The sequence below is a fragment of the Dipodomys merriami genome, unplaced genomic scaffold, assembly GCF_024711535.1.
Source record: "Dipodomys merriami isolate MVZ:Mamm:240054 unplaced genomic scaffold, mDipMer1.0.p SCAF_16, whole genome shotgun sequence".
In the NCBI taxonomy this organism is placed as follows: Eukaryota; Metazoa; Chordata; class Mammalia; order Rodentia; family Heteromyidae; genus Dipodomys; species Dipodomys merriami.
Window position 1 is genome coordinate 9,784,772 of NW_027202937.1, and position 283,538 is coordinate 10,068,309.

Genomic DNA, 283,538 nt, shown 5'->3' on the forward strand with positions numbered 1-283,538 from the left:
AGGGGCCCTGACTCCGGGTTGTCCTTGGGTGGCCCAGGGCTGACCCCAGCCCAGGGTGGGGAGGAAGGGAAGTGTGTGCTACAGCAGGGCTCACTCACTGGGCGGGAATGTCAGGACACCACAGGGCCCCACAGCCGCGTGCCAGGCACAAACTCCAAAACAACTTGTTTCCTGTTACTCACTTCTGGACCCTGGCCAGAAGTGCCCCCTACCCGCCCCCCCTCCACCAACCCCAGCAGTGGCTTAGCTCAAGGAGTGAATGTCTTAGGGAGCTGAGAAACAGGTTCTATGTGTAGAAAAGAGCCAGGTGCAGGAAGACTGGGGTGGGGTGCCTGTCACTGCATGGTACCCTGAAAGTGCCCTGTCTTAGCCCACAACCCATTTGGAGACCCACGAATGGGACGGTACCTCCCTCCCCATGAGCAGTGATAGAATTGCCTTGTAACTCCCATTTCCTGCTGAACCCCAAGACGAGATCCTCTGCTACTTCTTACTCTAAGAGAAGCCTATTAAGGATTCATTCCACTCACCCTAACTGGAAGAACATATGAGATGAAACATGGACACCCCTTTTCTAGGACACTGTATCTGAGAACCCTCCCTTCTGAAAGGCACAGAACTTTAAAAGCCCCAGGCAGACAATGTGGTGGCACACACCTGCACTTCTAGTACTAGGAAGTAGAGGCAGAAGGAAAGTTCAAGTCCAGTGTGGGCTACATGCACACCAACCAAAACACAAGGCTCCTCTGAACAACAGTGCTGGGTGTCCTAGTACCTGCTGGCCCCAAAGGTGTCAGTAGTTTTTCCATGGTGGATACACAGAATTAACCTCCTCTTCCCCACAATTAAGCCCCCACGCAAGGAACACATACCAGTTTTTTGGGTCTGCCCCTTGGTTTCCTTCCTGGAGCTGTGGTGGTTTTCTAGAAGATCAGAAAGCAAACATACCTTAAGTAAAAATGAAAAAATACTGGGTATGTGCTCCCTAAGGCCTGCAGCCTTGCAGGGAGGGCCAAGGGAGCAGGGCAGAAGGGCGGGCAGACTGCCTACCTCTGCTCAGGGCAGTCCAGGACCCCATTCCAGCAGGCCTACCCCAAGGCCAGCTGCTGATGACTGGTCAGCCACACCTGTCCCCCACCCAGCACCCACCCACCCCCGACCCCTTCTTCCTCCAGCTGTGACTCAGAGGATATGAGTCGTGTCTTAGCAAAAAAAAAAAAAACAAAAAAACAATTTTTCCTGAAAGGATGCCACTGTGAATGTGGCCCTCTCCTCTTGACCCTACCACCCCTTTAGGTTCTGGAATACAAGTGACACGTTTGGTCTGGATCTGGCAGAATCCCTTCAATTTCCTCTATCTTGTCTTTCTTCTCTAGACCAGGATAGCTACAGACCCCTGTCTTGATTTCCCCATTTATCCTGGGCAGGACCAGGGCCACTCACGTTGAGATCTCAGTCCTCATTCCAGTTACTAGTTATCAGAGACCCAGGGTGAGAGATGCAGCCTTGCAGCCCTCCGCAGAGCTGCTGAGCACCTTTGCTCTCATCTGCCCAGGGCAGCCCATCTCAAGCCTCACCCGGGTCTTGGCAGCACCCTTGTTTTTGCTCCCCTTTGGTCGGCCGCGAGGTCTCTTAGGTGTTGGCACTTCACTGGGTTCCTTCTGAAATGACAAATGGGCAAGTCAGGGACCCAGCTACCACCTGCACCGCCCCAGTGGAGTTAAGTCACCCCAACATAGGGCAGCAGGCCACCACCCAATCTGACCATCTTAAACCAGCTAGATACCCCTCTAGGGCTGCCCCCAAAGAAGAGGAATTATATATACCCAAGATCTCAGACATGCTGGTCCTTACTGCTGTTGCTAAGCCCCAAAGAAAGAAGCTTCTGTACAAGATGAGGAAGCTGGGCAGGATAGTCATACTGGCCACTGTCCCTAGCAGGGACAGGGATATTCAAGTGTTCAGAACCATGGCCCATTAGTGTTGAACATAGGTGGGGAGGAAGGGGGGCTTGCCTGGCTCAGATGCCAGGGGACAGCTAACTTCCACCACTCTTCTCAGTTAAGAAACTGGGCTTCACCAACAGCTACCCCTCAAGTCGGAGACAAGACAGATGCCTTTATGAAAGGCAAGCTCGGGGCTGGGAAGGTGGCTCAGTGGTAGAGCGCTTGCCTTGCATGCATGAGACCCTGGGTTCGATTCCTCAACACCACATTAACAAAAAGAGAAAAGCCGGAAATGGCACTGTGGCTCAAGTGGTAGAGCGTTAGCCTTGAGCTGAAGAGCTGAGGGACAGTGCCCAGGCCCAGAGTTCAGGCCCCACGACTGGACCCAAAAAACAAAACAAGAACAAAAAAAGGGCAAGCTCCTAGTCATACAGCAGTAGCTTTGCCACCCAACCCTCAACTGTCCACTGGACACCTCTCATTTTCCACCAGGTTGATAACTTTAAATGTCTTCAGCTTCAATATCTGTTCATTTACAGAGCCTGAAGCAAGGCCTACTACAGGACTATTCAGTGTGTAGCCCAAAACATGACTGGCCTAAGTCTGGGCTCTTTTGGCACTGTGACAAAGTAATTTTTTGTTTGGGTTTTTATTTTGGGTCTGGTCGTGGGCCTGAACTCTGAGTCTGGGCACTGCCCCTCAGCTCTTCAGCTCAAGGCTAGCGCTCTACCACTTGAGCAACAGCACCACTTCTGGATTGTTTTTTTGCTTATGGGTGCTGAGTAATCGAACCCAGGGCCTCAAGCACGCAAGGCAAGCGCTTTACCACTGAGCCAACTTCCCAGCACAAAGTAATTTTTTATTAAACCCTGGGATTCTAATAAATTTATGGTTGTACATTTAAAAGTTATAGTCAGTGTGAGAGCATTTGCCTATCCTGCACGAGGCTTTCATTCCCATCCATAACAGGGCAAAAAATATATACTTTCTTCTTGGCAGTACTGAAGTTGAAACTTGGCCTCAGGCTTGCTAAGCAGTTGCTTTACCACTTCAGGCACACCCTCATCCATGGTTTGTTGGCATTTTTAAATTCTGAGACCAGTTGTGCTGTATAGTCCAGATTGGCCTCGGAACTCATGATCTTCCTTACCCCTGCCTCTTCAAAGTTGGTTGCAGGTATGCACTTACAGACCTGACTATGCCTGTGGTACTGAGGAGTTAAACACAGGGCAGCTTCATACATGCCGGGCAAGTACTCTAGCACTAAGCCACCTTCCAGCCCTATCCTTTCAGTTTTAGAACTATATTAAAAATGATCATCATTGGTCCTCAAGTGGTCTGTAAGGTTGGCTTACCATAGTGTAAGCACTGGGTCACCTCTAGCTTAGACCTATTTGTGGCAGGAAAGATAAAATGGACCTGTATACATCAGCCCCAGAATTTCCTGAGAGTATCTGGAGGATCTCACTATGAGTTCTCAAGCAGGTTATAAGCACACTGGAGAATAGGGACACACATGCCTACAGGAATGATTGCATTCTCCCATGCATAGTCAGTCATTCACACGATTAGCTACTGAACACCTCTCCAGCCCAAAAAGGTAAAGCAAGACAAAGCTTCAAAACCCACCTGACTCCCTACTAGCGTTGTCCCTGGACTCACCGGAGGCTGCTTACGTGGCCTGCCCCGGCCTCGCTTCTCAGTACCGTCCTTTTCCTGCTTGGAGGCCAAGGGCTGGCTGGACTTCGAGCTCGACTCACTCATCTTCTTTCACTTTGGAGGTCAACAGTGATGCTGGGGTGCTGAGAGACAGGTAAAGTGTTTTTAAACACATCATGCATCAACTTCCCCCTGTCTACTCCCCTACAAAGGCTCACTGTGCAAACTGCCCAGTCCCAGTGGCCACAGGACTCCCACTAGAACCAGGATGGCAAGCTCTGCACACTGAAGCATGCTGCAGTGTAGAAGAGGGTTACTGGCCCTAATCAGCAATTTGTCTCTTGCTCAGAAGGCCTTTGTTGTCCCTCTCCTAGTGGGTGTGGGCAAGTTCTAGGGTCCCACCACTGCCAAGGGCCCCTCTCCTATAAGGGAGGTACCATACTCGCTTAGGAGGAAACCATGACCAGACAGTTCAGAGGGCATGAGAAGTGGGTAGACGACCTTGGACGTCAACCTCTGCCCAGCACACTGACAAGGCTGCCCGAGGATCAACTGCCAAGGGCCCAAACACTGGCAGACCAGGAGCCTAGCCTCCCCCCATCCCCTGCTCTCTCCTAGGATAGGTCACTGAGAATGCTGTAGTATGGACAGGTGAGGGAGAGATAGCTGGCCCTGCAGTGGCAATGGGGAGGTAGAAGGGACAGAACACAGGGCAGCCCACCTGCAGTCACAGGAGACGTCAAAGACCACTTTCAGGCAGGACAGAACTATGCCATATTGAACAGTGCCCCATATATGGGGCAGTACAGTTCCCCCAGTCATTAGCCAGGTTCAGACAGGAGGCCTGGGAGAGCCCAAGCCCCACACCTCTACAGACCAACCTCCAGCTGTCCTCCCTTAGGGGATGGCAATAGCACCCACGGCCCCACTTCTGAAAGCCTATCCATCTGTAAAATGGGCTAACAAGGCCACACCTGCCTCAACAAGCCCTCCAATCTGTCTCCAAGACCAACTACAGAGTACTTGTTACAGGAACTTCTATCAAAATGAGAACGAGACTGCTGGAAAGTTTTCCAACTTTAACCCCATGACATGAAAATATTTCTTTTTGGGACTTGTGATGTTTGGAGGTATGAAGAGACCCTCCAGACAGGAGCTTTGGTAATTATTTTATTTTGCAGTATTCCAGACTGAAGAGACCCCTTTAAGTAGGATGGTTGATTTATCCTGCTCCATCATTAGTGGCTTGGTCTGCTCTGTAATTACAGGCAGTGATTAGAATCTTATATTACACCACAGGTCCGCTTCAAACTAAACATCAAAATTAATCAGCTAAATGAGTGCTGACCTCGCAAGGTCTGCCCGAGGCCCCTAAGTGGGGCTCCCTGGGCAAAGCCAGTCCCACCCTCCCTCCCCCAAACAAGGGCCCAGCCTGCCTGGGGATTCTGGCTAGTCTCCAGCTCTTGTGCCATCTGGTGCCTCCCCCACCGCTTGCTGTTGGGGTCCCTTTATATCTCTCCCACTTTAGGTAGCCCCCACTACATGAAGGTTTTAGGAGGCCTATCTAGGGAGGCAAAGAAAACACTTGTCTCTTCCACCTGTTTTGGAACATCAGGGAAGCTTGACTTAAAAAAGCTACATTTGCAAACTAGCACCGAATCCTGTTTTGCATTAAGTTCTTTTGAGTCTCAAGCCTGTTTCCTTAGTAGAAGAGTCCAGAAAATGCTAAGGAAGGCTTCAGGAATGACCCCCGGGGAAGGGGGGGGAAACCTTGGCCAACTTCATTACTTAAAAGATTAAAAAAAAAAGTTCAGAGATGCATCATGACTAGCCCAAGGTCACACAGCAAGTTGTTGAGGATGGAGGAGGTTCGTGTGACTGCTAACGCGCCAAATCTTCACACTGCCTAGTGTCTGTGTAAGCCCCAGCCCCAGCTCCACGGCCCGGGTGCCGGCAGTTTGTGCCTGGGGGCAGTAGGCCCGGAGTTAGGGCCGGCGGGGGGAGGGGCGCAGGCGTTCCTGCAGGCGCGGGAAAACTGCGCACCCCGACCGCATGCACCGCCACGAGGGTGCACCCGGCCCCACTTCCTGCCAGAGGGGGCACCCAAGCCCGCCTTGGGGCAGGAAACCTGGCGCGCGCTGGAGGAAGAGAACCCCCTCCCTCTACGCCCTCCCCGAAAAATAAAACCCCAGGAAGAAAAGAGAAAAACACCAGAAACGGGGAGTCAAAGGGACTAGTTCCGACAGAGCCCAGCAAAGCGGAGAAACCAGTTTGTGGGGGCGGAAGGCAGGCCTGGCCCCGGGGGCTGAGGAGGCGCGGGCCGGGCCGGAGGTGGGGTCGGGGTGAAGCCCCAAACCCAGGCCCGGGCTCCGGCCTCGTCTGCGCAGGAAACACCCGGAGAAAGGCCGGGTAGGGAAGCGGCGAATTTCGGGGTTCCCGCCCCTCCCCCGCACTTCCAGAAGTGTTCCCCCCCCGTGCGGGGCCGCCCGCCCCCCAAGGCCGCGCCGTCGCCCGCTCCCCTCCCCACACCCCCCTCCCCCACGGCCCGGCCCGGCCGGGCTCGGCGGGAGCGGCCGCCGCGCGAGGTGCACGGGCTCCGCCGGGTGCACAACTCGCGCTCGCCGCAGCCGCGCGCCCCCTCCCCCACCGCGCGCCTCTGCCCGGTCCCCGCCCCCCGCGGGGCGCCCGCCGGCCGGGGACGCGGTGCGGGCGTCCTCCCCGCGCCGCCCGGCCCCGCCGCCCGCCCCCGCGCCGCGCGGCCCTCCCCGCCCGCGGCCCGGGCCGCACGGGCCTGGGAATAAAGCCGGCGGCGCGCGCTGCAGCCCCCGGGCGGCGTGCGGGGGGCGCGGGCGCCCCCCTCGGTCCGCCACCGCCGCCGCGGGCCCCGGAGACGACTCACCGCGAGCTCGGCCGCCGGCCTGCGGTGCGCGCTCGGGGCTGCCGGGAGCGACGGTGCTGGGCGCTGAGGACCGGCCTGGCTCCGCCGCCGCCGCTGGTAGCAAATGCGGATCTGAAACCGGGAGAGAGGGCAGAGGCGCTCAGAGACCGCCGCCGCCGCCGCCGCCGCGTGCTCGCCGCCCAGGCCCGCGCCGGGCATTTATATGTCACATCCAGGCGGGGGCGGGAGGGGGCAAAAAATATTCCCCTCCCCCGGAGGATGGCGAGGGGCAGGAAGCTGGGCACGGCCCGCGCGCGGCCTCAATCAATAAATAATCTAATTAAATTATAGATAGAGAAATGTAGATAGAAAGAGAGAAGCCACCGGAGCGGCCGCGAACTCACGCCTTCTTGGAGTCGCGCCAGCGCCAGAAATAGCCCCGGCGCGGAGTCCCAATTAGAGGAGCGCAGCCCCGGCTCAGGGGAGCTTAAAAAGAGCGACCCAGGGGCAGGGGGGACGGGCCCGCCCGCGCCAGTCGTGTCACAGGGGGCGGGGCCATGCAAATGAGCCCGGGGATTTAAAAGGGCGGCCGCCCGCCAGCCGCCGCTGCCGCGCGGGTGGGTGCTGCCTGGAGCCGCGTCTGCGAGCGCCAGGCTCGCGCAGTGACCTGAGTCGACGGACCATTCCTCAATTTTGGAAGGGGGGGGGACGCGGAGAAAATACGGGGAGGGGCTTCACGGGCTCGCGAAGGATCTTCCCTCGTGCGGCTTCCTCCCAAGAGGGAAGTCCAGGGAAATTCACCTCCAGGGGCCTTCCGGGCACGCAGGCCTGCCCCCCCCCACCCCGGCAGGGCGTGCGGGAGTGGGCGGGCGTTGGTGCTAGTGGGGGTCCACGCGGGCGCAGGGGGAGGAGGCACGCACGGGTCGGCGGCTGCCGCGGCCTCCACGCCGCCCCCTCTGGCCCCGATGGACGGCTCGTGGAGCCCCAGGGCGGACAGGTGTCAGCATGCGCTTCGAGGCGGCAGCCGCGAGTGGCTGAGCAGTGAAACACTAGTCTGGAGGAATCCAAACGTGCAAACTGGGGAAGCCAAGGTTTTCTAAGCCCATTCACGGCCGCGGGCGAGCCGTGATCAAGGTGCAGCCCGCCAGCCGAGCCAGCGATTGGCGGGTTCGCAGGTAAACCACAGGGAGGAGCCATTAAGTGACCTGGATGGTGGCTCCGAGTCCCGCAGTCCCTCTTTAGTCTTCTCCGGACTCACTTTGGAAGGGGAAAAAAATGGCAAGAGGTGGGCCACAGGTTGCCTAGGAGCGCCTCGAGGGCAGGGGCCGCGGCGGCGCACGCCGAGACCTCCAGGCCTGGAGTCCCCGCGCCGGGGCCCAACAAAGACTTGTTGCACGCACTGAGGAGGAAGCCCAAGTGGGAAGATGGCGCGGTCGGGAGGCGCGCCCTGCAGGCCGGGCCGGGCCGGGCCGGGCCTGCGCGCACCTCCCGGCGCCCGGTCCCCGAGGCGGCCCTCCACACCTCCGGGGATGCCGGGGGCTGCCAGGCGGCCCAGTGACACACGGCTGTGACTCCGGCCTCTTCCTCGCTCCCCTTCTTCCCCAGGACCACCCCCTCCCCGGGGGGCGAGCCGGAGGCGGCGGGGGCGCCGGGCCGACCCCGCGCGGGCAGCGGAGGCGGGTGGGGCCCCGGAGGGGCCGGGCCTCCCAGTTGCAGGAATGCCTCAGGAATGTTTCCGGTGGGGTGGGGGTGGGGAGGGGACGGGCGGGCAGCGCGCCCAGCCCCCACCCGTGCCGCGGGACGGCGCCCTGGGCGCGGGGCAGCACGTGCTCGCTGGTGGGGGCGGGGCGCGGGCCGTGGGCGGGAAGGAGCCGTTGGTCGAGAGCGGGTTCAAAGGGGAGGCGGGCGCGGGCCCGGGGCAGCTGGGCCGGGCTGTGGGCCGGGGTACCGCCCTCCGCGCCGCACCCCGCCCCGCGCCCAGGTGAAAGGCTGCTCCCGAGGTGCCCGGGCCGCCCCTGGAGGGAAGAGGAAGTCACGGAGGGGCGGCCTGGGGGAGGGGGGCGGAGGGGAGGGGCGGCTGCCCCTTTGTCTGGAGGCGCGGTGGGGGTGGGGCGGGGTGGAAGCGCGCCGGTCCCTCCATCTTTGTGGCCCGCCACCGAGCGCGCGCCCACTAGGCCGCGGGCGGCCCTGGGTGGAGGTCACCTGGCTCCCAGCTCCGAGGCCTTGGCGGCGGAGCGCGCCTTCTGCTCCTTACCTGCTCCTGGCCCAGGCCACCGGCCTGCGCCTTCGAGAAGGCCTTTCCCGAGGCTCCCCGGGCCTCCCGGCCTCCGGGCCTGGGCTGTGGAGTGGAGACCCGCGGAGGGATGGAAGGGGCCAGGACCCACGAGCCCCTTCCCCCCGGTGACAGAGGCCGACCTGCGAGGGACTTCCTCCTCCGGAGGGCGGTGGGAACACTTGGCCAACTTTTTGGGCCCACTCCTCGGCTAGCCGACTTTTATCTTTTTTTCTCTTATGTTTCCCTTCGACCTGCTTTCCTCGCCGCCTTTTTTTTTTTTTTTAAACCTTGTATTGTGTGCATTTTTGTAAGCCACTCCAAACCCTCTGGAGAGAGCCAGGTAAAAATAAACGTGGGAAATAAATATAGCTGTTTGTTCTCTTTTGGTATTACCTACATCCTTGAAATCCAAGTAACCACTCTCCCTACTGACCCCCACATCCATGCTTGCTAGATTGCACATGTCCTGAATTCCTTCCCTTTCTTCCCTCTTTCAGTAAATAGTAAGCAGAAGAGTAAGATGAATTTCCCGTCCAGAACGATCCACACCAGGATTAACAATCCAGGAGCTGTTACTAGGTTGAAAATATGTCCTTTATCATTTATTAAGAGCCTGCTTTCCTCATGGAGCTGCATACCACAAGCTCTTGGGGTACAAGCTAGGGAACAAAGCAAAGTTTCCTGCACTTTGTGGAAGTGTGGGGGGGGAGGGGATGATGTACTTTAAAGAAAGACTTAGGAAAAGGGCAGAGAAGACCTTGAGATGTGTTCAGGTGGTTCTTCCAGGGATTTGAAAAGGAGAAGGAAGAAGAACCCTGTTGCAGCAAGGGGGAGGAAGCCATTCTAGGCTGGGACATGAGCCAGGTGGTCAGGGTTGGAGGAAAGGTCTGGGAAAAGTAGGTATGGGAGAACAGGCCCACACACACACACCAGGAAATACTTTTGGATAACCAGAAGTGCTTTTTGTACCGTTTTCTCTGGGACTACAAGAGGAATGGGCAAGGAAAGGAGAGCTCTAGTTAACTTTTATTTCAAGACTCCTAAGTTCTTTTTTTTTTAAAAGAAGACTATGAAAAGACAGGTGTAGATAGTTACATTTAGTGATCTAGCAAGTTATTCTCTGAAGGATATGACAATAAGGTGTGATAATTGTATTTGCCCAAGGTGGAAGGAGAATGGGAGGAAGAGAGAAGGTCTAGAATTGTCTAACCTGTTGTCTGAACCATGATGCTGTTTTTTATGTGTGCCAGTCCCAGTCTCGCGGCTTGCATTCAAGGTCTAAGTGCTGTCTCAACTATTTTGTGCAAGGGTAGTGCTCTACCACTTAAGCCACAGCTCTACTTCTGGCTTTTTTTAGTGATTAATTGGAGATAATCTCAGACTTTCCTGCCCAAGGTGACTTTGAACCATAACCCTCAGATCTCAGCCTCCCCTCCTGAGTAGCTAGGATTACAACAAGTGTGAGCCATCAGCACCTGGCTTCAAAATTTTTTTTTTGGGGGGGGGAGTGGGGGGGTACAGTTATAGAGCTTGAACTCAGGGCCTAGGTGCTGAACATAAGCTCTTCCACTCGAGGCTAGCACTCTACCACTTTAAGCTGCAGCTCCACTTCTGGTTTTCTGGTGATTCATTGGAGATAAAGAGTTTCCACAGTCTTTCCCCCTGGGCTGGTTTTGAACCATGATCCTTATATCTCAGCCTTCTGAGTATTTAGGATGAGTCACTATTCTGTGGTAGAGCTTGATGGTAAACTATTTGTACATGTAGCATGTATAAAGCTCTGAGTTACATCCTCAGCACTGTCACACACACACACACACAGTAGTAGCTGGGGGTGGCAGCACATACCTGAATCCTGACACTTGGGAGGTTAGGACAGGAGGATAGCCAATTCAATGCCAGCCTCAAAAAGCAACAACAAATAAATGAATAAGTAATAAAGTAAACCTTTCTACTCATAACAAGTTGATAGCTCACAACTAATATATTCAGAAAATGCACAAATTGTCAGTGCTTAATTCAATGCATTTTACCAAGTGAACACCTGTACGTCACCAGAAATAGCTCTGCAGCCTTTCCCTGTGACCAGCATCCCACCTGTTTATGTCTGCGTGCCATAGAGTTCTGTGGCATGTGCTCTCTTTGGGCTAGTTTCTTTTCTGTTAGGTCTGCAAGATTCATCTGTGCTGTTGCATGGGGTTGCAGAGTCCTCACAGCTGCCTGGTTACAGGGTGTGACTGTGCCACAACATATTTATCCTTTCTGTTCAGGGAAGTTTGGATAGTTACTGATTCAGGAAGTTACACATAGTACTGCCATGAGTGTTCTAGAATGTCTTGGTGAGTAGACGTGCACATTTCTGTTGGGTGCATGCCTAGGAAAGGAATTGCTGGATCACGGGATCTGTATGCTTGCTGTTAGTAGACACTTCCGAGTGAAATGGAGCACTATTAATAGTTACAAGCAAACAGGCGTGAACTTGACCTGGCCCCTACCAAGCAAGCCAGGGGAAGGGTCACCGGGCATGCAGCCTTTGACCACTCTCCTGGAGAGTTACCCAGCTACTGGTGCTTCTGGTCATCTGGCAGGATCAGGCCCTCCAGGCCCTGCTGACCACAAGCACCGCTGCCAGGAAGCCTGGCAGGCCTAGAGTGGGAGGAGGGCCTTTTCTGGTTCCAACTTTCGAGGGAAAAACTCTCAAGTGAAAAGGAGGGCCCAAAAGGCTAGTACCTCTCTGCCTTCCTGCTGTGAGCCGCCCACCCACCCTGCATGGCCCCCAGACTGCCTGGGTTTTTATTTTCTTCTTTAGGAAAGCCAGTACCAGTCTAGCCACTGGGGGAAGAAAAAGTGGAACTTATTAGCTTGGACTATCTGCATAATAATAATCTTTCAGGATTTGGGAAGGTGGCTCAGTGGTAGAGTGCTTGCCTTGCATGCATGAGGCCCTGGGTTCGACGACTCAGTACCACATAAGCAGAAAAAGCTGCAAGTGGTGCTGTGGTTTAAGTGGTAGAGGGCTAGCCTTGAGCTGAAGAGCTGAGGGACAGCACCCAGGCCAAAAGTTCGGGCCCCACAATCAACAACAACAAAAATAATAATAACCTTTTAGATCCTTCAAAATCCCTATCAGTAATGCCTGCCCCCATTTGGTAAGTGTTAAAACTGGGTCTTAGCCAGTGAAATAACTGAAATCTGCTTTTTGCCCACTTAACTACTTCACCACCTAGGACACTGAATTTGCTGCCTTCTCCCAACATCTCTCCAGTAGGCATTTAGTCTGTGGCTATAGCTGAGTGACTACATTCCTGTCCTCACTCAGAGCATGCACTATTCAAGGCCTAGGGAAGCAAGGGCTCAGCCTGGGTGGGAAATCCAGGAGCCCTGAAAGGTAGAGTGTAGAGTGACTGGCATTGGCTTGGGACTGTGACAGACATGGGCAGCCCTATGCCCCCAACTCCTTTGAAGCTCTGGCTTTGGATGTAAGCTAAGCCTTTAGAAAGAGTAAAACTTGCAGGGAGGAAGCCAGAGGGAATAAAATTTTTGCATATTGTATGGGCTATGGAAGACATGAATTTTTGCAGCACATCCAGCCTCCAGGGACCAGCTTTGGGAATCAAGATTCAGGTGTGGTTGTCAGCAAGGCCTCTTGTCCCTAGACCACAGTGCAGCCATTCTCTTGAGGCCTCCTGATTCCCTACCTCCTTCATTGTGAGAGAAGCCAGAAGCTCAGTACTGTTGTTCCAAGAGGCCCAGGCAGGAACTGGCCTCTCCTGTTCACCAACAATTTTGTAGTCATCTAATTCCCAATACTATACCTGAAACATAAGGCCTATTTCTCTTCTGCTCAAAACCCTCCAGCGGGTCTGGGAATGTGGCCTAGTGGTAGAGTGCTTGCCCCTAGCATGCATGAAGCCCTGGGTTCGATTACTTAGTACCATATAAAGAGAAAAAGCTGGAAATGGTGCTGTGGATCAAATGATAGAGTGCTAGCCTTGAGCTCAGGGACAGTGCCCAGTCCTGAGTTCAAGCTCTAGCACTGGCAAAAACAAACAAAAAACCCTCCAGGGAGCTGGGTGCAGGAGCCTCATTCCTATAATCCTATCTACTCAGGAGGGTGAGACATCTGAGGATCGTGGTTCAAAGCCAGCCCATGCAGGAAAGTCCATAAGACTTTTTGTTTTTTTTGGGGGGGGGTCTGGTCATGGGGCCTGAAATTCTGGGCCTGTGCGCTGTCCCTCAGCTCTTCAGCTCAAGGCTAGTACTCTACCACTTGAGTCACAGCTTCACTTCCGGCTTTTTTCTTTTTGCTTATGTGGTGCTGAGGAATCGAACCCAGGGACTCATGCATGCAAGGCAAGCACTCTACCACTGAGCCACCTTCCCAGCCCTCCATAAGACTCTTATGACCAAAAAACTACTTAGAAAAAACCCAGAAGTGGCGCTGTGGCTCAGTGGTAGAGCGCTAGCACAGAGATGCTCAGGGACAGAGCCCAAACCAGAAGTTCAAGCCCCAGGATCTACACAAACAAAAACAAAAAACCCTCCAGGGGCTCCCATCTCACTTAGCAAAAACAAAGTCCTTACAGAGCTCTGTAGTCTGTTCCCTCACGTCCCATCAGACCTGTCCAGCTTGAGCTCACCTCAGGGCCTTTGCACTTGCTGTTCCTTCTGCCTGATAAGCTCTTTCCCTATACTTGCTGGGTTTACCCTCATTGCCTTCAGGTATTCTGTCAAGTGTTAACTTGTGTACACTACTTAAACTTGTGTCTGAAGTCTGGCACTGGTAGCTCACACCTATAATCCTTGCTGCTCAGGAGACTGAGATCTGAGGATCATGGTTTAAAGCCTACCAGAACAGGAAAGTTCATGAGATGTTTATCTCCAATTAACCATGAAAAAGCCAAAAGTGGACCAGTGGCTCTATGGTAGAGCACTAACCTTGAATACAGAAGTTCAGGGATAGCACGTAGGCCCTGAATTCAACCCCAGGAAGGGCACAAAATAAATCAATAAATAAACTTGTATCTCTTTCCCTACAATCCCTCACTCCTTTGCCCCTTAGCATGCTTTTTTTCTTCTTAAAACACACCAATTTTTTCTTCCTTTTTTTTCTCTTTTTTCTTTTTTCGGTCAGTTGTGGGGCTTGAACTATGGGCCTGGGTGCCTCTCCCTCACCTCTTCAGCTCAAGGCTAGTACTCTACCACTTGAGCCACAGCGCCAGTTTTCTGGTGGTTTACTGGAGATAAGAGTCTCACAGACTTTCCTGGCTGGGCTGGCTTTGAACCATGATCCTCAGATCTCAGCCTCCTGAGTAGCTAGGGTTACAGGTGTGAGCCACCGACACCAGGGTATTTGTTTATTTTTTCTTTGCCAGTCCTGGGGCTTGAACTTGGAGCGGGGCACAGTCCCTGAGCTTCTTTTGCTCAAGGCTAGCACTCTACCACTTGAGCCACAGGCCACTTTTGACTTTTTCTGTTTTTATGGTACTAAGGCATCAAACCCAGGGCTTCATGCATGCTAGGCAAGCACTCTATCACTAAGCCACATTCCCAGCTCCAAAGATACTGTTAGGTTTTTGTTTTGTTGTTTTTTTAGGGGTCCGGTTGTGGGTCCTGAACTCTGGGCCTGGGCCCTGTCCCTCAGCTCTTCAGCTCAAGGCTAGCGCTCTACTTGAGCCACAGCACCACTTCCGGCTTTTTTCTTTCTTTCTTTTTTTTGGGGGGGTCCGGTCGTGGGCCTGAACTCTGGGCCTAGGCGCTGTCCCTCAGCTCTTCAGCTCAAGGCTAGCGCTCTACCACTTGAGCACCACTTCCGGCTTTTTTCTTTTTGCTTATGTGGTGCTGAGGAATCAAACCCAGGGCCTCAGGCATGCAAGGCAAGCACTCTACCACTGAGCCACCTTTCCAACCCCACTGTTTAGGTTTTTAAAAAGAGGTAGCCGAGTAAGAACAGCACCACACACGTGGTATTCAGGTAAGGGGTAGGTTTATTCAGTAGACCTGCTGGGACCAGGAAGGTTGGCACTCCACTAGACTGGGAAAAGAGAGCATCTGGCCCTGGGTTAGGCCTTATATAGGGTAGGGGGGCGGGGAAAGATGTGTCCAGGAAAAGGGAAGTGGGACCAGTGGGACCAATAAGAGGTGGGACCAGGTGGGAGAAAGGTGTGGCCACATCAGATTCAGATATGACCTGTTCCAGGTGTCCCAGTTGCAGGTACTGGGCGGGGTCTGCTTACCATCCAGGAATGGACCTTACAGATAACCACTTTCTAACATGCCATAAAGTTGATCTTATCTCTTTAACCATTATCAATTATAAACGGCCTGTGTTAGCCGGGCGCTGGTGGCTCACGCCTGTAATCCTAGCTACTCAGGAGGCTGAGATCTGAGGATCGCGGTTCAAAGCCAGCCCGGGCAGGAAAGACTGTGAGACTCCTATCTCCAATAAACCACCAGAAAACCGGAAGTGGCGCTGTAGCTCAAGTGGTAGAGCGCTCGCCTTGAGCTGAAGAGCTGAGGGACAGCGCCCAGGCCCAGAGTTCAAGCCCCATGACCGACAAAAAAAAAAAAAAAAAAAAAAACGGCCTGTGTGGTTTCTATTCAGTTCTCTTGGCTGCAATGTCAGCTCCAGTAGAGAATTTTATCTTGTATGTTTTCTGGGGTATACCCTAGGCTACCTAGCTCAGTGCTCAGGCTCAAAAACTGTAGCAGTGGGGCTGGGAATGTGGCTTAGTGGGAGAGAGTGCTTGCCTAGCATGCTTGAAGCCCTGGGTTCAATTCCTCAGTACCACATAAACAAAAAAAGCCACAAGTCGGGCGGGGGTGGGGGGGAAGATGGGAAGGGATGGGAAGGGGAAACAAAGGAGGAGGCTACAATGCTTGATAAGAAATGTACTCATTATCTTGCCCATGTAATTGTAATCCCTCTGTACAGTATTCTCACAATAAAAAATAAAATTATACACAATAATTTAGGGGGGAAAAAGCCACAAGTGGAGCTTAAGTGGTACTAGCCTTGAGCAAAGAAAAAAGCTCCAGGGACAGTGCTCAGGTCCTGAGTTCAAGCCCCAGGACTGGGCAAAAGCAAAAATACCAGTAGCAGTGAAGATGGATAGTCAAGGCGTTCAGTTCCCAAACTTTGGCTAAGAAGAGGACAGCCAGTCTGAGGAGAGAGGACGCTGCCCCCCCTAGGCACAGGTATGCTCCTTCCAACACACCCCTTACCTTTCCTGTTAGAGCTCTTCTCTAGGCCTGGTACTGGACATGGTGGGAAAGCGCCTTTTCCACTTTGTTTGGTCTTTAGGAGCTAATGGCTACCTGACAACCACCTCGTCCCTTGGGCTGGGGCACCCCGGGTTTGCGTGGTGGGGGGACTGCTGACAGCTCATTAGAATTTGGTTTGTGCTAATGAGTTGGATTCATATGTTACATGGAACCAGGTTTTCCTGAGGTCCAAGTTACACGTTCTGAAGGTCAGGTCAACCTCCCTCCCTGACCCCCTCCACGCCAACTGCCATTGGGGTGAGCCAGCAGGAGGGCGCAGGCAAGTCAGGGTGGTGACTGCGACCCTGCAGCGGGGTGCACCTTCCCAGGCCACGTGGGGCTGGAGATCATGGCAGCCTCTGCAGAACCTGTAGTTTCAGGTGTTGTAATGGTAGCCACCTGCAACATGAGGGTGGTCACTTCCATTTGGGGACAGACCCTGAGGCTTCAGGGGAGATTCTCAGGTGGTCTCTGACTTGTTTCTCCTGTCTTGACTTCCTGCTTGTCCTCTAAGCTGAGGGGAAGAGCAGTGCCATGGGGCGGGCTGCCTCTGTGCCTGGAGCCACTGTGGCATGGGGAGGACCCCGTGCTTCTGCAGTCTGGGTTTGGGGAGTTCCCGCCGGTTCCTTCTGTCTCCTCAGCCGGCATCATTTAACCAAAGGAGCTACCAGCACGGAGAGAAGGCGTCCTGGGTGCGGGACTGCAGGCTCCTCCCCCAGACCCTTACCTGGAGTGGTTCTTCAGGCTGACAGTGGTCCTGAGGCCTCTGCCCGGGGAGAGAGGCCTGATCTCTGAAGTTCACCTGTGGGTTACAGAGGCAGCACGCACGTCCTCCCTAGGGGGGTAAGTCAGGGTGGAACTGCGCTGGGGTGGGGGTGGAGTAGCTGGGTGGGGGCAGGGCTCCACAACCCCCTGGGCTTTGTTTATTTCCTATTCACACCTGTAAGCCTCACACCTGGGCCCCCAAGGCCAGGTAAAGGGAGCGGAAGTCGGTAACTGGAGGGGTGGGGTGGAGAGAAGGGGAGAGGAGCTTGGGTGGGAAGGAAAGTGAAGGGAGGGGTTTACTGGTGGTACAAAAGGGAGACAGGCTAGGGGCCGGCATCTATGTGCTATGGACACGCTGTGGGGAAGATCCAGGCAAAAGCCCTTTTGCATCCTCAGCTTTGTATCTCCTGGTCTGCCCCCTGCTGGCCCAGTCCCCATGCCTTTCCTCACCTCGAGAGTCCTGAGGATCTTTGTGTCTTCCAAGACCTGGGCCTCACTGTAAGTTGGGTGGGCAGCTTCTGTGTTATTACTAAGGACCTGCTTACTAGGGGTCTGTGATCCTCAGGATGCAAATACCTAAGTGGCCTAGGATGGGCAGTGTGAGTCTAGGGTTGAGCTATGCTGCTCCTGCTCGCTCCTCTGGGAACCTGGCCTACCCATGGGTGGGGTCTCCACTGACTTGATTGGTGGGCTGAAAAAAACAAATCCCGGGCCTGCCCTGCTAGTAGCCGCCAGGAACTCCCATTGCTGTGGGCAGTGCCAGGAAGGAGCTGCGGACAGCCAGGTTTCTAGGTCACCATCCAGGGTGCCCTGCCAGTTCCCAGGCCTTGGGTGAGGAGCCGGCAGCTCTGCTTCCCAGGCTCAGGCCTGGCTGCTGCCTCCTTTGTCCCTGTGCTTCCGGGCCTGGCCCATCCCCCCACCTCCAGCCTGGCCTCAATCCTGGTCCATGCCCCGGGGGTCCTCCAGGAATAGGCTGAGTGCTGCTCCCCTTGATAGCTGGCTAAAGATGACCCCAAACTCCTACAGCCAAGCACCCTCTTGGGTTGGGGTCTCTCCTCCACTCAGGTTCCTAAGTTCAGAAAGTATACCCCTTTCTCAGCTGTCTGCCCTTGGTGGAAAGGGGGTTCAGGCCTGGATGGCTGTCATGGACAAATGAGGACATATATAAAAGTTCCTTGTGGGCTGGGAAGTTGGCTCAGTGGTAGAGCGCTTGCCTCGCATGCATGAGGCCCTGGGTTCAATCCTCAGTACCACATAAGCAGAAAAAAGCCTGAAGTGATACTGCAGCTCAAGTGGTAGAGCACTAGTCTTGAGCTGAAGAGCTGAGGGACAGCACCCTGGCCCAGAGTTCAGCGCCCAGGACTGACAAAAAAAAAAAGTTTCGGGGCTGGGAAGGTGGCTCAGTGGTAGAGCGCTTGCCCCGCATGCATGAGGCCCTGGGTTCTATTCCTCAGCACCACATAAGCAGAAAAAAGCCGGAAGTGTTGCTGTGGTTCAAGTGGTAGAGCACTAGCCTTCAGCTGAAGAGCTGAGGGACAGCGCCCAGGCCCAGAGTTCAGGTCCCTCGGCCAGACCCCCCCCCCCCAAAAAAAAGTTTCTTGTGTGTATGTGTGTGTGTACTAACTTGGACTTAAGCTTTTTTGCTGAACTCTGGTGTTCTACCACTTGATACACAGCTCCACTTCTGGTCTTTTGGTGGCTAATTGGAAAGAAGAGTCTCACAGACTTTCCTGCTGGGATGATGATCTCAGATCTCAGTCCTTTTGCCCCTGTATGTGTATGTTTGTTTTGGTGGCAGTCTTGGAGCTTGAACTCAGGGCTTGAGCACTGGGCCTGAGCTTCTTGGCTCAAGGCTAGTGCTCTGCCACTTGAGCCACAGCTCCATTTCTGACTTTTTTGATGATTAATTGGAGAGAATTCTGGCTGGCTTTGAGCTGGAATCTTCAGATCTCAGTCTCCTGAGTAGCTAGGATTACAGGTATGAGCCACCAGTGCCCAGCTAAGTCTTTTTTTTTTTTTTGAGGCAGTATCTTATATAGACCAGGTTGGCCCTGAACTCACCATCCTCCTCCCTCAATTGAGATTACTAGCATTCTACTATAATCTGGGTTGCTGTGAGTCCATCTTAAGAGGGTGACTTGGGGGCTGGGAAGGTGGCTCAGTGGTAGAGTGCTTGCCTTGCATGCATGAGGCCCTGGGTTCAATTCCTCAGCATCACATAAGCAGAAAAAGTCAGAAGTGGGGCTGAGGCTCAAGTGGTAGAGTGCTGGTCTATAGCTGAAGAGCTGGGGGACAGTGCCCAGGCCCAGAGTTCAGGCCCCACAACCGCCAAAAAAAAAAAAAAAAAAAAAAAAAAAAAGAAGCCAGATGTGGTGCTGTGGTTCAAGTGGTAGAGTGCTAGGCTTGAGCAAAAGAAGCTCAGGCACAATATCCAGGCCCGGAGTTCAGTTCTCAGGACTGGCACCAAAATAAATAAATAAGATGGTAACTTGGTACCCTGGAAATCTACAAGGTTTTTCTCTCAAGAACTTACCACACTCAAGCTGGGTGTCAATGGGTCATACTTGTAATTCTAATGACTTAGGAGACTCAGATCTGAGATCTGAAGCCAGCCCAGAGAGGAAATTCCATGAGACTTTTTTTTTTTTTTCCGTTGGTTGTGGTTCTTGAACTCTGGAGCTGGGCACTGTCCCTCAGCTCTTCAGCTCAAGGCTAGCACTCTACCACTTGAGAGCTACAGCACCACTTGTGGCCTTTTGGTGATTAATTGGAGGGAATTTCATGGGCTTTCTTGCCCTGGCTGGCTTCGAACTATGATCTTCAGATCTCAGCCTCCTGAGTAGCTAGGATTACAGGTAAAAGCCACCTATGTCCAGCTAACTCCTTTGGTTACTCAGTACTAGGATTACAGGTGTGAGCCACTGGCCTTGGCATTGGATGGTACTAGGGTTGGACTTAAGGGCTTTGTGCCAGGTGTTCTACTGCTTGAGCCCTGTAGATAATTTATTTATTATTTACATTTAGTTTCCTTTTTTTCCCCAACCAGAATGCCTATTCTTTGGGATAGGTGTTGCTATACTTTGTTCATTGATTTTGTTCACTGCGATGGCCCTTTCTTGGGCGTGTGAGAACCAGGGTTTAATTTCAAGACCTCTTGCTCTCACTTGGCTTATTTTGCTCATGACTGGCACTGTACCAGTTGAACCACACCTCCGACTCCTGCTTTTGCTTTTTTGGGGGGGGTCGGTTGTGGGGCTTGAACTCTGGGCTTGGGCTATCCCTATGCTCTTTTTTATTATTTTTTTATTTTTTGGGGTCCGGTTGTGGGGCCTGAACTCTGGGCCTGGGTGCTATCCCTCGGCTCTTTAGCTCAAGGCTAGCACTCTACCACTGGAGCCACAGCGCCAATTCCGGCTTTTTTCTTTTTGCTTATGTGGTGCTGAGGAATGGAACCCAGGGCCTCATGCCTGCAAGGCAAGCGTTCTACCACTGAGTCCCCTTCCCAGCCCCTGTCCCTGTGCTCTTGAGGCGAGTGCTCTACCGCTTGAGCCACAGTGCCACTTCTGGTTTTCTAGTGGTTTTTATTTGAAGGTAAGAGTCTCATGGACTCTCCTGCCCAGACTGGCTTTGAACCGTGATCCTCAGATCTCAGCCTCCTGAGTAGCTAGGAGTACAGGTGTGAGCCACCGGCGCCCGGCTCTGCTTTTGCTTTTTGTTGGCAATTTGAAGATGAGTCTCAGTGGATGTTTCTGCCTTGGGCTGGCTTTGAACCTCCATGGTCAGATTTGATGCTCCTTTATAGCTGGGATTACAGACTTGAGCTACTAAGCCTTAGGCTGGCCCAGGTTTTTTTTTTTTTTTGGGGGGGGGGGTCCGGTCGTGGGGCCTGAACTCTGGGCCTGGGCGCTGTCCCTCAGCTCTTCAGCTCAAGGCTAGCGCTCTACCACTTGAACCACAGCGCTACTTTCCGGTGAGCCACCTTCCCACCCCTGGCCCAGGATTTTAGGGGATGGCACTGGTGTAGGATGAGTATCTGTGAGCACATTGGCCTGAGGATGAGAAGTGCCTAGACAGGAGCTTCCGAGGCTGGTAACGGGTGGAAGGTTCTCCGACCTCCCACCACACGCCGTGGGTGACGGGAGGACGCCAAGGGTCCTCCTTCAGCCCGGGATAGAGAAAATGGGTGTGCGGATCTGCCCTGGGTGGGCTGCCCTGGCTGGAGGACACTGACGCCTTTTGGAAGCTGGGAGTGGCCGGGGCGGGGCCCGGGCTGCAGGTGCCGCGGCCCGCGAGGGGAGCGCCTGGGCCGGAGGCGGCGGCGCCGGCTCACACAAGGTCACTGTGTCAGAGGGGCGTCGCGGACACTTTCCCTTTCCTGAGACCCGAAAGCCCCTTCCGCCGGGACTTCCCTCCGCCCTGACTCACGCTGCTGCCTCATGCGTGTGACTCAGGCGGGCCCCGCGCCAGCCCTGCGTCCCGCCCCCACCCCACCCCGCGCCGCCTCCGCCGCCGCCAGCGCGCCCGGGCCGGCGCGGGGAAGGTGGGTGACACCTGGGGGAGAGAGCCCGGGGGTGGGGGCGGAGCCAGAGCGGCCGGGGGCAGCGAGGGGCCGGGGAGGGGCCTGGGCGGGGCGCCCTGCCCGGCCGGCCTAGAGCCTCGCTTTGCGGGGTTCTGCCTTCCCAGCTCGGTGATGGGTACTTTGCCCCGTGGCCCTGGGCCTCGAAGGTCTCACCTGCAAAATGGGATGAGGAGGACGGCCCCGCCTCCGGGGCTTCCACTCCCCCGTCTTTGGCTCCGCCCGGCCCAGGCTCCGCCGCCAGCACAGCGCCCCGCACAGGACATTCCCGGGAGGACAGGCGGGCGCGCTCCTGCGGCGCAGCCTCTCTCTGGCCCCTGGCCTGGTTGTCCCTGGTTGCCATCCAGGGAAAATGGGAAACAGCGTTCTCCCTCTTACCCTTTCAGCCCTGACAATCCCAGCGGCTTCCTGATGGTGCCACTCCCAGCACCTCACCCTGGTACCCCGCAGAGACCTTCCATTTCAGCTCTCCTCCCCTCTGGGTGGGATCCCATTTCCTGTCCAGGCCCTGGCTGCAGTATGCAGGCTGGACACTAAATGAGTTAGCAAGGTTCGGCACTTAGTAAGTGCTCAATAAATCACAGCTTTTGTCATCTGTTCTGCTCCTTCTTCAAGTGTGGGGGCAGGCAGAGATGACGATCTAAGGGTAGTGGAGTCCATCCTCAGCAAGCTCGCATCCTGTAGCATCCTGTAGCTCCCAGACCAGTGCCGAGAGCCTAGAAAGCAGGATGAGGAGCAGGAGGCTCTGGCATTCAGCAAGCCAGGCCCTGGAACAGGAGCAGTGGTAGCACTAGAGACCTGTTTCCTGGCCAGAAAGAGACAGCTAGGATTTCAGTAATAGTTGCAACCACCCAACAAGATGATTGCTCTCCTCACTGCCATTTTACAATTAAGGTTACAGGAACATAGAGGTTGAGTAGCTTTTTCAAAGCCATACAATAAAGCTGATTGGATCATAACCAGTCTGGTTCAAAATCTACCAGTCTAAGCCTTTCTTATTTTTACTTATTTTTATCTGTCATGGGGCCTGAACTCTGGGCCTGGGCGCTGTCCCTCAGCTCTTCAGCCGAGGGCTAGTGCTCTACCACTTGAGCCACAGTGCCACTTCCAGTCTTTTCTGCTTATGTGGTGCTGAGGAATCGAACCCAGGGCCTCGTGCATGCAAGGCAAGCATTCTAGCACTGAGCCACCTTCCCATCCCCTAAGCCTCTCTTAAGGGGCTGCAGATATGGCTTTATTGTAGAATGCTTATTTCACACATGTAAAGTCCTAAACAGAAGAAGGAGGAAGAGGAAGAAAAAAAGGAAGAGAAGGAGAAGGAGGGGAAGAAGAGCAGGATACCAGTGGTTCATGTTTGTAGTTCTAGCTACTCAGGAAGCTGAGATCTGCAGATTGAAGTTTGAAGCCAGTCTGGACAGGAAAGTCTCTAAACTCTGGTCTCCAGTTAACCACCAAAAAGCCAGAAGTGGAAGCTATGGCTATTTATAATATCAGAAGATGAAGAAGGAGGAAGAGGAGGAAAGAAAGAAGAGAGAGAAGAGAAATCCTTGGGTATAGCAAATGTACATAGATGTTTTCAGAAAACCTGATGTGCTGTCAGTAGTGAGAATTGCAGAATGCTGGTAGAATCAGAGGAGTGCACCACCCTCTTGGTGGTGTTGGTATGGAACTTGAACTCAGGGCTTTCTCACTCACAGCTCATGCTCTTCCGTTTTAGCCACACCTCTACTCTGTCATTTTCCTGGTTAATAGGAAACAGAGCCTTGCAGACTTCTGCTGGGGCTGGCTTCGAACTGTAATCATCAGAATCTCAGACTCCAGAGTAGCTAGGATTATAGACATGAGACACCAGCTCCCAACAGCAACTATTTTCTTTTTTCTTTTTTTGTGACAGTACTGGAGCTTCAACTTGGGTTGGGTGCTGTCCCTTAGCTTTTTTCTTGAGGCTGGAGCTCTACCACTTGAGCCATTCCCCAGTTGAGATTTTGGTAGTTAATTGGAGATAAGAGTCTCATGAGCAGGTTTCAAACTGGCATCCTCAGATCTTGGCCTCTTGAGTAGGTAGGATTATAAGTGTTATAGGCATGAGCCACCAGCTCCAGGCAGTTACTTTTTTTTTTTTTTTTTTAAAGCTAGTCCTAGGGCTTGAACTTAGGGCCTAAGTGCTATCCCTAAGCATCTTTTTTTTTTTTTTTTTTTGGGGGGGGTCTGGTTGTGGGGCCTGAACTCTGGGCCTTAGCTCTTCAGCTCAGGACTAGCGCTCTACCACTTGAGCCACAGCGCCACTTCCAGCTTTTTTCTTTTTGCTTATGTGGTGCTGAGGAATCGAACCCAGGGCCTCAGGCATGCAAGGCAAGTGCTCTACCACTGAGCCATCTTCCCAGCCTTCCCTAAGCATCTTTTGTTCAAGGCTAGCACTCTACCACTTGAACCACAGCTCTACTCCTGGGTTTTTTGGTGATTAACTGGAGATAAGAGTCTTACCAGCTTTCCTGCTTGGGCTGGCTTCAAACCATGATCTGCAAATCTAAGCCTCCTGAGTAGCTAGGTATGAGCCATTGGTGCCCAGCAGTTACTACTTCTTTTTTTGTTATTGTTGTTGTTGGTCATGGGGCTTGAATTCTGGGCCTGAACACTGTTCCTCAGCTCTTCAGCTCAAGGCTAGTACTCTACCACTTGAACCACAGCACCACTTCCAGTTTTCGGAGTGGTTTATTGGAGATAAGTCTCACAGAGTTTCGTGCCCAGGCTGGCTTTGAACTGCAATCCTCAGATCTCAGCCTCCTGAGTAGCTAGGATTATAGTTGTGAACCATTGGTGCCCGTCCAGTTACTACTTCTTTTTTTTTGGTCCGGTCGTGTGGCCTGAACTCTGGGCTTGGGCGCTGTCCCTCAGCTCTTCAGCTCAAGGCTAGCGCTCTACCACTTGAGCCACAGCGCCACTTCCGGCTTTTTTCTTTTTGCTTATGTGGTGCTGAGGAATCGAACCCAGGGCCTCAGGCTTGCAAGGCAAGCACTCTACCACTGAGCCACCTTCCCAGCCCCAGTTACTACTTCTTAATGGCTAGGCTGTGAATGTGATGGCTGGACTGCAAGCAGCTAATTTAGACTATGAGGAAACCTTGGGGGATGAAAGCTGGGAACGGCATTGGGAGTCTGGGCTCAGCACGACAGCACACCACGGGAAGGCTACCGCGCACTGCCTGCCTCTGGGCATCTTAAGCACACACCTCTGTCTAGTAGGATGGAGCCATTTGTTTTTTGCAGGAAAACCAGTGTGGTGGCTACCTCTGTCGTTGAGGGGAGAAAACCAGGGGGACGTACATGTCAGAGGCAGTGTCCCTGGCACGGCAGGTCACAGAATGAGAGCAAAGCGGATGCTGAGATGCCTTCTATGGCCATGCCAGGAGTGTGTCCACACCCGCTGAAGAGAGGGAACAGGCTTGGGAGTGTGTCCACACCGGTGGAGGACAGGGGCGCGCACACCAAGGCTACCTGCCGACATAGCGCTGGTTTTCTGGCTCTGTGCCCCTAGCGCTTCCTATCCTGCAGACTCCCAGGCTCCCATCCCAGTGAGGGTACAGCTGCATCCCACCTCAGCCCCCGATCACATGTGGTACCTACCTGCTCCTGTCCCCTGGGGTAGCCCTTCTGCAGCACCCTGAGTGGAAACTGTCCCTGTGAGGATCCAGGCTACTCTGCAGTCCCAGGTACAAAGCCTATGCAGGTGTAGGCCCTAGGAACACCCCCTCCCCCCACACACCTCCAACGCACCCCAGCCAGCTCCTGCAGCTTTGCCCTGGGAACTTTGGCCTCCACCTGGTCTCTGCCATGGCTCCTGCTGACTCCCTGCTCTGACTGCTGCTCCACCTTGCCAGTGGCCTGCCTCCCTCCCTCCTACCCTGGGGTTCCCTGCTCCCCTCCAAGGGGAGCAGGCAGTAGGAGCCCCATCCCAGCTGGGAAAGGGGCAGAGGCGGGAGAGCTGCTCAGGAGGTTATGTGGAAGGAAGCGGGCATGGTGTGTGCCTCACATCAGGAGACTCAGCCAGCAGAGGTGAAAACTGTGTTTCTCACCAGCATATTCCAGGTGATCTGTAGTTCAACTTTGAATTTAACTGGGGGAAGGGTAATTTAAGGACTTGGGGGCTGACAACAGACACATGCTCTGCTTTCCCCCAATTTGTTCAAGGTGTCTGGGAACCTTTCAGCTGTGGGTGAGCCAGGGCCTTGAGTCCCAGAGACCCAATCTGACAAGCTATCTGTCCCCCCACGCCCAAGCCATACTGTGAGGCCCTATTGTGTCAGATGGCCCCAAGGTTAGCTCCTCCCCTAGGCTCCAGCCAAGGGCTGCCCCAGTCCCTGCCGGGGCTTCCTGGAGTGGCTGGAAGCAGGCACTGAATCTGGGCTCCTATTCAGGGCATCAAGAGGGAAACTGTCCCTCCCCTCCTCCCCTCACTTGTCCATCTGAGGCAATGTGTGGGTCTCTGAAGCGTTTCCCACCGAGGGCAGAGGCAGGATGTTTGAGGGGTGGGAAGGAAGGGTGCCTTCACACAGCCACAGAACTTAGGGCTGAAGAACTCCAGAGGCTGGGGCTGGGAAGGTGGCTCAGGGGTAGAGCGCTTGCCTTGCATGCATGAGGCCCTGGGTTCGATTCCTCAGCACCACATAAGCAAAAAGAAAAAACCTGGAAGTGGCGCTGTGGCTCAAGTGGTAGAGTGCTAGCCTTGAGCTGAAGAGCTGAGGGACAGCGCCCAGGCCCAGAGTTCAGGCCCCAGGACCGGACCCCCCCAAAAAAAAGAAAAAAAAAAAGAACCCCAGAGCCCCACCAGTCCGTTTGTTTTGTTTTGTTGTTGTTTTGGTTGGTTGTAGGGCTTGAACTCAAGGCCTGGGCACTGTTCCCTGAGCTCTTTTTGCTCACAGCTAGTGCTCTACTTTGAGCCACAGTTCCACTTCTGGTTTCTGGTGCTTAATTGGAGATGAGTCTAAGGGACTTCTCTGCCCAGGCTGGCTTTGAACAGCAATCCTCAGATCTCAGCCTCCTGAGTAGCTAGAATTACTGGAGTGAGTTACCAGCGCCCGGCTCCCTGTGTGGTTTTGAATGATTTATGTGACCTGCCCCTTTGGGTGAGGTCAGCTCTGTCCTTCCCCAGGGTTTGGTCTCACCACCCTCCAAGGGAGGGAAGGACACAGCATTGGTTACAAGGTCAAGTGGCCTCTGTCCCATTTCCTTCAATGGGCTTCAGCCAGGAGGAAACAGATGCTGTCCTGTGACACGGCCTTCAGAGTTCCACTACCTGACTGAGAGGCTCCGCAGCATCGCTGAAGGCCAACTTTGTTTCCAACCTTCATCTGTGCCAAGCCCAAGGTAGCAGCCATGTTTTCCTCAGTCCACAAGATGGCCACCTTCACCAAGTATACTATTTAACAGGATAACTTGTATTGCAAAAGGAAGAGAAGCTGGCAATAATTTATCTGCTCCTCCCTTTGTGCAGTGCTAGGGATGAAGCCCAGGGCCTCTCACATGCCAGATAATGCTCTACCCTCAGCCTATCCCCAGTCCCGACCTCATGCCTTAGTGGCCATATTGATGCCATTACTCCATAGGGTTTTTCATGTTTCTGTACCTCTTGTGAGCAAAGGCATTGTCTGCCCTTTTTTCTAGATTCTTTTCAGGGAGATTTGTAGTGCAAACAGCCTTGGAAGAGAGGGATTTTTTCCCAGGTCAACGGGCAGGTTTACTCAGATCCCATTTAAAAAATTCAGGTTTCCTAAACTCAAGATTCTCCTTCTGGGGCTGGGAGTGTGCCTTAATAGTAGAGTGCTTGGTTAGCATGCATGAAGCCCTGGGTTTGATTCCTTAGTACTGCATAAACAGAAAATTCTAGAAGTTGCTATGGCTCAAGTGGTAGAGTGCTAGCCATGAGCAAAAGAAGCTGAGGGACAGTGTCCAGGCCCTGAGTTCAAGCCCCAGGACTGGCAAAAAAAAAAAAAAAAAAAAAAAAGGATTCCTCTTCTGTAATCCAAACCACATGACTGTCTCACTGCAAGGGAGGCTGGGAAGTATAGTCTTTAGCTGGACAGTTCTGTGCTCGCTAAAATTCATTTGTATTCAGGAATGGGGGAAGGTTGGTTCGGCCATTGGCAGTCTCTGCCACAGTTACCTGAATCAAACTAGGGACCTACTATGGAGAAAAAGCCAACTGGTTACTCACCCTCCACCGGTCCTGTCACAAGCTCAAAGTCTTTTTTTTTTTCGGTCAGTCGTGGGACTTGAACTCTGGGCTTGGGCGCTGTCCCTGTGCTCTTCAGCTCAAGGCAAGCGCTCTATCTATTACTTGAGCCGCAGCGCCACTTCTGGTTTTCTTTTTTTCTTTCTTTCTTTTTTTTGGGTCCGGTTGTGGGGCCTGAACTCCTGGCCTGGGCGCTGTCCCTCAGCTCTTCAGCTCAAGGCTAGCGCTCTACCACTTGAGCCACAGTGCGCCACTTCTGGCTTTTTTCTTTTTGCTTATGTGGTGCTGAGGAATGGAACCCAGGGCCTCATGCGTGCAAGGCAAGCGCTCTACCACTGAGCCACCTTCCCAGCCCCCCACTTCTGGTTTTCTGATGGTTACTTGGAGATAAGAGTCTCACAGACTTTCCTGCCCCGGCAGGATCTCAGATCTCAGCCTCCTGAGTAGCTAGGATTACAGGAGTGAGCCACTGGCTACAAGCTCAAAGTTTTAGAATAAAGATCAAAATTCTTTCCATGGTGTGACAACAGTTGTTCCTCCCCAATTATTCATTCTTTAGTCTTTTAAAAAAGAGAACTCTCAGGCCGGGCGCTGGTGGCTCACGCCTGTAATCCTAGCTACTCAGGAGGCTGAGATCTGAGGATCGCGGTTCAAAGCTAGCCCAGGCAGGAGAGACCGTGAGACTCCTATCTCCAATAAACCACCAGAAAACCGGAAGTGGCGCTGTAGCTCAAGTGGTAGAGCGCTCGCCTTGAGCTGAAGAGCTGAGGGACAGCGCCCAGGCCCAGAGTTCAAGCCCCACGGCCGACAAAAAAAAAAAAAAAAAAAGAGAACTCTCATTTTAAAAAAGAGAACTCTCTACCACTTGGGCCACAGCGCCACTTCCGGCTTTTTTCTTTTTGCTTATGTGGTGCTGAGGAATGGAACCCAGGGCCTCAGGCATGCAAGGCAAGCACTCTACCACTGAGCTACCTTCCCAGTCCCTGAGCTCTTTTTTCTTTTGTTCAAGGCTAGTGCTCTACTACTTTGAGCCATAGCTCTACTTCAGGTTTTCTGGAGGTTAATTGGAGCTAAGAGTCTCACAGGGACTTTTCTGCCCAGGCTGGCTTCTATCTGCAATCCTCAGATCTCAGACTTCTGAGTAGCTAGGATTACAGGCATGACTCACTGGTGCCCTGCTCCATGAGACTCTTATCTTCAATTTACCACCATAGCCTAAGTGGAGCTATGGGCTTAAGTGCTAGGGCACCATCCTTGATTGACAAAGTTAATGAGCCCAGCATTGGTGCTTATGCCTGTAATCCTAGCTACTCAGGAGGCTGAGATCTGAAGATCTCATGGTTTGAAGCCAGCCTGGGCAGGAAATTCAGTGAGACTCTAATCTCTAACCACCAGAAAATCAGACGTGGAGCTGTGGCTCAAAGTGGTAGAGCACTAGCCTTGAGCAGAAAAGCTCAGGGGTAGGGCCCAGGCCCTGAGTTCAAGCCCAGTGGCTGACAACAACAACTAACAAACATACTTAGGCCCTGAGTTCAAGCCCCAGATGGGCACATGCTTGCACGTGCACACACACACACATATACATATACATATATATATATATAGATATATATACATAGATATCTATGTATGTATATATAGAGAGAAACTTAGGAAAAAATTCTCTTCATAAAAATAAATAAATAAATTCTCTTCATAATAAGTTCAGATGTGCTAGCAAGGTCAACATCTGCTTCAATGCATTGTGATTCATGGAAGCAACTTTCAAATGTCTTTCCAGTTGGAAAATGGCAAGCAAATAAAAACTCAGATGGTTACCTAAGCCATATCCCCAGTGTTTATGTCAGACCCTCGGCTTCAGGGCAGGACAACGCAGTACAGTGTGACAGGACTAAGAAACCCTGACATCTGGTCCCCTCCCCCGCCTTGGGGTGTGAGCAGCTGCCATGCAAGGAAGAGGAACTGTCCCAATTAACTTGCAGTAGAATGCAATGTGTGTTAAAGGCGAAGTAATAAAAATGTGTTAATTTGAAACTTACATATGTATCATTAAAAGTCAACAGTATGGAGCAATTGAGGAGGATGTGTGACTCACTGGTGCACTGGGATGATGAGTAGCCTGCCTTTTATTTGGTTCTTTTTTTTTTTTTTTTTTTGTCGGTCGTGGGGCTTGAACTCTGGGCCTGGGCGCTGTCCCTCAGCTCTTCAGCTCAAAGCGAGCGCTCTACCACTTGAGCTACAGCGCCACTTCTGGTTTTCTGGTGGTTTATTGGAGATAGGAGTCTCACGGTCTTTCCTGCCCGGGCTGGCTTTGAACCGCGATCCTCAGATCTCAGCCTCCTGAGTAGCTAGGATTACAGGTGTGAGCCACCAGCGCCCGGCTGGTTCTTTTTTTTTAAAAACAGGGTCTCACTATGTAGCTCAGGCTGGCCTCTGTCTCTGTCTCTCTCTGTCTCTCTGTCTCTCTGTCTCTCTCTGTCTGTCTCTGTCTGTCTCTGTCTCTGTCTCTATGAGGGCTTGAACTCAGGGCCTGGGAGCTGTCCCTTAGCTTTTTGGCTCAAGGCTGACAATCTACCACTTGAGCCACAGCTTCACTTCTCCTCCTCTTTTTCTTCTTCCTCTTCCTCCTCCTCCTTTCTTCTCTTCCTTTTCTTCTTTTTCCTTCTCCTTTTTCCTTCCTTCCTTCCTTCCTTCCTTCCTCCTCCTCCCCTCCCCTCCTCCTTCTTCTTCCTAGTTAATTGGTGATACAGGTCTTCTCCCTGGGCTAGTTTTTGTTTGTTTGTTTTTTTGTTTCAGGCCATGGGGCCTGAACTCTGGGCCTGGGTGCTGTCCCTCAGCTCTTCAGCTCAAGGCTAGCGCTCTACCACTTGAGCCACAGCCCCACTTCCGGTTTTTTTCTTTTTGCTTATGCGGTGCTGAGGAATCGAACCCAGGGCCTCATGCATGCAAGGCAAGCGCTCTACCACTGAGCCACCTTCCCAGCCCCCCTGGGCTAGTTTTGAACCATGATCCTCAGATCTCAGCCTCCTGAGTAGCAGGATTATAGGCGTGAGCCACTGGTGTCCTGATTATTTCATGAGTCACCACTGCTTCTGGGAAGACAACAAAGTTGTGACTTGCCCAGAATCACAGTCAGGAGCTGCAGATCCAGCTGTGGTCTACATCTGCATAGCTCCAACACCCCTGTCCTTTGTGTGAGGGACCCCCCAGTCTGGAGGCCCCAGCTTGCGCACGCAGGCTGTAGGATCTGGCTTCAGGTCAGGCATGTGCCAGGTCTCTGGGCTGACTCCTGGCCAAGCAGTTGCCAGCCCCTCCATCCTTCCGCCCAGGTGTGGTCTGGAGGCGGGGATGGGCCCCCAGTGTCAGCCCTGCACTCACGAGCAGCCAGCCTGGCAAGGCGCGCAGGCCTTCTAGGCTTTGGTTTCTCCAGAGACCAACAGGCAAGAGTTGGGAAAATTGACCCAAACCCTGATGGGTGCTGGCCGGGGAGAAGCTCCCATAAGGGCAGTGCCTTGTATGGCCACCCACTGGCCCCTGCCAGCCTCCTCCCTTTACAGCCGTGGGAAAGCACAGGGGGGCCTGAGGGGAACCTGCATTCCAGGATGTCCCTCAGTGGGCCCACCAGTCCTGGGGCTTTGGTGTGGTACTCATAAGTGCTCTCTTGGTAACTGGGGCCCTATGTAGCAGGTGGGGTGCTGGTTCAGGCTGATTTGGGGTCCAGGTGGGAGAGAGGCCAAGATAGGGGGAGAGAGGAGGAGGGGGCGTTCTAGAGTCAAAGGGTGTGGTTTTGGCTCCATCTTGTGGTTACATTGGGTACTGCCATGCCAGCTGGGAAACTCGGGCAGCTCAACAGGAGGCGGATGGGGTTGAACCAATTAGAACTGAACCTCTGTTCTTGACTTCCTAGGGACAACCAAGGCTCTTTCAGTGGTCTCAGAGGTGCCTTGGGCACCGTTAAGGGCCATGGGAGCCGTAAGGGGCTCCGATTCCTACAGGACCTTTGTTGGCTGGGTCTGAAGCTGTTCTGGTCCCTGAGAGAGAGATGAGCCTCGGGATGGTTCAAGTTCTGGTCTTCAGTGGGCTCATAGCCCCCAGCCTGGAGCTCAGCCCCCTGGTTCTCCTGTCCTGTGGCCTGGATCGCTCTTCCTGTATTCCCCTGCAGCTGCTCTGACCTCATCCCAGACATACTCGACTCTTCTGTTTGAGTCAGTTTTCTTATCTTCTGTTTCCTCTTTGGAAGCTTGTGGAATATCTACCTGAAACTTCATAATGCTGGCTCTGATGAGGTTTTATTTCTATTCATTACCTTGGCACTCAATGGAAGGAACCCTTAGAGAAACATTCTTTTGGTTTTGTTTTGTTTTGTTTGTGCTATACTGGGGTTTGAACTTGGGGCTTTGCTCTGTCTCTGTCTCTGTCTCTGTCAATCATGGGGCTTGAACTCAAGAGCCTGAGCGATATCCCTGAGCCTTTGTGCTCAAGGCTAGCACTCTATCACATTGAGCTACAGCTCCACTTTTGGTTTTCTGGTGGCTAATTGGAGATAAAAGTTTCCCAGATTTTCCTACCCGGACTGGCTTCAAACTGTGATCCTTAGATCTCATTGCCTCCTGAGGAGCTAGGATGATGGGTGGGAGCCACCAGGGCCCAGCAGGGCTTTGATCTCTTGTTTGGCTATCTATATGAAGGCTGGCATCTACCACTTGAGCCACACCTCCACTTTCAGCTTTTTGCTAGTTATTTGGAAATGAGTATCTCAGATTTGACTGCCCAGGCTGGCTTCTTTGAAACTGTATTGTCAAATCTCATCCTTTTTGAGTAGCTGGGATTGTAGCTGTGAGCCACCAGTGCCCTGCTCTACAGCCCTGCTTTTTGCTGGTGATTTTGGAGATGGTGTCTAATGAACTTTTCTACCTCAGCTGGCCTTGAATTACTGTCCTCCAGAACTCAGCCTCCCAAGTAGCTAGGATTATAGGCCTGAGCCACTGACATCCCATAAAATATAGTATTGAAAAGTCCTAAGCTAGGTGCTGATGCACTGAGCCAGCGATCCCATCTGTGTCCTTTTCAAACTGGTTTGAGACCACCAAGCTGCATGCTGTTGAGGTGGATTATTGTGGTGGTGTGGGGAGGATTACATGGCAGGCGTGGACTCTCAGGTTGGTAACAGATGTGGGATGAGGCTTTCCTGATGTCACTGAGGAATTAAGAGTTGGAACAATTGGGGCTGGGAAGATGGTTCAGTGGTAGAGTGCTGGCCTTGCATGCATGAGGCCCTGGGTTCGATTCCTCAGTACCACATAAGCAAAAAGAAAAAAAAGCCGGTAGTGGCGCTGTGGCTCAAGTGGTAGAGTGCTAGCCTTGAGCTGAAGAGCTGAGGGACAGCGCCCAGGCCCAGAGTTCAGGCCCCCCGACCTGACTCCCCCCCCCCCAAAAAAAGAGTTGAGACAATTGACAGGTGTTGGTGGTTCACGCCTGTAATCCTAGCTACTCAGGAGGCTGAGATCTGAGGATCGCAGTTCAAGGGCATCCCAGGCAGGAAAGTCTGTGAGACTCTTATCTCCAAGTAAACAACCGAAAACCAGAAGTGGCACTGTAGCTCAAGTGGTAGGGTGCTTGCCTGAGCTGAAGAGTTTAGGATTCACTACTCCCACGGACGTGGTAGCACGGCAGACTTCCCTTCTGGCCTGTAGAAAGTGGCTGAACCAGTTCTGTCTTTTGAACCTGCTCCAGTTATTGGAAGGGGTTGTGTATCATTAAATCCAGGCACTGGTAGAAGTTACCTGTCCCGGTCCCCCATCTACCCCCCCAAATACAGCAGGCTGTATTTGGGGTAACAGCAGGCTGGCTACCTCCAGGATGGCTGGAAGGAGTCAGGGATCCATGCTGAAGAAGAGAGCAGTGACCGGCCTGGACGCCTGCGACGTGTGCGTCTGCACTGACGTCATGACATGACTCCCAGGGCTCAAGAAATCAAAGTCCCACGGCCTCCTCTTCCCCTCCCCTGCCAGGGGAGGCACGGGGGGCCTCTGTGAGGCTGACCTGACCCTTGCTTGCTCCTGGCCAGGCTGACTGTCCTGAGGCCTGTGAGCAGGCAGAAGCAGAGGAGAGGAGGCTGGGGCAAAGGCAGCAGGGGGAGCTGTGTGGGCCTCTGCTTGGAGGATCAAGGATGTGGGCGTCTCCCGGGGCAGGAACCCCCAGCTGCAGGTACGTAGGGAAAGGCAGGCAGAGCCAGCACAGGGTCCCCTCCAAGGTCCGGAGTTGGTAGAAGACTCAGCCAGAGCCCACTGCAAGACAAGCCTGGCTCTGGTCACTGCCGGGCTGCAGAACCTCTGCCTCTCCTCCTGCAGGCCCCGACTCCAGCCTGGCCTGGATTCCCACCCTCACATCAGTCCTGGAAGAGGGGGGTGCTGCTGGTAGATTTGGGGTTAAATTCCCCCTCCCCCGCACCCCAGCCAGGGGCTGTTGACTCATGCCTGTAATTCTGGCTACTAAGATGGAGATCTGAGCATTGTGATTGGAAGCCAGCCCAGGCAGGAAAGTCTGTGAGACTCTTATCTCCAAACTAAGCAGAAAAGGTCAGAAGTGGGCACTGTGGCTCTAGTGATAGAGTGCTAGTGTTGAGCACAAAGAAGCTCAGGGACACCCGCCGGGCGCTGGTGGCTCATGCCTGTAATCCTAGCTACTCAGGAGGCTGAGATCTGAGGATCGCGGTTCAAAGCCAGCCCGGGCAGGAGAGACTGTGAGACTCCTATCTCCAATAAACCACCAGAAAACCGGAAGTGGTGCTGTAGCTCAAGTGGTAGAGCGCTCGCCTTGAGCTGAAGAGCTGAGGGACAGCGCCCAGGCCCAGAGTTCAAGCCCCACGACCGACAAAAAAAAAAAAAAAAGAAAAAAAAAAGAAGCTCAGGGACAGTGCCCAAGCCCTGAGTTCAAGCCCCAGAACCGGCACCAAAGAAAATCTCCCAAATTCCGTCCACGTATATAGTGTATCCCAGTCTACCTCATCTTCTCCACTACCCACCTCCGAAGCAGGCTCTTCTGTACCTTGGTCTCTAGCCTCCCTAAGTGGGGGGCGTGGAGGGGCCAGGGGGGACCCCTAGGAGGGACCCCTGAAGTGACACTGTCTCCTGTCCTTGCCAGGTATGTTCGGCTGACAACCCCATCTGATCCTATTTAGAGCAGTGCTACCTAGCAAGTCTTAGTGTGGAGGCTGAGGAGGCAGGGAGGCTACTGGGAACCAGCTGGGCCCCGGCTGGACCTTCCCTCTCCCCGCTCTCCAGTGTTGGGATCAGGCATAGGCCAGATCAGCGGCCAGCGGAGCAAAGCCAAAGACCTCAGCCAGAACAGGGAGACCGGACGGCAGCTCCTCTGCCATCGCCTGGCCCAGGCTTGTGGAGCCACAGTGTGGCCATGCAGAGCACGGGGGAGGGCAGGGCTAGGTGTGCCAGCTCTGCCCGGCTGTGCTGAGCAGCCAAGGCTGCCAGGCCAGAGTGAGGAGCCAGGCTTCAAAGGACTCTGACCACAGCCTGGTTATCTGTTTAGGGCTGGGGCCTGCTGCCATGTTTACCTGGTCTCTGCTTTCCCAAGGCCTTGCGGTTCCAGCCTGCAGTTTGCTGAGTGAATGAAGGGGGGCGCATTTCCCAGAAGCCACACATCCAGCCGCAATCTGTTCCAAAGACCACATTTCCCAGTGTCTTCACTGCACAAGGCAAATAATACTGATCTGATAGGGCTGATGGGTAAATGACACCAAGCCTAGCATGGTGCCTGGGACACAGTAGGGGCTCTACAATGGCAATTTCATTCTCCACTGCCTCCTTCCTTCTCAACATTCATGAAGGTTTGCAGTGCTGAACCCCGCCTCCCCCCAAGAAAGGGAACCATCAGAGGGCGAGAGGGCCTTAGTGCGCCCTCTGCTGGCCTACAGTGGTAAGGGCCTGAGAAGAAACAAAAATTCTCCAGCCAGGCCCATCCTAGTAGCCTCTGAGGACAGAGCTACCAATTTTACGTTTCCTCCTATGGAAGAGGAATCAGCTTCATGTCGTGTGTGTGTGTGTGTGTGTGTGTGTGTGTGTGTGTGTGTGTGTGTGTGTGTGTGTGTGTGCATGTGCGAGTGTGTGGTAGCAGTAGCTGCCTGTGCACATCTGCTACCCCAGAGGCTCCAGTGCTGTGGGGGTCTCTGGCTGCCAGCCCTTCTTTGCCTACAGGTGTGGCTGGAGGGAGGGAATGTGGGAGTTGCAGCCCTGGTCTGGAACAAAGATACCTAGGCAGCTGAGCTCTGGTCTTCATTCTCTTGATCTTCCATAGGCCAACGAGGGAAAGATTTTTTTTTTTGGGTCGGTCATGGGGCCTGAACTCTGGGCCTGGGCACTGTCCCTCAGCTCTTCAGCTCAAGGCTTAGTGCTCTACCATTTGAGCCGCAGTGCCACTTGCGGCTTTTTCTGTTTATGTGGTGCTGAAGAATCGAACCCAGGGCCTCATGCATGCAAGGTAAGCACTCTACCACTGAGCCACCTTCCCAGCCCAAGATTTTTTTTTTCCAGTCCTGGGGCTAGAACTCAGGGCCTGGGCACTGTCTCTGAGCTACTTATGTTCAAGGCTGGCACTCTACTACTTGAGCCACAGTGCCAATTCAGGTTTTCTGGTGGTTAATTGGAGATAAAGAGTCTCACAGACTTTCCTGCCTGGGCTGGCTTTGAACCACTATCCTCAGATCTCATCTCCTGAGTATCTAAGATTACAGGCTTGAGCCACTGACTCCTGGCTACTTTGGCCTTTTCTGTTTATGTAGTTCTGAGGAGTAGAACCCAGGGCTTCATGCATGCTGGGCAAGCACTCTACCACTAAGCCACATTCCCAGCCATGAGGAACAGATTTCTACTTCTTCAGTTTTTGGTGCTGGGGAATAGGATCCAGGGCCTTATGTCTGCCAGGTAAATGTGTACCATGGAGATACCCTACCCCTCCATGTGCTAACAGCTAATTTTGGGGTGTTATAAGGTGAGTTATCCCAGAAGCCACATTTTTGGAAGATGGAATATTGGGGTCTTTTTTTTTTTTTGGGTCCGGTTGTGGGGCCTGAACTCTGGGCCTGGGCACTGTCCCTCAGCTCTTCAGCTCAAGGCTAGTGCTCTACCACTTGAGCCACGGTGCCACTTCTGGCTTTTTTCTTATGTGGTGCTGAGGAATCAAACCCAGGGCCTCATGCATGCAAGGCAAGTGCTCTACCACTGAGCCACCTTCCCAGCCCCTAGGGTCTTCATTATACAGTTAGCAGGCTGCAGGCAGCCAGTTGTTACAAAGGCCTGCAGCCCTCAAACACACATAACACAGGAAACAGGCTAGAGAGGAAACAAAGAACAAAAACAATACCAACAAACCAATTCAGCTCTGCTGCAGAGCTGAATTGGGACACCATGATGATCAGAGATGGGCCAGGACACAGGAGACAGGACAAAATCATGGAAACTAGTAGTGTCATGGAGAAAGTGCTGGTCTGGGTCTAAATATCATCAGCGCAGGGGGCAGGTCCGCAGGAAATTCCCAGTCCCAAGCACTGGACTGACAGATTCAGTAACATATCAGCCAAGTGCCACTCCTTTGCCTCCAGGGTTCTGGGCATGCCCATCACATGAGAGGTGGGTGATGTGTGGGGGCGTTCCCTTTCCCCACCATGGAAACAAGATTCCAGACTTACCATCCACCATATGGCCAATATGGCCCTGGCCAGACCTGACCTCCTTACTTCAGGTGGGAATGACTGGGCCACAGCCAGGCTTGATGAGGCCCTGGACTCAAATCTAGAATTCCAAAGTCCCTGTATTGTTCCTGTGACTTTTACTGGAGTTATGGAAAGTTGGTTTTCTTCTTGTCTGGTGTCTGGGACAGGTGACTGCGCTGTGCATTGTGCCCTACGCCGGCCATTCTTACTGCTGCAGCTGGAGAAACTGGGGGTGCTGTGAGGAAGACGCCTTCCTGCCCGTGCCCCCTCGGGCTGGACCCTCTGACCTGGAGATGTGTGCCCATGTTAACTGGGGCTCCAGGGTCTTTCCTGGTGGAAGGCTGGCTCTGCTCCTTCCCCTGTGCTCCCAGCACCGACGGATGTTGGGGACATCATGGTTCTAACTTTCTAGAAGGGGGGCATCCTGAACTTTCCTATCACCCCATGGTAGGCTGATTCTCCCCCTCTCTGTCTCTTCCTCGTCCCCCTCCCCCTCCTTTGTTTGGAGTGTCATTGGTTCCCCTTCAGGCCTCCATGCCTCCCTTTTTTCCCCTCAGAGATGTCTTCTACTTCAGATGGCAAATGCTTGTCCCAAAACTTTGTCCCAATGCCTGGGCGGTGACATCTCCCCCACATCACCTGATAAAGGGGACCCCCTGCCCAGTGCCCAACCTGACTTCAGCCCTGCCCGGTGACTTCGTGCTGCTGTCTTTGTCTTCTGGCCTCTTCATTTTGCAGGTGTGTGAGCCTGAGGCTGGGGGAACAGAGCCCAGGGAGCTGCAAGGCCAGGTGTCAGGAAGCAAGTGCATGTGGCTGCCGTCCTTCCCACAGTGGGGCAGTGAGCAAATCGTTCCTCTTTTATTTACATAGGCATTTGTTTATGTATTTACTGATTTATTGTCAGTTGTGGGACTTGAACTCAGGGCCTGGGCACTGTCCCTGAACTTTTTCACTCAAGGCTAGTACTCTACCATTTTGAGCCACAGCGCCACTTCCTGTTTTCTGGTGGTTAAGTGGAGATAAGAGTCTCATGGACTTTCCTGCCTAGGCTGGCTGTAAACTGTGATCCTCTGATCTCAGCCTCCTGAGTAGCTAAGATTACAGGCATGAGCCACTGGTGCCCTTCTTTTATTTTTATTTCTGGGCGCTGTCCCTCAGCTCTTCAGCTCAAGGCTAGTGCTCTACCACTTGAGCCACAGCACCACTTTCGGCCTTTTTTCTTTTTGCTTATGTGGTGCTGAGGAGTCGAACCCAGGGCCTCAGGCATGCAAGGCAAGTGCCCTACCACTGAGCCACCTTCCCAGCCCCTTGAGCCACACTTTCACTTCAAGCTTTGTGGTGGTTAATTGGAGATAAGAGTTTCATGGACTTTCCTGACTGGGCTGCCTTTGAACCATGGTCTTTAGCTCTCAGCCTCCTGAGCAACTAGGATTGCAGGTGTGAGCCATGACCATCTTGGCTTAGCAGTTAGCTCCTGAGTAGGCCCGCTGTGGGTGTCGATGTCTTTTTCCCTGGCTGAGTGTGATCCCATTTCTATGAGGTCCGGGGCAGGGGCAAGGGCAGGAAGAAAACCCAAATGCCTGCCACAGCAGGACTGACCAAGACCCTGAAAGCTTGCCCTGCACAGTGCCCACTGTACCTCTCACCAACTTCCAGACCTTACCTGATGTGCACCTGATGCTTCTCTTCTGTGTCCCAAGGCTTCACCCTGCAGAGGCAATGTCTGCTCAGAGTCTCTCTTCTTGGGGGAGAGCAGTCATCTTCTGACCTAAAATGGTTGTAACTGATTGGTTCAGGAGGATGCACCTGATCCATTTGGGCTACTCACATTTCATGAATCCTAGCCAAAGTTTCCTGGATTCAGGGTATGAGAATCAGCCCCATGCTCTGTGAAGTACTTTTTGGAAAGGGATCCCAAATCAGTCGTCAACTCCTTTATCATGTAGAAAGCAGCAAGAATTCAATCTCAGGTGTTCTTGCAGACTGTGAAGCTAAGAAAACACATGTTCAGGTGACAGCCTCCTGATTTTCATTCAGGACGTGCCTCCTCTTCCTCCCATGTGAGGATGTTGAAGACAGCCTAACCAGGAAAGCCCATGAAACGCTCACCTCCAATTAACCACCAAAGAAATGGAAGTGGAGCTGTGGCTCAAGTGGTAAATGTGCTAGCCTTGAGCAAAAAAAGCTCAGGGACAGGGTTGAGGTCCTAAGTTCAAGCCTCAGGATCGGCAAACACACAAAAAAGTGAAGTCAAGCCAGAATATACTTGATTTACCTCAAGATAGGATTGGGGATGCCAGGCACATTCCTGGTGACGGCAGCAGGGTCCAGGGCTAAAGACTGTATGTACTGCTCTCATGGGTCATCAGCATGGACACCACACAATTTGGATATATGATCACCATGTGGGCACTGCAGCTTGATCACGTGGATACCATGTAGACATGATATTTGATCACCTGATCACCACGTGGCCACTGCGTTTTGATCATGTGATCACCACGCGGACACCACATTATGATCACGTGACCACCACGTGGACACCACATTATGATCATGCGCCGCATTTTGACCGCGGGGGAAGGCAGGTCGCCCCGGTGCCCGCCGCCCTCCGCAGTCGGGCGATCCCTGGGAAGGGCCCCGGCTCTCATCCAGAGTCACTGCCGCCGCCCCGGCCCCCTCGGGTGTCTGGGACCGCCGCCGAAGGGGGCCGGTGGGTTCCCCGCGGGGGACCATCCCCCCCTGCCTGCTGCTAGCAAACGGGGCACGCACCTTCTCCAGGAGGGGAGGAGAGGGGAACCACGTGCGCAATGCTGCGCCGCGGGGTTAGCGGGAGGGTTGAGAGGGCCAGGCCGCGGGGGCGGCCCGAGCGGACGGGGGTGCCCCGGGTGTGGGGGAGGGCAGCGGCGCCTCCCCCAGCCTCAGCCCGGCCCAGCCAGCCTTTAGAGCCAATCCTTATCCCCAAGTTACGGATCCAGCATGCCGACTTCCCTTACCTACATTGTTCCAACAGGCAAGAGGCTGTTCACCTCTGTTGAATCAAGTGATCCCCACGTGGAAACCCTCATGTGATCACATGGACGCCACTGTTTAATCACGGGATCCCCACATGGACACCCTCATGTGATCACATGGACACCACGTGGACACCACTGTTTAAACATGTGATACCCACGTGTACATCATCGTTTGATCAGGTGGACACCACTGTTTAATCACGTGATACCCACGTGGACACAGCTGTTTAATCATGTGATTCTCACGTGGATACCATCGTTTGAGCACATGGACACCACGTGGACACCACTGTTTAATCACGTGATCCCCACATGGACACCATCATTTGAGCACATGGACACCACATGGACACCACTGTTTACTCACGTGATCCCCATGTGGACACAGCTGTTTACTCACGTGATCCCCATGTGGACACAGCTGTTTACTCACGTGATCCCCATGTGGACACCTCATTTGATCACGTGGAAACCACGTGGACACCACTGTTTAATCACATGATCCCCACATGGACACCACCATTTGATCAAGTGAGAATTATGTGGACACCTCCTTTTGATCATGTGATCACCACATTGACACCACATTTTGATCATGTGGGTACATGTGGGACACTGCAGTTTGTTCACCTGGACACCATACCACATGGACGCCTCCCTCCTCCCCCCTCCCCCATTTGATCATGTGATCACCACATGGACACAACATGGATACAGCAGTTTGATCACATGATCATCATGTGGAGATAAGAGTCTCATGGACTTTCCTGCCCAGGCTGGCTTTGGACCGCAATCCTCAGATCACAGTCTCTTGAATAGCTAGGATTACAAGCAGGAGCCCTGGGCCCTGGCTGATGTAGTGGTTTAAGGCGTGGCTTTCACGAGGAGTTTATAGATTCCCTGGAAACTATTATCTGCAGCAAGGTTGTGGAATCCTAAAGGGAGGTGATGCTGCTCAGGAGGCAGGGGTAGGGGTGGCTTGGATAGGAGGGCTGGAGTTTGCAACTTTCTGTGTTTCTGACTCTTCAGCACCCCACTTTGTATACTGCTAAGGAAGCCAGGGATTCCTCCCCCACCTGCTCTTGGCCTGTGTCTTTAGGGCTTGCCTGTGTATCTGTGTGTATCAGGAGAGAGGAACCTCCCCATTTTCTGCTGTCAGAACAGGTGAACTGGGCAGCACATGAATCTGAGGAGAGCCAAGCTGGGAAACATCCTTGAAATAGCTTCCCCTGCAGCCCCCGCTGGCTCCTGCATGAGTCTGCTCAGATTTTTTTTTTTTTTTTTTTTGGTCGGTCATGGGGCTTGAACTCTGGGCCTGGGCGCTGTCCCTCAGCTCTTCAGCTCAAGGCGAGTGTTCTACCACTTGAGCCACAGCGCCACTTCCTGTTTCCTGGTGGTTTATTGGAGATGAGTCTCACGGTCTCTCCTGCCCGGGCTGGCTTTGAACCGGGATCCTCAGATCTCAGCCTCCTGAGTAGCTAGGATTACAGGCGTGAGCCACCAGCGCCCGGCTTTCTGCTCATATTTTTAAGCCTTTCCTTCCAGGTGTCCGATATAGGGAGGCACCTGTGCTGTGAGTGGTGCAGGCCCAGTGCCTGGCTTGCTCAGCTCTGAAGGTGTGAAGAGCAGACCAGTGGAATGCATGTGCTTGGCCATGGGTGGCATGGAGGGCTTGTTGGTGCAATGCGCATGCTTGGTCATTGGGTGGCGCTAAAGTATGTGCTCGACCATGTACATGCTGGACTATGGGGTGGCACTGCAGAAGTCTGGTGCAACGTGCATGATGGTCTCTGGGGCAGCACCATGGAGGACACACCAGTGCAATCCACTAGGCCACAAAGAGGCTTTGTGGAGGGCCAGTCAGTGAAGTGTGCGTGCTTGGCTACCTGGAGGCTCTGTCGGGGGGCAGTCAGTGCAGTGTGAGTTCTTGGCCACGGGGCGGCGCTGCAGAGGACTAGCCAGTGCAATGAGCACGCTTGACTAGGATTGGTGCTGTGGAGGGCTGGGCAGTGCAGTGCTTGCATTTGGCCACGGGGTGGCGCTGCCGGCCCACATTGGGAAGCTGGCGAGCGGGATGAGAGGTTCTGGGCTGAGCTCCCTGAAGGAAAGGGGGCTCCTCCAGCTCTTGTGCATTCTGGGCGACTGAGAGGTGATTGCCCTTCTTTTGGGTGGTGGCCAGATCCCGAGCCTGTGCCTACACTCTGCTGAAGGCACAGGCAGAGTCCCTGTTGGCTTGCCACAAGTCTGTCCTGGGTGTTGTCCCACGTTTTCCTTTTGAGATCTAAATTTGGTGCTGGTTGTGAGGGAGAAGGAGTGGGGCTCATGTATCTTTCTAGCCATTCAGTCTGTCCACCATTCATGTACCCAGGTTGCCCATTGTAAACCAAAGGAAAAGGAAGAGGGGTGCATCAACCCTCCTGGCCCTGGATGTCTCAAAAGTCTGGATCAAGGGCCATGCTTAAGGGCCTTAAGCATGGAGCTGTGTGCCATGTGTCGGGTCTCACTGGCCTTCAGAACAGCCCAGCTACAGGCTTTAAAAAAAAAATGTGTTGATCATGGGGTTTGAACTCTGGGCCTGGACGCTGTCCCTCAGCTCTTCAGCTCAAGGTGAGCACTCTACCACTTGAGTCACAGAGCCACTTATAGTTTTCTGATGGTTAATTGGAAATGAGTCTCAGGGACCTTCCTGCCGGGGCTGGCTTTGAACCGCGATCCTCAGATCTCAGCCTCCTGAGTAGCTAGGATTACAGGCGTGAGCCAGCAGTGCCTGGCACCAGCTGCAGGTTTCTGACTGAGGAAACTGAGGCTGGGAAGGACAAGAGGCCACACCTGGGGGGAGTCACAGGTCTTCAGGCAGGTGTGATGGATGGTGTGGGTCTTCAGGTGGGGAGAGTGCTTGGCTTTTGGCCACAGAGCATGTCAGCTGGGAGACTGTTGAGGCGGGTCAGCTGGGGTCTGCCAGCCCTTAAATGAGCCAGGCCTGGCTCTGGCTCCCAGGAACACATTTTTTTTTTTTTTTTTAAGGCAGGGGACAGGATTTTGCTATGTAGCCCAAGCTGGCCTCAAACCCAGATATCTTCCTGCCTCTGCCTCTCAGAATTCTGAGACTAAACATATGAGCAACTGGCTCTGTTTGCCCTCCCATACCTGCTCTTGGGAGAGGGAGGACTACAGTGAACGGGAAAAGCTGCCATCTTGGGAAGGGGGTAAGTGGAGAACCAAGCAGAGCTCAGCAAGTTGCTGCCTCGGGGTCCCACCCTAGAGCCACCGGAGCAGACTGGACTCTGTTAAATGGCTGTGGAGCCCCAGCCCCTCTTGGCCCAGCTGCTCCCCGTAACAGGGAGGGAGGAGGGGGGCAGCGCCGCACAGGCTCCGGTGTGGGGGCCAGGGATGGTCTCGGGTGGCCGTGGGAAGGCCTGGATCCTCTGCCTAGGCCCGTCCTCCCCTCTCCAGGTGGACAGTACCAGGACTCTGAGCTTGGCTTGGTTTCTGGGCCTTTCCATTTGTAGACTGGATTTGTGGCCCTGGTCCTTCCACCCCAGGCCTGTGCAGCAGAAGCTCCACTCCGCTGATTATCTCGAAGAGCACCTTGCAGCACTCGGTGGCTGAGCCCCTGTCCCTGCCCCCACCCCTAGCGGAGCCCAGCCCTGCCCAGCCCTTCACCCCAGCCAGATTCACACCTGCCTGGCTCCCGGTTGTCCCCTCGGCTTCATCGTGGGGCCTGGTGCCCCACTCCAGCTGCTTGGAAGTCTATTAATATTTCAGTTTGATGAATTAAAGATTCTTTTCTACCCTCCTCCTTCTGATGTCCCAGGAGAGAATTAAAAGCGCATCCGATCCAATCAAACGCCATTAAAATGCAGCCCACGAGGGTAGGAGCTGGCGGGTGTGGGCTTTTCTTCCCCAGCCATGCTTTGTCCTCTTGGGGGGGGGTCTGTGTGGATGAGGGGGGGCTGAGGAGGAGGGCCAGGGCTGGTATGCGTCAATGCTGCTGCCCAAGGGGAGCCAACCCAGCACCCAGAGCAGCTCAGGGAGGTGTGGGGAGGTGTGGAGAGGTGTCTGGGAGTGGGGGGGGCAGTGGGGCAGCCCAGCCATGACCTCAGCCCCCCCCAGGATACTCCTCTTCCTTGGCCCCTGTGGGATTTTTTCTGGGTCACCCGGCCTCCCCAGCGCTGTGTGCTCTGGAGACTCCACCGCCCAGGACGAGCTCTGAAGTGGTGTCACCATCCCAGGTCCCACGCTCTGCCAGCAGAAGCCTCAAGGTCCTTCCCTGCGTCCACCCAGCAGGACGGGGCTTGCTGGACAGGACTGCGGATCTGGAGTGGGTGAGAGGGGGCCAAGGGAGGGGGGGCCAGGGATCTCCCCTCCTGCCCACCACCTGGCCCTCACCCTGGTCCCAAGGGCCTGTGGAGGACAAGAGCCACCAACCGTGGGCGTGCCTTACACGCGCTTCTCATTTCTGCTCACTTTCTGTCCATCCCCATGCAGCCCCTAGCTAGAGAGCCACCCCACGGAGATCACACCCCACCCGACATCATACCCCACCCGACATCACACCCCACCCGACATCACACCCCCCCAACATCACACCCCCCCGACATCACACCCCACCCCACCCATCACACCCCATCCCACAGAGATCACACCCCACCCCACATAGATCACACCCCACCTGACATCACACCCCACCCCACAGAGATCACACCCCATCCCACAGAGATCACACCCCACCCCACATAGATCACACCCCACCTGACATCACACCCCACCCCACAGAGATCACACCCCATCCCACAGAGATCACACCCCACCCGACATCACACCCCACCCGACATCACACCCCACCCCACCTGACTTACACCCCACCTGACATCACACCCCACCCCACCCGACATCACACCCCACCCCACCCGACATCACACCCCACCCCACCCGACATCACACCCCACCCGACATCACACCCCACCCCACCCGACATCACACCCCACCCCACCCGACATCACACCCCACCCGACATCACACCCCACCCGACATCACACCCCACCCGACATCACACCCCACCCCACAGAGATCACATCCTACCCCACCCGACATCACACCCCACCCCACCTGACTCACACCCCACCCCACCTGACTCACCCCACCCCACCCGACCTCCCACCTCACCCCACCTGACATCACACCCCACCCCACAGAGATCACACCCCACCCCACTTGACATCACACCCCACCCCACAGAGATCACACCCCACCCCACCTGACATCACACCCCCACCCCACCTGACATCACACCCCCACCCCACCCGACATCACACCCCACCCCACCTGACATCACACCCCACCCCACCCGACATCACACCCCACCCGACATCACACCCCACCCCACGGAGATCACACCCCACCCCACCCGACATCACACCCCACCCGACATCACACCCCACCCCACCTGACATCACACCCCACCCGACATCACACCCCACCTGACATCACACCCCACCCGACATCACACCCCACCTCACCCGACATCACACTCCATCCCACAGAGATCACACCCCACCTCACCTAACATCACACCCCACCTGACATCACACCCCACCCCACCTGACATCACACCCCACCTGACATCACACCCCACCCCACCTGACATCACACCCCACCCCACCCAACATCACACTCCCACCCCTCTGAGATCACACCCCACCCCACCTACATCACACCCTCCACACCTCCATGGAGATTCACATTTGACAGTTCATGGACACTGCTGGTCAGTACAGTAGATGTAGACAGGTCTGTGGCCAGGATGATAAGAATGTCTACCTGAGATGGGAAAAGGGAAACAGGGTGGGGAGGGGAGGGGGAATAGGAAGGAGAAGGAGGGGGAGGGGGAAGAAGAGGAAAGGGAAGAGGAGGGAGAGGCTGGCAGTCTGGTGAGATGGAGTGAGCGGCCAGCAGGAGGCGCTCAGGGGACGCAGCTGAGCTCTTGGCAGCTCTCCCCTGCCAGCTGCGTGGTGCCTCCCCCTCCCCCGCGTGTCACTGGGCGGCTCCCCTGGTGCCCAAGTCCTGCCACTCTGCCTAAGGAACTGGCTGGCGAGAGACTGAGGATGGGAGGGGCTTTTAAATGTTAATTGTATTTTGACATCAGGGCTGGTGACATCCATCCTAATGACATTTGGCTCCAGGCTGACAGCCCCCAGCCTTGGGGAGGGAGGGAGGGGCAGGGGGAGGGAAAGAGAGAGAGACAGAGACAGAGAAATTGCAGTGTGGCAAAAAAAAAAAAAAGAAAAAAGAAAAAGGCTGGAAAATCCTGAGTCTTAAGAAAAAAGAGAGGGAAGGAGGAGAAGGAGGCAGGTGCTTCTGCAGTCAGGTCAGCCATCCATTGCTTAGCTATGGAACATGTATTGAGCACCCACTGTATGCTTGGCACGCTGTCTGCCTTGTGGAAGGTCCAGGTGCTCAGTGTGGCTCTGTACCTCGCACCCACGTCTCTCACTTCTGAATCCTGCCCATCTTCCAGGGCCAGACAGAAGCTCTTCTGCAGCTCTCTGCCTAGGAGGCCCCGCATTCCTGGACATCCTGGAGGCTTTGGGTAGCAGTAAGTGCTCAGTGCCACAAGAGAGGCCCCATCAAGACCTGGGCCCTGCAGCCTGGGGCCTCTATTTCAGAGGTGACCCTCTCGGGAACTGCCCTGCTACTTCCTGCCCCACCTTGCTGTGAAGCCTGGGGCAGCAGGAGCTCATTCTGGCCTCTCCAGGATCCTGCCTCACAGACTGGAGGCCCAGGATGGTGTCCCCTAAACAGATGCACCTGTGACCAGCATCCTGCTGGGGGCAGGGTGGGGCGGGGGAGGGAATAGCATCTCCCATTCAGGTTTTGGTGTTGGATGACTGTCAGGGCATTCTGGACTACAGAGTGGTAGCAAGGGGACACCATTTCAGTGGACTTGCTACTGTGAGCTGGGGTGGTGGGGAGGGTTCCTGGAGGCAGGTCCACAACAGATCTTCCCTGATGGCAGCACTTGTGCCAGAGCCCGGGTCATGCCTGTAATCCTAGCTCCTCAGGAAGCTGCAATCTGAGGATCATGGTTCAAAGCCAGGCCCAGTGGGATTCTTTTTTTTTTCCCCCAGTCCTGGGGCTTGAACTCAGGGCCTGGGCGCTATCCCTCAGCTTCTTTTGCTGAAGGCTGGTCCTCTACCACTTTGAGCCACAGCACCACTTCCAGCTTTTTCTGTGTATGTGGTACTGAGGAATTGAACCCAGGGCTTCATGCATGCTAGGCAAGCTCTCTACCACTAAGCCACACTCCTAGCCCAAGTCCATGGGACTCATCTCCAATTATCCACCAGAAAACCAGACGTGGCATTGTGGCTCAAAGGGATAGAGTGCTAACCCTGAGTAGAAGAGCTCAAGGACAGCACCCAGGCTCTGAATTCAAGCCCCATAACTGACCCTCCCCCCCAAAAAGGGAGAATGGTTTGCCCCAGGACTCTGACCCTAGGGGTGTGTGGGCTGAGACCCCACAAGCCTAGAACTCCTCCTTGGTGCCTATAGGCGGCTGTGTCAGCAGCACCAGGCATTGTGTTCTGTCCAGCCTGCTTTTCATCTTGAGATGCCCTCCCCTGAGCAGTTAGTGTGCAAACCGACCCTCCACCCTAGCACACTTTCTACCTAAGGGCTAGTTTGAGGGAACTAAATCCCAGGAGATGCAGGGGCTTTGTGGTGGCTGGTTTGCTCATCACGGAGATCATTCACCAGGTGTCGCAAGTCTGCTAGCCTCTTCTGGGGTCCCCAGCACTTTCCAACTCACTTTGATTTGTTTCAATAAGTCCTAAATTCAGAACTTTCAGAGACAATAAACCTTGTGTGTGTGCTCTCTCTTTGTCTCTCTCTGGTACTAGGGTTTGAACTCAGATCCTGGGAGCTCATTCAGCTTGCTTGCTTGGTGGGTACTTTGCCTTTCAGGCCATGTCTCCAGCCCTGCTTTGTGCTGGCTATTTTGGAGATTGAATCTCTCAGACTTCTCTTGTCTGGTGTGGCCCAGGATGGCTGTCCAGAAGAGCTAGGCCTCAGGCTGAGAACCTCCACATAGGCTGAGCCCAGAAACCCAGCCATCTGCCAGCCAGCAGTGTTTCTTTTTTTAACCCTTGGGAAAAAATACAGCCTGCCCGGTCTTCTGTGACACAGCTGGTAGGGGGCGGGGACAGGATAATTACGGCCAGAGTGAAGTCAATTCTGAGGGGCAAGGGGTGGGAAAGTGGCTGAGTTAGTTTCTCAATAAACTACAGCTTGTGTTATTTTCAGTTTCATCCATCCTTCCATCCAACAAAAGGGTATTGATGATTGTATTCTCTATTAGGAAGTGCTGTGGCTCCTACTTACTTGTGGGTGCTAAACATGGCACAGATGCCATGTACACATTATTCCAGTCCCTTTTCTACCCTCTGCGTAAGCAGGGCCCAGACACTAGGGGATGAGTGTGCCAGCTGCAGCCTCAAGGTGTGGTGCCTCACTTGTTCAACCAAGGCACTCGGAATGCAAAACTCCCTGTGCCCCTCACCCTGGTGACCCCGTGCAGTGAATCACCCACAGCTGTCACCCTGGCACGCTGGCTGGACCCCGGCAGGCTGACCCCAGGGATAACGCCTCTCCAGGGATGGTTGGAGTCCCCTGCAAGCCTGGAGTATGTGCACACATGGCTGGGTGGCTGGGGCTTTCCTGGCCTTTGCTTATATTTCCAAAGTGTTTGTGCTGAGGTCTGAGTGGCCTGTATGCACCCCTTCAGGGCAGGGTCACCATTGTATCGCTTATGTGTTCCCAGGGCCTTGACAAGAGCAGGATTTTGGTTACACACACACATACACACACACACACACACACACACACACACACACACACACACACACACACGTGCGTGCTGAATGAATGCATGAATAGCCTGATCCCTTCCATCAGACTTTAGACTCATCAGGTAAATGAGACATGTATTTGAGCCATTTCACAGGACAGTGAAGAGTACTTGCTTGGCTAATAGTTATTCATTCACCAAACAGTCCCAGGGCTCACTGTGGTGGTGGTGGTGGGGGGTGCCAGGCACTGAAGGAAAGATGTGGAATAGGAAGAGTTCTAGCCTGCTTAGTCATAGCCAGGGAGGAGGGGGACCAAGCTGGTCTTGGGAAGAGGCAGGGCATTGGGTGATGGTCATGGAGGGAGAGAAGCTGAGGAGGAGGGACTCAGTCTCCTATTCCCAGACATGGCTCTGTGGTGGAGCATCTGTGAACATGACGGGGTGGGCTGTGAGGGTGGCTGAGCGCCCCAGGCCTGGGCACGGCCACACACCAGGGGGCACTCTGCAGATCAGCCAGGATGGCCAAGGGACTTGTGAGGAGTGCCCCTGGTCAGCCTCTTCCTCTGCCGCCAGACCCAGACTTCCTCTGGTTCCCTGGCACGGTGCTGTGCACCCTTCCTGGGACAAGGACTGCCACCTGCCAGGGCTCTGATGGAAGCCCTTTCAGCAGTCTGGGAGGAGATGTTGTGGTTTTGTCTCTTGTTTCCTCCAGGCCCAGTCTAAAGCTCCTGGGATCTTCCAAGTCCACTTGAAGGCAGGCAGGCGGGCAGGCAGGCAGGCCGGCAGGCAGGCAGGCAGGCAGCCCCGCTCCCGCCTCCAGGGGCCGAGGAAATCTTTGCCAGACTCCCTAAAGGCCACCTGTTACATACCCAGCCGGCGTGGCCCTGCGGACAGCGGGGGTGGGGGGTGGGGGGGTGTCGGGATGGGAGGGGGCTCGGAGGAAGCGTCCCCTCCCCTCGGCCTAGGGCAAGTGGAACCTCCTGTCTCATTGGGCCGCAGTTTCCCCCTTTATGTGCTAGAGCTGGGATGGTGGGGTGGGCCACCGGAGAGGCCCCACGGCCCCGCCCGCCCTTCGTGCGCGTGGCTGTGTGGACGCAGCGCCGCGGCTGGGGGTCCTGGCGGCCCGCAGGGTGGCAGTGGCGCACCCCTTGGCTCTGCTGTACTTTTCGGGGTGCGTGCGCGCGTGGGGAGGCTCTGATTCCCGACTCAGGGCCGTGCAGGGGCGGGGGGGGCGTTTCCGCTTTATCTTTGGGGTGGGGAGGGGTGGCACGGGCCCAGAATGAGGGGGCAGAGGGGGGTTCCGGGGGAGGGCGGCGGTGGATCGCGGTGATGGGGGGGCCCCATGACGGAGGTGGGGGTGCGGGGAGGTGGGGTGCGGGTCCCGTGGTCGCGCAGCGGTCTCTCTTTAAAGGCCGGCGGGAGCGCGGCGCCCGGCCGCCCTCGCGCCACTCTGGCAGCGCAAACTTGCGGGGCTGGGCTGGAGGCTCCCGGCGCGCGGCTGCGGCCCCGGGGCCCCGCGCTCCCGCCCTCCGCGCCCTCCCCGCGGCTGCCGCGCTCTCCAGTCTCCCGCTCCCTCGCCCGCTCTCCGGCGCGCTCGCTCTCTCGCTCGCTCGCTCTCATTTTCTCCCTGCCGCTGCTGCTGTCGTTGCCGCCGCGGCGCCGCCAGGCGTCCGCACCTCGGCTGGCTGCGCTCGCGGCTCCGCTCCCGCTCCGCTCGCTTCCGAGCCCGGAGCCCCGGCCGGACGCGGCTCCTCGGGTCGCCTCGTCCGCGCTCTCGGCTTGGACCCCGAGCTCCGCGGTAGCCGGAGCCGAGCTCGCCGCCGCTCCCGGCTGGCTCGCTTGCTGGCCCTCGCCGGAGCAGCCGCCGAACGCCGCGCGGCCGCCAGCTCCGAGACTCCGGGCGGCCCCGCGCCGGGCTCGGTCCGCAGCGTCAGCGCCGCCCGCCGCGGCCCGGGCTCGGGGCACCCCGAGAGCCGGGCGTCCAGCCTCCGCCTCCCGGCGCCCCCCGGCCGGCAGGAGCGCAGCGACCCCCGGCCGCGGCTGAACCCTCGCCGGCGCGCGGTGAGTTGTGGCCCGAAGGGGACGGGCAGAGGAGACCGTGCCCGGCCTCGGGGGAGCGGGCGGCGGAGGGGACCCCAACGCCGGGCAGGCGGCCTCCGCGGGCGCCCGGCTCCAGCGGGGGAAGGGCCCGCAGACGAGGCCGGGAGGCGCGGGACCCGGTCGAGGGCTCCCCCCCCCCGCCACCCCGGGGCGCCCTGGGGCCTCGGGAGGGACCGGGGAAAGTAGTGTGGTGTGCGGGCACGGGTCGGGCTCCCGGGGAGGTGGTGCCGACTCCCGGTGGGGGCGGCGGTGTCAGCGCCCCTCTGCGGAGAGGCCGGGCGGGCGGGCGCGGGCCATCGCCGCACCTCCGCCCCGAGGTCTCCGGGCAGCCCGGCAGCGCCGCCCCGGGCGCCTCCGCTCCTCTCCGGGCACCGCCTTCGCCACCGGCCGGAGCCGGACAACCGCTGGCCCGCAGCTGCCGCGGACCTGGGGCATCGCTGCAGACCTGGGGTCCCCCGGACTTGGGGCTCGGGGTGGACACTCGGGGCCGTCCCTCTGCGGGAGCCGGACCTCGCGCGGTCGTGTGTCCGCGTGTGCGGGGGCGCGCCTGCGGGGCAGGAGGCCCTGCGGGTCGGGGTCGGTCTCCCCAGCGCCCCGCGGGTTGTGCGGCCCCCCTCCCCGCGTGGAGGCGGGGCCGGGAGCTCGAGGCCGCGACTGCGAGGGGCGCCCCCGCACCCCGCGGTCTCGGTGCTGCGCTGGGGTGGCGCGGGCGGGCGGCGGGGAGTCCTGAGACCCGCTGAACCGACCGACGAGCGCCCTCTGCCCCTGGGCCCGCAGACGCTCCTTGTGGAGGGGCCACCTCGCCTCACCTACCTGCTGGGGGCTGGGAGAAATCTGGCTTGGGGAGTGGGGGACACCGACAGCCTAGCTTGCCGGGTTGGGGTGCCTGAAGCCACACGTTTTGTCAGCCTGCTAGGCACTTGGAGGGGTGACGGGCTGGGGCGGGGGCCGGGGTGGGAGGGAGTGAGGTTCCATCTCCAGTCATCATGCCTCTTGTCCATTCCGGAGGGATTTTTAGGCATTAGGAGGCCAGGGCTCTACGGGTGTCGATACTGAGCACCACAGTCCCACAGCGGCCTCACGGCCCCCCTCTCCCCCCGCCCCCCAGCCCTCGGCAGAAGTGGAGAAGCTTCGCAGGCCCCCACTCCAGCTCTTGGGATGTCGCCCCCTCATTCTGCTGGGCCTCAGGGGCTGACGAAGAACCGGGGACTCCAGGGGAGCTTTCCTGAGCTGCAGGGAGTGCCCTGAGGGCGCTGAGTGGGGTTCCTGCGGGAGGCCCAGCCCTCCTGGGCAGGCTGTGGGGCGATGGAGAGGCCTGCGATGGTGGGGAGGGCATGTCAGAACCTTCTTTCTGGTTCTCCCCCCAGAGGACCACTTCCCGGGGGCTCCCCCTTCTCCCTAGCCATTGATCAGAGTCCTGGTTGGGATGGTGCCCCTGAGCCTCCACTTAGCCCTGGGGTGGGCATGCCTGCCCACTTGGGAATTAGGTGACCACTGTCTTTATCTCCCCGACTTTTGTCCTTTTAAGATGTAAGCTTTCTCCACCTGCCCACAACTTCACACCTTAAGGATAAACTCACCCCCAAAAGTTGTACCCTTCCAGCAAGCCAGCAAGGCTTTTACCCAGAGGAATGTTCTGTGGATGGATTGTCAACCACTTGGGTGGGGGTGGGGGGCACCGCCTGTCACTCCAGCAGGGGGGGCGGTGGGGAGGCAGGAGTGTGTCAGGACTTGAGCTGCTTTCCAGGCCTCAGTGGCCTGGTGCAGGCTGCTCCTCCCTCCTCCTTCCTCCTTCCCTCCTCCTTCATCCCTACTGCGACCTGCTTCTGGGCTACTTCAACTTCATTCTGTAGAAGTGGTGATGTCTCTGGTGGCAGCAGGGCTGGCAGGCCTGTGAGGGAGCAGGCCAGAAGATCTGTGGAGAGGTTGGGGCAGAAGGGCTCTGCAGCTCCACCCCCTTCCGGAAGGGCCCACAAAGAGTTGGTAACCAGACCCAGTGGACCCCTGAGCCTTGTAATTATAGCCGACAAACCATCCTCTTCCCTAGACAAGCATGGAGCCTGCAGCCCCTAATTACCACCCATCCCAAGACATCTGCCCACCCCTGCCTGCTGTCCTCCTCTGCTCGGCCTAGAACCCAGCTTCCAGTGGGCAGGCTGTGCTGGCAGCCTGAGCAGCTGTGGGCTGGGAGGTTATCTCCCCTCTGCATAGTGGCAGCTGTGTCCCTGCCTGGAGGAGATATGGGGGCGTTGGCATCTTGGTCCTTGCCCTACCCCCTGGGGTTGGCAAGAGTGCTGCCATCTGAGCAGGTCCACAGTGGGGAGAGGCCCTGAAGGGTAGCAGGCCTGGGGCAGGGAGCAGCAGCTTTCTGTGGCTCCCAGCAGCTCCTGGGAAGAGTGAAGAGGCTTGTTGTGTCACTTCTGTCCTTGTTATCTGGGACCATTGGCACTGATCTGAGAGGTGGCCCTGCCCGATCCTGTAAAATGCAGACTGCTTTCCCTCCCTGTCCTCCTTGCTCTGTTCAGAGTCTCCTGTGTGGTCTGGGTCTCCTTTAGCCTCTCTGCTTCTTTCTCCCCATTTTTCCTGCCTTAGTTCCTCTGTTCCCTCCCGGGTCTGGCCCAGTCCACTGTTGCCAGTCTCCTAACCCCCGGCAGTGGACAGAGGCTATTCTGATATGTCTGTTTTTCTTCAGGGAGAAACAAGCCTCCCTGAGTACCAAACATTGTTCCTTAAATTCTAGGTGATGACTCCCGCTGAAATGCTTCATTATGAACCTCGTTGAGGTCTCGTGGCACCACGAGGCATAAATATATGTGTACTCACATACATTAAGTAAGTCAGGAGACAGTGTGTAATGACATTATTGGGACCTGGCTCAATTAAGGTAGATATTATCTGTAGTAATTGGAAAGTGATAGCCCATGACAGCCCGTGGTGTGTTGGGCAGAGTGACTGCCTGTCCTGGAGAAGGCCAGGCCACCTGTCAGTGTAACCAGACTGCAATGACTATGAGTCCAGGAGAGCTCAGCCACTGCTCCCCTCAGCTGACCCACTGCACTGGAGCTAGGAGTTCGGGGTTCTGGGTTCTGCGTGGTACCCCATCCCTGACACCCCCAGTCATTCCCCATTCCCTAAGGGGACAGACACTGCTTCCTGTCAGGCAGGACTTCTAGGACTTCTAGTAAAATTACTGTCCTCGCCACAGGACCATTTTGAGGTTTAAATATAGAAATGAAGATGGGGACTCGACCTGGATTCCAGCTTCTGATGGGCCATGTCTCAGATGGCACTCACTGCCCCTTCTTGGTGCGTGGCCTTCTCGTGGCCTAGGGACCACGTCTAACCAAGCAGGGCAGGGGAGTTGGGTGTGGGTGGGAGCTGGTATGAAGAGGAGGACCGGAAGAGGAGGAGAGGAAGCAGTGGGGGTGATGAAACCACAATAATAGCACCAGCTGCAGACCAGTCACTTGCCTGCTTGGGTCTGTGCTGCATAGCCAGGGATGGTGGTGGCTCCAAGGAGAGGGGAGGGGAAGGAGGGGGGAGTCTACTGGACAGGAGAGCCTGCTGGTTGGAGAAGACCTGGCGATGTGGACATGGTTACTGAGGAGGAGGCAAGCGAGCACTGGGTGTTTTCTGGGCTGGACTGGAGATAGAGGGTTGGTGACACCTGCTTGTCTTGTGCCTGGCCATGGAGCACGTTGGTGAGATTTCCACCTTATGTGGGCTGTGGCTTTCACAGGTGGCCATCCTTCTGTTTCTCTTGTCACAAGTCCCTGCTTATTGCTGTGCTCTGAGCCCTCCAGGAGCCCTTCAAGGAACTCCTCATGTCTGTCTACACTGTAGCCCATGAAGTCTGGCTTGACTTTGGCTGGGCACCTTCTCTGGTTTCATTTCCTTATCAGTCCCTCTTTCTTCCCACTACCTCTCAGCCATGTTAGTGTCTCTACTAAGCCTTGCTTAGTACACTGGGCATTTGCACTTGTTCATCTATCTGGATAGCCACAGGGCTCTTCCCTTTCCTGCTTTCAATCTGAATATAACCTCCTCAGAGAAGACTTCCTTGATGTTCCATCCCCCACTGGAATGGGAGCTCCACAGGTGTGTGTGTGTGTGTGTGTGTGTGTGTGTGTGTGTGTGTGTCTTTGTCACAGCAGGGCAGGTGCACAATGGGTGCTCAGCTCACATGTGAATGCCACAGGAATAGCTGAATGTCCATGGTGGGAATGACTGCCTTCACTGGGTCACACAGCAGGGCTGGAGAAATTTGGTGCAAGGTTGGAGACCCTCTCTGTGGAGGTAAATGTCCCTGTAGATCTTGCCGTGGGCTCTGCCTCTGCCTCAGAAGTACAGGTGGTTTAGGGGTTTTCCTCTTCCTCATTCTTGCTGGCATTAAGGGAAGGAGTGACTTCTTGCATCCATCCTTCCTCTCTCCTGCCTTCTGTCCTTCCATATGTGTTCACACAGGGCTCTCTGCCCAGCACAGAACCAGGCCCTTGTTCTGGCTCAGGAAGTGGGCTCTGGGTTTTGGATCCCAGGCTGGGGGGCGGGGACTGATGCAGCCCAGGGGAGCAAAGGGTAGTGGGAACAGAGGTGCCTTCCTTCTTGCTCTTAGAACTTGTCCTGAACCCATGCCCCAGATCCCACTATTACAGCCCCTGCTCTGCACAGAGACTCCTGCGAATACCCCACCCCACTTACCCAGGCCTGCTGGGGTACCAGGCATGAATGGCCACGGCACAGAGACTGAGGTAAACAGGGCCTCATGTCCATCTGGGGAGGGCTGTGTGCTGGGATTGCAAGGACAGAATCAGCTTTGACAGTGAGGCTCAGACTATGGCTTTGTCACGGGGGCAGCTGCTGGTGGACAAGGGCAGGTTGGGATGGGGGTGCTTTGGGTGACCTCATCCTGGGTCTAGGCTCTGTCCATCCCTGTCCAGTAGCCACACCACCGCTTAGCAGTGCAAGTCCTTGTGGCCTTAGGACCACAGGTGAAGAGAGGGGAGGCCTTTGGTGCCCCCAATCTTGCACTTTGGGGGCGCAGTGGGGAAGCATCTGTACAGCTCTGGAAACTACAGATTTCACATGTCCATTTCTAGTCTGCAGCTTCTTGACCATTTGGGCAAGGCCAAGGTGTGGAGAGATTAGGGAGGCAATAGGCAGGCCAGGAGGGCTGAGGGTGTGTGCTGGGCTCCAAGCTCGTGCCCAGGGGTCTCTTCCTTCTGAGCCTCCCCCACTCCCCAGCCATCCTGTGGACCGTGCCCTCAGAAGGCCAAGTTCAGCCCTGGCTTTACCCCGAGCCAAGCACAAGACGGGCTGTTCCCTCCCCATCCATGCCCTTTACTGTGGTGTTTGGGTTTTGTTCTGTTTCGCTGGTTTTGCAAGAATGAGAAGCAGCTCAGTGAAAAATAATTGGGGGTTTAGTGAATCATGGTGGTTGTCTTGGGCTCTGGTTGTTGTTTTGTGGTTTGTGGTTCTCCCTGGCGTGGCCATGGCTGGGCGGGAAGGACTTAGGTCAAAGAGCGTGAAGCACCTCCTTGTTAAGACAGCAGTGCCACAGAGGCTGGGGAGGGGGCCCCCCGAGCCCCTCAGGCAGCACAGACCCCCTCCCTTCTGCTGTCTTGTCTTCTTCCTCCTGTGAGAGCTCTGTCCTCCTTGGGACCAGAGATTAGCTAGGACCAGAGAAAAGGAGGGAATGGGGAGATGGTGGGCAGGCAGAGGGAAAGAGAAGGGAGAGAACCCCTGGGGGAGGTTGTCACATACCTGAGCCTGCCGTCATCCTGGTGGTCTCTTCTGGGAAAGGGTTTCCCCCCATCTGCCCCAGGTCTGCACTTCCAAGCTATTTTGGAATTGCTAGGGAAAGGACTTCAGAGAACCCCCTCCAGGCGGCCCCAGCCCCTCCTCCCTCTGCAGGTGGAGGCAGGCGCCCGGCAGCCCCAGCTCTGCTGCTGGCTGCTTTCACTGGGGTATTTTTACTTTGCCTTGTTCCTGTTACACGATCAAAGGAGAGAGGGGAGGCTGAGAGAGGCCGTGTGTGCGTTTGCCCAGCTCTTTGGAGGAGCTCAGCAAAGGCAGGCCTGGCAAGCCTGAGAGGACCTGCTGCGGTCAGAGGCTGGGGCCTCATCCCAGAGGAAGGCCTGAGGGGATCTGATCAGCCGGAGCAGGGCCCAGGCTGCAGGGCTCAACGTGCTAACTGCTAACGTAGGGGGAGCCCACCTTTCACCTTTCTCTCCTCCTAGACTTCCTTCACTGCAGGCCTCTGTCCTTCTTGGGTGTGTGAGTGTACTTGTGAGTGTTGAGCATGTGTGTGCATGTGTGACTGTACATGAGACTGGGGTAATTACATGTGTGTCTATGAGTGCCAGTGTGCATGTGTTCATGTAAGCATGTGTGCACGCGTGTGAATGTGAGTATGAGCATGCATACATGTGCATTTAGTATGTTTGTGTGCAGAGTATATGTACATACACATGCACACACTTGTGTATGAATATGTACACACATGTGTGACCACATGCACAAACCAGATGTGCATGAGTCTGTATATGTGAACATGTACATGAAGGAATGCACACATGTGAGTGTATGTGCAAACTACATGTGTGGGGGGTTTGCAGGTGTATGTGCATGTGTGAGCATGCATGTGAATGTATGTGTGTGCACAGCATATGAATGTGTATCCCTGTGTGTGTACACTGTTCAGCCCAGATGTGCTTGGCCTCCAGGGGAAGCTGTGTTGACCCTAGGAAGGATCTAGAAGCTGATATTAGGTTTGGCTCAGGAGCTGCTGTGTCTCCCCAAGCCTGAGTTGACCTGCTGTGGCCCAGTCATAAGGCCAGCATCTCTCCATGTGACATTCCTGGGGACAGTTGTTACTCCCTGAGTTAGGACTGGCAGGCCATGGAAGCCAATGCCTACTCAGTGTCCCCATGTTCTGTCACTGAAGTCTGAGTGCCTCAGTTTCCTCAGCTCATGGGGTGACGTATCACCAGCTCATGGGGCTCAGGGGGCTGTGGGTTCCACCAGGCCCTGTGAGTGCAGCAGCATGGGCCTGGTACACAGTGTTGTGCTGTCATTTTCTGTGGACCACTTTCATTTGGACAGCACAGCGTTCTGGTTGTCCCTGCCACAGAGGGCCAGGTGGCATCTCTGAGCCCGGCCTGAACACAGGTAGCAGGTGGCTCCCCCACACGTTGCGTTAAACCCTTCCCAGAGCACTGGCCTGCCTGGTTCCAGAGGTCTGGGTCCTGGACGGTGGCATCACGTAGTGTTCCATGGGCTCCTTAGGCTCTCTCAGTATGGCTGATACTGGCTTCCATACCTTGATTTGCTGTGTGACTTTGGAGAGTTATGCAGTGCTTCTGAGCTCTTGGTTCACCTGAAGAATGGGGCTGAGTGGACTTGATAGCCATATTCTTGCCTGTGAGGAGCTAATGGGGAAGGAACAATTTGTTTTGTGGCACAGGGCTAAGCAGGTGCTCTATCACTTGAGCCATGCTCCCAGCCCTTTTGCTTTTTTCTGTCTGTCATGGGGCTTGAACTCTGGGCCTAGGCACTGTCCCTCAGCTCTTCAGATCAAGGGGAGTGCTCTACCACTTGAGCTACAGTGCCACTTCTGGTTTTCTGAGTGGCTTATTGGAGATAAAGACTCTAATGGGCTTTCCTGCTGGGGCTGGCTTTGAACCGTGATCCTCAGATCTCAGCCTCCTGAGTGGCTAGGATTACAGGCATGAGCCACCAGTGCCAGCTGCTTTTGTTTTTGAGATGGGACCTTGCAAAGTTTTGGGACCTTTGCAAAGGCTGGTCTTGGATCTTGATCTTCCTGTCTCCCAGGTAGCTGAGATTATAGGCGTAAGCCACCAGGCCCAGCCTAGGGAGAAACTCTTTGATGAGGGGGTCAGAAGTGAAGTAAGTGTCCCTGAGGACAGAGAAGATCACATGTTCAAGCTGGATTCTGGGGTATGCTTGTCCCTTGGCCCAGAACAGGAGCAGTTAGGGCTCAGGGGGAAAGACAGGTGAAGAAAGATGGCTCCAAGACCCGGCTCAACCTCTATGGCAGCTCCATGTCTTTGGCAAAAGTTTCCAGTCTCAACACAAGTCTCTTTCAGCTTCCTGGGAAACTGAGGCACGGTATAGACAAATGCCTTGCTGGTCTTCATTGGACAAACCTACAGGGAAAGGCCTTGGTTTGCCTTCCCAGTCAAGCCCTTATCCCTGTGGTACCCAAGTGTAAAGGAGGGAGCCTCTGAGCAGGGAGGCTGGGGTGAGGGAAAGAACCCCAGGGGAAATTAGCCCAAATTAGCAGTGAGAATAAGGAAGAGCTGGTGTTCTTTCCTCTACCCTTGCAGATAAATATTTAATCACAACAACAATAATAATGACGATGACCGTGATAATGTGCAGGAGCAGGCTGTAACCCGAGCCCCACTCAGAGGAAGGAAGAGCAGTGGAGAAGTAGAGAGAGGAGGAAAGCCAGAAGGGGGGCAGAAGAGCTAGTAGCAGAGGATTGGACACAGGGGTTACCCCCTGCCTGGGGCCTTTAGGCAGATGGGACGGTCGTGTGGGAAAGGAAGTTGCTACTAGGGCTTTCTGATGTAGGAGAGTTCAGGGCCTCCTCAGCCCTGCCTCTCTCTGGCTTTCCTGTCACCTGCAAAGCAGCAGCTCTGGGCCTGGGCTCCGTGTGCACCCCAGCCTCGCAGGCTGCTTGTATTTCCAGAGGCCTGGAAAGGTCTTCTTTGGGACCTCAGTTTTCTCTTCTCCATCATGGGGTTGGGACAGCCAGACTGGCTTCTTGCCTTGTCTCCCCAGCCTTTCCCACAGCTCCTGGGGTGCTCTGAGGCCCCAGCCTCTGAGGGCAATGGGCACGGGCCTTGAGAAGTCTTCAAACGTGACCTAGTTTCTGCCTCCAGCTCTCCCATTTCAACCAGAGTTGAGCCACAGCCTGGAGGAAACCAAGTCGAGGAGATTTATGGAGGCCTTGGCGATAACCTCCCTCTCCTAGGCTTCTGATGAGAGATCAGAATAGCTAATGTCTTCTCTGGGCTTGTGTTTGATAGTCTCTCTCTCTCTCTCTCTCTCTCTCTCTCTCTCTCTCTCTCTCTCTCTCTCTCTCTCTCCCCTTCTCTCAGGTCGGTAGGAGGAGAGGAGCTGTTTGCTGCTTGATGCCAAGATACGCCAGGCTAGGAGCACCCTTCCCTTCCCATGGGCACCAACCCAGAGTAGGCCTGCAGGACGAGGGCACAAGCATCAAGGCTATCCTGCAGCCCCGGCCACTCCCTGCCGCCTGCGGGCCTGGACTGTTCAGGCACCTGAGCGCTGTCCGAGTGCTGAAGAGGAGAAGAAGGAGGAGAAGGGAGAGAGCTCAGGCATGGTCTGCCCTGCTGGCCACACTTGGCAGTCCTGCTGCTGAAACAGTCCTGCCCATGTGCACCCAGGCCGCGGGGCCGGTGGCCTGCCGGAGCTAGGAGGGAGGCCCACCGTTCATGGGTCTCTAGGGACTTCCGAGATGCCTGGAAAGAGAGGCTGGGGCTGGTGGTGGGCCCATCTGCCCCTCTGCCTGCTCCTAAGCCTTTCTGGCCCCTGGGTGCCTGCCCTGGCAAAACCCAAGGGTCATCCCCACATGAACTCCATCCGCATAGATGGGGACATCACCCTGGGAGGCCTGTTCCCTGTGCATGGCCGGGGCACAGAGGGCAAGGCCTGCGGAGAGCTGAAGAAGGAGAAGGGCATCCACCGCCTGGAGGCCATGCTGTTTGCTCTGGACCGCATCAACAACGACCCGGACCTGCTGCCCAACATCACGCTGGGCGCCCGCATTCTGGACACCTGCTCGAGGGATACCCATGCCCTGGAGCAGTCCCTGACCTTTGTGCAGGCGCTCATCGAGAAGGACGGCACGGAGGTCCGCTGCGGCAGCGGCAGCCCGCCCATCATCACCAAGCCCGAGCGCGTGGTGGGCGTCATTGGTGCTTCAGGGAGCTCGGTCTCCATCATGGTAGCCAACATCCTCCGCCTCTTCAAGGTCAGTGTCCAGTTGGCCTTGTAGGTGCTTCTAACCAGCAACGTAGCTCTCCCCAGCCCAGGGTGCCTGGCCAGCTAGTCCCTTTCTTCTCCCTGTCCTACCATCGAGAGAGTTCCCCTTTGGAGCGGTGTCAGGGAATTGAGACGGTTCTCTGCTTCCAGGCCTCATCCTGCGGCCTGGCCCAAGTATGGACATGGCTGGGGGCAGGGAATGGAGCCTCCAAACTCAGCTCTAGGGGTGCTGACCCTGGTGCTGAAGCAGCACCGGCCTCCGAGCTCAGTGAACAAGCGCCCTCCTCTGGGAACAGCAGCAGGACAGGTGACAGAGGCAGAAAGACACACAGAGAGACAGACAGGTGGATGGATAGAATGACACAGATAAAAAAATGAACAGAAATAGGAACGCCAGAGATTGCAGAGAGAAAATGTGAGACTTGTTTTGACATTGTTTTCAAATGATTGCAATTCCCAGGAAAGAGAGGTTTTTCTTTTGGTTAGTGGAGGGAGCCCCCAGCGGCCCTCCCGCTCCACCCCATGACTGCGGTTGGAGAACTTGTTCTATATATATGATTTTTTGGATGGGGTGTGGCTGGCTGGGCCTGATGGGATGAAATGCAGGTGAGGATGGGCACACAGGCCAGGCCATGGGGCTGCTGGGTCTGGAGCCCAGCTTCCCGTTCCTCCCCTCCCTCTGCCTTTCCTCCTCACACACCTTTCTCCCTTTCCTCCTAGAGCCCCGCCCTGCCCCCTCCACGAGCCTCTCCTCCTCTCTTCCGGGGGCAAGAGCTGCTGATTTGCAATTCAATTGGAGCCAAGTGCTTCGCTAAGCTGCTAAAACAACTGAAAGCTACTGGGTAGAGAGAAAAACATTACAAGCATTTTACCAATAATTATGTGCCCGATTTTTTCTCCCTGAGCCTGCCTTGTTTGCTCTGTGTGCGTCTGTGCGAGAGCGTGTGAGGGAGATAATGGGATGGGGAAGGGACAGGGAGGCTGATGGGTCCTGAGCTCACTATGGGGTCACTTTCAGCCCTTCTCAGTCTCCAGTTGGCAGAAGGCTGGGAGACATTGCACCATGCTGTGTAAGGCAGGAAGAGCAGAGGCCCGATCCTGCTCACCTGAGCTCTTTCAAGAATCCATTTGCCCAGATCCTAGGATTCATCAGTGGTGGTGGTGGTGGTGGTGGTGGTAGTGGTGGGGCATCTCTGGAGGCTGAGGTGGGGGTGGAGTGAGTGGAGAAGAAAGTCCCTGTGTGGGGAGTGAGTGAGGAAGCTGGTGGCCTCTGCCAGTATGGGCATTCAGGGCCCTCTCTCAGCTGGCTGGCTTTACTTGGTGATCTGGGTAGAAATGTGGTTTTAGTTACAAATGGATGCATGTGAAGAAAGCCAAATGTGTGTGTGTTCTAAGAGGATCAGGAGGCCTGAAGGAAACTCTGCTCCTATAGGGGACAAGGTAAAGGATCCTTGGGGACCCGAGTTGCCTGGGCGTGCCTCAGGCTACCAGAGGGGTGCTTTGGGAATGGGTGGCTGATGGGTCTGGTCTTGCACTGAGGTGTGGAAGTGGACAGTGGGGAGGGCAGGCTGACCACGTGGACCCAGGATGTCTGGTCTGGCTGAGTCATCATTTTGGCTGCCTGGCCAGGCCTGGGAGGGAGGCTGCCTGGCGGCAGAGGGACAAGCCCTGGGCTCCCTGTCTGCCTCTGGGAAGGCTGCAAATGGGCTGCTGTGGTCCCCTGACGTGAGCTCTGCATTCAAACCTCTGGGACTCAGAGTGCTTTAGAAGGACGGGGTAAAGCAGCCTGGCCAGGCAGGGGCTGGAGCTATGACATCAGTGGATGTTCTTTGAATGAAAGGAGGGAGGTTGCCTGGTTTACCAGGACAGGCTCAAAGGGGCTGACAGGTACCACCAATCTGTGTGTGTGTGTGTGTGTGTGTGTGTGTGTGTGTGTGTGGTGTGACCTGACACATACAGAGAGGGGTGTCTCTGGGTATTAGGTGCCAGACAGTCCTTAGCTGTGACTTTTGTGCTCTTTTCTCCTGGGATGGGGAAGGTGGGGTGGGGGAGGGACCACGGTTACCTGCCAGGACTCATCGGGGCACCTTACTGTCTGTCTCCCTGGGCAGAAATGAACATGGTGAGCTGGGCCTGGTGGCACATGCCTGTAATTCCAGTTACCTGGGAGGCAGAGATCAGGAGGTTCAAGGCCAGCCTGGACAAAATGTTAACAAGAAATTTCCACCAACAAGCTGGGCATGTGATGTTTGCCTGTCATCCCAGTTACTTGGGGGAGTTATAGGAGGGATATCACAGTCAGGGGATGGCCCCAGGTAAAAACTCAAGACCTTACCTTAGCTGTAATCCTAGCTACTTAGGAGGCTGAGATCTGAGGTTAGTGGTTTGAAGCTAGTTCAGGCAGGAAAGTTCTTGAGACACTTACCTCTAATTAACCACCAAAAAGCCAGACATGGAGCTGTGTCTCCAGTGGTATAGCACAAAAGCTCAAAGACAGCACTCAGTCCCTGAATTGAAGCCCCAGGACTAGCATAAAAAAAGAAAAAAAAAACTGAACAAAAAGGGCATGGCTGCAGTGGTCGAGTGCCTACCTAGCCAGATCAAAGCCATGCAAACCCCAGTACAGGAAACTTCTTTGAAAGAAAAAAATAACGAAATGAATGATGTAGCCTGTCTGAGTTGGATCATAGTGATAGAGTGGCTGAGACAGAGGTCAGAGGGGTCAGAGATGGGACTAGAGGTAGAGGCCTGGGGAGTGGATGGGGACCCAGGGGGCCTTGCTAAGAAGGAGCGAGGGGAGGTAGGAACCCAGAGAGCTGTGGTATGTGTTCCCTGGGTCCCTTTTAATAGTGTGAATGGCCTAGCTGGTGACAAGAGGCTTCCTCAATAATTAAACTGGTAGAAATGAGAGATGAGAGGCTGGGTGAGAAACTTAAAAGCCATTTACAGAGGCAGAAAGATTGCACGTTGGGGAGGGAGGCCAGGGGCCCAGGCTTGGGGAGGAGAGGCTGAGGGAGGGCACCTGAGGCCAGAAGGTGTCTGTTTCTCAGGCACTGTCCCCAGGCCTGTGCCTTAGGAGCTGGACTCTTGAGGTAATGCTCCCAGCTTTCCTTGCTCCTCCCAGAGGAGACCTGGCCTGGGTGGGGAGTAGGGAACAGGAAGCTCACTTCCTGCCTGGATAAATGCTTCTGAGGTGCCGACAGGATCCAAAATGAGCAAAACTCACCAATGTGAGACTGCAAGCGGCTGTCCCAGCCTGGGGATGTGGAGGCTGACGCTGTTCATGTCCCCTGTCCACATGCCTGGTGCCCTCCACACTGCTGCTCTTCACGTGACGCTAGCTGTCACAGTGCATACTCCTGACTTCCTGCCCCTCCCGCCTCCCTTCATTTAATGTTTGTCCCCTTCTCCCAGGTCCAAGAGCAGAGACAGGTGTGTTTACCCCCAGAGCGTATACAGTGCCATGCTGTGGGAGCACCCAGATTCTGGAGTCAGACAGGCTCTAAGCTTGATTCCCTCATCCACTAAACTCACCTCACCTCCATATCTGTCATTAAAACCCTAGTGTGAATGCGAATAGTCAGTGCTGAGTGGGGAGTGGGGTACAAAGAGGGGGAAGGACAAACAAAGTTCAGGCGCCTGAACTACAGAGCAGTTTCCAAAATCTGGACTTGTAAGAGCTGTTAGGCATCCAGAAACCATTTTTCTGAGTCCCACATTGATTTTTGCAGTAGAGAGAAATGGGGTCCACACAGGGGAGGGTGTATACAGGTGGTGAACTTGAAGTCTGGCCAGACAGGCCAGGGCCTGACCATCTCGTGCTTGCCGAATGAGGCTGATGCTCATCCTTCCCAACCTCGCAGGCTGTGTGGGCACTGTGAGTGAGCTCTGAGCAGCCAGCATGGTGCCTGGCACACAGTCAGCCTACAGGAAATGTCATGGCGCAGCCTGGGCTGGACCTCAGCATGAGAGACTCCACTCGTGCAGAAGAGCATGGCGAGGGCGGGCAGTGACAGACGGTGACCTTTGAGGTGGATCCCAGAGAGTTCCCGCCATCTGCACTGGCTCCTCGCTTGCTCAGGGCACTGGCCGAGCAGCCGGCTTTGCTTTTGGACAGCAGCAGTAATTCTTCGGTGGCCTGTGGGCCCAGGAGGGAGGAGGAGGCCCTGTCCTCACCAGGAACACTGAGGAGGCTCTGTTGCTTAGGTGACACCAGACTTCCTGTTGAGGACGTGGCTTTTGTGGCTGAGGACTGTTTCATGCGTGGCTTAGCCAGGAGGAGCTGTACACAGGTGCTTTGTCTTTCCAGCTGCTACCCCACAATCAGTTATAGGTACTGTCTTCTTTATGTTCCTTGAAGATACCGCAGGGCCTCTGGAGACACGGACACCCTGGGGGCAGGGGTGGTGCTGATCCCTTTGGTTATCTCCATTGTCTTGTACCCTACTCCTGCCCTCCCCTCCCCTGCCAGACAGAAAGATACCCTGGTGGGTATTCAGGCAGGCAGACAAATCTGGAGAGAGCCAGTGGCCCTAGGATGCGGTGTGCAAGAGAGTGTTGGGCCTGGCTTATGGTCTGGATGCCTGGATTTGAGGGTCAGCCCCGCCATCCTCCCCTCCCCACCACGAACAAGCAGCGTGGCTTTCATTTTTTTTTTTTTCCAATTGACTAAAGCAGCATGTGTATGACCCAGGCAGGTTGGGCAGGAAAAGGCAAATGCTACTTTTTATTCAAGCGGACTTCTCTGCTTGCCAGGAGGCTGTGCTGGGGCGAACCCAGGAGACACAGGCCAGGCTTGCTCCACAGTGCCAGAGCTGCCATGCGCAGCGATGGCCGGGAGGTATATTGTCCCTTAGGTTCACTCCTTTCTTCTTTGGAGTGGAGAGGTCCTAACTGGTTCTGTGAGGCCGTCGCCAGGGCGGTGTTTACCTCCTCTCTGTCCCCCAGGGCTGTGGTCTGGAGGAGGAGGGGCAGCATTGGCTCTGTCAGGGCCTCCTCCCCATTCCTACCTTAGATTCTGGAATCGGAGATTCAGAAATCCAGTGTGGCCCCCATACTGGTGCGTGGGAGGGGAGCAATGCTTTAACCCCAAGGGATAAGTTCCAGGAGACCAAAGGTTTAGGACAGAGCCTGTGTGTGTGTGTGTGTGTGTGTGTGTGTGTGTGTGTGTGTGTGTGTGTGTGTGTGTGTGTGCGTGCGTGTGTGTGTGTGTGTGTGTGTGTGTGTGCACTCCAGTACTGGGGCTTGAACTCAGGACCTGGATACTGTCCCTTAGCTTTTTTGCAGGTTTAGGACAGAGCCTGTGTGTGTGTGTGTGTGTGTGTGTGTGTGTGTGTGTGTGTGTGTGTGTGTGTGTGTGTGTGTGTGTGTGTGTGTGTGTGTGTGTGTGTGTGTGTGTGTGTGTGTGTGTGTGCACTCCAGTACTGGGGCTTGAACTCAGGACCTGGATACTGTCCCTTAGCTTTTTTGCTCAAGATTAATGCTCTACCACTTGAACCACACTTCTACTTCTGACTTTTTGGTAGTTAATTGGAGATAAGAGAGACTCTTACTTGGACCTCAATCCTCAGATTTCAGCCTCCTGAGCAGTGAGCCACTGGTGCCCAGCCCAATTGGTCTTTTGTTCTGTCTCCACTGAGGGCCTTCTCCCTTCCACAGACATACTTGTGTTTTTTATTGTTTTATGTGGTGGATGGAGCCCAAAGCCTTGAGCCTGCTAATACTTACACACACACTACCACTGAGGCCTCCACCCAACCCCCCGTTATATATCTTGCAAATGATTCTAAGCATGTGGCAATGATAGTGAATACCGTAATGGACAAGCCATACCTACCACCTGGCCACATATTGATTTTTGCTCTAATAGCATCCAAACTTGTTTTTATCTTAGGATGAAAGGCCCCTTCCCTTCTTTTCCTCCAGGGCAACTGCTGTTTGGTCCTGGATATGTTTGCTTAAACCTTTTTATTCTCATGGACTTGAAGAAATATCTAACCATGAATAGTGTTTGGTTTTGTGTGCTTTAACTTGATAAAAATGAGACCTTATTCTATGCATTCTGCTGTTTTTTTTCTCTCTTTCTCACAGTTTACCTGTGTTTTGCTCTGTTTCTTTTTCTGGCTGCATAGTGTTCCGAAGCAGGACTCTGTCCCTGTGTATTTATGTATCCGTTCTCCTGTGCTGTCACTCAGGCATTCCTGAGGACCTTCTTTGTGTGACAATGTTCTTGTAGCACAGCAGAATTGCACGATTGTGGGAACAAGCGTGCTGATCCTCCCAGGGGCTGATGCCTTACAGTTCCCGTTCTGTGCAGGGCAGGGCGCTACTTTGAGACCTGCTTCTGATAGGAGTACTCTTGGGTTCATAAAACCACAAGCTTCTCAGTGTATCTGGGCCTGTACTACACAGCCTGTGAAGTGACTCTCAGGGTATGGGGTTCTCTCCCATGCTCTTGGACTTGCATTTGGAGGTGTCACTGTCCAGCTCTTTCTTGGTTTTCTGGAGTCCTTGCTGGCTCACCACTCACTGGTTGTGAGCCTTTGGGGGAAGTTCTGGGCTGTGTCCTCATCTGTAGGCTGGGCAGGGTGTGAGCCAGGACTTCCTGTGGGAGGTGGGTGGTGGCTGACACTCAGGGGCTGTGATTGCCAGGTGAGGGACTTCCAGAGGAGGGAACACCGAGTACAAAGGCCTGCGGTCACAGGCCTCGGGGTGGGGGTGGGGGATGCAGAGGTGGCTGTTGGGCCTCTGGGAGGCTGCTGGGACTGTGGGTCACCATGGTCATGGCCTGCAGAAGCTGGGGACATGACAGGTGTCCTCTTCTCTGCTATGGTGGCTCTGCAGACCAGGCCTCGTGGGCAGCTGGAAGGGGCTTTCTAGAATGTCTAAGTGTGAGGAAATGTTAAGTGCCTTGTAAGTACTTTGATTATTTTAAATAGCTTAAGTGGTTTTCCAAGATGGTCCTAAGTATCCTGAGGACACAGATGTAAAATCAATTAGGAAAGTTCAACACACCATGGGGAGGGAAGTAGCTCCTCACCTGCCCCTGCCCCCGCCCCTGCCAGGGCCTGGGCCATCTCTCTTTCTACCCTTGCTGCATGGGGCTCTGCTGGCCTCGGGATCTGCCTCCCTCTGGGCATCTCAGGCTGCTGAGGCTTGGGTGGATGGGAGATGTGCCTGAGAGGGTCTCCTCTAAAGACTCCTCTCCCTGACTGGGTCTTTACCCAGCTGTCCTTGGGGGCCTGGAGTACGCCCTCTTCCCCACCATGGTCTCATAAGTTACAGTGTACTGTTTAGTGCATAATCCATTCCTATGTTCTGTTTCAAGGTGCCAGCACCCAGGCTGGCACACGCAGGCTGTGAACTCTGGCACCCACTCACTGGTGGCCTTTGCTGCAGCCAGGGTAGAAGGCAACTGGGCACGCCCGCCTCTCCCCCTCCACCACAGCCGACGCCCCATGACCTCGGGGAATTGCTGGGGATTGGTGTCAACAGTGCACAGGCCCTTTCCTCTGTGAGGGTGCTTCCCCTCTCCCCCTCAGGGAGCCTGCTGGGTCATGGTACTGATTACCTTGTATAGCTGTGCACTGGTCTGAGGGTGGATGTTTGTGGAATTTCCATAGACATGGCCACCTTAGCCTTCCCATCAGTAAGTGTGAGGGATCTCAGTGGTGCCCGGCAGTGGGGATCCCAGCCCTGTGGCCAGCCAGTCAGGGCATGACAGAGGTGGTTCTGGGGCCATCCCCATTGGCCTCCATAACCCATGCAGCAAGTCAGCACAGGGTTTTCTGTTTCTTCTATGGATCTCCACAGAATGCAATGGGAAGGCCAGAAAGAATGTTTAATGAGAGGTGTCACTGTGAGGAAAGCCATGCCCATGACCAGCTCAGAGCCAGCCGGACACAGGCAGCAGGTACCTGGTTCAGCAATGGATGGGCTTCCTGCTCATGAGGGGTCAGGTGAGTGGGTTTGGGCCTGTTCATATAGTTTTCTATAGTTGGTAAATTTTATTAAGGAGCTGCTGACTTGTTCTCAAACAAGGCATGCTTTTCTTTTTTCTTTCTTCTTCTTGCTACTGAATAAGGAGGGTCTTTCTCTTCTTCCTCCTCTTCCTCCTCCTGTTCTTCCTCCTTTCTTCTTTCTCACTTTTCCTCCTTCTTTGGTACTGGAGATTGAACTCAGGCCTTGCTCTTGCTAGGTAGGTAGTGTTGTTCCACTTGAGTTGTGCCTCCAGTTCTCCTCAGAGCTTGTTGGTCTCCAAATGGGTTCCCGTGTGTATATTTGAAGTGTGTCTTGGGGTTCAGCACTTGAGTGTGGCTCACAGTGTTGGGAACTTTTAGATCAGAGCTATGGACAATTTCTGGGCATTTCTTAGAAGCTGTGGAGACAGAGGAAGGGGCTGGTAGAGAATGTAAAAAGGGAAATCCTAAGAAGCTTGTGTGTGTGTGTGTGTGTGTGTGTGTAGAATGTAAAAAGGGAAATCCTAAGAAGCTTTTGTGTGTGTGTGTGTGTGTGTGTGTGTGTGTGTGTGTGTGTGTGTGTGTGTGTGTGTGTGTGTGTGTGTGTGTGTGTACTGGTTCAGGGGCTTAAACTCAGAACCCAGGCACTGTCCCTAAACTTTTGTGCTCAAGTCTAGTGTTCTACCACTTTGAGCCATAGTGACATTTCTGGCTTTTTGGTGGTTAGTTAGAGATAAGAATCTCACAGATTTCCTACCTGGGATGGCTTTGAATCTCAGTCCTCAGTCTCAGCCTTCAGAGTAGCTAGGATTACAGGCTGGTGCCCATCAGTCCTGAGAGTTCTTTATAACCTTTCATGGTCACTTCTTGATCAAAATGGACAGGACACCTGTCCTGTTTCACAGATGGGAAAGCTGAGCCCCTGAGAAGTTAAGGGGACCACAAGCCAGAAGTCTAGCCTAGAGCTCTGCCTTTTGTATGGCTGGAAGCCATGGCCACATTGTTCTGGTCTTGTAGGTGCTTTTGGTCAGGAATTGGAAGGTGGCTATTGAGAGTCTGAAGGCTGGGGTCAGATGGACCCTCCTTCTGTCCTGAGCACAGACAGATAGTGGTGTGTGAGTGTGGCTTGATCCTCTGACTTCTTCCTGTTGTGGTTATAAAGAGCCAACATGTTGGTTGCAGGTTTCTGGAAGGAAATAGAAAAACATAAAGAAGCAAGTAGAAATTGCTCAATTATCCCTCTATCCAGGTGACAACCTTGATCCATTTGTGTATTTCCTCCAGGCTCTTCTGTGTAATTTACCAAGTCGATATGAAAACATCTATATGTTTCTGTAGCCAGTGTTTGTCCACCTACTGTAGTAGTGAGCACTTTATAATCTCCTTAAACTGTCTGTGAGGCATAGCATTTGATGGCTCTAACCAGCACTGGAGCCTGTATCTTTGATGTACCATGTCCTCTGGGTAGGGGGTGGTTTGGATATGGAGTCTCAGTCAGGCTGCCTCATTGGACCCTTCTGTGCTTTTTGGGTGAGCGGATATGACAGTGCGGCCTGCAGCTATGTGGGGGTGCAGTAGGTGGGAGGCTCTATTTAATTGAAGTAGTTATACTGGAAAAGACAGGTGCTCAGTGGAGGATGAGTGGGAAGGTAGAGTGGAGGAGTCAGAACCCAGTGTCCTGGCAATGTGGGGGTCTAGGGCTCTGCTGAACCCTGGGCATGGAGGCCAAGGATGCTGGTTTTTACTGTTGCCCACTCAGGACTAAAGTCCTTGGAGCCCTGGAAATTAAGCTTAGGACTTAAATCAAGCCTCTTGGCTGAGGGAGGGGTGGGCAGGGGGCCAGGCTGGCAGGGAGGGCGATGGCCTCCTGAGCACCAGTTGCTGTGGACAGGTGGCATGTGTGGTGGGAGGGGCCTGGAAGGAGGAGTGGGAGCCCTGGGGGCACCTGGGCTGGCATTACCACAGAAGTCCTATAGGGCCTGGCACCTTGTGTTTGGTCACCTCAACTTAATTCCTTCCCTCCGGCCCTGCCATGGGACTGGTTCTCTGGGCTACTCCCTAAGCTCCATCTGCTGGCTCCCATGCCTGATGGTCCTAAAGATTGCTCTGCACCCCTTGCCCCCAAACTTCTTGGTGTAACTTATCCATCATGAAATGCAGGCTTCATGTGTATAATCTGTGAGGGAATTTTTTTTTTTTTCTGGTTGTGGGTCTTGAACTTGGGTCCTGGGCCCTGTCCCTGAGTTCTTTTGCTCAAGGCTATTGCTCTACCACTTTAAGCCACAGCGCCACTTCTGGTTTTCTGGTGGTTAATTGGAGATAAGGGTCTTATAGCCTTTCCTGCCCTGGATGGCTTTGAACCATGATTCTCAGATCTCAGCCTTCTGAGTAGCTTGGATTACAGGCATGAGCCACCAGCTCCTGGCTTTGTGTGTGTGTGTGTGTGTGTGTGTGTGTGTGTGTGTGTATGCCAGTGCTGGGGCTTGAACTCAGGGCTTTGAGCAATTCCTTAGCTTATTTGCTCAATACTGGTGCTCTACAACTTGTGCCATACCCCTACTTCTGGCTATTTGGTGGTTAAATGAAGATAAGAGTCACAAACCTTCCTTCTCAGGCTGCCTTTGACTGTGATCCTTCACATCTCAGCCTTCGAAGTATCTAGGATGACAGGTGTGAGCCACTGACTGCTGGCTTAACCTGTGTGTTTTGATGGATGCAGGTATCTAAATGACCATCATCACAGTATCACCAGGGTCTAGAAAGTTCCCTTGAGCCCTCATAAGCAGGTTTTCCTGCAGCCTGGTTCAGAGTATCAGACCTGAGCTTCATCTGATGCCCATACTGAGTGCTTCCTGACTGGTTCTTTTGCTCCTTTGTGAGCCTAGCCCTGGGGCTAGGTGTGTTGATGGCTCATTCTTTTTTGTGGTGTTGTACTATTCCATCGTGCCATTTTATTTCAGTAGTTATCCATTCTGTTACTGTTGGACATTTGGGCTGTGCCAAGTGTTTGCTATTATGAAAAAAGCTGCCATGAACATTTGTGAATGTGTCTTTCAGTGGAGGTAAGGGCTTATTTTTTGTGAGTGTATTGTAGGTGGCGCTGCTGACTCCTCTAGTTATGTGAATGATCAGGTTTAGTCATTTTCTCAGAGTGTGACCTTCTTGCCACCCCTCCCTCCCTCTCTCTCTCTCTCTCTCTCTCTCTCTCTCTCTCTCTCTCTCTCTCTCTCTCTCTCTCTCTCTCTCTCGGCAATATTGGAGTTGGAACTCAGGATCTTGTGTTTGCTAAGCAGGTGTTCTACTACCTAAGCTATGCCTCCAGCTCCTTTTTTGCTTTGTTCTGATTATTTTTTCTGAGAGGGTTTCCCACTTTTCACCCATGACTGGCTTAGAACTGTGTTCCTCTGAATAATAGCTTCCTACCTGGCTGGAGTGACAGACACATGCCACCATGTCCCATTTGTTTGTCACCAAGGAGTCTTTTTTCCTGGGCTGACCTTGAATCACAAACTTTCTGATCTGTGATTCTTGAGGATCTGGGATTGTAGGCATGAGCTAGCTCTCCAGCCCCTGGCCATCTCTCTGCTTTGGGACTTCCCACATGCCTTCAGGCCTGTCTGTAATGCTATGTCTTCTACCATCTTGACAGGTGTCACTGGGGAATCTCTGGGGATCAGCTTCACACAGGGCTGTCTGTCTTCCTCCCTGCCTCACCTTCCAATGCTCAGAATGTAGGAGGTATTTAGTAAAAGGTAGGGCTGACTTGATGTGGTGTGTGCTAGGACTTTCATGGAGATCATTTGGTACAAGTGGCCAACCGGTGATGGGCATCACGGGCTCCACTGTGCAGGTGAGGAAACTGAGGCTCAGGGGAGGCCCTGGGACCTCAGCACTGTCTGTCTCCAAAGCCTGTGCTTATTTCAAGATCCAGACAGCAGTGTTGTAGTTCCTTGCTCTTTTTCAGCTCGCCCACTGTGATTTCACTCGGCCTCGTATTCCAGTCCGGGGGCTGTTGGATTAAATCCCATGGTGCCCCAGTTAGCTTGTGGTCCAGACAGTGCCTGGAGGATCCACCAGCTTTTGCCATGCTGAGTTGGGGCCCCCAGAAAGGGATTTCCAGGCTGTGGTGGGTGGTGAGGCAACAGAAACCCACTCATACACACTGGCAGCTCTCTCCTGGCGTGGCTGATGTTGGTACACATTCTTACCTTTTCAAAGTCCCCATCCATTGATTGAAACCATCTACTAGGGGCAGAGCCTTGCCACTGTCATTTTGCACTTTCTGGGTGAAAACTAGGGTGTGTGTGTGTGTGTGTGTGTGTGTGTGTGTGTGTGTGTGTGTGTGTGAGATGTGTGTGTGTGTGTGATGTGTGTGTTCCTACTTGGCCCTGAAGATCAGAGTGAGGTCCTTGTACTCCAGCCTCTGGCTGTAGTATTTTAGGGAGACTCTGTGTGGGTGGAGGAGTGGAAATCAGGCCCCCACAGCCCATACAGGCTTGTTCGCAGCCCCTCGGGAAACTAGAGAGCCTGTTTCAGGTCATTGATTGACTAAGTGGTCCATGAGAAGTCTGGAAGGTCTGCAGTGTCTTGAGGCTGCCTCAGAGTTGAAGTTCACTGTGGATGCCCAAAGCTGCTGTCCAGGGTTCTGACTGAAGTAGGCGTGGCATGGGAGGCAGGGCTATACATGTGTGGCCACCCCCATGGGCTAGGACAGCAGGAACAGCACAGCTATGGCTGAATTATTTATTCTGTACATCGTTAGCACAGTAGAGAGAGCAACCATGTCTCCAGGCTTCAATTAAAATATCAAGGCACACATACCATCTGCCTGGCCACATGCCCAGCCCCCACCAACATGAACAAGAGAGGACCTCAGGCCCTATAGTGCCCAAAGGTCTCTGTGGGAGGGCCCTGCCATGCAAGCTGCCATGAGGGCCAGGGCTGATGTGAGGGCCTGTGGCCGCATAGAGGCACAGCATTGCTGGTTTAACAGGACCCTGGCCACCTCTCAGCCCCAGTGTATCTGTTTTCTCTCAGCCAACCCCTGCAGAGAGGGTAACAGAATGTGGGACCAACCTTTTAAGCAGTGACTAAGTGGCACTCAAAGGTCCATTTGTCCTCAGAGCAGCCTGAAATGCCAGCAACCTGGAGGCAGAGACCCTCTTCATGGGCCTGTGTCCAGGGCTGTGTTTGATGCAACAAATGTTTATGGTGCTCTAAGCTTGTGCAAGAGACCGGATCAGGTAGAGGGGTAGAAGAGATTGCCCAAGTCAATAATTCCGAGTGGTTTCTGGGTGAGGAGTTGTGGCTTGCATGTAAGTGGTTACCACTCCATGTAGGATGAAGAGGGCTGGGTGAAGGTGCATGGCCAGGTCTGGGGGTTCAGAGGACAGAGAGAGCAGTTTTTCCCAGTGTGCCTGAAGGGTAGCTCCCAGGAGGAGGTGGCTGGTTTTCTGCACTAGAGACAGAGCCATGGTACTGATGTCAGTGGGGAGGCTGGTAAGGACAGGACCTCTGGCATGGCTAGCAGGGGTGAGGCGGGGCTGCTGTGTGGGGGTAGGTGGGCTGGTGGACCTGTGGACCTGCCCCTGCAGGGTGGTTCCCTGGCTGGATTTGGAGTTTTCCTTTGGGTCTGGATGCAGGGGCAGTTGCAGGAGGGCTCTGGGCTGAGAGAATGACTAGGACACTGACAGACAATCCAGTTTGGGGGCCATGCTGACCCACTATGGCATATCTCATTCATTCATTCATTCATTCATTCATTCATTCATTCATTCATTCATTCGTCAATGAAGTAGCTGGGGAATACTTTATGAAGCAGATGTTAAGATGAGTTGTCAATACAGCAAGGAGCAAAGAACTTGCCGTTTTCACCTGTATGGGGCTGCCTTTCCAGATGCGGTGGAGGACAGTGAACACAGCATCAGTTCATGTGGACGCGGGTAGTCTGGAAGGAAATTGCACAGGGCTAGGCTTTAGAGACTGGTGCAACAGGGAAGGGTTCTTGTAACCAAGGCCCTTAGGGATGCTCTGGACCCAGGTGAGTGAGGAAGGGGATCAAAAGGCTGGGTGGTACTTTAGATGTATGGTATAGTCAATGCAAAGGTCTTGAGGCAAAAACATGCTTGGCTCTCTGAGAAATAGCAAAAGCTTGTTTAGAGAGGAGAGGACAACGTGGCAAGGGCTTGGTCAGCCAGGCCTTGTGAGATCTGAGACAGACTTTCACTTTGACTCCAGGTGCGGTGGAGCCTTCAAAAGGTTTTTTTTTTGGGGGGGTCTGGTCGTGGGGCCTGAACTCTGGGCCTGGGCGCTGTCCCTCAGCTCTTCAGCTCAAGACTAGTGTGCTACCACTTGAGCCACAGCGCCACTTCTGGCTTTTTTTTTCTTTTTGCTTATGTGGTGCTGGGGAATTGAACCCAGGGCCTCATGCATTGCAAGGCAAGCGCTCTACCACTGAGCCATTTTCCCAGCTTCAAAAGGTTTTAAGCTCAGTGATGTGATCAGATTTGTGTGTTTTTTCCCCCCTTGTCCTGGGGCTTAAACTTGGCCTTGGCCCTGTCCCTGACCTTCTTTTGTTTAAGGCTAGCACTCTACCACTTGAGCCACAGAGGTACTTTTAGCTTTTCGGAGTAGTTTATTGGAGATAAGAGTCTTATGGACTTTCCTATCCGGGCTGGCTTCGAACCTAGATCCTCAGATCTCTACCTCTTAAGTAGCTGACAGATGTGAGCCATGGGTCCAAATCAGATTTATGCATTGTTTGCCTATTGTTTCTCATTATTTTTTGAAACAAGGCCTCACTGTGTAGCCAGGGTGGCCTCAAGCTCATGCTCCTCTGTCTCAGCCTTCCAAGTGCTAGGATTACAGGTGTGTGCCACACCAGTTCAGATTTATGTTCTGAAGATTATGGCTTTCCTAGAGTGTCATAAGCTCCACAGGAAACACCAGAAGAGACTCCCAGAGACTTTTCAATTCAACAGAACTCATTTCCTCGAAGCCGGGACTTTCAGATGTCACCCAGGGCCCTCTCTGAGCCTCAGTTTCCCTCCTCTATAAAGCTAAGCATCAGGACAGATGTCTTCCTCTTGGAGCTGACATGAAGTTCAAGTGGGGAGTGGTTGTGAAACCTGAATTTCCAGAAGTCTTCATTTAGGGACTTGGGATTCCCAAAGGTGGCTCTAGTTGAAAACATATAAGGCTTGACGTTAAGGAAAGAATGGTTATGGGGTGTTCCAAGGGCTGGGGGCTAGGGTTGTGGAGGAGGGTGCTATGATGCAGGCTGTTCTGGGCTGAGGAAATGAGGTGGGATTGTTCCTGTTCTCACTAGAAATCTCAGCTTCTCCTCCAGTGCCTTCCCACCCAAGCCTGGGGTCTGGACACTGCTTCCAGCCAGGCTGCCATGGGTGCCGGTGGCCTCATGGAGGGGCGGACAGAGTGTCAGTTCACCTTCCATACTTAGGCCCATAGCTGCCCCCAAGGGAAACTGGAGGTCACCCACCCCATCAGTATGACTCAACAACAGGGACCTCCCTCTGTCTGTCTTGGGGTAAGTGGTTGGAGTACTGCCCTTCATGTTTTTTGTTTTTTTCTTTTTTTGTTGGTCACAGGGTTTGAACTCTGTGCCTGGGTGCTGTCCCTGAGCTTTGCAGCTCAAGGCCAGCACTCTACCACTTGAGCCACAGAACTACTTCCAGTTTTCTGGTGGTTTATTGGAGATAAGAGTCTCATGGACTTTCCTTCCCCGGGCTGGCTTTGAACTGTGATGCTCAGATCTCAGCCTCCTGAGTAGCTAGGATTATAGGCGTGAGCCACCGGGACCTGGCTACCCTTCATGTGTGTGGGAACGGGCTGTGCTAGTTGAGGGGCTCCTCCTGGGAACCCCTATGCTGATGTTGGGTGTGGAGGCACTGTGGCTGTCAGCCAGCAGTGATGGAGTTGTAGAAGAGCCGCTGCCTCCCCAGGTGGAGACAGGAGGGAAAGAAGGGCCTGTTTAATTTAATTCTGTGTTTTATCGCTTGTTGGATAAATAACCTTCATTAAGATGGAAGGTGGGGGGATGGACAGGGAGAAGTTTGATTAATTTGGAGCTGGTTTCTCATTTGTTAATTTTCTCCCTGTTCAGCAGGATCATTTAAACAAATCACCAAGCTGCTCTCTTTCTTGGGTAGGATAGGAGCAGAGTATGCGCAGAGTGATAGGTCCCCTTTCCACTAGCTATTGCTGGGAAGAGCCCTTATGTGTTGATCAGGGTCTCCAGGTCCCAGAGCCTGGTAGACGGTCCAGGCAATCAAGACATGGGCAGATGTGGCTGGCAAATGGCATCTCCAGCCGGCCATGACTGGGGCCTGGAGCCTAAGGAGAGGGCTTTGAGGGTCCAGGAGGCAGGCAGGCTTCAGACATGACAGTCAGGAGACAGTCTCTGGGCTTCCTTGAGATGACCTGGAGCCCATGCCTCCAGACCTTCTGCCAACAGCCTCCTGGACAACGCCACTCAGATCCTTGTCCACCTACCAGTTCTCACCCACTGCTCTGCCCAGCCAGGCTGCATCTCCTGCTGGTCAGTCCCCTGCTGGGTGCTGATGGAGTACTTGTCAGCATACTCTGCTTGTGGGGCTGCTGCCTTCTAACCACTTGTCTTGCTGGACAAAGGGTGGTAAGATTTGTGGGGGTTCTGAAAACTTTGTTTTTTGTTTTTGTTTTGTCAGTCCTGGGGCTTGAACTCTGGGCCTGGGCACTGTCCCTGAGCTCTTCAGCTCAAGGTGAGTACTCTACCACTTGAGCCACAGAGCCACTTACGGTTTTCTGGTGGTAGACTTTCCTGCCTGGGCTGACTTTGATCCTCAATCCTCAGACCTTAGCCTCCTGAGTAGGTAGAATTACAGGCGTGAGCCACTGGCCCCCCACCTGAACTTTTTATTTCTCCCTCAAATGCAATCAGTGCTGTTCCCATCCTTCCCAAGTCTGTATGTGCATGTCCGGTTGCCTGTGCAGAGTATCTGTATGTATAGGTGTGTATGCACAGGATGTGGTGCGTGTGTTATGGGTACTGTGTGTGGATACACAGTCAAGGGCATCTCTCATTGTAAGCCCTGTAAGCTGTGTCCAGGAAGCCCATGTGGGACTCCAGGAGAGCCCCACCATGTGTATGCACACTGAGAGCTCAGGCTCCTGAATGTGTTGAGGTGCGTGTCTGCAGGTATCCTGTGTATGCCTGGGTGGACCTGCCTGCCTCTCTGACCACCCAGAGTTCATCTCCTGGGACATTGGTGTGGTGATTCATTATGTTCCAATGTGTGTGTGTGTGTACAGGTACCTGGTGTGGGTGAGCACCTAAGTGTGTGTGTGCCTTTCAGGACTCATGGTGGTGGAGTGTGTGCAAGGAGTGTGTGCAAGAAGTGTGGGCTGATTGTGCTTCTGCCAGCTGTTGGAATGGTTCGGCCTGGATGCATATCCATGAGTGTAATCTCTTCTCTGACCCCTGCACCATCAGCTGATACCTGAGATTGGGGAATCGGTGTTCACATTGCCTGATGGAGACAGGTCTCCATCACTGATTGCTCCTGACTACCTTGGGGCATTGGAGAAATGCCTCCTGACTCTGTCATCCCCTGTCTGTCCTGAGACCTGCTGTGTCCTCCTTCCCAGGCCTGAGCTGGAGAAAGGATAGGTGGAGGAGAGCTGTTAGGCAGGACTGATGGCCAGGTAACCTGAGCAAGGGGAGGCCAGCATCTTAACCTCTAGTGTCCTGTGGTCTCAGCCCCCATGATTCATAGGTTATGGGTATTGCTGGTCCTGAACCCAAAGCATTAGAGAGAGGGGGGGGAGCAAGGTAAGGGGACATGGAGTGGGAATGACCATGTGAGATGTTCAGTACCCACTTCTCCAAGAGGAGATGTTTGACGGAGAGGCTGGGAAGGGAGTGGGTTAGTAAGAGCAAATCTCAGCAGGGTTGGTATAGGGCTAGGTTTTTCTTTTGAGGTGGCAGACCAGTGTTCTAAGTGGTAGTCCTGCCTGGCAGCATGCCTACCTGTGTCCCCTGCATGCCCATGTGTGCACAGGGGTGGTCCTAGACTGTACAGAACAGGCTGGGTGGTCCTGTGGGGCAGGAGGTAGAAAGGACACAAGACAAGGAGAGGAAAGATGGATCTCACTGGGATACCTCTGGCTGCCAGATGGGAGCGGACTGGGTAGGTGTGTGTGGAATGTAGGTATGGGAAGCAGGAGGCCAGCAGGCAGGCCATGGAGCCACGTACCCTTCCAGTAGGATGACCTGGTAGGGTCAGTGAGTTGTGGCTAGAGTCTGGTAGTTTTTAAAGTAGAGCTAACACCATTTGCTGATAAATCAGGTTAGGGCTGTGTGAAGATCAGGGACGTGACCATGCTCAGGCCTGAGCAGGGGAACAAATGCTGTGGTCCTTACTAGCCTGTAGCCTCTGGCTTGTGGCCTGGGAGATCAGCCTTACACCTGCTTGTTCTGAGTTGTTCACTTGGGGATCATGGAAGTCCTCAAATGGGCAGGAGCACCCCCAGTCTGCTGGATTCTTTGTGGGCATCCTGAGCTGTGAGTAACCTGTGAAACCAGCCAGTGGGCAGCATACTCTGGGGAGTGAGTGGCCAGGCAGACAGTGAAGGGCAGGGGTGCAGAGTCCTGGGTGATTAGGGCTGAGTTGGGATCAACAGAGGAGGCTGAGGAGGGCCTGCCTGGGTCAGATGCTGCTGGAGGGCTGGTGCATGAAGGATGGCTGGGCGGGACCCTGAGCCCCCACAGTAGAGTTTGACATCTTGTAGGGGAACACTTGACCTTGCCTGCAGGGCTGAGCCTTCTTTTGATCTGACTTTGGCTCCCCTTTTCCTCCTGAGGCTCTGGGGCTCTGTTCCCCAGTGGGACCTGCCGAGCCTCAGTGGGGCATTCTTCCCACCCTGTCCGCCTGGGCGGTCAGCCTGGCTCTGTCCTGGCTATGATATAAATTACTCAGAGTGATGGGGATGTGACTTTTATCGGTTCATGTGTTCAATAATGTTAATACATCCCATTATATCATATTATATTAATACAGTGCAATATATTACACACAGCACAGCACATTAACTTGCCTTGGGAGAGCACTGGGCAGACATCTCGGTTAATTTTCTCTCCGGCTGGCCACGCCTCCACCACTGGCTCTGCGGCAAAGTGGTCATCAGGATGTGGGCGCAATTACCTTCCTGCCCCTGCCTGCTGCAGCCTGGGGGAAGCTGTGGGTTTTGTAGAAGAGGCTTGTGCGGGTTGCTGCCACCTGTGGAGCCCTCCTCTGCCCTTTCTTGGGAAATGGTGGGGGTCTGTGAGCCCCCACTGAACAGATGCAGAGATGGAGGCACAGAGCCCTGAAGCAGAGTACCCAGGGGATGTGGTGAGGAAGAGCCAGGAGCAAGGACACCTGACCCAGTATGGGCAAAGGACAGGTGCTGGAGCTAGGTAGACCTGGGTTCAAAGCCTGCTTGGCCCCTTCCTGTGTGATTTTTGCATTGTATTTTCCTGGGCCTGTCTCTCATCTTCAAATGAAGTGTTAGAGTCCTGCAGTTATCATGGGAGGAGTGAACAGGACGGTCCCTGTGAGATGCTTGGCACAGAGTTGGTGCTCAGTAAATGAAGGCTCCCGTTAGAGTCACCTGGAACATCGCTATATGCACCAGGCACAGCCGGGACTGTCCCCGCCTGCACTTTGGACCACTTGAGATAAATCTCCACTTCCAGCTTTTTGCTGGTTAATCAGAGATAAGAGTTTTGCGGAGTTTTCTGCCCGGCTGGCTTTGATTCTCAGCTCTCAGATTCTCAGATCTCCCGAGTAGCTAGGATTACAGGCATGAGTCACTGGCAGCTTTGAAAAATTTAAACACCCATTTTCCTATGTGATCCTCACCTTGAACTTGACCAAACCAGATTTTTACTGTGGTGCCCACTTGACAGATGAGGAGACTGAAGCTCCACAGTATGATCACTTGCTCAGAGTCCCATAGCGACTCATTTCTAACCTCCAGAAACTTGGCTTTGAGCCTTCCTTGGCTGGGGGCACAGGCGGTATCGTCCCACCTGCCTGTGTCTTGACCCTGGTCCTTCCTGCTTTGGCCTGGGGCTCCTCCTATCCCCAGAACGCCTCCCTATCCCACTGCAGCATCACTCCTGACAAGGTGCAGGAGTCAGCATGTAAACCTGCAAAAGTGAGTGTAATTTATTGATCTACATTTGGCTTATGAGATAGGACAAGTGCTGATTTGAGGATCTTGTTTGCTCTCGGCCTGGCGCCTGCTTCTCCCCCACCCGCCTTCCAGCTCTTATCTGCCGCCAGCCTCCGCTGCACCAGCCTTGCTTCTTTGTTAGTGGGCAGAGCCAGCCTCACTCCCTCCTCGCCCTCCATTCTCCTCCACCTCCCTCCTGCCTCATAGGGGGGAGAGGGGGGAGTGTTGGCTGGGCTCCTAAGAACACATATAGTGTTTAAAAGGGTGAGACAAGAGCCTGAATAGTGTGCCTTCTGGGGGAATATTTGTTCAAAGGCCCCATTGCCTCGTCTGTCTGGTTCTCTCCCAGAAAACATAATTCAGAACAGGCTGGGAAATTAATCCAAGAGTCTGAATGTTCTCCTGATAAGAAGCTGGGCAGCCTAGAAAGGGAGACTGAGGTAGAATGAGACAGGGCTCCAATGATTACCTTCAGGGCTGTCATAGTCAGAGGGACAAACTGTAAGGAGTCCCGGGAGGTGAGGGACAGGGGAGGTGGGAGAGAAATCTTAGAACATCATCCATGTGCCAGCTACACACTGCAGTTACACATTGGCTAGACCAGGCCCAGGCAAAGCATCGGGCCAGAAGACAGTCAGAGCTGGAAGCTGGCCAGCTCTGTGTCCCCATGAGGTGCTAAGACTTCACGGGTGGAGGTGAAGTCAGAGGTCATGCGTGTGGAAATCCTGGGTTAAAACTCCAAGGGGTGATGATTTTGACAGTGCAGCAGTATAAAGGTATAAAGCTCTGTGCAGAAGTATAAAGGTATTTTGTTAACACCACCTGTTGGGCTCCCAGAAAAAAGCTGATGAGTATTCTTTAGGAAGGGGACCTCTACTCCTGCCCAGCTTGAATACTTGGAGCTCTGGCTTCAGGACAATTACAGGTCTCTCTCTCTCTCTCTCTCTCTCTCTCTCTCTCTCTCTCTCTCTCTCTCTCTCTCTCTCTCTCTCTGTGTGTGTGTGTGTGTGCTGAGACTGGGGTTTGAACTCAAGCCTGGGTGTTGCCCCTTAGTGTTTTTGTATAGGACTGGTGCTTTACCATTTGAGCCATAGCTCTCTTTCTGATTGACTTTTTGGCTTTTGTACTTAGGCTGGCTTTGAACCATGATCTTTTGGTCTCAGCCTCCTGAGTAGTTGGGTTTATAGGGGAGAGCTACTAGAACCCAGCTACAATGCGGGTTCTTTCTAAGGCATCTCTTCATGGTGCTATCAGGAGAGAGGAGAGATCAATGTGCCTTGAGGGCTATGCTGGGATCAGGGGACAGGGAAGGGTCCTGGAGAGGGGTTTTGACCTGGACTATGGGGCATTGGAGGTGGTACCTACACACCAACCAGGTCCATGACCTCAGAGGGAGAAGCCAGGGGCATAAGTCTTCTCCCACAGCCTCGGGTGGGGTTGGTGATCCTAATTAAAAGCTGGGATCCAAAAGGCTTGATGATGGAATTTCTAATTAAATCAATTTCATCTCATCTGGGAGACACAGGTTTGCATACGATAAGCATGAAATTAATAATTATGTTTAGAAATGAGACGTTACTCAAAGCAAAGCCATTTACACAACACTCTGGGGCCCCGGCAGCACCTCTGCCCTGTCCTTTGTGTTGGAGACAGATGGGACACTTCAACCTGTACGGTGACAGCTGGGATTACAGCCAAGACTGAGCAAAGACAGGAAGCAGACTGTCCCCACAGCCAAAGTAGGATCCTGTCCCACAGGAGACGTAGGCTCTCTGTGTGACTGAAGGCCTTCAGCATCACTCTCAGATTCTATAAGTATGTGTGTGCATGTGTGCATGTGCACGTGTGTGTGTGTGTGTGCATGTGTGTGTGTGCGCGTGTGTGTGTGTGTGTGTGTGTGTGTGTGTGTGTGTGTGTGTGAAGATGTTGTGGAGGCCATCACTGTAAGGAGGAGACTGAGGTTTCATTTCACAGTATCATGGGAGTGAGTCTCTAGTTCAAATTCTGGTTTAGCCACCCTAAGTAACCTTGGGGAAGTTACTTAAGTTCTCAGTATCTCAGGTTTAGAAAAATGGGGAGAATAAAAGTGCCTGCTTAATAGGGTTTTTCTAAGATTGAAAGTATTACGTTCTGCAAAACTACTCAGGAAGCCAAGTGTAGTGGCTCACCCCTGTAATCCTAGCTACTTGGATCAAGGTTCAAGCCTAGGCTAGGTAAACAATTTATAAGATCCTATCTCAGCCAATAAAAAGTTGGCATGGTGGCCTAAGCGTGTCATTCCATCTATGTGGGAAGCATAAATAGCAGGATCTAGGCCAGCCAAGGGGAAGAAAAATAAAAGAGAGATCCTATTTGAAAAGTAATGAAAACAAAAGAAAGGAGATGTGGCTCAGGTGGTACAGTGCCTGCTTAGAAGTGGTGAGGCCCTGAATTCAAACCCCAATACCCTGCCTTTCCCCCAAAACATTGTCTAAAATTACTTAGGACAGTTGTCGGCTCATAGTAAGCATTTAATAAACATTAACTATGCTGCCTGATTGCATATGTACATAAATTATAAGGTACCAGTGGCTCACATCTGTAATCCTAGCTACTCAAGAGGCTAAGATCTGAGGATCATGGTTCCAAGCCAGGCCCAGGCAGGAAAGTCCATGAGACTCTTATCTCTAATAAACTACTTAGAAAAAGCTGTAGCTTAAGTGGTAGAGTACTAGCCTTGAGCACAGAGAGGCTTAAGGACTGTGCCCAGGCCCTGAGTTTAAGCCCCAGGACTGACAAAAAAAAAATAATTTCTTTTATTCCCAAGTAGCCTGTGATACATGTAAATCTGACCACCGCGCCCTCCCCCCCTCCCCCCCCTCCCCGCCACCGCCCCTGACTCCAAGGTGGAGATAAAGAAGTCATGGTGCTGGTGCCTATATCCGTCAGTACAGGTGAGGTGATGATGCAGTAATAACCAGCTCGAAAACTTCTGTGGCTCCTGAGAACATAAACAGCACTGTGCCACAGGTGGGCTGAGTGCTCTGCCAGTCTCCTCCGGGGCCCTGGCTGGTGTGGAACTCTGCTGTCACAGTAGTAGAGGGACTGTGTACAATGGTATCTCACACCTGTGGTGACACACTCAGCTCCCAGCTCACTAAGCAGCACTTGCCACATGGCCCTGGTTCATCCCAGGGGCTGGGGCTTAGAATGTTACATGTGCCAGTAGGCAGAGAGCTGGGAATGTTTGGTCAGTGGCCCCAGTGAGCAGCACCCCCCATCCCAACCCCATTAGCTACAGTGTTCCCTTCTTACCATCCACCTCTCTCGCTAGGATCAGCTCCACCCAGGCAGGAATCTGCCTATCTTCACCTCCTAGCCTAAGACATGCAAAACACATAGTAGGTGCTCAGGAAGCCATTGCTGAGTGGGTGAGTGAGTGAGTGGTTGGCAGTGTTTCTGAGAAGGGTGGGAAGATGCTCTCTCAAGAGCAATGGAATGTGGACCTGGGGGCTGTGGGGGTGGGTGAGGCAGAGCGACCCAGCCTCGCATGGGCGGGTTTTTACTGATTGCAGTATGGACTAGTGTATCCTCAGTCATGATGGGGAGACTTCAGTCCATGGGGTGAGAAAAGGTCTGTTATGGAGGCAGAAGAGGTCCCAGTTTTTGGGGGCTGGGCAGAGAAGAGGCCCCATCTACAGGCTAGGGAAGGGCAGCTCAGGGTGGGGTGAGTGTCTAGGGGCAATGACAGACATCAGGGGCTCAGCAGCCTGATTGATGGCACTGGGGCATAGGCCACAGGCCTAAGGCCAGATGGGGCGGTGGCTGGGCTGAATGGCCAGATGTTTGGAATGCTAGTTGTGGCTGGCCTGTGACCACAGAGCAAAACACTAAACTCTGATGAATGATGGACTGGCCTGGCTTGAATTCCCAGGGTCTGAGGGAGGTGACCAGGCCCCAGATGGCTCTAGCAGGTGCGGGAAAAGTGGCTGCCAAAGAGTGGTCCCAGTTGGTGGCCCTGGAGGAGCCCTGGTTTGCTGGTAGGCTGTCTCCCCATCTGAGTATACCAGTCCTTCTGAATATATCCAGTATGCCAGGTGTTGGTGGCTCACATCTGTAATCCTACTTACTCTGGAGGCTGAGATCTAGGATTATGCTTTAAACCCAGCCCTGGCAGCGAGAGGGCAGAACTGGAAGTTCTGGTGGTAGAGCACCAACTTTGAGTGAAAACCCATGTGAGAACATAAAGCCCTGGGTTCAAGTCCTAAGGCCAGCACAAAAGGAAAAGACCGCCAGGGCTGCCTGCTGCCCTCCCTGTCTTGCCAGGGAACACTTTGTTCTTTGTTGGGGCACCGGTGCGTGTGGCCTCATGGGATGTCCCCAGCTGTTGGGGTCATTCTGGGACACCTGTGTGAGGTAGACTGACAGGGCAGGCAGGACCCCCATCAGCTGCAGACCCAAGCTTCTACTGTGCACCTCACAGGATATCCCTGGCCTGCTGCCCTCCTCCTTAGCTTGTGCCTCAGCCTCCGCCTCTGCTGTCCCAAAATTTTTTGAACTCACCGTAGACCTTTTCCTAATAGATAACTTGCATCCAAATGGGGCAGGTAGCTCTGAAATGACTCCCGGTCCACTTGCTTTGCTAGAAGCTCCACTGTGTTCTGTACTGTGTCCCTGTCTCATGCTAGACTGCTAACCCCTTACCCCATGCCAGTGTAGGCCAGGGCCATTCTGCTTCTCCAGGCCCCCCTTAGAATCCCAGCTTCCTGGCACTCCTGGAACCCCCTGCCCTCTGTGGCATGGCCTGGGGAGCCCCTTGTATCTGTACCCACAGCGTGGGGGCATGGCCTCCAGTTCCATGACGGCTCCCATTCCCCATTCCTACACCCTGGCCTGGCCTCTCTAGGCTGCTGTCTGAGCTGCTTGAGTCTGTGTCCTTTGAGCCCTGGAATTGGTACTGGGTCTTTGTTTGCCCTCCTGAGACACAGACATGGGTGCAGAGGGAGGAAGGGCGGCAGGGCACTGGAAGCCTTAGTGCAGCCTCTCCTGTTTCTGAGAGTGGGATCTCACAGCAAAGGCCCACGGGGGATACCAGGTGGAAGAGGGGAGGATGTCTGGTGGTGAGTAGCATGGGTACCCAGTGCCCTCTCCCCCCAGTCTCATAGCAAAGGCCCATGGGGGATTTTTGGTGGAGGCGGGCAGGATGTCTGGCAAGGCACAGTGCAGGCAGCCAGGGCCCTCTCCCCTCTCCCCTTTGGCTACCTTCTCTGCACCATAGAGCCCCACCCACCTGCCTTTTATGTACCTGAAAGCCTTGCTGCCTTTTATCTGAGAAGAAAACAGCTCTCCTGAGAGATAGGCAGCGAGGACTTGAGGTAGCAGGATCAGGAGGGCACGGAGTGGGCAGCTAGCTGGCTGGTGCTGGCCCAGGCAGGACTTTCCTACTCCTCAGTGGGGAGTGGTGGCTGATTACAGGGGCTTCAAAGATCTGGCCGTGGCATAAGGAAAAGAGCAATATGCAGGGGTGGTGAGTAGGCAGCAGAGCAGCCCAGCCAGGGCCTGGCTTCTGATGGGCCTGTGTCATCTCGCTCAACCTCAGTTTCCTCATCTGTAAAATGGGCACAATGGTTCAAGGCATGTTCACCTCTTTAATAAGATCTTGCATGGCCGGGTGTGGTGGCTCACGCCTAGCTACTCAGGAGGCTAAGATCTGAGGATCTCGGTTGAAAGCCAGCCCGAGCAAGAAAGTCTGTGAGGCGCTTATCTCCAATAAACCACTCATAAAACCGGAAGCAGCACAGTCTTTTTTGTATATCTAGGGATGAAGTGCTCTGTCATTATTGTGAGGCCCGTGTCATTATTGTAGGGGAAGAAACTGAGGTCCCAGGAGGCTGCTGACTTGTCTCAGGTTGCACAGCCTGTAGCAGGCTGGCTCTACGACACGCTGGAAGTTTATGTTCTGCATGAGGCTTAGGGAAAGTCAGCTCTCAGGAAGAGTACTGAATCGTGGCTCCCATCACGGGGATCCCCAATGTCCATGACAGTGGCCTTGAGCTTCTGGTTACTCGGCTGCCAGAGAACATGGTATTATGGAGCACAGAGTGAGGACTTCAACCTGACTGCCCAGAACACTCTTGAACAGAGCCCTGGGCTTCAGGGGCCATGGGGAATTGTGTCCTGTGAGCTCTGAGCACCAGGAGGACCCTGCCTCCTGCCCCATGGATGGTGCAGGACATGGATGGTTGCTCTCTGGAGGGAGCCTCAGATTCTGCTGCTTGGGCATCCTGTGGCCTAGAGCCACGTGGTCTAAGCACAGCAGCTGTATCCACGCAGGGACTTGTCTGCTTCCTCAGATACCCACATGGCCCCCTCCTTCCTAGGGTCTTGACTCAATGTAACTCTGTCAGAGGGTGTCTTCTCTCTCCCCATACTCTTACCTCTTCCTCCTTTTCCCTCCTTTAAAAAAATTACCCTACCAGGCCTTGGTGGCTCACACCTGTAATCCTAGCTACTAAGGAGGCTGAGATCTGAGGATCTCAGTTCAAAGCCAGCCCGGGCAGGAAAGTCTGTGAGACTCTTATCTCCAATAAACTACCAGAAAAACTGGAAGTGGCATTATGGCTCAAGTGGTAGAGTACTAGCCTTGAGCTGAAGAGCTGAGGGCCAGCGCCCAGGCCCAGAGTTCAAGCCCAATGACCAATAACAACAACAAAAATTGTCAGGCACTGGTGGTTCACACCTTTAATCTCAGCTATTCAGGAGGCTGAGATCTGAGGATTATGATTCCAAGCCAGCCCAGGCAGACAGATTTTTTTTGGGTCAGTCATGGGGCTTGAACTCTGGGCCTGGGCACTGTCTCTCAGCTCTTCAGCTCAAGTGAGCACTCTACTTCTGGTTTTCTGGTGGTTTATTGGAGATAGTCTCATGAACTTTCCTGCCCAGGCTGGCTTTAACTGTGATCCTCAGATCTCAGCCTCCTGAGTAGCTAGAATTATAGGCGTGAGCCACTAGCACCTGGCTTCAGGCAGACAGATTTGAGAGATTCATTTCTAATTAGGCTACTAAAAGCAAGAGGTGGGTGGGGTAGCCTAATTGATAGAGCACCAATCATGAGCAGAAAAACCCTGGAGTTCAAGCCTGGCACACACTTGTGTGTGTCTATGTGTGTTTGTGTGCCAGTACTGGGGCTTGAACTCAAGGCTTGGGTGCTGTCTCTTACCTTTTTTGTTCAAGGCTAGTGTTCTACTACTTGAGCCACACTTCTACTTCTGACTGTAGTTAGGGATAAGAGTCTCATGGACTTTCCTGCCTGGGCTGGCTTTGAACTATAATCCTCAGATCTCAGCCTCTTGAAAAGCTAGGATTACAGGTGTGAGCCTGGCACCTGGCTGGCTATTATATTTGAGATAGAATCTTACTTTGTAGTCCAGGCTGGTCTTAAACATGAGATCCTCTATCCTCTACCTTCTGAGTGCTAGCATTACAGGCACAAACCACTATACCTGGCTTCCTCCTGTTCTTTATATCTATTGAAACCCTCAGATTTTTCCTCCTCCCTGGCTGGAGTGTGAGCTTGTGCTTAGTGTGTGTGTGTGTGGGGGGGGGGGGTTCTGCTATCCGTGTTGGCACTCAGGGCCACACTGGCATGCTGTTAGTGCTGGTGATGGTTTGCAGAGGAATGAATGAATGGGTGGGGCCATGGGTTCTGGCATGTGCTGTGTACATGCGCGTGCGCGCGCACATGAACACACACACACACACACACACACACACACACACACACACACACACACATGCCCTAGGAACTCCTCTTTATTGCTGCTCAATCCCAGAAGCAGCTTTTGTCTTTTCCCATGTGGCTGGGACTCCTGTCACTCTAGAAGAGAGGGAGGGAGGGAGGAGGAGAGGGAAGAAGGAAAGGAGGGAGGAAGGTGAGGGGGGGGAGAGAGAGAGAGGCAGAGTGGGAAGGAGAGAGAGAGGAGAGAGAGAGATAGGCAGGCTTATTCATGCATTCCCTTCCCCTCAGTCATTCACCATTGTCCTAGCCCGAGTTCTATTGGGGGCCAGCTGTGTCCCTAGGAGGTTCAAGATCCCCAACCCCCCTGCAGTGGCTAAGCTAACCGAGTGTTTTTCCACCAGCACTTTGCCTCCTCTGATGGTGTCTCCTAGGACATAGCAGGTGCCAACCAGCATTTGGGGTACCATGAATCCTGTCCACCTCTGCATCACCCCAGGTGGCCTAGTCTTGAACAACAAAGAGCAAGGAGGAGGACAAATAGATGGAGAATCATGATGCCAGGAAGGTGTCCAGTGCCCCCACACTTGATGCTATGGGAGGCTGAGCGGTCCCTGGAGGCCCCAGGAGGGCTTCCTGAAGGAGGCGATATCTGAGCTCTCTGTCCAGGGAGGGTTTGGTGCAGGCAGAGAGATAGCCCTAGCAGAAGGTCCTGAGGCTGGCCGGGAACTACTGGACTTGAACAATGTCCTTGTCCTTAACACTTCGATTGGCACACAGTAGGGGTTCTGTGTGTGGCCCAGGGGAGGATGGAGGCAGAGCTGGGCAGCTGGCTGGCGTGGGCAGCGCTGCCTGCCTCTCTTGTGTGGCTGTTGCTAGAGGTGAGGGACATCTCTGAGGTGAATGTAAATGGAGCGTTCCCTCCCTCTCCAGCAGGGCTGCAGACCTGGAGAGTGGAAGACGCCTCACAGTCCCACATGGCCAGGTTGTCACAGCCGCCTGCTGACACGCAGACTGGTAGATTCACCCCATGCCCTGTGCATGGCGTCCCTGGCCCCTCCTCCACTCCCGGCTGGGGCAGAGTGGGCCGGGCAGACAAGTTAGCATTCTCAGGACGTCCCCATGGCGATGACAATGGTGTGACTGTGGGGAGAGCACAGGCAGGCAGGCAGGGCAGGTCCTGGGGGGAATGGGGGGGGTGCAGGGAGAGGTGGTAGGACAGGGGGCCTGGGGAGGGGCGAGCTCATCTCTGCAGAAGGCCAGCTGGAGCAGCTATTCTAATGGTCACATGAGTCCCTTGGGTGGCTGTCACTGTCTTATTATTCAAAGGCTACTGTCACTGACCCCCATCAGGCAACTAAAGAGACTGAGGCCTGGGGAGGAGACATTACCTGCCCAAAGTTCCAGCTGCAGGCAGTAGAGTGGGGATTCGAACCACATCTCAGCTTGATAACCTCTCTCTAGGACACTTAGGAGCTGGTGGGGGTGGGGGGATGAGGACCAGGCAGATGGGAATAGGGTACATGCAGTAGATGGGGGCAGAGTGCCCAGGTTCCTCGCTGGGGGTGGGCCTGGGCCCCACACCTGGACACACAGCTGACCATCCGCCACTGCTTGTAGCAAGGGTCTGGAAGTATGGGAGGGTGGCTTGGAAGGAAGGATTTCAGGGGTTCCATCCCTGTCTGCCTCCAGCTTGAAGGTCTAGGTGTGGTCAAGACTCCTGAGTAAGTCTCTGCTGCATGGGTCCCCCAGAGTAACCTCAGCCTGGGTTCTGGAAGATATCCAAAGTGGGGTCTCCTGTCAGTCTAGGACATGACAGACGGATGAACAGCCAAGCGGCCAGCTATGTGGACAGTGTCTCTCAGGGTATGGGAGAAGTGTGGTACATGTCAGGCCCAGGGCCCTCCCCTGCTTCTTCTCGTTCCAGTCCCAAATTCAGGCTATCTCTCTTGGGAGGGTAGCCTAGCATTTTATTTTGCTTTTGTTTTCTTAAATTTACAAGCTCTTTTTTAAAGAAAAATTGGGCATTTCAGATATATACTAAGCAGAACACCGAACAATTGTCCGTTTCTTCTCCCTCTCTCCCCATCCTCACCTCTGATTCCTGTTTTGTTGTTTAAGATTTTTATTAGCATATATTAATTGTACAAGAATTTCACGGTGACTTTGCTGCACAAGCACATGGGACCTTAGCCTCCTCGGTCCTCTCTCGCTCTCTGCTCTCTTCAATTTTGTCAAGGCAGACCTCACAGCATCACGTCAACTCAGTGTATCTCTAAGCGGTTGTCCTGGACTCGGGACAATCTCTTTCCCCAGGACATTTGGCCACATGTGGAGATACTTTTGGTTGTCACAGCTGGAGGAGAATGTGTCACAGACACATAGTGAGTGGAGGTGCACAGTCCTCCCCAGGGGGGCGCTGAGACCACCAGGCTGAGACCCTGCTCGAAAGCTGTGGTCTCTGAAAACCAGTGAGCTGTAGCCACCTTGCCCTCCTCCAGCTCACGCCTAGCCAGGGCTCTTGTATCGATCTGGGACAGGATCGCTGATGGAGTCACATCTCGGAGGGCGCTGTCTGCCTGCGGCGTGCGCCCCAGGGCAGTCAGTCAGGCTTGTGACGTGGCTGACAGACGTGGGAAAGGAAACCCATGCACTCATGTATATTCAAGGGTGATGTGAGTGCGTAGCTGTATACTCCAGATGACAGAGGGCACAAGGGGAGTGGCCCAGCCCAACCCTGCACCGCCCCTTGGTGAGGGCACCATTTTGCTTCAGAGCGGCATGAGTCTACGCCTCTCCTCACGCTCACAGACATGCCACGCTCCTTGATTGCCATTGTTTTTTTACCCTGCCATGTCTTGGAGAACCCATTCAGAGCAGGACAGGGAAAGATACCTCATTCTGGTTTTCACAGCTGTGTGACATGCTTTGATGGCTGCTTTAATCATCCTCTCTTGATGTACATGTTGGTTGCTCCCAAAGTTTTGCTGTTGCATACAGTACCACAGTGAATAGCATAATGTACTCCGAGTTGTGGCACTGGGATTTGAACTCAAGGCTAGGAAGGCACTATGCCACTGAATCACATCTCCAGTTCTTTTTGGCACTGGTTATTTTTCAGTTAGAATCTCACTTCATTTCCAGGTGCATACCTGGACCTCACTTGGCCTATTTGATGCTCCTTACTATAGCTAGGATGATGGGTGTGGGCCACACACCGATTCTCCTGGCTCAGAAAACGAAGTCTCAGAATAGTCTTGTGGGTTTTTCTTTTTCTTTCTTTTTCTTTGGTCAGTTGTGGGGCTTGAACTCTGGGCCTGGGCACTGTCCCTTAGCTCTTCAGCTCAAGGTTAGCACTCTACCATTTGAGCCACAGCACCACTTCTGGCCTTTTCTGCTTATGTGGTGCTGAGGAATCGAACCTACGGCCTCATGCATACAAAGCAAGCACTCTACCTTCCTAGCCCCTCTTGTGGATTTTTCTACCCAGAGTAGGCCTGGAACCTCAATCCTTTTGTTGTTAGTTCCCTAAGTAGCTAGGTTTACAGGCACAAGCCACCAGCACCTGTGTCTGCGCTCCATTTTATAAAGACCCCAAGAGCTACAGTGAAAAAGCCTAGGGAATTACCCTCTGGTCTCTCCAACTTCCCAAATCAATCAACTAAAAGCCGAGGGAATTAATTACCCTCTGGTCTTTCCAACCCCCTCAAGTCAATCAACTTTTTCCTTCCTCTCTCCTCATCCTGCAGGTCCCAGGGATTTGGGTTCAGTGGGAAGAATTGGTGAGGGGCCAGCTGGGAGGTTGTCTTGGGGTCTCTTTTGGTGATTGGCATCTTTGGTGGAGGGCAAACCCTTGCCCCAGCAGTCTTCCCCTTAGCCGTTTGTCCCTTTATCATATGGTGGTTAGACTCCCTTCTCTGCTCCAGTCAGGCTGGTCTCTTGCTCTGTACTCACTGCTGAGCTCAGCCCATCTACCCGTCCCTGGGAGGGTGGGGCTGGGAAGAGGCTGGAGCAGGAGACTTGGGTGTGCCCTGCAGTTGCCCGAGAGGCAGCAGCTGCCTCGCTGGGCCCTGTGAGCAGATGGCAGAGAGAAGGGACCTTCAGAACCCCCTGCTCTGTGTACCTGTGCTTCTGTCCATGGTTGAGGGTGAGGGTCAGGGAGCTGGGACGGGGGCTCTCTCTCCTTTGAGCTGGCCAGGAAGAAGTTGCCCAGAAACCCCCGCTGTTTGGTCAGTGCAGGGGGTGCTCCTGGGGCCAGAGGTTGGACCAAACGATTTCCTAGGGCCCCTCGGGTACCCATCTCCCCACCTTGAACACCAGGCTGAACTTCTTCCCCACTTGGACATGTCCCCCAGACTGGCATCTCCCAGCTGGTGGTATGGCTCCTGGCATGTGAGTTCGTGTTTGCATATGGCACTGGGAGGGGGTTGGGTTCATCAGAGGTAGAATCTGGTAAAGCTGGTGGGAAGACTTTGGGGGTAGGAGGCTTGATGATTCTCACCCTGCTTCCCACCAGCCTCATCCCTGCTGGGGTGGACAGGATCTGGGATTACTGAGGGGTAAGAGGTGGGTGGCACGGAGCTGAGGCAGGGCTGACCACCCTTAGCTTTCCTGCTTCCTCCGGCGTCAGGTGAGGCTGGATCTGTCCTGCCCATGTTATGGGGTCTCCAAAGGGTAAGGGAGGCCGTGCCCCTGGAAGTGCTGGCTGGGGTTCCAAGGCTGTGGGGTGGGGGAGGTTGGTGTGTGGGGCCATGGGGTTGGCTGGGCTGGGTGGACAGACAGCTGCCCCCTCAGTGTTCCCTCTCACTCCCTCCAGATCCCCCAGATCAGCTACGCCTCCACCGCTCCCGACCTGAGTGACAACAGCCGCTACGACTTCTTCTCCCGCGTGGTGCCCTCGGACACGTTCCAGGCCCAGGCCATGGTGGACATTGTCCGTGCCCTCAAGTGGAACTACGTGTCCACGCTGGCCTCGGAGGGCAGCTATGGCGAGAGCGGCGTGGAGGCCTTCATCCAGAAGTCCCGCGAGGATGGTGAGTCAGGCAGCCTCCGGCTGTGCGTGGGGAAGGAGGTGTCATCGCTGTGCAGTGATAAGGGGACCAGGCAGGGCGTGAGCTGGGCCACCCTCAGCCACACCTTCTGTGGGTCTCAGTCTCTCCTTTGAGCTAGGTTAGAACCATGGCCTCCTGGATGCTAGGTACTCCGAGGGGTGTGTGTGTGCGGGGGGGGGGGGCAGGGGGGAGGTGAGGCCCTTTGCAGACATGGCTGGCTGAGGAGGAGGGGCTGTGGGATGCAGCTGTCCTAACAGGGGTGTGTGTGTAACGTGTGGGGGTCCTCTCCTCACACCAGTGGGTGGGCTGTGCTGGTTTGGGCCTTCATGAAGACGTGATCCCTGCTTCTGGGATGCAAGCGGCTCTGGGGACATGGTTTGTCCTCCTCTGGTCTCTCCAACTAGCTTGTGTTTCCTAGCTTGTGCCTCCCGCAGTGGCTCCTGAGACAAAGCTTTCAGGAGTCCCTCTGGACTAGGGCTCTCACAAGCGTTGACATTGTGGCTTGTAATTCAGGGCCCCGAGGCCTGGCTGCTGATGCCGTGGTGCAGACCTCCTGAGGTGTCAGGCAGTGAGCCCCTGCCTGGGACCCCCTGTGGGGAGGCAGGGATCCCCATGTCCAGCCGGGCGGCCCGTCTTGTAGAGTCCATCCACCTATTTCTGGCCTTGCTCAAGGCCCTGTCTCTAAGTAGCACACCTGCCACTCTTCACCTTGGATTGTGGTGTCCCTATATTTATACCTGCAGGGCTCCAGGACTGTAATTGCTTTTCCTAAGGACCACGGTGTCCGGAGGCTGGCGATGGTAACACCCTGCAGGCATAATCCTGCTATAAATCTCCAACGAGCCCCTTTAATTGTACAGCTGAAGCTGCCTGGGTGCCACTGCACAGCGGAGGGGCGGCGGCGGGAAGTAGGCCAGCGCTGACTGATGGTCCTGGGGCTACCCTCACCTCACAGCCTGAGGCAGAGGGAGGGGCAGGCCGGCCAGACCTGTCCACCTGCAGGTAGCTGGCAGCAGCCCCTTGAGTGACAGTTTCAGAATGGAACCATAGTCCCCCATCTCCCCTCCCCTCTGGCAGCCCACACGCCCTTCCCTTTGCTGGGAGGTGACCTACCACCCTCATAAACTCTGCTTCCTCTCCTCCCAATGGTTGACTTCTCCCCCAAGCAAGCCTGCTGCCTTTTGCTTCAGGTATGACCTTTCTAGCATTTGGGGACAAAAGTAGTGGACAGGGGAAGGGACAGAAGGCTCAGACTTTTAGTGTCCCTCAGTGTTAGTCTTTGCCCTAGCAGACTTAGAGGGGCCCCTAGGACTTCCACGTACCGGCATCAGCTTTAAGGTGACCCCTGCCCTGTCAGGTGGGCACCCCAGTTTACAGGAGGGGAAAGAAGAAGAGAAGCTATCCAGTAACTAGCAGGTCACACAGAATGCAGAGTCAGAAACAGGGAAGCCTCTGGACTCCAGGAGTAGAGGTCCCAGCTGTTTCTGACTCCTCATTAACTCTGTCTTGTACCCCTGGTGCTCCCCCTTCACCCTTACTGAGATCCAGGTAGCTCACCCCTGTGTGAGTCTGTTCCTGTGCAAGGCAGGCAGACAGATGGACAAACAGAGACACACACGCACACACAAACACTGCCAGGAGGGACGGGAGATTCATTCCAGATATTAGGTTCTAGGTGAAGGTAGAACTATGTGAATTGTTTTTAAAAGCAGCTAATCAAGTGTGGGGAGTTAGAAAAAACAAAGTCTATTCAAGATGTTAAAAAAAAAAAAAAAGGCCTCACAGGCCAGAAAAACTAGAGAATCAGCTGCTATGCCAGGGCCCCCAGCCCGGGCCCTCTTGTCCTGGCTGAAGGGTCCCACACGTAGCGCCCACCACCCTGGGTGCCATCTGCACATTGCTGAAGGTTTGGCTCCCCGCCTGTCCACAGACCCTCCTTCTGGACCAGTCTTTCCACACTAGGCAGTCCTGGGGGCCTGGCCAGGCTATGGGCAGCTAGCTGGGTCCCCTGGCCCCACCTGTTCAATAGGATTTTATTTGGAGGAAGGTCTTTGGGTGGGTGTAAAAGAAAAGGAGAGAGAAAGCCTGGCTGCAGCTGGCCAAATTGAAATCAGAATTGAGTGGCTGGTAGAAAGAGGCCGCTGTACCTTGTAGCCTAATCCCTGCGAAAGATTAAAGATGTCTTTGGCCGTATATTGTATTGATTTGTCCTCTGAAGTATAAATCATCTGCGAGTTGCTCAGAGGAGTTGGGGAGGGAGGGGAGCACACGCTGGTCTCCAGCTGGGGGACACACATCACAGTGGGAGCGAGTGAGTCCCAGGCGCCTAGCCTGGGCTGGGCCCCATTCTGTAGATGAGTAGACAGGGGTCAGAGAGGGCAAGTGGCTTTCTCAAGGCCACACAGCCAGAATGTGGAAGAGCTGGGGATGGGCACCTAGCTTTGTCCTCCAGCTAGAGAGCCCCCATCAGTGGGGGCTTCTCCATTGGGAAGCCCAGCCCTGTCAGCCCCTGTCATCCTTACCTTCTTTGCTTTGGGCAAATACTGAGGCCTTAACCAGGCCTAGCCTGCACCACACCCCCTACCTTCCTTACCCCTTTTCTTGACTTGTTTGGAATCCTGGTGAAACACAGCTAGGACACAGCCAGAGCAGGACATGGAGCAGAGCTTTGGGACCCAGGCTCTCCTCCCCTCTTCCTGCTTCTCCCTGCTGGCTTTACAGCCACTGCAACATCGTCAGGCTCTGTCAGATAGAGCAAACTGGCTCTGTGGCCCTGGGAAAGTTGTTGGGCTTCCTGGAGGTTCTTCGTCTGTGAAGTGGGACTGAACAAGGCTGTCTTCAGAATGCAAGGTGTTCGTGGCGCACGGAGCTGAGGGCTCAGGGACGCCCCCTAGAGGGCTGACGTGAGGGTCTGGCACTTGGCTATTCTAGGGAGGCCTGGGGAGCCAGGGGACCCAAGAGGGCTTATGAGGCATGGACTGAGGCTGCATGTGGGCTCAGGAATGGAGCTAGAGGAGCCAGGCCAGTCGGGTTCTTGCCATACAGCTGTTCTGGTGGGCCGAGGGCAGATAGTCAGGGAGGGCTCAGGCAGGTGCATGCATGTGAAATCTGGATGGTGACTGGCACCCATTTCTTTCTGTAGGGGTCTGTGGCACACTGGGCCTCTGTGCGGTCTGGTACGGCTCTCCCCTTGTGCTGGGCTCCTCAGTGGGACAGACAGGATTAGACTCTCGGAGCAGGCCCCGCCTGCGCTCCCGAGATAAGGCAAGTGCGTCACGAGCAGAGGGAAAACCAGTGGAGGGGAGGCACAGATCTGAAGGTGGCCCAGGGCCTTGTGGGTTGGGGCTCTGGACACTAACTTTTAAGCTGTATAGCTTTTCCATATCCATGGGGTCCTATGGCGAGCCTCAGTTTCCCCATACTAGTGCCCTCACTTTCCAAAAGAGGAAAAACAAGGCCCAGGCATGCTAGGGCCTTTGCAGGGCCGCCTAGAAGCATGGAGGGTCCAGCTGAAGTCTCAAGACAGCTGTGTTGTACAGAACTGGCCAGGCTGGAGCTCAGAGAGGTGGAGTAACTCTCCTAAGGCCCCACAGCCAGCAGGGCAGGAGTGGAACCTAGCTCGGGGTCTCCCTGGCCGCTGCGCAGCCCCACCTCCCATGCTGTGACAGAGAGGATGCAGGGCTCTCGGGCAGGGCCCTCTGCTGGACGCTTGGCTGGCGTGGTCTTGGGTGGTGGATCCTGTGCCCCGAGGCTGGGGACCAGATAGTCTCTGTGGGTGTAGCTGGCCAGAGCCACCGGCTCTGCTCCTGCAGGATGGCATGCCCTGTGCTCAGCAGGAAGCTAGAAGCCTCACCTCTGGGATGCTCTTTGGCCCCATTGAGATTCCAGAGACCACACCGAGTCGGGCTGGGCTGGTCTGACCTCCAGGACTGAGCGGCAAACTTGCATTTCGATAGCTTCAGTCAGAGCCGTGGTGTGCTTGGCTGCAAGGCCCTGCTTGGGACGGTGGGCTCTCACAGCCTGTAGCTTCTGCTCCCAGTCCAGCTGTGACGGGGCTGGGTTTCCTCTCGTGAGTGGACCCTGTCCTCTTGGGGGACTGGCCATCTGAAAAGACTGGTACTACTCACATCTGGGGAAGCCGGATTTGGCTTGAGTCCCCTCAGAATCCCCTAGGTGGACACCCAGACGCCTGCCACACCCCCCTCCCTGGCTGACCTCATGTCTATCCACTCTCCCCTCCCTCTCCTCCAGCTACACTAGCCTCCTCATTGGTTCTCAAGCAAGAGGCAGCAGGAGCTTACCTCAGGGCCTTTGCACTGGCTGGTCTCCTGCCCCAGAAGCTCCCCCCCCCCCGTTTTATCCATGTGGCCCAGATCCTTAGTATTCTCAGGTAACCCTTCTTCAGAGCGACCTCTCTGGCCAACCATCTAAGTCAGCCCTTCCCCACTATTTCCCTCAATTCTTATATCCTCTTGGTTTCCCTTCATAGTGCTGGGCTAATTAACGTGTTTTCTATCCTATGGTCCACAGGGCAAGGTTTTTTTTTTTTTTTTTGCCTTGTTTGTTCCCTGCTATACTCCTACTATTTAACCCAGCCCCTGGCACATAGTAGTTGCTCAATAAACATTTGTTGATTGGATCATTGATCACAAAATCCAGCCTCCAGCCACTCATTTGTTCTTTAGTTCTCCACCTGCCTTGGGCCTCAGACATTGATCTCCCAGCCTATGAAGGAGAAGACTGAGGCTGGCTGTGCAGGGGGCTGGTCAGGCCGCCCTGGGACCCCAGCCTCTTCTTCAGTGAGCTGACTTGTCTCCACCCTCTGCTTGGATTCACTGAGGACAGAAGTCCTATCCAGGGGCAGAAGGCAGCGGTTGGGCACTCAGCAGCCGTGCTAGCTTTGCTTGTCTGAAATGTGGGCTTCTCCTGCCCTCATTTCTCGGTGCAGTGCCTGCCCTGTGTCTCATCCTGAGATACAGTCCCTCCTCACCTGGCTTTGTTTCCCACCTGTACGGAAGCAGCGCCAGGCCTCACTTCTTGGGTCTCATCAGCAGCCCGGGCTGAGCAGGGCAGAGCCTGGGGCAGCACCCCTGCCTGCGGAAGCTAGCTGAGCGTAATGACACGTCCTGTCCAAGTGGAAAGACACACCCCAGGGCCGCAGGACACAGGGGGAGAGGGGCGAAAGGGCAGGCCAGGTGGGAAGCAGCAGGGAGGAGAGCCTGGGGGCAGGGCAGCAGATGGGACCCAGCAAGGGGCTGGCCTGGTGCCAGTGGCCGCGGGACAGAGAGCCCTGCGAGGTGAGCTGATGTAGGCCAGCCCTGTCATTTGAAATGCTGTGGCACGTGGGCCTTTGTGTCTGCTTTACGAGGTGGTGTATTGGTGCCTGCTGCCAATGCCAGGTGGTTCCATCACTGTTGAATGTCCACTCCCTGCAGATGTCCCCTGTACATCCCCAGACTCAGATGCTCCTGGCCGGGGTGGGGGTGGGGAGGCAGGTGGGGGGGAGAGCCGTTCTCCTGTCACAAAAGCCCTGGGTCTGCTGAATCTTCTCCCTCTTCCCCGTGGCCTGGGAGAGAAGGAGGACCTGCTCAGCCCCAGGCCCCTCTGCTCCCACACATCACATAGATGTGCGTGGAGGGAACTGGTGACCAGCCCTGGTCACTGGAACCGCTGCTGCCATCTGGGACTTCTTCTATCTGTGGCAGGTTTGGGACTTGGCCCTCCCTCATAGAAGCAAATGTTCCTCGTAGCCTCCCCCTCCCTCGGTCTATCCTGTGGTCACCGTGGATGTCCTCCGGTGACTTTACTTGGGAGATGTCCCTCGGAGGAGTTTTGAATGGGCAGTGCCTTAAGGCTCGCTGTGTAGGTGTGCAGGGGTAGCTCTGGGGCTTGGTCTTTCAGCTGGGGAATGATTGAAGCCGGCTGTGTGGGGTCGGTGCCTGGTTCATGAAGACGCCTGATGGGGATCTGGTGGAAATGAGCTTGGGGTGTGTGTGGGGAGAGGCTGCGTGGTCTTTGAGTGTTGAATGGTGTTGGCAGCTTCTCAGGGTAGACGTGGATATCCCTGCTGGCTGACTTTGGGGGGCAGCGGCACCAGGTCTTGGCCCCAGGTCAGGCCTGCATGCTGTGCCCTTCAGATCCTGTATTCTCCCAGGACTGGGATGGGAATGGTCCTTCCACATAGCCATCTCAGCCTATCAGCCAGGCCATCCTGAGCCTAGATCCGCCCATGTGTCCTGTCACTCTGCTTGGAGGAGAGAGCATGAATTAGACCGAATATAGAGGTTCCCTGCTGAGCCACAGGCCCACCAGTCACAGCAGCAGGGTCTCCTTCCCAGCCCAGAGATTGGCAAGGTGCTGGTGTTAATGTGACTACTAGTGATTGCCAGGTCAATTCTGACCTGTTATGAAGATGAACCCCCTGCGCTGGTCTGGCTCGCCTCGGGGACTTTGCCTGTCCGCTCTGATTTTCCTGCCACTCTAGCCTGTGGCAGGGTGCTGACATCTCTCGATTTCCTCAGTCCCTGGGGCTGGGTGTCATGAGGCCCTGCCGCTTTTCTCTTGGCGTGGCCACTCTTCCCAGGGCTCCCTCTGATGTATGCAGCGGGCTATCATGGCAGGGACGTGAGCCTGCTGCCTCTGAGCTTGACAGCAGTGACAGGAGGAAGATGTCACAGGCTGAGCTGTGCTGCTCCGGATTTGTGTCCTTTCCCCTGGATGGGAGACAGCGTGATCTTTCGTTTGCCTCCTCGCTGGTTCCACATGTGTGAAGATCCCTTAGGGCTTTCAGGAATTCCCTTTGCCTTTGTGGCTTTGGCTTTTAGAGCCTAATTGTAGCAGAACTGGGTGACTAAGAGGCCAGATGCTGGGGCAGGTGGCCAGGTTCAAGTTCTGTCTCTCCACCATGAGCTGGACCACGTTGAGCAGTCACTCAAGGCTCTTTGCTTCAGTTTCTGCCTTTGTGAACAGGGCTCCATGTAGGGTTGCTGTGAGGTTGGCACAGGCCTGGGTGTGGCATTAAACACCGTGCTGGGATAGAAGGCTTCTGGCTGGGAGTCAGGGCTGAAAGTTCTCGTCCTGGCTCTGGGCGGCTGTGTGACCCTGGATTGGTCACTGTCCTCTGAGCCTCAGCATTTTCACTGGGGTGAAGGTGCTGGTGTCGATTGTTGCATGCCGTGGCTCTTCTAGCCTGCCTGGCCTCATGGAGGCCCAGTGTCGTATGTGAGCTTGGCCTAGTGTTCTTGCGCCCAGTGCAGCCCCAGTGGAGCTGGTGGGTTTGCTCAGCCCCGGCCCCTTTGGGGCCTTTACAGGTATCTCTGACTTAACTTCCGTTCAAGTTCATCTTGTCCTTCTCCCGCCTCCTTACTTGAGCCTCTGCAGTCACAAAGCTCACTGGGCTCCCGTGGGACAGGACCCCTTCCAACAGGCCCCTGCTGTCCAGGCCACAGACTGCCCAGCCCACTGCCACTGACCTTTGACCTCTGGGACCCCTCTTCACCTCTTTGCTGACTTCTGGGCTTCCACCTGCTTTTCTCTGTGGAGTGGAACTCCAGGCACCCCAGAAATCCCTCTGAATTCCTTAGAGATGCAGCAGAGCAAGCCATACCTACACCTTTACATCAGCAAAGAAGCTCAGAGAACGACAGTTACCTGCCCAGGTCACACAGCTGCCTGTAGACTAAATTTACACCCGGTCTCACTCGCTCCTCCTCCAGCCCTGCTCCAGGCCAATAGGCGGCCACTGTGTGCCAGTGGCCAGCTTCCCTATTCCATACCTTGGAAAGGTCCCATCCTTTTCTGGAGCCCAGAAAGAGGCGTTTGCCTTCCATGGGTCCATGCAGGTAGACACTTCTGCCTTATCTTCTGTATTTCCGGCCCAGTCCCCTTTCCCACAGTCCTTGAGCCTGCACAGATTCTATACTCCACACCAGCCCCTTAGCTAGCCGGGCCAGTGTCCTTAATTAATTAATTAATATTAGTATTACTTTGTGCCAGTACTGAGATTTGAACTCAAGACATGAGAGCTCTCCCTATTTTTTTTTTTCCCTACTCAAGACGGACTCTCTGCCACTTGAGCCACACCTGCACTTCTAGCACACCTCCACTTCTGGTCCTTAATTGGAGATAAGAGTCTCGTGGACTTTCCTGCTGGGACTGGCTTCAACTGTGATCCTCAGATCTCAGGCTCCCTAGTAGCTAGGATAACAAGTGTAAGCCACTAGCACCTCGCTTCTATTTTTATTTTTTCTCAGTACTGAGGATTGAACTCAGAGCCTCACACTGGCTAGGCAGGCATTTTACCACTTGAGCCATGTTTGCAGCTCCCTTTTATCCTGGTTATTTTCAAGATAGGACCTCATTTTATGCCCAGGCTAGCCTGAGCTGTGATCCTCTTACTTGTTCTTCCCCGTGTCACTGGGCATGACAAGCAGATGCCATTCTACCCAGCCATTGATTGAGATGAAGGCCTGTGAAGGCTCATGCTCTGGCTGGCCTTGAACTGTGATCCCCCAATCTGTCTCCCAAGTAGCTAGGATTATGGTCTTGAGCCACTGAGCCTGGTTTGTCCTTTGTCTTAATGCACAAATGTCCAGGCATTAACCATCGAAATAGAAGTCTAGTCCCAGCCTGAGACCCTGTACTGCAGCCCTGAGGAGTGGCCCCCTCTGATGGAGACACTTGAGGCCAGGTTCCCCAGGGCTTGCCCAGGCTCCCCAGCTGCAAGGGAGGGAGGAAAAAAAGGAAGGAGAGAAGAGAGAGAGAGAGAGAGAGAGACAGAGACAGAGACAGAGACAGAGACAGAGACAGAGACAGAGACAGAGACAGACAGAGACAGAGACAGAGAGACAGAGAGACAGAGAGACAGAGACAGACAGAGACAGAGACGGGGGGGGGGAAGCATCAGGCATCAAGCATTCTTGGGGCCTCAGCGCCTCAGAGATTTGAGTTTGGAGTTTGGGCTCCAGGTCACACAGCTCCTGGGAGGGTGTGGCTGGGGGTGTGTGTGTGAGCCACAGGGAGTCTTTATCATCTTCCTACCAGTCTTTTCATTCCTGGTCTTTGCCCAGAAATGCATTGTCTGCAGAATACATATTTATGAAGGATCTACGGACTAACACCCCTGGCCTCATCATCTGGCAAAAGGCTGGAGGCAGCTCTCAGTGGACAGGTCCACACAGCACTGTTAATGAGATTTCAGGCAGGAACTAGGCTAGTGGGGGAGATGCCTCAGGTGAGGGTAACATAATCTGCCTTCTTGAAGACTTGGTGTTTGTGTTTGGCCAGAGCCCCAGTGCGGGGAAGGGGCCCATGGGAGGACTCTGAAGGTCCAGGATGAGAACAGTAAGTGCAAAGGCCCTGAGCCAGAGCCTGCCTGGCAGATAGGAACAACTGAGAGGTGGGAGCAGAATGAACAAGGAGGGGAGGAGAAGAGAGGCAGGTAGGTCACAGGGTGTCTCCTGGGCATCCAGAGGATTTTGTCTATTGCTCTGAGTGGGAAGAGAGCCACTGGAGGGCTGTAAGCTGAGGGGAGGGGGCACAAGGGAACTCAGATTTCCTAAACTTGTTCTGGCTCCTGTATAGGGAATTGACTGGGGCCTGGGCAGTGAGGAGATCACTGCAGTCACCTAAGAAAGGTGATGTGTGGAGCAGGAAGTAGGGGTGGTGACAAGTTTGGGGTGAATTTTGCAGCTTGGGCCCGCCCATAGGGCTTGCTTTGGGCTCTGTGGCAGAGATGGGGGTACCCAGGCAGGTGAGGTCAGCAAGTGCTCAGCACCATGGACAGCAGCACTGGCCTCTAACAGTAGGACTCTCTGTAGTCCTAGGATGCTGAAGCAGAGCAAACTATAAAGTGCAGGCTCCCTTCCCCTTGACTTTATTGTCAGTTTCTATTTTTGTTTTTCTCTCCTTCTCTCCCTCCATTCCTCCTTCCCTCCTTTTTTTCATTCAAGTACATTTATACCTGGGCAGAGCTGTGAACCAACCCTTCTTGGGACCAGGCCAGGCTGAATGCAGCTATGAGCCGGGATGCATCACTGGCTAAGCTGTGTTTGGGAGGAGGAAGAGTCCAGCAGGAATAAGGAAGAGGGAGACTTGTTCATGGAAAGGCCTGCCCCAGTGGGAGGTGTCCAGGGGTGGGGCAGCATCTAGAAGAGCAGCAGGTCTCTAAGGCTCCCCCCAGGTACAGCAGGGTCCAAGCCTGCTAGCCTCGCAAGTCCTTGGACACCTCTTGGTTTCTCTTCTGGAAAGTGGAGATGAATGTAGTCTGCTGGTTATTGTGAGAATTAAACACACACAAACACACAGGCGAATTAATGTCTGGGAGGCCAGGCAGGGGCCAGAGGGGGTGAGGTGCTATCTCTGCCTCCAGTCCCAAAGGTGAGCCCTTGGCTTCCTCATGATCAGAGTTCACCCTCCTCCTCCTGCAACTGCAACTGTCCTCACTTTCCTCCCTGACTGACTTGCACGGCGCATTATATATCCATGCCCCATTTTGCTGTAGACAGAACAATCATATGGATATTCTATGCAAATTCTCATTTTTAATGAGCCAGAGGAAAGCTAACGATGTCTTGGAGCCCAAGGGAAGTCTAGGATGGGAAGAGGAAGCAGGACAAAGTGACAAGCCGGAGGGAAGGGGGGAAGGGGATTTGCAGAGAGCCCAGGAAGAGGCTTTGGAGATGTGGGTAGATGGGTGGGTGGTGGGGGTAGCAGGGTCCCACCATGCCTGATCTAGGTGACAGATTCAGAGATGGGAGGACAGTTTTCCAGGTCACCTCAGAAGGTGTGGGGCTGAGGGTGGAAAGGGAGAGAGAGAGAGAAAGGTGGGGGGGGAGAAGCTAGGGGAAGAGATGGCAGGCGGAAGGGCTGGGGCTGAGCTGTGGCACAGGGAAGGGTTTCATTTCCTTTTCTATAAAATGATCATATTTCACCAGGCATGAGTTGATTAGAGGAGCTAACTTGGGGAGAAAGCATTCTACAGGGGTGAGTGAGAGAGAGAGGGAGAGAGAGACAGACAGACAGATAGAGATAGAGACAGTGAACAGAGTGTGCAGGGGAATAAGTGGGAAAGAGACCTCTGGACAACAAGCCAGCTTTTTTTTTTTAAACCAGTCCTGGGGCTTGAACTCGGGGCCTGGGCACTATCCCTGAGCTTCTTTTGCTCAAGGCTAGCACTCTACCACTTGAGCCACAGTGCCACTTCCAGCTTTTTCTGCTTATGTGGTACTGAGGACTTGAACCCAAGGCTTCATGCATGCTAGGCAAGCACTCTACCACTGAGCCACAGTCCCAGGCCACCTTTTTTTTTTTTTTTTTAACTTTTGGTAGGTACTCGTGTTTGAACCTAGAGCTTTGCACTCACAAGGCGGGTGCTCTTCCATTGGCGCCATGTCCCAGCCTAGGCCAGCTTTTAGTTAAGTAACCATCTATTATCTCATTCATCATCATCATTTGTTTATCCCTTCACTCCCTGGCGCCTGTTGTGCACTTCGGAGGAGGATGTGCACTGGGCGAGGCAGGGCCTAACTGGTCCTCTTTGTGGTGATACCCCAGCCCAGGACTATTTCTGGCAGGGGTGTGCACAGCGTACTAGCTCTGAGTAAGGGTCAGCGTTGAGCCCAGCAATGCCAGAGGCTGCTGTACTCAGAGTGCTTCTTCCAAACATTCTGTTCACGGCTGTGAGAGACAACTCAGGATTGGGGTTGCTATAGAAGTCTGTGGAAGAGAAGCCTGCCGACACCCAGGAAGTCTTCCTGCGGAAGTGCACTGGGATGTCTGGGCTCCTGAGTCAGTCTGGAGAAAGACCTGGAGAGTGTTTTTGTGTTACAGGTGTTGGAAGCCTGGGGCAAATCACTGTCCTTCTCTGGGCCCCGGGCTTAGATCAGAAAGGAGCTCAAAATGCCAGGCAGTCCCATCCTACTGGGGAATCTGTGGGGACACTGGGTTGTCATGAGATGTGTCTGCAAATAGTCAGTGCTCAGATATGGCCTTCATACTGCAGTCCCATACTTGGAAAAGTTGTTCCACCTCAAATGCCAGTTAAGGAAAGTCAGCCAATTCTCTAGAGCCCTCCCCAGCTTGGCATGGGGGAGGGGCCCCGCATCCCTGCACTGCCCCTGCCCTAACTGTCCAGCTGACCCTTGCTCAAGGCTGGTTCCAGTGTCTCCTAGTCTCTCCCCTCCCCTAGTCCTCACCTCACTCTCCCAGGTCTGGCCAAGGTGGCCCCAGCCTTGGGGCTCAAGGCCTTCTCCCAAGGGCTACACAGGAGCCTGGGAGCAGTGCTTTTGGAAGGCTCTGGAATCTGCAGCTCACAGGCCAGTCCAGATCTCAGCCCTGGACACTGGTCCACCGGCCCTTCTTAACTGAGTCTCAGGCAGGCTGGTGTCTCCTGGTGGCCTCTTGGGGCTCTGCAGTGGCAGCATCCGTCACCTTGATCCTCACCCTTCACTAGGTGCCAATTGAGGGCACCTGGCATGTGGGCTAGTTCTGCCCTTCTGTCACACACAGCTCAGCAGGTTTGTTTTCTAGCGGAGGAAGCTGATGCCTGGTGGGGTGAGGGGTTCACCCAGTTAGAGCTGTACCAGGGCTGACCCAGGCCCTGCTCCTGTTGCTCTGTTTGTAGCATCAGGGGAGCAGCCCGGGCAGGCTGTTCCTCTCCGACTCTGGCATTTGGGGAGAGCCCAGGGCTGGCTGGTGTGGGTGATGGCTCAGTCGGACATCATTACCCAGTGCCGGCTTGTGGTAGGCAGGGGCTGAGCCGCCAGGGGCAGGAGACATACTTGGCCTGCCTTCGTAATTACATCTCAGAGTTTCATTTTGCTTGTCGGTTTCTAGTTCCTGGGGATGTGGGCTCCTAAATATTTCATTCTTTCTGGCCAAACTGCAGGCCTGGCTGCTGGCCCCTAACCCCAGCTCCTCACTCTCATGGTGGAGTGGAACTGGCCAGGGTGTCTTTCCAGTGACCCTGTCCTCACCCAGCGGTCTCTGACAGCAGGCCCTTGGTGACTTTTTTCTCACAGACATCAGGAAGATGAGACTGGCAGAAAACATAGCTGGAAATGAGGATCCAGTCAGCCAACATTGATTGAAATCATCCTTGTTCCTGTGAGGAGTTGGGGAATGGGAAAGACACAGTGTCCTAGGGCATGGGGTCCTGGAGTGGTAGAGGAAACCAACAACGGTGCAGTAATAGGAAGTACTTGTCGGTTACTTATTTGCCTGGCACTGTTTGAAGCACCTTACCTATATTAACTAGCTCACTCATCCTTTTTGAGGAGACAAGATCCAGAGAGGTTAAGAAGTCACAGAGCAAAGAAGTGGCAGGATTAGGATTTGAGCCCCAGCTACTTGGTTCAGTCCTCTCCCTGAAGTAGGTAAATTACAGAAGGGACCACAGCCCCAGGCAGAGGATGGGAGGAGCCAATAGAGAAGAACAAATGGTGTGTGTGATGGGATCCCTGTGGGAAGGTATGCTTGGAACTCTGGGAAGGAGCTGGGCAAGTTCTTAGAGAAGAGTCAGGGAGATCAAGCCCCTAGGCTGGGAGGGTTGGGCAGGTAGGGAAGCAAGCAGGGAAGGAGGTACCCCTGGCTCAGTGACCAGGGCTGGCAGAGGCTGGAGTGCAGGAATATTCTGGATGGGCTGGAGGAAGTGGTCCTGTTGTGGTGATGGTGGTGGTGGTGGTGGTCTGTGTGTGTGTGTGTGTGTGTGTGTGTGTGTGTGTGTGTGTGTGTGTGTGTGTGTGTGTGTAGGAGAGGGGGCACTGAGGGAGGCTGAGGGGCAGAGGAAAGGATGGGAGAGCCCTGTGACCTTGCCATCCATAGGTCAGGGGCTGGGGCCAGATGAAGGAGCTGACACCATATTCTGTACATGGCTGTCTGAGTATGGATAGAGCTGTGCTCCCCTCTGAGAGCCCTGCTTACTGCAGCCCTCCACAGTGCATACCAAACCAGGACCTGGCTCTGCATGCAGCAGTCTAGGGCCTGTAGGGGCCTCAAAGGAGCCCCTCACTCCCTGAGTCTAACCTAAGAAATAGGTGGGCTCCCCCATTGCTGGATGCCACACAGCTGCCAATGGGAAGAGGAGCCTGTGGTCTGAATAGGACAGAAACCAGCTTCTCCCAGTGCCCTGTTCCCTCAGCTGCCCCTCAATGCCCTCCAACCACCAACTACCTCAAACACATCCCTTCACTTCCTTTTTCTATTTTGTTTCCTGCTTTTCTCACTTTGAAGGTATTTTGCCTAAATGGGTTTGTGTTGAGATATTAGGTCGATCACTCAGCAAATTTCCTTCTGCTCAGAGCCTAATACCATGAATAATAAAGCTCTAAATAATGCGGTTACATGGCCCCGTAAGACTCCTGGCTAGAGAACAGTGGGGCTGGGCTCCGAGGCATGGAGCCTGCTCTGGCCAGGCAGTGGATCTGTCTCCTCTGCTATCCCCCAAGTCTCTCCCCAGGGGCCAGGCTATCCTCAGCCCGCCCTGTCCAGGGGTAGAGTGTGCCTACCATGTTACAGATGGGAAACATGGGTCAGGTGACTTGGCTGTTTCAGGAAGCAGTGTGTGGCCAGGATGGGACCTGACATCTGACTGTCCCCACGTGGCTGCTGGGTTACAACTGGCCAGCTGTCTGAGGCCTGAAACCCCCATCCCCCCTGCCCCTTACCTCTGCACCTCCAGATTCAGCCCACTTGTCCACAGAGATGGTCTGGGCAAGGAACACTGGGGACCATGGAAGGGATCAGAAGGAAGGAAAGTGAGCAGGACCATTGAAACTGTGCACTCCCATCCAGTAGCCAGGCCCAGGCACCCTGTTAGGACTCTGAAGTAGGTCTGGCCTCCCTTCCACGCCCAGTCAGTACAGAACCGCAGCCAAGGAGAGGCTTAGGTGACTTCTCCCTGGCTCCTTGGGGGCGGGCTGTCCCAGGGCTCTACCTTGCCCTGGTGATGGGGGCATAGGCCTGGGGTACCTGAGTGCACGGTGATAAGATTCACCAGGGAGGCTTGGCAAAGGGTCTGCTCTGCAAAGGAGGATTTTGTGAGCCAGTGGAAAGCTGGAGAGTGGGTATGCATATGACTGTGCTTGTGCTGTGATTGTGATTGTGGTGTTATAAGTGTGATGTGCATGTCTGTGTATGGGTACATGTGACTATGGTTGTATGTGTTAGGTATGTGTTCTGTGTGTGGTTGTGTGTGTCTGTGTGGGTATGTGGTTAAATATGACTGTGTAGTTCTTGTTCATGGTGTGAATATGTGGTTTTGTGTATACGTCTGTGTGTCACTGTGTGTCTGTGTGTCACTGTGTGTCTGTGTGTCACTGTGTGTGGCAGGGGAGCCGTCTATAGGGGAGGCTCACATCTACAGAGGTTAAGTAACATGCACAAAGTCACACAGCAGGAAGCAGTGGATCTGGCTCTCCTCCTCTGGTTGTAGGCTGAACAGGAAGAGGCAGCTGGACCCTGACATAACATTCATGTTCTGCACAAACCTAAGCCCACCGGGGCCCATCAAACCCTCTAGGTAGGAAATCAGGACTAACCCCTCTCCCCCTCCAGCACCTAGGTCTCCCCGATAACCTTCCAACTTCCCACAAGTGGGCCCACTGCCTGACTCTCAGGCAGCAGGGATGGCCATCCCAGTTCCTGCTGTCTCTGTTGCCTGGTAATATTCAGGCTGGCCTTTGGGACAGGGCAGTCTGTGTGGCCAGCTCACTGTTTTCTGCTCCTGCTCCTCCTTTGAACACGTGTTTCCCCAGCCCTCATGACAAGGAATTTGCTTCTAGGTAGAAGAGATAAATTGCAGCAGAGGGCAGGTTTGAAGAAACATCCATGAGAGCACATGGTGTCCCTACACGTATCCAGGGCTCAGGAGTGAGCCCCATAAAGCCAGCACTGCACACGGCCAGCCACTGTAGCCCTGGGGCCCAGCTCAAAGTAGACACCAAGTACCAAGTGGGTGCCCAGTGCCGGTGCCTGTGCTACAGTGGAAGCTCAGAGGGGAGCTCATGGGCAGCAAGACCCCCCAGAGGGTTACATTCAGGTGGCCACCAGGGCTTTCTTTTTCTTTTTCTTTTTATTGTGAAAATACCATACAGAGGGGTTACAATTACATGGGCAAGATCATGAGTACATTTCTTATCAAGCATTGTAGCCTCCTCCTTTGTTTTCCCTTCCCATCCCTTCCCATCCTCCCCTGCCCCCCCACCCAATCCTCCTCTCCCCTCCCCTCCACCAAAGTTGTAAAGTTTGTTTTCGACATAACGACTTGTACATCTCATTGTTGCAATGGGTCCACCTGTATCCCTATTTAAACGATTTGTTTTTCCCCTTCCCCTCCACAAATTATACCACCATCAAATGCAGTGAAAGCAGGGGTTATACCATGGGGGAGGGACATACAAAGTCCACCAGAGCTTTCTGCTAGGTCTCTGCCACCATGCCCATGCTCACAAGGTCCCCTTTTGTCCCTGTTATTTGGGCACTCTCATCTCTTTACCAAGCAAGCGTGGGCCTTGGGCAGAAAGACAAACCTGAAGGAGAGAACCATTGCCTGGCAAGGACAGCAGAGCTCTGTGGACCTGCCAAGGTGTGGCTGTTTCTGGTTGAGGGAGCAGAGGGCAAAGGCCTTTTGGGCAGATGTGATGGGAAGGACAGGTCTTGGGGCGACTGCAGGATGTATACCCAGGAAGCAGACGAGGCCTACAGTGCTGCATATCCTGGCACACGCACAGCGTTGTGCGCCTTGGCATGTACACGCTTATGCACACGTTTACATATACACATACACAGTGAGGTGCCGTCAGGTGTGAGTGGGCAGTCATGGCCTGGCATGTTGGAGAGAGGAGGGTGAAGAGGGCTGGGGAGGAAAAAACAGGGTGGAGATGGCAGCCAGGCCAGAGCCACAGCCTAGACAGACCTGAGTTGTGTACAGCCCCAGAATCGTCCCCCACCCTCACTGCAGAGAGCCATGGGGCAGGTGCAGCCTCTCAGGGCCTGGAAATCCTCCCAGCCCCCGATACGCCTCTGTCTTCCTCCCTGCCTTTGGGAAACACCATTACAGCTCGGTTCATCAGCGAACAACAGCAGTGCCTTCTGGGTGACCTGCCCCAAAGCAGTTTTGTCTGTTCCTAGTCTTTTGTCTAAGAGCAGGTTTGAGGAAGGGGTTGGTGAAGACCTGGCTTTTAGGGGAAGAGGGAAGGACTAGGAAGAGAGAGAACTGCATATGGTATGTGTGCATGTGTGTATGTGTGCATGTCAGTGTGCACGCGTGCATGAATGCGTATGACAAGTCCTAATGGTCCAGGAAAACTCCAGTCTCTTCCTGCCTGCCCCCTTCTTGCTAGAAACCTAGGGAATCCTGGGGGACCCCTCCCCTGCCCTGTGGGTTGTGTAACTCTCCACCTCCATCTCATTGTAATTTGCTACCTTCAGATTTTGCTGCAATGTAGATTTTTTCCACTCGATTTCCTAGGGGTTGTCTTTGCATTGTTTTTCTCGTTTTCTAAATTGAAAAGGACTTTAAAAGGAGAAGAGAGGGAGGAGAAGAGGAGACTTCGGCTGGCTTGCAGAAGCAGCTGGCTGCTTGTGAGAGGCTAGGCCCTGCTGAGCCCTGGGCCCTGCGACTGGAGGCAGAGACAGGCTAGGCCAGGCGCTCTGAAGAGGATTTCTGTCCTTCCTCCTGGAGCTCAGGGCTGGGATCATCAGGGCACAGGGGTGGATGAGGAGCACCATGGGGCCATGGCCTAGGACTCTATTTTGGAACTGGCTGCAGGCTGGTAGATTAGATCCTGGGTAGGTAGCCTCAGAATCAATGAATGAGAGGTTTAGAGGAATTTGAGGAAGCCATGGGTAGGGGGTAGGTAGGTGAGGAGGATGCCCAAGCCTGGGATACACAGCTTCAGGTTTGGGGGAGGGTCTCTAGCATGTGAGCCCTGGTATAGGAAGAGATGGGCAAAGACAGACTCCATTAGGGAGACCTCTCTTGCCTGCCCAGGCCTCCTGCACCTGGGGGTGCCTTAAAGGCCTGGGGCTTCTTGGAAAGGGTAGCCTCCCAGGGGGATTAGAAAGGGCTGGGCACTATGGGAACACAGAGGGTTCTTCCTGCCGCAGGCTGAAGGAAGAAGGAGGCTGTGTTCAGGTCCAAGTCACAGTGTATATGAACCCAAGTCCATGGGCTCAAAGGGGAGACACCACAGGCACAGGCCACCCTAAGTGGTGGAGGGCAGAAAAAGGAATTTGCTTGTTCAACGTGTCCTCACACAAAGACAGGATTTGCAGGGTGTAGGAACAACCGTGTGCCCCTTTCACAGGCAAGCAGAGGAAGATTAGAACCCCCAAGAGTCCCCCATCAGGCCATGCCCAACAAGGACTGGGGTGGCCTGGCTGTCATTGTGTCTAAAAGCTTTGTCCAGGGTTGGCTGGTGGTGCAGCTCAGTGTGCTGTGTGTTTGAGTCTCTGGGTTGTTCCCAGCCTGAGTTCTGGTGCTATATTTGTTGCTTATATGTTCGAGAAGCCAAGCATTGTGGACTGAGAGTAAGCTTGTGATGGAGTCTCTTCTATCTTATCCCTCTCCTTCCCTCCCTTGAGGGAACCACTGTTCTGAAGGTGGTGAGTTCTCTCCCTGTCCTTACTGGTCATTCTACAAACACCTATGGAGCACCTATTATGTTCTCAGTTTGGGAAAGAATGCAGTGAACTCAGAAGATACCTCCTGCCTTCACACAACTTTTACATGTGCACATGTATGTGCAGGCCCAGAAGAGAGAGATACATGTTATATGCAGTCTTGACACGGTATAGGATATGGGACCGAGCAGACAGTAATTTGCTTTTTCTAGTCCACTTATGTTTTCAGGACTTGTCATGCTGACATGTGGGAGATGTTTTATTGATTTTTTTTGTGCCAGTACTGGGGCTTGAACACAAGGCCTGGGTGCTGTCCCTTAGTTTTTCTGCTCAAAGCTGACATACTACCACTTGAGCTACACCTCTACTTCTGGCTTTTTTGGGTGTGTGTCTGTCTGTCTGTGATTAATTGGAAATAAAAGTATCACAGACTTTCCTGCCAGAGCTGGCTTTGAACCTAGATCTTCAGATATCGGCCTCCTCAGTACATAGGATTATAGATATGAGCCACCAGTATCCAGCTTCCACTTTTTTTTTTTAATGCCAGTCCTGGGGCTTGAACTCGGCCTGGACACAGTCCCTGAACTTCTTTTGCTCAAGGCTAGCACTCTACTACTTGAGCCACAGCTCCACTTCCAGCTTTTATTTTGGTAGTTAATTGGAAATAAGAGTCTCACAGACTTTCCTGTCCAGGCTGTCTTGGAACTGTGATCCTCAGCTCTCAGCCTCCTGAGCAGCTAGGATTACAGGCTTGAGCCCAGGCCCCTGGCTCCACTGGATGAATATACCACACTTTAAATCCCTCCTCCTATTGTAAAATATTTAGGTTGTTTCCTGTTTTTGCAGTCTCAGACAGTGCTGTGGACAACAGTTTTGTGTGCATCTTGTGGTTTCCCTGGGGAATGGGGAGGAGGGGTAAGTGCTATCTCGAAGACAACCAGCAGGAGAAGCTTTACTGGAGATGGTGGTGTAGCTCTCTAAGTGTTTTGATGGACACTTTTTGACCAGATGTCCAGTTGAACGACAGGATCAAGGATGCATCCAATTTGGTGAGTGAAATGGCACGGAGGGAAGGCAGTAGTGTGGAGGAAGGCAGGATCAGGGACACAGCCTGGTGGCTACAGAGGAGCCTGAGGAGCAGGGGCGGAGCCTGAGGAGCAGGGGCGGAGCCTAAGGAGCAGGGGCGGAGCCTAAGGGGCAGGGGTGGAGCCTGAGGAGCAGGGGCGGAGCCTGAGGAGCAGGGGTGGAACCTAAGGGGCAGGGGTGGAGCCTGTGAGGCAGAGGCGGAGCTTGAGAGCTGGAGAGGTGTCTGCTTTTGTCAGAAGCAGTCAGAAGGGTTCTGGCTTTTAAATGTCCTTTTAAGTCTCCTCAGTGGTCAGAGCCTCCTCTGGAGGGAGGCAAGCTGGCTGCTGTGTGCCCTTGGGCAAGGCACCCCCTCCCTGGCCTCAGTCTCCCTTCTCCATCCAGTGTGGGCTGGGAAGTCTCCAAGGTACTACAAACTCCTTGTGCTCAGATGTCCTTGGCAAGTGGCAGTGGCTTTCTGCCCCTGGCCCAGTAAACAGAGGCCCTGGCTTGGCTGGGCAGCAAGGCTTGCAGCTGGCATGCGGCAGTTAGACTCTGGTCAGGGTCTGGCAGCCAGGAGGCTGGGAGGGGGCTGGTTGGCCATGTCAGGGGGCTTAGCAAGGGGGACCCTTGGAAGACCTAGGGGACCACTGGAACCCCAGATGCCTCCAGCCACCCTGTTCTATACCTGCTTCAGCTAGGGAGTAGGTTTGGTACCTGATGGGTCTGCAGACTTGGATTTGATTCTCTTACTTTGGAACACATGGACTTTGACCATATCCACCGTGAGAGCCTGGAGGACAAGGGTGTGGGAGAGGAGGGGAGTTTGAGCTATGGGCAGTCTCACTGTGATGGCTGCAGGGATGGCCACAGCTACTGGTGGTCTGGGGCTTGTGGTCTGTGGCAGAGTGAGGGCTGCATGTGGGTGTGTGCTTGCATGTGTGCAGCCACCCCCCTAAACAGCAGAGTTCAGTGAGATAGGCATTGACGTTAGTAAAACCACCCTTTATTCTTGGTGGGTGTTGTTCAGGGATTACTTCGAAAGTAAAGGGGTGACAAGCAGCGGGGGTGTAGGGAGGGCTGGGGAGGGCTGCAGGAGACGGGGCCTGTGCCTGAGGGACACTGGACACCAATTGTGATCACAGTTCCACAATTCCTCTGTCAGGCTCAATGGTCCCTCTGAGCCTCAGTTTCACATCTGTCAGATGAGGATATTAGCATCGCTCCCCCCTCCCCCCAGGGGTGCGAGGACTCATCAAGGTGTGTCCTGTTTGATGCCAGGCAAGGTGTCCAGTTAATGCAGCTCTTCAAGGGCCACGCCAGTCCCCACTGTGTCAGAGGACAGAAGCTGTACCTCCCCAAGAGCTGTGTGCCCTAGGAGAGCCATTGGTGAGAGCCCATCTCTGTCACCCTAGTTGTCATGCTGCCCGTGGCAATGAAGCCAAGGGATCTGTGTTCAAGCTGTGCCCGCAAGCCCCCATCCTCCACTCCTCATTCCCTTAGTTTACACTTGACCCTTTCTGGCAAGGTGGCCATCAGCTGACCCTGGGATCAGATAGCCTTTGGCTCTGCCCCTGGCGGTTTCCTTGACATCGGGGAAGCCACGTAGTTGTCATCTGGACACTGAGGTGTGGAGATGGCGCTGGCCTCCGAGGAGTCTCCTCAGAGCCCGCTCAGCCTGCCCCGACCCCACAAATGTTCATTATGTTGTGGATCTTGGCGTACATACCACCCATCCACGCCCCTCTTATAGTAGCAAGAATATCAAATGTTCCCTAGGTCGCCACACGTCCATCTCAAGGCGCCAGGCCTGGCTCCGTTCTCCCTCGCCCTCTTGCTATATAGAGTGAAGTCTGTGAGCCATGCCCTACCCTGCCAGGTGGACAGCACACAGAAGCTTGGAGAGGGCGTAGCTTAGAACTGACAACTTCACAGTTTCTCCCTGTTTGAGAGCCATTAACACCCACCCAATCCCTCCGGCTGCCTCCTGCCCCCTGCGGCCAGGTGGCCCATTTCCTCCCCTCTCAGGCCAGCTTCTTCCTCTCGTCCATCTGTCTCCCCAGATGGGAGGAGAAATGTCGCAATTGGCCCGCTTTCTAACTGGAAGGAAACCATATGGAGGGGTGCGCTGGGAGCCAAGTGCCTTCCGCTGTGTGAGCGCACAGCCAGCATGTGGACTCTGGGCTGCCCCCTCCACCTTGGCTTCGTCTGTGCGTTGGGAGGGGATGGGTCAAAGGTCTCTCCAGGAACCCTAGTCCTGCTGTCTTGCTCATATCTCCTGATGACCACCCTCTTCTCCAGTATTGGGATTTCTTGGGTGGCTTAGCGGAGGCGTGTGTGTGTGTGTGTGTGTGTGTGTGTGTGTGTGTGTGTGTGTGTGTGTGTGTGTGTGTGTGTGTGTGTGTGTGTGTGTGTGTGTGTTATCCTGTGGTCCCAGCCCAGAAGGGCACCTGGCACACCCACAGTAATCAGTGGTGGTCAACATGTTTGTTCTCCTCAGATGCCCTACCTGGCCACTCAGACCTTCTGCCCTCTCAGACTAAGGCTGGTGTCCTCCTTGGAATGCCTTGCACCTCCCTGCCATGGATGGGTGCTGCAGGGGTGGGGCGCCGTGGGTCATGTTCTTTCCACCCCCTGCCTGGGGAGCACCGTGCAGCCCAGGTCCCTGCACAGAGCTGCCAGGTGCCTTGGGCACTGGGTCTGTGCAGAGGGCTCAGGTGGAGGCCAGGGATGTCCAGCAGAGCAATGGGGACCTGCCACAGTGGGTGACAAGGCAGGGCTGAGCCCGCAGCAACCCCATTTTGAGCATGACCCACAGGGGACAGGTTAGGTAAAGGATCCGGCTTCCTGAACATCCAGCTGTTGTGGCTCTCTGTTGACAGCCCTGACTCCATTGCCATGGCCTCGAGGGGGTTATTCTGGTGGGGCAGGGCACTGTGTGGCTGGTAACAAGCAAGCTGTGTGGGTCCCTCCAGCTTCCTTCAGTGAGATGTGTGGTCTGGGGTGTTTTCTCACCCATTGGGTGGGATTTAAGTACAGGAATGACATCTGTGCTCTGGCAACACTGTGGCTTGGGAACTGGCTGGTTCAAAGAGCTAGGTATCTAGTGGCCACACAGCCTGGGTGCAAATCTCAGGGACAATGCATCTGTCCTGGACAGCTTCGGTCAGCAGCCATGCAGCAGCCCTGACCCAGGGCAGGGGTCTCAAAGACCAGAGCCCTTAGAAGTGCGTGGATGTGGGTCTGGGGATGCCAATGGCTAGAGTGGCTCTCACTCTCAAGATTTAGCCCTCTACAAGACATTCTGAGAGTGTGATGCCAAAAACAATCAACATTTGCTAAAAGCTATGTAACCAGATAATTATTGTATTTGTATGAGCTAACACACTTTACAACAACCCAGTGAAGTAGGTGGCTTCATTATCTCCAGTCAATATGTGATGTATCTGAGGCTCAGAAACTACCTGAGGTCACACAGAAGTAATTAGCTGAGCCAGGATATGAACCCTGGCTCCCAAAAGTCACACTGTACTATGCCTCTTGTTATACTGCCTCTAGTTTTTTTTTTTTTCTTCCTCAGTCATGGGGCTTGAACTCTGGGCCTGGGCACTGTCCCTCAGCTCTTCAGCTCAAGGTGAGCGCTCTACCACTTGCGCCACAGTGCCACTTCCAGTTTTCTGAGTGGTTTACTGGAGATAAGAATCTCACAGACTTTCCTTGCCCGGCCTGGCTTTGAACCTCGATCCTCACATCTCAGCCTCCTGAGTAGCTAGGATTACAGGCATGAGCCACCCGTGCCTGGCTTGCTTCTAGTTTTTATACAGGGAAACTGAGGCATATCCAAGCTCATTACTGGTGTGTGGAGCCAATTTCTGTGCTGTGGCTGCTGTGGTTGTGCAGTCTGTTGTGTCATGCCCGGAAGCTGGGGGGTTAGCCCCCTCCTGGGGTGTGTGTGGTGGGAACAGAGGGGAACTGGGGCTCCCTCCCCACCCAGGCTGACTGTGCCCCTCCTGCAGGTGGTGTGTGCATTGCTCAGTCTGTGAAGATTCCCCGGGAGCCCAAGATGGGTGAGTTTGACAAGATCATCAAGCGCCTTCTGGAGACATCCAATGCCCGGGCTGTCATCATCTTTGCCAACGAGGATGATATCAGGTGAGGGTGGGTGGCGGTGGGGGGCAGGGACAAGGGCCCCAGTTCTTGCCCTGTTGGAGACTGCCCAGGAAAACCTGACTCCACGTGGGATTCAGAGAGGCATGGATGGGGGCGGGGGGGGGGTAAATGTGAGATGATGAGACCGCCCCCTCTCCCAGACTGGGGTCTGGATCCGGTTAATGGGGCTCCCTTCCCCTCCCCCTCAGTTTTCTGCATTCTTTCACCATTAGGGATGGCGAGCAGGTTTTACTTTAGTGAGGGCTACACCACTTAGCTCTAATCTCACCCATTAGTGCTGTGACTTCAGGTTGTTTCTTAACCTCTCTGGCCTCTTTGCTGCTAAAAACAATACTGAGCTAATGATGCTTGCTTGATAGTGCTTAAGAACTGAACACAGGAATGTACACAAAGGGCTTAGGGCAGGGCTGGGCATGAAGTAGGTAAATGTTGGCCCTTGCTCAGCCCCTCCCTCTCTTCTCTGGTTTGCCAGGCACAGGGGAGAGGGTGGGGCCTGTTTCCTGACTTGGTCCACTCACACTGCAGGCAGGATGGCCCCTCTCCTCCCCTCCCCAGGCTTCCCTCTCTGGGAGCAGATGGGTCTGGTGTCAGGACCCCAAGGTACAGAGACCCCCCTCCAGCCCCTCTCTGTGCCTCTGCCCCAGGATTAGGGTCACGGGTCACAAGCTGGATAGCTCTTAATAGACAACCTCTAGGTGCTCCTCCTAAACGATTTCCTTCTTCTAGAGTGTTCTCTTTTCTACTTCCTGAAAAGTCCTTATACTGCAGTCCTAAGTTATAGTACTGCAGATAAACCCCAGGGACATTGCTGTGTCCCTGAAAGAATGGAGGAGAGAGTGCTGGGAGATCACTGGGACCTCAGAAAGCCTCATTCTGATGGAGGTGTCCTGAGTAAGGAAAGGTGGGGAGTGACCCTCAGCCCCAGGAGTAGACAGTGGCAGCCTAGGGCCTTAAAGTGTACAAGTCCCCTAATTCTGGCTGTTCATGATGCATGCAGGCCAGTGTTTGCAGCTGGAGGACTTCTGATCCATGATGACCCCTGTCCCATACCCCAAAGCCTCGCTAGCTCACTCTGTACCCCGTTGCTTCAGGGGACACTTCAGCTCAGAAGAACACATGGGCTGGGAGGAGAGGGTAAAGGGCTGGGAGGAGAGGGGAGGTCCCAAGGGGAGGGGACTCAGGTAGACCCCATAGTGGTCCCAGAGTGTGCTGGGGGAGGGGTGGAACTGATTTTAGAAAGCTACATGCATTTTCAGAAGTGAGGGAAGTAAAAATAAATGCAAGTGCTTCGAAGGGATGAAGGGTGGGGAACACTGGTCCCCTGGGGCTGGCCGGATGCAAGTGGTATTAATAGGGCTGTGGGTACGGGTTTGGGGAGCAGCTCCTGCATTAGTGGTAGCTTGAGGTGGGGGCTCCTGGTGAGGGAGCAGGATATGATGGAGGCAGGAAGGCAAGGTGGGGCCAGGATGACCACGGGCAGCTCTAGGACCTGGAGTTGCTTATATTTCTCTGGAAGCCCAGGCCCAGCACTGGGCCTTGTTGAGGGGAAGGGTGGAGACCACCTCTTATGAGGTTTTTGCTTCCTCTGCTTGGGCCCCTCCCTGAGGGGAACTGAATGAAGGGGATTCCACCCATTCTTCCTGGCTGTCCCTCTGTGGGAAATGTCCCCAAGGACCACTTCATCCCTGCTTCCAATCAGTCTGATGACATGCCCCAGGGCTCCCTGGCCTATGCTGAGCACTTGGTCCCTGGTTTGATGTTTGGACCCAACTTGTCACTGCCAAGTAGGAGGAGAAAGGAGCATCTGGCACCTGACCCTATGTCAGGCAGGGGTAGGAGTGGCTCTTGAAGGGCCTGGACTTTGGCACAGAAGACTGGATAGAGAGGGCCCTGTGGCAAGGTGCTGTGTACAGAGGGTCAGGGTTTTGTGTGCGTGTGCATATGTTTGACCATGTAGGAGGATGGGCTAAGGGATGTGGTGTGACATGGCCTAAGCAGATGTAGTTCTGGGGTCTGAGTCAGACAGAGGGCAGATAAGGGTATGGGCAGACGCATGTGGTTTTTGCAGGGACTGATGTGGATCTGTAGGCAGATGTAAGCCCTAAGCTTGGGGGTATCAGGGTGGGGCACCGAGTCACCCTGGAGACAGGTATGGGCTGTGACAGGGACTTATATGTGTGTGTATGTGTGTGTGTGTGTGTGTGTGTGTGTGTGTGTGTGTGTGTGTGAGAGAGAGAGAGAGAGAGAGAGAGAGAGAGAGAGAGAGAGAGAGAGAGAGAGAGAGAGAGAGAGCTGACAGGCATGGGGCCAGACATGCCTGGGCTGGGCTGGTATGTGTCCCCACAGGCGGGTACTGGAGGCAGCACGGAGGGCCAACCAGACCGGCCACTTCTTCTGGATGGGCTCGGACAGCTGGGGCTCGAAGAGTGCACCTGTGCTGCACCTGGAGGAGGTGGCAGAGGGTGCTGTCACCATCCTCCCCAAGAGGATGTCTGTTCGAGGTAGGCCCAGCAGCCCAGATGGTGGGGACCACCACACTCACCCCACCAACCACCATCCTACTGCTCCTGCTCCACCTCCTCCTCACCCCCTCCCGTCCCCCATCTTCCAACAGCTTGTCTGTCTGTCCCCTGGCCTACACCATGTGTATCCCAGTGCTGGGCTAGAAGGCTTTGTGGGCCACATCCTAGCTGGCACATTTTGAGTGCAGATTCAAGACCACTTATTCCTCCTCCTCCGCCTCCTCCTCTCCCTTCCTCCCCCCCTCCTGCTCCTCCTCTTCCTTCTTCTTCTTGATACTTTGGGGGGTGTGGGAGCTATGTGCACATGTAGTAGGCTCTGCTTACCTTTATCCTATCTGGGACATAAGGGGCAAGACTCATGCTCTAGCAGGGAGAAAGGAGAGAGGGAGAGAGGAGAGAGGGAGGGAGAGAAAGAAAAGGAGAGAAGGAGAAAGGGAGAGGGAGAGAGGGAGGGAGAGAGAGAAAAGGAGAGAGGGAGAAAGGGAGAGGGAGAAAGGGAGGGAGAGAGAGAAAAGGAGAGAGGGAGAAAGGGAGAGGGAGAAAGGGAGGGAGAGAGAGAAAAGGAGAGAGGGAGAAAGGGAGATGAAGAAGGGCAAGAGGGAGATAGAGATAGAGATAGAGAGGGAATCTCCTTGCAGAAACTGCTTGGGTCTAGAAGGCCCTGTACCGTGTCGGGCCTACCTGCCCTGCCCTGCCCTGCATCCCCTCCTCTTGGGACAAAGCCCATACACCTTGGATAGGATGGAACTGTTCTGGCCAGAACCTTGCAGGGCCTGAGGTGTGCAGTTCCCCTTAATGGCTTGACTTGGCAGGGGCTTTGCATTCTCACCACAGGGGAGGCTGGCTCCCCAGGCCTTCTTCACTGCCTTCATTCTGTTCAGCAGAACCAGGGTTGATGGAGCTGTGAGGGACCTCAGACATCAGGTCTCCCAAGAGTCCAAGGCCTGAGAAGGGGAGACACTTGCTCAAGGTCACAAAGCAGTATCCTCTCTTCACCTCCAGAAGGGAAGGGAAGAAAGCAGGCACAGGGAATGGAAATTTCCATGCCACCCTTCTCACCCCCAAGCCATGATCAACACAAACCAACAACAGCTATGGCTAACTGGTACAGATGAATGCCAGGCTGCTTTCAGATACCTCGTGTAGTCTCCCCAGAAACCCTCTGATATACTCTGATCCCTGCTTGGTGGCTGGAGGCCTAGAGAGGTAAAGTGACACATGACACCGTGAGTGGCAGAGGTGGGATTTGAATCCAGGGCTTGCCTGACAAGCTCTTTTTCTTCTGAGACATCAGGGTAGCTTTTAGAACAATAGTTCTCATCTGTGGGTAATTTTGCCTCCCAAGGGACATTTGGCCATGCCTGGAGTCATTTTTGCTTGCCATGGTGAGGGGGTGATGTTACTGGCACCTAGTGGGTGGGGGGTCTCAAATGCTGTTTAACATTCTAGAACATATAGGACTGTCCCCCACAACCAAGAATTATCCAGTCCAAAGTTCCAGGGCTGAGAAGGCTGGCTGTGTACCAAATCCAGCATTTCTCCCACAGCCATGACAGTCATTTAACTACCACTTGAACCCTTCCACAGACAGGGAGCTCAGCACACAACATGGGTGCCATTGTGTGTTTAAGCCTTCTGGAACTTTCTATGCAACTCCATTACCTGCTCAGGACAATCAATGCCCAGAGCAGACATCTGGATGGAGAGAGGAGGCCTTGCTCCCACCAGCTTCCTGCCCAGGGCCAGGACCGCTCGTGGTGCAGAGCGAGTCTAACAGAGCTCATGGAGGAGTGAGGCAGCCTCTGTGACAGGGACATTCTGGTCTCCAAGGGGGGAGGGGGACCCAAGTCCTGCTCATGCAGTGTGCCCTGGGTGACCTCTACCTTCTCAGCCAGGTCTCTTCAGGCTTCCCAGGCTGGGCAGCTCCACCAGCCACTCTGCTGTCATCTCGGGCACCCTCTGTGGCTCCGGCTCAGAGGCCTGATGTTGGCATCGCAGTGGTGTAGGCCATGGGACCATCCCTGTCGGTGTGTATTTCTCTTCCATGAAGACAGTTGTAGACTCCACATGCTCCCCGGGGGACTCAATCCAGTTCTTTTCATTTGGAATGAAATGAAATGTTCCACGTTTTGTTTTTGCTGGCTGGGCTCTCAATGAGAGAATGTGCTCTTCCTTCCCTCTGCCTGGACCATCTCTAAGGACGAGGGGGGTGGTCAGCAGAAAGAATGGGGGTGTGTGGGGAAGGCAGGATACTAGAGGCCCTGATGTCCGGGTTCTCTGCCAGGCTTTGACCGCTACTTCTCCAGCCGCACACTGGACAACAACCGGCGCAACATCTGGTTTGCTGAATTCTGGGAGGACAACTTCCATTGCAAGCTGAGCCGCCACGCGCTCAAGAAGGGCAGCCATGTGAAGAAGTGCACCAGTGAGCATGTGCCTGCGGGAGGCCTGAGAAAGCGGGGCCTGTGGGGAGGGCCAGAGGGAGGCAGGGCCAATGGGGCTGGGCCATGGGCGGAGTCATGGAAAGTGAGTCTCTGGGGGGTGGGGCCTGTGGGGCAGGGCTAAAGGCCTATACCCCCAGTGTTTCCAGGAGAGAAACCTGGGGTGGGGGACAGAGGGGGAGGGGAGAGGGGGGAAGGAGAGGGGAGGGGGAAAAGGAAGGGGGGGAAGGGGAAGGGGGGGAGGGAGGGAGGGAGAGAGAGAGAGAGAGAGAGAGAGAGAGAGAGAGAGAGAGAGAGAGAGACAGACAGACAGACAGACAGACAGACAGACAGACAAATTAGCTGAGCCTAAGGGACAGTGGTTGCGTGCATGGAGATTGCAGGCATCCAATCTGAAGTGAATGAGCTACAATCAGTTTAGGGTGAAACTCAAGAGGGTGTGGGGTGGCAAAAACCACTGTCTCTACAGTGATTCCGTCCAGCCCCTTGTCTGCCTGGGCTCATGTGAACATCTATAGGCTAGTCCGCTGGGCTGCACTGGCCCTAGCCTATGTGCCCTGCATCCAGTGCTGATGCCCAGTGGTCACCCTATTCTAACTCTCAGGGGTTCCCTCAGTCCCTTGAAAGGCTCCGCTCTGGCTCCCAGGACCACCTGGCCCCATTCAAAGTATGGTGGATGCAGTAACAAACAAGAGTGGAAATACTCTGGGTGATTTTATTCTAATGGAGAGGAGGATGATAAACAAGATAAATAAATTATGGACTATGTCAGAAGGGAGATGTACAGGAGAAGTGAAACAGATAAGGAAAAGATTGGGGAGTGCTGTGGGGGAAGGGAAGAGGCTACCTAGCCCTGAGAGAAGAATGAGCCGCATGGGGTGGGAAGTAAAGGAGCCTGAGCTCACACAGGAGAGGAGTGTTGGGGGCAGGATTTGAATCCAGGTCTGAGCTCCAGGCCCAGCCTTCCTAGCATCTTTCTTGGGTAATGGGTCTTGTGTATTCAGTAGCAGGACACCTCAGTGACATGGGGGTGGGGGAGTTGGGTACGTCACACCCTGAGGGGTACCTAACCAAAATGCCAAGTTCCCTCCTCTGTTCTTCTGATGGGCCCATGTAGCTTGCGTGAGGACCAGTGTGCTAGGGGTATGCTGCATGACAAATGGAGTCTCCCAGGCCCGGGAGGGAGCCAGGGGTCCAGTGGATGAGTGGGTGGTCAGTGGCAGTATGCTGCCCTCTGGTGGCTGGAGCTCACAGGGACTCAGCCACTGGACTCGGGTATCCCCAGGGGACCCTGGCATGGTTGATCTACAGTGAACATCGTGAGTGGTGTGTGGTTAGGGGCAGGGGGTGCAGTGTGTGTAACCGTGTTACACACATGAGTGGTGAGCCACCAGTGTGTGTGTGTGTGTGTGTGTGTGTGTGTGTGTGTGTGTGTGTGTGTGTGTGTGTGTGTGTGTGTTCGTGTGTTCTCTGGAGGCTTATGCTTTCCTGGGGAGCTAGTGCTTATAAATACCGTTGTTTATTATGTGTCCACTATGTTCCAGACACCTGAAAGACACCATCTCATTTCACACTCAAGTCAACTGTAGGAGCTCTTACACTTCTCATAGACAAGGATGTGGAGAGTCAGAGAGGCTAAGCATTGTATCCAAGGCTGCACAGCAAATCCCTTTATCAGACAGCAATCCCAGTAGAGGTGTAAGAGGCACAAACATGCGTGTCCCCAGAGTCTAGGTCGCCCGTGGCTCCGTCCAGACTGCAGGCCTCAGGTCAGATCTGTCCTTTCTCTGTAGTCCTGGGAGGAGTCTGCCTGTCGGAGAAGACAAGGGAAGGAGGACAGGGCAGGTTTCCAGAGATCATGGGGTATTGCAGGGAGCCTAGAGCAAGCTCTGTGACCTCCAGAGTCTTTGCTTGCTCACTCGAGAAATGGGGCTGACGTGAGCCGGCTCAGAGGTGTCTGGGAAGGAAGCAAGGGAGCCAGCACTAATAGAGGTGCTTTCTGAGCTGTAAAATGGTAGCGCTCCAGCCTGGGTGTGCATTAACATCACCTGGGGAGCCTTGAAAACTGTATGGGCTGGGGGAGGCGCGCCCACCAGCTGGACCAGCGCCTCAGGGTGGGGCCCAGCTGTGGGTTTTTAAAGCGCCCTGGGTGAGTTTTAGTGTGTATTTAGAGCGAGAGCAGTGGTTTCCAAGCTTTGTCCACATTCAATCAGCTGGGGAGCTTTTAAAACTGCAGATACCTGGCTCCCACTCTGGGACATGCTGACTTCACTTCTACAGGCATTTGCACACCAGGATTCCTAAAATGTGCCCCGGGTGGGTCTATTGTGACCAACTTGATGGTGGTGGGAGGGAGTGGGAGGGCACCCCTGGCAGGGGAGGGCATGAGCAGGTAGACTGGGCAGATGGGGAGGGACAGTACCTCCCAGATAAGCCCAGTCCTTCCTGCTGCATGAGGAGCCCTGACAGAGGCTGAGCAGGGACCTTGTGCAGCCTCATAACAGGCAGAATGTTGAACTACCCATCTCTGGGGAGGTGAGGGTGTGGAGCTGCTGGGAATGGATGTGGGACTAGGAGGGGGTACGGTGGCACTGGCCCCCCTCAGCCCTGCCCAGGGATGAGCTGGGAGAAGGCCAGGAGGGCTGGAGGACACCCCAGTGCTGGTTGGATGCTTGCCCTGTGACCTTGCACAAGCTCTTCCATGGCTGGTGCTGGTAGCACAGGAAGTCACTGCCCACCTCCGGGGCTGTGAGGACACAGCTGCCAGGAAATGGTGTGTGTGGCTGGAGCTGGCAGGACAACGGCCATGGTTATGTAGAGAAGAGGAAGGAGAGGTGGGATTAGACGGTAACTGGGTCATTTCCATACTCTTATCCATGCCTAGACTGTCTGCCGTCCACCCTGGAGAAGGGAGGATGCCATCCTGAGGGCGGGTAGTTTCTGTGGTCACAGATGTTGCATCCATCGTGAATTACCAGGCAATTCATGAACACTGAAGTACTCTAGAGCCCTGCTCTCCGTGCCCTGCCTCTACCTCACCTTTCTTCTCTCTCCCCTCCATCCTCCACGGGCCAGGCCGGCATGGAGCCCCTAAGGACAGTGTCCCCATCTCTTCAGAGAGGTGGAGCCTCTCTCCTCCTTCCTCCTAGGTGGGCTCTGCCATCTTCCTGGCTGCAGGATCCTAAGTCAGCTGCTGTCTGTCTGTCCCCACCCTGCCTTCCCAAGATCTCACAAGAAGCAAGCGCACCTTCTGTGTTTGACCTTTGCTCCCTTCCCCCATGGGTGGGCTGCGCATCTTCTGAGAGGGTGCAAAGGGCCAGCTCCTTACTTGGGAAGAGTGCCCAGCTTCCCAGGACTGGCTTCCCTTGAGACAGGAGTTTGGGAGGCAGCACTTTGTTCGGGAAAGGACCCCAGGAAAAAAGAGGGCCACTGGCATTTAATTCTTAGTGGATGTTGGGGACAGAGCAGAGTGGGCCTAACCCACATCCGGCTGGAGCGCTAGGAGCCAGGGTGTGCGGGAGGGTGGTGAGGTTGCTGGCCCTGTGACCTTGGGCTGGTGACCCAGTTGCCTTGTCTATAATGCTGAGCCCTGTCTCCCAGTGTGCTCCTCCAGGCCTGGTGGGAGCCGACCCACAGGCTGCACGGACAGCCCATCCTGTGCCGAAAGGGTCACGGTAAAGGGAGTCCCCAGAGCTGTCAGGCCTATGGGAAGGCAGCCCCTGCTTCTCTCCTCCTTGCCTGACCCCTCCCTGGAGCTCGCTGAGCAGGGTTTGGGAATTAAAGTCATAAACAAGGCAGATGTGGCATCCATCTTTTTGACAGCCCTGCCAGCCAGGTGATGGCTGAGCGGAGGAAGGCTCGGTTTATGAGGAGATAGGAAAAATTTACTGCCTGCTGTTCCAAGGGGCTGGGAGCCGGGAGAGGGAGGGGAAGCACATGATGATGACTGGGGCTGGGTGAGGAGACGCCAATCACTGGGCTAGGCTAACAGCAATAATAACAAAGACAATAAAACAGAAGGATCACAGCAGCTAATATTTACATAACGTGTATCAGTGTGCAAGCTCTGTCCTAGGGCTTTCGGTACATTTTTAGAGCAACCCATTTTACAGATAAGAAGTGGGGACTCAAGGAGGCTAAAGACTTGCCCGGGGTACCAATGAGCAGAGCTGGGATTCGAACCTGGGTCATCTGGCTTCAGATATGTCCTGCTTGGGTCACCTGATGCCCCAACCCCGGGTGTCTTCAGCCTTCCTCTTTTGCAGAATCTTCCTATCTCCATATCCCCAGAGGGATCACAGAAGGACAGCTTTGAGACCACCTATTATGTGCCAGCTATGTATTCATTGGAGGAACCAGTGAGTTGTCACATGGGAGCCAGTGGTTCTTCCCTGCCACTGTTTCCAGTTGTTCAGCCAGGAGACCAACCAGTGTTCACTAAGCAGCTGACTGTACCCAGGCTGTGTGTCCAGCTTATGCTGAGTTCTGTCAGGGACAAACTTGCCTGAGAGCCCTCATGCAGTTAGGAATCATCTGGCCTTGCAGACAGGGGTGCAACAAGACCTGACCAAGAGGCAGGAGGAAAACAATCCAGGAGGCTCCTTGGAGGGAAGCTAGGAGTGCTGGGAGATTAGGTGTCTCATACATTTGAGTTGGAAAGTCTCACTGAGACAGTGACACTGGAGCAAAGGCCTGATGGCAGAGAAAGAGCAAGCCAGGTAGAGATCTAGGAGAGAGCGCAGCATGCGCAAAGGCCCTGAGGTGGGCTTGGTCAGGTATGGATCTGAGAGTCTTGTAGGCAACCCTGAATGAGACAAACCAACTGTAGCTGTGAAAGAGTGTGGAGGGGATCTGATTTGTGTCCTCACTACTCCCTCTGGCTGCGGCCCTGAAGAGGAAGTGGGGCCAAGGGCAGAGCGGGGAATGTGAGGTGGCTGGTGCTATCATCCAGGTGGGAAGTAATGGGGCCTTGGACGGGGTCACATGGTAGTGGAGAGAAGGGGTTGGGGTTTTTAGCAGATTTTCATTACAACTATAGAGTGTGCTAAAGGATTTAAGGTAAAAGAAAGATGACAGAAAATCAAAGGTGGCTTCAAGCTTTTTGGCCAGAGCAAGGAGATAGTCAGGTGGGCAAAGGGCGGAGTCTGGCCTAGGACTGAGGGGAGATGTCTGCACAGATAGGGCAGCCTGGGAATGAGGGGTGTGAGTGTCATTATAATGATATGTGAAGGCAGCCTTGGATACAGGCAGGTTGAAGGGCAGCAGGCGAAGAGGAAAGGGGGACCCCAGAAGGGTGTCCCTGAAGTGAGGGGGGGTGGCAGGGAGGAGTAACTGAGCTGAGAATGAGAGGGCTTAGTAACCTGGGTGCTCCATGACCCCCCACCCCCCACCCCCTATGGCCCAGGGTCCTTGGCCATGATGGAGCTACCTGGGGAGGAAATGGAGCAGCCAGAATGCCGCTGACAGCCTGGCTGTGAGCAGGGGCAGAGGAAGGGAGGTGTGCTGGGGGAAGGCTGGGCTGGGAGAGGGCATGTTGTATACATGGGATGAACTATAGCTACTTTCACATTGGTGAGAAATACCTGGTAGGGGAGGAACTGGATACCCACACATCCCCACTGGGCAGTTCATCGTGTTTGTTTGTGACAGGGTCTAGCCATGTACCCTAGGCTGGCCTGGAACTGATGATCCTCCTGCCCCAGCCTCCTGAGTGCTGGGATTACAGGAATGGACTACCACACCTGGTAGCTCACGGTGTTGGACAGAGGCTTAGGCCTAGAGCTGTCTTTCTCACCCTGGACTCCAGCCTCCTATTTGGAAGAGCAAGCCAGACCTCAAACCAAGATGTGGCAGAGGCCTTGCCCTTCCTGGGAGTTACTGGCCATGAGTGCTAGATGCGGCCTCTGTCATGGGTACTGCTTCCCTCTCTTGTGACAAGTGCCAACCCCATTTCAGACAAGGGTATCACAGCTCACAAGTCATCGGGCCCAGCTGGAGAATCTCCAGTTGGTCTATCAGATACTTTGGTTCAGGTTCTCAGGGACCCAGGATTTCCATGAAGAACCTTAATCTTTGTGGTTCCAGTTTGATGGCTCTTCTCTACTGAACTGGATATTCTTCTTATCTATGGGGACCCTGGAAGTCACTGTCAGAGCTGGGACTCAGTTTCTGATGCCAGAAAGTTCATCCTGGGGTCATGTTTGTGTGTGTGTATGTGGAGGGGTTTTGCAGGAGATGTTTGTTCTCAAAAAGTTCCTGTGACTCGTGTGGAAGGTGGAGGAGCAGGATGTGTGTCCCCCTGAGATCCCCAGGCTAGACAGAGTTAGGAGCCCCTCCCTGGCCAGGTGAGGCGGGCATCATCTCCCTGTGTCTGTTCCCTCACTTCTCTGATGGTGATCTGTCTGTTCCAACTCATCCCTTATACACCAGGGTTCTGGCTCCCCCCCCTCCCCGCCACTCCCACAGGAAGGAGTGGGCGTGGAGTTTAGGGGAACAGAGCTGGGATGAAGGAGTTGAGGCTGAGTTGCTTAGAGACAGTGGGACTGGAAAGCAGGCAGGTGACTGAATGGGTTCGGAATTCAAGAGGAGGGGCCAGCAGAAACAGAAACAGGTGTGGGGCTAAGAGCCAGAGGGTGACTTGGGGCTGGGGGGACCCTGGATGGGAGCTTTTGGGAATGCTGAGCAGGATCAGGGGACAGTGTGAGCTGGCCCAAAGGAACGGGACTTGAGTGGCATATGCAGAGGGGTGATGGGGGATGGAATGGCTCTGCATAGGAGGAGGGAGGATGAGGGTGGTGAGGGGAGGGAGGGAGGAAGCTGGAGGACACAGAGCTATACTCTGTGACTAGACTGACCAGGAACCCTGTCCACCTGCAGTAGGCATCCTGGCCTGTCTCACAATAGTAGCACTGAGAGCCCTAGTGGGGGAGCTGGCCGGGGGTGTCAAGGAAGAAGGAGAGCTGAGGCTAAGGGGACATGTACCCAAAGTGGGTGGCTCACTGTCTCCTGTTGTCCTCCTGCGCCCCAAGGCCAGTCTCACCACTGAACTCACCCCCTAAGGGGACTGAGGCTCCCAAAGGCCCATTGGTGGTCAGGTTACCTAGCTGGTCTCTGGGCTGAGCCCGAAGTAGCTGGGTATGTCAGCTACCCTGGACAGCTCTCTGGGGGAGGCTCAGGGGATGAAATCTGGTGTAATGCACTTGTGTATTTGTATGTAAATTACAAGTTTGCAAGTGCAGGTGTGTGTGTGTGGCATCTTTGTGTGTAGATCTGTGCTCCATCACACACACTGACCTGTATACGCATGCTTATGCAGCTGCTGGTGGCTTCCCCACACCCCATCCTCTTTCCCTCATTACCCCATGTGTGCCCCTCAGGCAGCTCTCAGCCCAAGACTGGGTCGTCTTCTGCCAGTGTCCCAAAGATCCCAGTAGGACAGGTCCTGTCTGCCTCAGTTTCTCTGCCACCCACTTCCCTTCCCCTCACCACTTACTATAGTCTCTAAATGAAATACCTGCCTACTCAGCCTTGTCAGGACCTGCTTGTGGGACTACCCAGCTTAGGATAAGGGTGGCTCTGAATGACCCCTTTCGTGCTGGTTTTTGTTGTTGTTGTTTTGCCAGTCCTATAGCTTGAACTCAAGGCCTAGATGCTGTCCCTGAGCTTTTTTGCGCAAGGCTGCCTCTCTACTACTTGAGTCACAGTTCCACTTCCAGCTTTTTGTGGTTAATTAAAGATAAGAATCTTGGGGCTGGGAAGGTGGCTCAGTGGTAGAGCGCTTGCCTTGCATGTATGAGGCCCTGGGTTCGATTCCTCAGCACCACATAAGCAAAAAGAAAAAAGCTGGAAGTGGTGCTGTGGCTAAAGTGGTAGAGCGCTAGCCTTGAGCTGAAGAGCTGAGGGACAGCGCCCAGGCCCAGAGTTCAGGCCCCATGACCGGACCCCCACCAAAGAAAATAAAGAAAAAAAATAAAGATAAGAATCTCACAAACTTTCTTGCTCAGGCTGGCTTTGAACTGTGACCCTCAGCGTCAGCCTCCTGAGTAGCTAGGATTACAGGTGTGAGCCATTGGAGCCTGACTTTGTGCTGGTTCATGTTCCGTATGTAGCTACATTTAATTATATATATTTCTATGGATGCCTGTGTCTGGCCTGCCTGTGTAATGCAAGTGTGTGCATCTGGGAGCCACCTCTGGAGTGTGTGTATCCAGGAACAGAGCACCCTGGGCATGGCTGGGTGGGGCTTGTGGTGGAAAGGTGAGGGGGGGAAACAGAAGGATTCTGATTATTTCAACCTTGAAAACTCATTTCAATTACAATTTACAACCTGCAGACAAAGGCTGCAGTCACCGCGGTAACCACCGCTCCGGGGTTTGATGGAGAAAATCCTCCCGATGGCTCTCCGGCTGCCTGTCACCCGTGGCTGAGCCAAATGCATCTCTGCTCATGGTGCCCGGGGACACAATTAGGACATCTTCAAACTGTTGCTGCTGTCACTGCCGCCATGTGTCTGGAATTTATCTCCTCCAGTAGCTCTCAGACACGTGTGTCTTGCCTTACTCCCAGAGCTGAGGTTCCCTGCCTGGGCCTGGGGTGACCCTCTTCCTTCCTCTAGACCTGCAGATAGGGGTCCTTAACCCTCAGTGAGGCCTGGCCAGACAGAAACAGGGCCTGGGCTCTGGGAGGGGAGGAGGCAGCAGGGGTTCCATGGAGTAGGGGCAGTTTAGGTGTGGAGACTTCTGGACAGTTCCTATCTCCAATATGAGAAGCACTTTAGACCTGTCATTGTTGCTTCCTGTGGAGCACAGTAGTCTAAGGCTGGGCTTTGAGAGAGAGAGAAAGAGAGAGAGAGAGAGAAAGAGGGAGGGAGGAAGTATGTGTGTGTGTGTGTGTGTGTGTGTGTGTGTGTGTGTGTGTATGAGTCACAGTCAAAGGCAGGAGGTGACCTGAGTCTCCAGGAGCCCATGGCTGGCCCTGCAGCAGCTCTGGCTGAACAATCCGAAGGACCACTAAAAGCCTGCAGCTCCCTGAGCCGCTGGTGGAGGTGAGCTTTCCTGGTGAGGGTGTTCCTGTGGGGTGTTCACTCTCCTGCATCCATACCACTGGCTTTGGGGCCCCAGCAAGAACACACAGAATGGCCCAGGAATGGTTATTTCAGCAGGACTCTGTGTTGGGGGGCAGGCAGGGGGCTCTCATGGGAAGTCAGGAGAAGAGAGGCTAAGGCCAGCTTAGAAGTGGGGTTGTGTCTCACCAGAGGGCAGCAGTCCCTGGCTTCGAGGTCCTCTTGGCCTTGGGAGAAAGTTGCCTCTTCTGCACTGGCTGCTGTCACCTGTTCTATCCCTGCTGGGAATTCACCTTATCCAGATGAGAGGGATGTGAGGGGAGCTGAGGAATGGGGCACTGGGCCTGGATGTGGGATCCTGAGCTGGGCCCTGGCTCCAGGGGGGGATCTTAGTGATGCTTCCCTGGTCCCCTCTGTTACCCTCTAAGGATGGGATTGTCTCTTCTCCTTTTTCCCCCTGGTTCCTAGAATCCTGTGATCTGAAGCCTTGGACAAGAAGGCAGGATGGGGAAGCTGGAGAATTTGCATCTCATGTTCTTCCCCGCTGTTTGTGCCTTGACCTAGAAATAATGTTGCCTGTTAGCAAAGCTAACAGCTCTGCTCAGCTGAGGCCCCAGGACAAGTGCGATCTGGGAGGAGTCCGGCTGGGTCTGGAGCTGGAGTGCTCATCCTGTCATCAAGAGGCACAGCCCCTGGCTGCGTGACCTAGGTTTCCTCTCTGGGGCCCTGTTTTCTTATCTGTGAAATCTCATCAATTGGGGCCAGTGACCGTGGTGGCTCTGCCATCATAAGCACAGTGGTTCAGTGGTCTTTTATATCCTTTTGGCAACCTGTGAACATCTACCCGGAGACAGGCTCAGGATGGGCTCCTGACCCAGGGGGAGAGTTGAGTGACCAGGCTGGCCATGGGCTAACAGATATCACCACCCAGTCAAACCCTCCTCGTGGGGTGGGGTTGGTGAGCATCCTTCCTGACGGGAGGGGATTTAATGGTAGGACAGACTCCAGGAAGGCAGCGTGCTTCCTCTCCAGCAACATCTGTCTCTCAGGCATCCAGAGCAGGAGGCAGAACATTGGTGTGACCTCTGGTATTGCCAGAGAATGGAACATTGCCATTCCCAGGCAGGCTGATTCATCCTCCTGGTTCCCACTGGGGAGGTCTCTCAAGTCTCTCAGACCCATTGCCCTAGAGCCACGTATAGGTGAGGCCTCCCTAACACTTTTTGAGGAACTAGGTCCACACTGCTGTGCCATCTGGAGGACGGCTGGAGGATGGCTATGACGGCCAGTTCTGTCCTTGAGAAGGGAGCTGTGGTCCGGACATGTCCAAGGCTATGGCCCTAGGAGAGAGGCCAGGCCTCCCTAGGCTCTTCCCACCCTCTTTCTTTCTCTCACCTAAGTTGCAGCCTCTCCTTCCTGTTTTCCTGCCCTGTCCCCACCCTGTCCAGCATCATGCACAGGCTTGGAGCCAGAATGTCTGAGTTCAGATCCCGCTGTGCATGGGCCTACAGCATTTCTCAGTTTTGCTGAGCCTCACTTTCTACATCCCCATCTTTGTAATGGGGCCAGTTACTCATTTTATAACATTGCTGTGGGAATTCAATGAGTGGCTCTCCACAGAGAGCTTAGCACAATGCCCAGCACGCAGCAGGTACTCAATAGATGTTCCCAGCTGGAGTTATTTTTAATCGCTGTCATGCAGGGACCAGGCCAGGAACCTCCTCCTCCAGAAAGACTTCTTGGCTACCACAGCTCAGCTTTGCTGCCATCATAGATGTTCTGACCATGCACACACAGAGCATCATGGGAGGTCGCCCACTGTGCCAAGTGCTTTCTGCAGTGGGTCTCCCTGCAGCCTCACAGCCTCTTCTGCTGATGGAGACACCGGGGCCTCTGGTAGTGGAGGAGCTGTGGGCTGCTGAGCAGAGAGGCTGGGTGGCACTGAGCTGGGGAGGGGCGTGGACAGGAAGTTAGACCTCCAAGGCCCTGGGAGCCTCTACGGTTGGGAATGAGAGGGCAGTGGGGAAGGGGCATCCCATTTGGCCAAACTCTCTCACCCCGGCTACTGGACAGGCTGTTACTGAGGGGTGAGGAGTAGGTACAGATGATGGTGGCTTCTGGTATGAGGTAATAGGAAGCCAATGAGGACAACAGGGAACCAGGATCTCAGTTTCTCTGGGCCTTAGTATCGCTATCTGTACCCTAGAGTGAGGTCAGTGCTGCCCTCTGGCTGCACTGCTACCTCTCCCCTTGATGATGGCACACCCCTGTCCTAGCCGTCCACAGCTTGTGACTGGGCAGCTACTTGCTCTACTATCTCAGGACAACTGGGGAGAAGGCAGCAGACACCCATGGGAGACCCCAGCCTCTGTCTTCGGAGGACAGCAGGCGATGGGCGCTTCTGTTCCCTGTGCATCAGCAGGACAGCGGGGGGCAATGGGCCTGCTGTTTCACCCCTTAGAGTGATCCCCAGGCACCTCTACAAACTATGTCCTGGGGTAAAGCAAGCTCCGGGCTGGGCTTCAGGAAATGGGCTGTGCCGCTCTTCAGGCCCCAGGGGCGGCTCTGGCTCCAGGGTGAGAACTGCGTGCCACAGGCTCCCTGCTGGTGTTGCCTTGCAGACCGGGAGCGCATTGGGCAGGACTCGGCATACGAGCAGGAGGGGAAGGTGCAGTTTGTCATCGATGCTGTGTACGCCATGGGCCACGCGCTACACGCCATGCACCGTGACCTGTGTCCTGGCCGTGTGGGGCTCTGCCCTCGCATGGACCCTGTGGATGGCACCCAGCTGCTTAAGTACATCCGACATGTCAACTTCTCAGGTAGGATACGGTGTAGTGCTGCTCTGGGGGTCCTGGGCCATGCAGCCTGGGAATAGAGGCCTGGGCTGGGAGCGGGGATCTCTGGATGCTTCTCAGTGGTGACACCCCCAAGATGATCCATGGTGGAGTCTTTGCCCGGAGATGCCGCTGTCCCTAAGTACACGAGCCCCTTTGTTCCTGAGTAAACTTGGCAAAGACCCTCCCCTCCTCCCAGGCATTGCAGGGAACCCCGTGACCTTCAATGAAAATGGAGATGCACCTGGGCGCTATGACATCTACCAATACCAGCTACGCAACGGCTCTGCAGAGTACAAGGTCATTGGCTCCTGGACCGACCACCTGCATCTCAGAGTAAGCAGAAGGGTGAGGAGGGGCCTTCAGTGGGTGGGGACATGGCTAGTGCCATCCCAGGCCAAGAGGTGCCTTTGCCAAGTGAGAGGTCTTTTCCAGAGCCCCTTCTAGACCCTAGAAGCCCAAGATACAATTCATTCCAGCTCCTGCCCTCTCCTGGAGCGTGAGGGCCTTCAACCTGCTACTCACAGGGAAGGGGTCTGGATAGATGATTTCCCACCATGGTGAAATGGCCAAAGGTGTAGAGGATGTGGAGGTGAGAGCAGGTGGGGAAATTGTGTTTGGACAGAGGGCAGAGTCTAAGGCAGTAGAGTCTAGGTGAGGCTTTGTCTCTGCCCTACAAGGAGAAAAGGGTTAGCCAGGCTCAGGGTGGGCACAGTGTGATACCTTGAGGATCAGGCTCAGGACACCTAGTCCTAAACGGGACACAGCCCTCATTTTTCCTGGATGGTGGCCAGCCACACAGTCCCCTGCTCTCTCCTGCAGTGATGGGGAGCCCCTCAAGCCCTTCGAAGCCCTTCTACCAAGATCCCATATAGTTCTCCCAATAGCCGCTATGCCAGGGGAAACATCTCTGGAAACCTCAGGAGGCAAAGGGCTTTTCTCAGGCTACACAGCTTGTAGGAACAGAGTACATCCATAGTGAGGCTCCATACATGCTGAGCAGAGGGACCGCAGCGCATATTCGGGCAAGGTGTGATATACCAACCAATCGGCACACTTGGCAAGGTGCCAACCAACCAATGGAGGTGTCTAGTGGGTATAATGGCAAAGCCTGGCCAGTCACTGTAGCAGCAGCAGTAGCAGCAGCAAGCTGATACTTTTGAGAATGGCTGGGTACCTGCTGCTGTCCTGTGACTTTCCTGTGAGGAGCGCAGTTTTGCAAGGCAGGCACTATCCTTGTTCCTGTTCTACAAATGGGGGAGCTAAAGGCAGAGGTGGACATGTGGGCAGGGCTCCGAAGGTCTCCCTAGTGATATAAGACCCTTATGCAGCCAAACCAGCCCCATGGCCCAGTCTGAGCAGGCCTCTGATACCTTCTTGAGTCTCCTCCTCCCAAGAATTAGGCCAAGATGGAGCTGAGGTGGCAGGAGGAGGTGGGGTGGGGCTGGTCTTACCTCACTGTCTTGAGTGGCTCCATTTGGGCTAGACTGTAGGGACCATAGCAGGCGAGTCTCTGGGAGCCAAGGAAAAGGCCTAGAGCTATCTGGCCACTCACTGGCTCCCCGCTCAGTCTGAGAGGGCGGGGCTATCATCACAGGTGTCTGCCATCTCCTGGGCTTGGTTACCTCTACTCCACAGAGGCTCCCTGTGCCTCTATTAGGTGCTAGCCCTGTGCTGGAGGACTGCAGGGAAGGCTTCAGAGCTAAAGAAAGGAGTAGAGTGGAGCGGGTGTGGGGATCCAAAGATGGCCATCCAAAGATGGAAGGGCAGGAAGCAAACCTTCTGGACACATTTCTCCAGGAATGACAGCCCAGCTGACAAGTGTGCCTGTCTAGCCAGGCTTGCTGCTGAGAACAGATTCTGCCCATGAGCTGCTTTGTTTAGAGCAGACTCCCAAGTGTAGCCAGACTCCCTTCACCCAGCGCCTGCAGCCGTGTTAGGCCACTCACTCACTTTCCACCGAATCATAACACATTCAGGAGGGCGTGACAACCCTCCTGTGGCTCTTTTGCTCCCAGTCATTGTATCTTCAGACACTATGGAACTGTGAGTAGCACTAATTTAGAGCAAGATGTAAAGAAATGCTAACCCCTGGGCACACATTAAGTGTCCTCTGATTAAATCTTTGTTCCTTGCTCTCTGCTGCACACAACTCCCTGTACCACTCCATGGAAGCTCCACAGGCTGAGCTCTGGGGCCATGTATCTCCCACTCCATCTTGCCCGTCAGTCATGTGGAGGTAGGGCGTGTGGAAACACAGATTTGAGTAGGAAGGCCTGGGCAGGGCTGGAATAGAAATTTCCAGCAAGCTTCTGGTGATGCTGAAATTGCCAGACCACTGTGAGTCACAAGGTCCTTGGGGGCAGAGTCAGGTCTCCTGGGTTCCCTCTGCTCTGTTCTTTGGTATGTGTGACTCTAGGTTGGCATCACTCCTCTCTGGGATTGCTTTCTACAGATGATTCTGGAGAGTTTTAGATTCACTCAGGATTCTCACAGGCAGCAGTGGGAAGTTCGCACTTGTGTAAATTTAGCTGTCAGTCAGTTCTGGTGGGTCCAGACAGCTGGACTTTTGGCCAACGAATGGGCTGATTCAAATGTAGGGACCAGAGGGCACTGCCCAAGGGAATTGTCCAGGTACTTGGCACCAGGTCCTGAGGCCCGCTCTATGGTGCTGTCATTGTCAGATAGAGCGGATGCACTGGCCGGGGAGTGGGCAGCAGCTGCCCCGCTCCATCTGCAGCCTGCCCTGCCAGCCGGGTGAGCGGAAGAAGACAGTGAAGGGCATGCCCTGCTGTTGGCACTGTGAGCCCTGCACGGGGTACCAGTACCAGGTAGACCGCTACACCTGTAAGACCTGCCCCTATGACATGCGGCCCACCGAGAACCGCACAGGCTGCCGGCCCATCCCCATCATCAAGCTGGAGTGGGACTCGCCCTGGGCAGTGTTGCCCCTCTTCCTGGCTGTGGTGGGCATCGCTGCCACTTTGTTCGTGGTGGTCACATTCGTGCGCTACAATGACACACCCATCGTGAAGGCCTCTGGCCGTGAGCTGAGCTACGTGCTGCTGGCAGGCATCTTCCTGTGCTACGCCACGACCTTCCTCATGATCGCCGAGCCCGACCTTGGCACCTGCTCCCTGCGCCGCATCTTCCTGGGGCTTGGCATGAGCATCAGTTATGCGGCCCTGCTCACCAAGACCAATCGCATCTACCGCATCTTTGAGCAGGGCAAGCGGTCAGTGAGCGCCCCGCGCTTCATCAGCCCTGCCTCACAGCTGGCTATCACCTTCAGCCTCATCTCCCTGCAGCTGCTGGGTATCTGCGTGTGGTTTGTGGTAGACCCCTCCCACTCAGTGGTGGACTTCCAGGACCAGCGGACGCTGGACCCCCGCTTCGCCAGGGGTGTGCTCAAGTGCGACATCTCGGACCTGTCACTTATCTGCCTGCTGGGCTACAGCATGCTGCTCATGGTCACATGCACTGTGTATGCCATCAAGACACGTGGCGTGCCTGAGACCTTCAATGAGGCCAAGCCCATTGGCTTCACCATGTACACCACCTGCATCGTCTGGCTTGCCTTCATTCCCATCTTCTTTGGCACCTCACAGTCTGCTGACAAGGTGGGTGTTGGGGGCTAGGGATAAGGGGAGGGGGGAGACAGCCTCCTGAGGCTTCTTTCTTGCCTTGCTTTCTTCTCTGATTCCTGGTTGCAAGTTATCTTTCTTTTCCCTCCCTCCCTCCCTCCCTCCCTCCGCCCACCCGCCTTCCTTCCTTCCTTCCTTCCTTTCTTCCTTCCTTCCTTCCTTTCTTCCCAAACCCTGCTTACCCCTCCCATCTCCTTCCTTCCCCTCCTTTCCTGTCTGTCTCCCTGCTTCTAGCAGCTTTCTTTCTGTCATCAATGCATAGAAATATAGTGCTTTTTTTTCCCGATACATTCTTTCTAGATCTTCCCCTCTCTTCCCTCTTTGACCAGCCCCATCTTACTTTGGCCCCCTCCTCTGTGCTCCCTCCGAAATCTACCCTCGCATCTTTCTGGGCCACTGAGATGTGAAATGTTTTGAGTACTTGCTTCCTTTCTCCCCAGAACCAAGCTGCCTGAGGTCCAGGAGCTTGTCAGTGCCAGCCAAGAGCCTGCACAACTGGAGCTACAGACGGGCCGCCTCTGCATTCAGTACGGCTGGGCCTGAGGGTCAGCACGTACCTGAGGGTCCTGAGGCTCCTCACTGCCTCCTGGGGCTAGGGAACTATCTTGAAATGCTGGGGATCATTAAAATCAGGTCTCATGGTGGACTGGGGAGTCTAGCTCCTGGCTTGAGTGAAGGCCATATCTACTGGGTCTTGGGCAGGGAACCTGGCCTTTCCAGCCTCAGTTTCTTCACCAGTAATTTGGGGCCACAATCCTTTCCCTGCAGTCCATCCAGCTGTGCAACCATGGTATTACCCCCGCCCCCCGTGGTGTAGATGCAGTTTATACCTGCTGAGGAGAGGGGAGATAGGGAAGCAGAGGAGGGTGGCGAGAATCGGGTCAGAGATACAGACAGTCCTTGGAGAGGATGTTGCTCTTACTGTGAATGAGAAGAGAGTCCTGTGGGCTCTAAACCTGGAGGCTTTAAAAGGATCAGAATCAGTGTGATCAAGAAGAGAGGAGGGACTGTCATGATCTAGATGGGAGGCAAGGGCAGCAGAAATGGTAAGAAAGGAGTCTGGGTGGGTTTGGAGGTGGTGGGTGGGTTTCTGATGGACTACACATGAGAAGATGGAGGAGAGTCAAGCATGCTTCTAGGGGTTTGGTCTGAGCAATCAAGGCGTCTCCATAGGCAAAGGAAGGGGACAGGATTACCTGTTCAGGCGCCTTTGCATGTGCCGAGTTTGGGATGCCATACCAAGGGCGGCTGTTGCATCATGGCTGAGCATGAGAGCTGAGTGTGAGGCTGGGTTGTCCTCAGCCTGCTGTGGCATTCAAAGTTGAGTCGGGGGCTGAGCTCCGGAGACACCTGACCTTCAGTGCAGCAGCCATCAAAGCTGCCTCAGATGGAGTGCCAGTCTGTGCCAAACACTTGAGTTAGTGGCCACCAGGCCCCACAGCAGTGGGGACCATCCCCTCTTACAGGCAAGGACACAGGAACAGAGAGAGGAAGTGGTTTGCTTGAAGTCATTCAGCCAGTAGATGGCACAGCTGGACTTGACCCCATCCTGTGTAAGTAATGCAGGGGCCTCCCACCTCCAGTTCACACTGTCCTGATGTTCCCCCAGCTCCGGGACACCACTCCAGTCTCCTAGGATGTCTGGTGGGAGCCCATCTTTCCCCAGCCTCTCCCCAAGAGCTGTGTCTTTCACTCTGAATCCCCTGGGCTTTGTCCAGAGGGGCCTATGGTATCTTCCAGTGGTGGTCTTGCATTGGGGGCTACAGGCCAGAAAGAGGGTGCTAAGATACTATTATGGGCCTGTCTGCCCCGTCACAGCCTAAGGAGGGGCCTAAGGTGGGAGACCAGGCCTGGCTTTAGTAGTAGTGCCACCCCACAGGCCTGAGCCAAGCTGCCTCCTCCAGCTCATACTAAGCTGGGTGCTTGGCTCCCTTCTGGGCACAGGTGCTGGCAAAGTGCCCATGATTCCTGTGGGTTCAGTGGTCCCACACCCCAGGAAGCTGGCAGCTTAAGAAGTTATTTCAACATCAGGAGGTCCCTCTCATGTCTCCTCAGGCAGTCTAGGCTTGCTGCTGGGAGGCCCTAGAATGGGGTTAGATTCCTCCCCTCCACCTGCACCCCTCCCCAGGGGAGCCCTATCACCCCAGAGACCCCTCCCAGCACGGGAGATGCTGATATGATCCCTTCAAATTCCAAAAGGGGACAGACTTGTCTCAGGTCACGCTACAGGCTGTACTCACCAATTACCCAGCCTGGGGTGTAGGACATGCTCTCTGCCTCTATGGGCCTCTAAATGGACACCAGTCTTCTCAGAGGTTCAACTGACCCTAGGCTGTGTCTTGGCAGACAGGCAGATAACTAGGAAGTACCCCATACAAGCTGTGGGAGGGGCTACAGGGCTTGAGTGTGCATGAAGATAGATTGGGGCTGTGGTCAGGAGCTGTGGCATGGGTACACACGTGTGTGCAGCTGGATGTGAATGTGCCCTTGGCGGGTGTGTGCATGTGCATGCCCATGGTGGATGGGCTTGGTGTGAGTGAGTATGTACAGCGGCTGAGATGGGCTGATGTGTGTGCCAGGGGATTCACAGCTGCCAGTGAGTGTGTGTAAACTGAGTGTGTGTTCACATGGGTTAGAAAGTGGATACAGGTGGCTCTGTGTAGATATTTTTGGGTACATTTGTATATGTGTGTACACCCAGCTGCATGAAGAGGGGTCAGGTGTGTGTGTGTAGGTGAGTTTTAGTGTGTGTGTGTGTGTGTGTGTGTGTGTGAAAGCAGGTATGCAGGTGTGTAAGCATGTTTGTGTGTAGCTGAGTAGCTGTATAGTTCCCCGGGGTGTGGGATGAAGCCATCTGTGCCGCTCTGGTGAGCAGGCAGATGGATCGCCTAGCATTAGTCTGGATTTCTGGGGCTTAACACCGCAGCCTTGTGGCGTCACCCTGAGCCAGCCTGAGCGGCCTTTCTTCTGTGTGAGGTTACAGCTCAGTCAGGCTCGGGGAGGATAGAGCCAGAGAGGTCGGCCAGTGTGCCCACCCAGGGTAGCCTGAACAGGAACAAAGCAAGCAGAGCTCTTTATCCCTGACCCTCACCCCCGCCCCACCCCCACCCCCATTTGTTAGGCCTAGCAGGAAAACAGGAAGCTCATCAGGCACATGAGCTGCAGCTTCTCCCTGTGCCCAGCTCTGTCAGCCTGCTTCACTCCAGGAGCCCGTGACTGGTCCCATGTAGGGATCCTCATGGAGGAGGAAATTTGGCCAGGCTTGACTCACTCTGGAGCAGGAATCAGGCCCCAGTGTGAGAGGAGAGAAGATGAGATGGTGTCCTGAGGTCATCTTTTCCTCTGATGACTTTAATACCCTCCTGATGCCTGGGGTCCCTCAGAGGTACCCCTGGGCTCTAGAGGACATACTTCTCTAGAAAAGCGCACCTGCTACCATCTCTTAGGACCCTGTTCACCTCCACATGGAAAGCCATAGAGTGCTGGAGCCAGAGGCTGGCTCCGGGGCTGGGTGGGGATTCTAGGCCCTGCCAAGGAGGAGGGATAGTTAGTCTCATTTCTGTCTGCCTGTCCAGAGCCTGTCCTTTAGCCTAGGAGTAGCTAGTGGAGCCCCCAGGACCATGCTGGGAAGGAGAGGTCCCTAAAAGATTTAGAGCCAGCTTTGTTGCCACTTGATTGGTTCACTCCTGCTGTGTTTTGTCTTTAGAGCGCCAAGGCCTGCTCACACCTGTGTGAAGTTACTACCATGATTTTCAAGACCCCCTGTCAAACATTATTTAATATTTAAGATGGCGATGGCAGCACATTAAATTAAGCGTGGGCCCTTCTAAATACAGTCCCCATGAAGCTGACTCTGCCTGTGTTAATGATAGGGGTCTTGCTGCCCAGAAAGGGGAGCAGATTTGCCTAGTGTCTCATTGTGGGCCAGGCCAGAGTGGCTTCAGGAACCCAGGCTCCAAACCCCTAAAGCAAGGCTGTGTCTTCTGCAGAGCTTGAGTAGCTTTGAGAGAGACCTTGATTTGTAGTCCAATCACCTGGGTATGGGCCAACTCACACTCCACCCCCATTAATGAGGGACACGGGGAAGGGAGAGGCTTGCAAAAAGTGTAAGATAGGATGGATCATATGCTACCAGGATCACTGAACAGCCACCAGTGTGAGAGCAAAGATAGTGCCTGCCCCCAGGAACCCTTGTCTAAAGAGGGGGACACACTTGCCCAGTTTATAGGGAAGACCCAGATGACAAGCCTGCTCCTATCTAGCCCAGCCAACAATTCCCTGCTCCAGAGTCTCTGGAGCCTGGCATCCTTCTAGTGTTTCTATTAGTGTCAGGAGAAAAGTGCTGTACTAGCGGTGTGTGTGAGAATTGAGGCTTGTCTGGGTGTCTTGGGGGGCATGTGTTGTCTGGAGGACAGACCATTTCTCCTTGGGCTTGTGTCATTGTCCTGAATCAATCAGCTCTTATCTGGAAGCTAGGCTTTGAGCTAGGGAACATCAAGACTGTCCAATTGGCTATGTCCTGTCCAGTTTCAGTCCAGACCCTGTGGCCAGTGAAAGTGTCTTTCCTGTGGCCTTGCAGTCTGAGGTTGGGTGGCTTTATAGTGTGGGGGGAAAAGAGGTGCCATTGCACTGGTAGGAAAACTTACAGCTACAGAGGGGCAAACTTTCCTCTTAGATCCTATAGCTTCTCTAGCCTCTTACCCAAAGGCTGAAATGGAGGTCTTCTCCTCCATGGTACAACTTGTGGACATAGAGAAGAGACAGGGACAAATATGGTAGTGGGAACCCCTGGCCCCTATCCTCAATAGGTCCCCAGATGGGGCTAGGGCTAGGGCTTTTGTGATCTCAGCAAGCAAGTCCCATACTGCTGGGCTGCCTCAAGAAGTGGGATATCACTGAGGTCAGATCAGCCTTCCTGCAGGAGGACCATCTGAAGGAGAGGGGACACAGGTCCAGGCTCAGCAGATTTAAGAACAGGGTGTTTCCTGTCTGCACCATGCCAAGGAGACCTAAGTTAGGTCCTTGGCCTTTGGCTGGCTGGGGAGCAGGGGAGGGCTGGGAACTAGAGGACTTGGAGGTAGGTGGAGGACTTAGAAGGAGGAGGGAGGTAGGAGAGAATCCTAGCGGGGCAGTGGAATTGTTTGGTCCTGCCTGGAAGGGCCTACTACTGAAGGATGGATGATCCGACACTCAGATTAATGGGCTTTCATTTTGTTAAGCATCTGTCACCGTTAGTGCTGGTGAATGAGCATGAAATGAGCTTTGACTGTGCTGCCACTGCTGCATTGTGCCAGGTACTTTGGGTCCCATGCCCAGGGCCTGCTCTGCACAGGGTGGCACATGGGGTCTGGTCGGAGGGGTGGTGACATAGCCATAAGGGACCACTCTAAGGCACCAGTGGGCGCTGACTTCCCCTGCAGCTCTGAGCAGGGACTGGTCTTGAGAGGGTCAGCTGTGGTCCCCAGGGCTAATACAATGAGACAGAGTCTTCCCTGTCAATACCAGGCACAGGAAAGTACTTCTCACATGTTTAGCACAATGAAGTAAGTCCTCACCAGAGCCCTAACAGGTTAAGAACTGTGATTATTGTGTCCATATTTTATGTGAGGAAACTGAGCCACAAAGGCCAACTTGTTCAAGATCACACAGCTGGAAGCAAGACCTGAATCTAGGGATTATGGCCTAAAAGCCTCAGCTTGGAAGCGGAGTCATTGCTCAAGTGGTAGAGCACTCGCCTTGAACAGCAACAACAAAAAAATACAAGCAAGAGCACAAGGCCCTGAGTTCAAGTCTTGGTGCACGTCTAGTGGCGTACCCACCCACACAGTGCTCCCTTCGGCCCTAAGCCAGCAGGCGCAAGTGGTGCTCTGGATGGGTGGAGTCTGTCCCCAGAGGTGCTGGCACTGATGCTGTCCCTCCTCACGCAGCTGTACATCCAGACGACCACGCTGACGGTGTCCGTGAGCCTGAGCGCCTCCGTGTCCCTGGGGATGCTCTACATGCCCAAGGTCTACATCATCCTCTTCCACCCGGAGCAGAACGTGCCCAAGCGCAAGCGCAGCCTCAAGGCCGTGGTCACCGCCGCCACCATGTCCAACAAGTTCACGCAGAAGGGCAACTTCCGGCCCAACGGGGAGGCCAAGTCCGAGCTGTGTGAGAACCTGGAGGCCCCAGGTGAGTGTCTGTCTGGCTTGGTCCCTGCCTCAGCCCGCAAGGCCACGCCTCTCCTAGGGGAGGTGGAGTTCCAGGCCACGCCCCACCACTCCTCTGGCTACCGGGAGGCCACAGGTGAGCACCAGACCAGAGGAGCAGGTTAGAACCTGTCCTGGTTCACCCCAGTTCCTGGTGGCCTTGAGAGAGTCTCTGTCTTTCCAAACCCTGTGCTGGCTACACCCTTCCAGAGATTTCTACCCCACCTGGAGTGAGGCCATGGGGAACTGGCCCTGGATGTAAGATGAGATACTGAGGCCACATCTCAGCCCAGCCCTCCCGTCTCTCCAGGAGAAATGGCTGTCTCAGGAGGCCCTGTTCACAGGTCCTTGGGCAACCTGGGTCCTGATCCCAGATAGCTGTTGACACCCAGCTTGGCTTTGTTTAGCAGCCCCTTAGAAGGGCCTGAGAGGTGGGGGACCCAGGACACGGGTCTGCTCAGGACAGGCGAATGAGGGATGGAGTTAGACTTTGGGACTTGCAGAGGTTGAGGGCCTCGGGTAGCAGTGTGTCACCAGGGGCTTGCCAGGAGAGGGTCCTGGGATTTTTTTTCTTTTTTTTGAGGGGGGGGTGTGAGTAGGTGGATTAGCTTTTGCTTCAAAATAGAAGTATGCCTCTATAGTAGAACTGTGCGCTGAAAATGTAGACTGGCCAGAGAGAGAAGGAAGCATGGGTTTCTTATCTTGTGGGATGGACACACTAATGCAGGGTCAAGATGATGCCCCCATCTTTTTCTACTCTTTCTTCTTCTTAGACTTAGCTGTGTTTGGGGAGCTGAGGCATAGAGAATTGGAGGGATAAGGATGCCATTGGCAAGGTCCCAGTAAGAATGCTGTCTAGTCCTTGAACTCTGACTGTGGGTAGACCTACGACCTGCCAGCTTTCATCCCATCTACCACCTACGGCAAGACTTGTACTGTGTACGAGACGAAGAGGAGGACCAGAGGTGTCTAGGGACTTGCACAGGAGACACAGCGTGAATCACAAAGAAGCCCAGAGCCTGCTCCACAGAGGAGGCCCTTTTTCATTTACCAGAAGATTCAGAGAAACAGGAGACCTTGACTCCTGGGTGTCTGGGCCGGGCTGAGGCTCTGGGTGAAGCATTTTCACCCATGAAGATTCTCCCAGATGAAGGCCCCCTCCAAAATCCCTCCCACATCCAGTGGGACTTTTCAGGCTTCAAATCCTTTCCCATGTTGGGTAATCTTCACAGAGGGTTTGAGAGGCCCAGCAGGGCTGGGAATGTGTAGAGCTACTGGAGGTGACTGGTAGTCTCTCGGGGAGGGAAAAGAAATCCAGGCATAAAGGGACTCCCTTGAGTCCCTCGTTGAGGCCCAGAGAGAGCAAATGTCTCTGAGATCACTCAGCATGATAATGGCGGACTGGCCCCACCACTGTTCTTTCTGCTCTGACTTCTAGCAGCCTTCTTGTCTCCCAGGTCTCATTCTCTGTACCTGACTTCTGACATGACCCTTCCCCCTTTGATATACAGCCCTAGAAAGACTTTCCTGTCCCAAGCAGGGACCCTACCTTCTCCCACTTCTTCCCTTCATTCTCTGGAGATCTATCCAGTCATCCCATCCCTCCCAGCCCCCTGGGTACTGGGGGCAGACACAGATCTGCACATGGCCTTCACCTCTGGCTCCTGAGAACAGCATGACGTAGTGGTGCTGTGATAGGCCAGAGGAGACCAGAGAAGATAGGGGCCATTATAGCCACACCGGTCCCTATGCTCTGCTCAAGCTGGTCACCCGTGCAGACAAGGAAGCCCTGCCAGGGAAAGATACCAGCTCAGCCCCCTACCCCTGCAGCCCGAGCCAGAGACAGGAGCTCCCCTTACCCTCACTGTCTCTCAGCTCAGTGACAGGGCCAGGGAGGTGCTGGGTGATTAATTCCAGGGACAGCCCCAGAGGAGGGGGTGTGAGCTGGAGGAGTAGGAAGGTGTCACTCTACTGGAGCAGGGACATTTTTCACCCTGTCACTTGCAGGCCACGTATCTTTAAACAAACAACAGAATAAATAATTTAGGGGCCCGATTGCAGGCAGATTGGGTTGTGGCGACAAATGGGGACTGTCAGCTTGTACCTCACGCAGCCTGTCTGCCAGCTAATTGTTCTGAATCACTGTTGGCAGCAAAGCAACAGAGAGGGCCTGACGTCAGCGGGGGCCTCTGCCACCTTGCCCTTTCCCCGCCTAAGAAGGTGCTTCTGCAAGGTCCTGGGTTCATCTCTTTTCAGCCTGTGGGATTTCAGCCTGCTCTTCTGTCCAGTATTTTGCAGGGTTATAGTGTTTTCAGCTACCCTGGGCCAAGAGCCAGCTGTGCATGTGCTCTGCGTGCGTGTGTGGGTATGTGTGTGTGTGATCATCACCCCATTTACAGACAAGGGAACAGTAGCTCTGGAAGGGTCAATTAGTTCATGTGTCATATGGCTGGTGCTGAGGTCCCCTATTGGAGGAGCCTGGACTGGGCCCTAGGGCTCCAGCTCCTAGATGATTCTTCCTTCATGACTCACCGATAGCCTGTGGCCCTCCACTCTCCAGGGTAGTCTCACCATTCCCACTTAACTCATAAGACTGAGGGGCTCTGCCCAAGTGCTTTAAGACCTCTGGCTTGTAGCTGAGGGCTAAGGACCCCCTCCCCCAGGCCATCGAGTTATGAATGGGATATTTTTTAAAAGAGGAGACAGACAGCTGTGGACTTAGAGGGACAGGACACAGTTGTCCCTCTCCTCTGTCTCTTGACTGACTCTGGGCACCCTCAGTATCCCCCAGGCTCACTTCCCCCTGCAGCCAGGGCATTTAACTGCTGCTACTGCTGAGATTTCCTTCCACCTCTGAGCTTGGAGCCGCTGAAGGGGTTTATAGTTTGGAAACTCAATTTTATCAGTGCACCCAGGGGGTGAGGGAGCCCTAGGGAGTTTGATTCGCATTGGCTTGGTTGGCAGGCAGGCGATTAGCAGAGACAGCTGCTGGCTCATCTCTTGCCTATGGGAGTTATCTGTGTAGAGGTGCTGGAGGTGGCTGGTAGCCCCTCAAGAAAAGTAGTGTGGCACAAAGGGGCACCCCACTCATTCCAGTCATAGGCAGGGAAACAGTGGAGAAGAGAGGGAGCTATGTGAGGTCCTCTAGGGCCATTGGGATTCCCTGTGACTGTCTGTGGTTCCTACCTCTCAACACACCCTCTATTCCCAGTGTTACAGCCGCCTCTCCTCAAGCCCGGGCCACCTCCGATATGATATCCCATGGTCCTTGGGCTCCTTGGCCATTCAGTGTCTAGAGGCACAGGGAAACATGTCCTGTTGTCTTATCTTTTCTTGGACTTTGTGGTGCCATTTCTTTCCATTAGCATCTGACCAGGAAGCACTTCTTTGTCACCGACCAGTCAAGTGACGATCCATCCTCATTTGAATATTTCTGTGAATAAGGAGTACATGACCATATAAAGATGCTGGCTCCAATCTCGCCTTTGCCCAGGGGAAAGTTCTTGCTTAGTTACACTGAATCCTGGTCCACATCCCTCTGCATGACTCCCATGGTGGCCACTTGATTGACTGCCTATCTGCAACAAGTTTGCTTCCATCTGATGGACCCCTTAGACCCAGCAATCTCGCCTGTGTTCATGGGCTTTTGGTTATGCTGCTATGACAGAAAGGTCTTAGAACAGAGAAGTTCAAATCAGGCGGATGTTTGTTATGAGTATGCAGTCGGGGGGCAGGAGTGGGAGGAGGGCCCAGGTTCCCTCCATTTTGCTTCTCCAGCAGCTCTCAGAGGGTCGAGGATTACTCGCCATGTCTGTTCTAGTCATGGAAGGCCAAAGAAGGAAGTACAGAGGGAAATACTGTCTTTATCAAATGACATGGATGTTGCACCCAGTTCCTCAGTCACACTTCATTAGTAAGACTTTAGTCGCAGAAGGTCCCACTCAACTGCAAAGGAGACTGGGAAATGTAGTCTTAATGGCCATCTGCCAGCAAAAATGGAGGAGAGGATTTGGGGAACAACTTGCAGATCACCCCACTGCTCTTCCCAGTGGCCTCTCCTTCAGGCCAGTGCTCTAGCTCAATCAGGTAGCTACACCTTCTCTTCTGAGCTGACAGGATCCCCTTTGGGGAGCAGAGCAGCTTTAAGACAAAAGCAGTATGTTTTCCTCCCATCCAATTCCTTTTCTTGCATCAGCAGACCAGCCTCACCCTAGGCAGCAACACTGCCCTTGATTTACTGCCACCAAGGGGGACCTGAAACCTGGCAGTACCAGTACAGGGCAAAACTGAGGTCTAGCCAGGCTCTTCCCTCTTCCCTCCCAGCTCCTTCTCTGTCAAATGGGGCTGACGCTTTGGCTCCTCATTCGGCTGCTATGATGCTCCAACCCAGTGGGATGGCAGACCTTTGCGAGGGCTAATGCCAGCACCTGGGGGGGGGGGGAACTGGCCCTGGGCTGGAACTAAGGGTCCAGGCCAGGAGATGGGAGGTGCCCACAATCGCCATCCCAGTGCCAGTTGTGGAGTGAGAGAGGAGGAGCTCTCCAAACTAAGAGGAGATAGAGAAAGAAGGAATGGAGAAGGGTGAAATGGGCAATGGTTATTTGTGGATCTAGGGCTTTGCATTTTCTCTGGGCATGGGGTGTGGGACAGGTCTATCATATTCCTCAGTTTCTAGCCAAACAAAGCCCCTGTGATTGTCAGTACTTCCTCTGCTCCTATTTGCCAGTCCTTTTACTGTCTACCACTGCCATGTGTTGGGGTGTGTGTTCTTCACACGTGTACTCTTCCAAAATGGTTGAACTTCTGAAAGAATTCCCTCAGATAATAGTTTAGGATTATATAATCATATCACAAAGAAAAGAATTAGTTTAATGTGTGGTAGAATTAGAAAGCAACATGGGCTCCATGGTGGGGACACCTTCAGAGGAATGGGCTTGTGGGGAGGGCGTTGAAGAGGGGGGTCACCTCAAAGTTACATAGTGGGGGGGAGGGTCACTCCAGGCACCAGCCCAGCAGGGTCAAAGGTGTGGAGAGAGGGAGAGAGCATGGGTTAAATCCAGAGGCTGGGGACAGCAGGAGGAGCGGCTGCATAGATGAGTGGGTGGATGTGGTTGGAGGTATATAGATCGCTCTGCTTAGGAACCTGGGCTGGGTGGTATGGGTGATAAGAGCCACAGTTGGCTCTTATGCAAGGCAGTGGCTGGCAATGGCAGTGAAGGAGGTTTGAGAAGCAACCCCTGCCTCCTGGTGATGCTGGTGTCTCTCCTTCCAGGACTGGCCACCAAACAGACCTACGTCACCTACACCAACCATGCAATCTAGCTAGGCTGCCAAAGCCAAGTGGGCAGAAGCGGAGCCACGACCCATGTGGAAGGTGCGTTGGGCCAGGGCCACTCCCCAGGGCCCAGCTGATGTCCTGCCTGCCCGTGGGTGCCCACGGACGTGGCTTGGTGCTGAAGACAGTGGAGGCCCCAGCTGCGACACTGGCTAGGCAGCCTGGGCAAGCCAGGTGGGCAGCAGGGAGTCCGAGGGGCCAGGGAAGTTTCTGGCCACTACAAGGAACTGCTTGGATGCTGATTCTCCAAGCCCCCAAAGCACAGGGGCGCAGGATGTGTGGGCCCGAGCACTGGTTTTCTCTCTCTCCCTCCGCCTCTGTCTGTCCTGTGGGTGACCCCATCTCTCTGTTCTCTTATCTCTGTGTCACTGTGGTTTCTTCTGCACGTCTGGTTTGTTTGGGTTCTTGGCTTCTATCCCTTCTCTTTCTGCTCTTGCCCCTCCTGCCTCCTTGGCCATTTGCTCTGTTCTGCTCTCCTTGCTTCTGGGTCCCTCCGTGTCCTTCTCTTCTCATGCATTTTTCTTTCCTCTTCCCCCTCAACGTTATTTTCCTCTAGCTGTGGGCTTTCCCATCTCCCCCCCCCCCCAGCACCCTTTCCTAATCTACCAAATCTTCCATGTCACAAAGAGAAAAAAAGGAAAAAAAATCAATACACAAAAATGCCAAAACAAAACACAAATCTTGAGTGTGTTGCAAAGTGCCACAGCCTCCTGGTGGCCTCTGTGTGTTTCTGTGGCCCGCAGCCTGCCCGCCTGCCCTACCCCCAAGGCTGTGTGTCCTGCCCGCCTGCCCTCCCGCCCGCCCGCCTGCCCCTCTCGCCGCCGACACGGAGTTCAGTGCCTGGGTGTTTGGTGATGGTTATTGATGACAATGTGTAGCGCATGGTTGTTTTTATACCAAGAACATTTCTAATAAAGATAAACACCTGGTTTTGCACCTGGCCTCCACATTCACTGAGGAGCTTGCCACGGGACCCTGGGTTTAGCCACAGCCGGTGGCTTGGAGGCAGGGAGGAAGAAGACCTTGGATGCAGGTGCTGCAGTAAGCTGGACAATGGGAGTATGGTAGAGCCTTGGACAGGGAGATGCCAGGGTTCAGGTAAGGAGTAGGGCCAGTCTGCAGCCCCTGGGATGTGCATTCTGCCCTGTCCTCTTTCTGTCTTGGGCCCTTCAAACCAAGAGCCCACCAGCCCCTATTACTGACCTGATCCTCTCCCTCTAGGTAGGACAGTCTCCTCTGAAGAAGTGAGTTCTGGGCCACCGGCATCCACAGCCCCCTGTCCAGATGTTTTGTCTCTAGGTCCAGGTGCTAAGGTGATGGGTGTTAGTCCTGGAGAACCACATGTGTGGGCATCTGTCCACATGTCCACGAGCATACAGTACAGTGGGTGTACAGCTCCCCTTGTGCTGAGAGCACATGGAGTACACGCAGGCTCTTGGCATATGTGTGTTTGCCGTGCATGTGTCCGTTTGCCTGTTTAGGTGCCGGCAGTGTGAGTCATGAGTCATGCATCTCAGGCTGGTGGAAGTGTGCGGGGCATGCGTGTGAGTGTGTCTGCCACAGCTGGCTCCCTTGATGGGTTGGGGGTAGGGAGTGGGGAGTAACTTAGGGGCTGTGCCCTGCTAGGGAAAAATTATAGAGTCAGCGACACAATGAGGCCATAGGCAGCAGCTGGAGCCCAGGCTTCCTTTGCCCACCCCTCCTCCCCCTCCATTGCTAGCTGAGAGGTGTAGGAACACCATAGCTAAGGCACTGGAGGGACTCTGAGTGGCTGGGGGTGGGGGGAAGAGTGAATGGAAATGAGGCAGGGCACTGTATAGTGCCAGATGTTGAGGGTGGCTCCAGGAGTCAGCCCTCCCTCTTGGGGGACACTGCACACAGCTGTGCTCAGGAAACAGCCCCCCTCCAGGTCTGCACAGGGCAACCAGTTCATGTTCAGTGTCTGTCTCTGTAAGAGAAGGAGGGAGGAGGGGTTGCTTGCTGATTCTCTGGCCCTGTAAGATAGCCTTAGGCCTCTACCCAGAATAGATTCACACCCAGTGCCAATACTCAGTGACACAGAGTGAGGTTGCTGCACCCAGAGTGTCTGCTCCAGTTTTACCTTGTATATGAGAGACTGGGGGTAGAGTAACAAGCCATCTTTCCCTGAAGCAGAAGCACCTGACCCTCTCTGCCTCCCCACTCCCACTTTTCTGGTACTAGGTTTGAACTTGGGGCCTCAAGCTTGCTCAGTTTGCTTACTTAATTGGTGCTGTACCACCAGCTAAGCCCAGCTTTTCGCTGGTTATTTTGGAGATGGAATCTCATGAACAGCAATTCTCTGGATCTTAGCCTCTTGAGTAGCCAGAATTGCAGGTAATTCATGCTCTGAGGTGCAAGGTTGGATAGGCAGAGGGCCTGGCCCAGGGCCCTAGGGGTAAGGCCCAACCCAGGACTTGTCAGGTTCACCTGTGTGGGGAGCCCCATCCTGGTTGATGAGAATAACCACCTTCTTCAAGGAGGTGCTGCCTGCGGCTCCCCAGGACTCAGGCTGGGAGGGGGAGGAGAAAAGGCAGTGGGGAGCCTGAAGTGGCTGGTAGGGGCCAGGACAGTCAGGAAGCCAGCAACCGACCCTATCTTCAAAGTTTTCTTGTCTGATGGAGGAGGCAGCCCTCAGGGAGTAGAATTGAGTTTAGAAATGCTGCTGGTCCCGCAGTAAAATAATGGTGGGAGTGACATGGATTGAGTAGGGAAGCGTTGGGCGGGGGAGTGTTAAGCCCCTGAATGAATCTAGAGTACAGCCAAGTGTGTAAGATCTGGGAACCCAAGGTGGTCAGGAGGGGCCCACAGAATCAGACCTGCTCTGCAGTTCAAGTGGGAGGACACATGTGGGCCGTTGGAGCCCTCCTAGAAGGCACAGGCAGTGAGGTCAGGCGGGGGCATTCTGATGTACCGGGGTGCAGGAGGTTACCTGGGCCCTTCCTGGTCCCGCCGATGGCTCCTATGATCGATATCAAGGCTCATGTAGGACACAAGAGAGATGGCTAATCACTCAGAAGGTTCAGGGTTTCGTAGTTAACAAGATTAGGCCAGTAGTCCCCAGAGGGTCTGAGGGGTTACAGCAGGCCCAGTGCTCACCCTTTTCCTGGGGCTGAAGGGATGGAAGGATGGAGTGAGGCGAGCGTGAACACCACTGTGCACTTTCCAGCCCTTTGGGGAACACGTTCAGCCCTTCTTAGAGTCCCAGATCTGAACCGCTGGGTGAGACTGAACAGGCGCTGTGTCCCATGAAAGGTACATGTGGACTGAGTGGGCCAGACCTCAGGGTTTGTGAAGCCAAGACCTACAAGTTTGTCTGGGGCTCACGTCCAACAAGGGACCCAGCCAGCCCTGAGCCAGCTGGCTCTGCCCCACCCAGCCCCCAGGCCCCCAGGGAGCCCCAGGAGTATGTTCCACCTGCAAGCTCCTGTGGAGGACAGGCCATCAGTCTCTCTCTGTTTCTGTCTCTCTCTCTGTGTCTCTCTCTTTTTGGTCAGTTGTAGGGCTTGAGGTCTGGGCCTGGGCGCTGTCCCTGAGCTTTTCAGCTCAAGGCGAGCACTACCACTTGAGCCACAGAGCAACTTCCAGTTTTCTGGTGGTTCATTGGAGATAAGAGTCCCGCAGACTTTCCTACCTGGTCTGCCTTTGAACCCTGATCCTCAGCTCTTAGCCTTCTGAGTAGCTAGGATTACAGGCGTGAGCCACTGCTATCTGGCGCTCTCTCTCTCTCTCTCTCTCTCTCTCTCTCTCTCTCTCTCTCTCTGGTCAGTAATGGGGCTTGAACTCAGCACTTGGGCACTGTCCCTAAGTGCTTTTGCTCAAGGCTACTGCTCTACCACTTTGAACCACAGCTCCACTTCTGTTTTTTGAGTGGTTAATTGGGGATAAGAGTCTCATGGGGACTTTTCTGCTTGGGCTGGCTTCAAACCGCAATCCTTAGATCTCAGCTTTATGAGTAACTAGCATTACAGGTGTGAGCCACCAGGGCCCAGCTGAGCCTCCTTTCTGATGCTCTCACTGGAACCCTGCAGCTCTCTCCTTTCAGTGTGTTTCTTACTACTCCTGGCACTGAGGGGGAACTAAGGCACAATCCCTGGTACCTAGAACTCTCCTCCATCCTCCTGCCTGCCCTGTACTGCCTTGGCTGCCCGCCCACAAGTCTTGGCCCTGGCACACTGAGCCTCACAGGGCCTCCCTGCCTCCCCTCCTCCTCCCCCCCCCCCCCACAGCCCCGCATTGAATGGCACACGCGCCCAAATCTCACTCGAATTGGCAAAAGCAGCAATTAGCATCTAATGAGGCTTCTTGCTTTATTTTTAGGTAACCTCTAAGGCCCTGCCTGTGTAACTCAGCCCGCCATTGCACGGCAGATAATTAAAGCATGTCACCATAATTTGCCTTTTTTTTTTTTTAAATGAAGCCCCGTAATTATGTTTTTATTGCAAGTGAGGGGGAAAAAAGAGAGGGGAAAGAAACAAAGAGAGGCGGGATTAGGGCAGGAAATGGGGTCTTCTCAGCCAGGTGCCTCTTCCTTCAGCACAGAACCAGGAATGACCCCTCAATCTGGGCTCAGCTTGTCCCCTGAGACCTACTGAACACCCAGGCCTCTCTTTGTGGTTTACCTATCACCCCTTCTCCCCTTTTCCTCCTAAAGGCAGCCCTCCTCAGCTTCAGTGCAGCCCAGCAAGCTGGGAGGGGAGATCAGAAACCATAGCGCTGTAACTTGATTTTGGGGCTTCCAATGAATGGTGGAATGGGGGTGCTTTCCATCAGATTCCTTCTCTGTGTGATGGAAATTTCCATAATAAAAAAGTTAAACAAGCTGGGCACTGGTGGCTCACGCCTATATCCGAGCTACTAAGGAGGCTGAGATCTGAGGATCATAGTTCAAAGCCAGCCAGGGCAGGAAAATCTGTGAGACTCTTATCTCTAATAAACTACCAGCAAACTGGAAATGGTGCTGTGGCTCAAGTGGTAGAGCACTCTACTTGAGCTGAAGAGCTGAGGGACAGCGCCCAGGACCAGAGTTCAAGACCCATGACCGACCAAAAAAAAAAAAAAAGTTAGACAAAACTCCACTCCCAGGTAGGGGACTGCTGACTGCGGGGTCTAGAATCTACTCTCAGAGACTTGTTCTTTAACAAGTTCTTTAACAAGTGTTCTTTAACAAGTTCTTTAACAAGGTGAAGGACTGCCTTTAGCTCCAGGAAATGCATTTTTTTCATTGGTGAGGCTGCTTAGCAGTAGTCCTTCCTGGGGCTTCTCCAAGGCTGAAGGCCTCTCTTCTCCAAGGAGGCAGGCAGAGCAGCTGTCCAGTGAGCCCACAGACTTCCAGTATCTTTCCAGCCTGCAGCCTGGGTGTCTCAGATTCTGTGGTTAAAGTTTCGGGCTTCTTTTAGCTGGATACCAGTGGCTCACACCTGTAATCCTAGCTTCTCAGGAGGCTGAGAGCTGAGCACCATAGTTCAAAGCCAGCACAGGCAGGAGAATTCTTGAGATTCTTATCTCCAATTAACCAGCAAAACTCCAGAAGTGGAGGTATAGCTTACATGGTAGAGCACCAGCCTTGAGCAAACAAGCCAGGGGAAAGTGGAGGGGCCTAGTTTCAAGCCCCAGAACCAGTACACACACAAAAGAACTTTGGACTTCTGGGCCCAGGACTTGTTTACTGGAAAAACACCAACCATGGCCCCCTGGCACCCGCACTGAAGATCTGCATCTGGACACCCAGGGTGAGTGACCCGGGACAGGTAAGTCTAGAAGGTGCTTTTGGAGGACCCTCACTCCAGCAGTAATCCCTGCATCTTGGGGGGGCACCACTGAGGTCCTGGACCACAGCGTCCCCTCACTGGCATCAGCACCCCCTCTCCATATGTCAGTCCCTTCGTGGATGTCAGTCTCCATGGCAGGGGTTTGTCTGTGTGATCACGGTGGGACCACACGGCCTAGCACAGTGCTCTGAGCCTCAATCCCCAATTCTGATTCGGTCATTTCTTCCCTTGGTAAAGCTTACTGAGGGTGTCCCCTAACCCTGGAGAACAGGGATGGATACAACATGCTGAGCCCTGGCTTAGCAACTGATCTTGGGGAATCACAAGATTTGGATTCTAGGTTAGGCCCTACCACTGATTTTTACTGTGTGCCCTTAAGCAACTTGTTTTCCCTCTCTGGGCTTGTCTCTTCAGACTTTACAATGAGGAGCTGAGCTAGGAGCTCTCAGAGCCTGAGTAAGCAGTTAGCATTCTGGCTCTATAGAAAAGAGGAGAAGACGGCAGAGAAGTGTCTTTTGGGGCCAGTTGCTATGGCAACTGTGCCCATAATAAAGGGTGGGGGAGGGGTCTAAGAACTCACATTAGACCCTTCATTTGGCTTCCTTAGCCTGGGTTGTCTGTCTGCCATGGGAGGAAGGAGGCTTTGTTACAAAGGATCAGTGGAAGAGGACAGAGGGAAGATGAGGGGTCCAGCTGAGGGCTCTGTCTGTGGCAACACCTTCACTTGCAGATGGAGAAAGCGTAGAACTAAGTGTTTATGTTGGATAGGCCTCAAGGACAGCTCCCTGCCTGCATTACACGCATGGACAGGGAATCAGTCAGAAAGCTAGTCAGAGCTTCTAAGGCAGCTAGGTGCAGTGGCTCACACCTGCAATCTCAGCTACTTGGGAAGGGAAGATAGAGATGGAGTAATGACAGTTCCAGACCAGCCCAGGCCAAAAAAAAAAAAAATCGAGAGATTCCATCTCAACTAATAGCTGGGTGAGGTGGTAGATGCCTGTCATCCCAGCTACAGGAAGCAAGGAAATATAGGAGGATCGAAGTCCAGGCTGGCCCAGGCATAAAGGGAGATTCTATCTAAAAACTAACCAATGAAAAAAGGGATTGGAAAAAGGAACTGGTTGAGTACTTCAAGTGATATAGCGCACCTGCCTAGCAATTTTAAGGCTCAGAGTGCAAACCCTAGTACTACTAACAGAACCAGACCTGAGAGGGTTTCACAGGACTTACCTTGCCATGCAGTCCAGGGTGGAGCTCTGTGCTCCAGAGGGGACAGCACAGATGAGGGTGACTGGGGTCTGCAGCAGAGACCCAGGCTTTGGTATCGGCCAGGGCCTGTGGCTTGGCGTCTGAGTCCCCTCACTGTCTGAAACTCACCTCCTGCCTTAGAGAGACAGATCCGAACAGCTTTGGAAGGTGATGTTGAGACTGTATAATTGCTGCCAGATACCAGGAGAGTAGGTGAGAATGTGAGCCCCAGCCACGAGGTCAGCAGCCTCTCCTTCCAGGATGCAAGGCTGTCCTGGGCCCTTTCTCCCACCTGCATTCCCTTCTTCTGAGGTTTGGGGGGGTCTTTCTTCCCCTTGCTCCCCCCCCATCCCCAGTTGCTACGTCTCTGGTGCTTTAGACCAGCATTTCATGTCTTCTTCATTTCAAGACTCCAGTGGCCTGTTATTTAAGTTTGTGGTTTTATTATGTAAAAATTGAACAATGGAACTTGAAGGGAAGGATGAGAGGAGGAAAATGGGGGAGAATGATGGAAGGGGGGTAACATCAATCAAGATGCATAATATTTATAATGTGATGTATGGAATTGAAACCTCTTTGTACAACTACTTCATGCTACAAAAGAAAAAAAATAAATTAATGCTTCTAGTACTTGGCAAATATTCCTCACTGCCCCAATATCTATCCCAGACTCCCTGGCAGTTGAGAGGTCATGTGACTATGCTAGCCAATCAGCTGTGGGCAGAAGTAACACCCATGGCTTCAGGTCTGAGGCTCAGTGTGTGTCCTCACATTGTGCCCACGCTGGAAGTCATATGTTGAGATGGTGAAACCTAAGATGAAAAGCAACTAGGTTCCCAAGTTGCCAGATAGAGGAGAGTGGAGACTTTCTGCCAACCCACAATGATCTTCCTGTGAAGAAGTAGTAAGCTCTTGTGTTAAAATAAATAAATAAATAAATAAATAAATAAATAAATAAATAAATAAATAAATAAATAAATGAAAGATGCTTCTGGGTACCGGTGGCTCACGCCTGAAATCCTAGCTACTCAAAAGGCTGAGATAGGAGGATCATGGTTCAAAGCCATCCCAGGCAGTAAAGTCCATGAAACACTTATCTGCAATTAACCACCAGAAAACCGGAAGTGGCGCTGTGGCTCAAGTGGTAGAACACTCACTTTGAGCTGAAGAGCTCAGGGACAGGCCCAGAGTTCAAGCCCCACAACCGACAATAAAAGAAAAAAAAAGATGTTGCAAGTTCAGGGCTTCTTTGTTACTGAGTGGCAGTGTTTCTCATCCTAACATTCCACTGGATGAGCATGCGTTTTGCGCCTCTTCCAGCCCCATGCCTCTTCCTGAGACCTTCAACTGGCTACCCAGCTCTCCTGCCAGTCCCATATTCTCCCTGTGTGGGTGATTTGCACCCAGAATCCTGTCTCATCCGGGGCCCCTTTCGCCCTCTCACCTGTCCATACTTAGTCCCCCAGCCTCTCTGCCCCTTTTCTATGCCCACTGCTGCCTCCTGGGCTCACAGCCTTCATCTCTCCCTGACCATCATCTCTGCCATCCAGCTCTACTAACTGTGCCTTCACTTCAGCCCTGCTCTCTGCCTTCCAGATTGTGTAGCCTTCAAGGAGCGTCCTTATCTTTGACACCTTCCTTGTCACTGTTCTTTGTATATAATTAATGTCTCTGTCCTCTGGCTCCTTGTAAGTTGTCTCTTTCTTGCTGGTTTTAAGCAATTTGATTACCACTTGAGGTAATATCGTTTTCTTCATGTTTCTGGTAGTTGGATCTATGGAATTGTAGCTTCTGTGATATGTGGAAAATTTGGGGCCAGGATTTCTGTGGAAGTGTTTTAATCTTCTGTTCTCCAGAGACTTTAGTCACACATGGCAAGCTTCAAAGTTGGTCCATAGCCTAGTGAGGTGCTATTGGTTTTTTTTTTTTTGTCTTTTTTTTTCCTTCTCTGTTTCATTTTGTCTCATTTTTTACTGTCATGTCTTCAAGTTCACCAATCTTTTCTTCTTCACTCCTAATCTGTTATTCATCGTATCCAAGCTGACAATTTTTTCCCATGTCAGCAGTGGGTTGAACTCAAGGCCTGGGCCCTGTCCCTTAGCCCTATCACTCAAGGCTGGCATTCTACCCTTTGAGCCACAGCTTTTCTTCTAGAGTTTTGGATGGTTAACTGAAGATAAGAGTCTGGAGGCATGGCTTTCTTGCCTGGGCTAGAACTGTGATCCTTAGATCTTTGAACCATGACCCTTAGATCTCAGACTCCTGAGTAGCTAGGATTTCAGGCATGAGCCACCAGCTCCTGACTCTGATTTGAATCTTTAAAAATATCACCAGCTGGGTGCTGGTGGCTCACGCCTGTAATCCTAGCTACTCATGAGGCTGAGATCTGAGGATCGTGGTTCAAAGCCAGTCCCGGCAGGGAAGTCTGTGAGACTCCTATCTCCAATAAACCACTGAGAAAACAGGAGCTGTGGCTCAAGTGGTAGAGTGCCAGCCTTGAGCTGAAGAGCTGAGGGACAGCGCCCAGGCCCAGAGTTCAAGCCCCATGACCGACAGCAAAAAAAAAAAAAAAAAAAAAAAAAAAAAAAAAAAATCAAAATCTCCTACATCTTTAGTTAGATATTTTCTTCCTCCCTCTAGCTTCTTGACCATATGGGATAAAAAGATCATAATGGCTTCAATATCCTGTCTATGAATTCTACCATCCATGTCATATCTAGGTGGGGTTCTGTTGGCTAATATTTTTTTAACAGGCCACTCCTTTGGCTCTTCTTCGCAGGCTTGCTATTTTATTAATGTGACTTTTCTTCGCTGGGTGTCAGTTATTTTTGTAGATAAAAAAATCATCTTGAGCTCTTTTTGAAAGGTGGGTTGTTACTTAGAAATGGTTGGGTCTTTTGAGCTCTTGCTTTTCAGCTGGTAGGACTAGAAAAGTCAGCCCTAGTGGCAGAGCAGGTCCCCTCTGGTTTCTAGGCTTTTCTGGAGCCCAATGTGTAGCATATTCTTACAGTATTTGTCTCTGTCCCTACTCCCCCGTCCTTCTGTATGTATTCTGTGTGCACAGCACACGCTGGGGAGATAACATGTCTTCTCACGGGGAGCTTATGATCTAGTGGTAGAAGGAGACGTCTCTCAAATCGACATGCTCGTGTGGATAATTACAGTCTGTAGTAAGTGCTCCAAAAGACGTAAATAGAGCTCCAGGAGAAAGAATAACAGAGTGTATGTGATTCGAATAGAGAGTCAGGAAAGACCTTCCCAAGGAGGTGGTCATTAAAATGAGACCCAGAGAAAAGGAAAGTCAGGGAAGAGAGGGAAGTGATATTATGAGGCAAACAGAATGGCTTGTGCAAAGTCCCTGTGGTGAGGTGGGGCATGGAAAATGAAGATAACTGAAGAGGATTTGTGAGCCTGGTATGTAGGGGTAAAAGGAGAGGGCAGGGGAGGTGTTGGAGGCGCAAGGGAGGTCACCCCGTACCTGGCAGAATTTAGAACTTTCTAAGTGGGATGGGAGTTAACATACATCTTCAATGTATGTTAAGGATGTTAATGTAAGTAAGTATGTAAGTTCGTGTGAGTGCCAGGAATTAGGGACACGCCTTCTCCTCTACACTTGCTCCCTGCGGAGCTCGTGGGTCCTATAGCCTTCACTCCATGCGTACAACTCAGGTCCTTCCCTTGTACCTACATGGCTGCTCCCTTTTCCCCAGGCCTGCCAGGCACCTCCATCCTGACCTCACACCCAGACTCCTGACCACACCCTCTGCCTGCTCCTCCCTCTGTGCCCTCTCCATCCTCTGGGGCAGGAGGAGGGGTCAGCCCCAACTCCCCTCCTCTCCCCTGCCCCTCACCTAGTGCCTCAGCAACCTTGGTTGTCTTGTCTAGGACAACTGCTCTCCACGGTGGCGGTGCCAACCCCCAGCACCCTCAGCCGGAAGGCGTAGAAGCCCCAGGGCCGGCCTGCTTCCTCTCAGAGGGGCCATGCAGACATAATTCTGCCTTCACCCTGCTTAGCTTCCCATTGTACCAAGCCCAGCAGATGCCTCCCCAGGACCCCTCCTGGCTGGGGCCTGTGGTCTTCCCCAGGCTCTGTCCCTTCTCTCTCTCCAGCTGCCTGGCTGCCCACTGTGCCCCCCACTTCAGCTCTGTCCCTGTACCCTGGGACCCTCTTTCCCCTCACTCTGGCCTAGCTGAGTGCAGCAGTCCTCCCAGAGGGGTGCTTCCTGACAGCAGCTGCCATGGCTGCGGCCCCCAGACACCCACCGTCTCCCAGCCCTACCCACCACTGTGCCACATGCCCCCAGTATCCCCACAGACACCCCATCTCCCAGCCCCACCCACCACCATGCTGCACAACCTCAGAATCTCCACAGATACCCCATCTCCTAGCCTCACCCACCGCCATGCTGCACACCTCCAGTATTCCCACAGACACCCCATCTCCCAGACCTCCTTCAGAACTTTCCTTTGTCTCTCCCCAGAAGAACATGACATCATTGTGGAGGGGACCTGCTGTTTTCTGCCCAACTTTCCAGGTTTAAAGTGCCTGGCACTTGGAATATGGTTCACAACTATTTCTAGAAGAAGTGAGCTACTGGATAGCCTTTTAGGGAATGGAGGCCCGGCTTTGCTGTGTGGCGGGGAGGTGGAGAGGTGGTGGCCTTGGGGCCCTGCAGGAGGCGCACTCTGCTTTTGCTCTGCTTTGGAGCAGGCTTGCTACTTCATCTCCGCAAGGCAGAGCCTTTGAGCGACTCATGAGATGAAAGAGAGGCTACCCCACTCACTCTGGAGAAGTCACGAGTGTGAGTGCTGCTACCTGAGTGGTGTGTGTGTGTGTGTGTGTGTGTGTGTGTGTGTGTGTGTGTGTGTGTGTGTGTGTGTGCGCGCACGCATGCGCATACACTCACATGCATGGCTGTACCCTTGAAGCATTGTTTTTCCCTAAAGGCACAATTGAGTACAAGACGCCTGTCCCAACATGGGGTCTAGTTAAGATGAATAACTTGGACTCTGGGACATGCATTTCAGTTATTCCAATCATCCTGTGCAGGCCCAGAGCCCCGCTCCTTCTACTTGCTTGTGCATTCATGTCAGCATTTAGCCCCAGGTACCTGGAGACCCAAGGTCTAGAGAGTCAGAAGTTGGCTTCATGGAGCCAGGTGGGGCCAGGATGGTGGAGCTTTTGGATTTGGGGCCCCAGAGCAGCAGCAGCAGCAGCAGCAGCTGTGGGCATGTCACAGTCCTGGGTCTGTCTCTCTTGTCTCTCCAATCTTCAGGAACACCTTCTCTCAAGTGTCCAAGTATGCACTGGGACACGGAGCGCAGTGAAGTAGAGGAGGTGAAAGGTGAGAGGCGAGAGAGGGCAGCCAATGATAGCAAGGCGGCCACAGGCAGGGGAGGGTGTGGGGGTGTCCGCTTCACAGTACTATAACAAACACCTGAGCCAATAAATTTATGAAAAGGTTTACTTTGACTCACAGCTTTGGCCATTCCAGTCCATGATGCAGTGGCCCTGTTGTTTTGGGGGTGCTGGGAAATGGAAAGGAGATAGAAGGGGCCCAGGTTCCACCATCCAAAGACCACACCCCTTACAGGTGCCATGGAGTTCCAAAAGCAGTGCTCTGGGGAGCAAGCGTTGAACAGCAGGCCCTCGAGGGACATTCCAGACACAATTACAGCAGAATGACAAGGGGACATCTTGAAAAATCCACTACCGAATTCCCTTAAGTGCTTATCAAACAGCATCATCCCCTTCCCTGCCTCCCGCTCACACCATGGTTTAAGCAAGCATGGGTCTCACCTGTGTGCTCCTGGAGGGGAATTAACATGAATGCACCTGTCTTCCTGGCTGGAGGAAGCAAGAGGAAACTGTCTGGGAAGGGGCACAGATGAGCTTCTGAATGGGATCCCCATGGATAAGCCCAGCCGAGCTTGAAATGATCAAACCCAGAGTGTGTCTGCGTATATGCCTGCTTAAGAAGCTTGAAAAGCTGGGCATTGTGGTCCACGCTTGTAACTTCAGGTTCTTGGGATCAAGAGCATTGTGGTTTGAGGCCATCCTAAACAAAATGTTAATGAGACCCCATCTCAAGCAAGGTAGGCATATTAGATTATGCCTGTGTTCTCTTAACTAGATGGGAGGCCTACGGAGGAGAATTAAGGTCTGAGGCCAACTTGAGACCCTATCTGAAAAATACTAAAGCAAAAATGGGCTTGGGACATAGGTAAGGGGTAGAACCCTTGGCTAGTAAACAGGAGGCTTTGAGTTCAAAGTTTAATATCAGCAATATCTAGAATAAAATGCTTAAAGAAATTAAGAGGAGAAAAGCAAGGCAAATATGAAAATGAAAAAATACTCAGAAATGAGAACAATAATGTTATAATTTACAATTCCATGGAAAGGCTAGACAGCATATTAGACACTATCAAAGAGATAGTTAGTGAACTGAATCAGTAGCCATAACACAGCACAGGGAGAAAAATCAGAACAAGAGGAAAACAGTTATGAGATAGATGAACTTCCTAAGGCTTCATCTAGGAATCTCAAGGAGATCTTGAGAGAATCAGGAGAGGAAATATTTAATGACATATATTAATGAGGAATTTTTCAGACATGGTGAAAAAGACAAGTGTGGGCTGGGAATGTGGCTTAGTGGTAGAGTGCCTGCCTAGCATGCATGAAGGAAGCCCTGGGTTTGATTCCTTAGTACCACATAAACAGAAAAAGCTGGAAGTGGTGCTGTGGCTCAAGTAGGAGTACTAGTCTTGAGCAAAAGAAGCTCTGGGAGAGTGCCCAGGCTCTGAGTTCAAGCCCCGGAACTGGCAATAAAAAAAGACAAGTCCAGAGAAGAAAGCACAAAGAATCCTAAGCAGAATAAACAATGAAAAAGCCAGACCTAAAAAGGTCTTAGTGAAACTTCAGAAATCTAAAACAATATTAAGAATTATGTTGCTGGGTGCTGGTGGCTCATGCCTGTAATCCTAGTGACTCAGGAGGCTGAGATCTGAGGATCGTGGTTCAAAGTTAGAACAAGCTAAAAGTCTGTAAGACTCTTACCCTCAATTAGCCACCAGAAAACTGAAGTGGAGCCATGGCTCCAAGTGGTAGAGTGCTAGGCTTGAGCAAAAAGAGCTCAGGAACAGTGGGTAGGCCCTAGAGTTCAAGTCCCACTGCTAACAGAAGAAAAAGCAAAAAGAATTAAGTATCTTAAAAGCAGCTAGATAAAGCCAATGCAGGTGGCTCACACCTATAATCCTAGCTAGTCCAGAGGCTGAGATCTAAGGACGGAGGTTCCAAGCCAGGCTAGGCAAGAAAAGCCATGAAACTCTTATCTCCAATAAACTACTCAGGTCAAATGGTAGTGCACTTGCCTTGAGCAAAAGAATCCCAGGAACAGTGCCCAGGCCCTGAATTCAAGACCCAGGCCAAAAAACCAAACTAAAACCCAGGCCAAAACCAAAACTAAACCCCAAAACAAATCACAACAAAACAAAAACAAACAAACAACAACAACAACAAAAACCCACAAAAAAAACACAAAAAATGATTAGCTAGGCCAGATTAGCAGTAGACCCACAACAATCTACAGAATGACTAGGGCTGGGACTTAAGGAGAAAGCTTGGGCTTAGACCTTTCAATGGGGGCTTGGACCATTCTGTTAAAATACTTGTAAACAGGATCATAGCATCTCTGCAAGCTGGCCCTGGCGGTTTTACAGCCAATGGGCAAGGGTGTGTGTGTGCCTGTGCGACCCACTCATCACCAGGCCTGGCCCCTGCTGGGGAGGGCTGTAGACCAGGGGGATGGGAGGCATCAGGATTGGATGTTGAGGAATGAGAGAGCCGATATGCCCACTCCTGGATTGTCCAGGCTGCTGGGGCCACTGCTCTGAAGGAATTCTGTGGGAAGTGGAAGCTGGGAAGAGGGCCCCTGGGGGAAAAGTGGGGGAACCATTGTGTACAGACTATGGGGGGGGGTGGACAGGAGCAGGGTGTGAAGGGAGGGTGCAGGGAAACTCATTTGTAGGTGAGGCTAGCATCTCCTCCTGTCCCCACCACACGTGCACAGGCACACACGTGCACACATGCATATGCACACACATGTGCATGCACATACCCACACCCACGCATGCAAACCCACATACACATGCCCACCTTCTCCATTGTTGCTATGAATTTCTCACCAAACAAGCTCCATTAATCGTCTAATAACCGGATTAATTAAGGATGCTGAAAGTAAACAGCAAGAAGGTAATTTGTTCCTGATTACTGGGTAATTGCGGGAGGACGAACTCATTTGCATATGCAAAGAAGCCTCCAAACAGAGTGACAAAGGAGGGAAGTGATTGTGTATCTGACCTCCCTCCTCCCCTCCCCACCGCCCCCCTCCTCCCCCAGCACCCCTTATCCTCACTCAGGTGCGGGGGGAGGGGGAAGCCGCGGCAGCCTGGCGCCACAGCCCGCCCAGCAGCTGGCTCCTCCCGCCCTCCCCTCCCGGGAGGTGGGCCTCTGCTGACTGCGGGTGCCAGCCTCCTCATCACCCTCCAGCGCCCTGGACAAGCTCCAGGCTCAGTTTCCCTAGCTGCAGAATGGCTCCCCATTGGGCCCGACAGTGTTGTCACTAGGAAGATTAAACTCAGAGACAGTGAAGCTCTGGGCAAAGCTTGCTGGGCATAATTTTCCACGTGGGCCAAGGTTTGTTGAATGTGCTCTTCAAAGACCGCGGCCTAGAAGCCCTCCTCCTCCTCCCAGAAGCCTTCCGGGACTGAGCTCTCGGCAGAGCCGGCTTTCCTTTGGGAAAGGAAAAGCCTTTGATCATTTTGCAGAAAATCGCCTCATGATTCGGGCTGCTCATGCCTCCCAGGGATTGAAGGAGAGCGGCGGGGGGGGGGGGGGGGGCTGCTCGTGCCTCCCAGGGATTGAAGGAGAGCGGCGGGGGGGGGGGGCTGCTCGTGCCTCCCAGGGATTGAAGGAGGGCGGGGGGGGGGTGTCCGAGGCTAGGCTTGGGGGGTCGTCTCAGCACAGGACGCCCCCCCCCCCCCCGCAGGCCTCAGTCGCCAAATTGTTTTCTGATGACAGCCTTGTCTCCCCTGAACTCAATTTGCGTTTTCAAAGCAGCTAATAGACGCATTAAAAAATCCATTTTCACTCAGGATTGAATCTGACTGAGCGAGATCAATCCGCAGACGACTTCTCCCCGCCCACCGCCGCGGCCCCGCCCCGCGTCGCCATGGAGACCGCGAAGCCGCCCCTCCCCGCGCGGCTGCGCCGACGGGGGCGCAGGGGCGAGGCGCAGGAGCAGGGGACGGGACGGCGGGGCGGCGGGGCGGCGGGGCGGCGGGGCGGCGGGGCGGCGGGGCGGCGGGGCGGCGGGGCGGCGGGGCGGCGGGGCGGCGGGCACGCGTGGGATTGCCGAGCTCTCCGACCCCTCGCCATCCCCAGGGTCCCACACTCACGTTTTGGCTCGTCTACACTCCACGCGCATCTTCTTCCAAGAGCTCACACATCTTCCCACCACCCCAAAATCAAGTGTGCAAGCTGGAGTGCGGCGGGGGGTGGGGGGGGGGCTTGACTTATCCCAAAGCGGATCCCCCACCCACGGCTGACTGCTCAGACCCTCCCCCTCCTTGCAATGGCTTGGCCCTTGGGTTTGAGAGGCCCACTGGCCTGGGTTCAAATCCCGATGCTCCCCTGGTGAGGGCCTGGTTAGCTTTGTCTCTTTCTGCTCTAGTCAGCAAATAGCTGTCACCGAGGAGCCAGGCCTGCCGGAGCTGAGCCAGAAGGCTTACTTACATGGTTGCCCACTCTCTGCAAAGCGGCTGTTCCCACTCCCTCGTCTATCTCCCCTCCCCTGTTCCCCTCTGTCCCCCCTCCCAAAACTAGTGTTGTGCAGGATCACTCCGTAGCGATTAAGGAAGGGAACTTTGCAGCCCAGCAGAGGGGAAACTGGAAGACAGGCCCGGTTTCTTGGGTCTGCACTGCCTCCTCTACTTCCTGCTGGGCAGAAAAGTTGTGGAGATTATCTCCAATTAATAATCAAAACCAAAACCAAACACAGAATTGGAGCTGTGGCTCAAGTAGTAGAACGTCAGCCTTGAGTGAAAAAACTAAGGGGTAGTACCCAGGCCCTGAGTTCAAGCCCCAGCCCAGTACCAGCTGAAACAAGACAAAACAAAATACCCAACTCCCTTCAGCCCCCACACAAAGAAACAAGCAAATAGGAAAGGAAGCTGTCATCAGTCAAGATCATGCAATGTGATTGGTTCGCAGGACAGTTTAACCTGGCAGGTAGCTTCAGTCTGAAGTGTCATCTAAGAGCAAAGCCAGTGGGAGACTATGAATAAATTACTTGCTGAATTCAGCAAGCCTCAGCCTCCAAAGCTAGTGATGTTTACGACTTGCAACCACAAGCAAGAGAGCTAGAGAGTTTATTTAGGTTTTATTTTGAAAATCGAAGTACAACGTATTTATAGTAAAGTGTACCAAATCCACAGCCTGATGGAGAGGCAGCAGCTGTCCAGAAAGACGGGATGGAGAAGGCAGGGTGGAGAACCTGGCCCAAGTGGCTGCGTGACTTTTTCTCTTGATTTATTGCACTATTATTTTTTCTTGTGTCGATACTGGGGGTCAAACTCAGGAACTGTCTTGGCTTATTTTTCCCCCTCAAGCCTATTGCTCTACCTCTTGAGCCACATCTCTACTTCCAGCTTTTTGTTGGTTAATTGGAGATAAGAGTCCCATAGTCTTTCTTGATGAGGCTATCTTCAAACCATGAGCCTCAGATCTGAGCCTCCCAAGTGGCTAGGATGACAGGTGTGAACCACAGGCACCTGGCTGCTTCATTGGACTTTTCCGTCACTCTGCACCTTTGGATTTCACTCCACATCTCCTGTGTTCGGACCTTGGCCCCCAAAGCAACTTGCTGAGGGTGAGCTTGGGGATGGGTACAAGGTCACTTCTCTGCCAGGCAAGCTCAACCCACCGAGGAGGCTGCGCCTGGCTGCCTACAGGGCCAGGTCCAAGCTGGTCGGGGGACCACAGACGGCTGGTGCCCCCATGAGGGGTGCTGGTCCTGTCCAGGCTGGTCACTAGGCCACCTGCTCAGGCGTAGGGGCTAGACCTCCCATTGCTAAAAGATACTAATTAAACCCTTGGCAGCCCCAGCTTTGTTTGCTAATCACACATTTTGTGCTGACAGAAGCAGTTCTTGCCCAGATTATTCTTAAAGGGGGCAACCCCTTTTCTGACTGAACATTTGGAAATACAGTTACATGGAAGACAGTGATTTTAAAATACACTTTACTAAGCACTTTCCCTTTTATTTAAAAAACACTTTTATGGCACTTGTCAGGGGCTAAGCACCTTGCAGAGCTCATCTCATTTAATCCTGGCTCTAACCCTGTCATTACCACCACTGTCTTACAAGTGAGAGGTACCATGAGAGTAATTAACAGCTCCCTCCTGGAGGGCAGCCAGCAGCTGGACTCCATGCCTCACCTGAGGCAGCTGGCCTCTAGGGGAGAAGGTGGGCCCCTGGAGCCTCTCAGTGCTCCTTTCCTGGGCCTGTAACTCATATACTTCAAGCTCTGGGAAGAGCCCCATCAGTCAGCAGCTCCTGGACTGGGGGCGGAGCCTCTGCTCCCAGGGTGGGTGGGGCAGGACCTGCCTGAGTCTGCTTTCTGGTCCCTCAAACCCAGGGTCTAAGAAGCCAGGCATTATGACAATTGGCTTTGCATCAATGCACGGGGAGAGACAGCAGTCAGATACGACAGGATTCCGGGTTCTTGGCATAGAGCAGGGGTGTGGATGCCTGTTGGTCAGGAAGGGTAGCCAGGCGGGCAGAGGGGGTGGAAGACTGCAGGTGTGAAGAGGGCTCCAAGAGAAGAGGCCCCAGGGCAGCCTGACTTGTGTCCCTTGAATCTGGTCCAAAATACTCCTTTGTCGGAGAGAGCAGGATCAGGGAGGATGGGAGGAAGGAGGGAGGAGAGACTCCACTCAAAGCTTTTCATCTGCAGGCATTTCCCCAGGTTTCACGTGGCTCACCCTTCTACTTCCTTCTTGTCTCTGCCCACGTATCACCTCCTCAGACAGACCTTCTCTGGCTGCCCCATCTAAAATTGCACACGCTCTCCTGGCACCCTGCTTTTGCTTTTATCCCCCCCCCCATAAGTGCTATGAAAATATTGTATGTATCCACTGCTCTTACTGCTTCTCTGCCACCACACTCCGAGTGTGGGGAGGGCAGGACTCTTCCCCCCACCTCCCTCCCGCTCCCCATTCTCCCTGTGGCCTGGTGCTAGGGTGTGGCTAGCACATGGGCTCAGGTGAGAGTACCAATGAGTGAGAGCCGCCAGGCTGGACGTGGACCCTGCCTCTCTGCATCATTTCCTGTGCGTATGATGGCAGAGCCAGTGGCTGCCTTCTGTCCGACCAGCGGCTGTCAGGACAGGCTCAGTGGTTCTGCACTGGTGCTGTGGTTTTGGTAAATGTACCCCAAGGCCCATGTGTCAAAGGCTTGGTCCCCCAGCCATAGGTATTATAGGAAGGTAGTAGTAGAACTTAGGGTAGGGGTCTTCTAGTCACTGGGGCATGTCCTTGAAGGGGATTGTGGGATAAGCTTCGTCTTCTTTTTCTCTCTTGGTCACCAGGTGGGCAGTTGTGATGGTCATGGTGTGTAGCCTCACCACAGGCCTAAAAGCAACAGGGCCAACTACGCATGGACTAAACCTTCACAGCTGTGAGTCAAAATGAACCTTCTCTCTTTATAAGATGACTGCCTTGAATACTTGTTACAGGCACAGGAAACTGACTAACGGGTCACAAGCACCCCCAGGCTCCGGCTGGGCTCCGGCTCTGTGTCTTCTGCTCCTGTGAGAAGGGCAATGGGTGTGAAGACATCCTTCTGGATCAAGCCTCTGTGACTGTGGATCTCTGGATTTAGGTTCCTCTCCTTACCTTTGGCACCTGAACTTCAGACCCTGGTGCTTCCTGCCCGTGGCCTTTGCATCCTGGCGTAGGACAGCTGTGTTCTCTTTCATGGGAAGCAGGGAGGCAGCACACTACCAGCAGGAAGTGAGGCTGTGTTGGTGACAGAGTAGGAGTCAGTGAACTTGGGGAGGAGGGGGAGATCAGTGCATAAAGCGTTCCCTGTGTATACTGTTGGCCAAGTGACCATCATTGGGGTGAGTGTGGAACCCAGCAAAGCCCACAGCAGGATACAGCACGTGGAGGAATGGGTCTCATCCCAGGAGGGAGTTCAGTGGGCTTCCCAGAGGAGGTGGTACCATGCAGAATCTGCATGGCTGAAACTTTGTGCTTATGAGAGGAGGAGACGCTGAAGCTGCTAAGGCAGAAACCGAGGGGGAGGCAGAGGGCCGGGCTTGACTGAAGGATGGAGCCAGGCCTGTCTACAAATGCATGGGGAGGAGATGGGGGGGATCAATACCTATGTGGGTCTTCAGGCACTGCCAGAAGTCTGCTGTCAACAAGGCAGGCCTGGCAAGGCTCACGGCAGGGATGGTAAAGCTGCCAAGGCCGGGCAAAGGAAGTCAGGCAGTGTGTCTCATGGTTCACATCTGCCTCTCCTCACCCAGCCTCCTACTCTCCCTGAGAGCCTGGGCCCCTGAAGCCACCTGGATTCTCTCCAGGCCAGCTCTGTACCTGTGCCACACTGCCTGAGTGAGAAGCACATTGCACTGTTGTTGCCTGGTGTCAAGGCCCAGGCCACCCCCTAGGGAACCTTCTGTACACACTGCCAGACGAGCCAGATTCTAAGGGAGACTTCGTTCCCACTGCTGGCTTCATTCAGCGGAGACTTCCTGTCTTACCTCCACCTACCCAGGCCCTGATCATCATTCAAGACCTCCCCAGGACCTCATGTCCCAGACCCGTCAGAGCCAGGTTGCTTCTGTGGAAGGGCCTGGCTCAAAGCATGGCCAGGAAGGTCAGGTGCTGAGAGCCTAAAAGAAAGATCTGGACCAAGAAGATCAAGAGCAGGAGAGGTTCAAAGGAGAGTAATAAATACCCTGTGGTAGGCAGTTTCCTGATACTGTAACGAAATACCTGACACGGTCAACTTGAAAAGAGGAAAGATTTATTTTAGCTTACAGTTTTTGAGGTTTCAGTTCATGATCTGTTGGTCCATTGGACTGCCGAGCGCAAAGCCAGGACAGATGACCTCAAAGCTATTGTGTCTGAGGACAGTGACAGCCTCTTGGAGACACAGGTGACCTTCTGGTCCATACTATGGGGACCACTTTGTGATCTGTCTGTAACTTGGGCAGGGGCTTCCATGATGGTGGGCTCCCAGCATCTAAGGACTGATCCAGGTCCCTGATAGGGGTTTGTGCCCCAGCTCCACGTTGTCATTTTCTGTCCCCAGACAAACCCTGGGGTCTCCAGCACCAGCTCCTCCCCCCTCTGCCCTGGGGCCTAGGGATTTGGAGTCAAGAGCTCTTATCTGGCCTTGCAGCAGGTATGGGCACTGGCCTCTGTCCTCTCCGTGATATGCAGGGAGCTGACATTCCAAGCTTAATCTTCTTAGGCCATCCTCTCTGGCCACTGTCAGATTCTGACTTAGACCTCAGATCTGCTGTCACATTCCCACCCCACCTTGCTTCCCCTGACAAACCCCCGAGTCTGTACCCTGGCTAACAGCCCAGGAGGATTGGGGGGGTCCATCCCTTCAAAACCACCCTGGGCTTTGGGACTCATTAGATGGGAACAATAACTCCAGGACAGTAGTAGTAACAATAGTCGTCCATATTTGAACGTCTGCTTTCTGCCATCCTGACTTCTCAGGCAAGTCCTACTAGGAACTGCTTTTCAGAGGTGGAGCCTGAGGCTCGGGCTTGCTGGTCCCTGCAGGGAGGCATAGGGAGGTGGCAGATCTTTTTCTCTTTTTCTTTGTCACTCCCCCCTCCTCCCAATCTGTCTGTGTTCTCTTCAGGGCAGGGCACCTGGGCATGGCCCTGGGTTTTCCTTCTCATCAGTGGGTGAGAACCCAGCGGGGTATGAACTCTGGCAGGGGCAGGGAGTGGACAGAGGCTAGGGCGGATCCAGGAGGAGTTTTAGGGCAGGGCAGAGGGATCAGGGCAGGTGGGAAGGAAGCCCAGGTACTGCACAAGAACAGAACCCTGGGGCCAGGACCTCAGCATTGTGTGATCCCCTCTTTGCAGAGGGTCCCTTGGTCCCTGCCAGCTCCGGGTTACATCTGTCCCCTACTTAACACCTTCAGACCTCCTCACTCCTTCTGGGCCTTGGGTCCTCAGGCCTCTGACTATTCTCAGCACTGGTCCATCTCCAGTGCCCTGAGCAGCCAGCGCAGAGCTTCTCTCGGCACCCTAGGCCTCAGTGTCTCCCCTGACAGCGCAGGTGGGGGTGGCGGGCAGTAGACAGTGATGCAGAACTGAGTCCCAGATAAACCTGTCAGTCCTCAGGTGCAGCCTCGGGGGTGGGACATGTGGCAATTTGGAGAGCAAACTCTGGGCTGTTTACCCACTGGAGCGGCTCCGGGTAGTTATTTACTTTTCTGTGATTCCAGGAAGGGGAAAAATGAACAGAGCCCTCCAGGGGTCTCAGCAAACGGAGAGACACCTCCTGTTAACTGATTCTGTCAGCAGCTCAGCCTCGGGGCCTCATAGAGCCATTGGCATGCATAGTGAGTCTTGGGAGCTTGGTGACAACACAAAGGGCCCAGCATCTGAGCCAGGGGGGGACTGAGGAAGTCAGAGAAGCTGAACCACCACCCACTACTACCTCACTGTCCGGAAGAGAAGACATGCCAGAGAGGGAAGGTCACTTCCTGGAAGTCACACAGCCCTGCCAGAACAGAAACTGTGCAAAGGGCCCAAGTCTCAGCACCAGGAAAAGGAGCCTCCAATTTCTGGAAACTTAGGGTCCTGAAGCTGGGGTCCCAGGCAGGCTCTCAAGTTTTGGGGGCTGAATCTCTGTTTTTCCAGCTGCAGTGTTGAGCTGAGGATACTTGATGATTAATTAATGATAAGAGTCTCACTTGACTTTTCTGCCCTGGCTGACTTTTAAGCCAAGATCCTCAGATCTCAGCCTCCCGAGTTAGGATTACAGGCATGAGCCACCAGCCTCAGACTGCTGTCTTTTGAGACCTGAGGGCTTTGTAGGTCCTGAAAAGCTTAGTGGACTTGGATGAGCTGCAGAGAAAGAGGGGTTCACAGCTACTTTCCTGACTCATAGGAAGAGGGTGGCATGATTTCTTTTCCCGGCGGAGGCAGATGAGGATCTGGGGGCCTTGGACCTCGCCGGTGCCAGGGGAATGGTCACATGGTGTTTGCTTTGGGTGTGCCTGTTGTGAGGGGGATAAAGGTGTATGTTCATGCTCACCGAATTAACCCCTGTTCTGCATGATTATTGGGCACTATGTCACCCCTCCAAAGTCACAGGTGGCTTGGCATAAGCCGAGGTGGTGGTGATGCCAGGCTGAGCTCGGGGGCAGGTGTCCTCACCACCTCACACTTGCAGAGAATAGGAGCCACTTCCACAGGGAGTGTTTTTGATGAGCCCATCAAAATGATGTACTTTATTAAACCTCGATCCTTTTGTCTTCTAATGAGTGTGGCAGAATGGGAATTTCTTCCCAAGCATTCCAAACAATGGGTGCTTTTTCTCATGGAATAGCACTTGAGAGATGGAGCTGGGAACTGAAATTGCCATCCACTCCCCCCCACCCCGCCCCAGATTTTCTTGAGAAAGTAATCACAGACCAACTATAGCTGCTCAGTCTACAGACTTGGCATCCATCTTCCTGACAATGAATGGAGTAAGCCTGTCTCGTCAACAAAAGCAAGGGATGGTATTTGTTGCCAAAGAGAAATTTTGAGCTTTCAAGCAATAATTTGAATTTCTGGAAAGCTTCCATCTGCTTCTATGAGCTTACAACTTTCCCATCCTTAAAAGTCTTCATTTCCAAAGAGCCGGGGTATGCATGGCTTCAAGGGTAAAAGATCCATTCTGAGTATAACATGGACTAGGACTTTGTTTGACAGAGTAGGAAAAATATGGATGAGGTTTTTGATTCCGGACTGCAAGTAACTCTCAAAAATCACTTATTTAAGCCAGGCACCAGTAGCTCACACCTGTAATCTTAGCTACTTGGGGAGGATAAGATATGGAGAACTGTACTTCAAAGCCAGCCCATTCAGAAGAGTCGGAGAGATTCCATCTCTAAAGTAACCAGCAAAAAGCAGGGCTAGAGACCTGGTTCAAGTGGTAGAGCATCAGTGGAGAAAGCAAGCTGAGAAAGCTTGAGGACCTGAGTTCAAACCCTGGCACTGGCAAAAAACAAAAACAAAGCAAAACCTAAAAACAAAACAAAACAACAAAAAAAAACCCCCACCAAAACCCCTTCCATTTGCTGAGCCTTGGTGTAGTATCACAGGAGAAAGCCCATATCAACTAAAGGGTTAGAATTAGCCTTCCACCAACTCCAGATGTGGGCGATGCCAGATTTTCTTAATCTACTTCAACCAAAACAACATATTGCCAGAGACAGAGGGTAGAAGCAGAAGAGAGGGTCCAGCTGTCTTCCATTAAGCCAGACTCTGGAGAGATTTGCAGAAATGTAAAGCAATGCTACTCCCCCTTCTTTTTTTGTTGTCAAAATAGTTATCTTCAATTAACAGGAACTGAGTTTGTTTCATATTAAATAAGTTAATAAGTGAATATGTCAACCTTTTTCCATCTTAATGTTTAACATGCTAAAATATCAATACATTCCCATAAACTAACACTCTGGGAAGGAGTCTTCAATAATGTGGAAGTTAGGGGTCTGGACACGTGGTAGGAATAAGCAAGAAGTCCTTTGCAGCTGGGTGATGGCCGGCAAGGGGCAGGGCCAAGGGCTCTGGAAACAGGGCTTTGTACCACGGTGCTGTGGCTGGCTGGAGATTGTTCTGGTTATTGAAAAACTGAGGGGCTCACAGGAGGAACAGCGAACAGCAAAGAGCTCCCCAGAAACCAGTGTGAGCTGTTGTGACCACATAGCTGAGGGGGAGCTGAGCTGTTTTGCATAGATCGAAGTTGTTGGATATTTACATATCCTTGCCCTCCACCAACTCCAGGGGGCCCCATGCCCACCTGGCCCCAGTGTAGTCAGACCCAGAGGCCTCAGGATGGCCCCTCGCTCTGACCCACTCAGAGAGGCTTTTGTGCCCCCTTGGCCAGATCAGGGAAGGGGTAAATCACCAAGACTATGCCTGCTCAGTCCTGTGCCAGGGCCTTTTGCCAGGGCCAGCACAGAGCCTGGGCCTCCTTCCAGGGCCCTCCTTTCCCTGGACTGGGTCACTTTCTAGTTTGCAGGCAGCTGGGGCTGCTGTGAGTGGGTCAGACAGGGAAGGACTGGCCTTTTAGAGGTCTTCAGTGGGGCACAGGGGGGCAGGCCTCTCTCTCCAAGTCTCTCACACCCACGCCCAGGGTCACACAGCATTGGCATGGTGACAGGGCTCTTATTTCCCATGAAGGGACCACTGTTACCAGCAAGCCAAGAAGGGTGCCCAGGCCAACACAACCGCTCCCCCAAGCCTGTCCCCACAAATATCCCTACTCCTACCCTCCTCTGCTTGGTTTCGGGGGCAAGGCTCCAAGGTCAGAGCTGGCACAGAGCAGCTGTTCTGCTGCTGGGAAGAAACTTCTGGGGATGGGTCAGGGAAGGGAGCTGGGCTGTGGACAATGTCTTGGGCCCTTCTGCCCTATGTATGACTCATCTGAATTCCTTGTGTCCCCTGCAGGCTGCCAAGGTGACAATCTCACACCTCCTTGTCCTCTGTCCTCAGGGCCCAGAGACCTCTGCCAATGCTGCACAGCTGGGCACCTAGGACTAGACCTAGGACCCCTGACTCTTGGCAGAGTGACCCCTGCCAGCTATGCGCCTTTCCTTCTCACCCAGCACTAGCTGGGCTATGTTCTCTCTGGCTCAGGGGCACGGCTCTCAGGAAAGTCTGTGGGCTAGAGATCCTCTGTCCAGGCCCCTGTCCCTCTTCCCAGCCAGCTCAGGACAGAATCCAGTAAATAACATGCTGCCCATCGATCTGAGGTCACTAAGGCCAGGGCCAATCGATGGCTGCAGACAGCTGGGCAGGCGGGTAATGAAGTGCCAGCTCCTTGGCGTGGGCGCTAGCTGGCCCTGGGATTTAATCCTCTCCCCTCCCCCACAAGGCCCGCTCTGGTGACAGGAGGCAAGACAGATGAGGGAGGCTCTGAGGCCAGCAGTGGGGTGGGGTGGGCGGGGGTGGGCTGGGGCCACCACTGCAGGAGTGTGTGTGTGTGTGTGTGTGTGTGTGTGTGTGTGTGTGCGTGCGTGTGTGTGCGTGTGTGTGAGCACACTGCACACGGGGCCTAGTTCACTGAGGCTCCCCTAGGCTGCCTCCCCTCCCCCACAACCCTCCCTAGGAGCCCCCCAGAAGAATGTGTACTCCCCCCTCCTTCACCACACTCCACACTGGCACTATGCATTCCAATCACTATTCTCGCTTCTGGGGGTATAAAGCTGTCTCCGTTTAAAAAGAGGTATTTGGAGGGCAAGGAAGGGCACAGAGAAGGTGCCAACTCAGTATCCTGGGGTTCTGCACACGTCATCTTATTTCATCTTCATACTGCAGAGTGATAAATCTTATTACATCCATCCTAGAAAATAAGGAAAGAGGCTCAGGAAGGAAGAGTTGCATGAAATGGACCAGACCAGATAGCCTCATAGGTGGTGAGGTCCCCATCACTCTGAGTAATCAAGCAGAGGCCAAAGGACTACAGAGGAATTCTTGTCAAAGGTGGGCTTAGGACCATGTGGCTCTGGGGTTCTTCCCAGTTCTGGGTTTGTTTGTGTCTCTGGGAAAGCAGGAACACTTGGGGACAGGGGCTGGGCCCCCAGGGAAGGATGGCCAATCCTGATGTGGCCCCTGACCTGGGACTTCTCCCCCATGTCTGCAGACCCCCTGCCCCTCTGGAGGCAGATCAGAGCCCACGATCAGAGCTAAAACAGTTTTAAAAATGAACAGGTTTGGAGAGTGAGGGAAGGGGTGACATTGTCCAAAAAGAAATGTACTCTTGCCAGGTGCTGGTGGCTCACACCTGTAGTCCTAGTTACTCAGGAGGCTGAGATCTGATGATCATGGCTCAAAGCCAGCCAGGGCAGGAAAGTCTGTGAGACTCTTATTTCTAATTAACCACCAGAAAAACAGGAGTGGTGCGTTGGCTCAAAGTGATAGCGCGCTATCCTTGAGCAAAAAAGCTCAGGGACAATGCCCAGTCCCTGAGTTAAAGCCCAAGAACTGACAAAAGAAAAAGAAAAAAAGAAATGTACTCTTTATCTGACTTATATAACTTATGTAATCTTATGTAAGGACTTATGTAACTCATGTAATCTCTTTGTACACAATCTTTATAATAACAATAAAAAATGTAAAAAAAAATCAATAGAATGCTAATTAGTAAAAGAAAAAAAACCTCACTCAACCAGGGTGAGAATTAGGTTATCTAACTTTCAGCGCATTTGAAGATTTGCTTTGGGTTGATCCGGGGCTCAAATATGTCCTGTAGCTGCTCTTTTGTTTTTTCCACAGTGCCAGGCAAGAGCTAACCACTGAGTCACACCCCAGCAATTCTGCATGTGTATTTAATTGATGAGCACTGCAAGAAGAGGTAATGAATGAAAGAAAAACCTCTCTTTTCACTCATTGGTATGAACAAGTAACCTTGTACAACAAGAATGCAAAGCAGACACAACAAGAATGCAAAGCAGACACAGGGATAGAAGAGAGGAGATAAGTCCCTAGCAATCCCTTATTCCTGCTGTTTATTCCACAAGCAGCATGTTCTCACCTTATCTGGTCTTTCTATGATTTTGTTCTCCCTCATTAGAGGGGTGTGGCCTGCCAGTGAACAGATCAAGTGCATTTGTACTCACAGAATATGTTTTGTTTTGTTTTTTGGTTATTGAACTCAGGACCTGGACGCTGTCCCTGAAATTTTTTTGTTCAAGGCGAGCACTCTACCACTTTGAGCCACAGTACCACTTCTGGTTTTTGGAGGGTTAATTGGAGATAAGAGTTTCACAGGGACTTTTCTGCCCTGGCTGGCTTTGAACTGTTATCTTCAGATCTCAGCTTCCTGAGAAGCTTGGATTACAGGTATGAGCCACTGGTGCCCAGCTGGATTTTTTTTTTGTTGTTGTTGGTTGTAAGGCCTGAACTCTGGGCCTGGGCACTGTCCCTCAGCTCTTCAGTTCAAAGCTAGTGCTCTACCATTTGAGCTACATTGCCACTTCTGGCTTTTTCTGCTTATGTGGTGCTGAGGAATCAAATCCAGGGCCTCATGCATGCAAGGCAAGCGCTCTACCACTGAGCCACCTTCCCAGCCCATGGAATATGGTTTTTATATTACAATTTCACTTAGGTTTGAGAAAAGCTCTGCTGTTGAGAAAGCAGGCACAGAAGGACCGAGGCTGCCACCTCAGGCCTTTTCTTTTTTCTTTTTGGAAGTACTGAGGTTTGAATTCAGGGCCTTGTGCTTGCTAGGCGATGTGCTCTGCCACTTGAGCCAGGCCTCTGGCCCTTTTTGCTTTAGTTATTTTTCGACTAGGTTCTCATGTCTGGATCAGCCTGGACCACAATCCTATTTGTGCTTCCTGGTTACCAGAATGATGAGCATATGCCACTGTGCCCAGCTTTTCTTTGCTGGGATGTGGGGAAGGCCTGGCTTTGTCTGTGCAGGCTGGCTTTGAACTGTAATCCTTTTGATTTCTACTACCCCAGAGATGAAGATGACAGATGTGAGCCACAAGGCCTTTTCTAAGCTAGCCAGGATGGTGGGGCATTCAAACCCACAGTCTCTGCCTCAATCTATTCAGGGGTTGTGGCTGTGGTAAGCCTATAATTGGTCCACGCCTGTGGCTAGCACTGTGGGAACCCTGACCAAGCAGTACAGGGGTGGGGAAGAAAGGGGCACCTGGAGCCTTTGGGCCAGCTCCTCCTGAGGCCAGAGGCTTGGGCTGGAACAATACTGGTGGTAGTCTTTGGTGGTGATTGGGGGAGCACTCAATGGCCTACAGAGAAAGCCTGGAACACCAGACCCAGGAGGCCCAGATCAGGGAAAGGACAAGTGAGGCTGGAGGTTGCGATGAGGATGGGCCAATGAGACTGGCCTCCCTCCCAATGGGAAATGCTCTTGACCCTGCTCTGCTGGCTACAAAAGAGGCCCAACGGTGGAGGCTACCTCCCCGTGTGCCTTCCCCTTCTAGAATTTTCTCTGGGGCTGCTAAGGCTTTCCTGGAAGCCATGAAGATCTGCATAGACCCCACTCTACTCCTCATGGCTGCTGCTATGACTTTTTTGGACTCTAGCAGGAGTTTGGGGGAGCGGGGGAGCTGAAAGGAGCTTTGGGAGAGCCAGATGGGAAGAGAAGCCAGGGCAGGGCATGGGGATGGGGAGGGGAGGGGGAGAAGCAGGCCCAGGCCCTCTCAGGAATCTTTTGACAGGGCATTCAGAGAGCTGGAAGAGAAGGGGAAGGAGAGACCCAGGGAGGAGGGAAAATCAATACAAGATCTTTTAAGATGTCTAAACATTATCCAGTCACATCACTGTCCAGTGGACTCAGCAGCTTTGTCAGCATCCCAAGGGAAGTTGCCAGCCTTTCTGGGCCTCCCTGAAGAGGCACCATGGCTCTGCTGTGGAGGAGGTGGGGGGGTGCTGGGGGCAGGGGGAGAGGTTGATGATCCAGGCCAAGACACAGGGAGCAAGGGCTGGGAGTGGGAGCATGCAGGCTGTCTAGACTGGTGTGGCTGGCATGAGGTGGAGGCCAGTAGGCACAAGTCTGAAGGAGGAGGCCAGGCTACTGTGGGCAGAATGGGGATCTGGGAGGCGTGGCTTGCCAAGGGCCTGTTCTCCCCGTTTGGCTATCCTAACACTGGGGTTTCCTGCCTCTCCACCTAACCTTGTTTAATATGGCAATTAAAATTTAAAGGCCCATCAGTTTGGTCCCTGAATGCTAGCTTCTTCCTAGACAGAATTATTTAATAGACTGGATGGCAACTCTGGGGTCCCACCTTGGGCCACCGATCCACTGAAGCAGAAAATTAATAAAAACTATGGCTAACCCCCGCCCCCCACCCCCTGCCCTACCTCATGCCCCTTCTCCTGCTTGCACAGAGCTAGCAGGGCCAGATTTCCCATCAGGGGCAGCTGGAAAGGTGGGCAGAGGAGGATAGCAAAGCCTTACAACCTTGGTGGAAGGTACTTGGGGTACCTTGGCTGGCCTCAGTCCTCTCATCCATGTAATGGTGTCACAGAGGTGATATATGAAAAGCTCTGGGCAGGATAACCAGCCTGTGGCAGGAATTCATTTATGTCAACAGGTTCCTCCCCTCTGCTTGGGTGCTGATGTCCTTCCCCTGGCCAGGGTGAGGGCAGAGGGAGGGTTCGAGACAACCACAGTGGTAACCAGGAAGCTCCTGCCTTCCCAGGCCACAGAGTCCCCTGGTACTTGAGCATGTGGCAGCCACAGGGAGGTCCCTGTGTCTGGCATCCTGGGTGGAAACTTTGTGGTCTTTGTGAGGCTTCTTGGTCTCAGAGTGCTCAGCCACAAAATGGGACAGGGAAGCAAATTTGTGAGGATGGTGGGGCTTGTGGGAGGTGCTTTAAGGGCTCTGATGAATAGCCACTGTGTGCAGGGGACAAGAGCATCTAGGAAAGCAGGAGAGGGCCCGAGGCCTCCTGAGTCCCTGAATTGGGGGGGGGGAGGGTTGAATGATGGCTCACACCCAGCCCTGTTCCAGACCCAGCACCCCTCTGGCAGTTGGATCAAGATGGTGGCAGAGTCCTTACCCAGGCTCCACAGTCCCCTAGCATGTATAGATGGAGTACTTACTGTGTGCTCAGCTAGGTGCTGAGGACTCAGAAGTGAGCACAACCAGGCATCAGTGGCTCACATCTGTGATCTTAGCTACTCAGGAGGCTGAGATCTGAGGATCAAGGTTAAAAAACCAGCCCAGGCAGGAAAATCCATGAGACTCTTATGTCTAATAAACCACCAGAAAACCGGAAGTGGCGCTGTGGCTCAAGTGGTAGAGTGTTCACCTGGAGTTGAAGAGTTGAGGGACAGCACCCAGGCCCAGAGTTCAAGCCCCATGACCTATAAAACCAAAAACCAAAAAGCTAGAAGTGTAACTAGGTCTCAAGTGGTAGGGAGCTAGCCTTGAGTGAGCAAAGCTAAGGGACAGCGCCTAGGCCCTGAGTTCAAGCCCCAAATGATCACAAAAAGACCCCGTCCTCATGGAGTTGATAGTGGAGACGGCTTAGCTTGTAGACAGGGAAGGGGTGAGTTGAAGGTGGCAGAAGGGGGTTTGCTTTTACTATGGGGCATCAGTAAGAAAGGTGGCATTGGATAGAGCCCTACAGCAAGCAAGGAGCTCTTTGGACACTGGGGAGAGCCTCCACAGAGCAGAGAGAGAGCCAAAGGCCAGGAGGCAGGAGTAAGATGGGCTTGTTTGAGGAGGAAGAAGAAATACTGTGCTAGGGGAAGGGAGGAGTTTGGGGCATGGCCCTATATGCACTATTTTACTCAGGACTCCGAGGCTTCTGGAAACAGCCCCTCATCTCAGGGATTGTCCTGTGAGGCTAGTTCTTCCTGTACACACCTAGCAATGTGTGGGTTGTGGGGCCTGCCGTGTCCCTGCACTGAAGGGAGGGTGTGGAGGAGGCCCTGGCCCCACAGCTGGAGCAGGGAGTGGGCTGTGGTCTCTGCTAGGCTGGAGACCCTGCAGGGGAAGGTAAGCTGCTAAAACTGAGGCACAGAGATCCAGAGTCAGAACAAGGGCAGCCTTGGGGAGAGGGGTCCCTGTGGGACCTGCGATGCACCCCAATTTTCACTTGAGTGGACCCCATTCCAACTGCTTATACCTGGGTGCAAAGTTCCAACAGTCCTCACTGGACACCCTGGACCTTCCCTTGGTTGTACCCCTTCTAGGCTGTATCCCCTCTAGGCTGTATGCCCTCTAGGCTGGGGGTCCCAGCCCCCTGCGGACACAGGTCCTGAGCTGGTTTTCTTTTATTTAAAATTTTAGTCTCCAAGCATTCATTGCTAATTTTTAGATATAAGTTGACTTTTATATGCTGGCTTTGCATTCTGAAACCTTGCTAAATTCAGTTGCTAATTCTTGAACTTTTTTGGAGGGGAGGAGGAGGGAGTAGATTCCATTTTTCTATATAGACATCCACATGATCTGCAAATACAGTTTTCTCTCTCCATTTCCCATCTGGATGTCTCTTATTTTTCTTGCCTGATTGCAGTGGTATCTCTGAATAGGAAAGATGAGAGTAGACAGTCCTACTTGCTCTTGGTCTTTTTTATGTGCTGATACTGGGGTTTAAACTCAGGGTCTTGCACTCCTTCTTGCTCAGCTTTCTTATTCTTGGCTGATGCTCTACCACTTGAGCCATTTCTCCAATCCTACTTTTTAGTTATTTTGGAGATGGAAACTCTTAGACTTTTCTGACTAAGTTGGCTTCAAACCATGATCTTTTGCATCTTAGCTTCCAGAGTAGCTAGAATTGTAGGCATGAACCACTGGAGCCTGTTTATTTGATTTTTTTGTATTTTGTTTTATTTATAAATCATCTATTGAGTATTTTACTTTTTCCTTCTCTGTCTCTGTCTCTGTCTCTGTCTCTGTCTCTGTCTCTGTCTCTCTCTCTCTCTCTCTCTCAAGTGGGGGATCTAATTATTACAATATGTGCTTTGACTACACAGTCAACCTAACAAATTTTGTTGGACAAGGTTATTACCACATGTGAGATGAGTTAGAATTAGCAATGCCAGATTTAGCAAAATACAGAGTGATCCTTGAGATATTTCAAGGATTTCATAGAATTTTTGAAAGAAAACATTAAATTGTGTCCAATTAAATTTGAATTTCAGAAAGATTATGAAAAATTATTTCGTAGATCTCCTGCAAGACTTCAGACATACTATACTTTAGAGAATCATTGTTTATCTGAAATTCAAACAGTATTGGGCATCTTGCATTTTTTCCTACTGCCTTTTGTAGAATGCTGCTTCAGATGAAGATACCTTGGACTAGGTAGACCTGGTAGAGATGAGGCAGATGAGGCAGAATGACCCAGAATGATCCAGGAGGCCAAATCTAGGGGATTTGGTTCAGATTGGACATTGGGGAGAGAGGAATCCAGAACAACCTTGTGGTGGTGTTGCCCCTCATTGGATGGAGACTGGTAACCTTACAGACTGGTGCTCAGGATGGGTAGGGGGGGCTACAGCAGAAGGCTCTGGATGAAAGGATTTTGAGATGCCCAAGTGGAGGCAAAAGGCAAGTGGTAGGACATGTTGGGAGAGGAAGGAGGTTGGGTTGGACCTGTAAATACAGATGCTTTGAAGCTGCCAGCAGAGACTAAGCCCCAGGGAGAGGTGTACCCTCCCACCTGACTTTGCCTCTACAGTAGATGAATCTTGGAGAAGCACCAGGGTCAGCTGGGGCTGGAATTCAAGCACAGCTCTCTCCCTCCTTATGTTGGGGCTCTCAGCAAGCCTGTCATGAGACTCTGGAGCTGGTCTCTGGCACTCTGGGGGTACAGTGAGCCTGGGGCTGGAATCTTGGCGGGGAGAAGGGTAGCACCTCAGCCACCTTGCTAATAAATTCTAACCTTCACCCTCTCCTCTGTTACCAGCCTGGCCTTGCCATTGTCCTTCCTACTTGGACAATGACTGCAGTCCCTGTGACTGTGGGAGCATCTCTCTGCCTGGGGAAGGCCTCGTGCCAGCCATGGAGTGGGTGAGGACACAGAGCTGGACAGAGCAAGGCTGTGGGCTTTGATGTGGTCCCAGCTCCAGTCTTGGGGGTTCCCACAGGACGGAGGGGGACATCCTCGGGCTGGGATGGCGCTAAGAGCTGCCCCACTTTAAGCTAGGGCTTTGGGCCTGCATATCCCTTCATTTGACAGGCTCGGCTTGTGCCTGATGGATGGGGCTTTGGATTCCGTAGCTCCTTTGGCAGCCAGCATCGTCCACCCAGCGCACACGCACATACAAGTCCTCACCGGTCCTGCTCTGCCAGGTGTCCTTGCCTTAGTCCTTCCTCTACTTAGAACATGCTTCCTTGTGTCCTTGGGCCTCTGCCCAGCTGTCTGGTCTCGTCTTCCTGGCAAGCTGATGTAGAACACTGCCCCTGCCAGTGCTCTATCTAGGACCTGCTGCGGCCCAGTGTCCCAGCGTTTGTTGCCACCAGGCTCCCAGGTATTCCCATCCATTCTAACATTCACCATCCTGGCTCCATCTCACTTTGGTAGCAGTGCGTCCTACCCTTCAGGACACAGCCCCTGCTCTTAGCTCAAGACTGAGATCCAGAGGGGACGGGAACTTGACCTCCCCAAGGAGTCATTGTGCCCCTGTTCCCCCTGAAGGTGTTCTGCTGGATGCTGAGGAGTCCAGGAACAGGCACAGGGGACAGCCTCTCATCATCCTCCACTCTCAGAGGCCCTGGGGCTGAGACCCATGGAGGAGGGTTGGAGGGAGGTGGGGTGAGGGGGGGCAGGTGTCATGGGGGAGGTGGCACCTAAGCCTTGGCTGGACAGGAGCAGGGCAGGGAAGGGCCTTGGCAGCAGAAGCTGTGCAGAGCCGAGTGGAGATGGGCTGCTTGAGGGACAGGAAAGCAGCCAGGCAGGGATTACAGGAGGGAGGCAGGGAAGCTTAGATTATCTCATGATACACCTCAGCCGGCTCAGGAAGTGCTTTGTGCTCAGGGCCTTCTGGGCTTGGAATGTATAACTTAAGCCACCGGGAGCCCCTGAAGTGTTAGGAGCCGTGTGGGGGACATGATCTGATTTGTAATTGAGAAAGATCTCGACAGCTGCTGTCAGGGGAGGGAGAGGCTAGAAGTGTGGAGGCCAGACCAGAATCATGGGAGCCATTCAGGCAGAGAATGGCGCTCCCAGCCCAGGAGGCAGTGGTGGAGGGGTGCTTAGGAGAAGCTACCAGAGTGAGGGGATGTCCAGGGGTGTTCACATCTGGAAGCAGGGCCTACCACAGCAGGTGAGGGCTGTATGTGAGTTCTACTTTGCCATAGGTAGGAAGATAAACCCTGGTCCAGGCAGCCTGGGTCAAGAGAGGGCTGACTACATAACTTCTGGGATGCATTAAAAAGTTCAAGGTGGCAGCAGGAGAGCCCTACACCAAACTGAATATCCCATACTACTAAAAGGACCCAAAAGGGCTTGAGTTCCCCAAATCTATGGCAGAATAACCAGGTCCAGGAAACCAGGGGCTCCACCCTGCTTTGCAGCAGCAGGAATGAAGAAATCCAGATGCTCACAGCTGCCAGAGCTTTGGTTTATCTGACTCCCACTGCATTGTTCATTCAGGGGCCTCTCCTCCACTGCGGCTGGGTCAGGGTATGGTGAGCAGAACCCTAAGCAGGGACTTGGACAGGGAATAGGGGAGTCTGGCTCAAGGGGAGACAATAAAGTTGAGTGTGCCTTGGTTCTAGGCCAGTGACTAGGGCATGGTTGTTTCTCTGTGGTGGGAGCCAAAGTCCTCTCTCAATCCTGTCTTCAGGGAGGGGGTCCTGTCCCCAGAGAGCTCTTGTCTGCTGGGAGAATCACCCCTCAAGCCCCACCTTGCCACATGATCATGCAGGTACTGATGCTTCAGGCCCAGTAAAGCAAAGGAACTGGACCCAGTATGTCTTCACTAATCAAGGCCAACTTCCTGGAGGGGGTGGGATTTTTATTAAGGCAAAGGTATGGATATTCATACAGAACTAAGAGAGGGTAAAGGGAGTAGGGAGGTGCAGGACATAGGCATGAATGTCACTGTAGGACCTGCAGTTTGCAAATCACCTGGCCCAGTCCCCTGCTGAGGAGGAACTGGCCAAGAGAGGTCAAGTTCCAGCCTGATGTCTTTACTCTCCAGAAGAGTCTTGTGCCAGTGCATGCTCATCTGACTCACATCTGGAGCCTGGGAAACCCAGGGCTCCCCGCTGCCACCGGCTTGCTCTTGCTGGCGTCACTACACCATTATTTTCATTCTTGCTCATGGAGAAATCCTGCCAGCATGTTAAAGACTGCGTTAATTAATTAACCAGGCACTTCATTGAGAGTCAATGGCGTAATTGTTGTTGGTGGTGGATAAATACTAATTGAATATTAAGAACATATTTGCGCAGAAGGAGCTGCTTCGCGAGTGAGCCGTGCCCTTTTGTCGGCCAGATGTTTGGGCTCATTTTGGAGGATGAGTCATTAGCACAGTGCCCTGGCATTTGGGCTGTGCTGTTCCATGTCTGAGAAGATAGGCGGGTAGCTTGAGCATGGACTGGCAGCCTGGAAATAAAGGGGGGAATCTCCTGGGACAGGCTCAGGATGACACGTAGCTGTATTAAGCAGATAACAAAGGTGTGTCAAGCTGTGACCTAGGCAATCTTCCTTCCCTTTAAGCCCTTTCCACAGCTGGTTTAGTCCTGGCCAGGGAGGCAGGCAAGAGGGGCCCACCAACTACATTCAACCATGGAAGAGGGGGATAACTGAGGCTCCGGGAGGTTCCCCAAACCAGTCTCCTTTCTCCTACCACAGCCTCATCCTGCAGTGGCAGGCAGAGTCCTGGTCAGCTCTAAAGGAGTCTGAGAACCTCCTGAAGCTTCTAGCTCAGTAACTACTGAGTCCTGTCAAGGCAGAGAGAGATGGTAGAGTTAAGAGTTGGGGTTCTTGCCAGATGCTGAAGGCTCATGCCTGTAATCCTAGCTACTAAACAGACTGAGATCTGAGATCAGGGTTCAAAGTCAGCCTAGGCAGGAAAATCCATGAGACTCTTATCTTCAATTACTTATCAATGAACTCTTATTTCTTATCAATGAGCTACCAAAAACCTGGAAGTAGAGCTGTGGCTCAAGTAGTAGAGTGCTAGTCTTGAGCGAAAAAGCTCAAGGACAGTGTCCAAGCCCTGAGTTCAAGCCCCAGGACTGGCACGTGCGTGCGTGCATGCGCACATGCACTTGCGCACACATACACATACACACACATACATCAGGATTCTTACATTTGGAGCTCAGCTCAACCTCTTATGTGCTGAGAAATCTTTTTCTTTTTTCTTTTTTCTGGTCGGTTGTAGGGCTTGAACTCTGGGCCTGGGCACTGTCCCTCAGCTCTTCAGCTCAAGGCAAGCTCTCTACCACTTGAGCCACAGTGCCACTTCCTGTTTTCTGGTGGTGAATTGGAGATAACAGTCTCATGGACTTTCCTGCCTGGGCTGGCTTTGAGCTGTGATGCTCAGATCTCAGCCACCTAAGTAGCTAGGATTATAGGCATGAACCACCAGTACCCACCTGTGCTGAGAAATCTTGAGCTAGTACTTAGACTCTCTGTGCATTAGATTTATACTCATATAGTGGAGATAGTATTTAGGTGATGATTGTGTTTATAGTAATAAACTGGGTTGTGGCTGGCCTATACTGGGTGTTAACAGAAATCAAGAAAAGCTCCCCTGTCCTCCCCTCTGAAGGACAGATGTGTGCCAGGTGCGCAGCTTGGTGATGAGAACGTGGGCTGTCATTATGGCCAGTTGATCTTGTGCCTGACTGTACTTGGCAACCATGTTTGCAGGGCTGTGATGAGTAAACCAACTATCACACAGTGAACGCCCAGTGCCTGCTACTCATCTTCTATGGTTTTCTGCATGATTTTGCTGCTGCACGAATCCTGCTGGCAGCTTCTTCTCATGGAGGAGTGAGAGGAGACAGCTCCTGTCGCGGCACCCATGGCAGCTGAGGTCTGCAGAACCCACTGTCTCTCACTCTCTGACCCCAGAGAGGGGTCAGAGCCCAGTGTAGTTGGGGAAACCTTCCTCCACCCCAATTGCAGCCTCTTCTTCTGTTGGTTCGGTAGGGAGTAAGTTTACAAATGCAAAACTGGGGCTCCCTGGAGGCAGGCCTGAGACAGGCCTAACCCAGTGGATTAGATTCTGATTTAATGGGTAGGTGATCTTGAAATAACCCTACAGCACCAGGAGGGGTGGGGAATGACAGGGAGGCGGGACAGCCAGCGTCGCAGGAACCCGCGCTGGGTCACACTGAGCAGTATTGGCAGATGGCACAGAACACGCCTCACGGCAACCCCAAACAGGGTGGTAGTCAACTCCAGGTGGCGAGGCCGCCCCGGGGCTGTGTGTGGGAGGCGGCGGACTCCAGCCTTCCATCTCACGCTCTGTGAGACTGTGGGAACTTGAAGTCGAATGGGTGATTCCAGACAGCAAGGGCAGAGCGGACAGGGGCAGCACGGTGGGAGGCTGCTCCGGGCAGAGCGCCATCCCCATCATGAGCCCCACCCACGGGAGCTGGGAGCAGAGCCACCCTGCCTACAGAGGCCAGGGTCTAGTGACAGTCCTCGCTAAGAGCCAGGGCCCCTGTGTGATGTCCTTCCCACCTTGCAGGTCCTACTATGCAGGCTCCTGCTCAGGGAAATGAGGTCCAGGGCCTTCTAGCCACCTCAGGATTACTAAGAGTCAACGTCACACTGGGCTCCACAGGCCAAACTCACTAGGTTCAGAGGGTCCCTCCTGCCTGCCTGTAGCCCTGAGTTCTGTCCTCTGAGGACTCTGGAGCCCACCCCAGGGGTGGGAGGGCCCCTGCTTCTGCCTGGTCACGCTAACTGCCACCCTGGTGAAAGCCAATGGCAAGTCAGGTAGCTACCCAGTGCCCTTCTCCCTTCCTGGGCCTTCCAGTGTCTCCCTGGTCCCCTTGTCTTTCCTATTCCTGGTTGGGGGTCAAGCCGCTTCCTTGAATTCTGCAAGGTCGTCCCCAGTGGGTCTCTCCATGTTCTTCCTGGCTCTCTGGTGGCCTTCCATAGGCAGTACGGCCATGGGGACTGGGGCTCCATCTGGGTGGTTTGTGGGTAATGCCAATGGGGGGCGGGGTCCGAGGCCTCACAGCTTGGAGCAGAGGTGGGAAGTGGGGGGCAGGAACTGGCCCAGGCCTGGGCCCTGAGAGATGTCAGGGTAGTCTCTAACACTTCAGCATCCCAGGCCCCCACTTGGCATCAGCCCACCTCTGTGGAGAAGCTGATGACATCAGAGGTGCCCCAGGAAGCCACCCTCCCCCCGGGCGACAGACGGGACTATTTATATGGAGGAAGCACAGCCCTGTCACCCTCCAGCTCCAAGATGCCTTCTGCTTCCCCCGCTCTGCTCCCTACTTCTTTCTGCTGCCGCTGCCACTGCCTATATTAGGAGCAAGGCAGATGGAGGGAGCGGGACCCTCCCCTACGCCCCCAGCTCTACCCGGAGGCACAAGGGCCTGGCCCACCGTCCCTGGGCTCCCCATCCCTGCCTCAGACTCTGGCCTTAGGATACACTGCAGCCTAGGTCTAAGGAGACAAGCCAGAAGGACACATGGAAGAAGGGGTACAGAGAGGGCAAAATGCAGTTGGAAGTCAGGGAGAGAGAAATGAGTGGAAGGGGAGTGGGAGGGGAAGGTTAGGCCTGAACAGGAGGTGCAGAGCAGGAGCAGCAGAAGGAAGCTTGGGGGGGGGGGTCTCAGGGACTGCCAGTCTCTGTAGCATCTGTGTGCAAATTAGGGAGAGGTGTCTTCTGCCTGTAGATGAATTGGGGAAAATGCATATGTTAGGTTGTCTGCATGGAAACAAAGACACCCTTTTTCCCAGAGGCTTTGCTATGGAGCCACGCCAGTTCGTCTGACTGTAACCCCACTCACTGACACGGCCTGCAGGGCTGGACCTGGAGGCCCTTCAGGGGATGGCCAGGTCTGTCCTAGTGCTCTTGCAGGTCCTCACAAGCTTGGTGTCCACTAGACAGGTCCACATCTGGCAGGGAAGGCTCACTACAAAGCCACATGACTCTCTGACCCAGCCAGGCACAGAGCCATCAGGAGAAGACCTGGGGACCTATGGCCCCATCTCTTGGTAGGTGGGTGGGGGTGGGAAACAGCCCAGTTCTCCTACCCCATTTCCTGACCAAGGGCTTCTCCTTTCTCCCAGGCCCCTGGAGGCTCCCAGTCATGTTCCACACTCACCTGGGGCCCACTGTCTGTCCACCATTTCTTTGTGTGTTGGGAAAATGAGGCCTCTGGTCATCCTGGGCTTGCAGGTCCTTCTGCTTTCGTTCCTGATTGTGTTCTGTGGCTCTGGCACTCTTGAGGTGTCAAAGACTGAGGTACAATTTGCATTTTAATGAAGAAAGTTGAGTTTCAGTCATTTGCATTTAAATAAGGTGCTGTTTCCTCCCTCTCTTCCTCCCCTGCTGGCAGTAGCACCTTTGGGAGAAGGTGGCTCTGGTCTCCCTTTCCCTGAGCAGCCTCTTCTTCCTCCAGCTCAGTGAAGGCAAGGAGACAGCAGAGAGTAGTGTTGCCCTCTCTGTGGAGCATGTACACACACACACACACACACACACACACACACACACACACACACACACACACACACTGCATGTGATATACGTACTTGCACATCCCATGTGTACACATAAGTACACACTGCAGGTATGTGTACAAGTGTGCATGTATCTGTACACATGCATGGACCACACACCTAATCCACATGTGCATTGCACAAGCGAAAGCTCACACAAGCATAGAGCCACCAAAGTGGGCAAGATTCGTACTTACCTTGCGCTCTCCCAGCTGCCCTGCCTAGTACACAGCCCTTAGAATCCCAGGCCTGTGTGAGGACAGCACTGTGACCCACTACATCCGTTGTCCTGGGAATCTATTCAGGAGGGGCTGACTGCCTGTAGGTAGTGTGGCAGGGATGGTGAAGGGAGGGTCTCTGGACCCCTGGGTGCCCCCACTCCCTAGGTTTGGGTACTGAGGTGAAGATGGTTGCCAGCTTCCTTCTTCCTCTGCTAGTGTAGTTTCACTCAATCTTATTTGGCTTTCCCAGTGGTCCCTGAGAGCTTGTCCTGATTACAGCTCTGTCTCTTACATCAGCAGTTGGCCTTGTCTCCCTCCAGTCCCCAGATTCTCTCAGCTTGCAGGTTCTTCCAGAAGATTCTTGCTGGCTTTGCTCTTCATGCTCTCCTGGGTCCTGTGCCCTCTTCCCCACAATGCTATGGGGCCCAAGCCACATGGCTCGGTCCCAAATGAACGCCTGGCAGTGCAACTGCAGCTCTGTTTCCTAATCTTAATGTGGGATAATCTAGGCCTCTTTCCTGCCTGAGGGGATGAAGAAGCCAAGTGTGGCTCATGCCTGTAATCCTAGCTACTCTGGAGGCTGAGGTGAGAGGATTGTGGTTCAAAGCCAGCCTGGGCAGGAAAGACCATGAGACTCTTATCTCCAATGAACCACCAGACAGCCAGAAGTGGAGTTGCCGCTCAAGTGGTAGAGTGCTAACCTTGAACACAAAAGCTCAGGGACAGCACCCAGGCTTTGATTTCAAGCCCTGGACCAGAACAGGAAAGAAAAAGCCAAGTGTCACACTTGACAGCTCCCACTGGGCACAGACAAGGCCCCAGTGAAACTTCAGAGCTGTGTGATCAGTTTCAGCAGACAGTGAGAAAACCAGGGCCATGGGAGCCTGAATTCTCCATCTATAAAATGGGTGCAGTGAGGCCAGCCTTATTTCCCTTGGAGCCTAGCAGGAGGAGATGCTGAGCCTCTGCTCTTCTGTGCTGGAGGAGTGTGGGTAGACTGTGCCCTGGATGTCAGAGAGTGAGGGTTAGTGCTGGATGGAGATCCTGCCCAGAAGCACAGGCGTTTCCCCCAGACAGAGGAAGCTAGGAAGTGCTGGGCCTCAGAACCCAGGGTCCTGGGGTACCTTACAGCACATAGAAATCACCTGTCCTCACACCAGCTCATGAACCCAATACACGATCACTGTCATACTTAAGTGAGGAACAGCCTCCAGAGCCAGGGTCTTCTTCCCACCCCAGACCTCTGATAGACCACAGGAGACGAAGCTGTGTAGCTATTTGACCCAGAATACTGGCAGCAGCTGGTGGCTGGTTGCTGGGAGGCACACAGGGGGTGTGTGATTCCGGTGAGAAGCAGGGATATTATGTGTGTGCATTGGCCCTGCAATGCTGGAGAGCTTGCTGCTTCAATGTCCTCCACTTAACCACAGTGTGCTCCACAAATTGCTGTCATTTGCAGAGTTTGCTCTTACATACACAAGGTCTTTTTGCAGCGGGGCGTCAGTGGCTCACCCTTGTAATCCTAGCTATTCTGGAGGCTGACATTAGGAAGATCACATTTTGAGGCCAGTCATGCAAAAAGTTCACAACCCTCCCCATCTCAACATTAAAAAAAAACAACAACACAACAACCCCAAAACCACTGGGCATAGAGGCCTGTGCCTGTCATCTCAGCTGTGGTGGGTTGTGTGTAGGAAGATTATCATCCAGGCCAGCCTAAGCTGATTTCAGCCACACCTTATTTCAGAATTAGTTCCTGCTGCTGGGCGCCGGTGGCTCACGCCTGTAATCCTAGCTACTCAGGAGGCTGAGATCTGAGGACCGCAGTTCAAAGCCAGTCCTGGCAGGAAAGTCCGTGAAACTCTTATCTCCAATAAACCACCAGAAAACCGGAAGTGGTGCTGTGGCTCAAGTGGTAGAGTGCCAGCCTTGAGCTGAAGAGCTGAGGGACAGCGCCCAGGCCTAGAGTTCAAGCCCCATGACCAACAAAAAAAAAAAAAAAAAAAGAAAAAGAAAAAAAAGAATTAGTACCTGCCTAGCAGGATGAAGCCCTGGGTTCAAACTCCAAAAGTGCACACACATACACACATGCACATGCACACACACCTCTTTCTGTAGGTCCTCACTCAAGAGGTATAGAGGGGTGCAGGGTGGTGTGGGGGAGGGGAGTGGGAAATGCTGATGCACACTTCTGACTGGCCAGGGGAGCCAGGGCCCTGGATGAGGTCTCAGGTGAAGCAAGGGGACTCAGGCTGGGGGGAGGGGAGCAGGGTCCCTGCCCTGTCCCAGGCTCTCCAGCCTTTCTTCTCAATGGCTTGTATCACATTCCTCATAAATGCTTCCAGCTCTGTCACCCAGATGATTGCAACCCCATCTCTGCATCCTGAGGATTGTCTGTGCAGATGTGTCCCCAGCTTCCTTGGCTGGTTCTCCAAACACTGCAATGGCCCAGCCCTGGCCAGCTTGTCCTGAGTGGGGCCGAGTCCCCTTAATAATTCTCAGACACCTGCAGGGCAAAAGTTCTGTCGAGAGCCCTCACCTTCCTGGTTAATGGCCAGATCCCTGGGCAAGAGAGGAAAGCTGACATTGCCTAAAACTCTCCTTTAGTTTACAGAGCAGTCACCATGCCAGGACTGTGTACCACACACACTGCTTTCTCTTCACAGCTACCGGGTGGGGTGGACATGTTTGTGTCCATATGAGTATGGACAGAGTTGGCTTCAAACCCAGCCATTCAGGCTCTGCCTCTCCACTGTGCTTGTTTATTCTGCAGCAAGTCCTCTTCCTCTCCTCCGCCTCACCCCTCCAGTGTTTATTGAGCTCCTACTTTGTGCCAGGCCCTCTCTACAGAGTTGACCTTACAGAGTAGAGCTGCCCAGGTGGTGGTGGTATGGATTGTGTTCATGTCCATAGATGCCTGTGGACCCCTTCTCTGAGTAACCTTTTTTTTAAGCCCACAATATAAAATTGATAAAATTCAGAGAAAACCAATTATATTAAAATCCAGTTATCAAAATATTAGGAAAAATGAGAGTAGCATACGCGCCCCTTTATGAAGGCACTAAGTAATGAGACGGAGCAGTGGGGCTCATAAAGCTGCCGTGGTTTTGAGGTAGGAACAGTGTAAGTGATATTTCAGGTTCTCTGTTGCAGTTTTGTGTAGAACTGGAATGTATCTGCGTTTGCCTTAGGGACAGTCACAGTTGCAAGCTCGCTTGAGTGTGAAGGGTGCTGTCCTCTGTGTCTTCAAGCCCAAGTGTCCAGGAATGTCCTGGGACACTCCCCTCCCCCCTCCCCTTCCCAAGGGCACCTCTGAGGGTAGCTTTGAGTTCTAGAATGCTTTGACTCAGACTGAAGAATGAGCCACTGTTAGTAGATGCTCAAAAAGCATTTGTTGGTTGAATGTGGGAAGCAATGGCCATTTTTCAGACCCTTATGGGTTTATTCTTTTATTTACTTAAAAACCCCAGAATATGCTGGGCACTTGTGGTTCACACAGGTAATACTAGCTATTCAGGAAGCTGAGATCTGAGGATTGAAGCTAGCATGGGCAGAAAAGTTCCTGAGACTTTTCTTGTGTGTGTGTGTGTGTGTGTGTGTGTGTGTGTGTGTGTGTGTGTGTGTGTGTGTGTGTGTGTGTGTGTGTGTGTGTGTGTGTGTGTGTGTGTGTGTGTTGGTCGGTCAGTCATGGGGCTTGAACTCGGCCTCAGAGCTGTCCCTGAACTCTTTTTGCGGAAGGCTAACACTCTACCACTCAAAGCCACAGCGCCACTTCCTGTTTCCTGGTGGTTAATTGGAAATAAGAGTCTCATGGACTTTCCTACCCAGACTGGCTTTGAACCATGATCCTCATATCTCGCCCTCCTGAGTAGCTAGGATTACAGGCATGAGCCACAGTCCCTGGCTGTTCCTGAGACTTTTATCTCTGATTAACCAGCAGAAAGCTGGAAGTGATAATGAGCCACCCTTGAGCAGAAAAGCTAAGCCTGAGCTGGAAGCCCCGAATTCAGGCCCAGTACCAGCACAAAACAAACAAACTTTGGAACAGCACACATAGCCACAGTCCTATCATCCTGGGTCCAAAGGCCTTTGAGGCTCCATAACTATTCTGGGTCATCTCTTCCCTGGCTTGGCACAGAGGCAGTGAGGACCTCTGTCTCCTTCCTCGGTCTCTGCTCATACTGCCCACACCTGCTTCTCAGCCATCTGCTTTGTTTCCTGGTTGTTTCCCCCTCCCCTCCCGCCCCCTTCTCCTCTTCCAAGGAGTCATACATCTCAGAAAGTCCCCTTCAGATGCCAAGGACATCCCTAAGGCTCCGGAAGCCTGCACCACACATTGGCAAACTATGGCTCAGATCTGAGTCAGACCTGGCTCAGCTCCTGGTTTTGTGTGGTCTAGCAGCTGAGAATGGATTTTTACATTTCTAAATGGATGAGGAGGAATCAAATAAGAATAATATTTTGTGACATGTGAAGTTGTATGAAATTTAGATTTCAGCCTCCATAAATAAAGTTGGAGTGGAATGTGTGTGGTTAATGGGGAAAGCCTATTACAGAGCCAGTCGTAGGGACTCCTAACCTCAAGTACATGTGACCTTGGAGCCTGGGCCCAGAGTCAAGGGCAGGCCCCCACCAAGTCCTGAGCCCTTCCAACACGAGTGCCTGCAGACCTGACATCATACTTCCTGCCAATGTATCTTTGGGGATCTCAGATCTACCTGTGGGGTAGATCTCAGATCTACCTGGCACTAGCTGGCAAAGGCTGATGGCCTTTGGAAATTCACACTACAGCCCCTGAAAATGTCCCATAAGGGACAGTGTCCCGCACCACCCCCTAAGTAGGTGTGGCACAGTTCATCCAAGGAAGGTAATTCACAGGGACTACCGTGGCAGGAGAGCAGCTTGGCCAGGGTGACAGTAGTGATCCAGAGTGCACTGCCCAGAAGCCCCTTGGGAGTCTTCACTGACACCAGGGTGGGGTACAGTCCCTGCCCCCCAGGTCTGCAGCTGGATGCCCACCAACACTCTTTTCCTTGGCTTCTCCCCACCTACAGCATGCATCAGTCACCCTAACCACGTTCTCAGGGCAGGGCATTCCGGAGCTGGAGGCCCATCCTGGCTGAGTGATTGAATCCCCCCCTCCCACGGGCAGCTTTATTAATTGTTTATATCGCAGCCTGTTAATTGGCAATAACCAGCATGCTGAAGTGTCTTTTAATCACTCCCTCTCAGAGCCTGAGGCTGTGAAGGATTGGTGGATTCCATAAAGTGTGAAGGAATTAGCCGCCCCTACCCCCTGTATTATCACAGTTAGATAAACTGCCAACACCTGTCCAGAAACATAGCTGGGGAGCTGGAGGGGAGGGACAGAGAAGGAGGGGCAGGGAGAGATTCACCTACCTCCTGGCCTTGTTGGAACTTCTGTGGTGAATGATAGGAGACAAGGCCTGGATACAATAGGCAGTGTATTCACACACAGGCATGGCACATGCCCACTCAGCATTTAGGAACACAGATCCTTAATCCTGTCTGTGCAGCCCTGGGCACATATGTTCACTCCTTAGCCATATTCTGAGCACTTACTATATGGCCTGTGACTGCCCAGAAGAGCCTGGCATCCCCTGGGGAGGCAGAATACAGAGGGCTTTCACACAGTAGTGTGACAGAAGTCTCTGCAGGGGCCTTGGCTGGCCAGAGGCTGGGGCTCTCCTTCTGGGATGTAGGGAGGGGAGGAAGGGCATTGTGTCTGCAGTGTGTCCTCACTCTCTGAAACTCCTGTCTGTCTTTAGATGAGTCCTGCCTCAGGATACTCTGATGTCCTCATCAATGGGGGCTTGAGAGAGATTTGCCAAGGAACAGGGTCTGGGGCTGAAATGCAGGGGCTGTGGCAAGAGGCTTTGGCCTCGGGGTAGGGGCCAAGTCCATATTCCTGTTCTGAAGAATTGGCCATGTCTCCCATAATCAGCATCCCACACCGAGTCTTTGCCATATCTGAGAGGGCTCTGCTGCTCCATCTCTCTGTTGCCAGCTCCTGGAGTTCCACTCACCTCATCTGCCTGCGTGCCAGCCCCACACAGAGCCAGCTGCTCCCTCTGTGTGTGGGCCACACCTGTCTCAGCCCCTCCCTCAGGTGAAAAGTTCCTTCAAGACACAATTCTTCACCTTTCCATTTGTACCCTGTTTGCCCTCTACCTATGGCATCCTGCCCCCCACCCCCAGCACCACGCCCAGAGCTTCTGGGTGGAGTTATATCTTGTTAGCTCCATGCCCCAGCCTGGCACAGAGTCATGCACAGAGGCTGTTTGCCAAGGCAGCGGAGCTCTCTAAGTCTTCATTGCAGGATCCCAAGGGAAGGACCGAGTGCACAGGCGAGGAGGAGTTGGGAAGCATCTATAGGAGATGGGGAGGTGGGGAAGTTTGGGGGGGATCCTCAGGTTTTGCCACTACCATATGCCCATCTCAGAAAAGCCCCAGTGCCTCAGTGTCCCCTGGGCTTTATTCTGAGCCCTGAGATGAGTAGGATTAGAACATGAATTCAAGAGGATTAGGTTTGACTGGGACAAATGATCAGTGAATTAAACAAGATAAAAGTGTATTTCTCAGCAGAGCACCTTCCTAGCAAGTACAAAGCCTGAGTTCAAGCCCCAGTACTACCAAAGGGAGCGGGGGTCTACATCTCTTTTTCTCTTGCAAAGTTCAGGGTAAAGCAGTCCAGGAATGCCACCGCAGCTCTCATCAACACAGTCCTCAGAGACCTGAACTCTTTCTCTGGTTTGGCCATGTATAGCTTCCATACCAGTGTTACCTTATGGTCCAAGATGGTTGCCAAAGACCCAGCCATTTCCTTCTTCCAACAGCAGACAAACAGCAAGGGGTGGCTGCCAACTGTCATTAAGTGAACTGCTTAGACCTTTCTATACGTATTCCATTGGCTGCCCTTAATGAGCACTTTTAATGTGTGTGTGTGTGTGTGTGTGTGTGTGTGTGTGTGTGAGAGAGAGAGAGAGAGAAAGAGAGAGAGAGAGAGAGAGAGAGAGAGAGAGAGAGAGAGAGAGAGAGAGAGAGAGAGAGAGAGAGAGAGAGAGAGAGAGTAAGAGAGAGAGTTGTCTGAGCTGGTGAGGTCTGCTGGCCATTCTCCCTTTTTCTCACAAGTCCAGCCTCATGGAATCTAATGGAGGAGGAGGAAGCCTGGTCCCTCATGACATCAGCGGGACTATATGAGGGGGCAAATGTGAGGGCCTGAAGGACCCCATGGGGCAGCACCCATCTTCGGGGTGGGGGGCAGGGCACACAGGGTGGGGGGACACTTGGTTACCAGCAGAGTTACCGGAAGGGAAGCTCAGTGAGGCCTGGAATGCACATCCTTTCCCCTCTTAGTGACTTCCATCCATTTTCGAAAACCCTGCCCCTAAATGAAAAGCCAGTAAATGAAGAAATATTTTCATTAATTTTAATGAAAAAATTACTCAGTGTTCTTTCCGGGGCCGAGAAAACTAATTTCTCACAGATAGAAAAACACAGCAACTGAACAAGGAAAACGAGTTCCTGTAAGTAATAAGTAATAAGCAGCAAGCTGAAATTAAGCACTGGGGTGGTAACTAAAATGTAATATGAGGAAGGTTTGTTTCTCTGCAGAGGAGGGTCGCGCCCACCCTCAGGCAAGGAGGGGGTGTCTCTGAGGAATGCCCCCCCCACATTGAGGGAGGGCCTCTGGAGATCACAGAAATGTAATATTGAAAAGCAGAATTATTATAGCACGGAAAGAATATCTACAGGCAAAAGGAAGGCTGAGGAGTACCACTTGCAAACAGATAAAGAGGTTATGAGGCCACAGCCGGAGGAATCCACTAGCCGCTGTCCCAGCCGTCTGCTGCTCCTGAGCCCTCCACTGTGTCTGTATCTGTGCCTGGCAGACTACAGGCAGCAGTCCTGCGGGATGCAGGGTTCCTCTCACAGAACAAAGTGGCCCAGGAACTTCCCAGCAACCTTTCTGATCCATCCTTTCCCCCTCCCTTCCTTCCCAGTGGTCAAGCCCACGCTGGGACCCAAGCCTCTCCCCATAGTCTCTGACTTTCTCCCCATTTTCTTTTACCAGCCTTTCCTTACCCTATGTTTGCCCAGAGGACTCAAACCAACACACATCTCAAATGGAAGGAGAGGGTCACGGATGTATGTTACATTATTCTTCATACCCCATGTACATCAACTTTTTTTTTTTTTTTTTAGTAATAAAGACAAGATGCATTATTCTTTCTCATTATGGCATCCTCTGGCGAAGGAGAAAGGAGACTTCAGGCTAATGTGGATTGATAGATCTATTCAGCCCTCCCGTCTTGATCTGTTTGACTTCATTCTTCTAATTATGCTGAGACCTTTTTGGTCCCCTTTTGCCAATTAGTGTGGATCATCATTTGGCCAGGTTTGCATAGAGACTTCTGCAAAATGTCAGAATTTGTGCCAACCACCCAGTGAACACTATGAATGAAAAATTTCTGGTGAGTACAACCATGTGGATGAACAGGGCCAAGGCCACGCCCAGCTCCTGCCCACCACAATCAATTCTATTCCCCCACATACTCCTCCTTCCTTACCAGTATCCATTATTCCTAGATGGAATTCTCTTCACCTCAGTTCTGCATTTTATCATCTGGATCACAGTGAGTCTAGATCCTGAATACTCTGGAAGAATATTCTGGATGAAACTGTAATAGATGAGTCATGAAGGAACTCAACAGTAGTACTGGGAGGTGTGGCAAGGGTGGGGGCTAGGGGGCATCCCATTACATCCCAAGGATATATTAATATTTCCTGGTTATTTCCTCTATTCTACAGAAGGACCTGGTGAGACTGTGAATCCAACTAACACTGTAATTCAGTGACTTCAAAATCAATCGCTAAGTTCAGTCTTCAGCAATTTCATCTCCATGGCTATATGCAATAAAAGACTCTTTGGCATGGTCATGTAATGGCCTTGAATTTTATTCTGTACCTCGAGGTGAACATTTTGATTTGAGCCTGTCATTTCCTTGCTTTAAATTATCCAGTGTTAGGAACAACCAATGGTCCCAGCATTCCTCATCCATTATAAATTGGATGAGGAAATCCATGTCAGCTGCTAGCTGTTCATTGTGGGCTGGCACCTGATCCCAGGTGACTAAATGGTATAACATGATTAGCCACTCACTGCTGTGCATCATTGGCAACCACTTCCTTACCCGGGAATATAAAGCCATGTCCCAGATTTCTGTCTCAAGAAATCATGAAAATCAATTCCATGAAGGGCCTGTATCCCTAAGGGTTTTGTGTAAATCCCACTCTTGGTACTTAATTTCTGAGTCAGAAGTATTTGGTTGCAAGCACCAAAAATTTGGTTCTGAAAAAGTTAAATGGGAACAGGGGATTTATTGATGAGCTAGTGAAGCAGGTCACAGTATGGAAGGAAAAGCTGGACTATGGATCTCAGTGGACAGGAACCAGGGCTGCTCTCCGATGGCACAGGCAATCTCTCCTTGCCTGACACCATGATAAATGACAGTCACAGGAGTGACAAGCAACACAGGGCCAGGGAGGTTGTGGATAACACCTTCCTTCCTTCCTTCCTTCCTTCCTTCCTTCCTTCCTTCCTTCCTTCCTTCCTTCCTTCCTTCCTTCCTTCCTTCCTTCCTTCCTTCCTTCCTTCCTTCCTTCCTTCCTTCCTTCCTTCCTTCCTTCCTTCCTTCCTTCCTTCCTTCCTTCCTTCCTTCCTTCCTTCCTTCCTTCCTTCCTTCCTTCCTTCCTTCCTTCCTTCCTTCCTTCCCTTTCCTGGCAGATGCTGTACCACTTGAATCATGCCTCCTCAGTCTCCCTTTTGCTTCAGTTAATTTTTTTTGGATGTGGTTTTATGGTCTTTATTTCTTCTCCAAATAGTGTTTCACTAATGTTTTGCCTGGCCTCAAACTGTCATCCTCCTACTCTCTAACTCTCCAACTCTCAGATAGCTGGAATACAGATATGCTCCAGCAACCTTTCAATGGTGACCCCTTTCCATTCTGGCCTTCTTCCTGGAGGATTCTCACCTCCTGCATACATTGGCATGATGTGCCCACCATGGAAGGTTCCATGGTTTTCTAAGCCTGAGATCATGCCCTCCTTGTCTCACATACTGTGGTTATTTCATCTCTCTCTCTAGTTGTATTGAGGGCTCAGTGATGGTGGGATTATGCTTACCTTGCTCTGTAAGCCCCAATGACGCATTTAGTGGCACATGGAAGTCCTCAACAGCTATTGGTTATATGAGCTAAGGATACAGAGCAGGCCCTTTCACTGATGTGCCATGATGTTCAGGATGGCCCTTCCCCTCCAAGCTTTATAGTCTTCTTATTCAGGGGCCATATGTCTTGATCAAGGATCATTGGACAGTACAAAATAGGAATCCATTTAGTAGAAACACTACTTAAGGGGGTGTCCTACAGAACCTGAGGGTTGTGGAAGGAGCTGCCGCAGGAGCTGGAAAACATCCAGGAAGCATCACAGACCCTGGCTCCAGTGCCTTCCCCGAGGTCTCACACCTGTTTCTCATTGCACTCCAAGTCTCTGCCTCTGTTTTCTGTGCACGTCTTCAGGCCTTCAGGTTTAATGTCTAGGATAGAGAACCTGGTGGTTGAGACAGAGCTTATCGTGGGATATTATCTAGGGCCGGTTCTCAGGCTCAACCCCTAGGAGGATATGGAAGGGGCAAGGATGGGAAGGGAAGGGAAGGGAAGAGTGCAGCAATGGACAGAGAAGATGTTAAATTATGACAACATCCTCAAATGTCCCTTTCTTATAGCAAGCTTGGGACAAAGGGAATAGGTCTTCTTCCTGGGAAAGAAGGCCAGCCTTAGGGCAAGGTGGTTGCTTGTAGTATCTGTGCCAGTGAGTGGGGTCACACAGTGTCTGAGGTATAAGGCACGCCTAATAAATGTTAGCTGCTTTGGCTATCCTGTCCTTCAGTAATTCCAATGGCAGTGTGGGATCATGGTCACAGTGTTGGATCACAGGGTTGGATGAGGTGTCTGTGATGCCCCCTTTTCCTGCTGAGAAGTTGAGTGACTTTTGGGAATGTGGGTGGGCTGGGACTTGGTTCAGGTCCAAGAGAGGATGTCCGGGGTCAAGATTTACCTGGTGTGGGTCTTGGAGTGTGGGGATGGCAGTTCTGCTTTTAGGGAGATGGGGTGTAGGTGTCAAGCCTGCTGTGCCCCCTCTGGCTGGGAGGGTTTGTTGCAATGAGAGAAATTGGCTGGATGCCTCATTTCTCTTCTTCACTCTTGGGGAATTGATTGTGAGCAACTTTAATAAATCAATTCAATTTGGTGAACAAAAAGGGCAAAAAGAGGGGGAAATATGTATTTCTCCTGCCACAGGGCCAGTGGTTAATTTCAGCTTCATAACCTGTTCTTCTGGGGGCTTAAATATTCAGTGCAGCAGTGAAGGGGACTCAATTATGTCTGTATTCTTAAAGGAGTCCATGGCCTGTGTCTCCAGCCCACTCTGCTCCCAAGTAGGTAGTGCCCTCAAGGGCCTGGGGTGGGGGATGGGCCAGATGGGATTCGCCCACCAAACCTGCAGACATGTTCCCTACCATGCATGGCACACCCCATCTCACCCACACACAGATATGGGGGGAGCGCCTCCCACTCCGGCATGTCTGCACACCCCCGGGTGGGCCCATCCTCAGCTCTAATCTATGATAGCTTGAGAAGTTGGCCCCAACCCCCTCACTATGCCCCAGTTTCCCCATAAGTAGTCTGCACATTCTACAGGTCTCTGAGGACCCTAAGGTGAGAGTGAGCTCTCAGAGTGTCTTGGCCTTGTGTCAAGCTTGCTTCTAGGACTCCTTTGCCCCTCCGCCCCTTCCCTGTGACTCCTGCCACACCTCTGACTTCAGTCTGCTATATTTATTCTCAGAGAAAGCCCAAGCTTCTGGTCACTTAGAGCCCTCCCTGCAAGTCCGACCTCACCACAGGTCACTTTCTCGGGTACCAGCAGAGCAACTTTGGAGCCACTGCTTGTGTTTGTGCATCCTCAGGAACTTATTCCACCTTCTGTGCCTCGGTTTCCTCATCTGTAAACTGAGATATAATTGTTGGCTCATGGAAATTATGTGTGTGTGTGTGTGTGTGTGTGTGTGTGTGTGCGCACACGGGTACATCACATGCATATGCACACATGTGATAGTCCAGGGGCTTAAACTCAGAGCCTGAGCACTGTCTAGCTTTTTTTTTTTCTCAAGGCTGGTATTCTACCACTTAAACCACATTGCCACTTCTGGTTTTTGCTGGTTATTTGGAGATAAGGGTCTTAAGGACTCTCTGGCCTGACCTACCTTTGAACTATGACCTTCAGATACAGTCTCCTGAGTAGCTAGGATTACAGATGTGAGCTATGGACACTCATGGAGCTGTGCTAGGTCCAGAGTGAGCACACAGTTATAGTGATGGTTCTTATAGTAGGGACGGGCGAGATGAGGATGTCCGTGGGGCAGGCAGAACATGACTGTTAACAATGTTAACAGATATCTGGGCCCACTCTGACCACTCAAACCAGGATGTCAGGGGGCAGAATATCAGGATTACAAAGACTCTCCAGGTAACTCTGAGATGAGAGCCACTGGGCGAGACAATTTCTGCGAGGGCAGCAAGTACATGGCGGGCACAGCCTAGTGGGTGCCATCTGCAGTCCCCGCCAAGCTGGCTTCCTGAAGGAACAGGCAGGGACGGAGGGACAGCTCGGGCGGGTGGTGCAGCCTGATGCCAGCTCCCCCAGCTGCCTCTGCACAGTGGCTGCAGCTCCTCCTCTCCTGAGGCCCCTGTGCTCCAGCTGGCACCGCCTCGTTAATAAAGGCAGATTGCTGCTCAGCTCGTCCCCAGCACTCCTGACGGGGCCATTAATATTCCAGGGAAGATTAAGTCCCCCTCTGCTCCTGCCCTGCTGCTGGGCCCAACCTGACAGATGAGGGCCTCAGGCTCACACTGAAACTCAGGCCAGGCTGCTGAGGTGACCATGGAGGCTAGGCACCTTCCTTCCAGTCAGGCCTCCCAGATTTCACCTGTGTATGTGTCTATGTGCATGTGAGTGTGTGTGTGCACACATGCGTGTGTGTATGTGTCTCTGTGTGTGTGTGTAAGACAAAGAGACAGAGAAGCTGGTATAGATTGGCCAGAGGCCCTGGGCAGCCATGAGCCTCTGGCATGGAATTTTAAGAGGCAGCTTTCAGTCCTGTTTGGCACAGAGCATGCAAGTGACCTGTCTACTGTCACTGGCAGGAGTTGAGTGGAGCACAGGACTTCCAGCCAAGTGACCTTCACCCACATCCTCCACAGAGGCTTCCTGGCACAGGGCAGAGGTGTAACAAGAAAGGCAACATGGTCCTGTCCCCAGGAACCCACTTTGCTATTAGGCGTTTGTATGACCACACTGATATTAGCAAGTGGGGAGCTGGGAGTGTCCCCCAGAACTCTACTGCTTGGTCCCTCCCAGAGGTAGTCTTCTTCCCTACCAGACAGTGCTTGGGTGGGGTGTGAGGGACACAGTGTGCTGAAGAGGAAGAGTCAGGATGGCAAGAGGCAATCCCAACCACCAAGACGGACTTCAGACACGGTCATCCTGGGGTTCCACAGAGCCTCTGTCCCACCAGCTTCCCCCCTGTGTGTGAGGACACAAGCCAGCCCACATTGTGCACCCACCCCACACCCCACACAACCAGTTCACCTGTTCTTGAGTTTAGCACTTCGACACTGGTGACCAGGTGATAAAAGAACTGAAGGATTCATGTCTGTTGTGGTCCCAACCCTTGCCTCTCTGAGTGCTGAGGTCTTGTGTGTGGGGATGGACGGTGGGATGGGGGCTGGGGCGTCTCGGCAGACCCAGTATAGGGACTGGACTCTCAGCTCCGTCTAGTTGTACCTGGGGATGGAGGCTAAATTCAATTTCTGATGGCCAGGGTTTAATCCATGTACCTATAGAATGGAGCTTCATAGACACCCACACCCCTAAAGGATGGGGCTGGGGGCACTTCTGGGTTGCTGGATGTGGGAGGGGGTTGAAAGGGATGGGGTGCATGAGAGCATGTGGGTGCTCCCTCCCGGCCTGTGCATTTCCCCATTGGTTCTGCCTGAGCTCCAGCCAGGGCTGTTCTAGCTCATTGGGGCCAGGACAGGAACCTATTGATTACATTGCCCCAGTTGGCTCAGGAGTCCTCTGGCAGTTCCCACTGTCTGGAGCCACATGGTAGCCCCAGGACTCAGATCTGGGGAACTGCCCACACCCACCTCACCCATTTCTCCTGTTCACAGTGGCTGTCAGCTATTGCTCCTGGTCCCTTCCTGTCAGGATCTTCATATGACACATTAGTACCAGTCCTTAGAAGTTCCTATGGCAGTGAACTTAGTCCATTTTGAAAGCTGAGGACACCGAGGCTCAGACAGGGTAAGAGACTTTCTGAGCATCTCAGAGGCTGAGCTGAAAATTGAACCCAGGTTAGCTTCACTCTAAGTCATCTGCTTTGTCCAGCTGTGCTCCAAACTGCCAGACTCCATCCACGTGTAGCGTGCAGTCCTCTCCCACGCTCACCACTCACACAGCCCTGTGTGCCTCTGTCCGTCTTTCTCTTCAGACGCATTGCCACACGCTGGCAGGTGGCTCACTAGAGAAAATCTTACCAGTTTCTTGTAGCGAGTCAGCTCCTTCAGAGAGCCACATTTTCACGTTTTCACCTTTGCAGGGCCTCCGTCCTTCTCTGTGCGGCTGTTCCCCATCTGCGCACAGGGAGCCTCTCCCCCATTCATTGCCGTGGCTCGCTCTTCCTCATCTGTGAGGTCTCAGCTTACATGTCACTTCCCCTGAGAACAGATAATAGGGAATCTCTGGAAAACTGTGTGGCTGATTTTCAAAAGTTAAAAGCAAGCCAGGTGCCGGTGGCTCATGCTTGTAATCCTAGCCACTCTGAGGATCAAGGTTCAAAGTCAGCCCAGGCAAGAAAGACTGTGAGACTCTTATCTCTAAATAGTCACCACACCAGAAGTGGTGCTGTGGCTCAAAGTGGAAGAGAACTAGCTTTGAACCTAAAAGCTTAGAGACAGTGCCCAGGCCCTGAGTTCAAGCCCCACAACTGAGAAAAAAAAAAAAAAAAAAAAAAGCAGTCACAAACTGGGTACCAGTAACTCATGTCTGTAATCTTAGCTACTCAAGAGGCTGAGATCTGAGGATTACAGTTCAAAGCCAGCCTGAGCAGCCAAGTCCATGAGATTCTTATTTCCAATTAACCAGCAAAAAGCCAGAAGTGAGTTGTGACTCAAGTGGTAAAGTGCCAAGCCTTGAGCAAAAGATACTAAAGGATAGCACCCAGACTCTGACTTCGAGCCCTATTACTGGCAAAAAAATTGAAAAAAAAAATCCCCAGACCCAACAAACAAAACATCAATCACCATATGACCTGGCAGTTCTAGTCCTAGGACTTTATCCAAGAGAAAGGAGAATACGTGTGCCCTAAACTTTGCATGTGAAAGTCCCATTTTACCAATATTCACACCCTTGGCCATTATGCATAACATTGCTATAAACATTCACTCATAAGGCTTTTTTACTTAATTCAATTTTTTTCTAATAAGGTTTTGTGTGGATCTGTGCTTTTTTTTTTTTTTTTTTCTTTTCTGGTCCTGGGGTTTGAACTCAGGGCTTGGGCTCTGTCCCTGGGCCTCTCTGTGCTCAGGGCTAGTACTCTACCACTTGAGCCACAGCAGCACTTCCAGCTTTTTGTTTATGTGGTACTGAGGAATGGAACCCAGGGCTTCATATATGCTAGGCAAGTACTCTACCACTAAGCCATATTCCCAGCCCTGTGCTTTCATTTCTATCAGGTTGATACCAAGAAGTAGAATTGCTGGGTGATACATGCATTCTAATAGCTTAATAGCTTAAGGAACTTTCAGATTCCTTTGTAAAGTGGCTGTATCACCTTACATCCCACCAGCAGTGAGTAGGGTTTGGAAACTTTCATATCTGCTCAGCACCTGTAGTAGTTTGTTTTGTTTTTTTTCAGTGTCAGTCCTTGGTCTTGAACTCAGGGCCTGGCACTGTCCCTGAGCTTCACCCCGCCCCTCCTTCAAGACTAATGCTCTACCCCTTGAGCCACAGCTCTACTTCCAGCTTTTTGCTGGCTAATCAGAGATAAGAATCTCCTGTGCTTTCCTGCTGGGTCTGGCTTTGAACCCTGATCCTCAGATCTCAGCCTCCTGAGTAGCTAGGATGACAGGCGTGAGCCACTCAGGCCCAGCTTGTAGAACTTTTTGATGGAGCCATCCTGAGTGTCAGGCGTTGTTCCCTGGAGCTTTGATTTGCCTGTCCCTTATGATTAATGATATTATACACCTTTTTGTGTTCTTATTGGTTATTTGTGTACCTTTCTATGGGAAATGTCAACTCAGCTCTTTTCTCTAGTTTATGTTCTTTTGCTTTTTATTATTGAGTTTTAAGAGTCATTTATTCTAGCTACAAGTCCATTATCAGATGTGTAATTTACAAATATTTTCATCTATTCCTTGTCTTTTCACGTTCTTGATAATCTTCTTTGAAGCAAGAAGGTTTTTAATTTTCATGAAGTTCAATTTATCTTTTTTCTCTTTTGTTGTTCATGCTTTTGGTGTCAGAGCTGAGAATCCATTGTTGAATGGCTTTCTGTCACTACGACAGATACTTGAATTCCACTCCTTTGCATCTACTCAATAGAAATGAAACCTCAAGTCCACACAAAGATAAAGTTTACAAAGAGAAGTTTCATGTTGGCTCATGGTATGGGTTTGTAGGCCTCTTTTGGAGGGGGTACCATATCATAGTGGAAGCATATGGTAAAGAAAAATCCTTCCCTCAAGGTCTGGAAGTGAGAAGGAAACAGATGTGAGTCCTGCTCCCCTTTAGTTGACCAAAAGACCTCCTGCTAGCTCCCTCCTCTTAAGGTTTCCTCTGCTTCCCAGGAGGGCCAAGTCAGAACCAAGCTATTAAGGCCTTGATGTGGAAGAGCTAGAGACCCAGTAGGCCTAGCCAACCCCACCATGCTAGGATATCCCAGCTGATGCTGTAAGGAGCTAGCCCATGGCCGAGGGTTGCTTAGAGAAGGCAGGGAGATCCATAGCATGTGGGAGCCACAGCCTGGACCAATCACTCATTGTGTGGCTTGGGCCAATCTTTTTCCTACCTGAGCCTCAATTTCCTCATCTGTAACATGAGGAGATTGGATGGGATGGCATCCACGTCTCCTTCTAGTTTATCTGTGATTTAGCCATCTTCTTGTGCTATTCAAAGAGAGAGAAAAGCCCTGATAAGTGTCTATCCAGCTCTCAACACATACACTGTGCGTGCGTGCGTGCGCGCGCGCACACACACACACACACACACACACACACACACACACACACACACACACACACACACACACACACACACACACACCATCTCCATAGCCTCAGACTTTTAGATTTGTTATTCTGGCAAAACTTCCAAAAATATTTTTTAGTATCACCACAGGATTGCTATTATTTTGTCTGGTCAAATATGACATTAATAATAGCAAATATGGGCTAGGAAGGTGGCTCAGTGGTAGAGCGCTTGCCTAGCATGCATGAGGCCCTGGGTTTGATTCCTCAGCACCATATAAGCAGAAAAAAAGAGCCAGAAGTGGCGCTGAGGCTCAAGTGGTAGAGCACTAGCCTTGAGTTGAAGAGCTGAGGGACAGCGCTCGGGCCCAGAGTTCAGGCCCCATGACTGGACTCCCCCCCAAAAAAAAGCAAATACTACCACCTGTTACAAGCATTGAATTCTAAAAGATTAATATTAAGTACAATACTCTTGTTTTGAACTAAGGCTTGAGCTCAGGGCCTCACACTTACTAGGCAGGTGGTCTACCACTTGAGCCATGCCTCTTACCTCTTTTTTCACATTAGTAGGCCTTATAACCAGCCAGACTGAGCTGCAAATCTCTTACTTGTATTCCCCAGTGTCACCAGGGATACAGGTATACATGCCTATGCCAGCTGTTGGTTGGGATGGATAGAGGCTAATGACCTTATTTTTTGGCCCTAATCCCTTCCTTCCAAGTAGGATTACAGGTTTGTGCCACTGTGCCCAGCTGAAATAACTTTAAACTGCTTATGGCTTCTCAATCCCTCATTTCATGAGAAATGCTGGAGAGTTGTTCCTCCTGGTTTTGGGAATGGCAACTTGGTCTCTGGCTTCAATTCTTGTTAAACTGTAAATACTATCTGAGGACAACTGCAGCTGGACACTCAGGCATGCTAGTGTAAAATGCAAAATCAGAGACAGAACAAAATTATTATTAAAAATAGGACAAAGCATTTAAGGCAGAATCTCTTTGTAGAGATAAACTCCAGGTTAAACAAGTTAAACATCAAATTACTGAAATGTGATAAATATCAGCAAAATTCAGGAAAAACCTGGAAACATGGAAGATGGTTTGGCCTTAGACTTGGCAAACAAGAAGGTTAGGATGTGTGAAATATGTTTTAGTAAACAAGAAGTTTAGGATGTGTAAAATGTGTTCGAAGTGTATTTTTTTTTTTGTAAATCAGTTAAACATCAGTTAAACCCCTAACAAAGGAAAAGTCTGGAATGTGTTTTTATACGACTTATTGTTTACTGGAAATTGCAATTCCTGATTATTGACTGTTTCTGTCATGCACATGGCCAGCTACATGTGGCTCTGTCACGTATACTGCCACCTGTGTGTGGCCTCTTTCCTTTATAAGCCAGGCTATGAGAAAGCTTGATCACTCTGCTTCACTACACAAAGAGTGGGGTGTAGTCACTGCGCAGCTAATGAAGACTCCTTGCCCTTTTTATCTGAGTCAGTGGATATATTTGCAGGAAATATATTGGTGGGAGCCGGGATTCTACAGTGGGCTCTCAGGAGTAGACAGCAGGCCAAAAGGGAGAGTGGGAAGAGCTCAGAGTGGGGCTCTGAACATGAGGCTTCCAGCAACTCACCCAACCCTAAGGAAGAACCAGCACCCCAAGGGCCATCTCAGTTGCTTCCTAATTGTGCTGCTTCTTGAAACACCAGCTTGGGAGAAAGTGCCGGAAAACTCATAACACTTATCAAGTGAGACATGAACTAGACATTTTCCCTCTGGCCTTGAAGCTGAGTCCTCGCACTTCCTCAGCCACCTGATTCTACTTGCAGTCATTTTCACCTCAAATGTTTCTCCTAAGCCTGTGAGAAATACCGTGTGTATGCATGTGTACATGTACATGTATGTGTACGTGTATGTATACGTGTGTGTGTATGTGTGTGTGTGTGTGTGTGTGCGCGCACGCCTGGAGAGGAGAAGGGGGGGGGAGAGGTTATAGCAACTGCCACAGGTTGTTTTTGTGGAAGAGAGGAAAGAAATTGTCCACTTGTGGAACAATGTTGCAGGTCTGATTTCTCTCTCTCTCTCTCTCTCTCTCTCTCTCTCTCTCTCCCTCTCTGTCTCTCTGTCTCTCTGTCTCTCTCTCGCCCTCTCTCTGTCCTGTCTCTGTCTCTTCTCTCTCTCTCTCTCTCTCTCTTAAATTCTTTTGTGTCACAGGACATTGGTGGCTCACTCCCTCTTGGCTACAAAGAGCTGCAATTTAAAGAAGGAGCCCTCTCTCACCTACCCTATTCTCCTATTCTCCTATGGTATAGTTGTGCTCTATTCCTTTAAAAAGTGCTCCTGTGCTATCAGAAAGAACCAATCAGGGAGCAGAAGGTGGAACTAGTTGGGGGCCTGACCACTAGTTGATCCAATAAAGCAAAAGTCTATGGCCTTCTGAGGGATTCTAGGGCAAAGCTGCTTAAAGGGACTATGCTGTAGAGGGGGCTGTTCAGATGGTATAGAATTAAGAGCTGCTGAACTGACCAACACTTCCCAAGGTGGCTGCTGTCCTACTGGAGGATGAGAATTTACTGGGAAAGATGAGTGATTTATCTGACTAATTGGGCTTTTATTTGCATTTTAAATCATGCTCTTTTGCTAAACTAATGGACCCCCTATTTATAGATGACTCCAACACAAAGTGACTACTAATTACTACAATTAATATCACGTTAAGGGCTTGCCAGCCAACTTCACAGCAACTTGTATCGCCTACTCATTTTCAATTAAGGCACATTGACAGGGAGAATACGTGGTTATTAAGAGTAGGCCCTGGGGTGTAATTACTGTTCACGAAGGTCATTAAGCTACACCCCTGCAGGGTTGGCACCTTGGTGCTTGGGGGGCTAGGGGCCCAGAACCATGTGCTACCCTGGGGCCATAAAGGCTTGGTGCCCCAGGCTGCAGGGCAGATGGTGAGCCTGGCTCAGAGCCTCCTGGAGGAGGAGCCATCCATGTCAGGATGCTTGGCTGAGGTGGCAGTGCCAGGCAGGGAGGCTAGAAGGCTGTTCCCTCTTTTCTGAAGACAGCAGTTGTAGCAGCCACCAGCGAGCTGACAGAATGCAGCCTCCCTCCAGTGGCGTTGGCAGCGGGTGTGGAGGCTCCTCTGGTACAGGCAGAGGGCTGGCAGCAGGGACACAGGGATGAGCGCCCAGAGAGAAGACAGCTGCAAAAGCAGACAGCACTGTGTGCCAACAGAGGGTCAGGGGCCTGGGAGATGGAGGGTGGGTGGATGCTTCTGGGCTGGGAGGGAGACCAGAACAAATGCTAGGGAATGGCTGCCACTTCTGGGAGCAGGATTTGAAGGGGACAAAAGTCACCAGAGTAGGATAAGGCCTGTAAGGAGTGGGTCATGGTTGTGGAAAACAAGAGCAGGATGTATTTCAGTACACATGGCCAGGGGCTGGGTGGCTCACTTCTGTAATCCTAGCTGTTCAGAAGGCTCAGATAGGAGGATCAAGGTTCCAAGTCAGCCCAGGCAGAAAAATCTGTGAGACTCTTATCTCTAATTAACCAGAAAAAAAAGTCTTGAGTGATAGAGTGCCAGCCTTGAGTTAAAAAAAAAAAGAGTCCATGAGACTCTTATCCCCAATCAATCAGCAAAAAGCCAGAAGTGGAGGTATGACTCAAGTGATAGAGGGTGCCAGTCTTGAGTGAAAAGCCAAGCAAGAGTATGAGGCTCTGAGTTCAAGCCTCAGTTACAACACACATACAAACATGCACACACACACACACACACACACACACACACACACACACACGACAAGTAAGGCTATGCTTGTGACCACTATCTACTGATTCTCCTTTACCTGGTGGCCACAGCCTTCCTACCATGACCCAGGTAGAGGTGGTGGTTCCTCAGTCCAAGCAAGTGAAGGCCAGACACTGAAGGGCACTGGGCCAAGACCCCACAGTGGGATGGAGAATTGAAAAGGGTACTGAGGTGCCCTGAAGTGCTGGGAGCTCTCCAGGACTTTCAGGAGCTATATGCCTGGAGCTAAGAATCAGCCACAGTGGAGGACTGAAAGCCTTGAATACTACAAACCTGCAAACACTGTAAGCCAAAGCTGGTCCCCTGGAGAACTGGTGGTTAAACATTTGCCAGAGCACTGCTGTCCTGGGCCAGCCTGTCAGGGCAGTATGCCATGCAGAGGGTTTACTTCCTTTGCATTTGATCCTGTGTATGTGTAGTATATACAGTAGGAGCTTAAGAGAAGGCCCAGGGGAAGCCCACTTCTAAGAAATGAGCCACATAGGATAGCAGCAGCTCAAGGACTCAGGAATCTGAAATGCTATGTCTGTTTTCCCCTCTCTGAGACCTTGTAAGAGCCACACTGCTATGGTTTGAACATGGATAGTGTCTCCTAGATCCCAGGGTGATGATAGTGGGTGATGCTGTGGGATCTTTAAATGTGGGCCATGTAGGAGAGTCCATAGTTGCTTGGGGGCTTGGGGTGGGGGGTGTCCTTGAAGAGGATCAGTCTGCTCCCTCCAGATTTTCTGTCTTTGGCTCCTCCACAGCCCTTTCTGTCTCCAGATCTGGCACTGGGGGGCCTCAGTGCATTGGAACAGTGTCAGGGCACCAGGATAGTCTGACATAGGCTTACCCTGTTCCCTGCTGCCAGTCCCTTTCCCCACCTCCCTGCAGGTACTAGGCCTCCTCTTGCTTTTCAACTTCACTCTGCATTCAGCAGGCTGCTGGGGAGTGGCCTTGGGGTGGCAACCTCTGCTGAGCTCAACTGGGGACTGGCTGGCTGTAGGCAAAGAGCATTTTCCGTGGCTGTCCCTGTGATCAGGCTGAGCTGTCCCCTCAGAGCAGCCCTTGAACAAGAGGGGAAAAAAGAAGCTGTTCTGGCCCACGGTCCCTGGAAGAGGACTCCCCGGCATGGACATGAATGTCTGGTTATTTCATAAGAATAATTTGTTATTCATAAAAATCTTTGTTTTTTTTCTATTTTATCTTTACAATTTATTTTTGCTTTTTTAAATTGTTATTATAAAGGTGAAGTACAGAGGGGTTACAGTTACATAAGTCAGGTAAACATTACATTGCTTTTTAGACAATGTCACTCCTTCCCTTGCTTATAAAAATCTTTAATAACTTAATAACAGTTTAAACAAACTTTTAATTCCTCCCCCCCACCCCCACCCCCACCCCCGCTCCCATTATCTTTTCAGGTGTTAGTGGAGACTGTTTATAGTCACCCATCTGATGCTGGGAGAGAGGTTCTTGTGCCCATGAAACAAGCAGCTGGGAGGTCTTCGGGCCTTGGTGTTGGGCAGGGGGGGGCGTGCCTATGCACACGCATGCGCAATTTCTTTCTTCCTGCTGATGTCACCCCCTCAGGTCAATTCCACTCCACCAAAATGTGACCCGCATTAACCCCAGCCCTGGGCCCTCCTTCTCTCTGGATCAGTGCCTCTGACCTCATGCTACGCCCCTGCACTGCAGGCAGCCAGGCCACTTCTTGGCCACATCCCATGTCTATGAAGTCCACAATCCATGCTGATTTTCCATTATCATCCAGCCCCTTGACGGCACCTCACCCTGAGCTGCTGGGTGGTACTGTGACAGCCCATGAGGCCTTAGGAATCAAGGTATCTCTTGGTGAGCCCCTGTGCAGAGTTGAGGAAGTTCCCTCTTGTCCTCGGAGCTCTCTGTCCTCTTGGCAAGAGGCCAGTCTTTCTATTTCATAGAGAAAAGATGCACTGCCATAGAGGAACTCAGCTCCTCTCATCCTTCTTCCCTACTCTTCTCCACTGACCACCAGCAGTTATTCCCTGAAGTCTCTTCCTAATGCCTGGGGAGGACCCATGTACAAGGGCTCCCACAGGCCTCCACAACCCCAGGCCTGAGGTCTAACGCCATCGCCTCTCCTAGTCTCCCCATGGCAGCTAGGTCAGGGCTAGCTGTCTCCTCTGTGCACACTGTTTCCCCTTTGAATCTACCTGACTCCCCTACTTGTGGTCCAGCTTTGTTTGAAGAAGTCCTGTCTGAACCTGAAGGAAAGGTGGCTGCCCTTCCTCCTGCAGCTCGGTCCCAACACCCTTTGGTTTCATCTTCTTTGCTGTGTCCAGCTCAGTCACATTAATTTGCTGTGCATTTGTTTGTCCCTTCTCAGCACAGGAGGGCTTGTCTTACTCACGCAGGTATTCCCAAGGCCTCAGGCGTCTTACTCACGCAGGTATTCCCAAGGCCTCAGATGTGTGGCTGTGCAACACAAAGATATCTGATTCATGACAATTATAGCTGATTATTGCCCTGATGTTATAAGTGAGGAAATAAAAACAGTCTGCCTCCTCATATCTTTGAGTTTCTGCTCAGTCTCTCTGTTGTTCTACCCTGGGCCACTTTCTTGTCATGGTACCTTCCAGCCCCAGAGGCCCCGTTCACTCTGGGGGCACTGCTGGGGTTCTTCTTTCCAAGTTCCACATTATTATGCCCGGGAAGAAACAAACTTGCTCCAGGAAATGGAAACAAGAGTTTTTTTCTTTGTTGTTGTTGGTTTTTTTTTTGTCTTGTTTATGTCTCTTTGGGAGGGACAAAGAGTGAACAAATACAGCAGTGGTACTAGATATGTTGAAAATGAACTATTCCCACTGTGGGTAGGGACGGGAGAGAAAAACTGGGAGATTTTGCAAGAAGTGGCTCATGTCTGTAACGGTAGCTACTAAGGAGATCTAAGGATCATGATTCAAAGCTAGCATGGGCAGAAAAATCCCTGTGAGACTCTTACCTCCAATTAATCACTCAAAACCCAGAGATGGAGCTATGGCTCAGAATGGTAGAGTGCTAGCCTTGAACAAAAGAGCTCAAGGATAGCACCCAGGACCTGAGTTCAAGCCCCATGACCAGAAAAAAAAAAAAAAAAAAAGGAAATGTACTGTTTACCTGACTTATGTAACTGTAACCCTTTTGTACATCATCTTTGTAATAATAATAAAAATAAACATTTTAAAAAGAAATCAAAAACCCCAAACAGGTTAGTTTAAGAAAAAGGGGCTTTATTAAGATAAGCTTTATAGCTCACATGTTCTCAGAGAAGTTAATGGTATGTCTCGAGCCAGGTCAGGAGGTATCTCAGGACAGGCCTGTTATCTCAGGACAGGCCTGTGGAGTCTTAGGACAGGTCATAAGATGTCTCAGGATTCACAGAAGCCATCAGAGTAGGTGCTTAGCCATGTCCCCCTTCCATTTTGGCATCTTGGACACAAAGGAATAGTCTTACTAATTAGAAAGCCTCTGTATTCTGGGAAAAGAGCCTCCGGGATGGGCCTCAGGATCACCTTAGGGGAAAGAAACTCTGATTACTTCCTCCCCCTAGCTCTACAGAAGCCCAGTAACAGAGTTTCCTGGATTCATCCCAAGGATGACTGAAGTCCCAAGGGAAATTGTCACCCTGGTCCTGGAGGTCAGAGTATGATCAATGTGATCTGCTCCAAAGCCTACCACAGGGAACTGCACACTCCCTGATAGCTCTGGAGGGAAGAGTCTGAAAGGCTCTGAGATTCTGCTGTCTCCTCCCCAGCCACCCTTAAAACCTCTTGCCCAGGGTCTACCCACTGCAAAGCCAGGACCTACTGGCATTGGAGACCTGAGAGCACAAGGTGTCAAGAAAACAGTGGGTGGGAGGCAGGGAGATCCAGGGGAGGGGCTGCTCCCAGTGCCCTCTTTCCTCCAGTCAGTCCTATCTCAGCTAGGAAGTGGCCCAAGGCAAATACTTCTGCACATCCCTTATCATTCACTTGTTGACTTGGGTGCCAGTGACATGATGGTGTGTCTCTGGCCACGATCTCTGCACCTGTGACATCTCAGGGAGGTGGCTGGATCTCCAGTGTGGACTCCTTTGAGCTTTTGGAGCAGACATTACACCTTCTGTCTCTTCTTCAATGGGCCAGGGCCATCAAACAGCAGACATGGCCTTTTCTTCAAGTGGGCTTCACCTCACTTTATATCTGCTGTCCCTTGCTAGTTCTCTGTTCCCACCTTTGTCAGTCCTACACCCTGGGAGCGGGGGGTGTTGTCTTCCAAGCCCCTCCATCTGCTTTTCCAGCATCAATTCTGAGGTCAGGCCTATTTTTCCTGCTTATGTGACCTCAGTCATCTCCTCCTTGGCCCACAGCCTCCAATCTGTCCCATGTCACCTGTGGACTGAAGCCTTGCTGTACATAGCTCACGGCAGATCAGCTGCTGCCCACTGTGAGGACTGTGTGCCCTGGCCATGCCCAATTCTTCTTCGTCCCATCTCCCATTCACCCCTCACTCAAGTCCTCCCATACTCATTTTGTGTCCTCTGTTGCCCTTCCCTGACTTTTCCTAGGGGTCCTTGAGGTCTTAGTTAGGATGGTTTCATTTCCTGGATGCTCCCCTGTCTGCTGCCCCTACAGACTGTGATTCCTCCTGCCCTGTGCTCTCTGCTACCCTAATCTAACTTATCACACTGCAGGGGCTACTGAGACTGTCCATCTCGCTCGCTCCCCTCAGGAGGGGCCCACGCCACATTTCAGGGAGGCAAATAGAGACTTTATAGTGAAGGAGGGAAAAGTGAGGAGAAGGCCTGGGGAGAAGCTAGCTGAGGAAGCAGCTTGTGTCAGGATACAGCTGGGTAGATCTGGCTGTACCCCCAGACCCTTCCTCCTCCCTGGTCACCTTCAGTGCCACTCATAAGGATACAGTATGAGGCAGCTCTGGTTGATAAGATTAAGAAAAGGTTTCAGATCTATAAGGGCTTCAGCTACCCAAGGTGCCTTGGGAGCATTAGGACCTGGTGACCATGAAGTAGCATCTTAAGAATGGCAAAAAGATGGGCAAGGGCCTTGGCCCAGCCCTGAACATCCACCTCCACATAGCAGTAAACATACTGCTAGGCCAGGCATACCATGGAAGACCTTTGGGGGAGACCCCTTGCTTCTAGGATGCTCACCAGGGACCTGAAGGCCTGTACTTGTGGCATCATTTCTGCCAAGAGATCTTTCCTGGAACACTCCTATGTGAAGAGCCCTATCAGAATGTTCCAAGCTCTTTGCTCTTTGTTATTCTATATTGTAATCTTCAATCTGAGTTGGGGCTCCCTCAGTCCTCTCTACTCTGACAGGGGTTCATGTGTTCATGTGTGGCCTGTCCTATGATTCATGACCACAGTGCTACCATGAAGACCACTGCCACAAGGCCCATTTCTTATCCCCAGAGTGGCTCTTCTGACCCAGGTCATCTGGACCTCAGAGCTAGAGGATGGGGCAGCTGAAGAAGGGCCGCAGGACCTGCAGGACCCAGCCCGCAGAGTCAGAGCCAGATGTCTGAGTGCGTTGATCTGGAACCATCTCATAGGACACAGAACTTGGGGCCATAGGCCTGGCAGGTACCCGGACACATCTGAGAGACCTGTCAATGCCAATGCTTTGTTTTCTGTTGCTGACATGAATGACCCTGTGTATACTTGGCCAAGGACCAAGGGATGTGACGGCCAAGACAGCTTTTCCACGCTAGACTTCTTCATCCCTCAAAACCAATCATAATCACTGACACCAGCAGGACCCCATCTTCTAACTAATACAATGACTGTGCAGAGAAAATGGCATTTCTTTATTTGGTCTATAGCTTAAGAAACATGGTCCAAAGCTCAAGCTCAATCTGGCTTTAAGTTCAGTCTCATTCAATAATGGGAAATCTCTCACCGTGTGTGTGTGTGTGTGTGTGTGTGTGTGTGTGTGTGTGTGTGTGTGTGTGTGTGTGTGTGTGTGTGTGTGTGTGTGTGTGTGTGTGTGTGTCTTTGTCCTCTTGCATGTAAGGTGGAAGTTTCCCCCTCCTTTGTCTTCGGCAGCACCTCTATCTGCTGGCATTGTGGGCCATCTGTATCTCCACGAGCTCCAACTTAGCATCCAAACTGGGGTGATACTACACAGAGGCATCTCAGTAGCCAAATACCCAGAGTTTTCTGGGTCCTGTCTACTGGACATGTAAACCAAAGCAGGTTAATGTGTTACTCAGCTTTGCGTCACTGTGACAAAATACCTAAGGCAAACAACTTAAAAAAAGAGGAAAGATTTATTTTGGCTCACGATTTCAAAGCTTTCAGTCCACGGTTGCTTGGCTCCATCATGGTGGGGCTGTGGCAAGGCTGTCATGGAGGAAGCACATGGTAGAGCAAAGCTGTTCACTTCATGCTGGCTGGGAAGCAAGAGCTTACTTTCATAAAGCCCCTCCCGGTGGGGCTTTATGAGCTCATTGAAGGATTCATTCATTCTTGAGGTCAGAGCGCTCTTGATCCAAACACCTCTCAAAGGTGATTGGTGATTTGAACACATCAGGTTTTGGGGGACATTTAAGATCCAAACAATGACCAAGACCTCCTCAGTATGTCCACGCAGGTGGCTAGGGGGGAGGTACGTGCCCAGGTGCCCAGGTGGCTACTCACTCTTTATTTTGACTCAACAGCTGAGATCTGGAAGAGGGCAGGGTTCTTCTCCTTTCCCTTCCTTTTTGTATCTTGATAACACTTATGCCATGGAATCGCAGCCATGCTTGCAAACATGCGACCTCCGCTGATTTCCTTCATAGCCTCTTTCACACTTTCTAGAGCAACACAGAATGCTCCTATTCCAGCCTCACTCATCAGGTCAGCCCATCGATCTGAGTTTTAATTCTAGATTCCATCCTTTGCTACCAAGTGGCTCTTTGTCATGGATACTGGCTAGTCTGGTGATTGCTGTCACCCTAGTCCACGAATTGCCAAAAACCTGTATCTCCCCCCTTCCCTTGCCCAAACTACCTCTTTCTCACTGATCTTGTGCATTAGTCTCTTCCCAAGAAATTGAGCCAAGTAGAACGTAAGTCTCCTCTGGAGTTCAAGGAGTCTAGCCATCCTGGAGTACAAGGCCAGACCATGATCCAGACTGGCCCTATGGGCAGTCTTGATTCATAGATTACAATTGGATCTTTCAGATTTCCAAGCTCTCCAGGCAGGGACAGCCCTTTAGTTCCCATCCTGTCCCCAACCTCTTGTCTTGGGAAGTAATCTTGGCCGCGCTCTGCTAACTCATTCTGCTGACTTCACATCATAATCCCTCTGCCATCTAGGTCTCAAACACTACACACAGCTTTCTGCTTTGGTGGCTATTTTGAGCCGACCCTTAACTCCCTATCCCTGCCCTATATCACTTTACTTGAGCTACACTTCCTGAGCCTATGAGTCCCCAAAAAGCTGAAGAGCAAGGATGCTGCACTTAAGAAACCCTAGTCTCTGAGCCTTACAAAGAAGGAACTCCTTACAAAAATGTTTGTAGCCAGATACCCCAGCTTGGATCTCACTGCCCCCACAGGGGCATCTAGGAACCAGACTATCAAAAGCAGGACCCAAACAAGGAGTTTCCTCATGGAAGGACTTTAGCCTAGAATTACTGCCTGAAAAGCCCCTTTTTCCTCCACTGGGATTGTATGACACCCTTCTCCAGGTCTTCTCCAACCTAAGGGGGGTCCTGAGCTGCCCAGTGCCGACCTTCCCTCTAACCAGCTCTTTGCCTCAGCTCCTACCATCTGGACTTGCCAGCCTTCCTTTCAATGGGGACGTTCCCCTATTGAATTGTTGTTGAATTGAATGACTTTGGCTCGCCCCCAATGACTTTCTGTGGCTTATGTGTCCATATATAAAATTCAAGACAAACTAGATCTCAGTTGACCTTCAGGAGACTCAAGAAAATCCAAAGTGAAGCTAGAGCTTGCAGCCCCATGAAGAATTCAGTTAGAGGAGAGACTTCTCCACCTGCGACCTCTCTGGCTGTTAGTGACAAATACCCAGGATCTTTTCTGATCTCTTGAACATCCTTATGCTATAGGTTACCCTCTTCTCTGTTCTTAGCACAAAGCCCTCAAAACAGACAGAATTCCCAGGCTATCTGAGAGGTAACAAGGAAACAGGGAGCTGAGTCTTATCAGCAGTCACCATTGAGGGTCAGGGAGAATTAAGCTCAGAAGGTAGGGCAGGTGTTTGCAGATGTGAAGGTAGGAACCCAGGCCTCTGGCATGAAAGAGGAGCATGGAAGATGAACCCAATACCAGGAAGCAGAATGAAGCATGACTGGCAGGAGTCCTATTGCAGACAGAAGGAGACAGGGACAAGGAGCACAAAGGGAATGGATTCAGGAGTTGAGGATCACTCAGTGGGCCTGTGTAGAGAAAATGCCCAATGAACACCTTGCTCGAAGGGGACAGCCATTGTGGGACCTCCATTTCCATGCCAAATGGACAAAAGTGGAGTGTCCAAAGCCATGGTTCGCCATCATCTGCTGGGCCCACATGCTAAATCACAGAGGCTCCTTGAGACTTAGACATGGATACTCTTTGGAGATGCTGCAAGATACAACTGGCCGTGTTCCATCAGAAGTAGGACAGGTGCAAGGTGGGTGAGAGGCAACCTGCCCCTCCTTTATGGAATTTTGCCTGGCAGAGATATTTGTATGAGAAGGGTGCTGGTCCCCTAGATCAGTGTCAGTTTGGGGGTCTTTTCCAAACTGAAACAAGCGTTCTCTTTCAAAAATGAGTGGAACCCCCCCAGTTGAGTACAGAGAAAAGGAATCCCATAGAAGAGAGACAAGAGGTATGTCCTACTCTACTAGCTATCTATTATCAGGGCAAAGTTCATAAGGTCTCTAGGGTTGCCCAGCTCTGCCCATGTGTCCACTAGCCCATATCCCCACCCCTCAGGTGGAGGGATCTTTCAGACAGGCAGAGCATCTCAAGGTACCTTCTTTGTCTGACTTCTCATCTCACTGGTGTTGTTGGGCTGTGGTCACAAAGCTTGGCCTGGAATGGCTCATGGGAAAGTTGGAAAAAGGTTGAGTATAAGCCTCCAGCCCAAATGTTCAAAATGCTAAGGTGGAGGCAGAGTAACATAGCCCACCCTATTTCTGCACCTGATAATAGATCCTATTCTTAGGAGACTGGACTCTGTCCCCCAAGAACCCCAAAGGCTCAGCACCACCCTCTCTACGTAGTCAGTCCTGGTGGATTGTGCTTGCTTCTCCTTCCCACGTGGAGCCCGCTCCCTGATGCCAGGTCCCCAAGAGCAGACCTAGCTAGGGGAGGGAAGCAGGAACATGCTTTTTTTTTTTTTTTTGTCCCTACCTTGGGAGTTCAGGATCAAATAAAATGGGAATAACATCCCAATTTACAAATCCTGCAGCAAGCTATCTGTCAGGGTTGAACAAGAAGGGCTAGATTAGGTCCAGAAGATTCTCTCCCAAGGCCCAACAGGCCCTGTCTCCCACTGATAGATCCACCAGGGGAAGAAGGGGTCCTGGAATGAGAGTCAAGGGGGATCGATATGACCCCTAGCCCCTTTTTGATCCTTGGCACTTTTCCATCTGTTGTCATCCACCCATTCATCCATTCAACAAATACTCATTGAGGCCCCATCTACGTGGGCCCTGTCCTACAAAATGGGGGGATAGCCAGGGCAAAAATGACCAGACTCTGCCTGCATGGAGCTTGCTTTCAATGGAGGAAAGATGGAAAACCAACAAAAGAACTAGGAAGGACAAGATAAATCCAGATAATGATAAGTGCTATGAAGAAAACCAGATAAGAAGGGCTCAGGATAGCCTGGGGTGGGGGATGGGGTGTGTGAGAGAAGCATCTGGAGCTGTGGAGCCTAGAGAAGACTTTTCTGAGGGCACATTTGAGCTGAGTTGGAAGTATAAGAATGAGCCAGCGGTGCAAAAGAAGAAAAAGCATTTGGGGAGCAGCCAGATGCTTTCTATTCTGGGAACTGAGGCAGACCTCCCAGGGTAGGCAGCAGAGAAGATACTTGGAAGGCCCCAGGGGATCCGGAGTGGATGGCAAAGCAGAGGCCAGCTGCAGAGGAAGCAGCAGCTGGGTGTTGAGGCTGTCCAGGCCTGTGTACTGCAGCTATCTGTTTGGTATCCTAGGGAAGCTGCCCTGTGCCCACCCATCCCCCCAGCCCTACTCAGGCCTTAGCTTCCCCTGTTGCCCAGGACTCTAGACAGGATTACTAGAGAGGCTTAGGCAAATCCAGCTGGATAGGGCTTTGCAGCCAATCATGACTGACTTCTCCTCACTCCATGTTATGCTCTGTCCCCTCTCTCTAAGATATTAAGAAAAGTTTAAAGGGTTAATTTAGTTCAGTTTAACCCTCACTGGCCAACCACCTGGCCATGTCCTTCCCTCAGCCTCTCAGAGTGTGCCTATGAGCCCCAGCTGCATGTCTATCTATACCCCAAACTTCTCCAGCCTCTGTCTTCCAGACTGAGCTGGCAGGAATGAGAGTATGTTCTACATCACCATACAAAGCGAAGGCTCCAAATCCCAGCTGGCTCACTGAGGTCAGCAGGTCCGCCTCAGGGAACCCCCAGGATTAGTCTCCTCGACTAAGTTCTCATACTCACATTCTTCCCTAGCAGCCTTTCAACATCTTCCTCTCCTTAACCCACTCACTCCCTGAGTCCTTTGAGCCCTCTCTACATTCCTGGAAGGTCCTCAGCACCAGGTATACCCCCGCTGTGCAGCTCCCAGCAGTTTAACTCCTCCAGTTCCAGTGAGGTGCTATGGAGTGAGTATCATTGCTGAACTAGCAAGGGGCGGGCTAATGCAGACCCATTAGTACTGAGCCATTGGTCATTGCCCTTCTCCTTACATTGTAGGCAGGTGTGTGCCTGAACACCACCAAAACTCTTTGTTTACTTCCAAGATGGAACCCTATCCTCAAGGGGCATACCAAACTTTCCAGAAAGAGAAAAGAAGGCCTAGAACTCTTGTAAAGATTAAAACAGGCAAAGCCCTAAATGAAGCATAAGAAAAGATGAACCATACATAGCAAACACCATGAATTATTATCAGCTTGCTCCTGGGTGTGGGACGTAGGTCAAGATAACTTCCAGGAAAAGCCTTCCTGGCAGGCAGGCCTGGGAGAAGTCGAGAACGGTAATGAACATTGAGAAGTTGGGTGATTCTTAGATACCAAAAGAAACCCTTACAAACCCCAAATTGCCACAACACTCTTTAATGATACTGTAGCATGACTATCTAGGTAGGGCCAGGGGCAAAACAGGACCCTGGTGGGAGGGAGGCTCTGTTTTCTGCTGGCCCTGTGGTGTAGAGAGGTGAGGATGGAAGAGTCTGGCAGCCTTTCCCTCTTTGGCCTGTCAGTGCATCCACATCAGTGGAGGGATGGGCACTTTTAGAGATGGACAGCCTACAGCGGGTAAGAGCTCAGTGGGGAAACAAGCCCTGGCAATGAGGAGTTTAGGTCATTTGGACGTAGGGGCTTGTGGGAGAGAGAGAGGCAAGGCACTGAAGACTTCTCTTACTGCCTAGGTAAGAGGCTCTTGTTGGCACAGGTAGTCAGTTGGGAGGTGGAGAAGAGAGCTAGAGCACAGTGAGACGTGAGTCCCAAGCGGGCACCCAGTGGTAGCTGTAGACAGGGTTGTCCATCAGATTGCCCATGGCAATGTGACTGGCAGTAAGCCCAGCACCATCAGTAGTCAGTATGATATTAAATGAGATTAGGGAAAAAAAGCCAAAAAACAAAAACGAAACCAACCAAATTTAGTCACCTAATCTGACAACAGACTGACTCAGGGAGGGAGTAGCGGAAAAACAAAGACAAAAGGAATCTAACTTTTCACATGCTATGCATAAAACCTGTGACTTGGAATAGTTGGTGAGAATCTCAATGAAAGTGAGTGGAAGGGGCTACATGCATGGCAAAACTGATAAGTGGCAGGAGCAAAGACAGATGAAATTCTACAAGAAGGAAGAAAATAAGAGGGCTGTTCCCATGGGCTATTGAAAAAGATGACTTCTACTGTCCTTGGATAAGCAAACACTTGTTACAGAACCATGATGCCCTTGTTTTTAATGGCTAATTGCCCTAAAATATCCCCAGTGCTTTGTGAGAACTTCTTCTCACATTTTCATAGCTAATGAGTTCAATGTATCATTCTTATCTGTTGCCATCTCGGCCTCCGCCCTCTGACTGCTAGAAGGATCATATACTGAGGCAAGCTTTGGGTTAAGATTAATGACAACTTCTTCAAATTCAGAGTTTTCAGCTCTACAGAGAGAGGAAATGGACTGGGCATGTTTTCTCTCCAAAGTGACAGATCTGGGAGTGGGAGAGGACTGCGGAATTATATTGTAGCACTTATTGATAAGATTCCGAGCTTTGGTGGTAGAAAAAAAGGCCCCAAACATACCTCTTTCTCAGGTTTTTGTTTTTTAGGTAAAGGAATCATGATAAAATGGGAGAAAATCAAAAAGAGCTGTTTAAAACGTAAAAACCGTAGTGGTGCTGTTGCTCAAGGTGGTAGAACACTAGCCTTGAGTGAAAAAGCTTAGGGACAGGGCCCTGAGTTCAAGCCCTGTGACTGACAAAAAGAAAAGAGTAACATCCCCCCAGGAAGCCTTGCAGAATATTTGAAAATGGAGAAAAAAGTGTCATACAAGACCAAAAAAAAGGAGGGGGTGGGGGGACTCCTGACAGGATAGTACTAGAAGCTAAATGCAGAGCCTCAGAAAAACCACTGAAGAAGTGGGGATGTGGTGGGGGTGACTTCAGCCCTTTCCTCAGGTGGAATGCAGTGCTCACCATTGTATAGAAATGAAAGTATGTGCCCAGTGCTGGAACCAAGGTGGATCCCGCGGATCTCAGACACATTTTACAAACTCAGGACAGACAGATCTAAATAGATCTATCTAGTGTGTCAAAGGCGCAGAGATGTAGGAGAAGGCTACATGTCCAAACCAGCACTCTAATGCCAAGAAACACCACAGGGAACCACAGGACCCTGGCCAGGCAAGCTGCTTTTGCCCTTCTTGCCAGAACTTGACCACACCTGTCACAACCAATATGTACACAAGGGCATGGGACACTAGACTGCTCCATGTCTGTCACAGGCACTGTCACTAATGTGACTGTAACACTCTTGTCAAAACCTTCAAATTACTTTTTGTCTGGCCCATACAGAGTTAGACCTCAAAGAGTATTTGCTCAAAAACCCATGGCGGGGCTGTTGAGAATCCACTGGTACCTTTGGGCATATGAGCAAAAGGTGTCTTTCTCTGGGTGGATCCAGGCACATGCACCTTGCATGGTCTACTGGATGGGGCTGGGTCCCTGTCCCTAGGAAAGCAGCCCATGCTGGGTACCCCTCAAAAGACCACATTTAGGAACCAGGCCTAAAGGCCTGGGCTTGTCCACAAGAGATGTCTTCAGTAGTTATGAAGCAAGGAATATGAAGGCAGGACTGAGGACAGAAGCAGAAGCTAAGGTATCTTATCTGAGCAAGGGACAGGAAGCATTGCTGTCACTGTGACATTTGCTAATTCTGGCTGGTCAGGAGAAGGTCCGACACCTGTTAGAGGTGATATGAGAAGTCACTAGCCTTGAAGCTCGATGTAATCATTTCATGTTAATATTATTTTTTGAAGTCAACTTTTGATGGCAGTACACACAGGCCAGAATATTTCCATTGTTGAATGGGGCTCCTTGATTGGCCACCTAGACCAGCAAACACACCGTGCCAGCCTCACTCCAGAAATCCCTGTGTACCCTTCCCCAAGGCCTTCTCTCTTCCTAAAGGATAGTCACTTTCCTGAACTTAACCTTCATGAATTATTTTTTGCCTGCTTTTTGAACTTTACATAAATGATTGCAAATAATATTCCACCCTTTTATATCTGGAATCTTTTACTCAATGATTGTGCACTTGAGCTGCATCCCATCCATTTTTATCCTAGAAATACTCTACATTTATCCATTGTACTGTTAATGGGCATTTAGGCAGTTTGTCTCTTTTTAGTTGCCTTTTTTTTTCTCTGATGACAAAAACGAAATTACTGTGCAAATTCCCCCTTTTCAACCTCTTGCAGGGGGGGGGCTGAGACCCACTGGGGTTTTAATACTCCTGCAGAATGGCCATCCTGCACACTCCTTACTCAGATACAGCCCTCCCTAAATATGCAGACTCTCTACCCTGCAAGAATGCTCCTCATGTGCAGCATTAGACATTCCTGCTTTCCTGCCATGCCCTACCTGGGCTCTGGGCCTGTCCTTCCCTTGGCTTTGAGGGGCTTCCTTGCCCCTTGTAAACTTTTTCCAGACTTTCTGCAACCACTAGCAAGATCTCAGAAAAGCCCTCCATGGGCTTTCTGTGGAAGAAAGGCCTGGCATTCAACAACCTTTGCCCAACCTCCCTGCCCACAGATGGGTCTGTCTCCCTCCCAAGGCCTACTCTGGACTCTATATCCCCCTTTCCCCCTGCCCCCCCCCCCACAGCAGGACCTGAAACCTTCAGCTTTCTCCTTTCAGCCACAAGTCTTCAGACCCTTCCTCCCAGAGCCATGCTTCCTCAGGGTGCCCACCCACCTTTCCACAGTGGCCACGCAAGCTGAGCTCACCACTAGCTTTTAGCATCTGTACAGGCCTCCTGCATGTGATATTTGGGATAGCATGCACCTTCTCCTATAAGCTCTTCTCCCAGCTGCTCCCTGCTCCTTCCTCTCTCCCCTTTGCCGCTTCTCTTCTCAGGCTTACTCCTTAAACAACATTTCCCTATGTTGGTTGGTTGCTTCCTTTCTTGAGCTTCTTTCTGTGTACAATCACCAATGTTGGCAGGTCATACCTCCCCTGATTTTAGTCTTCCTATCTAGCCATTCCACCTGGAATGGAAGTTCCAGAAACATCTTGTAATCTCAGGTACCTTTTGATTTAAAGCATATTAAAATTTCACATTTAGAAGCCAAACCTGCAAGAGTTTTCACATCACAAACTCCCTTGTATTGCTTAGCAGACCTGAGGCTGATGGGCATAAAGCAAGCCATCTGCCATCACAGGCATCTGAGGTCCCTGACTAGTGGGCTGGGGTGACTCTCTCGTGCCCCAACAGGTGCACCAGACTTACACGCTGAGCATGAGACCAGTGTGTTTACCAGAAGGAAACCTGGATTTAAGAAGTGGAGAAACCAGACTGGAGGCAAAAACTGTATCACTCCAAGTGGCCCAGGGAACACAAGCCCTGGCCGAGCAGGTAAGTTTGGGTAGAAATCAACTCTACCATGGCTGATTTTTGGGTGTGCTTCAGTAAGAAATAGAAGACCTGAAAGCAAGGGAGCACAGTTCCAAGACCCAGAGAGGGCACCCCAAGCAACACAGCCAGGGAGAGGTCCTAGGCTCCAGGTTCTTAGTCAAAAGCGTCCTTGGTCTAGGTCAGCCTTCTGGGGTCCAAGCAGAGTGGGCTGGGAGGGGGAATGAAAAATACTAGTTACAGGAACCTCTCTGGGGACAGGCCCTAGAGAAATATATGAGGAGGAGCAGAAACACGGTGACTAGTCATCTCCACCTGGGACACGAGAGAAGCAAAGTCTTATCACTCACACTCAAAGGAAGACTAAGAAGTAAACCTAGGAGACCCAGAACATTCCTAGAGCTCTGGTCCCTTCCTCCTATTTGTCCTTCTTTTGTATTGTCTGTAGCCACCAGCAAGCCAGCCCTCACCACAGAAGACCCCTGTGCCTGTCCCAATGGAGGCAATACTGAGGACAAGTGGAATGCGACAGGCAGGTCCCTGAGGGCTGGGTTTTAAGGAGGAAGAAATCTGAGACAGAAAGATGTGTCAAAAACTTGCATAGATAGGAGAAATGGATCACTAAAAGCAAACTCAAAAGCAGAGCTGAATGTGCGAGAGCTCTTGTTTGATGACCTGCTACCAGAGGGAGGCCTGGACCTGTCCTATTTAATGTCATTTGTCTAAGTGTGGGTGGTATAAAAAGAGGAGAATGACACTCAACTATAGTCACTTTCCTACTTTCCTCTCTCAAGAGAGAGCCTAAGGGAGGGCAATGCGTGATGGACCGGCACCTTAGGGAGGACGGGCCTCATCTCCAGTGAGACCTTGAGACAAGGGGTAGGCTTGAGGCCAGGAAAAGGAGAGCACTAGCTGAAAGCAGGAGAGAACCTTGCCTGACCTTAAGCTCCATGGTTCTACTCCAGAAACTGACTTGCTTGGTTAACTCGACCTTGTGTAAGATTTCATAATAAGGTTCCCCTCCTAGTCCCTACCCCCCCACTGCCCGCCACCACCCCCTGATCCTGAGAAAAATGCTGGGGAGTACAGGAGCTCTAGGAAGAAGATGGTGGAAGCAGGGCTGTGCATACTGTCTATCTAGTCCTAAAGGACATGTCGGTAGAGATTGTGACTCGACTCATGGCACCCTGTAATACTGGCATACAGACCCACTAAAAAAGCATGCAAAGTCTCTGGAGACTTTCCTATGCTGAAAGCAAATGGGAAGGGCAGCTTAGGCCTAGGGCCAGCTTGGGAGCCTATGGGAGGTAATAAGGGCAGCATGGGATCCCCAGGCAGCAGTTAGCTCCAGTGGACCAAGATCCATGACTGCCTAGCCAGTTTTCGGTACCACCACCCTTGGTATAAGGCCCAATGGTAACATTTGCTACATTTCTGCACTCTGCGTTGTCATCCCTGAGCTCTGCCCTGTGTTTGGTGAAGGAAAGATGGGCAAGGAACCAGAGTGGTTTCCAAGCAACCATCCATATGATGGGCTCAGCAGAACATCCGGCGCAGTGAGTTGTTGAGCTCAAGGCTTGGGAATGACCTCGATCAAGCTTGAACCCAGTGTTATGGGCTGGGGAGAGGGATCAGGCAGGCCCTGAGGTTGGCAGGGGCCATTCTGAACACCATGGTCACAGAGAACCCCTGCATTCACACAGGAGAGAGAAGACAGCAAGGGAGGAAACCATGAAGCTGGGCCCTAGGTGTCTTACCTGCCCAGCAGCAGCAGATCCTGCCCAGGCCTCCCTGGATCCCACTCTGCCACCCTGGGCCCTCTTCTAAGCACTTCAGCTCTCCCCTCTTGCTACTATCCCCAGAGTGGTCTGCTACTCCCAGCAGGCTGCTTGCAGATGAAAGGGCAGAGCCCCCTCTCAAGCACTCCTGTGTGTTTCCTACTCTTCCTCTTTAGCTGGCTCCTGTGTCTTACTTCCTGCTCTTCTGCTTCCTATGCACCGTCCTCCCCCCTCTTCCCCCTCCCCCACCTGCAGCTGGCTTTGTCTTCTCCAAAAGCAGCAATGATTGAGACAGGAGCTAGAGAAGAAAGCACACCACCTGGCCAGTCAGAGGGCTGTGAAGGTCACCACTCAGACTTTCAATGAGGACAACATGAGGAAAAAGACATCTCCTAGGGAGTCCTCTCTCACCCCACCCTAACTCTAGCCATTCCAGAAAGAACATTCCAAATTTAAAGCATCCTACCTATTGGAGCAGAACCTTTTCCGCTTTTTGGAGAAGCCCAAGGCTCCAGGTCATCCTGCTTTAGAGATTCATTTGGGGCTTCCTCCCCCCACCCCGCCCCCCAGCATAACTTGTTTGTTGTTACTGCCATACTGGTAGCCAGATCGTGAGCGCATGGAAGACACATCAGACCCACCCTAACCTCTCCTCCTCAAGGGAAGGAAAACCAAAACCAGGATACCCAGGTCAAATGACAAGATGATTTGGGCATGGGTTAGAATAAGAGCAGGTGACCACAGCGAGTGCAGCTCAATCTGGAAGGTGGATCATGGAAGAGGGCGAGGGCATTGTGCTGAAAGGGAAGGCATCTTCCAGGAGATCCACGGGGTGACCCTGGGCCTTCAGGTATTCACCATCCACCTTCCTCTAAGCCCCTTCTGCACCTCAGAATTCCATCACTCTCCCTAGACTCCATGCTTCAAGGTGACCTAAGGACAAAGAAAACCATCCCAGCAGCTTTTGCTGACTAGCAGAATCCCATGAGACGTCGTGGTACCAGCGAGGACTCTCACGGTCAGCTCTTACTCAGTCTCTGTTCCCCTGCTGCTTTCAGCCCTGCCTCCTCTATGACCATCCACTCCCTTCGGGCTTCTCTTGCTGTTTTTCACCATGTCATGTCTGTCTCCTCTTCTGCCACTGCAGCTGTTCTGTTTCTCTTTGGCCCTTCTTGCTTTTCTTCTATTTTCATACTATAGTGGAGGGCGGGAATATAGACCTAGTTACAGAAGAGCCCACCGTCCTGGGGCTGCAGTCTCATGATGTCTGAGTTAAGACTTGTTCTTCTCTTCCCCCTTCCATTTCCTGTCAGCCCTTCTGTGAGAACCAAGGTGTTTGGGATGACAGGCCGCGTTACAAGAAGGAAGCTACCCCAACACGCGCTTCCTTTGCCCTCCCTGCCCTCCAAACTCTGCCTCCAAGAGCCCTTATAACCAGAAAGCCTATTGCTGTTCTTGGTCCTTCCCACCCCACGCTCCCAAACTGCAGGGAAGAACCAAAAGTAAGCGCTCTCTTGTCTTTGGTGCCTTGTCTTCCCAGCCATTCTAACTATCCCCTCTCGGAGTCTGCCTGCCATGCCTCAGGACCCTCTTCTTCCCATCTTCATCTATCAGCAAGCCAGTGGGCTTCCACCTCCACCTTCCCATGAGGGCTTAGAAGAATGCCTGGCACATAGTAGGTGCTCAATAAATATTTGTCGGATGAATGAATGGAGAGCTCTGATTGTAGACTCACCAATTTTATCTCTGTCCCATCCAGACAATTTAACAACCCCCCTCCCCCAGGAAACCTGACACTCCCTCCCTTTCTGAAGCCCATTCCCACAGCCAATCTTGAACCCAGCATTGCCTGAGCAGCTTACTTCTCTGGAAACACCGCTGTGGTTGCTCATCCCACCTTGAAGCTCTCTGTTTCCACATCATATTCTTTCTCTACCCCAGGGCCAACCCCTTCCCAGCCCTCAAGTTCCCTTCTCCAGTCTTGGAACGGCATACCTTTTACTTTCTTCCTTTGAACGTTTCTAAGAAAAAGATTCAGCACTTCCAGAATATTCCACTATGAACATATGACTGACCACCATGGCCACCTCTGCTGCTACATGCCAGTCAGTTTGCTAAACCAATGACCCCTTTTTTTCCCCCCAATCCCAGAGTTTACTGTTGCTCTCAAACCCTTGTCCCCTTCCCTAGCCCTTTCCCTCCGGTTGAAGTGAACCCTTCCCACCTCACATCCCTCCCCTGTCCATGTCCACCCTATCTCTGAAAGCCTCCTTGCCCCCGACCTCTCCTTTTTAGACTAATTCATAACTTTGGACCCAAGGACTTTCTGCTCACTCTCAAATGGCCTTCCAGCCAAGTAGCCCTCTCCCCAGAGTCCTGTCATGTTCTGCTCTTGCCTACCGCCCATTAGATACAAACCTTCCCTCCACTGTGGGCTCAACCTAATTCTCCTTCAAAAGTGCCCTTCTCCATGAGACTACTGGATCTTCGAAATCTAGAGAAGGCTTGCTGGCCCCCTCCTTGTCCACTCAGCCTGCCTAATGGATCTGAGCTCCCAGGGGCCGTTTATCTTTACTGCCACATCCTACAACCTTTCCTTTTCCTTTTTATTACAGAACACATACTGATTCAAACAACACTAAACAGAGCTAAAGAGTGTGAATACCATGTTGTATGAACACAGATAGAAGTTTGTTTCAAGAAACACAAATGCGATTGTTATAGGACACACATTGTTAAGGAACTTGCTTTTGATCGGCGCTGACAGTCACGCTCAGTGCAGGCTTCACTGCATTCCATTTATGGCTGTACCACACATTGAGCCATTCCGATTAGTAATGTGAATTCACGTGGCTGCCCTTGCACAGACGTTGTGTGTATATCCTCACCTTCTAGCTGACCATTCACACAATGCAACACTTTCTCATCTAAATATTTAAATCCCACCACACTGGCTGCAACAGGTCCTGGGCACCCCACAGCACATGAGGTGCCGCTGCCTGATATCCCAGGGGCGTTATAACCATCCCCCCCCCCCATGGCTGCCCCACTTCCCCCACCATGACAATTTTTTTTTAAGATTACTCCTTCATTTTCTTGGACCTCCTCCTCCCATCCTCTGTGCTGCTCCATCCTTCTCCACTTCCCCTAGAATATTGCTTCCTGTTTTGTCCGATTTCTCCCACCTACGAGTTTCCCTTAGCATCTTGGTACTCTTTATGCTAATGGTCCTCAATGGGTCTCTAACCTCCTCTGAAGCTCAGCCCCCTCCCTTGGTGGAGGCCCAGAGCTCACAGGCAACTCAAGCCAACTGCCCAATGAAGAAGGAGGGTTACACAGGTGAGTGTGAGGAAAAGGGGAACTCATATTGACCCTTTCATTCATGCATTCTACAAATATTTATTGAGTACCTAGTAAGTGCCAGAGAGCCTGGAAAAATGATAAGCTGGACCAGGTCAGGTTAGTCTTGAAGGGGAGAGAGTGACCTTAATAACATAATCACACCAATCTATGTCTGGGTTCCTGGATGTGCCCCTGAAGGGATCTGGGAAAAGTGCTTCCACAGGGACTGGCATTGGAACTGAGAGCCAAACAATGAGCAGGGGTGAAGCGGTGGCAGGGGCGGGGAAACACAGGGGAGGAGGGCGGCATGCCAGTGGGATGAAGGCCCAAGCCAGATCAGAAGGAGGTACATTCCAGAGACCTCCAGAAGAAAGAATGATGTTTGATGGTTAGTTGAGGGCCAGCTGGGTCCTCCACACAGACAGGAAGTGTGTGTGTGTATGGGGGGGGGATGAGATATGTTTTGTGAGATTCTTGCTCTTGACCTTGTCTGCATTGCTAGCCACAAGAAAGAAAAATAAGAAAGCACGCCCCCCCCCTGCACCCCACCCCACCCATGAGACCCAAGAAGCTTAGGTTTAGCTAGACTGCTAGGGGAGAAGGAGGATTGAGAAGTACCCTCCCCCCAGGCCCCTACACTGCTTCCTCTTCTGCCCTGGTTACATCTTTATCCTTTAGCCTCTGCGCTGACACTCGCAGCAAAAGTGGATGAGTCAATTGGGGCAAGCTTGACTTTGGACCAGTCCAATTTTCTGGTTTGCGAAGCCCACCTTGGCATTCCCTTCCCACCCTAGGGGGTCTGTGTTGGGCAGTGCTTGCGGCTAGATGGATAAAGAGGGTTTCTTTTTTTTTTAATTCATTGGCAATTTCTGCTCCTGGAGCCTGATAACCTGTCAGTATAACCTAAGAAATACTGATGCCTTGTATCAAGAATTTTTATCAGAAATGCTGATAAAGTCACAATTGGGCCATTAGGCCCAGCCCCCATCATCTCTCCAGAGACTCGTCTGACCACTGACTGCCCTCTCTGGTACCTAAAAGCTTCCACAGGCACCATTCTAAATGGTGAACTGGTTACCCCAGAGGTCTGTGCCCCACACCACCCTTTGGCTTTCCACGCGGCCGGAAGACACACTGATCTCTAGCTCAGGGGGTCTTCTGTACCTCCCTAGGAAATCTCCTGTGCTCTGTCAAATCCAAGAGGTTCACACCCCAGCCCCAGTGAAGTTTCAACATGTCCTTAAGTGGTTTTTCTCTTCACAGCACCTGGTATCTCTTCCCCCCACCTCACCCCGCTCCCCGGCCTCGCCCCCCAGCTCCATACACTTTCAGGTATCTGACCCTTTCAACTCACATAGGAAGCTTCAAGGCCCAATATATCATCTATTAAGTACCAGCCCAGGGCCTACGGTGTGGAGACTTAAGAGTTTTCCAAAAGTGGTGCCAAAGGCTTTCCATCACATGTCATAGCAGTCCTGCCAATAGTAGAGCAAGTGCAGAGTGCCAGCCCTGAGGCTCTCTCCTATCCGTCCCACACTGATTACTGATCCCAAAAGCCAAGGTGCTGGGTGGGCCAGGTCAGATCTCTGACTTTTAACCTTGCAGACAAGAGGGGATCCCCAGGAAGGAAGGACCTATTTGGGAACCTCAACTATTCTTCGGGGCTGTGGGGTTCTGGGATAAGGGCCTGGCCACCTGAAGTACCTCCATGTGGTTCTGCTCCATTTCAAAGCCCTCTGTTCAAAGGGGAAAATACCGTTGCAATAACAGTGTTGAGAGACTCTCAAATGAAGACTCAAGGCAGGCCCTTTAGGAGATCAAAGCTTTCAGGAATTAAAGACTCCCTCATTTCCTGGAGAAAGCAATGGGGGGTGTATGCTGGATGAGTAATTTCTGGACTCCTACACCTGGGCAGAGACTTGGCACCCTGCCTAGTTCTCCCACTTGATGTTTCCCTTGCTTGCTCCTCAACCCCACCAGGAGGCCTTATTCCAGCCCAGCCTGGGTTCTTCCTTAGGCCCGAAGGGGCTAAAGCACCAATGAAGCCGGGATTCGGTAACCTTGGGAACCTGATTCTGCCTGAAGGTAGAATCCCTTGAGAACACCGAGGGTGTGTGTAGGGGAGGGATGTTCAGCAGCTTCTCTTCGGGCCCCTTAAGAAACTCTTCCACTAGTGAGAGTAACCACAGAGGTCTCAGAATTATTCCTGCATACTTCCAATCCCCATCAGTCACTGTAACCTGAAAATTACTCACCTAGAGCCCCCCCCAACCCAGGAAGCTGTGCCTAGAACGGTCAACTCCCCTCTGTCTCCAGGGAAATAGAATAGGGGTGAGCCCCCCACTCTGCCCAGGAATATAAATACAACGCCCCTTGGTGGGGTCCCCAGAAAGCCCTACTCTTTCCAAAGTTGAAAGCAATGATGATCTGCTAAGGAAGCCGAAACTCCAAAGGAAAATGCTGAGAAGAGGCAGCAAGGGTCTTGGGACCTCTCCCCCTCCCAGCATGGAGGGCTGCTTTAAGGTAGGAAGGATGAGTATCTCCTTAGAGGTTCCTCTAAGACCCTCCTATCTCTGACACCTGACACCCATTATCCAAGATATGTATGCCTCTCTTTGAAGCCCCAGAGAGAGAGGGCTCCCTGGACCTCCAGCCTGCAGTTTTAGACAAGCTTCCTGCTTCTGAGGAGGGCCAAGGTAGAGCCAGTGAGGAGCCATGGGCACTGGGAATGGGCTGGGGGCGGGGCTTTTTTTTTTTTAACCACTTGGACTTGGAGGAATCTGTGGCCATTCTAATGGCAACTGTGACTGTGTTCTCCAAGGGGCATATTGTCCTGGGGCTGGGAGTGTCTATCTACCACCATGCTTGCCAGCTGGGGGGACAGACATAGGGTGAGGTGTGCAGCCTGTGACAAGCAAGGGATGGTAGAGGAAGTAGCGTTGTTGCCAGTGCTTCTCCTTCTACAACTGGGTCTGGGGTGGGAGGTGCATTTCTTGGCCAAGAGTAGGGTAAAAGCTGCAGTCTCTTCTCCTAAGCTTTCTAGTTAATATCAAGGCTGTGAATTATTTATTGAGAACAGATGGTAAGAGTTTAAAGCGTGTTCAACAGAGATCCTCTGCTAATCAATTTATTTTAACTGGTTTATGTATTTAGTGCAAATGAAATCAGAGATGTCTCTGGCCCTGGAAGTCCGCATCCCTCCCTAGCCTGTGTTGAAGATCCTTCCTGCTCTCCACAAGCTTGCTGTCTGCACTTTAGCTCCACCCCATTTTGCCCAACTGCCTCCTGCTGTTGGCATTACAATTCCTCTGGAGAAAGTCTAATTCAATCTGGAGATAGAAGTATTATTTGTCTTTTCCACTCAGAAAAGATCACCATCAGTCAGGGAAATGGACTAAATAAAATAGCTACTCAGTGAGATGAGGGCATGCCCTTCCAGGCAATGGAATAGCACCATTGCCTGGGTACTAGTAAAATATTCCTGGACAGAGAAAATGTCAGGAACAAAAGCTGCAGGACTATCTGGCCCCATCCCTGCCCTCTCTAGTGCCCATCTCACTCGGCTGGACTCCTACAAGCTAACCACTTGCTACTGAAGTCTCAAGTCCACAGCCTGTGAGAGAGGGGCGAAGGATCCAAATAGGTAAAAGCCTCGCTCTCCACAGACACAGTCTAGAGCTGGCCTGCAATCCTCACGTTTTTCTGTTCACTTAAGGGAAAGAATGGGAAGGTAAGCTCTGTTCCCAGGACCCACTTTGTCCCTACCCTCTGCCAGCCTCTGGGTGCCTGGGCCCTGAACTGCCCCCCTGGCAGAGCACCTTTTGGAAATCCACAGGGATTCCCCTATCCATCACAGCCTGGTGTCATTTGCCAACAATTACTCTCTGGCTCAGTGGATCTCTAGTACAAAGATGGGCCAGAGGTCATAGAGGCACAAGATGGTAAGTCATGCCAGGAGTGGCCTAATCTGTCCAGCTTTCCCAACACCCACCCCACAAACCCTGGCCTAGGACTCGCTGGTAGTCTATACTCTGAGGCTCTGCAGGTTAAGGGTGAGGTCTCTTTGTTGGAAGATTGGGGGACAAGAGAGTCAGGAAAGCCAAGGAATGTTAAGGAGAAGTTAGGTTTGCTTTTGCCTGGATTCCTAGAGCTATGGCTGTTCACAGACTTTCTCAGTCCTGTAACTTCTGTCCTGTATTTGTGTGCAAGGTTCATGGGAGCCCACCCCCACCCAAAGAAGGAGAACACTGGACTTGTTGAGTGGCATAGTTTCCCACCTGAGGTTCCAGGCCCCTTGAGTTCTGTGCAATGCCAGACAGCCAGAACTCATAAGACTACGTAAATAAGGAGCCCTACATCTCAAGTCAGTTGACCCCCAAGTTTTATTTTCCCTGATGCACAGGTAAGAAGGCATCACCTACTTTCTTTTGCTTCCTAAAAAGTAACTCATGCTCCTGGAGTTGAGGGAAGAAAGGAGCTTCCCTTGCTCCTTCTAGGGTGAGAGCTATGAGGTAAACAAGTAGGGCTGGGGTCTCTATCTCTCCTAAAGTCCAGGACAAACTGTATGATCTTAGATGTGGCAGGGCCTCCTTTGGCCTTGACAGTTGTCATTACCTGTGGAGGTCTCATGAAGAAAGCTCCAACAATGTAGCAGAGATGCCTCTACACAACCACTATCCAGAATTAGATGATAGTGCTGAATTTTTTTTGGAGGCCTAGATCTGCAGTTCCTTGCCTATTCCTGGAGGAGAGCTCATCTTTTTAAAGGGGGTGGGCAGGCAAACAGGGAGCCATTGTCCAAGTGAGAGGTCTAGGCCTTGTCCTGTGCATGGGCCAGAGGAAGCTTCCATGGTCCTCCCCTATCCACCATACCATTTTGGGGGAAGATGAGGGAATGGGCCTCTGAAGAGGGTCTGAAAAAAACCCACTCATTTTTATGTTGCCTTGAGGTGTGTGTCCTTATCCCCAACCTATATCAGGGGCTCCCAACTTCACAGCTCTTAAAACCACAGGGTATGAAATTATCTTAGCTCTAATTCTTGAGCTGAGGACCAAAGCTCTGCCATAGCCATAGCCAATGATACTAGCCAACGTGGAGAACAGAACAGCATTAGGGCTGACAAGGGCTCCTGGGCACAATGGAGGAAGAGGTGGCAACTCCTGAGAGCATTATACCTGGGAGTCCTTTGAGCCAAGGGGCAGGATCTTCAGCTCCTTCCGAAAGCTAACATTTCCTGTACTGTGGGGATCATTTAATCCAGATACACTGTGTCATCCCACTTCAAAGATGGTCCCCTTTCAACTCAAACTCTTTGGACCAAACAGACAGGTCCAGGGCCTTTACGGTCCTTTTCATATGGAAAATTAGCCCGGTTGATCAAGCTGGAATATGTAGTCTCCATACTTTTTTTTTTTTTAAGATATCATTTTGGAGGGTGGGCATTATTGAATGCTCATAGACCACTCTTTTCCCTCACCCAGAAATCTTTCCTAGTTCAAGGGGAAGGGAACTTTTGGGGTCTCTTTTGTTCCTACAAGATTCGAACCTATCCCACTGTAAGAGCAAATGAGAACTGCTCAGACTCTAGTAGTTAAAACTCAAATCTCCCCACCTCCTTGGAGGCAATTCCATGCGTTCCCTCAATTCTGCATCCCTTCCCACCCCACTGCTGATGTGGATCTTAGAAACTTTCTCTATGGCTTTGGCCTTCTTTAAAATCCAGTAAATATGTGCATCAGTGCATAACCAGTGCCAACTGTTGTACCAGTCCAAAGCTGGGAGCTATAAGGAACCCACAGGTGAAAGGGCATTTATTCCCTGCCCCTAAGGGAGTCAGGAAAGCAGAGGAATGTTAAGCAGAGGTGTTGCTTTGTGACCCTGCACATATGCACAAAGTCTTAAATTTTACAGCTAATCTGAACTTTGACCTGATGCCTCATGATCCTCTCAGAACACCAGAGGATGGGGGTTCTAACCAGAGGAGAGAACACTGAAATGGAAAGAGTTCCTTTCCAGAGGCTCATGATGGAAAAACTAAGATTGCTGCTGGATCCAAGCCCTGCACACCTACACCTTCTGGCTTTCAGGGTCAGACCCAAAGATTTTCCTCTGGATTAATCTGTGAATGAAAGACATTTCTTCTGGGTATCTTAGTAAGGAGCCAGTTTGACATGCTCCCCCCCGCCCCCTCCCCCAAACGTTAGTGGGTACCATTTCCCCCCCCTCAAACTCTCCTCCATTCTCTTATCCTAAGACACTCCATCAAGTCCTTATTTAATAGTTCTGTCTGGCATCTGCCCACCCCTGGAGTATACCAGCATCGTTAGCTGATCCAAGTCCATTAATTTTCCACCTGTCAACACCTCCCATGGCTAAGTGTGGTGAGTTGCCACTGACTCCTGCTGGGTAAGAGCATGCTGTAAGTCTATTCGCAGTATTGGTCACACGTTTCCCTCTGTCCCTCTTGCCCCAGACCCTCCATGTCAGCATTGCAAGATGCCCACAGTTGCTCCTAAATTCCAAAGCAGCCCCAGCAAGTTTACATCCATAGGAACCAAGCTCTAGATCGATCTTAGACTCGCAAAGCGCGCCATTTCCCCACTCATATCAAGGATCCAGATAGTAAGCCCGGGGGGTGCTTTTCATTTGGGGCGCAAACCCTGCATGCCTGGGTGAGCAGCCTCCACCCCAACATACTCCAGGCCACGGCCCTGCAATGCCTCCCCAGGGCAGAGCTCCCCAGTCTGCAAGCCTGGCCTGGCCGCGCGGGAGGTGCGGCCCCTATCCTCTCCCTCTGGGGCCAGGCGGCCCCGACCACCGACGGAACCAAGGCCTCCCTGTGGGTTCCTCACTCTCCAGGAAAGCCCCCGCGAGCCTCCGCTGTCCCCTGCACCCCGCCTGCGGTCCCTTCTTGGAGGTCAGGAGTCATTTCTGCACTCAAGGAGGGAGAGGTGACAGAGTGCTCAAGACCTGTCAGAGAAGTAAACGCCGCGCACGCGGCAGGACGCCGACGGCCGTTGTGGACGGCAGTTACTCCGAGGCCGCAGCGCGGTGCGGGAACCGCAGCCCAGCCGGCCGGGTGGAATGGGCCACGTGGCTCTCCGCGCCCCGCCCCGCCCCGCCCCCTCGCGTGCCGGCTCCAATGACGCGCGCCGCGAGCAGGGGGAGAGGTGGAGTCAAGATGGCCCCGCCCCTCCCCGCGCTTCCAACGGCCGCTCACCGAGAGTTGGGGGTGGGGTCTGGGGAGCACGCTCTTCCGCTGTGTAGCTCCAACTGCTTCCCGCCGCGCGCCCCACCCACTGCGCGCCCCCGCTCACCTCCAGCCACGCCCACACCCAGCCACGCCCACCGCGCGCTCGCGGTCCGCGGACCGCAGCTGACCCTCCCCGCTTGACACCCTCCAGCCTGGCGCTCACCCGGTGGGGCAGTTCGTTCTGGGGATTGGGAGTGTGTCGGCCGCCTCTGGTCCGGACTCCCGCGCTGGAGGGCGAGGATCAGTCTGGCTATTTTTCCCAAGACATCCCTGATTTCAAATATTCTGTCCCGTTGTCAGACCGAGCGACGTCCCAGCGCTTCGCACTTTTAAAGTATTGAACTATTGCACTGCGTAAAAGGGATTGAAGGTTACCGTGGCGCTAATTGGGATACCTTGACCCACCAGATAGACCACTCGGGTCAGAAACGCCCTGGAAGAGGGGAGGGCGGCTTAGGGGCTTACAGGCATGACCTTCCAAAGTCCTTGAGCTTGAAGGAAAGGAAGGACGGTTGTTTGGCCAGAGTTTTGAGCAGGAGAGAAATGGGGGTGGGGGGGAGTGGGGAAGGGTGGACCTAAGGGGTATTATTTTTATCTTAACTAGTTAGACTAAAATCCTTGCCAAGAAGTTTTGGAGCACCTTCAAACCCTGTTTTTGCCCTAAACCCTCCTGTTCTTTCCTGTCCACCTCGAATTATGAGGACCTTTTTCTCTCACCTCCAGGCCTCTCCATCCCCAAGGACTAGGTGGGCTTCAAGTCTCTCCATATTCTATTCCAGACACTCCTGGATTATCTGCCCGTTTCTGGGAGCCTCACCTCTCCAAGGGAGTGTGGAGAGGTAACACAGAGCCCGTTAGTCTTAACAGGTGGTATTCCTCATGGAACCAGCAGGGAAATTCAGTTAGAGACAGGTTGTGTCTGCCATCCATCTCTGCCACACCCCTAACCATCCCTTTTAAAGAGCTGAAGATTTATATTTTTAGAAAAGCATAAATCAAACGAGCTATTTCGACACAAATGGAGGGGAGGATGAAATGAGCATTTGCATCTGTGTAAACCCATCAAGATAGTTTATAATGATCCATGTTTTCACCCACTACCCCAAATCCATCTAGCATTATTCCTATTCTCACAGAAAGCCATAGGAAATTGTAAAGGAATACACTCAGAAGAATGGGGAAGGAAAATCTGTTTTGAAATAGGGCTTGAACTTCAAAGCAGAAGTTGGAGGGACTAAACCTCTAAAGTGTGTTACGATGGTCTGAAAGGAAAGATTCTGAGAGATGAGATGAAAAACACTTTCCAAGGTGCATGTTAGTTGAAGATGGCTCTACTCAGCTGTGAGAAAGAAAGAAAGCCTCACAGGAAAGAGAAGGTATCCACCCAGAAGAAAAGCAGTTTGGCCCAGGCAGAGGGGCTGGGATGAGCCCTGGGGTTAGGCTGGCAGGAGAGTCAGATCTTGGAATGGCAGGCTGTTGGTTCCTGGTATGGAAGTCAAACTTCAGCAGGGAGCCAGGGACAGGACTTTTGAGTGGAGAGGGGGAAATTCTAGTTTCTTTTCCAAGAACAGCCCATGTTAGATCCATTAGGCCTCTTTCCTAAGCAGGAGTGTCTTTGTCCTTGGATACCTTGGTTTCCATTCCAACTTTTTGAGAGGGATAACCAAGCATCAGAACTAAATAACCAAGCTTGGAGAATGAAGTCACCCAGAGGATTGGCTCAGCCTTTTGGAGGGGAGGACAATGCTTAATTAACTCCAGTAGTGCTTCTAGAAGGAACTCAGAAACTGGAAGCTCCAAGAACTATATCTTGACATCTCTGAATATTCTACTTTTCCCAACCCCTTTATTTCTCCATAGTTAAATTCCTTAAAACAGCAAGGAAGTAGAGAACAGAAAAAAACACATATCCCAAATCCCTTCGCCAAAAAAGGGAGAGACTAAATCCTTAGAGGCAATGTAGGTTGGAAGACAGTAGGCTGAGGTAGGTGGTTGATATAAGTGCAGAAAACCCCTGGGATGATGAGCTAGGGTACCTAGGCCCTGCATTTCAACAGAGAAATCCAAGAGTGCTGTGAGGTTAGGGGGAGAATGAAGGGTCTGAGCCTAGGAGCTGCTGAGTTGTGATGGTGTGTGATCAGATTCACTCCTGACTTATTCAATGAATTTGTATAAACCTAACTTTCCCAACCTGACAGTTCACTGCTTGGGAGCTGGGGCTGTGCTATTTTCTATACCCAATGAACATTTAGCTCAGTTCCTGGCACAGTATGTTGAATTTACTTCTTTACTAGTCCATTTTTCCAGATCATAGTTTATTCTTTTTCTAGTCATTGTCAAGGGATTTCCTAAAAACCTCTGCTGGCTAAGGGAAATAATTTCATAGCATTTGAACCTTTCCAGAATGTCAAGAAATGAGACTTTTCACTGACTTAGTAGGCTATTTTATTTGGAGTTAACCTTGTCTCCTATGTGTATGGACTTATGGGAGTGGATGAAACTTTACAAATGAGACTATTTAATTGCTTGTTGTACAATGACTTACATTATAACATAGTCTCAGCCAAAAATCAGGAAGACTTAAGTCAGGTTGCTAAAAGGAGAAGCCCAAAGAGCTGAAGGCAGAGTTTTGCCTGAAGGTTTACAGTCAGAGAAACCTGGCTCTCAAGTCAGACAAGAAGGTAGCCTCACGTCCCATGTCGACAGACTGAAGATTCATTCTTAAGGCCAGACTTTGCCAGGACAGGCCTCTCCCCAGAAAGCTCTCTTCCCTGGCTCCCTACCCAGATGTGCTGTCAAGCACCTGTACCTGTACCCACAGCCAGTGCTCACATTGGACGCGCCTGAGCATGCTGGTTTCATGTTAACGATTCACTTTGCTCATGGTGGAGATAGCCTTGCCTCAGGGTGGCCATTAAGAATGTGGCTTCTTAATTTAAGAAGCTCAATGAAGAGCACTTAGATTGGGGCTTAGACAAAGAAGGACCTGTACTCACATCTTGATAAATTGTAAAATGCCTCCCTCCCTCCTCCCTGCCCCCTTCCCACACACTTCCCCCTTTATAAAGCTGACAAACAACCCTTCAAAGAATTTTTAAGAGAGAGAAGAAAAGAAACAAATGAAAAGCGTATTGCTTCTCAGTGTCTCCCAATGTTAAACACCTGCACAAACTATACAATTTGTGTGTTTATTGGGGGTATGGCGTTGCGAGGAGTAGCACATTGGTATGAGATTTGGGGGAAATACAAGCTGAAATGGGAATATGGATTAATTTGGACAAGGTGTCAACATTATCCTCAAGAGAGCTGTTCTATCATTTGTCGGGCCAGCTATGTCACACCCCAGAGTATGGAGTAGGAGACTCTTACCAGCTCTGTGATTCACTGTGAATGTTGTATCTTTTTGTTTTCTGGAAGATTTTTTTCTAAACAAAATCCCATGAATAGCATCCTATTAGTTTGTTGACAAGGTTGTATCCCAATCTGCATAGTTGGAGCCACTTCTGAATGCCACAGAACCAAGAAACCCTGTTTCAATACATCAACTGTCTCCCCTTTGTTACCCCTCCATGGTCCTCCTGGATACACTGATGCAGCTAAATGACAAGAGTGAAGGTCAGAGCCTGTCTAGTTTAACCCCCTTATTTTACAGATGAGGAAACTGAGGCCCAGAGCATGCTGGCCCTTCTCATCTTGCATCCTCCACATTTTTCTCTACCTGTGTCTCAAGATCTTCCAACCTGAATAACATCATCCTCTACCCTCCTCCCACCCCCCCACCCCCACCCCCACTCCCTTGTCCTACGCTATTCTTTTCTGGATATTTTTAAATAGGTGACCAGCAGTTTTCTTCATTTTGGCAGATTACTTCCTGTAAGGACAGTCACCATTGGGGTCCTTCCATTTGTCATAAGCTCAGCATGTAGCGCTTTTTCCCTTGTCACCACCTATCTTCAAAGTAGGCTGCCAGGCAAACAGGTCAGAGTATGGTTATGGGCCATTTATAACCAGGGTTGTATTGAACACAAATCCTCTTCTTGTTGAATAATGACAGGAAGGCGACTTTGCCATTGTTTTGCTTTCCTCTTAATTAGGATACAAAACCAAACCTCAGTTAAGTTATATCCAAGGCTCAAGAGCATCATTCAAATCTTCCCCATCCATAGACTTCATTCAGAAAGCATTTCATTAAAGCTAGAAGTGTTGGTGTGACACCTGACAGCACATTGATAGTGGGCACCTACTTAGCCTACTTAGCAGTAAAATGTTTAGATGACCTGGTGGGGGTGGGAGGGGGTGCCACACTCTAGGAGTAGCATGGCATCACTGAGGGAAGTCAAGGGAACTACTTGGCTCTTTAATTGTGAACACTGACATTAGGTGAATACTGGTGGTAGAACTGGGACTAGGGTACAAGACTCACGTCCCCCACCAAGGCCTCCAGCACCAGCTCCTCACAAAAGTAGAGTTAAAGACCTTGGAGGTGTTCCTAACATACTGGAATCTTCAGGAAAAGGTCAAGATATGAACATCCTATAATCATGCTTGGCTGCTGCCAGAGAGACTAGCCCTGGGTCCCAAGAGATGAGGCCAGGCTCCCAGTGTTTAACCATACTAAGGCAGCTCCCTGCCCAACCTGGCAGCTCCCAATTTTTTGGAGAGCACACTCCCCACATGAAGGTGGGAAAGTAAAGGAAGTCTGTCTGCCCTGCCCCAGTGCTTGCATGCCCACATACTTTTGGGGACCCCAAGTGTGACTTCCAGCCACTCAGTTCTCTGGTGTCACCCTTCAGTTCCTGAATCTGATGCTTGCTTGGTCAATAGGAGCCCCCAGCTTCCAGGTCAGTCCCTAAGGTCTGAGCTGTGGGCAGAGAAAGATAAAAGACCAGGACACCATTTCTAACGTAGTTGGCCCAGAGCAGAGAAAGTAAATCGTCAGAGCCTGGAAGAGACTATAAAAGGGAAATAAAATAGGATGGTAATTCATGAGGTGCAATAAATGATGTGGGGAAGCAGAGTGGCCAGTGAAGGTTCATTTCCTGCTGCTCAGTGGGTGTTTAACCAGCTGATCAGCTTCCTGCCCCATTTAGAAGCCCACGAATTTTGGAGAACTGCCATCACCTTACACACACCACTCATCAACATGAGACATTAGGGAAGAAAAACCTTACAGCTGTTAGGTGCTTTCCCAACTCCTAGAAGAATCCATGTCCATTAAGAGTTATGTATCTTACAGATGTGAAGTACTTTCCCACTATTTCATTTGGTCCTTACAGAAAGTAGGGGTGGGGAGCTTGTAGGAAGATACTTCAGGGGACTGGCTCAAGGTCACACAGCTAGTCAGTGGCAAATCCAAGACCTAAATCCAGGACAACCTAATTCAAAATGGAAGGATCTCTCAAACCTACCCCATTAGCCTTAGTTGGAAAAGAAGACTTTGAAATTCAAGGTCCACGTTATTTGTACTCAGATGTCCAATACCCTCTGCCAGGGGCTGGAGCTAAGATTCAGGCTAGAGGACCCTCACTTTAACTGCCCTAGAGGGCCTTGAGGTAGAGAGGGCCAACTCTAGAAAGAGGCCATCAGACTTCCTTGGTTTCAGAGTTTGTGGACAGGATGGGATAGGCTGCTGGTCTGACATTTTCTAATGCCATGAATATTATTAGGTCACCCATAAGTCACTGGAGTTGGTGGAGCACTCTACTGCCCTGCTCTGGGCCTCCCATGGGCTAGACAGGAACCCCAAAGCATAGGCAATACCTCTTGCCCCATATAGGGATGGGAGGAGAGCTAGTGCTAGGCCCTGTGCCTCTCAATCTACAAAGTTCAAAGGTAAAGGCAGGTAACAGCTGGTGAGTATCCCTGCAATATCACAATACTCTCAGCTGGATTTGGAATGTGCTTGAGTGTAGGGGGAAGTGCCTGGAAGCTGAGAAACTCTAGACATCCTTTTTTTGTTTTTTATAGATCTTCCTTAGGTGGACTTGAAGGTGAGGACATCCCTTTGCAGCTTGGTAAAGGTCTTCTGTTGGGCCAAAGAGCCCCCCTCCATCCCTAGCCTGGGTGAAAGTGCCATTATGTTTTCAAAAGTCCAGTCTGGTGGCAGGCTGCTTGCTGGGCCAAAGCCTTCTGGAGCTGAGACATACTTTGGGTGTTGGCATGAAGGCCCTCTGGCTGCCTGGTTAGTAATTCTTTGTCAAGGCAGCCATGGTCCCTGCAGAAGAGTCTAGCTGTCAATCAGGGAGCTAAGTCTCTGCCACCCTCCCCCACCCCATCCCCATTTAAAGAAAAAAAAATACATTTTCGGAAAATTGCTTATCCATAACAATGCTTTAACAGTATTTTTTCTTTACTAAGTTTTTATTATAATTTGCCATTTAGCAAGTTCTGTTTTAGGGTCTTCTCTGGGGAGATACTCTGCTAGGTGCTGGGTATACCATAGTGATTTAAACAGGCCAAACATTAAACAGATTGTGAGGGAAAGGAAGATAATCACTAATATTGAAAGAGGAAGTACTGGATTTTTAGCCTGTTGCTGGAGGATTCCTCCTTACGCAGATGTGTTGAGATAATGATTGGTGGGCAATGAAACCTGAGTGACCCTAGAGAAGTGGCAGCCATGATAGTATGTTAAGCAGAGGACAAAGGATGGAGAGGCGCTGCAGAGGAGACACAAAGGGGTCAATGGTACCTTTTAGGCAAATTTTAAGCTTTTAAACCAGGAGATTGCTCTATAAAACAATGTTTTCAAGTGGTACCATATTATACAATGTATTTTGAAAATCAGCATATATGACAAATCTTAAAATTCGCAAGTACCTGGTACAACTATATAATTACACATGAATCCAGGGCCTCGGCTACTGCGTGGTTTTATTTTCAATATTATTCACAGTATCACTGTTGTGTAAGATAATCTGGTTTGTCAGGGCTGAGATGACAATTTGGGGGGCAAGGGAGGGCATTCTACAGAATCCATGAAGTAAGAGATACCAGGTGTGTTGGCACACACCTGTAATCCCAGCACTCAGGAGGCTAAGACAGGAGGATCATGAGTTCCAAGCCAGCTGGGCCATATAGTCAAAAACAAACCTGTCTCAAAAGCAACAGCAACAAAAATTTGAGGGAGAATATCCCTTGTTACATTGAAATTTTTTTAAAAGAAATTTAGTTTTGATAAATTAGTAAGAGTGGTTATGGGACAGGTGAGCCCCTTCCCCTTATCTCCTTGCGCATAGTCCAACCCTGGTTCAGGGGGAGCCAGAAACCTTTGGATCCTCCTTTATCTCAGAGTACTGAGATGCATGCTCCTCTCGAGTTGGTGCATTGGGCTGCGTTTCCAGAGTTCCAGTATCTTGAAAAGCCTGATGATAGTGGTGGCCCCTAAAGTCTCCAAGGCAGGAACCCTCTGTCCTTTTCACAGTGCTCCTTCCTCGGCTCCAGTTCAGTGCTCATGTGCCTCTGGGAATTTTTGAGAGTGTTCTAATTGCTAGTCCACAGCTGGTCCAACCAGAAAACCCAGTTGCATTTCTATGGTGACCCCTTAGTAGTACCTCTTCCTCATGTCGTCCAAGTTGGTGGTGATGTCCTTCTTTGCTCTCTGTCAGTCCCACCAGTAAGGTTCTAGTGTGTAGGTGAGGAGATGACTCAAAAAAGGCCATTTGGGCTTCATTTCCTCAATGATTTGGGCTGAGTTTTTAATAGTATCTAATAGTGCTCTAACAATGCTTAACTTCTGTCCTAGTGTCCCAGAGCTTGAGCTTACTTCTTCTTACGGAATTCTGGATGAAGCTTTCTTTAGTAGCTTCTTCCTGCTGAACAAGGGCATTGTTCCTACAACTCCCTGGAGGCATGAAAATCTCCGGCTGACTATTCTAAAGTTCTTTCAAGAGCCAGCTCTTCCCAGGGCAGAGGCCAGAAATTCTCTATCATCATTAGGTTAGCATGGAATCATTGAAGTCTGGAGGATAGAAATGTTCTCAAAAGATTAAGGATAGGGCCCTTGCCCAGAAGCACATAGTACACATCCTACCGCTAATTCATTCATTTAATACCCTCAGAGGAGTCACCTGTTTGAGATCCAGTTATCTCTACTTGCCCACCTCAAAGTACTTTTGGAAAGTGTCAACAAGATAGCAGCTATGACAGGATTAGAAAATCATCTAAGTGCCCTTGACTTGTTGGGTGCTGTAACCATCACTGGCCGAGCAGAGAGACCACCAACAGGGCTTGTTAGACCTACATCAGTCTTTTTTTTTGGGGGGGGCAGTCATGGGGCCTGAACTCTGGGCCTGGGCACTGTCCCTCAGCTCTTCAGCTCAAGGCTAGCACTCTACCACTTGAGCCACAGCACCACTTCCGGCTTTTTTCTTTTTGCTTATGTGGTGCTGAGGAATTGAACCCAGGGCCTCAGGCATGCAAGGCAAGCCTCTAACACTGAGCCACTTTCCCAGCCCCCTACATCAGTCTTGAGGCCTCTGCCTTTATTGTGTCCCCTTCCAGGTCAAGGGCCTGCATGCTCTCACTCCCTCTCTGCAAAGCAAGCCTAAACTCAGGGAAAACAACTGTGACTCCATCTAAGGCCAAATAAGAGGATCTGAGAGCTCTTGACCCTGAATGGGGAGGGGGAAGAGTTCATCCTTAGTTTTAATTCATTCTTTCCCCATGATCCTCCAGAGGAGACAGGAAGTCCTTGACTCAGAGATCTACTCTGCTCCTAGATCTATTCTTCTCCCTGTTCATCTGCCTGAAGTCCAAATAGCTCTGAACTCCACTCACTGAGACCAAGAAAACCCAGGATCCTCAATAAGGCCCCGGCACCTCAAGTTGAGGTTATTTGCCAGGTAATTGGCAAAAGGCCCCAACCTAGAGCTCTAAAGACTTGTCTGTTTGACTCATCAGCAGCTGCTCTAAGCCTCCTTTCAATGTTAACTTCCATATCTTCAGAAGCACAGCATCTTCTGCCTGACTGGTCCCTTGATTTAACTCAGAAGTCAATGAATACTAACTTGGAGGACAATTCTTTGTCATCACAGAGGACAGATTTTCCAAAGTGATTTTCCAGGGGGGAAATCATCTATCATGGATCTACTATCAATACCACCACCAGCATCTTAGGCCACAGCCTTCTCTTGTTCCACAGACACCTAAGGTCCCTTCTGTAGGACTCTTGAATGTCCAATCTTAGCTGACCAGTTGCCAAAAATTGCTTCTCTTTCCTCTCAACTCTGCAACACCCCCTCCAATCAACAAAAGTTCCATTCCTTGGAGTGGGTTAACATAAGCTAGTAATCAGGTATAAAGGAATCAAGTTTTGAAGTGATTTACATGAGAACTTGGGGACTGAGGGAACTTCCCAGAGGACTAATCAACCCCATGTGGCCTGTTAGGAAAATCCTGGCATGTTGTCATGTTCAACACCCCCTGAGAACGCTTACCCGTCTGTCTCTCCCTCCTACCTTTTTAAAAACAGTCAGGGGATGTGTGAGGGAAAATCCACCAAGCACTCTTCTCTATAGCTCTTCACAGCAGCTGAGCTATAGGAAGCCCAAAATGATTGCACTGGCTGGGCGTGTTTTTCCAAACTCTTCAAGAGGTAGGAGAGGCTTCTGTGGGTGAGAGCAAAAGAAATAAGCTGCCCAGAGCCTCTGCCAAATTGCAGGGTCTATCCCATGCCCCTGTAGTTCTGTAGATGGATCCCTACCAGGTGAACTCACTCCCTGGCCTGGTGTGGGTGTCAAGCTGATGGTGGCCCCTAGGGGGAAAATGATTGGCTTATTTGAGGCAAAGTTCTTATCACTCACCTTGACAGGAAAATTTGGCCTGCTGGCCTCCCCTTGGGACCCTCCATCCTCCACTCTGACAAAGGTTTCCACCTTCTGTTTCTCTGCTTGTTGATTGCTCTGCATCCGAGTTGTTCAGGGTTAAGCCAAGCCAGGCAGTCCCTTGGGTACTGTCACACAGAAGCACCACATGCTTGACCCAGGGCTCCTGCTCCCAGTTCACATCCTCCTCGTGGCACTTACAACCTGATAAGGGACATGAGACAGAACAGCCCCAAGAAGTTTGTGGCTGAAATCCCCCCACAACACACCTTTGTGGTACAAACCAACCCACCTCCAAGTAGCCCAGCTCAGCAGGCAGGTCTCTGGAAACTCTTGTTCCCAGCCCAGGAACAAAGCCAGAGCTCTGCAGAGGCCAAAGGTGAATGGGAGTTCTTGATCAGAGGGGCCTGAGTTGAATCTTTCCAAGTTGACAGCCAGTGAGGAGCTGAACTGTTCCCAAAGGGGCTGTCTGCTTTCCTTCCTTCCAGAGCCCATTTAGCTCCCTGATCGACTCCCTTCCTCCCTCTTCTATTTGTGTACTCGATGACATTTCTATTGACTTACTGATGTCCATGGATCAAGTTGTATATCTTTTGAGAACATGTGCAGGAGGAGGGAGCAAGGGGGCGAAGGGGGCAGCAGGCTAGGCATGGCAGGAGTGGGGGGAGTAGGAGGTCCAGCCTCATCTGTGAGGCTGGAGCTGGAGGGGTGCTGAACATTGGGGTGGAGCTTTTGATGGGAAGTAGAGGAATGGTTGCCTGTAGGGACAAAATTGGGCCGAATAGTTCCTTTGATCATTGAGCTGTGCCCTCCCATGGCTGCCCCCAGGGAGTGGAGGCACCCCAAAGATGAGACAGTGGGATACTCTCTAACCTAGGATCCTTTTACTCTGATCCAGGACTAAATGGGCATGAGTCCCATCTCTCCACCTGCATAGGGTGGCCTTTTTCTCCTTGTTCTTATGCCAATAGGTAAGGGGGTCCCAAAATAACTTGGGAATGTGTTTTTTGAAACCTGTTAAATACCAAAGGAATGAAGCTATTTAGCTGAGGGCGGGCCAACAACAGGTTGCTGCTTTTTGCCTTTGACTTGTCTTGGCTTCCTTGCTTGAACCAGTTCCTTTCTAGGCTGCCCCTAGAGCTAGAGGTGCCTCTGTCCTCAGCACCATATTTCCCCTCCAGGCCTCCTGCAGGCCTTCAGTAGATGGTAGTGAGCTATTGCTTGGCGAATATGTGTAATGTAATGAGACATTACATTAATTTGTACTTTACACCGTCTGGAAGCCTGGCACATTCATACACATAACCTGGCAAGATGTTTGCTTCTGGCAAACAAGAAATATGTTCTCATCAGGATAGAGTGAGATGAAGGGATGGCATGGGTCTTAGTTACAACTCATACACTTGAATCCCTGCTTAAGCAGTTACTCAATGTCCCTAAGTTCTCATTTTCCTCCCAGGTAGAATCCCAGACCTTTCGTTGGGATCTTTTTTGGTTTTGACCTTTCAGGGTTTAAAGGACATCTGAGGACCCATTTGTCATATTTCAAGTCAACTCCATGAAGAACCCTCCATGGAGAATTATGGAGTCTCCACATGACTCCTGTCATGCCTCTTCATGTGTGTTAACGCCGAGGCCTCATCCTGCAGGTCTGGGTGAACAAGAGAAGCTTACACCGATCATGGCTAGCGTTGGGAGGTAGGGAGGTGCTAACAAAGGAAAATACAGAGTTGGGCTCAAATCAAAGAGCTAATGAGGAAAATAAGGCAGGGTCAGAAAGATATTTCAATTCACTTAGACCTCCTCTTCTCTCCACCAGAGCCTTGTAGCAGATGCCTACATGCCTTCATGACTGAGAGCTGGGTCTACCTGCACATGCTTCTGCGTATGCTTCTGATCTCCATCTTTCTCCTAGGGGCCTCTATTCTTGCTTCACAGAAGGATCTAGCCTCTCCCTCCCTCCACCAAATCCCTGCCTTCCTTCTTCCCCTACATGCTAGCATCTATTAGGCACCTCATTACACGCTGGCTCCTTACCTTTCTCCATGTGAGACATCCTGTAGGAAACACTTCCAGGAGACTTTCTCCTTTGGCCCTGTTTTCTTAGTCCCCTCTCCTACCTCAACACTTCTGTGGGGGAGGGCCTAGTCTAAAGCTTTTCAAGGGCCCAAGGGATAAGCATATGACTAGCAGGGAGTGGGAAGCCAGTCTTCCCCTTCTGTACCCCACCATCTGCTACCTGACCTAGTACCCAGACCCAGGAAGCCTGCTTGCTCCCCAGCTCCTCTTTCCCAGGCCTGGCTTCAACCACCTTGATGGGCCTTCTGTCACTCATTCACCTCAAGCCTTTTTGAACATAGACAATGTCACTGCAGAGATGAACAGGTCTCAAATTTCTGCAAAGGTCAGACATATTAGAAATGAAAAATAATGAAATATAAAACTGTTGCTTAGGGGCAGTGCTCTGAAGACTTGGGAGACTGGGGAAAGCTTGTGTGAGGTACTGGTGCCAAGTTGGGTGGAGGTGGTAGGTGGGAGAAGGGAGCATTTGTGTACTGTTCAGAAAGCTATAGTCTATTTAGGAGCCCCCAGCTACAAGACAGGTTATTCTGGCTAAGCGTCCCATTCTAACCAGGAAGACACTAATGAGCACAATGTGTGTGGTGCCTGGTGGTGCTGTCCTGGGACTAGGGCTGATCAGGTTAGAAAGGGATTGGTTAGACCTGGATGGATGAATGAGTTGGCCACAGTGTGAAGAAAAATTTTGATGTCTAGGTGACTGTGCTGTTGTTCACCTTTTCTTTTTGGGTGTTCTGATGTCACCATAGCAACAGGGGCATCGCAGTCTAGCCAATGTGGGCTCAGGTCAGGAGACCACTCAGGTGGTGGCAAGCAGCAGACCTAGATCTAAGAAAAGTGCCCTGCTGCAGGGAGGGAAGGGCAGATGGTGAGAGAAGCTGGAGGACAGTGAAGAAATCTCTGTCCCCAAATTGTCTCCAGTGTTTATCTTGGCCTTCCTAGCTGTCCCAACCCCAGCACGTGAGCTGTTAATCATCAGGGTCTATGGGGTGGAGTTCTTTTGGGGAATGACTTAGTGGGGGGGGGTTGGGACCTACGGTAGCCAAGGTGAGGTGAGGGAAGGGGGGTTATCCTGGGCCACCAGAGCCCCTCCAGGAATTAAAGGGGGATTTGGAGTCATGCCCTGGAAGGAGTTTGGCTCCTCTCAACTGCCTTTCTCCTGGGGCAGGATTGGATTGTGGGCCAGATGGAGGTGTGATGACAGAGGCTTTATCAGTGGTTACAAGGGACTTAGGAGAAGGCCCTGCCCCGGGCCCAGGATAGCAATAGAGCCCCCAGATTGTTCTTGTTTCTGCTTTGTATTCTCCTCAGCACACCCCCTGTTGGCCCCAGGTTGTGCTTGTTTGTGCTTTGTACTTTCCTCAGCACCCCAGGGTCTAGTTGTATAACTAGTGGGTAACTCTAGTGGGTGAAAACCTAGGTGGGCATTCTGTTGAGATTATAATATCCTGGGTTGGACAGACCCAGCAACAAAAGTATCCTGATAGCAAAAGCACCCCAGACACAGGAAGGGAGTTCTCATGCATTCTCCATGCTGTCTGAGTCCCATAGGTCACCAACTTACTCCTAGCCTCTGCAGTGGGGAACTTGTCCTGCCTGGTCTTTTCATTGTCCAGCTGAGCCCCCTCCCCCACCCAGCAGCTTTTGGAGCTTTCTTAGATGCACGATTGTCTCACTTGTCTCAAATGGTCATTTGGCCTTTGAAGCTGGTCAGATTCTGGTCTGGGCCCAGAATGGGAAAGTGCTTCCCAGGCTTTCTTCAGGGGCTTTCTCTGAAGAAGCAGATTGAACTCATGGGGGCAGGGTAGGGGTTGCTCTGGGAAGCCATAGCAATGCTAAGACAGGTGGAGGAGGGATGAGGGTGCCTAGACCTCCATCCTGGTTGTTGAATATCTCTTATTTGGGGATAGCACAGGGTCTAGTCCTGCTTCCTCATTGTTTGTTTGTCTCTGCTCTTCTTTACCCACCTCTACCTCTTCTTTTTTTTTTCTTTTCTTTAATCGTTGTTGAACCTAGGCGATTTAGTCTTTCCTGTTTTATAGAGCCTATAAATAATAACTAATGACCTATAGATAATACCACAAAAGAACATAAATCCTCCAATTTGTGATAGTTTAATATATATAATATAATATATATATATATACATAAATCATATTAAATGAGATTATATAACTGAGCCCCACCGAGTGTAAGGCTGCGCAATTGCCCGCGTAAGGCAGTACTTCATGCTGAAAGGAATCCTTATCAAATGGCAAGCCAACTGCCATAGATGGAGGGCCAACCAGGTGTGCATGAGTTCTTAAATCATTTAGAGAGATAAAGACTCCTTTGTGTTTCGGTAGTCCTTGTAAGTGTGGTCCAATCTTCTCTTCGGAGAGTTTGCAACTTTGAATAAATTGGGATAGGCAGCTGCCTCAAGCTTTCACCACCAGGTAAGCTTAGGGCCTTAATGAAAGGAAACACTTCATCGCCATGCCTTCTTCGCGAATCATTCTCAGCCTCCTGGAACCTCGGGGTATCATTGCCAACTCCAGGTAATGCAGCAGCGTGAGAGAGACCTGCTTGGATAAACTCTCTCATAACCATGTATGGAGTCATTTCAGAATAGGCTGAAAACATCCTCACTTGGCTGAGGAATGCTTTAGCAGTAGGCATTAAGTTTTCTTGAACCAATAAATCCAGAAGGTGCTATAGGATCCTTGTACTCAAGCCAACTTGAGATAACCACCTGGCTCCTTCTCGAAAGTCAAGCATTATGTCAAGGTCTACTAGTGGAACGGGTGCCAGTTCCAACAGTGGAATACAAGGCTGAAAACCTTCTGTTGATCTGCGTGCTTCCACCTTGGCTTGGTTTCCTTACCATCCAGTAGACCAAACTTAAAACTCCTTTGACTATTTTGTCTCTCTGTTCTGGTGTTGGTGCAGTCGATTTCCCTGATGTCCACGGAACAGCTTCTGCTGAAGAGTCTCCTCCTAGATCTTTAGTCACAAAAGTCCAGAACACCAGGTATATTGTAGATGCTTGGAAACATAGCAAGCAAAAAAGTGAAAACCACTGAAACCACCCTTCCTCGGGTTTTCACAATTGCGTTGCCAATTCTTTTAAGGTTAATTACTGCTGTCCCAACAGCTAAATGCTCAGGCAGTAAACTGAGCTCATCAGCCTCGACTTCACCAAGCTTGGGAGTCGCCATTGTTATTGGTCCCTCTACCTCTTCTTGCCAATGATTCTTTTCAGCTTCAACTCCCATTGCTAATAAACTCACACGCTTTCCAGATCAGCCTTCCAAGATGCAGAGTTCACTGGTTCTGGGTGGTCTTTCCATCCCAGGCCACCTCTCAGGATGGTTTGTCATGAGGGAGTGGCCCCAGGTGGGCCAGAAACCTGGCTTAGCAGAGCAAAGGTCAACAGGTTCTCTCTCTCTCTCTCTCTCTCTCTCTCTCTCTCTCTCTCTCTCTCTCTCTCTCTCTCTCTGAAACAGGCCAGCTGTCTTTAGAAAAGAGCCAGGAGAGTGGCAAAGTGGCAACTGGTATGTCTATTCAATTTTGGTTAATTTGACAGATATCCAGTGAGTGCTATGTGTCAGGCACTGTTCTAGGCAGGACAAGCCCAGCTTGGCCTTCTGCCATTCTTTCCTCAGTGCACAACCCTGTGGAGTCAAATAAGAGTTCTCTAAGAAATGGGAGATAGGGTGTCTTGCAGAACTTAGATTTGCACAAGGACCAGGCAGAGCCCCAAATCTTCACCCAGCCCTTATGGTGGTGGTGTAAAGACTTGGAAAAGAGACAAGGAAAGGTGGAATAGCCAAAAGCCACCCAGGCAGACCACTGCATGGTATTGATGATGCTGGTCATGACTGACTTTGTCTGCCTCCATTTCAGGGGAGTGACCTTAAACTCTCCCTCTAGTTGGAGAGTAGGAAGCACTAATCTCTTGATTCTGCAATTCTTCTGCCCTTGCGTCGTTGCCCCTCCTCCACCTTACACTCCCAGGCCTGGGGCAGTGGGGGGGGGAGGAGGGGGGGGCGGTGGGGGGCTGCTTCCAGCCTTACCTGATATTGGTAGGCATAGTGGGGGAGGGTGCCTGAGAACCAGGAGTCTGGGGGGCGGGGCATGTCTATCAGCTCAGGAGTCCAGAGCTAACCTCCACTTTGGAAAACCAGAAAGGCTGTCTCTTTGAACTCAGCCTCATGTTCTTGCTCATGACATTCTACCACTCACGTCAGGCCTCCAGTCAGACTTCTCTGCTGTCTACTATGGGGCTACTTCTGTCAACTGAGTTTTGATCTCTGAGGGAGGGTTCCTAAAACAACACTCTCCTCATACAAACACACATGAAAGATGACCATCCTAGGAACATTGGCTTTCTGCTTCTAGGGTTGGGTCACATGGAGCAAAAGGGCTCCCATGTGAATCAACTTGCTTTTTTTTTTTTTTTTTCCTAAGTCCTAAATCTTAGGCCCATCCACAAATCCAGCCAATTCCTTCTCATCTGCTGCATTTTGCACTCCCACTCCAATCCTGCTGCTTTGGGGGCTCAGCTCTGTAAATGCCCTTATCCTTATCCTGCTGCAGGCTTGTCCTTTAGTCCCTCCTAGACCCTTTGCCTTCCCTATCTGACCACTCCAGGGTGATTACCCGCACTGGCCTCTAGGACCTAGATGGGAAGAAAGAGAAGAGGGAGAAAAGGGAGTTCCCTGGCTGCCTGATCAATGGAGGCTCAGGCCTTGGGTAGTAAGTGTAGGAGTTAGGCCTGTATTGAGTCTTCAGCTATGGACATGGTGATGACGGGGAGGGGGAAGGAGTCCCCCCTCCCAGCCCTCTGCAGTCTCCAAATAATATACACAGAAATAGAAGCACAGGGAGATTGTGTTAGGAACAGTTGCCCGTAATTGTTACCAAACTTTTCCAAAACAAAAAAAAAAAAACAAAACAACCCCCCCACAAGAACAAAGAAAAAGAAGCAGTAGATAATTAAGTACATAATTGTACACACCACTTGTTAATTAAGCTTTTACTCCTAAAACCTGACAGAATCTGCTTACAAGGTGATAGCATGAGGGACTGCAGCATATGGCAAGCCATCTGCAATGTGACTGCTTTGTCGGTGGAAACTTCCCTGCCCCACAGAAAGAACGAAAGGCTAAATGTAGTTTTTCCAGAGCAGAGTGATTTATCTTCATTTCATGCCGAAAATGAGTTGATGGCAGAGAAAGAAAAGATGAAAGGAAGAGCCTATGGTTCCTCTGTCCTCACCTCCTCCCCCCTGGTACTCTAGCTCCACAGGGTAGGTCCCTTGCTCTGAACATTCCAGAAACCCCTTTGGTTGACTTGTGTGTCCTTTAGAAACACGTGAAGACCGGCCTCTCTCACATACTCTTTTCTGGATATGCTCAGAGTTTAAAAAAAAAAAAAAAAAAAAAAAAAAAAGACCCAAAGTGCCCATGGCTCTCCAACAGAGCCTTCTGCTCACCCTTCCACCAGCTTCTGAGAGGTCTCGGGGCCCTTTGCTCTTCAAGCCCATTTCCTCAGCTGTAAAATGGAGATAAATTACCTACCTTGGTAACTGCCCTAATATGATATATATTAACAATATGTGGGCTTATGCATGTATGGACTTGTTTATAAGCCCTTGAACTGTGTATGAACTCAGGCCTCCACTTCCAGCTAACCCTTGACTTGCACTCAGAGTTGCAAGCCAGGCATGTCTAGAGTGAAGGGCTGGATCCTTGATCCTTCTGGGCTTTGAGGGGTGCACTAGGGAAAGTGGATCTTGGAAAGAGGTAAGGCAGGAGTGGGAGGGCAGGATAGGGATGTGGTAGGAGGGGGTCTGGGTTCCCTCAGTACTGGTGGTCTTTAGTGTAAGGGCCTTACAGTTCTGCTGCCTGATTTCTGCATAGGACACAGGCTGCCCCAGGCTCCTGTGGCAGTCAGAAGATGGGAATGTCATCGGGAGATAGGGGGCTTTAGTGGGCCAAGCTAAGCTGCTGAAGACGTTTGTTGGGAAAGTATGTCTGAGCAACCATCATGGATGAGGTAGGTCTCTGCTCTCTAACCACCTACTTCTTCTCCAGAACACCAGGCTACACCTAGTCAGCTCATCTCTTGGGCACTCCAGCCCCTGCCCACCCAGGAAGGGCTGCCGTTAGCCCCCAGCCATGGGATTACATAGTACAAAGCATGGTGATCTGTGTATGGGGATTTCACCCACCCTGCTCCTCCTTCATGGCCTACTTTTTCAGACTGCTCTCTGCCCGAACTCCAGCCAGGATACCTGGCCTTTTGCTTCTGGAACCCACCTGTGGGAGGAAAAATCCTCCACCTCTGCTGGGGGACACTCATTGTATTCATCAGTGATTGTTTCTCTCCATAAGTATTCCAGGGAATCCCTTTCTGGTCCTTTGAGATAGACTACCTTGCTTTCTCAGGCTTCTCCCCTCTCATTATTACTGACTCTGGCAACGTTGGGTGCCTTCTACCTAAGTCCTTCCTCTGGCCAGAATTTCTCCTACTAGAAGCCCACGTACACACCCTCTGCCCCAGTCACATGAGGACACAGTGCAGTGGGATCCCCTAGCGCTTCCCGAGGGCAGGGGCTACATTTTGGTCACCAGTATATGGGTATACTGACTGAACTGATAATATTCTCTGAGTAGCCTCAAGGCTTTTCTCTATGGGACACCTGGCATTTCTTCCACAACCCTAGAGAAAGAGAATGGGGAGGGAGTGGCAAGGCAGAGGAATTCTGAACTCCAGGCACAAACGTGTCTCGGGCAGGTTGGTTGATGCCACACCTTTGGCCAAGACCCTCTCTTCCTTGAAAGGTTGCTCACTCAGAAAAGAGGGGTAGTTCTTTATACTCATCACCTAGCCTTCCTCCTCCTCCACAGCAAAGCCTTCCTCTTCAGAATGTGTGTCCTCACTATGGGTACCATTGTTGAGGGATGCTTTGGGCTGCACAGTCTAGTTGATCGATGGCTGTCCCACCCAACAAAACCTTTTTTCCTATTGCTAAGTATGAGAGCTCCTTTGAGGCATGCTTTTGGTGACCAGCTGTGTGGGGTCTTGGGAGAAAAAGGTGGGGGATAGGAGGTGGGAAGAAGAGGCCAGAGAGGGAGAGCCTAGTGGGGAGTTCAAGTATTGCTCAGCCTCCAGGCAGGTGCCCACCCTGGCCGTGGCTGTAGCCGTGAGGAGTAACTGAGGAAAACATTCCTGGGCTCCAGAGCCCCTGTGCAGTGCTAGGTAGGATTTGCCAGTGTAATGGGGCTGCCCAGCTATGGGGATAGAGTTGAATCAGTACAGATCTTGAGCCAAAGAAGCCAAGATCCAGACACCCAGACATCCAAGACCCTTCAGACCCTGCAGAGGGAAAGAAACTCTGACTCCAGTGCCTTGGCTCCTCTTGGTGTTAGTACATGCGGGGAGGAGTTAGAGTGAGAGGAGTTAGTGTGGAGCGAGAGCAGTGGCTGGGGAGGCAAAGGAAGTGTGGTGTGGAAGGAGGGATTGTGGGGAACAGCATTCTATAAAGGTGTCCCCAGGAAAGAAAAATGGGAGGTAGTCAGGCCCGGTCCAGTGAGAGGTCCCTGCTCTATGTTTGAAACCTTGCCCTCCTCACATCTACCTCACCTGTGTACTCTTGACCCGTCTCCACACAAAAGGGGCCTCACCTAGTAGGCATGTGGAGGCACCGAATATCCACCAGCCTGTCCAGCACCCGCACCCCATCCTGAGGGATGTGCACTTCAGCACAGCCACATAGTAGCCTGCCACTACAATTGCAGCCGGAGATTCTCCCACAGGTCCCAGTGCACCAGGTACTGCTCCTTAGAGCCAGGTGATGTGGGCCACAGGCCTGGCCCCCACTCATTCCCTAAGCCTCTCCTTCTATCATCTAACCATCCCCCAAGCCGGCCTCCTGGGAAAGGAGGCACACTATCCCTGTTAGGACCTGTCACACAATTGTGCCCCTGCACAGGGAGTACAGAAGGAACAGAACAAAGGCCTTGTTCTCAGAGACACCTGGCCCTACCCTGCCCATCCCACTGCTATTCCATATTACTTCTCTGGACTGCTGTAACATGCAGTCCTGTTGTGCTTTCTGAATCCCCAAAGGCTGCTGATCAGCCCTGGCTACCATCAGGTCTGCGGTGGCTTGCTGCTTGTTTTCCCTCCTTCTGTGGAATCGGACAGTACAGGCCTTGCACACAAGCCACATCTAATCCCATCCTCCTTCAGGCCAAAAGGCTGCTGTGCCTGAGTTTGGGATTGGGACTTACAGTCTGCAGGTCTCCCCTTTGGGAACTCTGGTGATACAGAGGGGAAGGAATGCTGGAGGCAGGTGTAAAGGGGCTGGAGTTATTGGTCAGTGCAGTATTGAGAAGAAACTTCCCCAGCATTGCACATGCACTCACTGGCTCACATCTGCAGCAATGCAGACCGACAGTGGATAGGGGTGGTTGTAGTGAATCTCTGAAGATCTTGCTCAGGAATGATGTCAATTGGTGGTCCAGGGGATAGTAACCAAATGGACAACTCTACAGTACTAACAGTTATAACTTTTCTTTGTTAGAAGAAATGAAATTGGAAAGAACTTTCAAGTTTCTTTCTCTTGATAGGTAAAAGGAAAAGAATTTGATACTTTTGTTATATCCCTTAGAACAATTCATATAGGATATAACAGACCTGTCACCTTGTGATTGCTCACAGTTTTGGGGTAATCTTCAGAGGATATTGGGCATTTTCAGAGAACAGTTCCAGAAAGACACTAGAGAAAGTTATCATCTCCTATCTTCCTTTACCTTCCTTCCCACTTTGGCCTCCTAAGAGCCTTACAAATAGGAACTAATCGTATGCACAAGGATTTTCAACATCTAATCTTCATGGACCCTGATCTTTGCCCAGACTGTTGAGCTAAGAGATCAGACTCTCCATTCATTTGTTCATTCACTCATTCATTCATTCATTCATTCCCTCATTCATCCATTCCACAGTGGAGAACTGTTAGGTTCCCAGTGTTAAGTCTATGGGCACTAAGCAGAGGCAGGGTCTGGAATTTTCCACAGAACCTCAGCTGATTTTTCTTTTTCCAACTTAAAGTGATAATGTCCATAAATCCCTTCATGGGCTTGAGTTTTAAAAGCTTGCTATGAATTCACAGTCTACAAGTTCTGGTTTCTGCCTCCAATGGGGTAAGGGAAGGCCCCTGTGGCTCTAGAAGGAAAGGCACTGCAGAGCCAGCGTCATGGGCGGGCACAGGACAGAACCAGCCCACCCTGGGACCGGCTCATAGCTGTGATCTCTTGAGAGACCGGTTTTGAACCCAGAATGACTACCATAAGTGTCACAAAGACCAGAGTTGCGCTGGACCCAGCAGCACATTCTCCCTGTCGATTATTGGATATAGGAAGGTGACTACTGGAATCTTGGGCAGAAGTCAGGTTGGAGGCAGAGGCGCTAGGAACTGCACACATATAGCTCTTTACTGAGAAAAATGCTCACCTCAAACCCAACCACCATAGAAGGGCCGTGACAGTCAGGCAGAGGGAGCCTGGGGCCACCATAGGGGCTGATGGCTCTTCTTTTTGACTCCCAGCATTGGAAGCTCTTCTTATGCCCAGGGAACTCTTCCTACCCCATCTTAAGCAGAAATGCAAAATAGCAGATACGCCCTCCTTTGCATCTTGCATTTCACACATGCCTCAGGCCTGGAGCCCGGAGCCAGGGTGGCAGAAGCTTCCATTCCCTTGATGGCAGTAACTACAACCATGGCTAGCTATATCTCATTCCAAAAGGCAGCTGTTCTGACCACAGCAGCCTACTAGCTCTCCTACAAGCTCAGCCAGTCATGCTGAGCAAACCCGAAGGCTGGGACCTTTGGGGGCTGCCGGTGGTATTCTCTGAAGCAGCTGGGCCACTAAATTGTGGCCAAGGCTCCCGAACAACTGCATCTACTACTTGGTATATTTTAATCAATTTCATTTCTGCTCAAATCACTGGAGTCCTCTGCAACTTGCCAATATGAGCCCTACCTGCACCCGACCTTTGACATGGCCAGCTGTCAGTTGTCCAGCATCACGGAGTGGATTGTGTCCCCAGGTGACTTCCCTCCTGCCCTACCTAGGGGTTGCAGCTGAGAACTGGTAAATGCAGAGGGGGCCCTGAGGCATCTTGGAGGTGGTAGGTCAAGGGATGAGGAGGCGTCACATAGATCAAGACCCCAGGGGGAAGATTTATGGGAAGAGCCAGAACACCAAGCCTGATACTTTGGGCAGTAGAACTAAGAATGGCTTTCTGGGTTGGGGATATGGCCCCAGTGCTCATGTGCCAGCCCGTTGACCTGGCTCTGAGCTGACAGCAATAGGGAACAGAAAAAAAAAATGGACACTTGGCAACAGTTAGTTGTTAAGATGGGAGAAAAAAATGGAATGTTGAAATTATATGTAGGAACATGATTCCAAGTGTATGCAAACATTATTTATATTGATTTACTCCCAGAGCCATCAAGACTCTTTGAAAATTATTAAAGTTGACATTTCCATTTCTAAAGCTAAATGTTGATATCATATAATGAAAATTACATGCTTGGGATGGGCTGTGCTCTTAGAAAGCATTAAAACAAATATCTGCAGAGTCCCTTGCCCCCCACCCTCATTATTAGTGGCCTGTCAGTGGGCAGTCTTCAGAGCTCTTCACCATCAGGCCTCGGGATGGTACCTAGCCATCAGCCACTAGAGGCTCTCATAGCTGACAGGAGGTGGGCAGCAAAGACCAGTACCCCAGGGCCTGGGTCATGAACCAGTGGAGGCCAACTAAGCTGCTGGTATTGGGATAAGGTAGCTGTAGTGCTGCTGGCTTAAGGCCTTACCCAAGCCAGTAGTAAGAAGAAGTGAATTAAAGAGAGAGGAGGAGGAAGAAGAAAGAAGGAAGGAAAGGAGGGAGGTTTTCCACCCGAAGCTTAGGAAATTGCCTCCAAGCACATGACCTAAAGCAGTGACTTAAGACTGGCAGTTGGAGGTCAGTCTCCCCTCTTCTTGAGGCAACCCAGGGCCTTTCAGGTCTTCCTGCATTAATGGCTTTATACAAGCCAGCTGTCATCTCCAGGGAAGCCACTCCCTGTCATAGTTCATCTCTGCTCCATTTCTCAATCAAACCACAGGACAGGTGGCCTCTCATGGTCACTCTTTCAAAACCCTGGAGTCAGAGGAATGGCTCCAGAATGGTATTTCCCAAATAGCAAGAGGATGGAGATGTTTGGTGGGTAGTGAAATAAATTGCATGGGCTGCAAGCAAATAGCATGACATATATATATATAAAGTTGCTTATATATATTTGTTATATGTTGGTATATTGTATATAAAACAAGTAGAATATATCCAAGCATGTAACAAGTAGATAAGGCTAAGATTCTGTGAAGCTTGATAAAAGTATGTGAACTAGGTCTTGTGTAATATTTGATTTTTTGAGACAATTTTAAGGCTGCTTGCTGTTCTAAGGTGTTGTCTGGATTTTAATGTTTCCAAATTGATAGTGGTAGGAAATGAGTATATTCAACTCTTGTTACTCCAGATGTGTTCGCAAGGGCCCAGGAGGGAGTGGTGGGGGCCATGTCAAGCCACACCCCAGACTCACAGTACATACTCAGAAGCCATGTTTAGTTTACATCATCTCTGGGTGTTTCTTTGCCCTGAACACCTCCTGTAGGAGAAGTTAGTCAATAGAACAACCAAGGTATACTGAGTTTTATACCTGTAGGCAAGGACAGAACCCATAACAGACTTTGTCTCCTGGGGAACCTACATGCACAGGTAGGATGACAGCCTGTGGTTGTCAGTAGGCCTGAAAGTGGGAAGTGGGTTGAGAGAATAGGTGTTGAGAGGGGGAGATGGAGCTCTGGGAAGAGATCAGGGTTCACGAGGCAGTGTGGCACACATTCATTAGTTATTTGATACAGCTCTCTGAAGCCCTGTGTCCCAGGATCACATTAAAGGCTGTGGAATTGAAGACATTAGAGCCACACCATGGATCTGAGCTGCCTCTTCTGGTGTGGGATGGAAGATGAGTGGTCAGGCCACTAGGACAATGCATGTTGCTAAGTATAATGAATGCTTCCAGCAGGTTCTGGCCAAGCAGGGAAAAGAGGGTGCAAGTTCCTTTCTGATAAAGAATAGCACCTGACATAAAGACCCAGAGTGAAGTATGAAAGGTCGCCTAGATGATGAGAAATCCAGAATGGCTCACTAGGAGAGGGGCATGCCTTCCTAAACGTGCTCTAATCCCACACCAAGTTTTCTCATCTAGCCCTCCTCACTCAGAACCCTTGTCAAAACCACTGGGGAAGGGACTACAGACAGCCCTCCACACTCACCTTCATCCCATGCTGGGATGAAGGCTGATGGAGAAGCTAGTGCTCCTGTCCCATTTCCATTAGTAGGGGCAATGTAAGTGTCTGAAGGGCCCTTTTTCCCAAGGATCTGGGCTCTACCTCGATGTCCTCTCATGTGCAGGCAGAAGGAAGGGCCTCTGGGCACCTATGGCAAACACCATCTCCCCTTCTTTTTCCTCTGCCCCCCCCCCTCACTCCCTTCAGAGGTATCTTGAGGTCTAGGCAAACACCTCCCCATATGGGAAGAATACAACTGAAGGATGCCCTGAATGTTGGGTACAGTGATTGGATCAGGGGTAGTCATGTGACCTTTACCTATCCAATTACAGTATATTTTAGAACATTGACTCCGAATGCTAAGACCTAGACTCCTTCCTAAAGAGTTCCCTGCAGGACACAGCCACTAGAGCTTCCGAAGCCATCTTTGCAGCATTTTGTGACCTGAATGTTATCAGCACTGGGAGATATATAAAGAAACTCTCCATCCTGGGGCCCTTCTACATTTCAGGGGTGTCTTACCAAGTTGTTCAAGCTCTGGAGCCTCATTTGCGTTTTGCCATGTTCAGGCTTGAGGGTGCGCCCTGTTCTGAGAGCATGAGAGTGAAATTGTGCATGCTGCTTTGTCTGCTCTCAAGGAAGGGAAGAGTTGTCCACACAGGCTTTCTTCCTTAGCAGCTCTGCCTTGCCAGGGAAGCTTGTGCAGGAAAGTCCAGGGCACTGAACCACAGGATCTCTTTATGGCCCAGTGTGGAGGGTAGGATATCCTGGTACTGAAGGACATGCGTGGTCCAGATAACACTGGTATGTTGAAGTGTGTCCAACCTCCCTGAGGAAACTTTATGTGCAAGGTGTGGGGGGAGTTTTGCACTGTGGGTCAGAAGACCTGTGTTCCCTTGATTCTGAGAAGGCTTTGGACCCCAGTGGCTTTGAGTTCCTTCTCAGGAAACAATCTGGGGGCTGGTTGGCAAGCATTTTTATAAGTTGATGTTTTGAGTGACGTTGCTAGGCTTAGTGGAAAGGGGCTCAAAATGTGGCTTAGTGTTACCAGTCTAGATGCCCCAGCACAAGGGCTGAATCTGGAGGTGTATTGGGGAAAAGACAGTGTGAGGCACCAGTTCTTCAGGCGTGAGTAATGCAGGAGCAGTGTGGTTAGGAGCCAGGAAACGGAGTTCAGTAGTTGGTTTCTTATTCAGTTGGTTTCCTGTCTTGGTTTCTTATCAGGGTAGCCACAGTAGAGCTTTGGAGCCCACAGTGACAGGGAAGATAGGGAGGCATTGTGGGAGTGGCTGCTGGTCTCACAGTGAGTCTTCAGGAATTGCTCCTGGAAACTCAACCAAGAGTCTGTTTCTTCAGTCCTTTTGACAGTTCTGTAAACGAACACTCTATCATCGATCTGTTTCTGCTTGAAACCAGTAGCCAGAAACTGGCTCTGTTGATGGAACTCTGAACAGAGCCAGGGAGTCATGATTGCAAGTAGAGCTCTCCTCTGCTGGACTGGCTTAGCATTATATGGGTGGGAACAGCTTCAGAGGTCTGGCATAGATAGCCTTGACAATCCTGGACTTCTGAGGTATCCAGAAGGATTTTGGGAAGACAGTTAAGCATTGGCAAGAGCTGTGGAGAAGTCTTTACCCAGAGGCTATGGCAGCAGGAGGAATCTCCAGACTGGGAGAGAGGACAGATGAAGGATGGGGTGTGCTAGGCAAGATGAGAGAGTTCTTAGTTGTTAGTGGAAGAATCATATAATTCTTGTTTAGGCACACAAAAACAAGTTTCTAGATGCTGAAGACTGGCTGATCTTATAGCCATCACCACATCCCTGGAGTCTGCAGCCTAGGCAGCTGCCACCCTTGGAAGATGCAGGTTCAGGACACTGACATCAGCATTTGTCACAACTGGCTCTAGGAAAATGACACGATGTGCTTTTCCCTCCTCCCTATATAACTCATTTCTAAGCCCAAGTCTTTTGTGATCCAACTGGCAGAAGGCCAACAGATCTGGAGCTGGAGCTGTGGGAAATGTAGTGCTGGCTTCCCAGCTTTCTGGTGTGGAAGCACAGCAGAGGACAGCAGGATGTGAGTCAAATGCTGCCGTTCCTGCACACATCACGTAGCCCTCCAGTATGTCCTCGTTCCCATCAATCCTTGAGTAGCCCATAGTGAAAAGCAAGGGCCATGAGTCCATCAGGCCCTGGTACACACTTTTCAGAGTGGCTGGCTGGCTGGCTGGCTCTGTGTAAGGCACTTGTGTATTAAGAGCCATGGAGACCTATTGGCCCTAGCTACTACCCCCACACCATCTCCAAGTAGTTAATTAAGAAAGGAATTTATTACAGGATGTATGAGAATCACAGAGTCCTTGTGGACAGCTGGGGACAGTAAGACATATTGTACAAAATCACACTGAAGAACTAGACCACAGAGTCTCCTCTGCATGGCAGAAAGTCCAGGCCTCCAGGTCTCCACCAGTGCTGAGGACACAGCCACCCAGACAGCCAAGGCGTCTGTGACCAACCTAAACTCAATAGGTTGCTCAGGTGCCCATCTCTTGGGCCTGGCTATAGGGGCATCTACAGGGGGGGAGAAGAACTAAAAGACTGAATGGGGGTTGTTTCCCCTAACTTCTTAGGATCTGGGTGACTAAAGAGAATCACAAACATCACATCCAAACTTCCCAAACCTGTACCAGATGGGGGTTAAAAAAAAAAGAAACTTGGCCACCAATGGGTGGGGTTGGGCCTGCAACGCTCTTATGAGCTCCCACACTCTTCTGCCTCCCCTCTCTTCCCCCTCCCCAAAGCTGTAGGTACATCCTTCTCCATCTTCCAAGCCTTCCTCTGTACCTGTTGTGGGAAGAGCAAGGCTCAAACAAGACTCAGACACTGGGCTGCCTTCAGGAAGTAGGAATTTTATTTTGGGCTACCACCTTAGGAAAGGTAATTCTCAAAGCCCAGGCCTTGAGCCATGTTTCCTTTTTATAGGCAATTTGAGGTCACACATAAGTCCTCCTGTCCGATCACCTGTGGGTCTGCTCACCTTCCAATTGTGCTTGAATAAGGAAGCTGGCTCAAGGTTTGAATTGGTACTGGAGCAAGGGAAAGAGGGGCAAACAAAGGACTGGGTGGGTCTCAAGCAGTTGTAATGTGCCATCCAAAGGTTTTATATCCATGATCATTTGTATTTTGATTTGATCTAGATGAGAGAGCACAGACTAGTGAAGTTTGTGCTCAGGGCCCAAGCAAGAGTATGAACAGCCCTATTATTGCTCCCAAAATGGCAGGAGCCAAGACTTTGTTTCCATATCTCAGAGCTTAGGTAGGCCTGCAAAGAACTGCTCCCTTAAGCATCTGACCTGTTGGAGGATGAAGTTTACTTGTTAGTACCATGTAGGTGAGAAAGGGGATATAAGGATCATTGAGTTATCGCTAGTGCTGCCTATTCAGAAGTATATAACACTGTATCGATTAAATTTGTTACCATTATATGATTGGCAATACTCTATAGGTGATTTTACTTAGCACAAGTACCAAAGCAGTAATGCCTACTACAATCAAGGTGATTCCTTTGGTCATATTCCTGAGCAAGTTTTCAGTGAGAAAATTTGTCAGAGTATGATTACAGAAAGTCACATGCTGTTGTTTAAGAGTTAATTGGCCCATAGCCTAGACACCCCCATGTATGGTAAAGGTAAACAAGGAAGTCTCCATATATTTTGAGCTCTGGGGCTGCTTATAACAAACCCAACCATCTCTTAAAGGGGATGTTGAAAAAGGAAAGCCCTCTTAGTCTTAAGAAGCTGTGAGTCATAGGAAAAGAAGTCACACTATCCTTATTTGCAGACAACATGATCTTATATATAAAGGACCAGAGAGACTCCACCTCCAAGCTTGATAGCTTTGGCAAGGTAGTAGGATATGAAATCAACCCACAAAAATTAGTAGCCTTTCTGTATACCAACAATGCACAATCAGAAAGCAGAATCATAAAAACAATTCTATTTGCAATAACCTCAAAAAAATTAGTAATAAACCTAACCAAGGAAGCAAAAGATCTCTATAGTGAAAACTATAAAGATCTGAAGAAAGAAGCCAAAGACAATATACAATATCAGGAGATGGAAAGATCTCCCATGTTCATGGATAGGTAGAATTCATATAATAAAAATGGCCATATTGTCAAAGGTGATCTAAAATTTTCATGCAATCTCCACCAAAATCCCAATGATGTTCTCCACCAAGATAGAGAAAATAATCCAAAAATTCATATAGAAATAGCTAGAGCAATTTTAGGCCAAAAAAAAAAAAAAAAGGCAATGCTGGTTGTATCATAATCCCAGACCTCAAGCTCTATTATGGAACTATACTAACCAGTATGGTTTGGTACTGGCATAAAAGCAGGCCTGAGGGTCAATTGAACAGACTAGAAGACCTGGACACAAAACCATATATTTACAGTTACCAGATATTTGATAAGGGAGCCAAAACTGTATGGTGGATAAAAGATCGCCTCCTCAATATTTGATGTTGTGAAAACTGGATATCCATATGTAGAAAACTAATATTGCTTCCTGTTTGTCACCTTGGACCAATAAACTCATAGTGGATCAAAGACCTCATTGTCAGACCTCGAGTGTTGAAACTATTGCAAAGTGGAGTAGGAGAAATATTAGGACTCATAGACATAGTCAGGAACTTTGAGGGTTTTTGTTGGGGTGGGGGTTAATTGGAGATAAGAGTCTCACAAACTTTCCTGCCCAATCTGGCTTTGAACCTCAGTTCTCAAGATCTCAGCTTCCTGAGTAGTCAGGATTACAGGCATGAGCCACCAGCATCCAGCAGCAGGAACTTTTTGAAAAGTGTCCCAGGGGCACAGAAAATAGGAGAGAGATTTGACAAGTGGGATTACATCAAAATAAAAAGTTTCTGCATAGCAAAGGAATAATTACTAAACTAAAAATAGACAACAGTCTGGGAGAGAGAGACGATCTTTACCAGCAATACAAAGGCCTAATATCTAAAATATACAAGTTTCTCAAGAAAACCCCAAAACCTTCAAACTAATAATGGGCAAAGGAGCTAACGAGAGACATCTCATAGGAAGTAAGACTGGCAAATAAACACATGAGAAAGTGCTCAACATCCATGGCCATAAAGGAAATGCAAATCAAAACAACTTTGACATTCCATCTCACCTCAGATTAGCCAGCATCAAGAATTCAAACAACAACAAATGTTGGTGGGGATGTAGGGGAAAAGAAACCTATGGCACTATTGATGGGAATGTAAACTAGTACAACCACTTTGGAAGGCAGTTTGGAGGTTCCTCAAAAAATTAAACATAGATCTTCCCTACAACCCAGCCATATCACTCCTGGGCATCTACCCAGAACATTACAAATCAGGATACTGTAAAGAGACTTTTGCATATCCATGTTTACTGCTGCACTACTTGCAATAGCCAAGTTTGGAAACAGCCCAAATGCCTTACAATAGATGACTAAATTTAAAGATGTGGTACATATACACAATGGAATCTTATCAGAAAAAAATATGGAAATGGATGGCCCTAGAACAAATCAGGTATGTGAGGTAAATCAAACTCAGACAAACAACACATGTTTTCTCTCATATGTGGAAGTTAAATCTAAAATAGAACTGGACATAACCTAGACAGGACTCTAGGCATTTACGCACAGACTAAAGGAGGGGACCCTTGGGGGGGGTACCCAAAGGTATAACTCCTGTGAACATTCATAATTCTTTATCAAAACATATTCCAGGAAATGGAGATATGGGCTTTTTGTTATTGTTGCTGTAGTTGGAAAGGTGATGCTTTTGCTTTTTTGTCTTCTTAGTGGGGAAAATAGAGGGGGCACAGAAAGGGAAGGAGGAAGGGTGAACAAATGCAGTCATGGTATTTAGTATATACTATGGGGAAAATTAACTATGCAACTTGTGGACAGGGACAGGAGTAGGAAACTGGGGGGAAATAAAGGAAGGGGTGACATTGCCCCCCAAAAGAAACATTCTCATTACCTGACTTATGAAATGGTAACCCCTCTGTATAACACCTTAATAACAATATTTTTTTTTCAAAAAAGAAGCTGTGTATGCCCATACCTGAGAAAGAGGCATCTTGAGTGTTTCTTAGTGCTATAAAAAATCAGGTGACAAAAAGGCAAAGGTGTAAATTAGAAGGTAGACAGGTATGGGAATTAGATGCTTATGACCTATTTCCTTTTGATCTCCCAGCTTTGGTTATTTTTAAAAGGGCAAGCACAGTGACTCCATTTAGGATCTGACAACATTATCCTCTCTTATCTAAGCAGTTCTTCCCAACTGGTCCCTCATGGCCAGAGTGAGCTTTGTCTGGGTGGATCTGGCAGATCTCTCCTTATTGCTGGGATAATCCCAGTTGGCATTTTTGCTCATTGCTGGATAAGATGTCCCAGTGGATCCAATCCCACATTGGGGGAGGGGGATGACTGACAGGTCAGGTGTGAGTCTGTGCCAATAGACCCTTTTATTTCCAACTTCAACAAAAAAAGATAAATAGAAATAGTTTCAAGCAGGGCTTACCTGGAATTTATTAAGAATTAAAGTTTGACCAATAAGCATTTGTAAGAGTCATTTATCCCTCCGTGGGTCTGACTGTAAATGCTGCAGAATTAAATATGTAATGACAAAAGATTTAAGAGTAGTCATGGTGAAAGTTTGAAATCATAATTGATTAAACAATTCAGTTATTTCTATTGCACACAGCATTTCAGGGTACTAAGATTAACAGCATTATAGATGTCACTAAGCCTTTATTACAATGAAGAACACACAGTCCTGCTTGGTGTGGTAAAGTAGCTGCCTGGTGTCCTTTCCACTTTGTATCCAACACAGCTTTCAATACCTGGGGAAAAGAAATATTAGAAGACAACAATTAGCATTTCAGTTTTGCTTAACCATTTGAAGAACCGTGACATACATAGACACTTAAATGAAACTTGCCTTTGCTATTATTTGATTTTATATTAGTGTATTAATTTTGGCCTTAGGAAAAAATTTTAGATCAGTTTTTAAATCACAGACAATTACATACCAGTTTTATTAGTTTTATAACCTCTATCCTATAAAACTCAAAACATACCATCTGCTACTTTTTTGAACATTTTGAGGTTTGTCTTAATTTTTCCTTTTTTTCCTGGAACAAAGATTTATGACAAATTTTACTTTCCAAATCCTTATTTATTTATTTATTTATTTTTTGGGGGGTCCGGTCGTGGGGCCTGAACTCTGGGCCTGGGCGCTGTCCCTCAGCTCTTCAGCTCAAGGTTAGCACTCTACCACTTGAGCCACAGCGCCACTTCCGGCTTTTTTCTTTTTGCTTATGTGGTGCTGAGGAATTGAACCCAGGGCCTCATGCATGCAAGGCAAGCGCTCTACCACTGAGCCACCTTCCCAGCCCCTCCTTTTTTATTTAAAGGAAACCATTTTTTGCTTCCTCAGTTCCCTCTCTGAAGCCCATCCCTCCTTTTTAACTCTTTTAACACTTTGCCTTATACTTTTTTTTATCTACTTATTTTTCCCTTTATTTTGAAATAATTCTTAGAAAACTGTTGAACAGTTGAAAAGAGTTTTTAAGAAAATACTCTATGAGAAAAAACATTTTTAAACTCTTTTCTCTATGTTTAATGTAAAAACCCAGAGACATATTTGCTAGTTCCCAAATCTTAAAGGCTGATTACCATTTTCCCCGAGGGACACAGTGAGTAGTTGAACCAGACTTCAGTTTTTAAAACTGGTGTTTTAAGAGGAAAGTAACCTCCAAGGACAGCTTTAGAAAGACAAAGACAAAAAAAAAAACTTTTGTCAATAAGATTTCTTTAAAAAACACAGTCAAGTGTTAATGTTATGCTAGCCTATGAATTGATCTTTGAACACTCCTCAGGAGGTCTTAATCTGTTTGAGATCTTTTAAGAAGAGTGGGTGAGGCACCCTAACTCAGGATTCATTCAGGTCCTTACCTAAAGAGGAAAGCTTGTATGTTCTGGATTGTAAATTTGTAGTGCCCCCTTCCCTTTCCCCACCCCACTCCACCCCCACCCCATTAGGCCATATTACCAGGGTACTGGGGACAAGTTTAAACATTCTTGTGAGAATCCCTCTGGCACTTTACACTCAACCTCCCTTGGAGAGCTCTGTGCACCCCTGAGAAAACTGTGGGGACCCTCCAAGAACTCGGATGGCTGGATTCCCTTCTGTGAAAAGGGAATGAGAATGTGGGCATCCCCAGGGCCAGCGGCCCTTTTAGAAAAAAATTCTTCATCGTAGTCTAAGACCGTGGATTTGAACTACTGGTGGAGCCACTCATAGTTTCACACTTACTTACACATTTACACAACAGGTTTCAACAGTTCCTCCCCACTTTGGGAGTGCCCTGAACTGGCTGGAAGGTGGGGGACTCCAGGCAGGCCGAGCTCTGTCCATATGGGGTCAACTTGACCTAAATGTACTCGGGTCTTGCCTGCTCCTGGTTCCTGGGCCCTGGGTTCCGTTAAGTCACTCTGCGACAAGCTGGCTAACCCTGCCCGTGGCACCCGTAAGGCCTGGCCGACCAGGACCTCAGACCCGCTGGCAAGGGGAGGCTAGCAACCAGCTAGACCTAGGTGCCAGAAGAGCGGGATTCAAACAAAGACCGGGGTGCTTTTGATAAACTTTTTTTTAGGCCAGCTGTCTCAGGCCTCCAGCCACGTCTTTGTGTCCTTTTTAATAGGCAATTTGAGGTCACACACAAGTCCTCCTGTCTGACCACCTTCTGACCACCTTCTAATTGTGATTGGCTAAGGAAGATGGTGCAAAATTTGAATGGGGTGCTGGGCCAGAGGGAGAAGGGGCCAAGAAAGGACTGGGAAAGTCCCAGTGGGTTAAGGAGGGTCAAGGAGGGGCTCCCCTCCAGAAATCTTGTACTTCCAGGCATCGTTCCAGCCCCAGGAAATAGCTGTAGTCAGTCAGTGAAGCAGATTCCTGCAGGGCGAGTTAACTCCTGGACTAGGGTAATTTCCCACAAATTTCAGAAAAACTGAATTTGGGGAGTAGGTTGCTAGGAGGGCCCCATCTCTCCTGGAACCCCACAGGTGTTGGCTAAATGTTTGTGGATGATGCTGAACCATCTGTGTGGTTAATCTGCCTGGCTCCCATCAGTAGAAGGCAGTGTTTATGCCTGGTGGTGGGGCCCACCAGTTTTCCATGCAGAAACGCTGTGGAGAGAGAGAGAGAGATCTGCCTTCGCAAGCTTCACTGGGAACTGTAACAGTGACCTTAAAGACTAGAGATGATTCTGCTGTCTGGGGGAGGAGAAGGAGGAGAAATAATAACATAATACAAATAGCAGCTGCTGTTTGTTGCATACATTGGATGGAGTGGCTGCAGGCACTGAGCAGAACCAGGCTGCTCAAATCTGTATTTCAGCTGCTTCCACCAACTCAGCCCTGGGCTAGGCATTTAATCACCCTGTGCCTCAACTTCCTCATGCATAAAGGTACCAAAGACATACATTTGTTAATGCATGGAAACCGTTTGGCGCAGGGCCTGGCACAGGAGAGTGATGGGAGATTTTCAATGGTGCATTCCGGGGTAGAAGAGTCTTGTTTGAGACGTCTGTGCCTCACACCTGTCTGGGAAGCAAGTTCATTAGTGGATCTCCTCAAAGCTCAAAGAAGTCACGTACCTGAGGTTGCACAGCTAGGGAACAACAGGATTTTGAATCTAAGAGACTCTGATCCTGAAACTGGAGAAAAGAGGAGGAGCGCATGCCAAATTGCCCCTCCTACACATGAACACTGAGGTTCTTCCTGTATGCTTGGCTCTTCCTGGCCTGGGTGTGATCTAGGCTGGTGAGTGGTGAGACAGTCCATCACAGGGCCACTTAGTCCTATTCAGGCACCTGGAATGTCTTCCTGCAGGGGAGAGCACTGGGCTGAATGCTAAGCATACTTTTAGGGGTAGAATCTTCTTTTTTAAATATAGTTTTATTATTATTGAAGTGTTGCACAGAGGGGTTGTCATTTCATAAGTCAGGTAATGAGTTCATTTCTTTTGGGGGGGTGTAATTTTCAAGCAATAAAATATACTCACTTTCAGTGGGCAGCTCCGTGGAGATAAGTGTATGTACATACACAGAGGTAGGTATGTGCTAACACATTAAGATACACAAAATGCCCACGTCCCCAGGAAGTTACCTCCCCCGAAAGTTCTCCATGCTCCTTTCCATCCAAGTATTGTCTAGCTCCCACCCCAGACAACCTCTTTGAATGAGCTTTCAAAGATCAGCTGGGGCAAAAGGCAAGAGCTAGCAAGGAAGGTGATAACCCTGGAGGTGTAGGGAGCCACTGGAACTACTTACTCTTGGAGTCAGAGGAGCAAAGCCGAGCAGGAGCTAACATCAGAGATGCACAGAGGGGCAGCACAGAGACCTTGTGTACCTGGAAGGAGCTGGAAATTCTCTGACCAAGGATCATGAGCCCAAATGTCAAAGAAAGCAAACAGGAGAAGGAACCGAGGGATGCAGGCCAGGTGTGATGGAAAAACAGAGAAAGTCCACTGGTAGTGCTATGGAGCAATAGGTGGCCTTGCTGACAGTGGCCAGCGGGAGCCCACGGCTCCCCCAGCTCCCCCACTGAGCCTCTTTGTACTCTGCCTGCACGTGTGGACCCAATAGGACCATGTCAGCTTTTTTTTTGCTCTTCAAACCAGCAGTATAATTTCCTGATTGTAGGAAGCAGTGTGTAATTGCTTCATTTTAAAAGATGAAATTTATTTAATTTTCCCAGAAATCCAGTGGAAGTCAGTGCTAAGGACATCCTGTCACATCACAGCCATAGGCTGGGCTTCACCTGTGGGTGAAGAAGGCTCTGCAATAGGTGGCAGAGACGTTAGCCAGGAAAGACCCAAGTTCAGCTTATGTGTATCAACAGGGCTTTTGGCAGCTACAAAAATAATGGGCGAAGGGACCTGCATGGAGGCTGGGGGGATGCTGGCACACTCCAGACAGGAGACAATTAAGATATGAACAACAGGGACAGTGGAGAAAAAGACAGGGACGAGGTGACTGGTGGCCCAAGCAGCGGGGCCCGGGAGCCTGTCGCCCTCTCCCATGGCCACAAGGCCCTGCATCTTCATGAACCCTGTCCTGGGGCCACTTATGTGGCCCTGCTGTCTAGGTTCATGAAACTAGCAGCAGGTATACAATACATCAGGCAGAGTGCAACTCCTCAAGGGCAGGGACAACGTCTCCCTCCCCTGTCCAGGGTGGTCTTACCGTGCACAGCATCTGGATCACACCTGACCTGCTGCAGACACTAGAGCCAGACAAGGCACCCGAGTCATGTCAAACACAGCCTGAACATCAGTTCCATACCGAGTGGTGAAGAGACACAGGACAGCACACAGTGCCTCCTGGGCAGCTAGGAATGGTCCTTGTTGCCGAGGACTCCCTGCCCAGCTCAGAGCTATCAGAGAGAGTTGAGCACAGATATGATTGTCAAAGAGATGAGAGATGGGGGGGAGGGGCGGGTCAGGGACCAGAGTGGTGGGGGGTGTGGGGGGGGGTGTGGAGGTAAAGGAGGGTGAGACAGTGTTTCAAACTAGCTGGATGGGGTCCTTCCCCTTTAGCTCTACCCAGACAGGAATTGTGGGTCAAGAAGGAAAAGCACCTACACTTATGCCAGGACCTTGAAGCTTTCTGTAATCAGGAGTGTAGATGCAAAGGCAAGCAGCAGACTGCCCTAGGCCTTGGACTGCTAGGCTTGCACATGCGTAGTGGGGTTCTAAATACCACAGCTCCTCTGTGCTCCAGATAGGGATCTGAGCTGAGGTCACTCCCCTGTATAATCCCTGCTGGCCATTGTCAGTTTTACTTTCTCTGCTGTCCACTGGTTCACCAGCCACTGCGTGCCCCCTCCACTCTGGTCAGTTTTGCTCCATGCAGCAACTTCTGCCACAGCCACCACTTGCTAGCCTTATTGTCACCCTCTCTGCTACTGCTGCATGTTAGATGTCCTAACAGCAGAGGGAGGCAGGAAGGGCCTGGGGGGAGGGGGTCTCCTAGTTGAGTGGCTAGTTTATAAGCTGGAAGGGGAAGGGACAATGATGTCCTCACCAATCACAGCAATCCTCTCCTGTTGGCACCAATCAGGGTTCAGTTCCTTATGCAAACAAAAAAACTAGGTTTATACCAAGCACGGCTCTTCTGGAGGGAAAACCACTATTATGATAGCAAAAGTCCAATAAGGTGCAGCACCTTCCAGAGCTGGTTTGGGTGCTTGGATCCTGCTTTGAGCGTTAGGAAATAGGCCAATGGGCTGCCTGGCTGGCAGTCCTTTGCCCCAGCCAGTGGAGTCTGGGGCAAAAAGGTCTAGCAGCTGTCACTTAGAGAGCTGTCTCCCTGATCCCCGACATCTCAGCATATTTAAAGAGAAAACCAACTTTTAGAAGCCTGTCTACAACAAAGGCTTCCCAGTAACAGTGCTTTAACAGTATTTAACTGTACGCTAATAAGCTTTAACTTTTGCCCTCGTGCCCAGGGAGAGGTATCCGCCATCTGTTTCAGTGGGAGGTTGTTGGGGGGTAATTCCAGAAAAGGTGACTTAAGAAACTTAGCCCAGGGCACACGTGGCAGGAGAGTGCCAGGAACGGGGAGAGCGTGTGGCCCTAGAGACAGGTAACTGCAAAAGGCTGGAGTGGTAAGAACTCTGAGGCGGCTACTTCAGGGTTTAGAGCGAAGCAATGCACGATCTGACTTCAGGCCTCCGCAAGACTGCTGTACAAGGCAGGAGTTCTGAGGTCAGGTGGTGATGGTTTTGTCATTAACCTCCACCAGGAGGGTCCAGAGCCCGGATGACCAGTGTGGGAACAGTGCAGGTGTGGAGGAGGGGTCAGGCCCCCCTGTATCTTGAAGGTGTTGCTGGCAAACTTAGTTATGAGAGTGGGAAAGTGCAGCTGCCTTTTAATGAGATGGAGTAGCTTCAGGATCTTCTTTTTTTTTCTTGCCAAGGCTGGGGGAATGGGGAGAAGCAAGATGAACAAGACGACATAGACATACTGGCCAGCAAGAATGATGGGAGAGAGCACTGCTCTATGTACTAGGCCCAGCTCTTGGTAGGCGTTATCTATTTAATCCTCGTAACAACCCAGTGAGGGGGTTCTGGCTTTGATCCCTATAGCAGGAAAATTGTTTGATGTGTACATTGCCTTTCCTTTTGCCTGGTCTTGTTTCTTTATGTCTCCTCCACATATGCAACTCAAACACTGGAAGCCAGGTCTCAGGTTGTGGAGGCAGACAGCAGAAGCTTCCAGAAGCCTTGGCTTTCTCTGCCTGTGTCAGAGCCTGAACTCAAGGATGAGCTAGTGCTGGCCTGGCATTGGAGGAGGTGTAGGCAGAGGCTCTGGCAAGGCTGTAGACAGGACTCTAGGGGCTCCCAGACCCCTCTAAAGCCTCAAAGCAGCAGAGTACAACCTAGAGAAACCGTAGATATCTCCAAATACCAATGAATGGAGGCGCCAGACTGCACCAGGCTGATGGGGACTTCCTGTGGAAAGCCACTTAGGAATTTACTACCTTGTCGTTTATTGGCTGATACCACTGGGATATCCAGGGGGAGAGGTGTAGGGGAATTCCCAAGGTGATCCCAGGGCTCAGATTTTGATTTCTCATCATGTCCAGACTCTTCCTGGGGTTGCAAAGATGGCTGCCATCGCCACATCCTAGGTGTCTCAGCTTCGAGACCCCATTGTAAAAGAAAGATTCTTTCCCACGAGTCCCAGCAGAAGCTCAGGGACTGATTTCCTTGGTCCTGTCAGGTCACATGTTCACCTCTTAATCACAAGGACTAGGAAGATGAAAATGCTGATGGGCCAATCCCGGATTCAATCTGTGGTCTGTGTTCATGCATGCATGCATGCATGCATACATGTATGTGTACATGCATGTGTCCATGTGTGCAAGTGTGTGTGTCTTTGTGTGTGTGTGTGTGTGTGTGTGTGTGTGTATATGTGTTGTATGGGAGGACTCCTACCCAAATGCTCACAGTGAGAGAGATAAACAGCTAGCTCTGCAAAGGAAAACCAGGCTTCACTGTTAGTGGAGGTTGTTAGTGGAAGAGGAAGGGATGTCAGGCAGGCAAAGCCAACATGGTTGTCTACTACATTTGGCTTTCTGGAGCCCAAGGTCACTTGGCTAGCTCAGGGCTCAATGTCATCAAGCCCCAGGCTCCTTCTGTCTTCCTGTTTTGTCATTCTTGGGGTTGGCTGTCACTATGATAGCTCTGGCAGCTCATCAAGACAGCCAAAGTCAGATTCAGAACTAAGTGCCTGGGAGACTCTTCTTGTCCCAAGAAACCTTCCTGGAAGCCCCCCAGCAGATCTCTGTTTGCATCTCTTGGCCAGGACTGGTTCACATAGCCATCCCTTGCTCACGGTTCAATGTAGGGTTAGCAGGTATGAACTCATCCAACATTGGGGTTAGTCATCCAAGAAGAGGGGCCATAGTAGCCCACAAAAGCTATAGGGTGGCAAGTTAGACCACTGAGAGCAGCATGGTCTGCCTCAGGGAGGCGGGAGATTCTTGCGTGAAGTTAGTGGCCCTTTCAGACTTGTGTGAAAGAATCTCATCCCTACCTCAGAGCCCATAGGGAGGGTAAGGCCCATTTAGGGTCACCATTCATCCAGGCTTGCCCAGAACACCTTGTTTCCCATTTATTGGCCCAGTGTCTCTTTCTCTTAGGGAAAGTTCCTGGGTGGGGGAAGGATGGGCATGGAACATCCTGCAAAAATAGGACCCAGGAGGACTGAGAGAAATCTCCAAGCTGAATCTGGGGCAGAAGCCAAGGGCTTTCTGCTGGAGTTTTTCAGAGGTCTCTGTCTCAGACTATTACTCAGGTAGGGGCATAGCATGGGACATGAGAACCGAGTTGAACTCCCTAACCATACTGAGGTGCTCAGAGTGGAACCCAACTTTCCCTAGGAGCTTCAGATTTCAAGCTTCATTTCTGGAGGCCCAGGCTGGAGATGGAGGGCCAGTGGCATGTATGGAATGGTGTGGTGGGGGTCACAGGTGGTAGAACCCCAGGTCTTTGTTGGAAGAGGAGACGGAGAAGCACTACTACTAGCACATCACCACCCAAGGGTGTGTCCATAACAGGGAACTTGACTATGGGCTGCAGTCAGCCATTTTTGTTTGTTTTTGGAGGAAGAAAGAACACAAATATCAAAATATAACACAAGTATGAAGGGAAAGACAACCCATGCTTGACATGCTGTCTTAGTTTTGTTTTATAAAAACACATATCTTAACCTAAAATACACTTCAAAAAAAAAAAAAGTCTGAAAAAACAGACACACTAAGTCCAGCTCCAGAGAAACAAAGTGATCTGTCTGAAGTCACACAGCAAACCCATGTGAGGCCCAGGCTTTGAGACTGATTCAAAGCACCTGCTCTGTGCCTGGCACCCTGCTGGATTTGGGCAGGGGGGAGGGGCGGGAGCTGCTGTATGACTAAGACACAGAATCCTAGAGACGGGGCCTGTGTGGTTTGGTGTGCATTTGTTTCATAGTGTGGAAAGAGCCGCCTCGATGCTGGGGGTGCTGGGGGACAAAGGCAGGGATCCAGCTGGAGAGAATGCAAAAGGGTGTTTTCAGACACTGCCTCTCAAAGTCAGATGAATAGCTACCTCTACCCTTCTTGATGCCTTTGGCTCCAGGTGGGAAGGAGGACCCTTAAAAGACAGGTTGCCCCTCCAGGCTGGCAGTGGGCCCCTGTTACTGTCAGCTTTTCTTATCTCTTCCCCCTTCCCCCCCCCACGCCCCTACCCAACCTCAGGGCTTCTGGGTTGCTTGGCATGTCCAGTGCCCACCAGCCTGGTGCTTTGATAGCACAGAAATGGTGCTCACAGAGGCCAGCAGGTAAATGGTAAGTGGTTAAACAAACAAAAAAAAGTGAATGCAGGATCCTGGGGAGTGGCCAGGTCTTTTGCACCCCTGAATCCCACCCAGCCCAGGTTGTGTTGAGTGTTAGGCTTTTCTGATGTGTACTTAATCCCCACCACTAACTAGGCTAGATCCTTTCCCTGGTCGCCTGAATGAATAGCCTGGGGTGGCATAGAAGGATGACCCTCACTCAGAACCCCCCTGGAAACATTCTAGGCTTGGGAAAGATGGAATAGGCAGGAATCGTTGGAGCACTTGGGCTGGACCACTGTTCTGTCACTGACTAGCTTTGAGATTTAGAGCCAACCTTCCCTCTCCAGGACTCTCCAGGCACACAGGAAGACAGACCTCTAAAGCCCCTGTCAGTGCCAGAGGCCGAAGACTCTCCTTAACCTTTTCTTCTGGAAGTCCATCTAACCTGCAACCCTCCTACTCACTGCAAAATCTATGACCCACACACAGTGTGCTCTAGGCTAAGCACTGGGCTGTACCCGCTCCTCCACTTTGGCTTTCCCTTGGCAAACCACGGCACCAGCATGATCCAGGGCAGGGTGCTGTTAATGGGCTGATGATGATGCTTATGTTGGTGTGAGAGTTAATTACTCTGGGGGCCAGGGAAGATGAATAGTTCATAAAGCCAGAGCCACTGTGAAGGATGCATCCCCCATTTTTCAGAAGAAGGGTGAGCCAGGGGACAGCTCAGAGGATGATGGGGACACTGAAATTGGGAAGAGGACATTCTCCTACTGCACATTCAGAAGACTCCTTTCTCCCTCCCATGCCCAGCCCTGGCTTGGGCCCAGGTGAGGCTTGCTCTACTGCCTGGGCCTTTCCCAGGGTCTTGGTAACTGCTGGATTTACTGACAGGATCTGACCTGAGGGTTACAAACCCATAGCACCAGCCAGGCCTCAAGGGATATAGAAAACAGAGGATCCTGCCGTTAAGGTACTTGAACTCCCAAACCAGATCCCACAAAACAGGCCGCGGTGGACTAGAGAGGCAGATATGGGCACTGCCATGTGGCATTTTCCTGTCAACTCTTGCCTGACCCGCCCCTCCACCCCAGGACTGAGTGCAGGGTGGGACAGGGGAGGCCCCAGATATCTCCCTGCCTCTTCCCCATCAGATACTTGGCCATGGCAGCTGCAGAGCTCCTGACGGCTCAGAGCACATCAAAAAGGGGACTTGCCTTCACTGAGCCATCAGAACTTCCTGAAGGACAGTTTTACCTAATCTGCTGTGTTGAAGGCTTGAGTCCCCAGTGCAAAGTTTTCAGAGGCAAGAGCCCCACAGGAAATGACTGGGTCCTGGGGCTTTGACCTCCAAAGTGGATTCATGGTCTATTGTACGATAGGGAAGAAGTATTGGAGGAAGTGGGTCTTTATGCCTTGTCCCTGGCTTGGCTCCTCTCCTTCCTGGCTTTCTATGGAATGAATAGCTTCTCCACATCAGGTGCTCCCTGTGTGCTACAACCATGTCATGCCTTGACATCGGCTCACTATGTTGGGGCCCAGTGACCATGGACTGAAACTTCTCTAACTGTGGGCCAAAATAAATCTTTGAAGTTGTTTTTCTCGGGTACTTTGTTACAGCCACAGAAAGCTAACACAGCATCTGGATCTGTATGTGGCCAGAGGCCGCTGAATTCTTCTCTCTGGCCTGGTGAGGGTTGGTACCCAGGAAGCACTGGGAAAGGCCCACATTCCACGTTCTCCAGGCCTGGAAGCCTAGAACAGTCCCACTTCTCTGGGAATGGTCTCTCTGGCCCCTAGTATCTCTGGTTCCAGGATCTCCCATGCCTCTTCCTGGGCTATTTTCCTTCCACAATTATTTCCCCCTCAATATGGCAGCCTTCACTTACACAATGCTAACTCAGGCCTAAATGTCAGGGGAAGACATGGAGCTCTGGCCTCTGCTTGAGGCCTTTCCCATCACCTCTCCTCTCCTCCCTGCCCATAGTTGTAAATGGATGCTCTGGGCTTGGTGGCCTCTCAGGTCTTCTACTCCTCTTAGTAGATAGCTCTATCTTTACAGCCCCTGAGCTGGATTTCATTTGGCCTCAAACCAACTGTGCTGCCTAAGGCATGATTTCGGAGCCAGTTTTTTTTTCCTTCCCTTGCCCTTTGACCTTGGAGCTTGTACAGGTTAAATGTTAGCAAGGATGGGAATGTGTCTTGAAGCCCTGACACTCCCTGCAAGATGTGTAGCAGGATTTTGTGATTCCAGAGTCTCAACATGACAACCTATCTCTGTTCTGTCATTGCACATTTGGATGCCATCAAGCTGGACACATAGTGTCCAATTTGCCCAGCCCTCCCCCTGCCTCCCTCTGAGACCAGCCAGTGCGCCCCACCTGGAGGTGTCGGGGGGAGGGGGGGGCTCCTAAGAGGGTGAGTGCATAGCTGACATCCTCAAGAGCATCAGCTGGTATGAGCCAGTTTATTCCCCACAGACCATCCCTAGCCTCGGTGGCCAAGATGGGACGGGGGGCCCTCAGGTGCCCAGCAATGGCTCATGGCAGACTGCCCTCCGAAGCCCTACAGCAGCCTTATTCTTTTCCCTTTTTCCATTTAGAAATTATTTCTCCTCCTCTGAAATCTATACCCTCCTGTGCTCCCCAGACCTTAGAGAATATTTAACCACCTGTTAAATGATTTCTCCCATTGAGGCTCCAGAGCTCAGGGCATCTCATGGGCCTCCTGGAGAATTAACTAGAGCCATAAATCAAAGCGACGTTTGAGAAATTTCCAGCCGCCTCAGACAGCAGGCAGCAGCTCCGGTCCAGACAGGGAAATGGCATTTAGATGGGGGAAATGGCATTTAGGATGGAGAGGCAAGAGCACGGTGGCTGCGAACAGCCTCCACAGACCAGCTCGGAAGGGGATGATGGGCCAAGGACATTTCCAGAGGGCTCTGTCAAGAGGGGGCCGTGAGCACGTCCCTCTGCTCTGTGTGTCTAAGGCAGACACCATCCTAACTGCTCACCTGTGCGGATAGAGCACTCTACAGTGGGCAGAACCTCTACCAGTTGTCTCATCTGACTGCAAAATGGCCAGGCAAGGGATGGGGGTAGGGGGGCAGATGGGACAGTAAATGAGTGCAGTTAAGCCTAACTGGATGGTGAGATTCCAGGCACATTCTGGGTTGACTTATGGCAACCCTGGACTAGCTGAGTATGGTTAGACCTAGAGACCAAGAGAGTGATTTGGGTCAGGTTACCATGGTAAAAGGTGACCAGGTGAGGCTGTGTTCAGACTTCAGGTGGTGGGAAAGATAGAAGCTGATACTGAGCACCAGTGCTGTGTGTTAAGCCAAGTAGTAGAGATGGGGGGGGGAGGGTACGAAGCTTTAAAATTCCTTACTTTATCACAAATAAGAGATTACATGAGCCAGCCAAGGCCAAAGAGTCAGCAAGCCAAGAACTGATCCTCGGTGAGTCTGACTTCTGGCAATTTTGTACTTTTCTACTGTCATCTACTACTACTGGGCCGGGGCATCCTTGCTGCACCTGGCGCTCTGTGGAAGGCCTTCCGTCTGTGGTTTCCTATAGCCCTTACAAATAGCTCAACAGGTGGTTCCTGTTCTCCCTCTTTGCCAGATGGAGAAGTTGAAGTCCT

The 283,538-nt window shown here is 52.0% G+C and overlaps 2 protein-coding genes and 1 long non-coding RNA gene across 4 annotated transcripts in view; 2 read left to right on the plus strand and 1 right to left on the minus strand.

Moving 5' to 3' along the window:
- Hmga1 (high mobility group AT-hook 1) overlaps positions 1-6,975 on the minus strand; it is a 7,457-nt gene extending 482 nt beyond the window's left edge. Inside the window, exons 1-5 of one of the 2 annotated variants that reach the window (XM_070023951.1) lie at positions 6,888-6,975; positions 6,505-6,615; positions 3,609-3,748; positions 1,578-1,661; positions 873-923 (exon numbers count right to left, since the gene is read on the minus strand). In XM_070023951.1, the coding sequence (XP_069880052.1) occupies positions 873-923; positions 1,578-1,661; positions 3,609-3,710 (237 nt within the window). In that variant the 5' untranslated portion in view covers positions 3,711-3,748; positions 6,505-6,615; positions 6,888-6,975. Of the gene's footprint in view, positions 1-872; positions 924-1,577; positions 1,662-3,575; positions 3,749-6,504; positions 6,616-6,887 lie in introns of both variants that reach the window. The other variant, XM_070023950.1, reaches the window with a different exon arrangement.
- A 44,182-nt stretch (positions 6,976-51,157) lies between these two features.
- Grm4 (glutamate metabotropic receptor 4) lies at positions 51,158-151,045 on the plus strand. Its single transcript, XM_070023955.1, has 11 exons — positions 51,158-51,237; positions 60,402-61,294; positions 94,010-94,226; positions 117,944-118,079; positions 120,444-120,598; positions 122,904-123,044; positions 134,743-134,943; positions 135,158-135,294; positions 137,643-138,578; positions 144,530-144,776; positions 150,066-151,045. The coding sequence occupies exons 2-11, from the start codon at positions 60,779-60,781 to the stop codon at positions 150,113-150,115; spliced, it is 2,736 nt and encodes a 911-aa protein (XP_069880056.1). The 5' UTR covers positions 51,158-51,237; positions 60,402-60,778; the 3' UTR covers positions 150,116-151,045.
- Positions 151,046-197,117: 46,072 nt separating this feature from the next.
- Positions 197,118-199,788, plus strand: LOC138827767 (uncharacterized). Its single transcript, XR_011372180.1, has 4 exons — positions 197,118-197,195; positions 199,054-199,322; positions 199,438-199,484; positions 199,660-199,788. It is a non-coding gene; the product is annotated as an uncharacterized lncRNA (long non-coding RNA).
- Positions 199,789-283,538: the final 83,750 nt, after the last annotated feature.

Coding starts and splice junctions, on each gene's coding strand:
- Grm4 (XM_070023955.1), top strand. CDS start 60,779: ATGCCTGGAAAGAGAGGCTGGGGCTGGTGGTGGGCCCATCTGCCCCTC. Junction 94,227..117,943: donor CCAGAAGTCCCGCGAGGATG/GTGAGTCAGGCA, acceptor CCCCTCCTGCAG/GTGGTGTGTGCATTGCTCAG. Junction 123,045..134,742: donor CCATGTGAAGAAGTGCACCA/GTGAGCATGTGC, acceptor GTTGCCTTGCAG/ACCGGGAGCGCATTGGGCAG.